The sequence below is a fragment of the Corythoichthys intestinalis genome, chromosome 7 (assembly GCF_030265065.1).
Source record: "Corythoichthys intestinalis isolate RoL2023-P3 chromosome 7, ASM3026506v1, whole genome shotgun sequence".
Lineage (NCBI taxonomy): Eukaryota > Metazoa > Chordata > Actinopteri > Syngnathiformes > Syngnathidae > Corythoichthys > Corythoichthys intestinalis.
The window spans coordinates 59365174-59645175 of NC_080401.1; the positions used below are offsets into that span (position 1 = coordinate 59365174).

Sequence of the window (280002 nt, forward strand, 5' to 3'; positions counted from 1 at the left end):
TGGCCTTAGGGTGGACAGCCATGTTGGTAGGGGCGACCTTCGCATCAAAGTCAATGTATTGATATTCAAATCAAGTCAACACTAGCTTATTTGACCCTGTTGTCTCCTATTGATTGCGCTAAACGTCCAATCTGTTTGAAGCGGGAGGGTTGGCAGCATTTCGCCTTTTGCGGAAAAAAAAAAGGAAATTGAAGTCATAACTAGCTTGTTTCACTTTGTGTGCTGCCATGAGCTCATTTCAATTGACGGCAGAAGCATGAAAAGACCTTCCATCGCCCCTACCAACATGGCTGCTCTGAGGCGACCTTCCCATAAAAAATATATTGACATTCAAATTAAGTTAGGGTGACCAAACGTCCTCTTTTGCCTGGACAAGTCCTACTTTCACGTAGTGTCCTCGTGGTCCGGGCGGGTTTTATAAATTCATAAAAATGTCCGGTTTTTATGATTTTTCACGGGACCAATTTATAGAGAATCCCTCCAACCGCTGGGTGGCAGCAGTTGACATGGCTCCTACGAGAATGTTGGTGGGGACGATGAAAGCCCTTTTCATGCTTCTGCCGTCAATTGAAATGAGTTCATTGCGAGTAGACGCCCAAACTGTTTGAAACGAGGGGTTGGCAGCGTTCGGTCATTTGCTGCCAACCCTCTCACTTCAAATGGATTGGACGTGTACTAGCGCCAAAATCATTTCAATTGACAGCAGGCGTATGAAAGGACCTTTCATTGACCCTACCAACATGGCCGCTCTGAGGCAACTTTCCCATCCAAGTCAATGCAAAGACACTAAAACGAAGTCTTAATTCCCTTATTTCTCAACCGAAGATTATTTTTTATCAAAGCATCCGCTATTTAGTGATGGACGGCGCTCTGCTCGCCCTACCAACATGGCCGCCTTGACGCCATTTTGTTTGGGGTGATGGAAGGCTTTAATAGTGAGTTTGTCACAAGTATTTTTTGCAAATGGCCAACACACCAAGGAAGAAAAGCGAAATGGCAAGTTTTCAAATTTGTCTTTATTTAGACCGAGTGTACCCGAACCTGACTTTTTACGCATGCCCATGCGAATGCTCATGCCCATGCCCGTGCGCATGCCCCGCATGCGACACGTCAGGCGGGAAGGGGCAAATCTGGTGGATCTCCTTCTGTTGGCTGCTAACATGGTGGTGGCAGGCGGCATCTTCCTGACTGTCGTGGAACAACACGCACGTGGGCTCAGTCTGGCCGTCGGCTAGCGGGCTGATATCCTGAGGACGACAAATATTCACAGTGAATCGCTCCAGCTGCACGTGTGCATTTTTACTGTGGACTTACTTTGGGGAGATAAAGTTCACATTCAAGATTTCCAAATTCTCCTCCGATGATGTTGTAGGTCGTCTTGCAGAAGGCGTGATGCTTGGAGGGAAAAACAGCCGTCATGTTTCGGTCAATCGGACACAAGGAAGAATACGAGCAAATAAATTAGCCGTAAAATTGTAAGGTATGTGTGTGAATATCGGCGGTTATCAAGGTAATTGAGAACAATAAACATATTCTGAAGAAAATATTTGGAAAAACAGAGGAACAAATTGAAAGAAAAAAAATCAACAGGGGGGAAAAAATACTCTGAAAATTTGAAATTAAAAAAAATATTGTTAGAAAAAAAAATAGAAAAATATTTTTATTAATTTAAATGGAAATTTGTGATGGTCAAATTACTCTGTAAAAAATATAATTATTTAAAAAACAGGAATAAATTGATAAATGTTTGAATTAATAACATTTAATTCAAATAATTTAAATGGAAAATTTTGGGGGAAATTACTTAGAAAGAGAAAAAAATAATTGAAAAAATGTATATTAAAAAACAGGAATAAAATAGAAAAATATTTTAATTAATTACATTAAATTATATTAATTTGAATGAAAATTCTGTTTTGAGACCACTCTGAAAAAATATTTTTAAAAACCCCCAATATGAACTAGAAAAAAAACATCAATTACATTAAATTAATATAAAATGAAATTCTAAAATAGAAAAAATATTTTAATTAGATTAATTTGAGTGGAAAAACTGGGTGGGGAATACTCTGGGGGAAAAAAATCATGTATTGCTTATTTAAAGCAGGAAAAAAAATATTTAAATTAATTTAAACGGAAAATTTGGGGTGGAATTACTCAGGGGAAAAAACATAATTTTTAAAAAGTAGGAAAAAAATGGATAAACATTTTTAATTTGATTTAATTAATTTAAATGGAATAAAAAAAAATAAAAAAAAAAAGCAGGAAAAAATATATATTTGAATTATATTCAATTCATTTCAAATGGAAAAATATGCCGGAAAAAAAAAAATATATAAACAAAGCAGGGAAAAAAATGAAATATATATTACATTCAATTGAATTAATTTAAATAAAAAAAAAAAAAAAAAACACTACAGGTTATTGGGACACTTGGAAAAAAATATCTGAAAATCATTGAAAAAGAATACATCAAATTGTTAGCAAAACAAACGTTTTTCAAAGTAAAGACGGTATTGACTTTTCAGTTACTTCAAAAAGAAATAGAAATAGAAAACCTAAGATATAAAATTCCCCCTCCCTAAAAACATTATTTTTCTTTTTTTACATTTTCAAATGACATTTTTTCAAATTTACATATTTATGATCAACAATTGGTTATATTTAATATCTGTTTTATTTATTAATAATGATAAAAATATTCACTATCATGAACAATTTACGTTATACTGTTATAATAACATGGTAATAAAAAAAATATGAGAAATAAAAATGCGTAAAAAAACAAAACATGCAGTCTATTCAGAATTTCTGTTTTCAACAAACATGGCAGTGAATGAGTTAACTCACAGCTCGATCGGGGCAGCGTGCCTCACAGGTCTCTAGGACGATCCTGGAATCTTTCGGACAGACCGACTCCACCAGGGCGAACTCCAGACTCATGAAGGTGCCCATGCCTGGGATGTACTGCCATCACAAATGAGCACCACAACTTGTTAACTCATCGGCTGCCAATGAGGGCGCTTAACGTCCAATCCATTTGAAGTGGGAGGGTTGACAGCAAATGAACGAAAGCTGCCAACCCTCGTGGTTGGACATCTACTAGCGATAAAGTCATTTCAACTGACGGCTGAAGCTTGAATAGGTCTATCATCGCCCCTACCAAAATGGCCGCCTTGAGACAATGTTCCCATTAAAATCAATGCATTGACGTTCAAATATAACTGGCTTATTTGACCCTGTTGGCTGCCATTGAGGGCGCTAGACGTCCAATCCGTTTGAAGTCGGAGGGTTTCCTGGACGTTCATTCGCTGCCAACCTCCCGCTTCAAATGGATTGGATGTCTACAAGTGATAAATTCAAACAAACTTAAAACAGATCGGACATCTACTAGCGATAAACTCATTTCATTTGACAGCAGAAGCATGAAAAGATCTTTCATCGCCCCCACCAACATGGCCGCTCTGAGGCAACATTCCCATTAAAGTCAATGCATTGATGTTAAAATATAACTAGCTTATTTGACCCTGTTGGCTGTCATTGAGGGCGCTAGACATCCAGTCCGTTTGAAGTGGGGAGGTTTGGCAGAACGTTCATTCCCTGCCAACCTCCTGCTTCAAATGGATTGGACATCTACTCGCGATCAACTCATTTCATTTGACAGCAGAAGCATGAAAAGAACTTTCATCGCCCCCACCAACATGGGCGCTCTGAGGCAACATTCTCATTAAATTCAATGCATTGACATTCAAATACAACTAGCTTATTTGACCTTCTTGGCTGCCAATGAGGGCGCTAGACGTCCAATCCGTTTGAAGTGGGAGGGTTGGCAGAACGTTCTTTCGCTGCCGACATCTTGCTTTAAATGGATTAGACGTCTACTAGTGATAAACTTTTAATTCACGACAGAAGCATGAAAAGACCTTTCTTCGCCCCCACCAACATGGCCACTCTGAGGCAACGTTCCCATTAAATTCAATGCATTGATTTTGAAGTGAAGTCAAAACTAGCTTATTTGACCCTGTTGGCTGCCAATGAGGGTGCTAGACGTCCAATCCATTTGAAGTGGAAGGGTTGACAGCCAAAGAATGCAGGCTGCCAACCCCCCTGGTTCAAACAGATTGGACATCGACTAGCGATAGACTCATGTCAACTTGTGGAAGAAGCATAAAAAGGCCTTTGATCACCCCCACCAACATGGCTGCGCAGAGGCAACGTTCCCATCAAAGTCAATGCACTGACGTTCAAACTACGTCACAGCTAGCTTATTGGATTGGACGTCTACTTGTGATAAACAAACTTAAAACAGATTGGATATCTACTAGGGATAAACTCCTTTCAATTGAGGACAGAAGCATGAAAAGACCTCTCATCGCCCCTACCAACATGGCCGCACTGAGGTAACGTTCCCATTTAAGTCAATGAATTGAGGTTAAAATTAAGTCACAACTAGCTTTTTTGACCGCGTTGGCTGCCATCTAGTAGCGCTAAACTCATTTCTATTGACGGCATAAGCATGAAAAGACCTTTTATTGCCCTTACCAAATGGCCTTAGGATTGGCGGCCATGTTGGTAGGGGCTGCACTCCCATTAAAAGCAATGTATCTTATTTGACTCTGTTGGCTGGCATTGACAGAGCGAGACATCCAATCCATTTGAAGTGGGAGGGTTGACAGCACAAGAACGACACTACCACCACTCCTGGTTCAAACAGATTGGACGTCTTCTCATAACTTAGTTCAATTGACACCAGAAGCATGAAAAGACCTTTTAGTGCCCCTCCAATCTTGCCCGCCCTTTAGCAACGCTCTCATTAATGCAGTGAGGTTCAAATTAGGTCACAACTCACTTTTTTGACTGCGTTGGCTGCTATCGAAGGCGCTCGATGTCCAATCCATTTGAAGTGGAAGAGTTCGCAGCCAATGAATAAAGGCTGCCAACCCTCCTGGTTCAAACAGTTTAGACATCTACTAGCGATAAACTCATTTCAACTTATAGAAGAAGCATGAAAAGGCCTTTCATCGCCCCCACCAACATGGCCGCTCTGAGGCAACGTTCCCATTAAATTCAGTGCATTGACGTTAAAATATAACTAGCTTATTTGACCCTGTTGGCTGCCAATGAGGGCGCTAGACGTCCAATCTATTAGAAGTAGGAGGGTTAACAGCAGATGAACGACGCTACCAACCTTCCTGGTTCAAACAATTTGGACGTTTACAATTACAAATAATAAACTCATTTCAATTGACGGCAGAGGCATGAAAAAACCTTTTTAGTGCCCCTACCAATATGGCCGCCCTGAGGCAACATTCCCATTGAGGTTCAAATTAGGTCACAACTACCTTTTTTGACCCATTTGGCTGCTATTTAGGGCGCTAGACGTCCAATCCATCATCGCCCCTGCCAAAATGGCTTTAGGATTGGCAGCCATGTTGGTAGGGGCAACATTCCCATTAAAGGCAATGCAGGGAAATTCAAAAGAAGTGAAAACTAGCTTATTTCACAACGTTGGAAACCATTGACACAGCTAGACGTCCAATCCATTTGAAGTGGGAGGTTTAGCAGCAAATCAGCAAATCCTGCCAATCTTCCCGCTTCAAACGGATTGGGCGTCTACTAGCCACAAACTCATTTTAATTGACGGCAGAAGCATGAAAAGACCTTCCAGTGCCCCTACCAACATGGTCGCACTGAGGCACCATTCCCATTAAAGTCAATGCATTGAGGTTTAGGTCACAACTAGCTTTTTTGACCGCGTTGGCTGCTATCTAGGGCGCAAGACGCCCAATCCGTTTGAAGAAAGAGGGTTGGCAGCGAAGGTCCTTCGCTGTCAACCCTCCCTCTTCGAACGGATTGGACGTCTACTAGCTACAAACTCATTTCTATTGACAGCATAAGCATGAAAAGACCTTTCATTGCCCCCACCAAAATGGCCTTAGGATTGGCCGCCACGTTGGTAGGGGCAACATTCCATTAAAGGCAATGCATTGACATTCAAATGAAGTCAAAACAAGCTGATTTGACCACGTTGGCTGCCATTGACGGTGATCGACGTCCAATCCATTTGAAGTGGAGGGTTGGCAACTACGTTCGTTCGCTTTCAGCCCTCCTACTTCAAATGGATTGGACGTCTCCCACTGTCAATAGCAGCGAAAGATTTCAAAAGGACTCACGTAGGACGTCAGCTGTGAAATCTCCATCAGGCGAAAGTAGTTCTGGTGGTTGTGCTGCTGGTTGTAGTTTTTGACGGCCGCCTGAACCGCCTTCACGCCCGTCTCGTCGTCCAAAGGCGACAAGCTAGGGCAGTCGGGACAAATCAGTACCATCTCAGCGTTGGTGTTCTCTGCACACAGGTACCACAAAAGTCTTTAGTGGCCGGTTAAAAAAAATCCTAAATGTCACTTTCTGTTGCTTTGGGGCAATTCCTGTTGATTTTGCATTCCCAGGTCACTTCCTGTTTATTTTGAGTCACCGGTCAATTTGGGTGTAATTCAAGGTCATTTAGGGTTGATTTTGGGTAACTTCCTGTTTATTTTGGGTCACTTCCTGTTCATTTTGAGTGACTTTCAATTTTTGGGCAACTTGAGGTCACTCCCTGTTGATCTTGCAGCATTCCCAGCTCACTCCCTGTTCATTTTTAGTCACCTGTGAATTTTGGGGCAATTTTAGGTCACTTCCTGTTTATTTTGGGCCACTTCCTGTTGTTCTGGGCTTCATTCCCAGCTCACTTCCTGTTCAGTTTTGGTCACCTGTGAATTTTGGGGCAATTTTAGGTCACTTCCTGACTATTTTAGGTCACTTCCTATTCAATCTGAGTCACTTCCTGTTTATTTGAGGCCACTTCTGTTGATTTTGGGTCACTTCCTGTTGATTTTGCATCATTCCCAGGTCACTTCCTGTTCATTTTGAGTCACCTGTGAATTTTGGGGTAATTTTAGGTCACTTCCTGTTTATTTTGGGCCACTTCCCGTTGTTTTGGGCTTCGTTCCCAGCTCACTTCCTGTTCAGTTTTTGTCACCTGTGAATTTTGGGGCAATTTTAGGTCACTTCCTGACTATTTTAGGTCACTTCCTATTCAATCTGAGTCACTTCCTTTTTATTTTAGGCCACTTCCTGTTGATTTTGGGTCACTTCCTGTTGATTTTGCATCATTCCCAGGTCACTTCCTGTTCATTTTGAGTCACCTGTGAATTTTGGGGCAATTTTAGGTCACTTCCTGTTTATTTTGGGCCACTTCCTGTTGTTTTGGGCTTCATTCCCAGCTCACTTCCTGTTCAGTTTTTGTCACCTGTGAATTTTGGGGCAATTTTAGGTCACTTCCTGACTATTTTAGGTCACTCCCTGTTCAATCTGAGTCACTTCCTGTTTATTTTAGGCCACTTCCTGTTGATTTTGGGTCACTTCCTGTTGATTTTGCATCATTCCCAGGTCACTTCCTGTTCAATTTGAGTCACCTGTGAATTTTGGGGTAATTTTAGGTCACTTCCTGTTTATTTTGGGCCACTTCCTGTTGTTTTGTACATCATTCCCAGCTCACTTCCTGTTCATTTTGTGTCACCTGTGAATTTTGGGGCAATTTTAGGTCACTTCCTGACTATTTTGGGTCACTCCCTATTCATTCTGAGTCACTTCCTGTTGATTTTGGGTCACTTCCTGTTGATTTTGCATCATTCCCAGGTCAATTTTGGGTCACTTCCTGTCCATTATGAGTCACTTGTAAATTTTGGGGCAATTTGAGGTCACTTCCTGATGATTCCCGTTCATTTTGAGTCACTTTCTATTAATTCTGGGCCACAGTCACTTTCAGTTGTTTTCAGTTGTTTTTGCATCATTCCCAGGTCACTTCCTGTTCGTTTGGAGTCACCTGTGAATTTTGGGGCAATTTTAGGTCACTTCCTGTTAATTTTGGGCTACTTCTTGTTGATTTTGTGTCACTTCCTGTTGATTTTACATCATTCCCAGGTCACTTCCTGTTCATTTTGAGTCACTTGTGAATTCTGGGGCAATTTTGAGTCACTTCCTGTTAATTTTGGGCCACTTCCTGTTGATTTTGGGTCACTTCCTATTGATTATGCATCATTTCTAGGTCACTTCCTGTTCATTTTGAGTCACCTGTAAATTTTGGAGCAATTTTACATCACTTCCTGGTGATTTTGGGTCAATTCGTGTTCATTTTGAATCATTTCTTATTAATTATTTGGCCACTTCCTGTCAATTTTGGGTCACTTCCTCTTGATTTTGAGTCACTTCCTCTTGATTTTGAATCACTTTTTGTTAATTTTGGGCCACTTCCTGTCAATTTTGGGTCACTTCCTGTTAATTTTGAGTCACTTCCTATTGATTTTGCATCATTCCTAGGTCACTTCGTGTTGATTTTAAGTCACTTGTGAATTTTGGGTCAATTTTAGGTCACTTCTTGTTAATTTTGGGTCACTTCCTGTTGATTTTGGGTTACTTCTTGTTGATTTAGCATCATTCCCCAGTCACTTCTTATTCATTTTGAGTCACCTGTGAATTTTGGGGGCAATTTTAGGTCACTTCCTGATGATTTTGGGTCAATTCCTGTTCGTTTTGAATCATTTCCTATTAATTTTTTGGCCACTTCCTGTCAATTCTGGGTCACTTCCTGTTGATTTTGAGTCACGTCCTGTTGATTTTCAATCACTTCCTGTTAATTTTGTGCCATTTCCGGTCAAGTTTGGGTCACTTCCTGTTAATTTTGAGTCACTTCCTGTGAATTTTTGGGCATTCCTGTGTCCCTTCATGTTAATTTAAATTCCTTTAAATTTTTAAGGCATTCTCAGGTCGTTTCCGATTGATTTTGGAGCACTTCCTGCTGATTTGGGGAATGTTATGGGTCACTTCCTGTTCATTTTTGGCCATTCCCATGTCACTCCCTGTTCATTTTAATTGGGGTGATTTTGGGTCACTTCCTGTTTATTTTGCAACATTCCCAGGTCAGTCCTGTTGTTTTGGCGCAATTCTAGGTCACATCCTATTGATTTTGGCTCACTTCCTGTTGATGTTGCAGCCTTCCTGGGTCCTTGTTCATTTTGGAGTAAATTAATGTTCATTTTCGAGGCATTCTTGCGTCAATTCCTGTTGATTTTTGGGGCATTCACGGGTCACTTCCCGTTGATTTTGTGGCCCGTTCTGGGCAAGTTAATGTTAGAAATTTGAAAAAAAAAATTGTGGGCATCTTTGGCAATGAATGGAGACATTGAAAATGATGAAAAGTGTCAAACGGTCCAAAAAGCGTATACCTGCTTTGGTGTCGCAATTATGACTGATAACAGTGGCCACGCCCCCTATCACGTCAACCCTGCTGTTGCAGGTGGCCAACGCGCCCTTTAAGAAAGCACACAGGTTAGCTTAGCTCATCTTAGCTTAGCTGCTAGAGTTTTGCTACTCACCCGGTCTCCTAACGACATGACTTCGCAGTCCTCGTGGGATTTGGGGTTGCTGACGTGACATTTGGTCTGCCTCAACTTCAACAGGAGATCAATCTGGCAACCGTCTGGCCCCTGAAAAAAAATTGGGGGCGATTTTCTAGTTTCAATAAAAAATAAAAAAAAGTGCTTCAAAGTACTTTTTCAGACAAAAAAAATAATCACAGAAAATAAATGTTGCATCTTAATCATTTTTTAAACTTTATTTTACATATATATTAATGGAGAGATAACAAAGGAAAACCTTGTGATTTATTAGTAATTAGTTATTATTAGTAATGCCCCAAAATCAACAGGAAGTGACCCCAAATTAACAGGAAATAACCTCGCAATGCCCTAAAATCAACAAGTCACCCAAAATCAACAGGAAGTGACGCATAAATGTCCCAAAGGCAACGGAAAGTGAGCTGGAAATGCCCCCACATCAACATAAAGTTACTCACAATCGACAGGAAGTGACCCAAATTTAACCAGAAATGATCTGGGAACACTCCAAAATCAACAAGTGACCCAAAATCAACAGAAAGTGACCCCAAATTGACAGAAAGTGACCTGAAAATGCTCCCAAATTAAAGATAAAGTGACCCAAATGAAACAGGAAGTGACCCACAATGGACAGGAAGTGACCCTGGAATGACTCAAAATAAAAAGTGACCCTGAATCTACAGGAAGTGACCCCAAATTGACAGGAATTGACCTGGAAATACTCCCAAATGAACAGAAGGTGACCCAAAATCAACAGGAAGTGACCCTAAATTGACAGGAAGTGATCTGGGAATGCCCCAAAAACAACAGGAAGTGACGTATGAATGCCCCAAAATCATCAGGAAGTCACCCGTAAATGTGCCAAAAGCAACAGAGAGTGACCCAATATCAACCGGAAGTGACCCCAAATTGACAGGAAGTGACCTGGGAATGCCTCAAAATCGACAGGAAGTGACCTATGAATACCCCAAAATCAGCACGGGACCCAAAATCAAAAGGAAGTGACCCATAAATGTCCCAAAAGCAACAGAAAGTGACCCAAAATCAACAGGAAGTGACCAGAAATTGACAGAAAGTGATGCAGGAATGCCCCGAAATCAACAAGTGACCCAAAATCAACAGGAAGTTACCCAAAATTGACAGGAAGTGACCCGTAAATGTCTCAAAAACAACAGAAAGTGGCCCAAAATCAACAGGAAGTCACCACAAATTGACAGGAAGTGACCTGGAAACGTCCCAAAATCAACAAAATGTGACCCGAAATCAACAGGAAGTGATCTGGGAATGCCCCAAAAACAACAGGAAGTGACGTATGAATGCCCCAAAATCATCAGGAAGTCACCCGTAAATGTGCCAAAAGCAACAGACAGTGACCCAATATCAACCGGAAGTGACCCCAAATTGACAGGAAGTGACCTGGGAATGCCTCAAAATCGACAGGAAGTGACCTATGAATACCCCAAAATCAGCACGGGACCCAAAATCAAAAGGAAGTGACCCATAAATGTCCCAAAAGCAACAGAAAGTGACCCAAAATCAACAGGAAGTGACCAGAAATTGACAGAAAGTGATGCAGGAATGCCCCGAAATCAACAAGTGACCCAAAATCAACAGGAAGTTACCCAAAATTGACAGGAAGTGACCCGTAAATGTCTCAAAAACAACAGAAAGTGGCCCAAAATCAACCGGAAGTCACCACAAATTGACAGGAAGTGACCTGGAAACGTCCCAAAATCAACAAAATGTGACCCGAAATCAACAGGAAGTTACCCGTAAATGTCCCAAAAGCAACAGAAAGTGACCCAAAATCAAAAGGAAGTGATCTGGGAATGCCCCAAAATCAACAAGTGACCCAAAATCAACAGGAAGTGACCCCAAGTTGACAGGAAGTCATCTAGGATTGCCTCAAAATTGACAGGAAGAGACCTATGAATGTCCTCAAATTAACAAGTGACCCCAAAAATCAACAGGAAGTGAACCCAAGTTGACAGGAAGTGATTTGGGATTCCTCCAAAATTGACAGGAAGTGACCTAACAAGTGACCCAAAAGCAACAGGAATTGACCCAAAATCAAAAGGAAGTGACATCAAAATTGACAGGATGTGAGCTGAAAATTACCCAAAATCAACAAGTAACCCAAAATCAACAGGAAGTGCCCCGTTAATGTCCTAAAAACAACAAAATGTGACCCAAAATCAAAAGAAAGTGACCCCAAATTGAGAGGAAGTGACCTGGAAACTTCCCAAAATCAACAAAATGTGACCCAAAATCAACAGGAAGTGACCCATAAATGTCCCAAAATTGACAGGAAGGGATTGGATTGGATGTCTAATTTTACAAAAGTAAAAGAAAATACGTCCTTGAAATGATTCTTTTTCGAGGGGTAAAAAAAAAAAAAATACGGCGTGCGCTAGCTAGCTAGCCAAGCTAAGCTAACCTGTTGAAAGTTGCTGGCCGGGGGTGCGTCCAGCTTGAACTTGTAGCCGTGCTTGTGATGCTCGTTGATGTGTCGCACGGCCAGGCTCGCCGCCGCCGCCCCTCCGTCGTCGTCGCAAGTTACGGCAAGGGAAGTGGCCGCCACCAGGAGAAGAGCCGTAGAGCAGCACAGCAGAGCGGTAAGCAGGTGAGTCGCCATGACGAGAGCGGGACCGGTACAAACGGAGCGGCCGCCGCCGTGCTTTTATGAACGCCGAGAGGGAGAAAACAAACACAGACTTTAACCGGGGAAAGCTCATGAGGTGAGTGGGCGGGAACTGACCGCAGATGGCGTAATATGTACACTATACCCCATTTTTTGGGAATCGATGCGAAAATCAATTCCGGCAAAAGTTCAAATCTGGACAGAGAGCGGGAAAAAGGACTGACTTTTGAACTCGAGACGTACAAATATATCGGACATCTTGCACCGTCGATGGCAATGAAAGATGAGCATTCATTGTTGTCAATGGCAGGCAATGAATCCAGTTTGCCTCATTGCTTCTTAAAATTTGAAAAGTGAAGTAGCAGCAGTTTGACAGTGAAGCCATTGAATATTGCACGTTAATATATTGCACATAAGTAAGTAGCACATGGCTACGTTCATACTACAGGTCTTAATGCACGAATCCAATTTTTTTTGTGTTTTCCCAACTCAAGTAAGGCTAGAACTTGACAGTCTGAACGTGACAAGTCGCATAGAAGTGGACCATTTCAACTCCGATCTGGGTCACTTTTGTGTGTGGTTTAAATCCGATCAGGGCCACATTTTTCCAGAACGTCGCGCGACAGGTCTCCCAAATCGGAATTCATGCAGCAATTATAAAGAGCGAGAGAGACGGCGTGCTACGGTAGCAAGCAGCTGTGCGTTAGCGCCTAGCTTGCCTTGAACACGCGATCGATCCATATAAACTTTGAATAGAAGACTAAACTGGGATTATTAATGTCTGTTATTTGTGTCCGGGTCACTTTGCTGAGCGCATCTTGGACTGCGAATTAGTGCGCATGCGTGATACTTGAACGCATAAGTGGAGTTTGCAGGGGGGGCCGAGGGGGCCAGGCCCCCCTGGTGACCGAAATGTGTCATTGGATGTAATTGACTTTCCTATATATGATTTTAAAATGAAGAGTTTTCTAGTAAAAATTGTATATAAAATTTGTAAAGCAATAAAACAAACTACAAAAATCAATGAAATGAACAAAAAAAGATACTTCTATAATCAGTCAAAGTTTGTATAAGCCATATAGACCCTACTCACCTACGTCACAAAATGACGTGTTGCTGTATCCGGCCGCCATATTGTCCGTATTTTTTAGACCTATTCTCATTGTTTTCAATTAGTCGTGCAACTTATACAGCAATTCATGGAAGCCCCGGTGTTATCTGACGCCGTAAACTCATTGGATGCGTTGCATAAAAGGCGTTATGTGGAAAAGCTTCAGTTTATCCATTCGCCAGATCCATATTTGATGCCTAAATCGATGTTTTGTCTTCGCCGTCTTTGCCTGACCCTGATATTTACAACTATCTTGTCCACACAAAATCAGCCGATTCTCACGAAAGTTTGAAAAACTTTAAGAGCTTGGAGGCTTATAAATGCTACGTTGCTGGTTGGGTGAAACACGTCCTCGTACACGAAAATTCGGCAGGAATCTTGTGCTCGGAAGGTGAGTTACGAAATTTTCAATTCAAAATCTTTTGTTCTTGCTAACATCCACTGTCAAGTCTAATGTATTTCATGTCATTTGTCAATGGAGCTAGGGCTTTTAATGTTTATATGGTTTAGCGATAGCACTCTCACTACATACATACATGTATGTTGTCGGCGATTAGCCTAGCAATGATCTTAATTGTGGTTGTCAGCCCAAAACCCTCTAAATATATATTAAATGCATCTTACCAGATATAAAATGACTACTTCATAATCTGTGGTAGTCGTTTGGAGCCCAGTTTTTTCGTCGAATTGCAGCAGTCCATCTCGCTCTCCTCTCCGGGTCTCTCGGAATACGGTAAAACTTCAAGCCTCTCCGTCTATCTTCTCTGTTTTTGCAACCGACCGCCACACACGACTTCACCATTTTGATTATTAATGTTAACGAGCAGAAAAACACGCCATAATAGACCCTATCCACGTGACGTCACAACTCCGCCCTCCTGACTGGTGCCGCCCAATTGTCCGTCAACACATCGTGTTTACCTGTTACGGCTACGTACATTCCTCCTATTTACGGCGTGTTTTTCTGCTCGTTAACATTAATAATCAAAATGGTGAAGGCGTGTGTTGCGGTCGGTTGCAATAACAGAGAACATAGACGGAGAGACTTGAAGTTCTACCGGATTCCGAGAGACCCGGAGAGGAGAGCGAGATGGGCTGCTGCAATTCGACGAGAAAACTGGGCTCCAAACGATTACCACAGATTATGTAGTAGTCATTTTATATCTGGTAAGATGCATTTAATATGTATTTAGAGGGTTTTGGGCTGAAAACCACAATTAAGATCATTGCTAGGCTAATCGCCGGCAACATACACGTATGTATGTAGTGAGAGTGCTATCGCTAAACCATATAGACCCTACCCACGTGACGTCACAACTCCGCTCTCCTGAATGGTACCGCCCACTTGTCCGTCAAAACATAGTGTTAACCTGTTACGGCTACGTACATTTCTCCTATTTACGGCGTGTTTTTCTGCTCCTTAACATTAATAATCAAAATGGTGAAGGCGTGTGTGGCTGTTGGTTGCACTAACAGAGAAGATGGAAGGAGAGACTTGAAGTTTTACCGTATTCCGAGGGATCCAAAGAGGAGAGCGAAATGGACGGCTGCAATTCGATGTGAAAACTGGGCACCAAAAAATCACCACAGACTATGTAGTAGTCATTTTATATCCGGTAAGATGCATTTAAGATATACTTAGAGGGTTTTGGGCTGACAAATAACCACAATTAAGATCATTGCTAGGCTAATCGCAGACAACATACACGTATGTATGTAGTGAGAGTGCTATCGCTAAACCATATAAACATAAAAAGCCCTAACTGCATTGACAAATGACATGAAATAAATTAGACTTGACAGTGGATGTTAGCGAGAATAAAAGATTTTGAATTGAAAATTTGGTAACTCACCTTTCCAAGCACAAGATAGATTCCTGCCGAATTTTCGTGGACGAGGACCTGTTTCACCCAACCAGCGACGAAGTATTTATAAGCCTCCAAGCTCTTAAAGTTTTTCAAACTTTCGTGAGAATAGGCTGATTTTGTGTGGACAAGATAGTTGTAAATATCAGGGTCAGGCAAAGACGTCGAAGACAGCGGGTCGAAAAACATCGATTTAGGCATCAAATATGGATCTGGCGAATGGATAAACTGAAGCTTTTCCACATAACGCCTTTTATGCAACGCATCAAGTGAGTTTACGGCATCCGAAAGCACCGGGTCTTCCATGAAATTTATAAATTGCTCGATCAATTGAGACCATTGATAATACAGACACAAAATGACGGACAAGGGGACGGAACCATACAGCGAGCACGTGATTTTGTGACGTCGGTGGGTAGGGTCTATAGCAGACATGTCCAAAGTCCGGCCCGGAGGCCAAATGCGGTCCCTGGTCAAATTTCATCTGGCCCCCAGCCTCTGTCATAAAATCAATCACGTCTGGCCCGCACACAGACTTAATAAATTGGTCAGAAGTATTGCAACCAGCATATGAAGTAGCTTACACACGAAATGCTGCTCCTCATTTGCCCACTAAAAGGCAGCAGCACTTTAACCCTTTATTGTCAAATGTATCACATTTGATACACCTAAAATTTCATTATTTTGAGACTAATTTAGAATTTTTACATTTCTTTTTGGGGAAAAAAAAACAAAAAACGATGGATGCAAGTCAACACATGCATTTGCAGGTTCTATGAGAAAAAAAACATGATTTAGCATGGGTTATAGATATTAGAATGCTTATTACTAGGGCTGTCAAACGATTAAAATTTTTAATCGAGTTAATTACAGCTTAAAAATTAATTAATCGCAATTAATTGCAATTAATCGCAATTCAAACCATCTCTAAAATATGCCATATTTTTCTGTAAATTATTGTTGGAATGGAAAGATAAGACACACGACGGATATATACATACAACATACTGTACATAAGTACTGTATTTGTTTATTGTAACAATAAATCCAAAAATGGCATTAACATTCTTTCTGTTAAAGTGATCCACGGATAGAAAGACTTGTAGTTCTTAAACGATAAATGTTATAGTTACAAGTTATAGTAATTTTATATTAAAACCCCTCTTCATGTTTTCGTTTTAATAAAATTTGTAAAATTTTCAATCAAAAGTAGAGTTAATATAATAATAAGAAGAATAAAAATAACAATAATAAAAATAGAGTGACCAAAGTTTTACGTGTATTTCGCATAGCTATTTTGATATGGAATGCCAGTTCATTTTGCATTGTTGTTTAAGAATAGGGCCTCATTACTATAGACTGAAGTGCTTTTCTTTTTGTGAAATTTTTTTTTTTTTTGGGAGATAGGAATATTATTTTTGTTGTGCTTTCACTAAACGATACTTACATTGGGGAGAGCAAGTATTTGATACACTGCCAATGGGTTTTCCCATTGGCAGTGTATCAAATACTTGTTCTCCCCACTGTATGTTGTGAAGGAGTTGCCAATAAACGGCGCGGTCCAAAGAACGCCTGTGTCCACTCGCCTTTACTGTATTAAATATATCTGTACATATCTTACCCAAAATACAACAAGAGACACATAATTGCCACTAAAAGAAAGAAAACTTACCGAAATATGTGTGGAGCACAAATAGCAATTTGCGTTGCATTGTGAATACAGCATAAACGTCTCACAACTACTAATTCTCCCACGTTTTGAAGAAATAACATGAGTATGGAACGGCGCTGCCCCCAAGCGGCCGGTGGCATTCTCTTCACTCTTAATGCCCATAAACGGCCCCATTGTATAATCTGTTTGAGGCAATATGCGAGATGGTCACTCACCCAAGCGCCAGCAGAGGGCGGCAAAACTCCATAACAACAAGTGAGCTTTTCACTGAACAGTCATTTAAATCTGTCTGAGCGGGACATCTGCGTTAATTGCGTCAAATATTTTAACGTGATTAATTTAAAAAATTAATTAACGCCCGTTAACGCGATAATTTTGACAGCCCTACTTATTACACATATTCATTTTGACTTTTTACAAATTTGAGAAAATTTAAAAATTTCAATGTTAGCCGATATTACCAAACAAGACACGCTGACATGTACGGCAAGATTACAGGGAAGATTCGCAGATTCGAACTTGAAGCTAGTTTAATATCACAGCAGCAGTATTTTGCAAGAGCCCGAGAGTCGAAAGAGAACACCACAAAGGCTAGTTGTAAGATTGTTGAAATTATTCAATTTAAAAAAATAATAAAGAAAATGTGACACACTGAATGGCTTGCTAAAATTTGCTTAAATATATTGTTCTACGTAAAGGACGTCAGCCAAGGTCGGCCCCCCACATTTTTACCGCACCAAATCTGGCCCCCTTTGCAAAAAGTTTGGACACCCCTGGTCTATAGGCTGGGCCGGCCCTGGCTTCATGCCAGAGATTCCCAACCCTAGTAAGCACGTCTGTGAATAGGCACATACGTAATATTTCACTTTACGTGACAGCCAACACACCAAGGAAGAAAAGCTTAAAGGTTTCAAATTTGTCTTTATTTAGACCTTGTATACCGGAACGCGATTTTTCACGCATGCGCATGCCCCGCATGCGACACAGCAGGCGGGAAGGGGCAAATCTGGTGGACCTCTTTCTGTTGGTTGGTCCCGTGGTGGCAGGCGGCGTCCTCCTGACTGTTGTGGAACAAAACGCACGTGGGCTCCGTCTGGCCGTCCGCTAGCGGGGTGATATCCTGAGGAGGGCAAACGTCCACCGTGAGGCGCTCTATCCACACGCGTGCGTTTTTTCTGTGGACTTACTTTGGGGAGATACAGTTCACAGTCAAGATCTCCAACTTCTCCTCCGATGATTCTGTATCTCGTCTTGCAGAAGGCGTGATGCTTGGAGGGATAAACAGTCAGACGTTAAGTTCCGGTCACGCGGAAACACGGAAAAATACGATCAAATGAATTAGTCGAAAAAAACTAAGATATTTGTGTGAAAATCAGCGGTAATCGAGGTACTTGAGAACAATAAAAATAGAAAAAAACTAAATATTCTAAAGAAGAAATACTTGGAAAAGAAGGAATAAACTGACAGAAAAAATAAAACTAAATATTCTAAAGAAGAAATACTTGGAAAAAAAGGAATAAACTGACAGAAAAAAATTACTAGATATTATTGAGGTACTTGAATTCTGGAAAAAAAAAACTGAAAAATTAAGTAAATAAACAATATTACAATGTTAAAAAAAAAAAAAAAAGAAGGAAAAAAAATAGAAAAATATTTCAATTCAGTAATTACATTTAATTAATTTAAATGGAAATTCTGGGGGGATACTGTGGATTAAAAAAAGAAGAAAAAATTAGAAAAAAAATGTCATTAGTTACGTTAAATTAAATTAATTTAAATAGAAATTCTGAGGGGCTAATCTAGAAAAAACATAAAATAAAATAGCAGTAAAAAACAGAAAAATATTTTTCTTAAATTATTATAAATTACTTTATTTTTTATTTTTTGGTGGTGGATCGGGGAATTACTCCAGAAAAAAACTAATATAATTATCCAAAAAAGCAGGACAAAATAGATAAATATTTTATTTAATTAAATTATTTTAAATGGAAATTTGGGGGGGTAATTACTCTGAAAAATAACTTTAAAAACAATGTAATAAAAAATAATGCAATAAAATATTGTTATATATATGATGTAATGCTTTTTTTTTTAAACTGTAAAAAATATTTTTTATTAATTACATTAAATTAAATTGAAATTCTGGGTGGGGAAAACTCTGGAAAAAAATTAAAAAACAATAATATAATTAAAAAAAAAAAAAAAAAAACAGGAAAAAAATTGAAAAATATTTTCATTTTTTCCATTATTTTAAACGGGAAATCTGGGGGGAATTACTTTGGGGAAAAAAATATAATTATACAAAAAAGCAGAAAAAAATAGATACAAAATGTATTTAATTAAATTATTTAAAATGGAAATTTTGGGGGGAAATTACTCTGAAAAAAACAACTAAAAAACGATGTAATTAAAAAAAGCAGGAAAAAAATAGAAACATATTTTAATTAATTACATTAAATGAAATTAAATGGAAATTAGGGGGGTTACTGTACATTGAAAAAATAATTTAAAAAAACAATATAATAAAAAAAGAAATATATACATATATATTATATAATATATATTTTTTAAAAAGCAGTCCAAGTTATTGAGACACAATTGGAAATGAAAATATTCTGGAAAACGAACATTGAAAAAGAAATAGTCGGCAAAAAAAGAAACATTTCTCAAAGTAAAGGACAGTGTTACACAGAAAACCTAAGATATCAAATTGCTCCGCCCCCCCCCCCCAAATTTTTTCGAATGGCATTTTTCAATTTACGTATTTATGATTAACAATTTGTTACATTTAGTATTTGTTTTTATTGTATGAATGATAAAAAATATTCACTAACGTAAGGAGCAATTTACATTATCAAATTAAAGAAGAAAAAAATATAATAACTAGGGCTGTCAAAATTATCGCTTTAATGGGCGGTAATTAATTTTTTTAATTAATCACGTTAAAATATTTGACGCATTTAACGCACAAGCCCCGCTCAAATAGATTAAAATGACAGCACAGTGTTATGTCCACTTGTTACTTTTTTAAAAACTTTTTTTGGTGTTTTGTCGCCCTCTACTGGCGCTTGGGTGCGACTGATTTTATGGGTTTCAGCACCATGAGCATTGTGTAATTATTGACATCAACAATCGCGAGCTACTAGTTTATTTTTTGATTGAAAATTTTATTAAAACTAAAACATTAAGATGGGTTTTAATATAACATTTCTATCACTTGCACAAACATTTATCTTTTAAGAACTACAAGTCTTTCTATCCATGGATTGCTTTAACAGAATGTTAATAATGTTAATGCCATCTAGTTGATTTATTGTTGTAATAAACAAATACAGTACTTATGTACAGTATGTTGAATGCAAAATATCTGTTTTGTGTCTTATCTTTCTATTCCAACAATAATTTACAGAAAAATATGGCATATTTTATGGATGGTTTGAATTGCGATTCATTACGATTAATTAATTTTTAAGCTGTGATTAACTCGATTAAAAATTTTAATCGTTTGACAGCCTTAATAATAACTAGGGTTGTTCCGATCATGTTTTTTTGCTCCCGATCCCGATCGTTTTAGTTTGAGTATATGCCGATCCCGATATTTCCCGATCCGATTGCTTTTTTTTTTTTTTTGCTCACGATTCCATTCCAATCATTCCCGATAATTTTTCCCGATCATATACATTTTGGCAATGTATTAAGAAAAAAACTCGGACGAATATGTACATTCAACATACAGTACATAAGTACTGTATTTGTTTATTATGACAATAAATCCTCAAGATGGCATTTACATTATTAACATTCTTTCTGTGAGAGGAATCCAGGGATAGAAAGACTTGTAATTCTTAAAGGACAAATGTGACTTTGTATATTGTGACTAAATATTGCCATCTAGTGGATTTTTATGAGCGTTCAGTAAATTATAATTCAGCCATTTAACTTTTGCCCAAATGCTGAGTGATGGGAAGTGCAACCATGACTGTGCGTAATGGTGCCAATTGATATATCTTCTCAGCGTTGGGAAATAAAATAGGGTGTTAGGAAAAAGACCAACTGCTACCTTTCTTCCCCACATTACTACCCACAATATTTCTGATCGTTGAGAGAGGGATTGTAAGGCTTTGGCCAATCAAAAAAAGGCTCAAAGGCTGCCAAAATTCTCTCTACTCATTTTACATTGCCTTTTAGTTCTATGTATACAAGGGCTGTCAAAATTATCGCGTTAACGGGCGTTAATTAATTTTTAAAAATGAATCACGATAAAATATTTGACGCAATTAACACACTCGCCCCCGCTCAGACAGATTTAAATGACCGTACAGTGAACTGCTTGTTAATTGTGTTGTATGGAGTTTTGCCGCCCTCTGCTGGCGCTTGGGTGTGACTGATTTTATAGGCTTCAGCACCCATGAGCATTGTGTAAGTAATTATTGACATCAACAATGGCGGGCTACTAGTTTATTTTTTGATTGAAAATTTTACAAATTTTATTAAAACGAAATACATTAAGAGGGGTTTTAATATAAAAAACTTGTACTAATATTTATCTTTTAAGAACTACAAGTCTTTCTATCCATGGATCGCTTTAACAGAATGTTAATAATGTTAATGCCATCTTGTTGATTTATTGTTATAATAAACAAATAGTCCTTATGTACCGTATGTTGAATGTATATATCCATCTTGTGTTTTATCTTTCCATTCCAACAATAATTTACAGAAAAATATGGCATATTTTATAGATGGTTTGAATTGCGATTAATTACGATTAATTAATTTTTAAGCTGTAATTAACTCGATTAAAAATTTTAATCGTTTGACAGCCCTAATGTATACATATTACGGTGTCATTATAGATTGAATGCGACAATGCGTGAGTGGGTAGTGCAGCGCATGCGTAAATTGTGTTAAATATTTTAATGTTATTACCGCCGTTGACGCGATAAATTTGACAGCCCCACTTTAAGCCAAAACTAAAGACTCTGGATGAGTGTAAGACATTTTGTCTGTTACGTTAAATACAATTAGAAAACAATTTAATTAAAAAAAAATATATATATATATATGTTAAAAAAGGCATGTACGATATTTTTTTGCCGATTCCGATACTTTGAAAATGACGTAATCGGACCTGATCGATCGACAATCCGATCGATCGGGACATCTCTAATAATAACATTATAATTTTTCTTTTTAAAAACTAGGGCTGTCAAAATTATCGCGTTAACGGGCGTTAATTTTTTCAATTAATCACGTTAAAATATTTGACGCAATTAACGCAGATGCCCCGCTCAGAGAGCTTTAAATGACAGTACACAGTGAAATGCTCACTTGTTGTGTTTTATGGAGTTTTGCCACCCTCTGCTGGCGCTTGGGTGCCACTGATTTTATAAGCTTCAGCACCCATGAGCATTGTGTAAGTAATTATTGACATCAACAATGGCGGGCTACTAGTTTATTTTTTGATTGAAAATTTTACAAATTTTATTAAAACAAAAACATTAAGAGGGGTTTTAATATAAAAAACTTGTACTAACATTTATCTTTTAAGAACTACAAGTCTTTCTATCCATGGATTGCTCTAACAGAATGTTAATAATGTTAATGCCATCTTGTTGATTTATTGTTATAATAAACAAATAGTCCTTATGTACTGTATTTTGAATTTATATATCCATATTGTGTCTTATCTTTCCATTCCAACAATAATTTACAGAAAAATATGGCATATTTTATAGATTTTTTGAATTGCGATTAATTGCGATTAATTACGATTAATTAATTTTTAAGCTGTAATGAACTCAATTAAAAATTTTAATCGTTTGACAGCCCTAAAAAAAACGTGAGAAATAAAATTGCTCCAAGATATATATATTCAGAATTTCTGTTTTCAACAACCATGGCGGTGAATGAGTTAACTCACAGCTCGATCGGGGCAGCGTGCTTCACAGGCTTCTTGGGCAATCCTGGAATCTTTTGGACAGACCGTCTCCACCAGGGCGAACTCTAGTCTCAAGAAGGTGCCGCCGGTCGGGCTCGGGATGTACTGTCATCACAAAGGAGCGCCACATCTTATTAACCCATCGGCTGCATTGACGGCGCTAGACGTCCAATTCATTTGAAGTGGGAGGGTTGAACGTTCGTTCATTCCCTGCCAACCTCCTGCTTCAAAACTGATTGGACCTCTACTAGCAATCAACTCATTTCAATAGCAGCAAAAGAAAGAAAAGGCCTTTCATCGCCCCTACCAACATGGCCGCACTGAGGCAACTTCCCATTAAAGTCAATGCAATGACGTTCAAATTAAAATATAACTGGCTTATTTGACCCTGTTGGCTGCCATTGAGGGAGCTAGACGTCCGTTTGAAGTGGGAGGGCTGTGAAGGAAAAGAGTCGATTTATCCTTGTTACAAGTTGTGTTATTCTTATAACGAACAGGAGATGATGACACAGAATTCGGGAATAAAAAAGAACAAATAATTTATACTTAAAGACAGACAAACAGAAAAGACAAGACATTATTGGTACCAGGAGACGAAACAAAAGTGCCCCAGCCTCCCCGTGCGTAGCCTTTTTCCCCCTTCTCGGGTAACTTACTTGGAATGTACAACCCCCCGCCCTGATCAAATTACATACACTGGTAAGAAGACAAAAGGGGCCTGTGTGAATATATAAGAAAAGTAAGTGGCATTTTTCTCGTGTGATTATTGTGAATAAATGGAAATATATTTCTACAGTTGGCAGACAGTTCATTCGCTGCCAACCCCCGCTTCAAACAGAGTGGATGTCTACTAGTGATAAACTCATTTCAATTTATGACAGAAGCATGAAAAGACCGTTCCTCACCCCCACCAACATGGCCGCCCTGAGGCAACGTTCCCATTAAAGTCAATGCATTGATGTTCATATTAAGTCAATGCTTGATTATTTGACTCCGTTACCTGCTATTGAGGGAGCTGAATGTCCAATCTGTTTGAAAATGGGGGGTTAGCAGAACGTTCCCTCGCTGCCAACCTCTCACTTGAAACAGATTGGACGTCTACTAGTCATAAACTCATTTCGATAGACGGGAAAAGCATGAAAAGGCCTTTCATCCCCCCTACCAACATGGCCGCCATGAGGTACCGTTTCTACCAAAGTCCATGCATTAATGTTAAAATATAACTAGCTTATTTCACCTTATTGGCTAGCAACTTGTTTGACCCTGTTGGCTGCCAATGTGGGTGCTAGATGTCCAATCCATTTGAAGTAGGAGGGTTGTCAACACATGAACAATGCTTCCAACCCTCCCGTTTCAAACAGATTGGACATCTACTCGTAATCAACTAATTTCAATTGATGGCAAAAGCATAAAAAGGCCTTTGATCGCCCCTACCAACATGGCTGCCCTGAGGCAACGTTCCCATTAAAGTCAATGCATTGACATTCAAATAAAAACATTACTGGTTTATTTGACCCCTGTTGGCTGCCTTTGAGGGGACTGACGTCCAACCCATTTGAAGTGGGAGGGTTGACAGCAAGTGAACGAAGGCTGCCAACCCTCCTGGTTAAAACAGATTGACCCTCTCCTGGAAATAAACTCATTGCAACTGACGGCAACAGCCTCAAAGGGCCGTTCATTGCCCCTCCTAAAATGGCTGCCATGAGGTGACGCTCCCATTAACGTCATTGCATTGAAGTTCAAATTAAGTCACAACGAGCTATTTTGACCCGGTTGGCTGCTATTGAGGGAGCTAGAAGTCCAATCCGTTTTAAGTGGGGGGGTTGGCAGCAAATGAATGAACGCTGCCAACCCTCCCGCTTCAAATGGCTTGGACGTCTACTAGTCATAAACTCATTTCAATTGACGACAAGCACGAAAAGACTTTTCATCGCCCCCACCAACATGGCCGCCCTGAGGCAACGTTCCCATTAAAGTCAATACATTGACATTCAAATAAAAACATTACTGGTTTATTTGACCCCTGTTGGCTGCCTTTGAGGGGACTAACGTCCAACCCATTTGAAGTGGGAGGGTTGACAGCAAATGAACGAAGGCTGCCAACCCTCCTGGTTAAAACAGATTGGCCCTCTCCTGGAAAGAAACTCATTGCAACTGACGGCAACAGCCTCAAAGGGCTGTTCATTGCCCCTCCCAAAATGGCTGCCATGAGGTGACGCTCCCATTAACGTCATTGCATTGAAGTTCAAATTAAGTCACAACGAGCTATTTTGACCCGGTTGGCTGCTATTGAGGGAGCTAGAAGTCCAATCCATTTGAAAAGGGAGGGTTGGCAGCAAATGAACGAACGCTGCCAACCCTCCCGCTTCAAATGGCTTGGACGTCTACTAGTGATAAACTCATTTCAATTGACGACAGAAGCACGAAAAGACTTTTCATCGCCCCTGCCAACATGGCCTTAGGATTGGCGGCCATGTTGGTAGGGGCAACACTCACAGTACAGGCAATGCATTGACATTCAAATGAAGTCAAAACAAGCTTATTTGACCACGTTGGCTGCCATTGACAGTGATCGACGTCCAGTCCATTTGAAGTGGGGGGCTGGCAATGACGTTCATTCGCTTTCAGCCCTCGCACTTCAAATGGATTGGACGTCGATCACCGTCAATGGCAGCGAAAGAGTTCTAAAGGACTCACAAAGGACTTCAGCTGTGAAATCTCCATCAGGCCAAAGTAGTGAAGATGGTTGTTCTGCTGGTTGTACTTTTTGACGGCCGCCTGAGCCGCCTTCGCGCCCGTCTCGTCATCCAAAGCCGTCAAGCCGGGGCAGTCGGGACAAGTCATTGCCATCTCGGCGTTGGTGAACTCTGTGCACAGGTACCACAAAAGCCTTTAGTGGCTGGTAAAAAAAACCAAAATCTCCTGTATGTCACTTTGTTGCTTTTGGGCAATTTTAGGTCATTTCCTGTTGATTTTGCAGCATTTCCAGGTCACTTCCTGTCAATTTGAGGTCACATCCTGTTGATTTGGGGTCACTTTTTTCCATTTGAGAGCATTAAAAGTCAATTACAAATGATTTTGGTCCTCATTATGTTGCTTTTGGGACATTTACGGGTCACTTCCTGTTGATTTTGGGACACTTGTTGATTTCGGAGCATTCCTAGGTCACTTCCTGTCAATTTTGGGCCACTTCCTATTAATTTTGAGTAACTTCCTTTCTAATTTGGGGCAATTTTAGGTCATTTCCTGTTCGTTTTTGTTCACTTCCTATTGATGTTGCAGCATTCCCAGGTCACTTCCTGTTTATTTTGAGTCACCAGGCAAATTTGGTGCAATGTAGGTCACTTCCTGTTAATATTTGTTCACTTACTATTGATGTTGTAGCATTCCCAGGTCACTTCATGATCATTTTGAGTCACCTCCTGCCAATTCTGGGACAATTTTAGGTCACTTCCTGTTAATTTTGGGCCGTTTCCTGTTGATTTTGAGTAGCTACCTTTCAAATTTGGTGCAATTTCAGGTCACTTACTGTTAGTTTTTTTGTTCACTTCCTATTGATGTTGCAGCATTCCCAGGTCACTTCCTGTTTATTTTGGGTCACTGGTCAATTTTGGTGCAATTTGAGGTCACTTCCTGTTGATTTTTGGGCCCATTCCTGTTGATTTTGGGTTACTTCTTGTTGATTTTGCATCATTGCCAGGTCACTTCCTGTTCATTTTGAGTCACCTATGTATTTTGGGGCAATTTCAGGTCACTTCCTGTTCATTTTGGGTCACTTCTTGTTGATTTTGGATCAGTTCCTGTTCATTATGAGTCACCAGTCAAATTTGGTGCAATTTGGGTCACTTCCTGTTGATTTGGGGTCACTTCCTAATCATTTTAAGTAACTTCCTTTCAAATTTGGGGCAAATTTAGGTCACTTCCTGTTGATTTGGGGTCACTTCCTGATCATTTTAAGTAACTTCATTTCAAATTTGGGGCAGTTTTAGGTCACTTCCTGATCATTTTGGGTCACTTCCTGATCATTTTAAGTAATTTCCTTTCAAATTTGGGGCAGTTTTAGGTCACTTCATGTTATTTTTTGTTCACTTCCTATTGAAGTTGCAGAATTCCCAGGTCACTCCTTGTTCATTATGAGTCACCGGTCAATTTTGGTGCAATTTAGGTCACTTCCTGTTGATTTGGGGTAACTTTCCGTCAATCTTGGGGCAATTGTAGGTAATTTCCTATTGATTTTGGGTCACTTCCTGTTCATTCCGAGTCACTTCCTGTGAATTTTGGTGAAATTTATGTCACTTTCTGTTGACTTGGGGTCACTTCCTGATCATTTTAAGTAACTTCCTTTCAAATTTGGGGCAGTTTTAGGTCACTTTCTGATAATTTTGGGTCACTTCCTGATCATTTTAATTAATTTCCTTTCAAATTTGAGGCAGTTTTAGGTCATTTCCTGTTCATTATGAGTCACCGGTCAATTTTGGTGCAATTTTGGGTCATTACCTGTTGATTTTGGGTAACTGGTCAATTTTGGTGCAATTTCAGGTCACTTCCTGTTGATTTTTGGGTTACTTCTTGTTGATTTTGCATCATTGCCAGGTCACTTCCTGTTCATTTTGGGTCACTGCTTGTTGATTTTGGATCAATTCCTCTTCATCATGAGTCACCGGTCAAATTTGGTGCAATTTAGGTCACTTCCTGATCATTTTAAGTAACTTCCTTTCAAATTTGGGGCAGTTGTAGGTCACTTCCTGGTAATTTTTGTTCACCTCCTATTGATGTTGCAGAATTATCAGGTCACTCCCTGTTCATTGTGAGTCACCGGTCAATTCTGGTGCAATTTAGGTCACTTCCTGTTGATTTTGGGTCACTTCCTGATCATTTTAAGTAACTTCCTTTCAAATTTGGGTCAATTTCAGGTCACTTCCTGTTGATTTTGGGTCACTTTCCGTCAATCTTGGCAATTTTAGGTCATTTCCTATTGATTTTGGGTCACTTCCTGTTCATTCTGAGTCACTTCCTGTCAACTTTGGGGCAATTTTAGGTAATTTCCTATTAATTTTTGGTCACTTACTGTTCATTTTGAGTACCTTCATTTCGATTTTGAGGCAATTGGAGATCACTTCCTGTTGATTTTGTAGTATTCCCAGGTCACTTCCTGTGGATTTGGGGTCACTTCCTGTTGATTTAGTGGTACTTCCTGTTCATTCAGGGGATGGCATGGGTTGCTTCCTGTTAGTTTTGGCGTATTCCCGTGTCACTTCCTGTTCATTTTGAGTCACCGGTCAATTTTGGGGCATCTTTAGGTTATTTCCTGTTAATTTGGGGGATTTTTATGGGTTACTTTCTGTTGCTTTTGAGTCATTTCCCGTAAATTTGTGGCATTTTATGGGTTTATGGTATCAGTCACGTTCTTTGTATTGATTTTGTGGCATTTCTCGGATCACTTCCTGTTGATTTTGGGGCACTGTTTTATGTAAAACTCCATCTTGTGGGTGTCATTGGAAATTCAAGGATAACTTGAAAATGTATGATGAAAAGTTGTACCTGCTTTGGTGTCGCAATTGTGCGAGACAACGTGGGCCACGCCCCCTACCACCTCAACCTTGCTGTTGCAGGTGGCCAACGCGCCCTTGGAGAAAGCGCACAGGTTAGCTTAGCTCATCGTAGCTTTGCTTAGATGCTAGAGTTTTGCTACTCACCCGGTCGGTGCGAGTCATGACTTCGCAGTCCTCGTGAGATTTGGGGTTGCTGACGTGGCATTTGGTCTGTCTCAACTTCAACAGGAGATCAAAATGGCAACGGTCTGACCCCTGAAAAAAAAAAAGATTGTTTTACTGAGAAAAAAAAGTCCTTCAAAGTACTTTCTCAGACCAGAAAATTACAGAACATAAATGTAAATATAGGGTTAGGGTTATTTATCAATGGTGAGATGACAAAGTAAGGCCTTATGATTTAGGCTTTATAATTAGTTATTAGTAATGCCCCAATATCAACAGGAAGTGACCTGTAAATATACCAAAATGAACAGGATATGACCTAAAGTTTACATAAAGTGACCTATAAATATCCCAAAATGAACAGAAAGCAAGGGGGAAATGCCCCCAATTCAACAAAAAGTGATTCGCAATCTACAGTAAATGACTCAAAAGTGACAGAAAGTGACCCCAAGTTGACAGGAAGTGATCTGGGAATGCCCAAAATTGACAGGAGGTGACATATGAATGCCCCCAAATCAACAAGTGACCCAATATCAAATGGTAGTGACCCGTAAGTTATCCCAAAAGCAACAATAAGTGACCCAAAATCAAAGGAAGTGACCCTAAATTGACAGGAAGTGACCTGGAAATTACTCCAAATCAACAAGTGACCCAAAATCAACAGGAAGTGAACCGAAAATGTCCCAAAAGCAATAGAAAGTGACCCCAAATTGACAAGAAGTGATCTGGAAATGCTGACAAGTGAATGAAAAGTAACCCAAAATTGACAGGAAGTGACCTAGGAATGCTCCGAAATCAACAAGTGTCCCAAAATCAACAGGAAGTGACCCGTAAATGTCCCAAAAGCAACATAATGAGGCCCAAAATCAATTGTAATTGACCTTTAATACTCCCAAGTGGAGAAAAAGTGACTCCAAATCAACAAGAAGTGACCCCAAATTGACAGGAAGTGACCTGTAAATGTCTGAAATGAACAGGAAATTACCTAAAGTTTACAGGAAGTGACCTATAGATATCCCAAAATTAACGGAAAACGAGGTGGAAATGCCCCCAAATAAACAAAAAGTGATTAACGATCTACAGGAAATGACCCAGAATTGACAGGACGTGACCCCAAGTTGACAGGAAGTGACATATGAATCCCCCAAATCAACAAGTGACCCAAAATCAAATGTCCCAAAAGCAACAATAAGTGACCCAAAATCAAAAGGAAGTGACCCTAAATTGACAGGAAGTTACTTGGAAATTACTCTAAATCAACAAGTGACCCAAAATCAACAGGAAGTGAACCGAAAATGTCCCAAAAGCAACAGAAAGTGACCAAAAATCAATAGAAAATGAGCCCAAATTGACAAGAAGTGACTTGGAAATGACCCCAAATTGACAGAAAGTGACCTGTAAAGGCTCCCAAATGAACAAAAAGTGAGCCAAAATCAACAGGAAGTGACCTGTAAATGTCCCAAAATGAACAGGAAATGACCCAAAATCGACAGGAAGTGACCTCAAATTGACAGGGAATGACCTGGAAATGCTCCCAAATGAAAAAAAAGTGACCCCATATCAACAGGAAGTGACGTCAAACTGACAGGAAGTGACCTAGAAATGCCCCAAAACAACAAGTGACCCAAAATAAACAGGAGGTGACCCCAAATTGACAGGAATTGACTTGGAAGTGACCCAAAATTGACAGGAAGTGACCTGGAAAGGCTCCCAAATGAACAAAAAGTGACCCAAAATCAACAGGAAGTGACCCCAAATTGACAGGAAGTGACTTGGAAAGGCGACCAAATTAACAAAAAGTGACCCAAAATCAACAGGAAGTGACCTGTAAATGTCCCCAAATGAACAGGAAATGACCCAAAATCAACAGGAAGTGACCTAAAATTGACAGGGAATGACCTGGAAATGCTACCAAATGAAAAACGTGACCCCATAAGTAACAGGAAGTGACCTGAAATTGACAGGAAGTGACCTAGAAATGCCCCAAAACAACAAGTGACCCAAAATCAACAGGAAGTAACCCATAAATGTCCCAAAATGAACAGAAATGACCCAAAATCAACAGGAAGTGACCTCAAATTGACAGGAAGTGACCTAGAAATGCCCCAAAAACAACAAGTGACCCAAAATCAACAGGAAGTGACCCCAAATTGACAGGAAGTGACTTGGAAATGACCCGAAATTGACAGGAAGTGACCTGGAAAGGCTCCCAAATTAACAAAAAGTGACCCAAAATCAACAGGAAGTGACTTGTAAATGTCCCAAAATGAACAGGAAATGACCCAAAATCAACAGGAAGTGACCTAAAATTGACAGGGAATGACCTGGAAATGCTCCCAAATGAAAAAAAGTGACCCCATATCAACAGGAAGTGACCTCAAATTGACAGGAAGTGACCTAGAAGTGCCCCAAAACAAGAAGTGACCAAAAATCAACAGGAAGTGACCCCAAATTGACAGGAAGTGACTTGGAAGTGACCCCAAATTGACAGGAAGTGACCTGTAAATGTCCCAAAATGAACAGGAAATGACCCAAAATCAACAGGAAGTGACCTGAAATTGACAGGGAATGACCTGGAAATGCTACCAAATGAAAAAAGTGACCCTATATCAACAGGAAGTGACCTGAAATTGACAGGAAGTGACCTAGAAATGCCCCAAAACAACAAGTGACCCAAAATCAACAGCAAGTAACCCATAAATGTCCCAAAATTGACAGGAAGTGATTGGATTGGACGCCTGTTATTAATTGGCTGTAATTTTGCATGGTAAAGGAAAATCCGTCCTTTAAATGATAGCATTATACAGCTTGCTAGCTAGCCAAGCTAACCTGTTGAAAGTTGCTGGCTTGGGTTTCCTCCAGCTTGAACTTGTAGCCGTGCTTGTGATGCTCGTTGATGTGTTGCACGGCCAAGATAGTCGCCGCCGCCCCTGCGTCATCGACGCATGTCACAGGGGGCGAAGTGGCCGCCACCAGGAGAGCCGTAGCGCAGCACAGCAGAGCGGCAAGCAGGTGAGTCGCCATCACGAGAGCGGGACCGGTACGAAACGGAGCGACCGGCGCCGCACTTTTATGGACGCCGACGGGGAGAAAACAAACACAGACTTTAATCGGGGGAAGGCTCACGTAGACTGTGACCGCCAATGGCGTAATTTGTAAACGATAGCCCATCTTTTGGGAATCGATGCGAAAATCAATTCCGGCAAAAGTTCAAATCTGGACTGAGAGCGGGAAAACTGACTTTTTAACTCTAGACGTACAAATGGATCGGACATCTATCGTTGTCGATTGCAAGCAATGAGTTTATTTTGCGTTCCTTTTTTTGTTTTATTTAAGGGTATTTTCACCCCACTTCCTGTTGATTTTAGGTGACTTTATCATGACTTTGAATCATTACTGGGTGACTTCTTTCCTTCCTTTTGGGTCACTTACTTGGGTTACTTCCTGTCATTTTGGGGTTACTTCCTGTTAGTTTTGAGACATTTACGGGTCACTTCCTGTGGATTTGGGTCATTTTTTTGTTTATTTTGGAGCATTTACAGGTAACTCACCGTAGCTTTTGGGTCACCTCCTGTACGTTTTTGGTCATTCCCTGTTAATTTTAGGAAATTTACGTGTCACTTCTAGTTGATTATAGGTCACTTGTTGATTTCAGGGCATTTCTAGGTCACTTCCTGTCAATTGCGGGTCACTTTATGGTACATATAGGACATTTACGGGTTACTTCCTGTTCACAAAATGGATTTTGGCATGTGGCATTTTTTGGGGGGGCATGTGGCATTTTTTTTTTTTATATGTGGCAAAATGGATTTTGGCATGTGGCTTTTTTGGTATGTGGCAAAATGGATTTTACTGTGTGGCAGTTTTTTTGCATGTGGCATTTTTTTGGCCTTTGGCACTTTTTTGATATGTGGGAAGATGGATTTTGGCATGCGGCATTTTTTTGGCACGTGGCAAAATGGATTTTGGCATGTAGCGTTTTTTGGGGGCATGTGGCATCTTTTTGGTATGTGGCAAAATGGATTTTGGCATGTAGCATTTTTGGGGGGCATGTGGCATCTTTTTGGTATGTGGCAAAATGTTTTTTCGCATGTTGCATTTTTTTGGGCACGTGGTATTTCTTTGGTATGTGGCAAAATGGATTTTGGCATGTGGCTCCCCCCCCCCACAATATTTTTATTGATTTTCAAACTAATAATTCACACCATCAAAACAATACCATAAGGAGACCACACCGAGAACACACCCTCAAGAAAAAAAAAGTGGCTTTTTTTAGTATGTAGCAAAATGGATTTTGTTATGTGGCAAAATGGATTTTGGCATGTGGCTTTTTTTTTAGTATGTAGCAATATGGATTTTGTTATGTGGCATTTCTTTTTGCACGAGGCACTGTTTTGGTGTATGGCAAAATGGATTTTGGCATGTGGCATTTTTTTGGGGGGGCATGTGGCATTTTTTGGGTATGTGGCAAAATGGATTTTGTTGTGTGGCTTTTTTTTGCATGTGACATTTTTTGGCGTTTGGCACTTTTTGGTATGTGGCGAAATTGATTTTGGCATGTGGCTTTTTTTAGTATGTAGCAAAATGGATTTTGTTATTTGGCAAAATGGATTTTGGCATGTGGCTTTTTTTAGTATGTAGCAATATGGATTTTGTTATGTGGCATTTCTTTTTGCATGTGGCACTGTTTTGGTGTATGGCAAAATGGATTTTGGCATGTGGCATTTTTTGAGGGGGCATGTGAAATTTTTTGGGTATGTGGCAAAATTGATTTTTTTGGGTGGCTTTTTTTGGCATTTGGCACTTTTTGGTATGTGGCAAAATGGATTTTGGCATATTGCATTTTTTGGGGCACGTGGCATTTTTTTGGTATGTGGCAAAATGGATTTTGGCATGTGGCTTTTTTTTAGTATGTAGCAAAATGGATTTTGTTATGTGGCATTTCTTTTTACATGTGGCACTGTTTTGGTATATGGCAAAATGGATTTTTCGCATGTGGCATTTTTTGGGGGGGCATGTGGCATTTTTTGGTATGTGGCAAAATGGATTTTGTTGTGTGGCTTTTTTTTGCATGTGGCATTTTTTGGCATTTGGCACTTTTTGGTATGTGGCAAAATGGATTTTTTTGGCATGTGGCTTTTTTGGGAATGTGGCAAAATGGATTTTGTTGTGTGGCATTTTTGGCATGTGGCATTTTTTTGTTATGAGGCAAAATGGACTTTGGCATGTGTTTTTTATTTTGGGAATGTGGCAAAATGGATTTTGGCATGTGGCATTTTTTGGGCAATCGACATTCTTTGGTATGTGGTAAAATGGATTTTGGCATTTGGCTTTTTTGGTATGTAGCAAAATGGATTTTGTTATGTGGCATTTTTTTGCTTGTGGCATTTTTTTTTTGGTATGTCGCAAATGGATTTTGGTATGTGGCATTTTTTTTTGTATATGGCATTTTTGCAGGCCTTACACATCCATGCCATTGACTGTGCTTGTCCAAATTTTCCATTCATTTTTAAATGGCAGTTTGGGCTTACTGGTGTCACTTCCTGTACATTTTGGATAATTTCCTATTGATTTTTGGGTATTTCTGGGTCACTAACTGTTCATTAGTTACTTCCTGTTGATTTCGGGTCACTTCCAGTACATTTTAGGTTATTCTGGGCAGTGGCGCCTCCAGAAATTTTTCATAGGGGTGGCCAGATGGGGCCACTTCAAATCTTGGGGTGGCCAAAACTAAAAGCCATAATTTCAGGTTTTCATTATATTGTCGCAGTAAAAAGGTCAGGGGAAAACTATCAGAAAGACTTAAGGACACAGCTACTGATATACTTTGGTGTATTGTGTAATATTTGATGTTACTAATGATTTAATGTGCATAGTCCATTACTGTCCAGTCAACATTTTGAGTTCCACAACAATTCTGTTATAATGTGTTATGTATATATTAGGCGTAAGGTGTACATTTAACTAGGGCTGTCAAATGATTAAAATTTTTAATCGAGTTAATCAAAGCTTAAAAATTAATTAATCGTAATTAATCGCGATTCAAACCATCTCTAAAATATGCCATATTTTTCTGTAAATTATTGTTGGAATGGAAAGATGAGACAAGACTGATATATACATTCAACATACTGTACTGTACAAAGTACTGTATTTCTTTATTATAACAATAAATCCACAAGATGGCATTAACTTTATTAACATTCTTTCTGTGAAAGGGATCCACGGATAGAAAGACTTGTAATTCTTAAAGGATAAATGTGAGTTTGTATATTGTGACTAAATATTGCCAACTAGTGTATTTGTTGAGCTTTCAGTAAATGATACTGTAGCGACTTAACTGTTCTACCCAAATGCATTATGGGAAGTGGTGCAACCATGACTGTGTGTGGTGGCTGCAAATGCTATATCTTCTCTGCGTTGGGTACACTACAGGGTGTTAAGAAAAAGATCAACTCCTGTTATTCTTCCCCACGTCGCTTCCCACAATATTCATGGTTGCTGTGGGAAAGATGACAGAAGCTTTTGCCAATTAAAAGCATGGCCCCAATGAATGCTTGTATCTACTCCACTCTGCCTCTTATCTCTGTATATAAGTAAAACGGCGCCATTATAGGCTGTTTGCGGCAATGCGTGAATGAGTCGTACAGCAAATGCGTTAATTGCGATGAATATTTTCACGTGATTAATTTTAAAAAATTAATTATCACCCGTTAACGTGATAAATTTGACAGCCCTACATTTAACAAAACAAAATAAATGCATTCATTTGGGATGAAATGCATAACTGCTACAATAATCTAACGATATACTGGCAAGCGGGGTGGCCAGTGGGGTAGCCAACCAATTTATAGGGGTGAATCAGAATCAGTGGCGCCACCCCCTGGTGGCGCCACTGATTCTGGGGTCACTTCCCCTTCCTATTTATCCCTATTAATTTTTGGGGGAAATTCCTAGTAAGTTTTTGGTAAAAAAATAAAAAATAAACACCACCAGATTTTTGCAGGTTCAAGTTGAAAATCAATAGGAGCTTTTTGAAAATTTGAACTTTGGAAATGAATGGGACTTTTTTTTTGTCCCAATCTATTAAAACGTATCATTTCGGTGTATCGGTACATCATTTCACTATAAAGGGTTATTCTGAAACAAATGTATTCCATTGCCATATCTGAGTGATTTTTGTTGTGGCATTTTTCCAGACAAGCTGGACTTTTGTATTTGGCAACAGGTTGACAAACAGGAGGCTCGCGGCCAAAAAGTCAAAGTCAAACATCGACAAAACACACTGACTGCACTTTGGTGCTCAACAAGAAAGTCAAACAGATGAGAAATCTCTCATTGTTTCAAGGATAAAACATGTGAAAACATGTGTTAAAAAAATGTGTTACTTTGACTCAAGTGATGTTTTATGTGTAAATCTGACATTATAAAAACAGTTTAATTACATAAATCTATGCTTAGATTAATCGCAAGTAATTAAATTGGACATCTATCACCGTCAATGGCAGCCAATGAGTTCATTTATTTTCTAGTATGATTTATTGTGTTGTTTTCACTCAAGTAAAACATTTATATGTGTAAATCTGACGTTATAAAAACAGTTTCATCGCTATAATCTATACAAATAGATTAATCGCAATTGATTAAATTGAACGTCTATCGCCGTCAGTGGCAGCCAATGACTTCATTTATTTTGCTAGTATAATTTCTTGTTGTTTTGACTCAAGTAAATCCGTCACCTCTTAAAATCTGACGTTATAAAAAAAGCTTAATTGCATTAATCAATGGATTAATCGTAATTAAATATATTGGACGTCAATCCATGTCATCGGCAGCAGCCCATGAGTTCCATTTTCTAAATACGATTTCTTTGTGTCTATTTGACTCAAGAAAATCTGTAACAGGTATAAATCTGACATGATAAGACTTTAATTGCATTAATCTATGGATAGATTAATCGCAATTCATTAAATTGGACGACTATCCCCGTCATTGGCAGTCAGACAGTTTTTTTGCTCATTTTTTTTTTAATGTGGGTTTGACTCAAGTCAAGCCAAGACTAAAATCTGACATTATGAAAACAGTTTAATCGCATTAATCTGTGAATAGATTAATCGCAAGTAATTAAATTGGACGTTTATTGCCGTCAATGGCAGCCAATGACCTCTTTTTTTTTTTGCTAGTATAATTTCTTGCTGTTGCTTTGACTCAAGTAAATCTGTTACATATTTAAATCTGACGTTATAAAAACAGTTACATCGCATTAATCTATGCATAGATTAATCGCAATTCATTAAATTGGACGACTATCCCAGTCAATGGCAGCACACGACTTCATGTTTTGTTAGCATAATCTTTGTGTTGATTCGATTTAAGGAAATCTATAACAGGTTTAGATCTGGCGTTATTAAAACTGCTTAATTGCATTAATCTATGTATATTTAATCGTAATTCATAAAATTGGACGTCTATCGCCGTCAGTGGCAGCCAATGGCTTCATGTTTTGTTTAGATAATTGCTTTGTGTTGTTTTTTTGACTCAAGTAAATCAGTGACTTGTTTGAATCTGACCTTTAAAAAAGTTTACTTGTGCTAATCAATGTATAGATTAATCGCAATTAAATTGGATGATCATGTTTTTGTTTGGCAGCAACTAATGAATTTTTTAGTCTAATTTTTTTGTGTTGGTTTGACGCAAGTTACATGATTATGTTTGACATTATTTAAACAGTTTAATCGCAGTAATATCTGAATAGATTAATCGCAATTGTATAAATTGGACGTCTATCGCCGTCAATGGCAGCCAATGATTTCATGTTTTGTACACATGATTTGTTGTTTGTGTGTTGTTTTGACCCGAGTAAATCGGTTACATGTTTGAATCTGACCTTATAAAAACAGTTTAATCGCATTAATCTATGTCTAGATTAATTAAATATTATAAATAATTATCATAAATAATTAAATTGGACATCTATACTCGTCAATGGCAACAAATGAGTTCAGTTTTTTTTTTGTCCGATTTTTTTGTGTTGGTTTGACTCAAGTTACATGTTTATGTTTGATGTTACAAAAATAGTTTAATCGTGTTAATCAATGAATAGTTTAATTGCAATTTATTAAATTGGATGTCTATCGGCGTCAATGGCAGCCAATTACTTCATTAAAAAAAAAAAAAAAGTATGTATATAATTTCTTTGTGTTGGTTTATTATATTCAAGTAAATCTGTTACATGTTGAAATCGGACGTTATAGATATGGATAGATTAATCGCATAATTAAATTGGTCGTCTATCGCCGTCAATGGCAGCAGCCCATTACTTCAATATTTGTTTTAGTCCGATATCTTTGAATTGGTTTGACTCTAGTAAATCTGTTACATGTTCATAGCTGACATTGTTAATACAGTTCAATCGCTTAGATTAATCGCAATTAATTAAACTGGATGTCTATCACCGTCAGTGGCAGGAGCCCATGAGTTCAATTTTTTTTGGTGCGATTTCTTTGTGTTGGTTTGTCTCAAGTAAGTCTGTCACATGTTAAAATATGGTGATACATAAATAGTTTAATTGCATAGATTAATTGCAATTAAATTGAATTGGACGTCTATTGCCGTCAATGGCAGCAGTCCGTGGGTTAATTTTTTTTAGTCCAATTTCTTTGAGTTGGTTTGACTTTGAGAGTTTAATTATTAATCCATCAATAGCTTAATCGCAATTATTTAAATTGGACGTCTATCGCCGTCAATGGCAGCCAATGACTTCATGTTCTGTTAATAATATGTATATAATGTCTTTGTGTTGGTTTGACTCAAGTAAATCTGTTACATGTTTAAACATAACCTTATAATAACAGTTTAATCGCATTAATCTATGTATAGAACAATTGCAAACAATGAAGTTAGACGTCTATCCTCGTCAATGACAACAAATGAGTTCAGGTTTGTTTGTCCGATTTCTTGTGTTGGTTTGACTCAAGTTACATGTTTATGTTTGATGTTATAAAAATAGTTTGATCGTGTTAATCTATGAATAGATTAATTGCAACAACAAAAAAAAAGTACAGTATATATTAGGGCTGTCAAACGATTAAAATTTTTAATCGAGTTAATTACAGCTTAAAAATTAATTAATCGTAATTAATCGCAATTAATCGCAATTCAAACCATCTATAAAATATGCCATATTTTTCTGTAAATTATTGTTGGAATGGAAAGATAAGACAAGATGGATATATACATTCAACATACGGTACATAAGGACTGTATTTGTTTATTATAACAATAAATCAACAAGATGGCATTAACATTATTAACATTCTGTTAAAGTGATCCATGGATAAAATGTTATATTAAAACGCCTCTTAATGTTTTCGTTTGAATAAAATTTGTAAAATTTTCAATCAAAAAATAAACTAGTAGCCCTATTCTGTCCTCAATGTGTGTGAGTACACAAATTGACAGATAGCGAACATAAGTTCCAAAAAGAAATCAGACGGTGTGGCAAAGTTGCATGGGCTTTACTGAAGTTATCTCTTTTTGACAGGAGCACGTTTCTTGTATTTTTGTAAAACTGAAAATAACAGAGCAATGTGTCAATAACTTGCATAAATCACAAAATAACATAAAATGTACACACACGTGTCCATTTGAGCAGTAGCACTAGCCAATTAGCTCACAAGCATCTAACAATGTAACTGCATTTCACCATATATGTAAACAAATTCAAATACACATCATCAATAACTATCTAATGCTCATGAATATAAACAAAGGAGGAATATAACTCACAAGCGATGCATGTATTAGACACAAACAGTGTGATGGGGCTATGAGAACTGCCACTGAATACTGGATGCGGACGTTAGCTGGTCTGAATAGCACTGTCTATTAGTGTGAGTTCACGTCGACATATAATTACGTCAGAAAAGCGCGCCGAAACCCAAATAATCAGCTGCACTGAATCGCCAGCAGAGGGCGACATTACGCCACATAACATATGCAAGTCACACCCAAGCGCCAGCAGAGGGCGGAAAAACTCCATAAAACACAATTAACAGTTGGCCCTTCACTGTACTGACATTTAAATCTGTCTGAGCGGGCATAGTGCGTTAATTGCGTCAAATATTTTAACGGGATTAATTAAAAAAATTAATTAACGCCCGTTAACGCGATAATTTTGACAGCCCTAGTATATATATATATACAGTATATATAATTTCTTTGTGTTGGTTTATTATATTCAAGTAAATCTGTTACATGTTAAAACCTGACGTTATGAAAACAGTTTAATCGTATTAATGTATGGATAGATGAATCGCAAATAATTAAATTGGACGTCTATCGCCGTCAATGGCAGCAGTCCGTGGGTTAGTTTTTTTTAGTCCTATTTCTTTGAGTTGGTTTGACTCAAGTAAGTGTCATATGTTAAAATCTGACGTTTAATAGAGTTTAATTGCATTAATCTATCAATAGCTTAATCGCAATAATTTAAACTGGACGTCTATCGCTTTCAATGGCAGCCAATTACTTCATGTTCTGTTAATAATATGTATATAATGTCTGTGTTGGTTTGACTCAAGTAAATCTGTTACATGTTTAAACCTGACCTTATAATAACAGTTTAATCGCATTAATCTATGTATAGTATAATTGCAAACAATGAAATTAGACGTCTATCCTCGTCAATGGCAACAAATGAGTTCAGGTTTGTTTGTCCGATTTCTTGTGTTGGTTTGACTCAAGTTACACATTTATGTCTGATGTTGTAAAAACAGTTGAATGGTGTTGAGCTATGAATAGATTAATCGCAATTCATTAAATTGGACGTCTATCGCTGTCAATGGCAGCCAATGACTTCATTTTTTGTTAATAATATATATATATATATATATAATTTATTTGTGTTGGTTTATACTCAATTCGGTTACATGTTAATATCTGACGTTATGAAAACAGTTTAGATAGATTAATCCTAATTATTTAAATTGGACGTCTAACGCTGTCAATGGCAGCCAAAGACTTCATGTTTTGTTAGCATAATTTCTTTGTGTTGTTTTGACTCAAGTAAATTTACTTGTTTAAATCTGACCTTATAAAAACTGTTTAATCGCATGAATCTATATATATAGATTAATCGCAGTTCATTAAATTTTAGATGAGTATCCCCGTCAATAACAGCGAATTAGTTCAATCTTTTAAATCTGATTTCTTTGTGTTGTTTTGACTCAAGTAAATCTGCCATATGTTTATAGATGACGATATAAAAATGTTTAATGTCTGGATAGATTAATCACAATTAATTAAATTGGACGTCTATACTCGTCAATGGCAACAAATGAGTTCAGTTGTTTTAGTTCGATTTCTTTCTTTTTTTCTTTTTTTTTAAACAAAATATTAGACATCAACTATAAAGTGCAATTTCTGGAGAAATTACTCTGGGTCTTTGCTGTGTGGAGATACAGATCTTAGCCCCGCCCAGGTTGGTTTGGGGACATTTCAGGGACAATATCAGGTAGCTTCCTGTTGATTTGGGGACATTTGGGAGACACATCCTGTTCATATCAGGTCATTTGGGGACATTTGGGGGGGCGTGCCCTAGTCATATCAGGTCATTTGGGGACATTTAAGGGACGTGGCCTTGTCTATCAGGTCATTTAGGGACGTTTGGGGGGCGTGTCCTGATTATATCAGGTCATTTGGGGACATTTAGGGGACGTAGCCTGGTCATATCAGGTCATTTAGGGACATTTGGGGGGGCCGTGTCCTGGTCATATCAGGTCATTTGGGGACATTTGGGGTGCTTGTCCTAGTCATATCTGGTCATTTCCTGTTGATTTGGGGACATTTGTTTTTTGCCATTGAAAATGAATGGGTAATTTGAACGTCCATGGTCGTCAATAGGCATCAACTTACAATACATTGGCATCAATATAATCGACAAACACGGTCGAAAAATTCCCTGCGTCGCGTGAAAATTCCGTTCGTTTTGATATTTGAATGGTGCCGATCGATCAAACAGTTCGGGTTGTGCGGCTGGTCAAAAAAAAAAAAAAAAAAAAAAAAAAAACCAGAATAGCACTATCTTATAATTAATGATTCTTAGCTAAAAATTAATTAATGATTCTAAGCTAAAAAAGACATTTTGAATAACAAATATAATTGCTTACCTTTGTTTTATGGCTGGGTTGAAACAAAAGCGGTTGCGCGACGTCTGTGAACGGGGGTTTCCAGGGTAAAACGGACAAATCAAAAATAGTTCGGGGGCTTAATGCGCCATGAATCTGCTTTAGCATATTGACATATTGTTCTATCAAACACAACAGTTCTATTGGCTTAAAATACAGTTTCTTTTAAAGAGGAGTGCTAGAGCAGTAACTGCTTTTTCAGTCAAGTACAATGCTACTATGTTAGCCAATGAGGTTAGCGGCCGCCTGGCTTCAAAGGAGCTTTTCTGGCAAAAATTCTTGTGAATAAATGCTTAAATCCCTAAATTCTTCATATATATGGACGTAAAACAGTCCCGATTCTTGGTTAAACGTAAACTATGACTCATAGTCTATGAGGCTAGTCAATTACGAAAATGAGCCGCCTCCATGTTTAAACAAAGAAGAAAATTCCGGCGAGTAAATGCTTCAATCACGGATGCGTGGTACAAAAACATCATATTTACCTTGAATCCTCGAACAAATCTCTCCTGTTTGTATGCGGTACAGCTTTTGTAATTTTTCAACCTAAATCCGGCATTGGATCCCTTCATGTGTTGACTAACTGCGAACGACTGCGAATAACTGAAGCGGATTGTGATTGTGGCCCCTTACTTGAAGGCGTGGCGCAGTGAAGGTCGATAGATTGGTATAGATTAATTGCAAATAATTAAATTGGACGTCTATCGCTGTCAATGGCAGCAGCCCATTAGTTCAAATTTTTTTTCGTCTGGTATCTTCGTAATGGTTTGACTCTCGTAAATCTATTAGATGTTTATAGCTGACGTTGTAAAAACAGTTTAATCACATCAATCTATGGATAGATTAATCACAATAATTAAATTGGACGTCTATCGCCGTCAAAGGCACTCCATGTTTTGCTAGCATAATTTTTTTGTGTTGTATTGACACAAGTAAATCTTTTCCAAGATTATATCTGACCTTATTAAAACAGTTTAATTACATTAATCTATTTATACGTAGATTACTTGCAAATAATTAAATTGGACATCTATCCTCGTCAATGGCAACAAATGAGTTATGTTGTTTTTCGTCCAATTTCTTCGTGTTGGTTTGACTCAAGTAAATCTATTTATATCATTAACTTTATTCATCTACGAATGGCATTGAACAGAAAATGTGCGTTTCTTTAAGAAACGCATGTTGGAGCTAATTGAAAAAAGACAGCAGCTGCGTGCTAGCTGTCAAGCCACGCCCACCGCTAATTGATTCGCAGGTGCGCCGCCTTTTGTGATTGGGTTAGGGTTCACCGCTCACCTGCTTAAAAAGCGCGCTCTCGTTCGTATCACTACTGACTGACTTTCGCTAGTGGCAGTTCTACTCACTTCAGCATGGCGGTTGGCTTATTTGCGGTTCTGTTTTGTTTTGTGGCGGCGGCCATTTCGGCGACGCACGAGACGTCCGCCTGCAGCAGGAGAGACTCTGTGGCAGCGGCGAGATTCGCCGTCCACGTCATCAACGCTCAACGACTGCACGGATTCAAGTTCAAGCTGGTGGAGCTTGTGAGCAGCAAATATCAGAAGGTAACCTTTGCTGCCATGCTGCCCTATTCAGATAGTTTGGACGACTAGTGCAGTCAATGGCAGCCAATGAGTACTAAAATATTACGATTTACAATTGGTTTAAGATGGTTGTTAATTTTGAATGTCGATGCATTGATTTTAATGGGAATGTTGACCCTACCAATATGGCTGCCAGCCTGAAGCCATCTCACTTGGGGGCAATGAAAAGGCTCTTCATGCTTCTGTAATGAGTTGATCACTAGAAGACATCCAATCCATTCGACGTGGGAGGGTTGAAATTAAAAATTAAGTGATTAAATTTGCTGCCAGACATCCCATTACAAATGGATTGGATGTCTTGTTCTGTCACCGGCAGCCAATGGGATGAAGTAAGCCAATTATGACTTGATGGCGCCCAGGCTGTGGAACCAATTACCACTTACTATTAGACAGGCCCCCTCACTTACGGATTTTAAATCACGTCTTAAAACATTTTATTTTTCGTCAGCTTTTAATGTGCAATGACAGTTTATGACCTCGTCTTTTATTTATTTTATTTTATGTGTTTGTTTTATCTTTCAAAGTTGACTTATTTTGCTGTGTTTTGCTATGTAAAGCACTTTGGTCTCCTTGGCGGATTTTTAAATGTGCTATACAAATAAAGTTGATTTGATTGATTGATTGTATAGACATTCAATGCATTGACTTAAATGGGATTGTCGCCCCTACCAACATGGCTGCCTAAGCAGAGGCCATTTTGGTATAGGGGGTGATGAAAAGTGTGTTCGTGCTTCTGCTGTTAAAAATGAGTCATCGCTAGTAACCGTCCAATCAGTTTGAAGCGGGAGGGTTGGCAGCGACTCAATGACTATTAATTTACTGTCAACCCTCCCACTTCAACCCTCCCACTTCTAACGACTTGGATGGTTATTAGCAATAACTCATTACAGAAGTATGAACTTTTCATTGCCAGCTAGCAAAATGGCTTCAGGCTTTCAGCCATCTTGGTAGGGGCACCATTCCCACTAAATAAATGCATTGACGTTCAAATTCGGAACCATTTTAATCCCATTAAGATTATTTTAGTACGCTTTTACTCATTGTTGGTTTACTAGCTGCCAACCGTCCCACTTCAAACGGATTGGACGTCTACCTCAATGGCAGCCGACGGGATAATATACAAGCTAGTTATGATTGACTTCAATGGGGACGTTGTCTCTCTGCGGCCATGTTGGTGAGGGCAAAAAAAGGCATTTTTATGCTGCTGCTGTGAATTAAAATGTGTTTACCACTAGTAAATGTCCAATCTGTTTGAAGCAGGAGGGTTGACAGTGGATGAACCTCCCGCTTCAAATGGATTGGACGTTAATGGCAGGCAATTGGGTCAAAGCTAGTTATGACTACATTTTGATGTCGATGCCCTAATTTTAATGGGAATGTTGCCTCCACCAACATGGCCGCCCTGGGGCCATTTTGTTGGGGGCAAAAGTCTTTTCAAGTCTTCTACAAAAGGATTGGACGCCTAGCTGTCAATGGCAGCCAACTGGGTGAAGTAAACTAAATATGACTTGTATAGAAATTCGATTGACTTTGATGGGAATGTTGCCCCTACCAACATGGCCGCCTAACTCGAGGCCATTTTGGTAGGAGCGATAAAAGGTCTCTTCATGCCTCTGCTGTTTAAAAATGAGTTATCGCTAGATGTCCAATTAGTTTGAAGCTAGAGGGTTGGCAGCGAATGATTGGTTTACTCGCTGCCAACCCTGCCACTTCTACCTCTGTCAATAGCAGCCAACATGGTAAAATAAGCTAGTTATGACTGACTTTGAATGTCAATACATTGACTTTAAGGGGGATGTTTCCTCGGTGCGGCCATGTTGGTAAGGGCATGAAAAGACCTTTTATTGCCTTCTGCTGTGTAATGAGTTCATCACTATGTCCAATCCGTTTGAAGCAGGGTGGTTTGCAGCGGGTAAAAAGTTAAATCGTTTCACAGATTGGACGTTAATGGCAGCCAATCAGGTCAAAGCTAGTTATGACTACATTTTAATGTTGATGCCCTGACTTCAATGGGAACGTTGCCCCTATCAACATGGCTGCCCTTGGGCCATGTTGGTAGGGGCAAAGGGCTTGCAGCCCTCCCACTAAAATGGATTAGACGCCGAGATCTGTCAACAGCAGCCAATGGGATGAAGTAAGCTAATTATGACTTGTATAGAAATTCAATACATTGACTTTAATAGGAATGTCGCCCCTACCAACATGGCCGCCTAACCAGAGGCCATTTTCGTATCGGGGGCGATGAAAGGTGTTTTCATGCTTCTACAGTGTTTAAAAATGAGTTATCGCTAGTAGCAGTCCAATCAGTTTGAAGCGGGAGGGTTGGCAGCGAATCAATGACTATTTGCTGTCAACCCTCCCACTTCAAATGGCTTGGACATCTACTACCAATACTCATTACAGAAGTATGAAGAGAACTTTCATTGCCACCTAGCAAAATGGCTTCAGGCTGGCAGCCATGTTGGTAGGGGCAACATTCCCACTAAAATTAATTGACATTCAAATTAACTCGGAACCATTAAGAGTATATTAGTATGCTACTCATTGTTGGTTTACTTGATGCCAGCCGTCCCTTTTCAAACTGATTGGACGTCTACCTCTGTCAATGGCTGCCAATGTGGTAAAATAAGCTAGTTAAGAATGACTTTGACTGTCAATACATTGACTTCAATGGGGACGTTGCCTTGGTCCGGCCATGTTGGTAAGGGCAATAAAAGGTATTTTCATGCTGCTGCTGTGAATTAAAATGAGTTTACCACTAGTAGACGTCCAATCAATTTGAAGCAGGAGGGTTGGCAGCGAATGAACCTCCTGCTTCAAATGGATTGGATGTTAATGGCAGTCAATCGGGTCAAAGAAGCTAGTTATGACTTTCAATGTTGGTACATGGCCTTTAATAGGAACATTGACCATACCAACATGGCTGCACGGAGGCCATTTTGCCAGTGGCAAAGTAAGGTCTTTTAATGCATTTTGCCATCAATTGAAATGGGTTTCACTTGTTAACCAATTTCAAGTGGATTCCCCCCCCCCCAACTGTTTACATATTAAAACCTTGACTGTTTTACTCACAAAGTGGGCGTGTCTTGTTTTGCGGTTGTGTACAGGACCTGTGGGGAGTTTGCTACATTGCGTTGAAGGTGAAGCTGTTGCAGACCAAATGTCACTTCACCAACCCCAAATCTCACGAACGATGCGACCTCTTCAGACCCGATGAAAGGGTAAATATTTCTTGTCCTTTTTATAAAAAAAAAAGTGACCAATAACACCAACTTAAGTCCCTTTTTTTTTTTTTTTTTTTTCTTTGGCGCTTTTTGTTGGGTCTGGGGTCGCTTCCTGTTTTTGGTGTTTCTGGGTTACTTTCTGCTGGGTTTGGCAACTTGTTGGGGTTTTGAGTCGCGTCCTGTGGGGTTTTGGAACAATTCCTTTTTGGGCATTTCTCGGTTGGTTTTTGGTCAATTCATGGTCACTTTCTGTTGGTTTTGGGTGGCTTTGTTGGGGGTTTTGGGTCATTGTTGGGTTTGGCACTTCGTTGGGGGTTTTGGGGCATTTAGGTCGCTTCCTGATGGGTTTTGGGTCGCTTCCTGTTTTTGACATTTCTGGGTTGCTCTCTGTTGGGTTTGTAAACTTGTTGGACTTTTGGGTCGCGTCCTGTGGGGTTTTGGATCAAATTTGGGTTGCTTTCTGTTGGGTTTGGCAACTTGTTGGGGTTTTGGGTTGCTTCCTTTTGGGGTTTTGATCAGTTTGTTTTTTGGCATTTTTGTTTTGGGTCAATTCTAGGCCACTTTCTGTTGGTTTTGGTTGCTTCCGGTTGGGGTTTTGGGTCGCTTTGTTTTTGGCACTTGAGTGGCATCGTTGTGATTCTGGGTTGATTTATTGGGAGTTTTGGGTCACTTCCTGTTTTTTGGCACTGTTGGGGGTTTTGGGTCAATTCTGTCACTTTGTTGGGGGTTTTGGTATTCATGCTTCACTTTCTGCAATGCAACAATTTCACACCCATAGAATGCGTAAATATTCCTTTTTGTCCTTTTGACTTTCCCCACAAAAAATGAGTTTCTAAGGGTTTTTTGTTTCCAGGGTGCGGCGGCCACATGCGACGTCAAGCTTTACGTCATGGGGCGTGTGGGCACAGTCACCCGATACAACTGCGTGACCAAACCAGGTTTTTTTTCTCATCTCCCATTGAGTTGTATAAGATGGCAGTTCTTTTATGAATCTCCAAATGATGGTTGCCCCCACCAACATGGCCACAAAGCCTTAGGCCATATTGGTAGGGGCAATGAAAGCTTTTCGTGCTTCTGCCATCAGTTTATCGCTATATTCCCTCTTAGAGCCCTCCAACAAAGTGTTGGCTCAGATTTGCCCCGGCTGCCCCACCCTGTCGCCTCTGGATGACCCGACGGCCTTGAAGGCGGCACGGGAAGCGACGCTCCGCTTCAATCGGGATGGCAAGCGTCGCAATTACTTTGCCCTGATGGAAGTGGCTCAAGTCCTGACTGGGGTGAGTGCAGTAGGAGAGTAATAAAAGGTGGAAATTGGCTTTTTTTTGTTAAGGCTTTTCAACTCTTCTTTCAGTACATCGTTCACACGGGCACGATCACCTGGCTCCAATTGGTTCTGGTGGAGACGATGTGCCTCAGAGAGGACGGCCTCAGAAACCGCAACGTCAACTGTGCGCCTCGATGCCCGGACAAAGCGGTCGGTTGAGCCTTTGTGCCGAACGATGTTCATTGAGCATTTAGACATTTTATATATATTTTTTTCAGTCAAGAAAGCTAGTCTAGTTTTAGAAATATCCTTATAATTCAGAATGTTCAAGCCTTATTTTGAGTAATATTAAATGTTCTTAATTTGTGAATGTACCCCCCCCGGTATGTTTAATTTTCCTGTCATTTTTAAAATATTCAGATATCCTGATAACTCGGATTGCTGTTATTTTGACAAATTTGTTTGTCATTTTCCCTTTTTGGACTGCACAATTTTCAGGTTTCCAAATTTTTGCATTTTTGAGTCATTTTTTAAAATCTATACGGAGGCCCTAAGGCGACATGGAAGGAAAAATGACGTAAAAATAAAAGTGCTCCGAAAGACTTTTTTTTTTTTTTTTTTTTTTTTTTTTTTTTTTTTGGTCAAAGTAAAAAAAAATATTTTAAACGTGCATTGTGCCGCTCAATTTCCAGGTAAACGATGGCAAAAATGGAGTGTTCATTCGTGGGGCAGGGTAATTTAGTTTTACTTTGAAATGGGCCTAAAATATGATGACTTAAGACAAATTCTTGATATTGAGCACATATCCACATGAGGGATCCGTTGACCATGAGAACCGTTCCAAGGCTTCATCCATCCGTCCTTCGACTTCCAAAACTCGCTCACCACAATTTTCTTCCAGGATTTTTTTTAATGCTTCGATTTTGAGAATTTTTTTGTTTGACATTTTTTATTTTGCTTAAACCCATTTTTTATTTTTATTTTTTTTTGCTTCGACCGATTTTGTGCCGATGTTTAAAAAAAAAAAAAAAAAGCTTCGATGTGGAAAAATTGTTGCGTCGACCTATTTACTTTTGCACCATTTTTTAAATTTTTTTTGGCGTCAATGTAAAAAATTGCCTTGATAAAAAAAATTTTGCTTCGACTCTTTATATTGTGTCGATGTGGCAATTTTGCTTCCGACCATTTTTTTGCTTCGATGTTTAAAAAAAAAAATTGCCTGTGTCAAAATTTTGCTTCACCCGATTTACTTCACCATTTTTTAAAAATTTTGCGTCAATGTAAAAAATTGCCTTGATGTGTCAAAATTTTGCTTTGGCCTATTTACTTTTTGGTTTGACGTAAAATAAAAATTACCTCAACTTTTTTTTTTTTTTTTTTTTTTTTCCCCCCCTCTTTGCTGACACACAAATCTTGTACTTTTTAGGGCAGGGTTCACTAAATCCGGACCTCTGAGCCACTTTTCCTGTAGTGTTTTCCATGTTTCCCTCCAACACACCTGAATCAAAATAATAAGGATCATTATCAGGCTTCTGGAGAGGTTCCTGATGACTTAATCATTTGCTTCAAGTGTGTTGAGTGAGAGACGTGGAAAAGTGGCAGAGGTCCGGATTTAGTGAACCCTGCTTTAGGGGGATGTTTTTTGCCATGTAAACCTTGGAGGCTCCGTAATCTGAATTATTTTTTTTTTTTTTTTTTTTTTTGTGTATGTGTGCGCACATTTTCTACAAAGTAAATGTTTTCATTTTATAACTGTTGTAGACACTCGTACATATGCATGAGGGCAAAAATCTAACATTGTTAGAATCTTATTTTTGGATGCTTTTTTTTTTTTTCTTCAAGACTTACTACTACTGCCTCACAGACTATGACGAGGTCAAAGAAGTACTGGGAGACCTGGATTGTGACAGCTATTCAAAAGTAAGTACACAAGATGATAAGCATTCCTTTTCTAAAAAATTTAATATAATTTCCCTGGTTGTTCCACTCAGAATCCCAGGCCCACGGCACCGGACGCTTGGGAGCCCACTTGCCAACTCTTCAACCAAAGCCCGAAAGCTTCCGCTTGCAAGGCGCAACTGAACGACCCCAACCCAGACAAGTCTGTCCACCACATTTGTCCCTTCCCACTTAAGTGATCATTAAAAGAGGGCAAAAAAAGTTGAGTTTCTTGGTTTATTATTTAAGTGTTACTGATGTCCGATATAGACCCCACTCAGTCACACAATGACGTGTGGCTCTATTGTGCCGCCATATTGTCAGTCATTGTGTGTCCGTATCCTCAATGATCTCAATTTATTGTGCAATTCATGGAATCCCCGATTCTTTCAGACGCTGTAAACTCATTGGATGTGTTGCATAAAAGGCGTTATGTGGAAAAGCTTTGGTCCATCCATATTTGATGCCTAAATCTACAGTATATATATATTTTTTGACCCGCTGTCTTCGCCCTCTCTGCCTGACATCTGCTACCCTGATATCTACAACGATCTTGTCCACAGAAACTCGGCCTATTCTCACAAAATTTTGAAACTTTAAGAGCAGCACTCAAAGCAACATTACCCCGTGTGACCCTTCTAATTTTCTAAAATGGCGACAATCAATAAATGTTGACTGCGATGGCCGACACTTCAAGGATAGGTGGCTATTGGAGTATTTAATAAAATACGCAACAACTGTCTGCCTCATTTGCAATGAGTCTGTTTTCAAAGAGTTCGATGTGACGTGATATTACCAAACAGGACACGCGGACATGTACGACATTACAGGGAAGATACGCAGCGAGAAATGAAAGCAACTTGAAGCTAGTTTAATTTCACAGCAGCTGTATTTCACAAGAGCCCGAGTGTCGAAAGAGAGCGCCACAGTGTTGAAATTATGAATTAAAAATAACAAAGCAAATGTGACACACAGAAGGGCTTGGTAAAATTTGTTTAAATATATTCTACGTAAATCTGCCAAGGTGGCCCCCCACATTTTTACACAAAATCTGGTCCACTTTGCAAAAAGTTTGGACACCCCTGTTTAACTGATGATCCGTAGACAAGGCCAGCTTCTTTCAGTTGTTACCAGCTAAATATTCAAAAAACATTGAATTTGAAACTATGTTGTCAGCGATTAGCCTCGCAATGATCTACATTGTGGTTGTCAGCCCAAAACCCTCTAAATATAAAATGTATCTTACCAGATATAAAATGACTACTACATAATCTGTGGTGATCGTTTGGTGCCCAGTTTTCTCGTCGAATTAGAGCAGTCCATCTTGCTCTCCTCTCCGGGTCTCTCAGAATACGGTAGAACTTCAAGTCTCTCCGTCTATCTTTGTTACTGCAACCAGCCGCCACACACGCCTTCACGATTTTGATTATTGATGTTAACGAGCAGAAAAACACGCCATATTAGGAATTTACGTTGCGGTAATGCGTAAACACGAGCTGACGGACAATATGGCGCGGAGGTGGTGGTGACGTCATGTGAGTGGGGTCTATAAGCTTCGGCTTCTCCCGTCTGCCCTTTTCGTCTGCCAAAAGTTCATCTCAATACTTTGTTATGTACCCTTTGTTGGCAATAACGGAGGCCAAACGTTTTCTGTAATACCCCTTTCCCACTGGCCAAAAAACCCGTGTCAACCTACTAACAATCGGCTTTTGGTGGCAGTGGGAAAGGTGCAGCGACCCGCCTCGACCCGTGACAATCAACCCGGCAAGCGACCCGCGTTAAAACTAGAGATGTCCCGATCCGATATTTGGATCGGCTCGGATGCCGATATGGGCAAAAAAAAAAACTGATCGGTATCGGATCGGCCGACACGGAAAAATTCAGATCCAGACCTCCGATCCAGTTTTTTTTTTTTTTGAAAATCCGGTCCGGGTTTTCCAGCGCACCGATATACATAATCCATTCCAGTTTTTGCTTCGGTTTCCCTAAAATCCGGTCTGCATTTTACGGCACACCTTCAACGCACTACATTATCGTCTCCCAATTTACCGAGAGACTATCTGTAAAAATGTCAGCTGTGTGGGATCATTTCACCTTAAAGGACAACAAAGACGAAGAGGCAGAGTGCAACATATGCCACAATAAAGTCAAGTGTGGTGGTAAAGCTGTAAGAGGTTTTAATACAACCAACCTAATCAAGCATTTAGCGACATACACATGCATTGAAAACTAGGTGCGTTAGTAAACAGCCGCCATCTTAAAGCAGGAGACTTTCCTTGTAGGCTGTTGTAGTGAACCTTCCAAGCGAACCTAATTAACTTTTTATCTAAAATACTCCTAAATCGGCAAAATCTTGACTTGAATCGGTCTTCAAAACAGTTTCAAAACTTTCACATGTCAATAGTAGACAGAAGGGAAATTATGGAATAACGGGAGCAATTTTAACAACTTTAACAGTTGATTCGCAAAATTCAATGAATTGAATGTAGTTCAAAGCTGCTGATACAGAATGGGAACGAGTATTTTATTGACTGTTTTAAAATGTTAACTTGATACTGAAATAGTCGTTTATTTAAACCTGAGAGGCTTTTTATACAATTTTTGTAACTAATGCACGAAACATTAAAAGCATCTAATAGCTTGGGGGGTTTGTGGGATTTTCCACTGACAGTTTACAATATTATTTGCACGTTTTACTGACTGACTATGCCATTTCTGTTTGTCATTTATAATGTTTTGTGTTTGTCACTGAACAAACAGGTCAGTTTCTTGTTACCAATCATTGTGTGTTATTCAAACTCACCTAATTCAGCTGGCTAGTTGTTATCAAGAGTACTAAAACCCTTTTCAACATGAGTCTGACAACTAAGTAAGGAGGCTAAATAACTTTTAACTTTAATACATGCTCAGATAGGCCGGTATCGGCCAGTATCGGTATCGGATCGGAAGGGCAAAAAAATATCGGATCGGAAGTGCTAAAACCTGGGTCGGGACATCCTGCGTTAAAACAACCTCGGCTCTGATCGTCATGCAGTGTGAAAGCAAAACCCCGGGTCACCAGTCAACGCCCTAATCTACGTGGTGACGTAGGCTCTTACGTGATGCGTCATAACAACATGCCAGTCGCCTCCCATTTAACACGCCACTCAACCGTAGTTACGTCGATGCTAACAACAAAGCTAGTAGAAGAAGAAAAAGTAGAGCTGAGACGAATACCCGAGCAACTCGAGTTTAAAAACTGATCCAAGTAATTTTATTCACCTCGAGGAATCGTTTAATTTTGCCAGCTCTAAGCATCCCGTTTTGCCCGGACTACTTTTAATGCGGGACAACACGCTGACGTCACATGCGTAGAGAAAGAAGCAATTAAAAAAAAAAAAAAAAAAAAAAAGACTTCCCGCAGCCGACAGCCGCTACAAACTACGCCGACATTGCTAAAAATTACGCCCGCATGATGCTAGTAGCAGGTAGTGACCGATGCGTCTCATAGATATCGCATGCATTTAGGACTAGATGTGGAATGACAGACTCGGCCGCGTCTGGGCAGCGTTAGTGAACAGCCGCCATCTTTAAGCAGTAGACTTCTCATCGCTAATAAATATAACGTTACTGTCACATGCTCGCGTAACGTTAGCCCTTTGGAGGGCTAGGTTTCTATTGATTATGACCACTGTCGATGCGTGGCTAACGTGTCTTAAATACAGGCTTTATTTAATCTGTAAAAACACAGTGCTGTAGAGTGATGAGGGCGTAAAATTAAAACATAATAAAGCTAACTGTCAGTTCTAGCTCAGTAGTCATTGCTGAATAAATGTGCTCCAATGCAGCAGGTATCATACATTTATTTTGAACAGTGCAAAAACTCAAAATCCTACCAGTACTTACAGTTTAGACTAATTTCAAACTTAACTTAAAAATTGCTTGACACTAATGGAAACTAAATTGAAACACTGATACACTGCCAATGGGAAAACCCATTGTTTTTTATATATATATATATATGAAAGTATTTTCATTTGACTTCAACCAGGAGTGACACAAGAGCCAATAAAAAGTTGTTTAATGTCTTACCGCTTGTGTTGCCTCATGATTCACGAAAAATATGCTTTGCTTTAGAATTGTAACGCATCCCAGGCTTTAATGCATCGCGATGCATTGCCGAATCGAACCGAATCGAATCGTGACCCTCTGAATCGAATCGAATCTTGGCCCTACGAATCGTAATCGAATCGAATCGTGAGGGCAGTGCCGATGCACATCTCAAAGTTTTATGTCCATATCTATGAAGAATTCGGGGATTTAAGCATTTATTTTCAAGAATTTTCAACAGAAAAGCTCTGTTTACGTCAGCCTCATTCACTAACAGAGTAGCACTGTATGGAGGTAGATTTGTCTTTATTATTCAATCCAAAAAAAGTTGCATCAATCAAATAAAAAGTTGCTTCAATCAAAATATATATTTTCAATCGAAGAAAACGTCACTTCAATCAAAAAAAAAAGTGTTTGAATGCAAAAATAAATTTCAAACTCAAAAAAATATATTTGAAAACTATTTTTCTTTGATCGATTTTTTTTTTTTTTTTTTTTGCTTTAAGTCAAGTTCTTTTTGATTGAAACACCATTTTTGATTGAAGTCATGTAATTTTGCGTTTGGACCACATTTTGGCTAGGACATTTGTGTTATTATTATTTTTTGTTATTATTATTATTGTGTATTATTCAATCAAAAAATAAGTTGCTTCAAACAAACAAACAAAAAATTTTCAAAAGAAAAATCACTTCAATCAAAAATGTAAAAAAATTCAATCGTACAAAAAAGGTTTGAATGTGAAAAAATATTTGACACTCAGAAATTCGCATTTGAACACTTTATTTTTCATTCAAACTGTTTTCTTGGATTGAAGCAATCCTTTTTGTGTTTGAGCCATAATAGGGGTAGGACATTTGTGTCTAAATCATTCAATCGCAATAAAAGTTGCTTTAATCAAAAAACTATTTTTAATCAAAGAAAAAAATAATTTTTTAAATTTTTGATTGAATTGATTTTTCTTTTGAAAAAAAATTTTTTTTTGTGCGTGTGAAGCAACTTATTTTTTGATTGCATAATAAAGACACAAATGTCCTAGCCAAAATGTGGTCCAAACGCAAAATGACATGACTTCAATCAAAAATGGTGTTTCAATCAAAAAAAAAAACTTGACTTTAATCAAAAAAAAAAAAAAAAATTAAATCAAAGAAAAATAGTTTTCAAATATATTTTTTTGAGTTTCAAATTTATTTTTGCATTCAAACACATTTTTTTTGGATTGAAGTGATGTTTTCTTCGATTGAAAATATATATTTTGATTGAAGCAACTTTTTATTTGATTGAAGCAACTTTTTTTTTTGATTGAATAATAAAGACACAAATCTACCTCCATACACTGTACTTCAACAGATTTAATTGCAATTAATTGGACGTCCATCTTTGTCTTTGGCAGCAGCTAATGAATTTTTTAGTCTCATTTCTTTATGTTGGTTTGACGCAAGTTACATGTTTACGTTTGGCATTATATAAACAGTTTAATCACCGTACTCTATGGCTAGATTAATCGCAATTATTTAAATTGGACGTCTAGCGCCGTCAATGGCAGCCAATGACTATGTTTTATTAGCATAATTTCTTCGCTTTGTTTTGACTCAAGTATATCTGTTTTAGGGCTGTCAAAATTATCGCGTTAACGGGCGTTAATTAATTTTTAAAATTAATCACGTTAAAATATTTGACGCAATTAACGCACTTGCCCAGCTCAGACATATTTAAATGACAGTAGAGTGAAAGGCCCACTTGTTAATTGTGTTTTGCGGAGTTTTGCTGCCCTCTGCTGGCGTTTGCTTGGGTGCGACTGATTTTATGGGTTTAAGCACCATGAGCATTGTGTAATTATTGACATCAACAATGGCGGGCTACTAGTTTATTTTTTGATTGAAAATTTTACAAATTTTATTAAAACGAAAACATTAAGAGGGGTTTTAATATAAAATTTATAGAACTTGTACTAACATTTTTCTTTTGAGAACTACAAGTCTTTCTATCCATGGATCGCTTTAACAGAATGTTAATAATGTTAATGCCATCTTGAGGATTTATTGTTATAATAAACAAATACAGTCCTTATGTACCTTATGTTGAATATATATATCCATCTTGTGTCTTATCTTTCCATTCCAACAATAATTTACAGACAAATATGGCATATTATATAGATGGTTTGAATTGCGATTATTCATTCATTCATTTTCCATGCCGCTTATTCCTCACGAGGGTCGCGGATGAATTGCGATTAATTACCATTAATTAATTTTTAAGCTGTAATTAACTTGATTAAAATTTTTAATCGTTTGACAGCCCTAATCTGTTTATATCTCTAATTGTATTAATCTATCAATAGTATTGAATTGAGATTAGCCACAGAAAATGCATGTTGGAGCTAATTGAAAAAAGACAGCAGCTGCGTGCTAACTGTCAAGCCACGCCCACATCTAATTAACTCGCAGGTGCTCCGCCTTTTGTGATTGGGTTAGGGTTCACCGCTCCCCTGCTTAAAAAGTGCACTTTCGTTCGTATCACTATTGGCTGACTCTCACTAGTGGCAGTTCTACTCACTTCAGCATGGCGGTTTGCTTATTTGCGGTTCTCTTGTGTTTTGCGGCAGCGTCCGTGTCGGCCTCGCCTGCGATGTCCGCCTGCAACAGGAGAGACTCTGTGGCAGCGGCGAGATTTGCCGTCCACGTCATCAACGACCAAAGACTGCACGGATTTAAGTTCATGCTGGTGGAGATTATGAACAGCAAATATCAAAAGGTAAGCTTTGCTGCTATGCCGCCCTCTTCAAATAGTTTGGACGGCTAGTGCAGTCAAATGGCGTACTAAAAATAATCGTAAGAATGGTTTTAAGATGGCTCTGAATGAATTTTGAATGTTCATGCATTGATTTAAAGGGAATGTTTACCCTACCAACATGGCTGCCAGCCTGAAGCCATTTTGCTAGAGGGCAATGAAGTGTCCCTTCATACTTCTGCAATCTAGTTTATCGCTAGATGTCCAATCCATTTGAAGTGGGGGGGATTGACGGCTAATTAGGTCATTTGATTTGCCTCCCATTACAAATGGATTGGACGCCTACCTCTGTCAATGGTGGCCAATAGGATGAAATGAGCTGCTATGATAGGAATGTCGCCCCTCCCAACATGGCTGCCTAACAGTCCATTTTGGTGGGGGCGAAGGTCTTTCCAGGCTTCTGCTGTTTAAGAGATCTCTCTATGCCCAATCTGTTTGAAGCAAGAGGGTTGGCAGCGAATGTTTTACTCCCTGGCAGCCGTGCCGCCTCAAAGGGATTGGACGTCTACCTCTGTCAATGGTAGCCAACGGGGTAAAATAAACTAGTTGTGACTGATTTTGATTGTCAATACATTGACTTTAATGGGGACGTTCCCTCGGTGCGGCCATGTTGGTAAGGGCATAAAAAGACTTTTTATTGCCTTCAGCTGTGTAATAAGTTCATCACTAAAAGTCCAATCCGTTTGAAGCAGGAGGGTTAGCAGCGAGTAAAAATGTTCAATTGCTTCAAACAGATTGGAGGTTAATGGCAGCCAATCAGGTAAAAGAAGCTAGTTATGACTACATTTTAATGTCAATGCCCTGACTTCAATGGGAATGTTGACCCTACCAACATGGCTGCCCTGGGGTCTTGTTGGTAGGGGCAAAGGACTTGCAACCCTCCCACTAAAATGGATTGGACGCCTAGCTCTGTCAATGGCAGCCAACCGGATGAAATAAGCCAATTATGAATTGTATAGAAATTCAATGCATTGACTTTGATGGGAATGTCGCCCCTACCAACATGGCCACCTAACCACCCTATTTTGGTAGGGTCTTTTCATGCTTCTGCTCTGAATTGTTAGATGTCCAATCTCTTTGAAGCAGGAGGGTTGGCAGTGAATGAACGTTTCACTCCAAGCCAGCCCACCTGCTTAAACAGATTGGACATTAATGGCAGCCAATCAAATCAAAGCTAGTTATGACTAAATTTTAATGTTGATGATTTTTATAGGAATGTTGCCCCGACCAACATGGCTGCCCTGGGGCCATTTTGGTAAGGGCTTTTAAAGTCATTGATGTGCTGCCAACCCTCCCACTACAAATGGATTGGACGCCTAGCTCTGTCAATGGCAGCCAACAGGGTGAAATAAGCTAATTATGACACTTTGAATGTCAATACATTGATTTCAATGGGGACGTTGCCTCGGTGCGGCCATGTTGGTAAGGGGCAATAAAAGGTCTTTTGATGCTTCCGCTGTGTATTAAAAGTTCATCACAAATGTCCAATCAGTTTGAAGCAGGAGGGATGGCAGCCCCCCACTTCAAATAGATTGGACGTTAATGGTAGCCAATCAGGTCAAACCTAGTTATGACTACATTTTAATGTTGATGCACTGACTTAAATGGGGATGTTGCCGCTATCAACATGGCTGCCCTGGGGTCATTTTGGCAGGGGCAAAGAAAGGGCTTTTCAAATTTGATTTGCTGTCAGCCCTCCCACTAAAATGGATTGGACGCCTCGCTCTGTCAACGGCAGCCAACGAGGTGTAATAAGCTACTTTGATGGGAATGTTGCCTCGGGTTAGGCGGCCATTTTGGTAGGGTCTTTTCATGCTTCTGTGAATTAAAAGGGGGTTAATCACCTAGATGTCTAATCTGTTTGAAGCAGGAGGGTTGGCAGTGAATGAACGTTCGTTTACTCGCTGTCAGCCCTCACGCTTCAAAAGGATTGGACGTTAATGGCAGCCAAGCCGTTCAAAGAAGCTAGTTATGACCATTTTAATGTTGATGCACTGACTTTAATGGGAATGTTGACCCTACCAACATGGCTGCACGGAGGCCTTTTTGCTAGGGGCAAAGTAAGCTCTTTTCATGCATTTTGCCATCAATTGAAATGGGTTTCACTTGTTACCAGCCAGTCCACTTGGAGTGGATCCTTTTTTAAACTGTTCACACATTTAACCCTTGACTGTTTCACTCAAAACGTAGGCGTGTCTTGTTCTGCGGTTGTGTACAGGATGTGTGGGGAGTTTGCCACATTGCGTTGAAGGTGAAGCTGTTGCAGACCAAATGTCACTTCACCTACCCCAAATCTCACGAGCAATGCGACCTCTTCAGACCCGATGAAGGGGTAAATACTGTGCTTAATAAAAAAAGTTGGGGTTATAGGGACACTTGATGGTCATTTTGGGTTTTTTTTGTTGGGCGAGGTGATTCTCGGGTCACTTTCAGCAATGCAAACTCTTCAGACCAATGAAGTAAATATTTCTTTCAACAATAAAAATTGATTTTTGGGTCACTTTCTGGTCATTTTGTGACGATTGTAGGTTGGGTTTTGAGTCACTTTTTTTGTAGGGTTTTGGGACAATTTTAAGTCACTTTCCGTTTGGTTTTGAGTGTCTTCCTTTTGGGCTTTTGGATCGCTGTTGGGTATTGGGCCAATTCTGGGTCTTCCGTTTTTGGCACTTTTGAGTGATTTAACAAAAAAAAAATTTTTGTTGCTTTGTTGGGTTTGGGGCTTTGGTCGCGTCATGTTTTGGATCAATTCTGGGTCGCGTCCTGTTTTGGGGCTTTAAGGTCGCGTCCTGTTGGGTTTTGGATCGATTCTGGGTCACTACTTTTTGGGGTTTTGGATCAATTCGTTTTTTTTTTTTTTTCCCGGCACTTCTGCGTTTGCTTTCTGTTGGGGTTTGGGTCCATTCTAGGCTGCTTCCTGTTGGGGCTTGGGGTCGATTCTGGGTCCCTTTGGGGGTTTTGGCACTTTTGAATCTTTGTTCTGATTCTGGGTCACTTTCTATTGGGGGTATTGGTTCTGATTCTGGGTCTTTGTTTTTGGCACTTTTGAGTGACTTTTTTTTGGGGGGGTTGCTTTGTTGGGTTTGGGGCTTTGGTCGCGTCATGTTGTTTTGGATCAATTCTGGGTCTCGTCCTGTTGGGGTTTTGGGGCTTTTAGGTCGTGTCCTGTTGGGGTTCAATTCTTGGTCACTACTTTTTGGGGTTTTGGATCAATTCGTTTTTTTTTTTTTCCCCGGCACTTCTGCATTTGCTTTCTGTTGGGGTTTGGGTCCGTCCATTCTAGGCTGCTTCCTGTTGGGGTTTTGGGTCCATTCTGGGTCACTTTGGGGGTTTTGACACTTTTGAACCACTTTGTTCCGGTTCACTTTCTATTGGGGGTATTGGGTCAATTCTGGGTCTGTTTTTGGCACTTTTGAGTGACCTTTTTTTTTTTTTTTTTCTTGGTTGCTTTCTGTTGGGTTTGGGGCTTTGGTCGCGTCATGTTGTTTTGGATCAATTCTGGGTCGCATCCTGTTGGGGTTTTGGGGCTTTTAGGTCACGTCCTGTTGGGGTTTGGATCAATTCTGGGTCACTACTTTTTGGGGTTTTGGATCAATTAGTTTTTTTTGTTTTGTTTTTTTCGGCACTTCTGCGTTTGGACCCAAAACCCCAACAGAAAGCATTCTAGGCCGCTTCCTGTTGGGCTTTTGGGTCCATTCTGGGTCACTTTGGGGGTTTTGGCACTTTTTTGAATCATTGTTCTGATTCTGGGTCACTGTCTGTTTTGGTATTCTTGCTTCACTTCCTGTAATGCAACAACTTCATGCCCATAGAAGCAGTAAATATTCCTGTTGTCCTTTTGACCCCCCCCCCCCCCCCCCCCATGAGTTGCCAAGGTTTTTCTTTGTTTCCAGGGCACGGCGGCCATTTGCGACATCAAGCTTTCACTCATCAGGGGTGTGTCCACAGTCAACCGATACAACTGCATCACCAGACCAGGTTTATTCCTCATGTCCCAATGAGTTGTACAAGATGGCAGTTTTTTAATGAATCTCCAAATGATGGTCGCTCCTACCAACATGGCCATGTTGGTAGGAGCGACAAAAGCTTTTCGTGCTTTTGCCATCAGTTTCACTATATTCCCCGCTTAGAGCCCAGCAAGGAAGTGTTGGCTCAGATTTGCCCCTCCTGCCACATCATGCATTCTCTGGACGACCCGACTGCCTTGAAGGCGGCACAGGAAGCGACGCTCCGCTTCAATCGGGATGGCAATCGTCGCAATTACTTTGCCCTGATGGAAGTGGCTAAAGTAGAGATTGGGGTGAGTGCAGTAGGAGAGTAATAAAAGATGAAAATTGGCTTTTTTTTTTTTTTTTTTTTTTTTTTTTGTAAAAAGGCTTTTCTGCTCTTTCAGTACATCTTTCACACGGGCAAAATCACCTTGCTCCAATTGGTCCTGGTGGAGACTGTGTGCCTCAGAGAGGACGGCATCAGCAACCGCTACGTCAACTGTGCGCCTCGATGCCCGGACAAAGCGGTCGGTTGAGTCTTTCATGCCGATGGATGTTCATTGAGCATTGAGATGGTTTTTTTTTTTTCCCCCCGACTTTTTTCAGTCTAGAATCGATCACCCTCCCTATGCTGTCCTCATGCCGAAGCGTGTACTTTTTCCCAAGCTAGACAGCTAGTGAAAATCTTTTTTTTTTTTTTTTTTTCATCAGATTAATTAATAGAATGACCTCAAACCATTGCCCTCTTTAGACCGTCATACAAGTACACAACATAGCATTAGCATCTACGTTAGCTTAGCACGCTAGTTCACTAAACGTAAACAAAGTGACTGTTACAAAAATATAACATTATATACATTGTTTTCTACACCCGTACTAACGGACAAATCTTGTCCAAAGATCAATTGAGCACAACGTTACGACTAGGCTTGCCACCCGTCCCTTGAAATACGGAATCGTTCCGTAATTGGGAATTAAAAGTTGTGTTCCCTATTGAACCAATACGGAAAGCAGTTTATTCCGTATTTCACAACTGTCCCATGGGGTGGCTCTGGTGGCGGGCGGCGGTGCCCCCAACCCATTGCACGTCGGACACAAACACACACCTGCGTTCACGAGCAGGGCCGGCGCTAGCTATTTTGGTGCCCTAGGCATAAATGCTTTGTGGTGCCACCCCCCCAACGATAGAAATGAACAATATCTGAACATTTGTCAGTATTTTGTTTTACGAAATAACTTGGTTGTCAACTGTAATATTTCAAACATTCACAAATGTTTCACAAACTGTCAAACCAAACAAAAACAAAATGAAACAAAAATAGATAAATAATAATTTGTCTTTATAAAAAAAAAAACTACCAATGGCACCAAATACTCAAATAAATAAAACTAAATAATTTAAAATAAAAAAAAATAAATTCCACAACTGTTTACAAATAAACATCTGTATATGAACATAAATAATTAACTTTAAATACAAACATTAAAGTGCAAGAATCAGTTGTTAGTGGCCCTACAGAGGCACACGTCTGCATTTCCGCGCTGCAAAATCAGCTATCAGGTCATCATGAGTTTCTGTGCAATTTCCCCATATCAAGAATACACTTCTGCCAAATTTGCGACTGAAGCATAATGGAGCAAACAACTAGGGAATTGGGGGGGCACCAAAGGTAGACTGACGAGGGCTCAGATTTGTGTGTGTGCGTGTGTGTGTGTGTGTGTGTGTGTGAATAATGAGCCCATGTTACTTATATTTGTATTACTTGCATTTATCAGGCTTTACAAATTTTTATTTTAAATACTATATATTGTTATTACAATTACCAATTTTTTTTTTTTTTTTTTTTTTTTTGTGTGCCCTATGTGCATTGTGTGTTATGCGTATGCGGAGCGCCGTGTCTGCTCACGAGTGACCACTGAGCCAACAATAATGAACAAAAAGGGCAGGAGATATTAAAGACGGCAAGATAGTTATCTGCCTGACAGCTGCTGTCTGCCCTGCACTCCACTTCCGGGTTCGTTGCAGAGTTACCTCGCTAGCTCTGCTCAGTGCACCGCCCTGTGTGTTTTCACTGGCGCCACCCCTATAAATATGTTGGCCACCCCGCTTGCCAGTATATCGTTAGATTGTTGTAGCATCAGCTATGCATTTCTTCCCAAATGAACGCATTTGTTTTGTTAAATATAGGGCTGTCAAATTTATCACATTAATGGGCGGTAATTAAAAAAAAAAAAAAAAATTCTAATGCCCACCCCTAGTATGTTTCATTTTTTTCCCCCCTGAATGTTTTAACATAATTTAATAAATGGATAGTTTCATTTTAATGCCCCCCCCCCCAAACGCTGTACAAAGTATGTTTCCATTTATAATTGACTCGTACACGTGCAGGAAAGCAAAAAAAAATCTTATATTGTTAGAATCATTTTTTTGATGCATCTTCTTTGTTTTCAAGACTTACTACAATTGCTACACCGACTATGACAAGTTCAAAGTACTGGGAGACATCGATTGTGACAGCTATTCAAAAGTAAGTACACAAGATGATAAGCATTCCTTTTTAAAAATTTGATGCAATTCCCCTGATTTGTTCCACTCAGAATCCCAAGCCCGGGCCGCCGGACGCTTGGGAGCCCACTTGTGAGCTCTTCATCCAAAGCCCGAAAGCTTCCGCTTGCAAGGCGCAACTGAACTACCCTAACCCGGACAAGTCTGTCCACCACATTTGTCCCTTCCCACTTAAGTGATCATTAAAAGAGCAAAAAAATGGAGTTTGAGTTTATTTGTCACCGACGTCCAATATATTTGAACTGGGAGGGGCGGCAGCACTCATTCAAAGTGTATCTGTACCGGTAAGACACTAAAATGACATTGGTATTGGGGTTGTACTAAGTGTAGCGTCCCGATTGGAAAGATAGTCTCTTAAACTGATGGTTTACAACCTTTATTCCGTCCTTCATGTAAACACACCGTAAGAGCTACGGTGCACACAAATAAAACACAATTAGAAATTAACAAAAACCTTTTACCTTTTAAACCTTATTTATATATTTTTCTATAACATGAAATAAACCTTTCAATTATCATTACTCACAGTACTAATGGCACTTATAGGCCCATTGTCAATGAAACATCATTATTTAGTAAGGCGTACAAAAAATGAACTGCAATACTACACTCAGACTACAGATGTTACACTTAGCGGAATATAATGAACATACTTACAAAATGAAACCCTGAATACGAACCTTGTTCCCTCACCAACCAGGCGCTAAGAACTTTTAGCAGTTTAAAACAACTGTTTTGGTTCTTATTTTTACCGTGACGGCGAAGCACGTCTATGCTTTCTCGTCAGCGCGCAGTTTTTGCCTACTTAGTCTTTTCAGCAGTTGCTACATTTTACGGCATTCTGCCTTCCTTTGCCCTTTCAAAATAAAAGCATGACATCTCAAAAACGGAAATGAATTACAAATAAGTGAAATAATGAACAAGGTCATTTACACTAAGAGATGACGTTGGTTGCCCGCTTTGTACCAAACAATTCAAAAGACATGAACATTTGTCACCTCTCCCAAGATCGGCCGTCCAATAGTTTCTCCTGTAAATTAAAATTTGATCACTAGTGACAGCCCTCCCACATAAAACGGATTGGACACATAGGACAGTCGATGGCGGCCATTGAATTTAAGGGCATTTATGAGTCTCTTGAAAATTTGTCATAATTGAGTTTCAGAGTGTGGAATTAGCTCGGAAAAAAGACGATGATAAAGGAAAGGGGGGGGGGGGGGGGGGGAGCAAATGCTTATAGATACCCATCCCCCAACAGCCCGGGACGCACAGTCAAGCATGCTTGTGTTAGTCCAGTTATTATCAGTTTTTTTTTTTTTTTAATTCTCTGTCCCTGACATTTAATCATCCTTTGCTTGCCATTTTGTTGTGAGAACAATCTGTGCGGCTGTGTGTGTGCTGTGCAGCTATGACTCACTTTGGTCCATGTAGTGTTTTATTATGGTTTGTGTAAATTTTTTTGAAGTAACTCAATGATTTTATACTCGTAAGCGCTGCATTACATGTATTCCATAGGAGAGTCACAGTGTTCGTAATCGTGAAAGATTTTAATGTCCTAGTAGTCTGATAGGAAAACAATGTTTTCTCTAAGGATGGGAATTGATAGGATTTTACGATTCAGATTCCAGTATCGATATTGCTTAACTATTCGATTCTTACCGATTTGAATTTGGGGAAAAAGAACAAACGTTTTGATTGGCATCGAGTTTGTTTCATCAGAAGTCACAACCTTACAATCTCACAAGGTCAAAAGAGGCCCAAAGCCTCAATATTAACTGTGGCAATAAGTGGCAAATGCACAAGAATGTAATATTTTACTGAAACATTTTTCTAATAGAAAAAAAAATTTGACAGCCCTAATATATTTTAACGCGTTAACGCGCGGTAATTTTTAAAATTAATCACGTTAAAATATTTGACGCAATTAACGCACATGTCCCGTTCAGAAAGTATTTTGCCTTTTTGGTAAGTTTTACAGCAAGGCTTTTTGTGCTGTCCAACAGCGAACTCTTGTGGTCGCTTTGCGACATGGTTTATTGTTTTCTTGCCAGTTCATTATGGCTGCACGACGTCTCGGGCTGATAATGTTGTGCTTATATGATCCTTGGACAAGATTTGTCCGTAAGTATGGTTGTTGTAAAGAATGTACATATTATGTTAGTAAGCGAAATGTTAATTTTTTTTGTATGAGACGCTTTTTGTTTGTTTAGTGAACCTGTATAGCGTGCTAAGCTAACGTTGTTGCTAATGCAATGCTTGTGTACTTTTATTTTGTAGTTTTACGACGGTCTAAAGAGGACAATGGTTTGAGGCCATTTTATTAATAAATCAGATGAAAAAGGAAGTGTAATTATTAAGGCGTCGTTCACTAGCTGTCTAGCTTTGGAAAAAGTAGACGCTTTGGAGTGAGGACAGCATTGACAGATTTAAATGACAGTAGAGTGAAATGCCCACTACAGTCCTTATGTACCGTATGTTGAATGTATATATCCATCTTGTGTCTTATCTTTCCATTCCAACAATTTATTTTACAGAATATATAAATAATTTACAGAAAAATATGGCAAATTTTATAGATGGTTTGAATTGCGATTAATTACTATAATAATTAATATTTAATAAATAATTATATATACTAGGGCTGTCAAACGATTAAAAATTTTAATCGAGTTAATTACAGCTTAAAAATGAATCGTAATTAATCGCAATTCAAACCATCTCTAAAATATGCCCTATTTTTCTGTAAATTATCGTTGGAATGGAAAGACACACGATGGATATATACATACAACATACTGTACATAAGTACTGTATTTGTTTATTGTAACAATAAATCCACAAATGGCATTAACATTCTTTCTGTTAGTGATCCACGGATAGAAAGACTTGCAGTTCTTAAACGATAAATGTTATAGTAATTTTATATTAAAACCCCGCTTCATGTTTTCGTTTTAATAAAATTTTCAATCAAAAGTAGAGTTAATAAGAGTAGAAATAACAATAATAAAAATAGAGTGACCAAAGTCTAAGTTGTACGTGTATTTTGCATGGCTATTTTGATATGGAATGCCAGTTCATTTTGCATTGTTAACTGTGTCAGAATAGGGCCTCATTACTATAGACTGAAGTGCTTTTTTTTTTGGTGAACATTAATTTTTCTTGGAGAGATAGGAATATTATTTTTGTTGTGCTTTCACTAAACGATACTTACTACTTACTACTTATTCGATACACTGCCAGTGGGTTTTCCCATTGGCAGTGTATCAAATACTTGTTCTCCCCACTGTATGTTTGTTGTGAAGGAGTTGCCAATAAACGGCGTGGTCCAAAGAACGCCTGTGTCCACTCGCCTTTACTGTATAACATATATCTGTACATATCTTACCCAAAATACAATAAGAGACACATAATTGCCACTAAAAGAAAACTTACCGAAATATGTGTGGAGCACAAATAGCAATTTGCATTGCATTGTGAACACAGCATAGACGTCTCACAACTACTAATTCTCCCACGTTTAGAAGAAATAACATGAGTATGGAACGGCGCTGCCCCCAAGCGGCCAGTGGCATTCTCTTCACTCTTAATGTCCATAAGTAATCTCATTGTAATCTGTTTGAGGCAATATGCAAGATGGTCATTCACCCAAGCGCCAGCAGAGGGCGGCAAAACTCCATAACAACAAGGGAGCGTTTTAATGTACTGTCATTTAATATATCTGTCTGAGCGGGACATCAGCGTTAATTGCGTCAAATAGTTTAACGTGATTAATTAAAAAAAACTAATTAACGCCTGTTAACGCGATAATTTTGACAGCCCTAATATATATATGAATCGAATATATAAGTCGTTGGTCTGCCGTTGGCAATATGTGTTAAACTTGCAGGGGTCCCCAAACTTTTTCCAGTGAGGGCCACATAACTTTTCCCTTCTCTGATGAGGGGCCGGGGTCAGTTTGTAACAGAAAAAGTGTGACGATTGCAGTAGTGCCTAAATGTAAAAAAATTATTTGTTTTTCAGAAAGTCACAATCAAATAGCCCTTTCTGGATATTTCACGGAACAGAAGTAAATAAAATAAAAATAATATAATAATAATTAATAATAATAACACTATTAATCAAATATATAATAACCAAATAACCCTCTGAGTTCTTCACAGAAAAGGCCAGAAAATAACACCATTGAGGGGAAAAAAAAAAAAAAAAATCAAATGACCAAATGTCGGGGCAGGCCAGTTTAATAAAGTGTATTATTTACCAGTACATATTGAAATGCATGCCTTTTAGTTTTTATGGTGCTTTCACGCTCAATTGGGGGCGCCCTTGCGCTTCCTCACGCGAAGAAGAACGCGCTCACGTGAAGAAGAAGCGCGCTTACACGCGAAGAAGAAATGCCGCATCCAAGCGAGTTAGTGAGAGAGGAAAGCACTGCTACGACCCTACGCTCTTTCTTAATGACATTAAGAAAGAGCGTAGCGGGCATGTTGGTATAGGCAATAAAAGGTCTTCTCTTACTTCTACTGTCAATTGAAATGACTTTAACGGTAGTAGACGTCCAATCTGTTTGAAGCGGGAGGGTTGGCAGCAAAAGAATAAATGCTGCCAACTCTCCCACCTCAAATGGATTGGACGTTTTGCGCCCTCAATAGCAGCCAATAGGGTCAAGTCAGCTAGTTATGACTTAATTTGAATGCCAATACATTGACTTTGATAGGCAGGTCGCCCCAACCAAGATGGCCGCCCACCCTAAGGCCAAGTTGGTAGGGGCGATAAAAGATCTTTTCCCGCTTCAGCCAACAATTTAAGGCAGCAAACAGCGAAATAAGCTAGTTCTGACTTAATTTGAATGTCAATACATTGACTTTGATCGGAATGTCGCCTCAAGGCGGCCATGTTGGTTGGGGCAATGAAAGGTCTTTTCCTCATGCTTCTCCCTTCAGTTGAAATGAGTTTAGCACGAGTAGACATCCAATCCGTTTGAAGCGGAAAGATGGCAGTGAATGAACATTTGTTCATTCGCTGCCAACCCTCCCACTTCAAATAGATTGGACATCTACCAACGGCAGAAAATGAGTGAATAGCCGATGTGGTGACAATGTTTAAATCTTTAAAAACTTTGTTGAAATGAGAACAGAAATGTCAATGCATTGACTTTGATGGGAAGGATGCCCCTACCAACATGGCCGCCAGCCTTTGATTTGGACGGAAACATCGCCTCACGGCGGGCATGTTGGTATAGGCAATAAAAGGTCTTCTCATACTTCTACTGTCAATTGAAATGACTTAACGGTAATAGACGTCTAATAGATGTCCAATCTGTTTGAAGCAGGAGGGTTGGCAGCATTTGTTCTTTCACTGTTACCCCCCACTTCAAATGGATTGGATGTTTAGCGCCCTCAATAGAAGCCAACAGGGTCAAATAAGCTAGTTATGACTTAATTTGGATTTTAATGTATTGACTTTGATAGGAAAGTCGCCCCTACCGACATGGTCTTATGGTGGGCGGCCATGTTGGTAGGGGCGACGAAAGGTCTTCTGACCTAACTTTTATGTCAGTACATTGATTTTGATGGGGACGTCGCCTCAAGGCGGCCATGTTGGTTGGGGCAATGAAAGGTCTTTTCTCATGCTTCTGCCATCAGTTGAAATGAGTTCAGCACGAGTAAACGTCAAATTCGTTTGAAGCGGAAAGTTAGCGGAGAATGAACATTTGTTCTTTCGCTGTCAACCCCCTCACTTCAAATAGATTGAACATCTAGCGCCGTCGATGGCAGATGAGTGAATAGCCAATGCGGTGACATTGATCAAATCTTTGAAAATTTTGTTGAAATAAGCTAGTTAGAAATGTCAATGCATTGACTTTGATGGGAAGGTTGCCCCTACTAACATGGCCACCCACCCTAAGGCCATGTTGGTAGGGGCGATGAAAGGTCTTTTCCTGCTTTTGCCGACAATTGAAATGAGTTTATGAAAGCAAACATTGAAATTAGCTAGTTCTGACTTAATTTGAATGTCAATACATTGACTTTGATAGGAATGTCGCTTCAAGGCGGCCATCTTGGTAGGGGCAATGAAAGGTCTTTTCTTATGCTTCTGCCGTCAGTTAAGACAAGTTTAGCACTGGTAGACGTCCAATTCGTTTGAAGCAGGAGGTTGGCAGCAAATGATTGTTTTGCCGTCAATTGAAATGAGGGTGGCAGCAAACGAGCCAACCCTCCCACGTCAGATGAATTGGACGTCTACCACCGTCAATGAGTTCTTTTCAGACCATTTATGGCTCACTTCCTGTTTTCTAAAAATTTATTTTACATGAATTTCAGCATTTGCTACATTTAGTCGGCAGGTGACACTGTGAGAAGAGTCAAGTGTAATAGCGCACGGTGGCGCCGTCGGTCCTTTACGCGTAGTAGCCCCAGAGGAAGACGTTGATGGCCAGCAGCAGCAAAGCGTTGGCGTTGCAAACGTTCCTCCAGAGCGGCGCCTCCCTCAGGGAGTTGAGGTTAGTGCCGACGCGGTTGACGGGAACGCCGGAGGAAGCGCCGTTCAGGCCGCACAGACGCAAAAGCGCCCGTCGCCACCAGGGGGCGGGCAAGAGCGCGGGGGGATCCGAGTCGGAGTCACGGCGCAGCGGAGCGTCCGCCCTCAGATCCACGCGTGGCAACTTGCTGTGTCGTGACCACCACGTCAATCTGTGCAACTGACACCCACACACACACACATTTTGTATTGTGGCCATCTTGGGACAGGTGACGAAAATACTCTTGACTTGCTCCATTTGATTAACAAAAAGCTTGGTTTAGAATAAACTATTATTGGCTATGATTCTGAAATAAATGAAGGGCATTAAATGAACATGTTTCAGTGCCATTGACGGTCATAGATGTCCAATCCATTTGAATTGGAGGGGCTGGCAGGTATTTCAATACATTAATAAATAGTCATTAAATGTCATTTATCAACAAGAAGTGATGCCAAAATGCAATCAAATCAACAGGAAGTGACCAAATATCAACCGGATATGACCTCAAAATTGCCCCAAATAAATAGGAAGTGACCCAATATCAACAGGAAGTGACTCCATTTTAATATGTATTTCAATTTGTATTAATCTATTTCAGTTTAATGTTTATGGCTTTTAATTTGTATTCATTGACTTCATTTTGGCACTCCTGGTTTGGATTTAGTGCTGCAACGATTAATCGATTAACTCGAGTATTCGATTAGAAAAAAATATTCGAACTAAATTTTGTTGCTTCGAGTATTCCTTTAATTGAAGTGGCATTGTAATGGTTGATTTTAAAAGTGTTTGCATTTCATTTTACTGATGAGGGTGGATACAATGCCCTCTGGTCTGCCTCTTTTCACATGGCTGAATCCAACTGCTCCCTGTTAAGACCAACATAAGCTAAGTTTTTGTTTGAGCGAATGTTTTTTGAATGCATTCTGAATTTAGTTTGTAGGTATATTTAGCCGTTTTTTGTGGGAATATGTGTCTGAACCACTTGTTAAGAGCATTGTAAAAAAAAAAAAAAAAACTTTAGCATTTTATAGCATTTAAGCTAGCAGGCTTTTTCTATCCAAGTTAGCCAAATGTTCTTTTGTTGTACACAGAATATCATTTAAAAAAAAAACAATCGAATATTTGAGGCTCAGCTCAGTTGTATTAATTTTTCATGTTCCTTATCCGATTACTAGATTATTCGAACAAACTAGCCCATCGATTAATCGACTACTAAAATATTCGATAGCTGTAGCCCTATTTGGATTGGACGTCTATCTCCGCCAATGGCGCCGAACCGTAATCGCTTGTGTGGGTTGCAGACTTACGTGCGTGGCGGGAATGGCCGGCGTGGCCAAGCTGACCGCGACGATCACTAAGCAGCTGAGCGCCATCAGGAGGATGGCGAAGTAAAGGTAGTGGACCCGAACCAAGAGCGCCGGGCGGAGGTCCGGCTCGCCGCACGCCGGGACCTCGTAGGAGAACTCCAGAATCATCCGAATCAGGCCCACCACCAGGCCCGCCATCAGGCCCCAGAATGCACCCTGAGTGTGTAAGAAAAAGGAAAAAACACCACTTAATCTCAGAAGAAGGTGAAATGAATGAAAGTGATGTAAATGGCGGCCATTTTGGGACAGGAGACTTTTTATCTGAAATATATCATTTTAAAAAAAAAAAGATGTTTGAAAAATAAGTAAAAATACAGTAGATCATATTTACTATGTATTATTATTTCATGTTTTTTTTAGAAATATTTTTATATGGCGGCCATTTTGGGACAGGAGACTTTTATCTGAAATATATCATTTAAAAAAAAAAAAGATGTTTGAAAAATAAGTAAAAATACAGTAGATCATATTTACTATGTATTATTATATCATGTTTTTTTAGAAATATTTTTGTTTTTTAAAAATTAAGAATTTTTAAGATTTTGTAATTTTTTTAAATTTTAGATTTTAAAATATTTTTTTAAATTTAATGTTTATGATTATATTAATTCTATATTATAAAAACTAATAAGTATATATTATATACAGCATTAAAATTAAATTTATTAATTTTAAGTAATTCAAATATTTAATTATTTAAGTTCCCCCTTTTTTTTAAAGTATACATTTTACAAATTATAAAACAGTTAAAAAGAGAGAATGTTCACTATTTTTCTTTTGTTCTGAATAAAATAACATATTTAAAAAATTAAAACTTTTTTTTTTTTAATCTCACTAACCCCTATATTTGTTTTTGAGTTGTCACACTCCAGCTTGAATGTTATAAGGGTTGACTGTCCCTGACCTAAGATGGCCACCAAACTAAGAACATCAGCATACGGATCCTATACAGCATTTCATTTTTACAACGTGTCAAAAATAAGGACGGCGACCCACTTGCTCGTTGGTCCGCGGCCAAAAAATGGCCAAGATGAAGACGGCGGTGACGGGCGGAGCCAGGAAGCTCACCACCGATTGGGCGTACTCAAACAGTTTGCCGCTGTTCGCCGATTGGATGATAGGAATCCACAGGATGCTGATCGCCACCAGCACCAGCACAAACACCCTATGGGGAGGCTACAATCACGGCCCGAACGGGGCGTCGACGGCGAGCGGGCTGGGACGTCACCTGCCGACGATCATGAGCTCCATCTCGGAGGCGGCGGGGCGGGCTTGGCGGTACAGGTCCAACGTGAAAATGGTGGAGCTGCTGTTGAAGATGGACGTCAGCGACGACAGCAGACTGGCGAACATCACCGCCAGCATTAACCCGCGCACGCCTGCGTTCGCAAATGCATCAAACAAGTCGTTGGTTGGGTGGGTGGAGCCATTTGTTGCCTTATTTCTGTGTGTTATTTGTATAGATATCATATACAGTATGCAATTGTAGATGTATAAAGGCTACTGTATCCTGTCGAAGTAGGTCCACCACTCGTACTGACCAACTGGCATGAGCTCCACCACCAATTTAGGGTAGGCGATGTTGGAGCAGCCCACCGGAGTTCCGCACACGCGTTGACAAACGACCGGATCCACGCAAGCCACCTCATCTACAGAAAATATACACGGTCACGACACACGTGTCCGCTTAATTGGTCGGCCGCCACGCGGCGATCGATCCCACCTGGGAAGAGCGCTCTGCTGATCATGCCCGGCATGACGATGAAAAACATGGGTAATATTTTCAGGTAACCCCCTAAGACGCTTCCTCCTTTGGCGTGACTCAGGGAACGGGCGGCCAGGGACCTCTGAACGATCACCTAAACACACAAAAACATACGTCTAAGAGTACTGTACTTTCAGAGTACCACCAACAGGGCCAATGAAATACTAGTAAATTTTGTCGGTCTATCTTTGGACCTCCATGATGATGACGATGCAATCAACGTACATGGGAGTCAATGGCATGGACTCGATGTCAAGCGACCCCTGACACGGCCCCAAATCAACAGGAAGTGACCCCAAAATTCACCCAAATCTGGAAGAGACGCTAAAGTGCCCCAAACTCAACAGGAAGTAACCCTGAGAAAAACAACAGGAAGTGACTGATATCAATAGGAAGTGATCCCAAAATCCCCCCAAATCTATAGGAAGTTACCCAATACTAACAGAAAGTGACTCCAAAATGCCCCCAACTCAAGAGGAGGTGAGCCCTAAATGCACCAAAACCAACAGGAAGTGACCCTGAAATTCCACAAATCAACAGGAAGTGACCTATAATGGACAGGAAATTACCCGGTATCAACAGGAAGCAACCCCAACATTTACCCAAATCTGTAAGTGACCCCAAAATAATCACAACTCAACAGGATGTAACCCCGAAATGATCCCAAAACCACCATAAGAAACCAGCAATCAACAAGAAGTAAGCTGATATCAGAGGCCCCAAATTCCCCCAAATTCATAGGAAGTTTCCTAATATAAACAGGAAGTGACACCAAAATGCCGCCAAATCAACAAGAATTGATCCTGAACAGGAAGTGACCCGATATCAAGAGGAAGTGAGCCCGAAATGCCCCCAAATCAACAGGAAGTGATCCAATAACAATAGGAAGTGAACCTATAATTCCCCCAAGTGAATCAAAAATTCTCCAAATCAACAGGAAGTGACCTGTAATTGACAGGAATTGACCCGATATCAACAGGAAGTGCCCTCGAAATTCCCCAGATCAACAGGAAGTGACCTGTAATTGACAGGAAGTGATCCGATATCAACACGAAGTGAACCTGAAATGCCCCAAATCAATAGGAAGTGACCTGCAACTGACAGGAAGTGACCCTATATCAACAGGAAGTGAACCCGGAATTCCTCAAATCAACAGGAAGTGACCTGTAGTTGACAGGAAGTGACCCGATATCAACAGGAAGTGCCCTCGAAATTCCCCAGATCAACAGGAAGTGACCTGTAATTGACAGGAAGTGATCCGATATCAACACGAAGTGAACCTGAAATGCCCCAAATCAATAGGAAGTGACCTGCAACTGACAGGAAGTGACCCTATATCAACAGGAAGTGAACCCGGAATTCCTCAAATCAACAGGAAGTGACCTGTAGTTGACAGGAAGTGACCCGATATCAACAGGAAGTGCCCTCGAAATCCCCCTGATTAACAGGAAGTGACCTGTAATTGACAGGAAGTGACCCAATATTAACAGGAAGTGAACCCGAAATTCCCCAAATCAACAGGAAGTGACCCGATACCAACAGGAAGTGACATCAACATTCCCCAAATTAACAGGAAGTGACCTGTAATTGACAGGAAGTGAACCGATATCAACAGGAAGTGAACCCAAAGTTCCTCAGATCAACAGGAAGTGACCCGATACCAACAGGAAGTGACATCAAAATTCCCCAAATTAACAGGAAGTGACCTGTAATTGACAGGAAGTGACCCGATATCAACAGGAAGTGCCCTCGAAATTCCCCAGATTAACAGGAAGTGACCTGTATTTGACAGGAAGTGACCCAATATCAACAGGAAGTGAACCCGAAATTCCCCAAATCAACAGGAAGTGACGTGCAATTGACAGGAAGTGACCCGATACCAACAGGAAGTGACCCCGAAATGCTCCCAAACATAAATTTAGCCCTTCACTTGCCACTAGAAGGAGCTCACGTACCACACTTTAAGAATCAATGCTCTATACTACTTAATTCACAGCACTTCCTTAGACTAAAAAAGACTGGTTTAGCATAGCTTAGCATTGCTAATGGTACCTGGTCAGTACACCAGACCCAGGTGGCGATGACGGTCAGTCCGAAGATGAGTCCCGGCCAGGGCAAGTCCGACGACACGGGGTCTCGAAACATGTGGAAGGCGTCGTGTCGGGGCAGGTGACAGGTGCTGTTGGGCACGGTCGCGGCGGGAACGGATGCCGCGTAAGCCTCCGTCAGACCCTCGTACCAGCCCACTCGGGAGAACGCTGCCCAACCCGCTTCACGTCAACTTTCCGTTTGCGCGCATCTCGACTTGTGAGTGCGTGTCGTACCGATGAACATGAGCGTGAAGGCTCCTCCCACCATGACGACGGTCTGGAAGGCGTCCGTGTAGATGACAGCCGATAAACCTCCTGCGCGCAGTTTGGCGTTGACTTATTATCATTAGCGTGGATGGTGATAGACGAATTTTTGTGGGGCTTTTTTGGGGATATTTTATTTTTTACATTAAATAATATCAATTCCATAAAGATTTGCAATTATATATATTTTTTTAACATTAATTTGATTTTCAATTTATTGGCTGCCATTGACTAGAAAGGTTGTTTAAAAAAAAAAAAAAAAAAAAAAAAAAAAAAAAAAATATATATATATATATATATATATATATATTTTTTTTTTAATTATTATTTAAAATTCTATAATTATTATCATTATCCTTATTATTTATCATACATTTTTTTGTGTGAAATGAATTTTAATTTTAAATCATTGGTTGCCATTGACAGCGATAGGTGTCCAATCTATTTTGACAAGGAGGGTTTTTTTGTATGTTTTTTAAACGTTTTTATACAAGAAATATTTTTTAAAAAATAAGTAATTATCATCATACTCTTTATTATTTATTGTAAATTTTTTTGGGTGAAATTAATTTCATTTTTAAGTCATTGGTTGTCGTTGACAGCGATAGATGTCCAATCTATTTGGACAAGGAGTTTTTTTTTTTTTTAAATGTATTTTTTAAAGGTTTTTTTGGATTGATAAATTATTTTTTTAAAAAAATGTAATAATCATCATAATCTTTATTATTTTTTGTAATTTTCTTTGGGTGAAATGAATTTTATTTTTATATTATTGGTTGTCATTGACAGCGATAAGAGGTCCAACCTATTTGGACAAGGAGTTTTTTGTTTTTTTTTAAATGTATTTTTAAAAGTTTTTTTTGGATTAATAAATTATTTTTTAAAAATATGTAATCATCATCATAATCTTTATTATTTATTGTAAAAATTTTGGGTGAAATGAATTTTATTTTTAAATTATTGGTTGCCACTGACAGCGATAGATGTCCAATCTATTTTGACAAAGAGGGTTTTTTAAAATGTATTTTTATATTGATTTTTGGATGAATACATATCTTTAAAAAATATGTAATCATCATCATCATAATCTTTATTATTTATTGTAAATTTTTTTGGGTGAAATGAATTGTATTTTTAAATTATTGGTTGCCACTTACAGCGATAGATGTCCAATCTATTTTGACAAGGAGGGTGTTTTTTGGTCTGTTTTTTAAAGGTTTTTTTATATTAATAAATATTTTCTTTTAAAAAATATGTAATCATCATCATAATCGTCTTTATTATTTTTTGTAAATTATTTTGGGTGAAATGAATTTTATTTTGAAATTATTGGTTGCCATTGACAGGGATAGATGTCCAATCTATTTTGACAAGGAGGTTTTTTTTTTTTGGTATGTTTTTAAAAGTTTTTTATATTAAGAAATATTAAAAAGAATATTTAATTGTCATCATAATCTTTATTATTTTTTGTAAATTTTTTGGGGTGAAATGAATTTTATTTTTAAATTATTGGTTGCCACTGACAGCGATAGATGTCCAATCTATTTCGACAAGGTTTTTTTGTATGTTTTTTTAAAGTTTTTTTTGTATTAAGAAATATTTTTTAAAGATATGTAATTATCATCATAAGCTTTATTATTTTTTGTAATTTTTTTGGGGGTGAAAGGAATTTTATTTTCGAATTATTGGTTGCCATTGACAGCGATGGATGTCCAATCTATTTTGAAAAGGAGGTCTTTTTTGTATGTTTTTGGAAAGTTTTTTGGGATTAAGAAGTATTTTAAAAAATGTGTAATCATCACCCTTATCTTTATTACTTATTGTAAAATTTTTGGGGTGAAATGAATTTTTTGTATGGTTTATTTAATTTTGTCATCTTAAGAAATATTTTTTAAAATTTTGTAACTATGATCATTATTTTTATTATTTATCATCAAATTTTTGGGGTGAAATGAAATTTATTCCATTGACAGCAATATATGTCCAATCTATTTTGACTTTGAATTTATTTTTTGTATGTTTTATTTAGATATTTTCATATGAAGAAATATTTTTTAAAATTCTATATTTATTATCATTATTCTTATACATTGTCATAACATTTTTGGGGTGAAATGAATTTTATTTTAGTTCATTGGTTGCCAGTGACTGCAATATCTGTCAAATCTATTCGGCTTCAAAATTATTTTTTGTATGTTTTATTTAGTTTTTTCATCTTAAGAAATATTTTTTAAAATTTTGTAACTATAATCATTATTTTTATTATTTATCATCAAATTTTTTGGGTGAAATGAAATTTATTCTTAGTTCTTCGGTTGCCATTGACAGCAATTATGTCCAATCTATTTTGACTTTGAATTTATTTTTTGCATGTTTTATTTAGATATTTTTATATGAAGAAATATTTTTTAAAATTCTATAATTATCATCATTATTCTTATACATTATCATAAAATTTTTAGGGTGAAATGAATTTTGTTTTTAGTTCATTGGTTGCCAGTGACTGCAATATGTGTCCAATCTATTTGGCTTCAAAATTATTTTTTGTATGTTTTATTTAGTTTTTTCATCTTAAGAAATATTTTTTAAAATTTTGTAACTATAATCATTATTTTTATTATTTATCATCAAATTTTTTGGGTGAAATGAAATTTATTCTTAGTTCTTCGGTTGCCATTGACAGCAATTATGTCCAATCTATTTTGACTTTGAATTTATTTTTTGCATGTTTTATTTAGATATTTTTATATGAAGAAATATTTTTTAAAATTCTATAATTATCATCATTATTCTTATACATTATCATAAAATTTTTAGGGTGAAATGAATTTTGTTTTTAGTTCATTGGTTGCCAGTGACTGCAATATGTGTCCAATCTATTTGGCTTCAAAATTATTTTTTGTATGTTTTATTTAGTTTTTTCATCTTAAGAAATATTTTTTTTAAATTTTGTAACTATAATCATTATTTTTATTATTTATCATCAAATTTTTTGGGTGAAATGAAATTTATTCTTAGTTCTTCGGTTGCCATTGACAGCAATTATGTCCAATCTATTTTGACTTTGAATTTATTTTTTGCATGTTTTATTTAGATATTTTTATATGAAGAAATATTTTTTTAAATTCTATAATTATCATCATTATTCTTATACATTATCATAAAATTTTTAGGGTGAAATGAATTTTGTTTTTAGTTCATTGGTTGCCAGTGACTGCAATATGTGTCCAATCTATTTGGCTTCAAAATTATTTTTTGTATGTTTTATTTAGTTTTTTCATCTTAAGAAATATTTTTTTTAAATTTTGTAACTATAATCATTATTTTTATTATTTATCATCAAATTTTTTGGGTGAAATGAAATTTATTCTTAGTTCATCGGTTGCCATTGACAGCAATATATGCCCAATCTATTTTGACTTTGAATTTATTTTTTTGGATGTTTTATTTAGATATTTTCATATGAAGAAATATTTTTAAAAATTGTATAATTATCATTATTATTCTTATACATTATCATGATTTTTTTGGGGTGAAATGAATTTTATCTTTAGGTCATAGGTTGCCTTTGACAGCAATATCTGTCCAATCTATTTTGACTGAGGTTTTTTTGTGTGTTTAATTTTTTTCATTTTAAGAAATATATATATATTTTTTAAATTCAATTATCATTATTGTTTTTATTAATTATTATAAAATTCTTTGGGTGAAATGAATATTATTTGATATGTACTTCATTGGTTGCCATTGACAGCGATAGATGTCCAATGTAGTTTTTTTTCTTATATTAAGAAATATTTTTTAATATTATGTAAATATTATTGTTCCCCTTAAGATTTATCGTAAAATTTTCTGCGTACCCGCCACGGTGTACACGCACGTGACCAGCAGAAGAGCCGCAATGGAGGCGTAGAGATTCCATCCGAATGAAACTTTGATGAATAAAGCTCCGGAGAAAAGATCTGTCTGCGACACACATAATACGGGCCGTCCGTATTTATTATAAATTTCACGTATTGATTTCAATTTGACGTGAAATGAAATAGTACCGAAAGTTTGGTGAAGATGTAGAGGACGAGAGAGAGGACGGACATGTACATCTGGATGCGACGTCCGCCGAAGCGCTTGGCCAGGTACTCGGGCATTGTCACCACTCCGGCGGCAACGTACACCGGTACGAAGATCCAACCCAGCGCCACTAGCACCCACGCCGCCTAGCACACGTGATGTGACGGAGCCAGAATCGAAGGGAATTATTATCTTTTCTCCTCACATTTAACTCGAAGCCGCCCACGGCGATGCCGCCCGCCGCTCCGGTTCCCGCCAAGCCGATGAACGCGCCGCTTCCGATGTTGCTGGACATCAGAGACGCACCGATCTGGAGAGCCGAATGTCCACAAGTGAGGGGAGATGTTCATGTAAGAACTATAAGTAGATTGGTCATGCTTGATCTTCTCATGTGTAGGTAACTTTCTATTGATTTGGCGGCCTTCCCAGGTCACTTCCTGTTGTTTTGAGGGCATTCCCAAGTCACTTCCTGTTGGTTTTAGGTCACTTCCTGTTGATTTGGGGTAAGTTCCTGTTAATTAAAGGGCATTCCCGGTTCGCTTCCTGTTGATTTTAGGTCGCTTCCTATTGATTGTTGATTTGGGGGCCTTCCCAGGTCACTTCCTGTTGATTTCGGGTCACTTCCTGTTGTTTTTGGGGCATTCCCAGGTGACTTCCTGTTGATTTAAGGTCACTTCCTGTGGATTTGGGGGCCTTCCCAGGTCACTTCCTGTTGTTTTGAGGGAATTCCACGTCACTTCCTGTTGAGTTTGGGTCACTTCCTGTTGTTTGGGGTCAGTTCCTGTTGATTTGGGGGCCTTCCTAGGTCACTTCCCGTTAATTTTGGGTCACTTCCTGTTGTTTGGGGGCATTCCCGGGTCACGTCCTGTTGTTTTTGGGGCATTCCCGAGTCACTTCCCGTTGATTTGGGGTCACCTCCTGTTGATTTTGGGGCCTTCCCAGGTTGCATCCTGTTGATTTTGGGTCACTTCCTGTTGTTTTGAAGGCATCCCTGGGTCTATTCCTATTGATTTGAGGTAAGTTCCTTTTGCTTAGGGGTAGTCCCGGGTCACTTCCTGTTGATTGGGGGGCCTTCCCAGGTGACTTCCTGTTGATTTTGGGTGACTTCCTGTTGTTTAAGGGGCATTCCCAGGTGACTTCCTGTTGATTTGAGGGCATTCCAAGTAACGTCTGTTGAGTTTGGGTCACTTCCTATTGTTTAGGGCCATTACTGGGTCACTTCCTGTTGATTTGGGGTCAGTTCCTGTTGACATGGCGGCCTTTAAAAGATCACTTCCTATTGTTCTTGGGTCACTTTCTGTTGTTTGGGGATATTCCCTGGTCACTTCCTGTTGATTTGGGGTCAGTACCTGTTGATTTGGGGGCCTTCCTAGGTCACTTCCTGTTAATTTTGGGTCACTTTCTGTTGATTTTAGGTCACGTCCTGTGAATTTGGGGGCCTTCCCAGCTCACTTCCTGTTGTTTTGAGGGCATTCCAGGTCACTTCCTGTTGAGTTTGGGTCACTTCCTATTGTTTGGGGGGCCTTCCCAGGTGACTTCCTGTTGATTTTATGTCACTTCCTGTGGATTTGCGGGGCTTCCCAGGTCACTTCCTGTTGTTTTGAGGGCATTCCAGGTAACTTCTGTTGAGTTTGGGTCACTTCCTGTTGTTTAGGGGCATTACCGGGTCACTTCCTGTTGATTTGGGGTCAGTTCCTGTTGATATGGGGGCCTTTAAAAGATCACTTCCTATTGTTCTTAGGTCACTTTCTGTTGTTTGGGGATATTCCCTGGTCACTTCCTGTTGATTTTGGGTCAGTACCTGTTGATTTGGGGGCCTTCCTAGGTCACTTCCTGTTAATTTTGGGTCACTTCCTGTTGATTTTAGGTCACTTCCTGTGAATTTGGGGGCCTTCCCAGGTCACTTCCTGTTGTTTTGAGGGCATTCCAGGTCACTTCCTGTTGAGTTTGGGTCACTTCCTGTTGTTTGGGGGGCATTACCGGGTCAGTTCCTGTTGATTTGGGGCCTTTAAAAGGTCACTTCCTATTGTTTTTGGGTCACTTTCTGATGTTTGGGGGTATTCCCAGGCCACTTCCTGTTGATTTTGTGTCACTTCCTGTTGTTTTTTGGGGCATTCCCAGGTGATTTCCTCTTGATCATATGTCACTTCCTGTGGATTTGTGGGCCTTCCCAGGTCACTTCCTGTTGTTTGGGGGCATTCCCAGGTCACTTCCTGTTGTTTTGAGGGCATTCCAGGTCACTTCCTGTTGAGTTTGGGTCACTTCCTGTTGTTTGGGGGCATTACCGGGTCACTTCCTGTTGATTTGGGGTCAGTTCCTGTTGATATGGGGGCCTTTAAAAGATCACTTCCTATTGTTCTTGGGTCACTTTCTGTTGTTTGGGGATATTCCCTGGTCACTTCCTGTTGATTTTGGGTCAGTACCTGTTGATTTGGGGGCCTTCCTAGGTCACTTCCTGTTAATTTTGGGTCACTTCCTGTTGATTTTAGGTCACTTCCTGTGAATTTGGGGGCCTTCCCAGGTCACTTCCTGTTGTTTTGAGGGCATTCCAGGTCACTTCCTGTTGAGTTTGGGTCACTTCCTGTTGTTTGGGGGGCATTACCGGGTCAGTTCCTGTTGATTTGGGGCCTTTAAAAGGTCACTTCCTATTGTTTTTGGGTCACTTTCTGATGTTTGGGGGTATTCCCAGGCCACTTCCTGTTGATTTTGTGTCACTTCCTGTTGTTTTTTGGGGCATTCCCAGGTGATTTCCTGTTGATCATATGTCACTTCCTGTGGATTTGTGGGCCTTCCCAGGTCACTTCCTGTTGTTTGGGGGCATTCCCAGGTCACTTCCTGTTGTTTTGAGGGCATTCCAGGTCACTTCCTGTTGAGTTTGGGTCACTTCCTGTTGTTTGGGGGCATTACCGGGTCAGTTCCTGTTGATTTGGGGTCAGTTCCTGTTGATTTGGGGGCCTTTAAAAGGTCACTTCCTATTGTTTTTGGGTCACTTTCTGATGTTTGGTGATATTCCCAGGCCACTTCCTGTTGATTTTGTGTCACTTCCTGTTGTTTTTTGGGGCATTCCCAGGTGATTTCCTGTTGATCATATGTCACTTCCTGTGGATTTGTGGGCCTTCCCAGGTCACTTCCTGTTGTTTGGGGGCATTCCTGGGTCACTTTTTGTTGATTTGGGGGCCTTTAAAAGGTCACTTCCTATTGTTTTTGGATCACTTCCTGATGTTTAGGGATATTCCCAGCCCACTTTTCACCATTCACAGGTGACTTCCTGTTGATTTTAGGTCACTTCCTGCAGATTTGGGGGCCTTCCCAGGTCACTTCCTGTTGTTTGGGGGCATTCCCGGGTCACTTCCTGTTGATTTGGGGTCAGTTCCTGTTGTTTGGGGGCATTCCTGGGTCACTTCCTGTTGAATTGAGGGCCTTCCCAAGTCACTTCCTGCTGATTTGGGGTGCCTTTGCAGGCCAATTCATGTTGTCTTGGGGGCATTCCCGGGTCACTTCCTATTGATTTTGGGTCATTTCCAGGTCCCTATCTGTTGATTTTTTTGGGGCATTTCCAGGTCACTTGGTATTGATTTTGGGGGCTTCCCAGGTCACTTCATGTTGATTTTAGGTCACTTCCTGTTGAGTTGGGGTCACTTCCTGTTGCTCTGCGGGCATACCCGAGTCACTTCCTGTTGATTTGGGGACCTTCCCAAGTCACTTGCTGTTGATTTGGGGTCAGTTCCTGTTGATTTGAGGGCCTTCCCAGGTCACTTCATGCTGATTTGGGGTGCCTTCCTAGGCCAATTCTTGTTGTTTTGGGGGCATTCACGGGCTACTTCCTATTGATTTGGGGTCACTTCCTATAGTTTTGGGGGCATTCCCGGGTCACTTCCCATTGACTTGTCAGTTTCTGTTGATTTGACGGCATTCCCGGGACACTTCCTGGTGATTTGGGGTCAGTTCCTGGTCATATGGGGGCATTCCCAGGTCACTTCCTATTGATTTTGGGTCACTTCCTGTTTATTTTGGGGCCTTTCCAGGTCACTTCTTGTGGATTTTGAGTCACTTCGAGTTGATTTCGGGGGCCGTTCCGGGGCACTTCCTTCCTGTTCATTCCCGGGTCACTTCCAGTTTATTTTGGGGCCTGCCAGATGACTTCCTGTTCATTTTGGGCAACTTCCTGTATATTTAAGGGCATTTTGTTTTCGAGAAAGTGACTCAGTCAGCTGCATTGAAAGATCGACCCGGTACTCACAGGCCACCATGATACGGATCGTCCGGCAAGGAAGTACCCGCCCACCGTGTTGCTGTTGGACTTGACGGACGCCTAAAGACAAGACGGACATCCGTCCACCAGTGGCAGTAATAAGGTGAGTGATCACTGCGTGTTTTTGCGCGAACCCACCCAGATGCCGACAACCATGACCAGTAGGAGGTAGAGCGCCACCACCACGATGTCGGCCGTCTCCATGGCGACCGGGCTGAGAGGCGGAGCTTCCGTGGTGGTGCCTGTTTGGATGCTGTCTGAAAACAGTCAAGACATCAAAACTTTTTCACAGGAAGTGAACCGATATCAACAGGAAGTGACCCAAAAATGCCCCTATACCAACAGGAAGTGACCTCAAAAAACATCCTGTTCATTTGGGGGTCACTTGCTATTGCTGTTCAGTCACTTCCTGTAAAATTTTAAACCTTTTTTGGTCACTTCCTGTTGATGTAAGGTGGTTTTGGGTAACTTTCTATTGATTTTTGGTCACTTCCTGTTGATTTTGGGACTTTCCCAGGTCACTTCCTGTTGACTTTAGGTCACTTCTTGTTTTGAGGGCATTTCCAGGCCACTTCCTGTTGATTTGGAGTAAGTTCCTGATGATTAGGGGTATTCCCAGGTTACTTTCCGTTGATTTTTGGTCACTTCCTGTTGATTTTGTGACCTTCCCGGGTCACTTCCTATTGATTTTAGGCCATTCCGGGTAACTTCCTGTTGCTTTGGGACTTTCCCAGGTCACTTCCTTATGATTTTAGGCCACTTGCTGTTGATTTTGGGGCCTTCCCAGGTCACTTCCTGTTGTTTTGAGGGCATTCCCAGGTCACTTTCTGTTGATTTCCAGACACTTCTTGTATATTTTAGGCCATTTTGGGTCACTTCCTGTTTACATAAGGCAGTTTGGCGTAAGTTTGTTTATTTTTGGTCACTTCCTGTACCTTTCGGGTAATTTCCTGGTCATTTTTGGACATGTTCATTTATGGGTTACGTCTAGTTGTTTTCTTGGGAATTCCAAAGGGAACTTCCTGTTGATTTGAGGTCACTTCCTGCTGATTTTGTGGCCTTCCCAGGTCATTTCCTTTTGATTTTAGGTCACGTCTTGTTGATTTGAGGGCCTTCCCGAGTCACTTTCTGTTGGTTTTATGCCATTGAAGGGTCACTTCCTGTTGATTTTGGGTCACTTTCTGTTGTTTTTGGGCCTTTCCAGGTCAGTTCCTGGTGATTTGGGGTAAGTTCCTGTTGATTAGGGAGCATTCCCGGGTCATTTCCGTTTTAGGTCACTTCCTATTGTTTCGGGGCATTCCCAGGTCACTTCCTATTTATTTTAGGCCATTCCGGGTAACATCCTGTTGCTTTGGGACTTTCCCAGGTCACTTCCTTATGATTTTAGGCCACTTCCTGTTGATTTTGGGGCCTTCCCAGGTCACTTCCTGTTGTTTTGAGGGCATTCCCAGGTCACTTCCTGTTGATTTCCAGACACCTCTTGTGTATTTTAGGCCATTTTGGGTCACTTCCTGTTTACATAAAGCAGTTTGGCGTAAGTTTATTTTTGGTTACTTCCTGTACATTTCGGGTTATTTCCTTGTCATTTTTGGACATGTTCATTTATGGGTTACGTCTAGTTGTTTTCTTGGGAATTCTCAAGGGAACTTCCTGGTGATTTTAGGTCACGTCTTGTTGATTTGGGGGGCCTTCCCGTGTCACTTTCTGTTGGTTTTAGGCCATTGAAGGGTCACTTCCTTTTGATTTTGGGGCTTTCCCAGGTCACCTCCTGTTGATTTGAGGTCACTTGCTGTTGATTTGGGGGCCTTCCCAGGTCATTTCCTGTTGATTTGGGGTAAGTTCCTGTTGATTAGGGAGCATTCCCGGGTCACTTCCTGTTGACTTTAGGTCACTTCCTGTTGTTTCGGGGCATTCCCTGATCACTTCCTATTGATTTTAGGCCATTCTGGGTCACTTCCTGTTGTTTTGGGATTTCCCCAGAGAACTTCCTGTTGATTTGAGGTCACTTCCTGTTGATTTTGTGGCCTTCCCAGGTCACTTTCTGATGATTTTAGGTCACCTTCTGTTGATTTTAGGGCCTTCCCAGGTCACTTCCTGTTGTTTTGAGGGCATTCCCAGCTCACTTCCAGTTGATTTTCAGTCACTTCCTATATATTTAAGGCCATTTTGAGTCACTTCCTGTTGATATAAGGCAGTTATGGGGTAACTTTGCTTATTTTTGTTCACTTTCTGATGTTTTTGGGGCATTTCCAGGTTACTTCCTGTACACTTCGGCTAATTTCCTGGTCATTTTTGGACATGTTCATTTCTGGGTTACGTCCAGTTGTTTTTTTGGAAATTCCCAAGGGAACTTCCTGTTGATTTGGGCTAAGTTCGTGTTGATTAAGGAGCATTCCCAGGTCTTTTCCTGTTGATTTTAGGTCACTTGCTGTTGATTTTAGGTCACTTCCTGTTGTTTTGGGGCATTTCCGTGTCACTTCCTACTGATTTTAGCCCATTCTGGGTCATTTCCTGTTGATTTTGGGTCATTCCCAGGTTACTTCCTGTACCTTTTGGGTAATTTCCTGATCATTTTTGGACAAGTACATTAATGGGTTACGTCCAGTTGTTTTTTTTTTGTTTTTTTTTTTGTGGGGGGGCGGGGGGGTTCCAAAGGGAACTTCCTATTCATTTTGGGTCACTTCCTGAACATTGTGTCATTTTGGGTCACTTCCTTTTCGTATAAGGCCATTTTGGTTAGCTTTCTGTCGGTTTTTGGTCATTTCATTTATGGCAAGGCAAGGCAAATTTATTTGTGTATTTGTAATTCAACACAAGCAATTCAAAGTGCTTTTACAACACATGAAGATCCACAGAGATAAAATGATTCATAAAAATTACATGAAATCAAAAAGAACAATAAAACCAAAAACAATTGAAAAAGGAAATACAATTTAAATTAAAAAAAAAATTGAAATCAAGATATAATTTTTAAAAATGTAAAAGGAAATAACTGACATTTGAAATATATTGACAGTTATGAATATGATGTGGTAAACAATAGCATTCTATATATATATTGTTATACAAACCAGCTGAAAGCTGATGAACTGTACTTGTACAAATGAATGCAACTGCAAAAAGCTTCCAGGTCGTTTCACAACATTTTTGACACATTTTCTGGCAACCAAGTGACAGGTGTATTAGTCGGAATGACACCTATAACTGCTTTGCCCGTTCCTACTTGAAAAATATATTTTAATGGAATGTGGGAGGAGCCATACATGAAAGAAAACAAAACAAAACTAGACCTTGACAGCAAGGACGATGATTGCCAATCCCTATCTTTCATTATCTTCAAAATTTGCAAGTACTTTATCAGTATTTGGACTTGATAAAAAGGTTATAAAGTCACAAACGACACTCATCACAGCTTCATTGTGGTGTCAAAATGGCGGCCCAGGGCCAGATTAGAGCCGCCGAGTCATTTTGCACAGCTTGCTAAAGTCAATCACGTGAATCCACCTCGTGTCTGTCGCTAAAATTAACTTGTGAAATTTTCGTAGTGCAGAAATCAGGAAATATTTGTTGTTTTTAGCAAAAAATTCTGAAAAAATATATACATTTTTAAAAAATAGTAAAATAATTTATATTATTATCATTTAAAAAAAAAAGGGAATTACTGTTTAATCATTGTTCATTTATTAATTGACAAAATATAGAGAAACAAAATAATATAAAAAACGGTGACAATGCAAAAAATATATTTAACAAAAGAATGTTTACTGTATTTTTTTTTTTATTTTTCACACACAAAAAAAATAGGAGGGTTTGCATGTCTACTAGTAATAAACTAATTTTAGTTGAGTGCAAAAGCATGAAAGAACCTTCATCGCCCCTACCAACATGGCCACCCTAAGGCAACGTTCCCATTAAAGTCAATGCATCGACATTCAAAATAAGTCATAACTAGCTTAACTGTCACCATTGATGAAGCTAGACGTCCACGTTTGGATGTTTACACGCGATAAACTCATAGTAGAAGCGAGAAAAGACCTTTTATTGCCCTTACTAAAATGGCCTGAGGGCGGCCATGTTTGTAGGGGCAATGTTCCCATCAAAGTCAATAATAAAGTTAACCCAACTGATGACGCTACACGTCCAGTTTATTAGAAATGGGAGGGCTGGCATTCATTACTAGTAATAAACTCATGTCTAAAGCAAGAAGTCACCGTTTACGGTCTCTACCCAAATGGCCTCGGGGCGGCCATGTTGGTCGGGGCGACATTCCCATAAAAGTCAATGAAGTGACAATAAAATCTTAACATATTGTTCAATTCATTGCAAAAGTATGAAAAGTCTTTCATTGCCCCAACCAAAAATGGCCTAAGGGCAGCCATGTTGGTAGGGGCGACATTCCCATTAAAGTCAATGCATGGCAATCCATTAACATTTCAAAATTAGTCACAATTAGATTATATGACCCCGTTGGCTTCCATTGACAGCGATTTAAAGTGGGAGGGTTGGCAGTGAATAAACGAACATTCATTCGCTGCCAGCATCCCCACTTCAAATGGGTTGGACGTTTACTTGTAATAAACTCATGTCAGAAGAAAGAAAAGGCAGTTTATGGTCCCTACACAAATGGACTCGGGACGGCCATTTTGGTAGAGGCTACGTTCCCATCAAAGTCAATGCAGTGTAAATAAAATCAAGTCATAACTAGCTTATTTGACATTATTGGCTGCCATAAATGTCCAATTAATTTGAAGTGGGAGGTCTGGCAGTGAATGATTTGCTGCCACCCTCCCACTTCAAATGGAATGGAAGTCTACTAATGATAAACTCGTGTCAGAAGAAAGAAAAGACAGTTTTGGTCCCTACACAAATGGCTTCGGGGCGGCCATGTTGGTAGTGTCGACGTTCCCATCAAAATCAATGCATTAACATTAGAATTTTGTAATAACTTTATTATTTGACCCTATTGATCGCTATTGGCGGCCATAGATGTCCAATCTAAAATGGCCTGAGGGCGGCCATGTTGGTAGGGGCAACGTTCCCATCAAAGAGCATTGACATTAAAATGAAGTCAGAACTAGCTTATTTTACCTAATTGATGATGCTAGACGTCCAATTTATTTGAAGTGGGAGGAATGGCAGTAAATGATTTGCTGCCACCCTCCCACTTCAAATGGATTGGACCTCTACTAGTTATAAACTCATGTCAGAAATAAGAAAAGTCCCAACTCAAATGGCCTCGGGGCGGCTTTCCCCATCAAAGTCAATGCAGTGACATTCAAATCAAGTCATAACTAGCTTATTTGACCCTTTTGGAGATCAGAGATGTCCAATTGAATTGAGGTGAGAGCGTTGGCAGTCAATGATTTGCTGCCACCCTCCCACATCAAATGGATTGGACGTCTACGAGTGATGAACTCATTTCACAAGAAAGAAAAGACAGTTTATGGTCCATACCCAAATGGCTTCAGGGTGGCCATGTTGGTAGGGGCGATGTTCAATTCAATTAAATTCCATTATTGTCATTGCAAGCCGAGCAAACAACAAAATAGGAAAGCTACTCTGTGGTACCATAAAACACCTACAAGACATAGGACCGTAAAATAACACACAACTTAAACATACTACTAAACTAGACAATAAGTAAATCATTGTGCAAAAGTCGCTACAAAGCAGCAACGTGAAACAATTAGTGCAGTCCAGTGTTGCGAACCCTTCCCATCAAAATCAATGCATTAACATTAGAATTTTGTAATAACTAGCTTATTTGATCTTACTGACTGCTATTGGCGGCTATAGATGTCCAATCTAAAATGGCCTGAGGGCGACCATGTTTGTAGGAGCTACATTCCCATCAAGGAGCACTGACATTATAATCAAGTAAGAACTAGCTTATTTTACCCAATTGATGACACTAGACGTCCAATTTATTTGAAGTGGGAGGGCTGACAGTAAATGATTTGCTGCCACCCTCCCATATTAAATGGATTGGAAATCTACTCGTGATAAACTTATGTCACATGAAAGAAAAAACAGTTTATGGTACCAACCCAAATGGCTTCGGGGCAGCCATGTTGGTAGGGGCGACATTCCCATCAAATCAATGCATTGACCTTAAAATTTTATCATAACTAGCTTATTTGACACCGTTGGCTGCCATCGGTGTCCAATCTATTTGAAGTGGGAGGGTTGGCCGCAAATGATTCACTGCCAGCCCTCCCACCTCAAATGAATTGGACGTCTACTAGTGATAAACTCATGTCAGAAGAAAAGAAAAGACAGTTTATGGTCCCAACTCAAATGCCTCAGGGCGGCCATGTTGGTAGGGGCGACGTTCCCAACAAAGTCAATGAACTGACATTCAAATTTAGTCATAACTGGCTTATTTCACCCCGGTGGTTGCCATTGACGGCGCTAGATCTGTTGGAAGTGGGAGGGTTGGCAGTGAATAAAAAAACATTCATTCGCTGCCAATATTCCCACTTCAAATGGCTTGGATGTCTACTACAAGTAGTGATAAACTCATGTCAGAAGAAAGAAAAGTCCTAATTCAAATTGCCTCGGGGCGGCCATGTTGGTAGAGGCGAAGTTCCCATCAAGTCCATGCAGTGTATGGTTATGGTGTTATACTTATATAGAGCTTTTCCACCTTTCAAGGCACTCAAATAAAATCCAGTCATAACTAGTTTGACAGTGTTGGCTGCCATTGGCGGCCATTGATGTCCAATCTATTTGAAGTGGGAGGTGCTTGCAGCAAATGATTCACTGATGTTTTGGACGTCTACAAGCGATAAACTCGTAGTACAAGCAAGAAAAGACCTTTTATTGCTCCTACTAAAATGGCCTGAGGGCGGCCATGTTTGTAGGGGCAACGTTCCCATCAAAGTCAATAATAAAGTTAACCCAATTGATGACGCTAGAAGTCCAATTTATTAAAAATGGGAGAGCTAGCAGTTGGAAAAAAAAGAAAATGCCTAAGGGTAGCCATGTTGGTAGGGGCGACCTTCCCATCAAAGTCAATGCATTGACATTTAAATTGAATCATAACTAGTTTATGTGACCCCGTTGGCTACCCTTGACGGCACTAGATGTCCAATCCATTTAAAGTGGGAGGGCTGACAGCGAATGATCAGTCGTTCCATCGCTGCCTGACCTCGTTTCAAATGGATTGGACGTCTACTAGTGATAAACTCATGTCAGAAGAAAGAAAACACAGTTTACGGTCCCAAACCAAATGGCCTCGGTGCGGCCATGTTGGTAGGGGCGACGTTCCCATCAAAATCAATGCATTCACCTTAAAATTTTATTATAACTAGCTTATTTAACACTGTTGGCTGCCATTGGTGGCCATCAATGTCCAATCAATGTGATGTGAAGTGGGAGGGTTGGCAGTGAATAAACAAACATTATTAACTGCCAGCTTCCCCACTTCAAATGGCTTGGATGTCTACTAGCGATAAACTCATTTCAGAAGAAAGAAAAGTCCCAATTCAAATTGCCTCGGGGTAGCCATGTTGGTAGGGGCGACGTTCCCACCAAAGTCAAAGTCATAACTAGCTTATTTGAGCCTACTGGCGACCAGAGATGTCCAATCGAATTGAAGTGGGAGGTCTGCCAGTGCAGTCTACTAGTGAAAACTCAATGTCAGAAGAAAAGACAGTATATGGTCCCAACCCAAATGGCCTCGGGGCAGCCATGTTGGTTGGGGCGACATTCTTCTCCAAGTCAATGCAGCGACAATAAAATCAAGTCACTCCTCGCATATTTCATCCCATTGCCTGCCATTGACGCCCAATCTGTTTGAAGTGATAAACTCAATTTGAATTCACTTCAGGACAATTGCACGCCACATGATTGGACGTCTATCGCTTTCAACGGCACTGAAAGAGTTAACAAAATCTTTTTTTTTTTTCCCCCCTCCACATGCCGGCGTGCAGACACCTGCCGCAAGAATGTTACCAGCGCTAATCGTGACACGACAAAATAGCATAATCTCCACTGACCTTCTGTGACGGCAGACATGATCCCGCGACGTTCTTCTTCTTCTCCTCCGTATCAATGACTACTTCAGAAAGAGTTTGACCGTGCCGATGATGTCATCAGCCGGTGGGCGTGGACTGCGGCTCGACTCGTTTGGCAACAAAGTTCGACAATTTTTTTCTTCTTTACAACGCAACTTTATTACTTTATGACAGACGACATTTACACAAGTTCGAACGGCGGCGGTCACAGTTCCGGAGGTCCTATCAGTCGCCATTTCTCCACTTTGGCCACTTTGCCCAAGTAGCCCAGCGCGCCCAGCGCCAGGCACGCCGACGTGCCGGTGGTGGCGCTGTGAGCTACACACAAAACACACAGGAGAAAAACACGTCACGACAGGTTCGGCCGCTGAGAAAACCGCTAACGATTCAAAATGACGATTAAAATGGTCGGCTGTCGCTGACGGCGATAGATGTCTAATCTGTGGGAAGTGGGACGGTTAGCGGATGATGAACAAACAGGTCACTTCCTGTTGATTTTAGTGCATTTTCAGGTCACATCCTATATAATTTGGGTAACTCCATGTTCATTGGGGACTTCCTCTAAAGTTTGGGTCACTTCCTGTTGATTTCGGGTCGCTTCCTGTTGATTTTAGGTCAATTCCAGCTAATTTTATAGCATTTTTAGGTCAGTTCATATAGCATTTGGGCAAGTCCATGTTCATTGATCACTTCCTGTACATTTTGAGTCACTTCCTACTCATTCTGGGTCACTTCCTGTTGATTTTGGGTCACTTCCTGTACAGTTTGGGTCACTTCCAGCTAATTTTACAGCATTTTTAGGTCACTTCCGAAAGAATTTGGACAACTTAATGTTCATTACTCACTTCCTGTTAACTCTGGGTCACTTCCTGTCAATTTTGGGCCACTTCCTGTTAATTTTATAGCATTATTAGGTTACTTCCTATAGAATTTGAGCAAATCCATGTCCGTTGGTCACTTCCTGTTGATTTTGGGTCACTTCCTGTACAGTTTGGGTCACTTCCAGCTAATTTTATAGCATTTTTAGGTCACTTCCGAAATAATTTGGACAACTTCATGTTATTACTCACTTCCTGTTAACTCTGGGTCACTTCCTGTTAATTTTATAGAATTTTCAGGTCACTTCCTACAGATTTTGAGCAAAATTATGTCCATTGGTCACTTCCTGTTGTTTTTGGGTCACTTCATGTTGATTTTGGGTCACTTCCTATACAGTTTGGGTCAATTACAGCTAATTTTATAGTATTTATAGGTCACTTCCGAAAGAATTTGGACAACTTCATGTTCATTACTCACTTCCTGTTAAATCTGGGTCACTTCCTGTTAATTTTGGGCCACTTCCTGTTAATTTTATAGCATTTTTAGGTCACTTCCGAAAGAATTTGGACAATGTCATGTTCATTACTCACTTCCTGTTAACTTTGGGTCACTTCCTGTTAGTTTTGGGCCACCTCCTGTTAATTTTATAACATTATTAGGTCACTTCCTATAGAATTTGAGCAAATCCATTTCCGTTGGTCACTTCCTGTTGATTTTGGGTCACTTCCTGTACAGTTTGGGTCACTTCCAGCTAATTTTATAGCATTTTTAGGTCACTTCCGAAATAATCTGGACAACTTCATGTTCATTACTCACTTCCTGTTAACTTTGGGTCACTTCCTGTTAATTTTGGGCCACTTCCTGTACAGTTTGGGTCACTTCCAGCTAATTTTATAGCATTTTAGTTCACTTCCGAAAAGAATTTGGACAACTTCGTGTTCATTACTAATTTCCTGTTAACTTTGGGTCACTTCCTGTTAATTTTATTGCATTTTTAGGTCACTTCCTATAAAATTAGAGCAAATTCATGTCCGTTGGTCACTTCCTGTTGATTTTGGGTCACTTCCTGTTAATTTTATAGCATTTTTAAGTCCCTTCCTATAGATTTTGAGCAAAATTATGTCCGTTGGTCACTTCCTGTTGTTTTTGGGTCACTTCATGTTGATTTTGGGTCACTTCCTATACAGTTTGGGTCACTTCCAGCTAATTTTATAGCATTTTTAGGTCACTTCCGAAAGAATTTGGACAACTTCATGTTCATTACTCACTTCCTGTTAACTTTGGGTCACTTCCTGTTAATTTTGGGCCACCTCCTGTTAATTTTATAACATTATTAGGTCACTTCCTATAGAATTTGAGCAAATCCATGTCCGTTGGTCACTTCCTGTTGATTTTGGGTCACTTCCTGTACAGTTTGGGTCACTTCCAGCTAATTTTATAGCATTTTTAGGTCACTTCCGAAATAATTTGGAAAACTTCAGGTTCATTACTAATTTCCTGTTAACTTTGGGTCACTTCCTGTTAATTTTATTGCATTTTTAGGTCACTTCCTATAAAATTAGAGCAAATTCATGTCCGTTGGTCACTTCCTGTTGATTTTGGGTCACTTCCTGTTAATTTTATAGCATTTTTAAGTCCCTTCCTATAGATTTTGAGCAAAATTATGTCCGTTGGTCACTTCCTGTTGTTTTTGGGTCACTTCATGTTGATTTTGGGTCACTTCCTATACAGTTTGGGTCACTTCCAGCTAATTTTATAGCATTTTTAGGTCACTTCCGAAATAATTTGGACAACTTCATGTTCATTACTCACTTCCTGTTAAATCTGGGTCACTTCCTGTTAATTTTGGGCCACTTCCTGTTAATTTCATAGCATTTTTAGGTCACTTCCGAAAGAATTTGGACAATGTCATGTTCATTACTCACTTCCTGTTAACTTTGGGTCACTTCCTGTTAATTTTGGGCCACCTCCTGTTAATTTTATAACATTATTAGGTCACTTCCTATAGAATTTGAGCAAATCCATTTCCGTTGGTCACTTCCTGTTGATTTTGGGTCACTTCCTGTACAGTTTGGGTCACTTCCAGCTAATTTTATAGCATTTTTAGGTCACTTCCTATAAAATTAGAGCAAATTCATGTCCGTTGGTCACTTCCTGTTTATTTTGGGTCACTTCCTGTTAATTTTATAGCATTTTTAAGTCCCTTCCTATAGAATTTGAGCAAATTCATGTCCATTGGTCACTTCCTGTTCGTTTTGGGTCACTTCCTACTGATTTTAGGGAATTTTCAAGTCACTTCCGATAAAATTTGGGCAACTTCATGTTAATTGGTCACTTCCTGTACATTTTGAGTCACTTCCTGTTAACTTTGGGTCACTTCCTGTTGATTTTGGGTAACCTGTACATTTTGGGTCACTTCCAGCTAATTTTACAGTATTTTTAGGTCACTTCCTATAGAATTTGGACAACTTCATGTTCATTGGTCACTTCCTGATCATTTTGGGTCACTTCCTGTTCATTTTGGGTCATACTGTGTTGATATCGGGTCACTTCTAGTTCATTTTAGGGCATTATCAGGTCCCTTCCTGTAGAATGTGGGCAACTTCATGTTTATTAGTCACTTTCTGTTAATTTCAGGTAACTTCATGTTACTTTTGTGTCACTTCCTGTCCATTCTGGGCCACTTCCCACAAATTTTATTTAATTTTTAGGTCACTTCCTGTAGAATTTGGGCAAATTCATATTCATTGGTCACTTTCTGTTAATTTCGGGTAACTTCCTGTACATTTTGGGTCACTTCCTGTACGTTTTGGGTCACTTCCTTTTGATTTTAGGGCATTTTGGGGACACTTCCTGAAGAATTTGGAAAACTTCATACTCATTGGTTACTTCTTGTTGATTTTGGGTCACTTCCTGCTGATTTTGGGTCACTTTCTGCTGATTTTAGGGCATTTTCAGGTCACTTCCTGTAGTATTTGGGCAAATTCATGTCCATTGGTCACTTCCGTTTCGTTTTTGGTCACTTCCTGCTGATTTTAGGAAAATTTCAGGTCACTTACGATAGAATATGGGCAACTTCATGTTCATTGGTCACTTCCTATACATTTTGAGTCACTTCCTGTTAACTTTGGGTCCCTTCCTGTTGATTTTGGGTCACTTCCAGCTAATTTTACAGTATTGTCAGGTCACTTCCTATAGCATTTGGACAACTTCATGTTCATTGGTCACTTCCTGTTCATTTTGGGTAACTTCCAGCTAATTTTATAGCATTTTCAGGTGATTTCCTAAAGAACATTAGCAACTTCATGATCATTGATCACTTCCTGTACATTTTGGGCAACGTCCTGATGATTTTGGCCCCACATTTTGGGGCGTTCCAGGATCATTTCATGCATACTTTGGATAGGTTTCTGTTAAATTCCAGGCATTTTCAGGTCACTTCCTATAGAATTTGGGTCACTTCCCGTTCATTGACCACTTCCTGTTGATTTTGGGTAACTTCATGTCTATTTTGAAGCATTTACAGGGCACTTCTGTACATTTTGGATTATTTTCTGTTGATTCATGCCATTTATGACAGAACTTTATCACAGAAATTATAATTGTTATATCGTATAACAATAGTTTAACAACTGAACTTTTTGTTCATTGGTCACTTTCTATTGGGGCATTCTGGGATCACTATCTGTTTGTTACTTTCTGTTGATTTTATTTACGTCTCCGTTTATATCATCTCATGCCGCCTATTGTTGACTTACTCTTGACGCCCATGAAGATACCGGAAGCGCAGCCGCCCACGAAGTAATTGAGCGGATCGTCCGGAACCTCTCGGGCCTGAGCGGTCAGGCACGTACCCATACCGAAGATGGCTCCCATGGCGGCTGCGGAAAGACGCCATAACCGCTCGCCGTTAGCACTGCACTAGCGTTAGGGCGGGCGAGCTAACGGCGCTAACGTACCCATGGTCACCGTGACGTTGCCGGCTCGCCGAAAAGCTTCCGCCGCCGTATCAGGCTGGAACGCTACGATGTGATAGGCCGAGCCCACCAAGCCTGAAAAGAGAAAACGCGCCACACGTCAGCGGAACGGCACAACATATTAATTTCATTTAGGACTACACAAATAAGAGAATATCTGTATATGTATACGATGAAGAATTTATAATATAAAAGAAATATATAATAGAAAAAAAAAATAATTAAAAATGACCAAAAATGAGATTTCCTTTCTTTGCATTTTGAAAATAACAAAAATGTAATAAAAAATATGATAAAAAACACCGATATAAAATGTTTAATATGTAACATAAAAACGATAATATCAATAACAGACAATAAAATAAATACATAGTTCAAAACACTCAAGATTAATTTAAAAATGACCCAAAAAAAAAAAAAAATTAATGTAGAAATTGAATGTTTCATAAAATTAAAAAAATAATAAAAATAAAAAAATAAAAATAAAAAAAGATTATTTTTTAAACTTTCTTTGCTACTTAAAATAACAAAAAAAAAACTAATTAAAAATCAAAATCAATAAAATTTATTCAAAAAATATTTGATAAATAATACATATGAAAAAATAAATTAAAAAATGACCAACATAAGAGTATATTTAATGTACACCTTAAATGTTTAATAATAATAAAATTTAATGAAAAAGAAAATATTAAAATGTTTTCTTTTTTATATCACACATAATTTTGAGGAAAAAGATGAATGAAGGAGAGTTAATTTAAAATGTAAAATAAAAATACAAAAAATGGATAAAAAAAATATATTTCCATTTTTTTTTATTTTCTTAAAATTTCCTAATGCAATTAAGAAAAAAAAAAATTCTAAAAAAAAAGATTATTTTTAAACTTTCTTTGCTATTTTAAATAACAAAAAGAATGTTTAATGAATAAAAAGTAATTATGAATAAATAAAGAATAAATCAAATTAATTTAAAAAAAATTAAGATCTATATGGCAAAATTTGAAAAAAATAACAAAGAATTACCAACATAAGAATATTTAAATTTAAATTAATACTTATATTTAAATTAAAATTTAAAAAAGGTTTTCTTTCTTTTTTTACATCACACAAAATTTTGAGGAAAAAAATGGAGATATTTAGTTCAAAATGTAAAATAAAAATATGAACAATTCATTAAAAAACAAGAATATTTCCATTTTTCTTGACTCAAAAAAAATCCATTAATTAATTTAATAAAATAAAAAGAGTATATTTTCTCTATATTCAAACTGTTTAAACATAATATTAATAAAACAATGACGAAAAAGAAAAATATTCCGTTTTTTCTTTCTTTCTTGATATTTCAAATTTAAAAATGAATTCTAAAAAAATGTAAATGAAAAAATGTCAAACAATAAATAGAGAATATTTAGGTTGGTTGACTGCTTCCCCCCCCCTATATAAAAACATTTAACAAAACAAAATACCCAAATAACGATAAAACAAGTTAAGTAGTTAATTAATTGTGGCATCCCTAGGTGACCTCGAGGGAACTTTTTTTTTTTTTTTTAAATAATCACCCTTAGTAATTATCTCTTTTGTGTTTACACAAGAAACTTCAAACTAGGAGTGAAGCCTTTGATATGATTTCCAAAGATGACAGATATTACGAACATTTTCAACGGCTAAACTTTCAATGTTTGGCTAAGACAAACCGTCACACTTGCGTCGGTTGTGAATTCATCTGATACATAACTGTTTATTTTAATCTAGAAGGCGTCAACTAAAAATACAGAAAACACATTTGCTCTACTACTCCAAATTTTGTTTCATTGTGTTTTTTGTTCCTGAAAATATTGCTAGTTTATGATTAAAAACACTTAAGATTTTGAAAAAGCATCTTCCAATAAAGTTTATTCAAAAGTTATTTTGTATTTAACCCCTTGACGCCTGAATTCACATATTAAAAAATACGCGGATATAGAAATAGTATTTTTTTAAAAATAATTGAATGGAATTCAGCTAAAAATGAGAAAATCCTGACAAAATAATTAGAAATAAATATATAAATTTTTTTAAAAATTACAATAAATTTAAAAAATATATAAGTTCTTTTATTTTTACTTTATTTTAAAATGCTTATTTTTGATTCATTTTTTTCTGGTCATTTTAAAAAATATATTTTTTTATATAATTTATTTTCCCTTTCCCCCCCCCCCCCCCAATTCAGCCCTGGATGCCTGAATTCACATGTTAAAAAATATGTGGACATAAAAATAGTAATTACAAAAAAAAAAAAAAAAAAAAAAAAAAAAAAAAAAAAACGTAATGGAATTCTGCTAAAAAGACAAAATCCTTCCAAAATTATTAGAAATAAAATATATAAATTTAAAAAACGTAAAGAAAAATGACAATAAATTAAAAAAAATCTTTTAATTTTATTTTAAAATGTTTATTTTTAATTTTTTTGTTTTGTTTTCTGTCTTATTATTTTTTTTTTAAACCATTTTTATTCATTCAATTAATTTTCCCTTTCTTTCTCCAATTCAGCCCTGGATGCCTGAATTCACATATTAAAAAATATGCAGACATAAAAATAGTATTTAAAAAAAAAAAAAAAAAAAAACTTAATGGAATTCAGCTAAAAATGAGAAAATCCTTCCAAAATAATTAGAAAAAACAAAAATTTAAATACATAAAGAAAAATTATAATACATTTAAAAAATATTTGTTATTTTAATTTTATTTCATTTTAAAATGTTTATTTTTGAAAAAAAATTCTGGTTTTCTGTCTTTAAAAAAAAAAAAAAAAAAAAACCCTCAGTCCTTAAGGCCTGAATTCACATTTTAAAAAATATGTTGCCATAAAATAGTGGTTATTCAAAAAATATATAAGTAAAAAAAAAAAAAATTGTAATTACAATGAAAAATTCAGCTAAACATGAGAAAATCCCTACAATTAGAAATATTGAAAATGCCCAGCAAAATTAAACATTTCAAATCATATTTTATAATTTATTTTAAAATTTTTGCTTTTCTATTTTTTTAAATTGTATTTTCTTTATTTATTCAGGATTTTGGCTTTTGATGTATTTTTGTCTATTATAATTTTCATGTATTTATGTTGTCTCCCAATGTTTTTTTTTTTTTTAATGTATATTTATATTTGTAATGTGTAAATGCATTAAGGGGGTTGGAATGGTTAAAAGACATTTAAAATATGATACATATTTCATCAATGGTAAAATTGAATTAAATGTTTGACCGAATTTTGTAGTTAAAAATACAAGTAGCTGTCATTTTAGCTCCATCATAAATGACAATATATTTACATTCTCCAACTACTTTTGAAAACGCACGACGACTTAAATCAAACCTCAAGCACAACCAACAATAATTATCTATTTGAATATTTTTAATAGTGACATTTTAATATAAAAATAATATAATAGTGACTCCAAAACGTTGTTCCGAATGATGTGCTAACCTTTCGGCTAACAAACTTAGCATAAGCTAATCTATTAGCGCGTAGCTTAACGCCCGCGGCTCCGCAAAACTGACTTCCCGAGCGTTACACGTCAAATGTCGACCAGGTGGAATATTTACCTAGAGTCGTGGCCAGTTTGGTGGTTATCCATGTTTTTTGCAGGCAGTCCGTGCCCTCGGGGATGTCCCAGTAGCCCATTGCTCACGCTAGCAAGGACAAACAAGCTACCTGTCGACGGAGCGGGGCTACCTCTCGCAACAGACAGCAAAGAGCTCCACGCAGAAATCTAGGCGCTAGCGCTTCCTACAGCACGGGAGATGAATTACAACCACTCATTGGTCACCCTTGTTGGCAACAGATGAACCAGATCCGCTTTAATTTTGGCATATTACAATTTAGAAAACTCAAAACTACGGGGAACAAATTAACAACTCTGCAGCTGTTCAATCGGATTTAATGTAATTTCATGAAATGACTTATTTGCTGCCATTGATGGTGATAGACGTCCAATTTGTTTGGACTGGAAGGGGCCCGAAAATCAAGAGAAATGATCCAAAATGTACAGGAAGTTACCTAGAAATGCCCCGAAATCAACAGGAAGTGAATCAAAATCAGGAATTAACCCAGAAAATGCCCTAAAATCAATAGAAAAAACATCAAAAATGTACATGAAGTTACTGCTGAATGCCCCCAAATGTACAAAAAGTGCCCCAGAAATGACCCAAAATCAACAGAGAGTGACCAATGATTATTACATTAATGACAATTATTGTTCAGTAAAGAGGAATAAAGTCAACAAATTCAAATGGCGGCCTAGGTTTTTTTTAAAGGGTTGTTTAATTTTCACATAGATAAACATAAATAAACAAGAAGCCAGAGCGTCTTATTATTTGGTCTTGCTCCAGAACTGTCTGTACTTGTCCGCCTTAAAATCGTCCTCGTAGTGGACCGCCGCCTCCTTCACAGTCTTCTTGACTTCCCGCTTTTTCTGACGACGGCGACGCTCCTCCTCCGACAAGGTGGAAGGATCCACTGGCATCTTGCAACAAAAAACAAACGCATGAACTTGTAGTTATCTGAATTTGCATTTAACAAATACAGTGGTACCTCTACATACGATCACTTCGACACACGATCTTTTCGACATCCGACGTAAAATTTGAGCCGCCATTTGTTTCTACATCCGACGAGTTGCTCGAAATACGACGACATGACAGCACTGCAAACGAACGCACGGTGGATTTTCTTGTGTGAGAAATCAACACAGTTTTCAAAAAAAGTTGATACAGTTGGAGAAACAAGGAAAAAAGTGATGCTTACCTTTGAAATGAAGATGCAAGTTATAGAAAAATATGAGCTTGGGGTGCGCGTCCCTGAACTGGCTCAACAATACAGCTCCATGGTCCTCTTCCGACCACCGTTCGCCACTATTTATAAGTTAAGGTGACAATTATTATTGTGGTAACATTGCCAAGGAAATCGCCAGCTTCGTCACGTTTTTATCATTTATTTAAGAACTTATCCAACACAAAACGCCCATTGTCTTAAGCAGTTGACCGCTCTCAAGAAAACGAAAGTATTATCTCTACCGCACCGACCTATCTCACTGAGACGTCACCTTCGCGGTGCGTTCAGGGACAGTAAAAAGTGTCCGCCATATTAGAATCCGATTCGTTACATTATTTACAGGAATAATTATTAATTATTCTTCTTATTATTATATTATTCTGAATTATTTATTTATAACTTATTTGTTTTTCTATGTTTAATTGCCATTTGTAACAGTGCCAGCAGTATTTATTAAGAATTTAGTGTATGTTTTTAGGCTTTGGAACGAATTAATGGAATTATAATGTATTCCTATGGGAAAATCCTGCTCGACATACGACCATTTCGACTTACAAACAAGGTCCTGGAACGAATTAAATTCGTATGTAGAGGTACCACTGTATACATAAAGCATTATGGGAACACACATCACTGAAAAGTGAGCGTTTCCCGCTAGTCGTCCAAATGACGGACATGAACATCTCATATAATTCAGGATTTTCCAATTTATTTGTAGTATGTTGTACAATTTTATTTCCTATAGTTTCTTTTTCTTCTTATTATTATCAATATCAACATGGACTTCTGTATTCCTTCAATGATTTTTAATGTATATTTGTTCAATTCAGGCATCAAGACCAATAAGACGGCAGTCACCATGAGCATGCGACGGGGTTCTTTGTATCGGATGTTGACGGTGGAGCCGTCAGGTCGCACCATTAAAACCGGGTACAAGCGTTCGTATTTCTGACGACTGCACCGCACTACCGACGTCCTGTTGGAGTTAAGGCGGATGGGCGCGGCTTGCGTCTGCCTCCACAAATGCCTATTAAAGAAAATAAAAAAAATAGAAAAATTTAATCACATGTAAACACTTCAAGTTAGCAAAAACTAGCAAAAATTAGCTTGACTTTGTATTCTGTTTTAGTTTTTTTTCCAATGAAGAGAAATTAACCCCCCCCCCCCCAAAAAAAAATATAAAGCGCCTTGGTAAGGTATTTTCTGATATGTAGAAAAATCACTTAAAAATAAAATAAAAATAATAGTTTATAATAAAATAAATGAAAATAATTTATTCATCACAAAAATGGGTTGTCCCTTTAAAATACATTTTTTTTGAAAATCTAAATTCTTTAAAAATAAAACGCATACACAGAAAATTATTATAAATGTATTTAATCATAAAAGGAATTAAATACTAAGAAAAATTGTCCATATCCCTCAAAATTCTTACACACAAACACATAAAAAAATACAATTCTTACAGAAAATAACCTTAAAATGAATTTAAAATTTATTTCAAATATTTTCAAAATCCTAAAAAGAAATCTTTATTAATTAGTAAATAAAAATACAAAACGAACAGAAATAAAAATAATAATAATAAATATACAACTTTAAGAAATTACCACAAAAAAAAAAAGATTAAAAAACATTTTTTTTTTTTTTGCTTAGGAATTCCCCCCCCCCCTCCCCCTAAGGACAATAATAATAATAAATAAAAATCAAAATAAATTCAACTGAGGGCACCAAACATTTCAAACCAAAACATTTTCCCTACAAATAAAACCTTTTTTTCCCTAAATTATAAAAATATGTTTTCATATTTCTGACAAATGGGTCTGCCCCATTACAATATGAAAGCAAATTAACAACCCCCGAAAATTCTTTTAAAAAATTATAAACATTGAAAATTACAAGTCTTTTCCTTGCCCAATGTATTATTTTTTCTTGTAACAAATACATTAAAAAATATTTACACATTAACGTGGAATTAAAACCAAAATACTAGCCAAAAAAGAAATAAGTGCATTTGTTATAACGCAAATGACAGCTAGGTTAGTTCATGCCATTCAATTCAATCAGTAAAGAAATGTAAAATAGTTTAAAAGCGAGTCTCGGTGGGTCACTCTCTCTTTTAATAAACTAAAGAATTAACCGTAACACCTTAAAAGTAATCTTACCAGGTCAACAAGCAACGCGTGTTGTTTATCAGCGACATGTTCGCGGCTAGCTAAGGATGTTCATGCTAACCACCGGATGTCCAGCCTCTATACCGGAAGTCGACATCTCAGTAGTCCTCCTGTAACAAGACAGCTGCGCGACAAAAGTTCCTGCCTTTTAATAAAAAAAAATTGTCATGTGACTGGCATAATTTCAAGGCACATCTACCTTGTGGTGAGTCCAAGCTCTAAAACTCGCTTAAACGCAAATTATTTACTTATTAAAGTCCAGTTTCGAGGTTTTCTTAAACGTAACCGCGTAAACGATGTTTTTCTCAGCTGGTGCGTTTAGGGAACCCAGCGGCGTCCGTTAAATAGAACGCGGCGTCATGTTGTGGACTTGTTTTCGTTTATTACATCGTTTCGCTATGAAATTAGTGTTAGCTCGCTGATATTTTGAAGACTTTTTCTCGTTTTGTTTGTCTTTTGTGCTGAAGAGATGTTGCTCCTCCGGGTGCTGCTGCTGTGGCTGCTGGCCAACATCTCAGGTGAGTTAATTTAGCTAGCAGCATTCCAGACGAGTTAAATGTACGTTTGCAATTTTTGTGAGTTATTTTGACGTTTGGTCTCCTTGACGCAGAGTCGCAGGTGTCCCTGTCTGGCCCGGAAGAGGTGACGCTCCAAGAAAAGTCAAGTGCCAATGTTGTCATCGCCTCCAGGTAAACACCTCAGCCAGAACCATGTACACATCCGAGTCCTGCTAAACTTGTTGCTCAGGGGTGTCCAAACTTTCAGCTTTGCCGTCGTTAGGCAATTATTGCTGAAAAATATGACAATATATCAATAAAATGATATGATTAAATATCTAGTCTAATCACCACAAATAGACCTGTCCCCGCAATGCATGATTTGACCAGCAGATGGCCAATGCTGAAAAATATGACAATATATCAATAAAATGATACGATTTAATGTCTAGTCTTATCGCCACAAATAGACCTGTCCTTGCAATGCATATTTTGGCCAGCAGATGGCTGCCAATTTGCGCTGATTTGCCGCATTAAAGGAATTCCATATCTTGTAGTTTTACTAGCTACTGGCTTCAAGATGTCCTTAGTTAGCCATTTGGCTCCTCCTGCTGACTATACATGAGTAATGCATGCAAGACAATTGAAAATACCAATACGTATTATGTTAACTTTTGTATTGTTAATTATATTACGCTTTATTATTAACTCATTGGCTGCAATTGACGTTATCTTATGAAGGGTGACAAGCACTCTTTTATTTTTTTATGACGGCGGCCATCTTGGGTAGCGCGACCGGCGGTTGAAATATACATCTCGAAAAGAACACGTTATTTACTCTTGCACGATGCCGATTAGGGATTTCCTGATGCTGATTTTTGACATCTGATCCGATCTTTTTCAAGATATATTTTTCCGATACCGATTTTTAGACCGATTTTTTTTTTATCAAGTCATAACTGACTTACATAAGTTAAGCGTGCGCATTATTTGTTCCCAGCGGGGCGCTAGAGCAGCCGCTGGTGATCCGCCTGAACGTCACCTACAGCTCCAAAGCCAACTTCTCGGAGATTATCATCTTGCCGGAGCAGGTGAGGCCCAAAGACGGGACTGCGAGGATCACCGGGGACGTGACGTCTGCTGTCTTTCAGTTGACGCTGCCCGCCCGGAACACTTCGCTTGCGTTCTCGGTGACTGGCCGTGGTGCCGGACAGGTGACGACATACCTGCTGAGCAATGGCACGGAAGCCGGCAGGTAAGCGGCGAAGGAGGCGGGGCCTCACAACTAATGCTTCCTGTTGATTTCTGAGTACTTTCTGTTGGTTTGGGGTTTCCAATGATTTTGGGGAATTTCTGGGTAACTTCCTGTTCATTGTTAATTTTAATTTTGATTCATTTGGGTTTTTTTACTGATGATTTTCAGGCATTGCTGGGTCACTTTCTGTTGGTTTTGGGGGCATAGACTTCATAGTGTATTGAGGGGACATGGGGCGCAGGGCCGATTCATAGGGGGCCTATCTCGATCAAAGCTGACCGAGTGGAAACACAGACAAAGAGCTTTTTCCGTTGAAAATTCTTGTGATTAATGCTTAAATCCCTGAATTCTTTATAGATATGGACGTAAAACAGTCTCAAAAACCCTGCAGTTAGCATTTATTTTACGTAACTATGGCGAAGTACAATGCTAGTCTGTTAGTAAATGTAGCTAGCGGCCGCCTTATGTAAACAGAGCTTTTTCCGTTGAAAATTCTTGTGAATAAATGCCTAAATCCATAGGCGGAGTTTGACTTTTGGGGTGGGGGGACACAACATGTTGATGACCCTGAAACGCAGTGTCAGCAATAAAATTAACTTACAAGAATATTTATAATAATAATTTGACACTGAGCGTTTTTTGTTTCCCATCATTCTTGAGGGGAATTCTAAATCAGGCTGTTCAGGCAATACTTTTCGCCAAGATCGTCATCCTTTGAATATGGTACGCCCGCCGGTGTCGTGCCAATGCAGTTACCACCGTCACAAATTGTTTCCCCTAAGCGGAGCCATATGGAGGTAGATTTGTGTCTTTATTATTCAACTAAAAAAAAAGTTGTTTAAATCAAAATATATGTTTTCAACCCCCCCCCAAAAATTGCTTCAACAAAAAAAAAAAGTGTTTGAATGTAAAAATTAATTTGAAACTCAAAAAACTAAAAAAAAAAAAATGCATGTGAAAGCGGTTTTTGGGCCACATTTTGGCTAGGACATTTTTTGTCTTTATTATTCAATCAAAAAAAAGTTTCTTCAATCACAATCAGAGGTTGCGCTAGACATTTTCGTTGTCTGTCATTTTGACTGACAGGGTCATAAAAATCCGGTCATAATCTATTTTTACCCATCACTTAAATTTTTAACATGATAATGATGACATATTCAATAGCATTTAGTTTTCATTCATTTTTAATTAGGGCCCGAGCACTAAGCGTGCGAAGGCCCTATTGTTTTGCAAAGGATTATTTTTAATTTAAAAAAAATTTTTTTTTTTTTTTTTTTTTTTTTTCAGGGCAAATGAAAACGGCCAATTTGGAGGCCTGAACATGCACGAAAAGTCACCAAAATTTGCACATACGTCCGGAAAATTGTAAATTTCGATAATTTTGCAACGTTGCAAAAAAATATAACAAAATGGCTCAGTGGCGCCCCCTTGAAATTTTAAAATTGGCCTATAACATTAGGGTTTGTCAGCGTAGAGCAATGAAATTTGGGGGGTCTATACCTTGTCTAAAACTGCTCCAAAAAAGCATTTACACCCATATTCCAAACCCAACAGGAAATCGGTTATTTTGGATCAAATATGAAATTTTTATCGATTCACAGGGTGCACATTTGAGACCTTTTCGCCGAGGGAGTTAGTTGGATCATCTTCAAAATTGGTGAGACTGTTCAGGAGACATATGAAATCTTAAGCTTTGAAAATGGTGCGTTTTCATTCACGGGTCTGACCTGGGCGTGGTGCCAAAGTCGGCCATTTTTTCGGCAAAATGACAAATTCAGTAAATGACTAATAGTTCCTTGACACAACGTTCAATCTTTTTCATATTTGGCATGTATGTGTGGTATCCCACCCTTAACACGAGTGCATTGAAATATTACCCGTTAGGTCTAGCGCCCCCTAGTGAGAACAGGAAATGCCTTTTTTTACGAGACAGGTTCCTCCTCCAAGGGAAAAAAATCTGTTGACCTCAAACCTGCATCAGGGGAGCCTTAAGACCTGTGTTCAGGTGCCTGATGAAAAATATTGAGGTTTCGTTGAGGCGGAGGGGTCCAAACAGGAAAGTGAAAATGAACGTCAACAATTTGTCACGCAAAAAACTTTGAACAGTCATAACTCGGCAGATATACAACATATCTGCGCCAAACTTCCCGTGTTTGTTGAGAGTCATACCCTGAAGGTTCTTGTAGGGGTCATTTGCATCAACTCTACAGTGCCAACTAGTGGCGACAGAAAGAAGTTTTAAAAAAGGCCTTTCCTATAGAGTCTACCCACGTACCACGTGTTCGCGTAGGGTTCCGCCCACTTGTCCGTCAAAACATAGTGTTAACCTATTACGGCTACGTACATTTCTCCTATTTACGGCGTGTTTTTCTGCTCCTTAACATTAATAATCAAAATGGTGAAGGCGTGTGTGGCTGTTGGTTGCACTAACAGAGAAGATGGAAGGAGAGACTTGAAATTTTACCGTATTCCGAGGGATCCAAATAGAAGAGCGAAATGGACGGCTGCAATTCGACTTGAAAATTGGACACCAAAAAATCACCACAGACTATGTAGTAGTCATTTTATATCCGGTAAGTTGCATTTAATATATATTTAGAGGGTTTTGGCCTGACAACCACAATTAAGATCATTGCTAGGCTAATCGCCGACAACATACGACGTAGTACGACATAGTTTCAAATTCAAGATGTTTGTGACTTCCCTATCTTCCACCATCGTTATTTTTTGAATAATATTTAGCTGGTACCAAGTAAAAGAAACTGGCCTCGTCTACGGGGCTGACAAATAACCACAATTAAGATCATTGCTAGGCTAATCGCCGACAACATACGACGTAGTACGACATAGTTTCAAATTCAAGATGTTTGTGACTTCCCTTTCTTCCACCATCGTTATTTTTTGAATAATATTTAGCTGGTACCAAGTGAGGGAAACTGGCCTCGTCTACGGGGCTGACAAATAACCACAATTAAGATCATTGCTAGGCTAATCGCCGACAACATACACGTATGTATGTAGTGCGTGCTATCGCTAAACCATATAAACATTAAAAGCCTTAACTCCATTGACAAACGACATGAAATACATTAGACTTGACAGTGGATGTTAGCAATAACAAAAGAATTCGAATTGAAAATTTCGTAACTCACCTTTCCAAGCACAAGATAGATTCCTGCCAAACGAGGACCTGTTTCACCCAACCAGCAACGAAGTATTTATAAGCGTCCAAGCTCTTGAAGTTTTTCGTGAGAATAGGCTGATTTTGTGTGGACAAGATCATTTTAAATATCAGCGTAGCAGATGTCAGGCAGACAGGGCGAAGACAGTGGGTCGAAAAACATCGATTTGGGCATCAAATATGGATCTGGCGACTGTATAGAACGAAGCTTTTCCTCATAGCACCTTTTATGCAACAGATCCAGTGAGTTTGCGGCATCAGAAAGCACCGGGTCTTCCATGAAATGCATTTTAAATTGCGCCATCAATTGAAAACAATGCAAATACAGAGTCAAAATGACGGACAAGTGGGCGGAACCCTACAGCGAACACGTGGTGCGTGGGTAGACTCTATTGGGTTTTTTCAACATAGAGCGAGGAAATTTGGGGAGTAGATACCTTATGCAAAACTGCTCCAAAAAGTCTCTTGCACCCGTATTCCAAATCCAACAGGAAATCGGGTATTTTGGATCGAATGTGAAATTTTCATGGGTTCACAGTAGGAGTTTACATTTGGAGGCTTGAATATGCACAAAAACTCGTAAAAATTTGCACATACATGCGGCTTTGGATAACGTTCGATAATCTTGCAATGTTACGAAAAAATGTAACAAAATGCCTCAGTGGCGCCCCCTTGAATTTTTCAAAAAGGCGTTTCCTATTAGGTTTTTTTAACATAGAGTGATGAAATTTGGGGAGTCGATACCTTGTGCAAAACTGCTCCAAAAAGTCTCTTGCACCCATATTCCAAATCCAACAGGAAATCGGGTATTTTGGATCGAATGTGAAATTTTTATGGATTTACAGTGTGCACATTTTACACCTTGGCACCTAGGGAATTAGTTTGATCATTCTCAAAATTGGCGAGACCGTTCATGAGGCATATGAAATCTTAAGTTATCAAAATGGTGTGTTTTCATTCACGGGCCTGACCTGGGCGGGGTGCCAAAGTCGGCCATTTTTTCGCCAAAACACCGAATTCAGAAAATGACTGATAACTCCCTCATACAACGTTCAATCTATTTTAAATCTGGCATGTGTGTGAGGTATACCAGCCTGAGCAGGACTGGATTGAAAATTTACCATTTGTGCTTGGTGCCTCCTAGTGGGAACAGGAAATGCCCTTTTTTTACGGGACACACTCCTCCTCTAAAGGGAAAAAATCAATCTACCTCAAAGCTGCATAAGGGAAGCCTTAAGACCTGTCTTCAGGTGCCTGATGAAAAATATTGAAGTTTCGTTGAAGCGGAGGGGTCCAAACAGGAAAGTGAAAATGAACGTCAACAATTTTTCTCTCCAAAAACTTTGAACAGTCATAACTCGGCAGATATACAACATATCTGCGCCAAACTTCCCGTGCTTGTTGAGAGTCATACCCTGAAGGGCCTTGTAGGGGTCATTTGCATCAACCCTACAGCGCCAACTAGTGGCAATAGAAAGTCACTCGTTTTTCCAATACATGTCCAGTTCTTTTCAGGTTGGTCATTGTAGTTTCAAGACCTATTAAAATACTTATTTACGGCCCATGTCCACATGTCTCTGTCTGTTGCCGTGACGACCCTTTATTCGCCATTTAAAGGAAATATTTTTTTTCAGAGACTCAGGCAGCTTATAGAGCCACAATATTTGGCACACTTGGTCGAATTGGCCCAGTTAGAATATTAATTTTGGTTTTGAATAAGGGCTTGGCTGCACAGCTCAGTAGTACCTCCTTTTTTGTAGTACTCTCTCCAATAGGTTTTTTTTTTTATCTGTTAGGTGTGTGAATGTAAAGAGGCGACTTTCGAGCTTGTTAGGTTCTAATGAGATGATTAGAGAGGAGGATCTGCCACCACCCTGACCTGCACACAGTCCGAGTTGCGTGACGTCCGAGTTGCGCTAGATTGCGAGGGCCCGTTCAGTCCTGCTTGCAGGCCTAGTTAATATTGTAACGCTTGCTTGGCGGCGAAAAATTAGACACGGAAGTCGTGGTATTTTTCTCCCTCTTTTTACTCTGCTTACCGCCAACAACACCAACAAAACAACAACTCCGCCCCCAAAGAAAAAGAGGCAATCACCAATGTCACACAATGATCTTAATTGTGGTTGTCAGCCCAAAATCTTCTAAATATATATTAAATGCATCTTACCAGATATAAAATGACTACTACATAGTCTGTGGTGATCGTTTGGTGCCCAGATTTCTTGTCGAATTACAGCAGTCCATCTCGCTCTCCTCTTCGGGTCTCTCAGAATACGGTAGAACTTCAAGTCTCTCTGTCTATCTTTTCTGTTACTGCAACCAACCGCCACACACGCCTTCACCATTTTGATGATTAATGTTAACGAGCAGAAAAACACGCCGTAATAGGAGGCATGTACGTAGCGGTAATGTGTAAACACGACGAGCTGACACACAATATGGCGGCTCCAGTCAGGGGGGCGGAGTTGTGACGTCATGTGATTGGGGTCTATACACAGGCGGCAATCTAGTCCACCAATTGGATGACGCGCTGGCACACCGGGTGCACCAATAAGAACCTCGCGTTGATGTGTCAATCACGGTTCCGCCGCCAGACCCCGGTGACGCTACAATATTCTGACAGAATAGCCAACGATGTCATGCATTAAGAGAGACAATAGCTAATTAATATGCCACCCTGTGGTCTGGGGTGTGAATTGCAACCTGTCAAAATGACGACCGGACTTCAGTTTTTTCCGTCACCGTTTTAAAAAACCGGTCAACGACGGAAAATATTCGGTTAACGCGACCCCTGATCACAATATATATTTTCAACCCCCCAAAAAATCGCTTCAATAAAAAAAAAAAAAAAAAAAAAAAAAAAAAAAGTGTTTGTAAAAATAAATTTGAAACTCAAAAAACAAAAAAAACTTAAAAAATGCATGCGAAAGTGGTTTTTGGGCCACATTTTGGCTAGGACATTTTTGTCTTTATTATTCAGTCAAAAATAAGTTGCTTGAAAAATATATATATTTAAAAAGAAAAATCACTTCAATTAAAAGAAAAATTTCAATCATAGAAAAAGTTTAAAATGCGAAAAAATATTTGAGATTGAAAAATTTGCATTTGAACTAGGGCTGCAACTATCGAATATTTTAGTAGTCGATTATTTGATCGACTAATTAGTTCGAATAATGGAGTCATCGGATAAGGAACATGAAAAATTAAAATACCTGAGTTGAGCCTCAAACGGTATAATTTTTTTAAAAATGGGGATCTATGTACAACAAAAGAACAATTGGCTAACTTACATAAAAAAGTCCGCTAGCTTAAATGCTATAAAATGCTAAAGTTTTTTTTTTTTTATTTTATTTTTTTTTATTTACAATTCTCTTAGCAAATGGTTCAGATACATAGTCCCACAAAAAACGGCTAAATATACCTATAAACTAAATTATGAATGCATTAAAAAACATGAGCTCAAACAAAACTTAGCTTACATTGGTCTTAACAGGGAGCAGTTGGATTCATCCATGTGAACAGAGGCAGACCAGAGGGCAGTGTATCCACTCTAATCAATCAAACTAAATGCAAACACTTTCAAAATAAACCATTACAATGCCACTTTAATTAAACGAATACTCGAAGCAACAAAATTTAATTCGAATACTTTTTTTCTAATCGAATACTCGAGTTAATCGATTAATCGTTGCAGCAGCACTAATTTGAACACTTCATTTTTCATTGAAAAAGTTTTCTTTGATTGAAGCAATCCTTTTTGTGTTTGGGCCATATTAAGGTTAGGACATTTGTGTCTCAATCAATCAATCCCTCAAAAAGTTCTTCGGTAAAAAAAAAAGAAAAAAATCATTTGAAAAAGAAAGTTGCCCTCCCCTAATATTTATTTTATTAAATGAAAATTTTGTGCAAAGCAAATGACCGTCTAAGGCAGTGGTCCCCAAACAACGGCCCGCGGGCCGGAAACAGCCCACATCCGCATTTGGTCTGGCCCCCTGAACTTTTTTTTTTTTTTTTCCTATAGTCTTATTTATTTCCTGGCTTTTTTCTGTGAAGAGCCCAGAGAGGGTTATTTGGTTATTATCTATTTGATTAATAGTGTTTTTATATTATATTATATTGTAGTATATTTCTTTTATTTACTTTTGTTCCGAGAAGAATCCAGAAAGGGTTATTTGTTTGTAGCTTTCTGAAAAACAATACATTTTTACATTTAGGCACTCCTGCAATCGTCACACTTTTTCTGTTACAAACTGACCCCGGCCCCACATCAGAGAAGGGAAAAGTTATGTGGCCCTCACAGGAAAAAGTTTGGGGACCCCTGGTCTAAGGTGCTAGTCACGTGATCTGTTCGAAAAATAATTTTGACTCATTATATGCAATAACACTTTTCGGCCACCGGGGGCGGAGGGCTGGCCCCCTCTTAAAATCCGCTTATGCTTAAATCCCTGAAAGTGCATGTGACACGAAAAAGCATGTTTATTTCATAATACACGCGGTATTTTATGCTCCTGAATGATATGGACTGTTTGGATGTGTGTGGAAGCAATCGCTATATTCATTTAGTTTTTTTAATCCCGAGCCATGAAAATGAGTGACTTCCGGCTTCGGTCTTGCATTGAGGAGGAGGGCGCTGTGTCGTGTACGGGTGAAGGCGTTCTCTTCACTAAACGGCCGTACTGTTGTGTATGAGGACTAAGGATTCAGCTGATTTTGCGGATTAATACGTTTATTTTTCGCATCACGCTAGCCAAACGGCTGCAGAAAAATCTTGCTGTATGAGGGAGAGGCGTGTGAGCCTTTTTTGAGTTTCAAAAGGTTCCCATTCACCGTGGATATTGGCCAAAACAAGCCCTACTACTGTGGGACCATTGGACTTACGAGGAAGTGAGTAAACATCTTGTTTTGTATTATGTCAAATACTAATACAGCGATTACAAAGTAAACACTACAAACTTTCTTTAAAAAAAGGACTACTTACGTTTGATCATTGGTAGGCACATAAAAAGCTCTCCTCATGCACATTAGCTGCACAATAACTGCAGCCGCCCTCCTCCGGGGAACGAACTGTAAATTGCTCTCCGCCGGGCGGTTTGCCGTTCCACGAAGACAATCGACAACCCAGTCGCCATGTCAAATAATCCGGGCTAGTTATGTGTGATTTTCTGCTTCGAAGACTTTGAAACATTCGGTTCGGGTTAGCATGTCGGCTAGCTGTCACGCCTCTTGGTTTGTTTACATTCTCCGAAGCCGGGGAAGGAAATGGTAAATGGTGTTATACTTATATAGCGCTTTTCCACCTTTCAAGGCGCTCAAAGCGCTTTACACTATATTGCCATCTACCTACTGGTGACGCAGCACCAGGAGCAATGTGGGGTTCAGTATCTTGCTCAAGGATACTTAGGCAAGTTCATCAGGGCGGAGAATTGAACCCACAACCTCTGGGTTGGGGGACAACTACTCTACCACTGAGCCACGCCAAGGGAAATGACATATGTCCGATTTAGGTGTCATAAAATATCGTTCGGGAGGTGCGACAGTAAAGGTGAAGTCGACAGTTCTGACCATTATGGAGTAATTTTGCCATGTGGTCCTGAATAAATGCATTTTTATTATTTCATATTCCATTTAGCACAAGACTGTTATTTGTCATGATAATGCCATTTGTTTAGCAATTGGGGAAAATACTTGGATAAAAAGAATATCCTGTAAAAATATTGAAGAGACAGAAACAATGACATTTTGCGGCTCTATTCGTCGCGTTTTCCTCGTTCTGAATAATTCCCCCTCAATGGGCTGAATAGTAAAACCGATGAGTCCAGTCTACCGCTGACGTCATCCACCTGTTGGGGACGCTAGAGCCCTAGAATGGTAGGCGTGGCTAACCGGCAGATTAAAAGACAAATTCCTCGTCATCTGCGCTTTGCTAAATTGTTGTATATAGTCGAATCGTCTCAAAATATGATTCTAATTCACATAATAATGCTATTTAAGACTTTTTTTTCTCCTGTCGTATGCTCTTGAATTCTTCATAGATATGGACGTTAAACAGTCGATTCTTGGTTAGAAGCAAAAAAACCCCCAAAAACGTGCAGATAGCATTTATTTAACGTAAATATTGCGAACTATCAGGCTAGTCAGTCAGGAAATTAGCGGCCGCCGTATTTAAACAAAGAGCTTTTTCCGTTGAAAATTCATGTGAATAATGTTAAAATTCCTGAATTATTTTTACATATATATAGATGTAAAACAGTCTCGATTCTTGGTTAAAAGCAAAAAAAAAAAAACCGGCAGTTAGCATTTATTTTACGTAAATATTGCGAAGTATAATGCCAATTCTGTAGCGGCTAATTTCTCCCAATGATTTTTTTCACGTTTCAAAATGCATGTATGGTACGAAAAATACAATAATGACCTTGAATCCTCGAACAAATCACTCCTGAGACAATCCTTTCTGTTTGTATGCGGTACAGCTTTCGTGCATTCATCCTAAATCCGGCGTTGAACGCTGCATGTGTTGCTGCGACCGACTGCGAATAACTGAAGCAGATTGTGGGATGCCTGGCCTCCTTCTTGAAGGCGTTGCACAGTGTCTGGCCGAATTGACCCGTCAATACAATTATGAAGTCTATGACTTGAGTCACTTTTTGAGAAAAATGGACTTTATAGAGTAGTTGTACCACGCAATACTTTTTACTTTATAGCTTTACTTGAGTAGATTTGTGAAGAAACACTCCTCTTACTCTTAGTTCGGGCTACACTAGAGTCAATACATTTTTCGTCTTAATTCAAAATAAACAGGAAATGATTCAAAATGTACAGGAGGTGTACATTTGCCCCTCACAGTCAAAATGAATTGCACATCTATGCCGTCAATGGCAGCCAATGAGTTAATGGCGGTGCTGTCTCCGGGCAGCTTGTCGTCCCGTCTTCGCTTCTTGGTGGTGCACAGCGATGCGCTGGCGGTGCTCAGCGAGATAGTGGGCTGGATCTACTTCCTGGCCTGGTCCGTGTCCTTCTACCCGCAAGTGTGGGAGAACTGGCGTCGCAAAAGGTGAGTTTTCCGACGCGCCAGCATTACGCTTTCGTCATGCTCGCTGTCAAATTTTAAGGACGCGTCGTTTCGTTCCAGCGTGGTGGGCCTCAACTTTGACTTCCTGGCACTCAACCTGACCGGTTTCTTCGCCTATAGTGTTTTCAACATCGGACTCTTTTGGGTGACTCCTATAAAGGTGAGTGGTCGGGTCGCTTCTCGCGCTTTTGACCATTGACGCGTTCGTTTCTGGCAGGAGGAGTACCTGCGGCGGCACCCCAACGGCATCAACCCCGTCAAGGCCAACGACGTCTTTTTCAGCCTGCACGCGTTCGTGCTCTGTCTGGTTTACGTCGGACAGGCCGCCGTCTACGAGGTAGGCGCTCGTTCAAGCAATGAATGGGACAGGCGATGTGAAAGGATGAGGAGAGCGAGAGAAAGACAGGCAGAAGGGAGAGAGTTTGCTGCAAAATAGCCTGCCAGAGAAGTTCACTGCTTTAAGATGGCCGCCAGTTAATAGTTCTCGATATATGTAATACCGATGTGTTCAAAATCGCAGAGGGGCGGTCAAAGAGTGTCATGGACGGCCCGCTTCTTGCTTCTGATTGGCTGGGCGTTCGCCGGCATCACCTTGTTGTTGGCCATCTTGAAAAAGCTCAGCTGGTTGGACTACCTCTACTACTTCTCCTACATCAAACTGGCCGTCACGCTGGTCAAGTACGTGCCACAGGTGAGTCTCGGCCGACTCCGGCGCCTCCACTGGCGTCCTGGTTTTGACTCATGTGGCGTGCAATTGGACGCCGTCAGGCCTACATGAACTACCGGCGCAAGAGCACGGAAGGATGGAGCATCGGAACCGTGCTGCTGGACTTCGCCGGCGGCGTGCTCAGCATCGCGCAGATGATCTTGGATTCCTACAACAACGGTAATGTACTCATTGAAAAGTCATTGGCTGTCTTTGACGGCCATTGACGTCCAATCTACTTGAAGTGGGAGGTGCGGCAGCTGCCAACCCTCCCACTCCAAGTGGATTGGACATCTACTAGTGATAAACTCATTGCAGAAGCATGAAAAGACCTTTCCTTGCCCGTAACAACATGGCCGCCTTGAGGCCATGTTGCATTGACATTCAAATGAATCGATAACTAGGTTATTTAACCCAGACTGGCTGGCATTGACAGCCATAGGTGTCCAATCCATTGGAGGTGGGAGGGTTGGCAGCGAATGATTTGCTGCAAACCCTCCCACTTCCAATGGAATGGACATCTACTGGCGGTTAACTCATTTTAATTGATGGCAGAAGCATGAAAAGACCTTTGTTTGCCCCTACCAACATGGCCGCCCAAAGATCGCATTCCCATTAAAGTCAACGCATTGATATGGCTGGACGTTTAGTCATAACTAGCTTATTTGACCCGATTGGCTGCCATAGACAACCGTATAGAAGCATGAAAAGACCTTTGATCGCCCCTACCAAAATGGACTGAAGGCAGCCATATTGGTAGGGGTGACGTTCCCATCAAACTCAGTGAATTGACATTAAAATCTTGTCATAACTAGCTGTTTCGACCCGGTTGGGGGCCATTGACGGCCACAGATGTCTAATTCATTTGTGGTGGGAGGGTTTGCTACCACTCTCCCACTTCAAACTGATTTGACATCTACTAGCGATAAGCTCATTTTAATTGATGGCAGAAGCATGAAAAGACCATTGCTTGCCCCTACCAACATGGCCGCCCAAAGGTCGCATTCCCATTAAAGTCAATGCATAGAAATGGATGGATATTTAGTCATAACTTTATATTGTTTTTCTACCAATTTTGGCAACAGAAGCATGAGAAGACCTTTCTTTGCTCCTACTCAACAGGGCTCAGAGCGGCCATGCTGGTAGGGGCAACTTTTCCATTGAAGTCAATGCATTGACGTTGAAATTAAGTCATAACTAGCTTATTTCTCAACCGATTTTGGCGCTTGAAGTATGAAAAGACCTTTCTTTGCCCCTACTAAACTGGGCTCAGGGCGGCCATGTTGGTAGGGGCAGTTTTACCATTAAAGTCAATGCATTGAAATTAAGTCATAAGTTGCTTTTTTCCATACATATTTTGGCACTAGAAGGATGAAAAGACTTTTCTTTGCCCCTACTGAACTGGACTCAGGGCAGCCATGTTGGTAGGGGCAACTTTACCATGAAGTCAATGCATTGACATTGAAATTCAGTCAAAACTAGCCAGCCTATTTATTAACCGATTTTAACGACAGAAGCATGAAAAGATCTTTCTTTGCCCCTATTAAACTGGGCTCAGGGCGGCCATGTTGGTAGGGGCAATTTGACCATTAAAGTCAATGCATTGAAATTAAGTCATAAGTTGCTTTTTTCCATACATATTTTGGCACTAGAAGGATGAAAAGAGTTTTCTTTGCCCCTACTGAACTGGACTCAGGGCAGCCATGTTGGTAGGGGCAACTTTACCATGAAGTCAATGCATTGACATTGAAATTCAGTCAAAACTAGCCAGCCTATTTATTAACCGATTTTAACGACAGAAGCATGAAAAGATCTTTCTTTGCCCCTATTAAACTGGGCTCAGGGCGGCCATGTTGGTAGGGGCAACTTTACCATGAAGTCAATGCATTGACATTGAAATTCAGTCATAACTAGCCAGCCTATTTATTAACCGATTTTAACGACAGAAGCATGAAAATATCTTTCTTTGCCCCTTTTAAACTGGGCTCAGGGCGGCCATGTTGGTAGGGGCAATTTGACCATTAAAGTCAATGCATTGAAATTGAAATTAAGTCATAAGTAGCTTATTTCCATACATATTTTGGCACTAGAAGGATGAAAAGATCTTTCTTTGCCCCTATTAAACTGGACTCAGGGTGGCCATGTTGGTAGGGGCAACTTTACCATGACGTTTATGCACTGACATTGAAATTAAGTCATAACTAGCTTATTTCTCAACCCATCTTGGCACTAGAAGCAAGAAAAGGCCTTTCTTTGCCCCTACTAAACTGGGCTCAGGGCGGCCATGTTGGTAGGAGCAATTTTACCATTAAAGTCATTGACATTGAAATTAAGTCATCACTAGCTTATTTCCATACTGATTTTGGCGCTAGAAGCATGAAAAAAACTTTTCTTTGCCCCTACTGAACCGGGCTCAGGGTGGTCATGTTGGTAGGGGCAACTTTTCCATTGAAGTCAATGCATTGACATTAAAATTAAGACATAACTAGCTTATTTCTCAACCGAGTTTAGCGCTAGAAGCATGAAAATACTTTTCTTTGCCCCTACTGAACTGGGCTCAGGCCAGCCATGTTGGTAGGGGCAACTTTACTATTAATGTCAATGGACTGACATTGAAATTAAGTCATAACTAGCCTATTTCTCGACTAATTTTGGTGGGAGACGTCAACCCTTTTCAAGTGGGAGGATCACTGCCACCCTCCAACTTTAAATGGGTTGGACGTCTACCTCGCGATAATATTGATAAAACTATCACTCCCAGTCCAAACAGATCGCCCTCAGTGTCAGGAAAATAGTTGTTTTTAATTTGGTGTTTTTTTTTTTTTCTCGCTGGCACATGCAGACGAGTGGCGGCTGATCTTCGGCGACCCCACAAAGTTCGGCTTGGGTCTCTTTTCGGTGGTCTTCGACGTGCTCTTCATCTTTCAGCATTACTGCTTGTACCGCTCACACTACCAGGAGATCAGGCAAAGCCAGTAAAGTCCCACCCCGTTGACCTTAACGACCTCTTGACCTTGTCGCACCTGAAGGCAGAAAAATGCTTGATTTTTTTCTATATCCTGTTTGATATCAATTGTAGCATAGGGCATTCTGTAAATAAGATAATAAATTAATAAAATCTGGAATGAGGATGGATATTTTTTTCTGGAATGTGAAGAGTCTTCATTATTTTAATTCAAAAATATTGCGTAGTTTTGATATGAAGCGGGAGGTCATTCGCTGTCAGTCCTCCCACTTCAAATTGATTGGACGGCAAGTGCCATCAATGACAGACAATGAGTTAACAAATTTACATAAAGCATTATAGGACTCCATAAGTACAAGTAAAAATTAGTACTGACAAAAAAAAAATACTACATACAGAAAATGTGATTGAAATATACAGCTAAAAATTAATCACATAAAAATATGTGAAATTTAAAGAAAATGTTAAAATATATTTGATGAAAAAAGATTTTATTAATAAATTCCTCTTTATATATTTAAATATACATTAAAATGTAATTACATTTAAATATATAAAGGAAATTAGTATTATGAAAAATAGAATGAAGTTTAAAAATACAACTAATTTTTTGTAACTAAAATTGAAAAGATTAAATAAAATATTCAAAAATAAGGATTTTATTCACAAATTCCACTAAAATATATATATATTCAAAAATTACTATAAATATATATTGCTGCATATGATTAAGAAATTCAAAATTTAAAATAACGTTTTTAATAATAAATAATAACAAATAAGAGATGACTAATTAGTATGTATTTTTCATGTCTCGTCACTTATATATATAAAAAAAAAGTTTTATTTTAAAATTTAAATCTTGAATTCATTTATATGTTTATATATGTATATATATTTTAATTTAGGATTTTCCACAATTTTAGTTGTACTGTATTTCTTAATGTAATTTTCTAATAGATATTTTTTATTATTTCCATGAACTTATGTATTACCCCAATACTTTCTGATGTGCAGTATATTTCTTAAATGTAAAGTCAAACATGAAGGAGTTAAAAAAACATGCATTCATCAGTTTTTTCCTTCCCAAAAAAAGGTTGTCTTTTTTGCAAACTTATCTCTTAAAACAGGGGCCCCTAAACTACGGCCCGCCTCCACATTTGGTCCGGCCCCCTGAACAATACAAGAGAGCATATTGAAAAAAAAATTTTTTCTCAATAGTGTTATTTATTTTCTGGCCTTTTTCTGTGAAGAACTCAGAGAGGGTTATTTGGTTATTATCTATTTTATTATTATAATTATTATTATATTTTATTATTTTATTATTATTATTTTATTATTATTTATTATTATTATATTTTTTATTTTTTTTCCGTGAAGAATCCAGAAAGGGTTATTTGATTGTGGCTTTCTGAAAAACAATTTTTTTTTTTACATTTAGGCACTCTTGCAATCGTCACACTTTTTCTGTTACAAACTGACCCCGGCCCCTCATCAGAGAAGGGAAAAGTTATGTGGCCCTCACAGGAAAAAGTTTGGGGACCCCTGTCTTAAAACATGAGAAATAGGAGAAAAAAACTGCCAATTAACAGCTCACCACCAATGAGTCGTCAATAACAAAAAAATACACAATGAAAATATACCACACAATAGCTGGAGTGCGTGCAGTTGCAGTTCCTGGCCGTTGGAGAGCGCTAAAGCTGCGTTTGTCCTTCTCGTCCTCCTCCGCTGTGGTGATGATGATGAAAATGAGGAGGCGGTGTTAAGCGATCTTCTTCACATTGCCGTGGACCTTCATCAAGACAAAGCCCGCTCTTTTCCGTGGATCATCATGCTTCGTCTCGTCTGCGTCATCTCAGGTCACATTTAAATTTTGTTTTGAAATAACGGTGTCAGGTGGAGGGGAAGGGTTTCATTCTTCCTCCTTAGCCTTTTGAAAATGGATTTGATGGAATTATTGGTAGGATGATTCTTCTCAAAAATAGACATTGTGAAAGAACTCATTGATGTTGATGACATTAGATGTCCAATCGAAGCAGGAGGTCTGGCAGCGAACCAAGGAACGTTCATTGGCTGCCAACCCTCCTGCTTCAAATGGATTGGACGTCTACTAGCGATAAAGTCATTTCAATTGACGGCAGAAGCACGAAAAGACCTTTCATCGCCCCCACCAACATGGCTGCCACGAGGCAACGTTCCCATTAAAGTCAATGCATTGGCATTTAAGTCACAACTAGCTTATTTGACCACATTGACGAAGTGAGACGTCCAATCCGCTCCAAGTGGGAGGGTTGACAGCAAATTAATGAACGTTCATTTAGTTCCTGTTGATTTGGGAGCGTTTCGGGGTCACTTCCTGTTGATGTTGGGTCACTTCCTGTTTATTTGGGGGCATTTTGGAGTCTGATAGTATAAGGTCATTTTAGGATTTTAAGGACACTTCCAGGTCACTTCCTGTTGATATCATGCTACTTCCTATTGTTTTGGGGGGATTTCAGGGTCACTTCCTGTTGATATCAGGTCACTTCCTGTTGATTTGGGGACATTTCAGGGTCACTTCTTGTTGATATCAGGTAACTTCCTGTTTATTTGGGGACATTTCGGGGTCACTTCCTGTTGATGTGAGGTCATTTCCTGGTTAGTTAGGGACATTTCCGGGTCACTTCTTGTTTTGGGTCAATTTCGAGGTTACTTCCTGTTGATATCAAGTCACTTCCTGTTCATTTGGGGACATTTCCGGATCAAACCCTGTTGATAACAAGTCGCTTCCTGTTGATTTGGGGGCTCTTCAGGGTCACTTCCTGTTGATAACAGGTCACTTCCTGTTTATTTAGGGCATTTCGAGGTACCTTCCTAATGATATGAGGTCACGTCCTGTATATTTGGGGACATCACTGGGTCACTTCCTGTTGATATTAGGTCACTTCCTGTTTATTTAGGGGCATTTTGGGGTAAATTCCTCATGATATGAGGTCATTTCTTGTTTATTTGGCGGACATTATCAGGTCACTTCATGTTTATATTAGGTCCCTTCCTGTTTATTTGGGGACATTTGCGGATCAGTTCCTGTTGATATCAGGTCACTTCCTGTTGATTTGGGGGCTTTTCGAGATCACTTCCTGCTGACAACAGCTCACTTCCTGTATATTTGGGGGAATTTCATGGTCACTCCTGTTGATAATAAGTCACTTCCTGTTTATTTGGAACATTTTGGGTCACTTCGTATCGATATAAGTTTACTTCCTGTCTATTTGGGGGCATTTCGAGGCCTCTTTCTAATATTTTTGGGTCATTTCCTGTTTATTTGTGGACATTACAGGGTCACATTCCATTGACATAAGGTCACTTCCTGTTCATCCGGGGGCATTTTGGGATGTTCGTAATAATTTCAGGTCACTTCCTTTTGAAATTCGCAGTCTGTGGTCACACAAACTGCTATGTTAGCACGCTGCTAGCCAAGTTGAATTGCTCCTTTTCATTTGCAGGTGCGCTAATGTCCTACGTTGGGGGTCTCCAGGTGGACGTGTCCCCCGCCCGGCCCCTCTTCAAACTGGGCCAGCTCGGGCAACTTTCTTGCTCCGTCGCCGACTGTCCCGTCACCCCGTCGGTGTCTTGGACGGCACCGGATGACCGACCGCTGCGCGGTCGCGTGCGCGCGCAGGACCGGCTGTCCCTGCTGACCTTCGACCCCGTGGAGAGGGAGCACGAAGGCCCGCTGAGGTGTCGAGTCACCTGCGGGAAGGAGAGCAAACATGCTAAAACACATGTTGGCATCTACGGTCGGTTCCGATTCGCGCGTCGTCACGGTGTCATCGGTCTTCACGCTGTGTCCTCTTTGTCCAGCCTTCCCGTTGGACCCCGTGGTCCAGGGTGGTGACCCCGTTCGCGAGAGGGAGGAGGTAACGCTCACGTGTCGGGTGGATGACGTTTACCCCACCGAGATGCTGACACTGGATTGGCTGAGAGGAGATCAGGTGCTGAGCAGCATCGCCGGAGAGGCGGGGGTCCAATCCGTCCGATTGGAGTACAGATTCGTGCCTCGCAGGGAGGATTCGGGGCAAAACCTCACCTGCAGGGCCACTCTAAACCTGCCCGACTTGGACCCCGCGGAGCGCACCCGGCAGAGCCACGCCCACATTCACGTCACGTGTAAGTGGAACTAATAACAAAAGCATGAAAAGACCTTTATGGCCCCTACCAACATGGCTGCCCATAGGAGAGAAACTCATTTCAAATGATGGTAGAAGCATGAAAAGACCTTTTTTTTTGCCCCTACCAACGTGGGCTCAGGTCGGCCATGTTGGTAGGGGCAACTTCACCAGAAATGAAGTCATACTTAGCTTATTTCTCAATCGATTTTAGCACTAGAAGCATGAAAAGACCTTGCTTTGTCCCTACTAAACTGGACCCAGGGTGGCCATGTTGGTAGGGGCAGCTTTACCATCAAAGTCAGTGCATTGACTTTCAAAATTAGGCATAACTACCTTATTAAACCCCATTGACGACAGTTGATGACAGTTGATCCTTTTGAAGTGGGAGGGCTAGCAGCGCTACCATCCTCGCACTTTGAAAATAGCCCTCCCACTTCGATCACCATCACATCTTAGTCATAATCATATTTGCCATCAACATCCTCCGAATGATTATCATCATCATCAATTGAAGTATGCATTGCATTGAATGTCGCCCCTGCCAACATGGCCGGCCGTAGGCCCAAAACTCATTTCAAATGATGGCAGAAGCATGAAAAGACCTTTTTTTGCCCCTACCAACATGGCCGCTCTTAGGCGTAGGTGATGATGATTGCAAAGATGATGATTACGAAGATGAAAATGAAAATGATGAAATGAAATGAAAATTATGATAATGAGGAAAAGGATTGCAATGAATACGGTGATGATGAAGATGACGAAAGTGATGATGATTATGATGATGAAAATGAAGATGATGTTGATGAAGAGGATTACAATGAAAATGGTGATGCTGATGATGACAGAGATGACTAAAATGATGATGATGAAGATTGTTATGATAAAAATGGGTGGTGTTGATGAATGCGATGAAAATGATGATGATGTGGATGATGATGAAGATTATGATGATGATGATAATGAAGATGATGATAATGAAGATGACTAAAATGATGAGTATAAAAATGAATTTGATGATGGAGATGACGATTGTGATGCTGATGCTGATGAAGAGGAGGACAATGAAAATGGCGATGCTAATGATGACCAAGAAGACTAAAATGATAATGATAATGATCATGAAGAAGATGATGATGATGAAAATGAAGATGATGATGATTGTGATGCTGATGATACTGATGAATAGAACTACAATGAAGATGATGCAGATGATGAGAAAGTTGATTAAAATGACGATAATGATGATGAAGATGACTAAAATTATGATAACGAGGATAAAAATGAAGATGATGATGATGGAGATGATGATTGTGACTATAATGAAGATAATGAAGATGACTAAAATGATGATATGATGAAAATGAAGATGATGAATGTAATGATGATTATGATTGTGATGATGATGCTGATGAGTAGTACAATGAAAATGGTAGTGCTGATGATGAGAAAGATAATTAAAATGATGATGAAGATCATGATAATTTAGATGATGATGATGACTAAAATGATGATGATGATAACTATGATGATGATGGTTGTGATGAAGATGATGATGAAGAGGATTATAAATTGAAATGATGATGATAATGACCAAGATGAATAAAATGATAATGATGGTGATAATGAAGATGACAAGGAAGATGATGACTATGATTATGATACTAAAATGAAGGTGATGATAATGAAGATGATTGTGATGAGAATGATGATTATGACCAAGATGACTAAAATGATGATGAAAGATAAGTTGATGATTGTGATGAGAATGATGATGAACAAGATGACTAAAATGATGATTATGATGATGAAAATGAAGATGAGATGATTGTGATGAAAATGATGATGATAAAGAGGATTACAATGAAAATGGTGTTAATGATGATGATGACAAAGATGACTTAAAAGATGACGATTATGATAATTAAAATAAAGAAGATGATAATTATGTTGAAGACAAAGATGATGACAGTGATGATGATGCACTGTAGATGATGATACAGAGTAGGATTTCAGTGAAAAAGGTGATCATGACAATGATAAAAATTAAGATGATGACGGTGACTAGTGTAATGACACTGTAAATCAGTACTTCTCAAATGGTGGGGCGCGCCCCCCCAGGGGGGCGCAGAGCGATGCCAGGGGGGGCGCGAGTGACCTCGGGGAACATGCTTTTATTTTTTTTTATTTTTTTTGCCGTACTAGAATAAAGTGTACTTGCACATCCACTCCGTGGGTGGCAGTGGCGCTCTCATTTTCAAAGTGCGTGCAGTATTTTTGAAGTAAGCAAGAGCACACGGAAGAGACTCATGCAGAGCTGGACTCACGCAGCGACCCACTGTCTTCTTCGGTTCTCACGTGTCCGGCCGAGAAGTGCCGTTTTCGGCTTGGGATCGTCACGACCACCGCCCTCACCTACGGTTCTACCTCGGCCGCCGAGAATGCGCTTTTTTCGGGCCGTTTGCCTTTGACTTTTAATATAGTGGGAAATGAGGAAAGACCACTGTTTACTGAGTCTAAAAATGATTATAGCGGAGAAGCCAAATCAGTTAAGACGCCACTTAAAGACATTCGACCTCAATCTCATTGATAAGCCGCTTGATTGTTTTTCAGCGAAAATGTGCCGAATATTGCCAATTGTCACAATCGTCCCGCTTTGTCAGTGTTATATCAGTAAACCAGTGAGCACTGTGGTGAATCAGCGAAAATAAAAACTTTCCTTCTGTCCAAAGACTTTCCCCCCCCCCTTCTATTCAGTTTTGTTTTTCGGTCAAATTTTTTGGCACGTTGTCCTGAAGAGTAAATGTTTCTAATCAATTTGAATTTGTTATTATTTACTGATTTTATTACATTTTATTTTTCAGTATCAAATGGTCAAAAATGTACCTTGAGTGTATTTTTACAGTTTGGATGTGACTTTTTTTTTTTTTTTTTTTTTTTTTAACTTCAGGCAAATTGATGCGCGTTAAGTCTTTTCTGTTACAAGCAACACAATGTTAAAAAAGTTATACTTTATTATAAGTTGATCTATGTTACTTTTTTTCTTTAATAGAAAAAAAAGGACACAATGTTAGGCTGAGGCGTACTTATAATAGTAATATAGACGAATGATACTATTTACAGTGGTGGCAGAGAGTTGGGGGGGGGCGCGAAACATTTACGTCTTCCTTGGGGGGGCGTAACAGAAAATAATTGAGAAGCACTGCTGTAAATGATGAAAAAGCGAATGATGATGATGACTATGATGACTACTATGCTGTATATGAAGCCGATGATGATGCTGATGTAGGTGTTCATGTCTCTGTCGACAGTCCCGCCGAAGATCACGTCGCTGTCGGCCCCCGAGTCGGCGATGTCTGGATCAGTTCTGGTTCTGCGGTGTTCCGCGTCCGGCGACCCGCCCCCCAACCTCACATGGACATTCCGGCCCGAATCCGGTGGACCGTCGGAAGTCAAAGGTCATGGCGAGGAGCTGTCGTTGACCGCGCGAGCGGGCGAGTACCGATGTGAGGCTCGCAACCGTCTCGGCAACCACAGCGAGGCGGCACGCATCCAAGTGAACGGTGAAAGACCCGCGCACGCCTGCCACATTGACAGGATGAGAGGTCGGCGGGGCGTGACCCGGCATTTGCTCCGCCCGCAGCCCCGCCCACCAACACGTCTTTGTTGGCGCTTCCGGGTCAGGAGGTCACGGAGGGCCAACGCGTCATCTTCACCTGCCGCTCGAAGGGAAACCCGCCCCCTAGGCTGGTGTTTAGTAGGGAAGGGGCGGAGCTTCATAGCTCAGACTCCACCCCTTCCGTGACCTACAGCCTAACGGCGCGACCTCAAGATTCCGGCCTCTACCGTTGTGACGCCACCAACGCTTTCGGGAGTCAACGCGTGGAACGATACGTCACCGTTGCGGGTATGCTAAGATGCAAGCACGCTAACATGCTAAGAAGCTAACATAGCTGATCGTTGATTGACAGTGTTTTTTCCTGGCTATTTCAAGCTCACCCTCTACACGTGGAGGCGAGTCCGCAGGTGGCGCTGGCGAGCGTGTCTTCCGAAGTTCTTCTGACCTGCACGTCTTCGGGGTGTTCCACGTTACCATCGCTCACCTGGAGCAAGACAGAACCCAAGGGCGGTGCCCTGGCGGCCGACGGTGTCCACACAGGGTCCTCAGAGTCCCGCCTCCTCCTGCGGGACTTACAGCTCCAGGACAGGGGAGGGTACGAGTGCCGGGCTACCTGCGACAACGTCACCAGGATTGGACGGGCGACCGTTCACGTCTACTGTCAGTCTTACACACAAACTATAAAAAAACTAACTGTAAAATTCTATTGATTCATTCACTGCCATTGACAGCAATGACAGCCAATGAGTTAACCTGATCTGATTATACCCGAAAATGAATAGGAAGTGACCCAAAATCAACAGGAAGTGAACCGAAATGAACAGAAAGTGACCTGGAAATGCCACTTTCTGTTGGTTTTGGGGCCTTTTTCTGTTTATTTTGGGTCACTTTCTGATCATTTTGGGGCATTCCCGGTTCACTTCGTGTTTATGTGTTATATACTATAAAGGATGTTGACTTCAGATCACTTTCTGCTGGTTTTGGGGCCTTTTCTGCTGATTTTGGATCACTTTCTGATAATTATGGGGTATTCCCGGGACACTTCTATAGATTTTCAGTCGCTTCCTATTAATTTTGGGGTTTGTGGGGTCACTCCCTGTTTATTGGTCAATTCCTATTGATATCAGATCACTTTCTCTTGATTTTGGGTCACTTTCTGATCATTTTCGGGCATTCCCGGGTCAATTCGTCTTTATTATTTCCTGTTAAGTTCAAGCTACGTCCAGGTCACTTGATGTTGACTTCAGATCACTTTCTGCTGGTTTTGGGGCCTTTTTCTGTTGAATTTGGGTCACTTTCTGATCATTTTGGGGAATTCCCGGGTCACTTCGTGTTTATTTGTTATTTCCCATAAGCTTTGGTCACTTCATTTTGACTTCAGATCACTTTCTGTTGGTTTTGGGGCCTATTCTGCTGATTATGGATCACTTTCTGATAATTTTGGGGTATTCCCGGGTCACTTCCTTTTGATTTTCAGTTGCTTCCTATTAATTTTGGGTCATGTGGGGGCATTTCTTGCGTATTACTCAGTTCCTGTTGATTTCAGATCACTTTCTCGTGATTTTGGGTCACTTTCTGATAATTTTAGGGCATTCCCGGGCCACTTCGTGTTTATTTGACATTTCCTATTAATTTTGAGCTGCAACCAGGTCACTTTATATTGACTTCAGATCAGTTTCTGCTGGTTTCGGGGCCTTCTCTGCTGATTTTTTTCTGTAATAATTTTGGGGTATTCCCAGGTCACTTCCTATAGATTTTCAGTCGCTTCCTATTAATTTTGGGGCATGTGGAATCACTCCCTGTTTATTGATCACTTCCTATAGATTTCAGATCACTTTCTCTTGATTTTGGGTCACTTTCTGGTCATTATTGGGGCATTCCTGGGCCACTTTGTGTTTGTCATTTCCTATCAATTTTAGGGAATGCCCAGGCCACTTCATGTTTACTTTAGATCACATTCTGCTCGTTTGGGGGCCTTTTTCTGCTGATTTTGGGCCAGTTTCTGATCATCTTGGGTATTCCCGGGTCACTTCTCGTTTATTTTTTATTTCCTATTAGTTTTGGTCACTTCATTTTTATTTCAGATCACTTTCTGTTGGTTGTGGGGCCTTTTCTGCTGATTTTGGATCACTTTTTAATCACTTTGGGGTATTCCCGGGTCACTTCCTCTAGATTTCTAGTTGCTTCCAATTAATTTTGGGGCATGTGGGGTCACTCCCTGTTTATTGGTCACTTCATATTGATTGCAGATCATTTTCTCTTGATTTTTGGTCACTTTCTGATCATTTTGGGGACATTCCCAGGTCACTTCTTGTTTATTTGTCAGTTCCTATCAATTTTGGGCTATGTCCAGGTCACTTCATGTGGACTTGAGATCCATTCTGCTGGTTTTGGGGCCTTTTTCTGTTGATTTTGTGTCACTTCACTTTGCGATCATTTTGTGGTATTCCCGAGTCACTTCCTATAGATTTTCAGTCACTTCCTATTAATTTTGTCGGCTTGTGGGGTCACTTTCTGATTTTTTCCTGTTGAATTCAGATCACTTTTTCTTGGTTTTGGGGCACATATGATGAAGTTTCAGTTGATTTTGGGTCACTTTCTGATCAGTTTGGGGAATGCCCGGGTCACTTCGTGTTTATTTGTCATTTTCTATTAATTTTGGGCTCCATCCACATCACTTCCTTTTGACTTTAGATAACTTTCGGCAGGTTATGGGGCACTTTCTGATGATTTTGGGGCATTCCCGGGTCACTTCCTGTAGATTTTCAGCCACTTCCTATTAATTTTGGGATGTTCCCGGGTCACTTCCTGTTTATTGGTCATGTCCTTTTGATATCAGATAACTTTCTGTTGGTTTGGGGCCTTTTCTGCTGATTTTGGATCACTTTCTGATCACTTTGGGGTATTCCCGGGTTACTTCCTCTAGATTTCTAGTTGCTTCCTATTAATTTTGGGGCATGTGGGGTCACTCCCTGTGTATTGGTCACTTCATATTGATTTCAGATCATTTTCTCTTGATTTTTGGTCACTTTCTGATCATTTTGGGGGCATTCCCGGGTCACTTCTTGTTTATTTGTTATTTCCTATCAATTTTGGGCTATGTCCAGGTCACTTCATGTGGACTTCAGATCACATTCTGCTGGTTTTGGGGCCTTTTTCTGTTGATTTTGTGTCACTTCACTTTGCGATCATTTTGTGGTATTCCCGAGTCACTTCCTATAGATTTTCAGTCACTTCCTATTAATTTTTGGGGTTTGTGGGGTCACTTTCTGTTTATTTCCTGTTGAATTCAGATCATTTTTTCTTGGTTTTGTGGCACATATGATGAAGTTTCGGTTGATTTAGGGTCACTTTATGATCATTTTGGGGAATGCCCGTGTCACTTCGTGTTTATTTGTCGTTTTCTATTAATTTTGAGCTATGTCCACATCACTTCCTTTTGACTTTAGATGACTTTCTGCAGGTTTTGGGGCACTTTCTGATGATTTTGGGGCATTCCCGGATCACTTCCTGTAGATTTTCAGCCACTTCCTGTTAATTTTGGGATGTTCCCGGGTCACTTCCCGTTTATTGGTCATGTCCTATTGATATCAGATAACTTTCTGTTGGTTTAGGGCCTTTTCCTGTTGATTTTGGGTCACTTTCAGTTCATATTGGGGCATTCCCGGTTCACTTTGTGTTTATTTGTCATTTTCTATTAATTTTGGGCTCCATCCACATCACTTCTTTTTGACTTCAAATCACTTTCAGCAGGTTTTGGGGCACTTTCTTATGATTTTTGGTCATTTCCCGGGTCACTTCCATGACTTTTTCAGTCACTTCCTATTAATTTTGGGACATTCCCAGATCACTTCCCATTTATTGGTCTCTTCCTATTGATTTCACGCCATTCGCAGGGGCACTTTTTGCTGATGTTTGATCACCTCATGTACATTTTGGGGCATTCCAAGTCACTTCCTCTTTACAGGTCACTTCCTGTTGTATTTGGGGCACTTATGGGTCATTTTCTGTTGAATTTTGTTCCCTTTCTGATGATTTTGGGATATTCCCAGATCTTTTCCTATTAATTTTTGGCTGTTTTTCCTCTAGCTCTCCCGTCTGATCCGGTCATCGCAGACAGCGGGGCTGTGACTCTTGGACAGGAGGCCCGGATCCAGTGCGACGTGCGGGACGTCTTTCCGGCCGAGCGCCTGCACCTTTCCTGGTCCTCGGGCAATGTCAGCCTGCTGGTCCAGACCTTCTCCCCATCCCTGTCCCTGCAGAACATCTCGGCCGTCTTGCGCCACCGCGCCGAGGCCGAGCAGCTCCTAGTGAGCTGCGAGGCCAGTCTCTTGACGGACGCCGGTGCCGTCTGGAGGTCCAGGAAGTCCAGTGTCCTACTCAAGGTGCACTGTGAGTGCGAAACCGCCGCTTTAAATCCTGAAAAGTAGGCCGCTTCAGTCCCGCCTACTCTGTCTTAGACCCCCCCAGGAGAACTTCTGTCGCCGTGAGTCCAGCGCGGGAAGTCATTGAGGGGCAGAGGGTCACCCTCACCTGTCACTCGGACGGAGCGCCGCCCCCCACCTTGATACTCAGGAGGGAAGGGGCGGAGCTTCGGCGCTCCGACGCCACCTTTTCGCTCTCATACAGCCTGACGGCGCAACTGCGGGACACCGCCCACTACCTGTGCAATGCCTCCAATGAGCTGGGGTCGCAGGAGGTCACAAGCCAGGTCACCGTCACAGGTTAGAGGTCGCACAGTCACGTTATGTTCGATGACTATGTCGCTGCCATTGACGGGATAATCAATATTTCTATTGTTTTAATACAAGAAATGTTCATTTAATACCAGAAATGTTCGTTTTTTGCTTTGGTTCTTTAACTGAAAATATTTTATTATTAATTAATTAATTCTTATCATTAATTAATTTTTCATTAAATTTATTGATTAAAAAAATACATATACAAAATAGAAACTTGACGATTCTGACTTTTTCAATCTTTTAAGATTTGTTTAGAGAAAAAAATATATTTTGTTAACACATTTTGTTAACGCATCAAAATATATATTATGTAAATACCAAAAATGTTCATTTTTTGCTTTGATTTTTTTTATTGCAAATATTTCATTATTATATATATATTATTACCTATTATTATTATTATTCATTGTTAATTTTCATTAATTATTTAAAAAACGTTTGAAACAGTTAAAAATGCAAAAAATAAAATGTAATTATTTATGAATACTAAATACTAAACTGAATTAAAATACAAATATTGAAATATAAACATGACCTTACTGACTCTTTAAATCATTTTTTTTTTAGAAAAGATTTTTTGGAATAAAAAAATATGGGATAGAAAAAAAAAGTCCCTTTATTAACGCATTGGATGCCATTGACAGCAATAGACGTCAAAATTCATTTGCCAATGCCAATTTTTTTTTTGCTTTGCTTCTTTTTTATTATTACTATTATTTTTATTCATGATTAATTATTCACTAAATGAATGAAAACATTTAATTTTTATTTTTTAATTTCTTTTTTCTTTTTTGCAATAACTGCATTAACCATCAAAGTGAAGTCTAACTGTAACTGTAGTCTTGAAACAAATCTGAATAAGGAAAAACAAACATTGCAAAAAAATTATGCAAACTGGCGCCATCTAGCGTCGTGAATGGGGAAAGTAGCTGAGATCTGTCATGACAGAACATCGCTTCAATAATATCTGGCGCCATCTAGCGTCGTGAATGGGTATAATGTCTAGACCGCGAATATAAGACGACCCCTTCTTTTTCAGTCTTATTTCAATTTTATTTATTTATTTTTTTATTGTTGTCATTGTTAATTTAAATAATATTATATCTAGAATAAATCTAAATCATTTTATTTAATTAGATTATGTAATTATTTTAATTATGTATTAATATTAATTAAATTATTGAAATCCCAATTTAATTTAAATCAATTTGCCATAGCTCCGCCCAGAAACACGACAGTACTGGTTCTCCCATCGTGGTTGGTGTCGGCGGGTCAGAACGTGACGGTACGGTGCCAATCCGTGGGATTTCCTCCGCCGGACGTCCACCTGACGCATCTGTCGGACGGGACGGAGCGCCTCTCCGCCGACGGGGTCTTCCGATTGGTCAACGTGACGTCCCGCGACTCCGGCCTCTACCAGGTCAACGCGAGCAACGACTTGGGATACCAGGTCCGAAAGTTCCGTCTCAGCGTGGCAGGTCCGTCTCCCGAACTCGTCCGTCTTTCCCTTCAGTGCCGGTTTGCGGAAATGTTTTTGTCTTCTAGAACCGAGCACTAAGACTCTACCCGCTCTGGCCGCCATCTTGGCGCCGGTCGCCGTCGGAGTGGTCGGATTGGCCGTCGGCGCGCTGGTCTTGGAGTACTTAAGAAGGTCCAAAAAGAAAGGATTCTACCAGCTGACACCATCGGCGCCAGCTCCTGAGCACCACGCCATGAGTGCCACCTCCACCTGATGACTCACAGGATCCAAAACTCTTGTTTTTCCGTGAAGATAAAACTGGAAGAGGACTCTGAGAGAGCGGACTTCTGCCTAAGATGTCAAATTCACAGCAATGTGAGATTTGGTAACACTAAAGTTGCAAAATTGCTGACTTTTAACAAGCCAGAGCTGTAAATATGGTGTCTCATGTAGTTACTACTTTGGCGCTTTGAGGGTTAAGTCAGGAAAATGTTGTGACCCTTGACCTCATAAACTCAAAACTTTATCACTTCTTCCACTTCATGTTAAAAACATATCATGCAAGTTTGAAAACAATTCCTGTATTTGTTCTTGATTGATCGTGAAATTCCTTTTTCTGACCTCTGTGACCTTTGACGTCATTACCTGAAATTTAATCATAATCATAATGTTCTGTTTCATGTTACAAACATCGCCTCCTATTTTGTAAATAATCCCAAGATTCATTCTTGACTTAAATTATCACAAAATCCTTTTCGGACCGCTCTGATCTTTGACCTCATAACCCCAAAATTTAATCACCTCTTCTTGTTCATGTTATGAACATTTCCTGCAAGTTTGAAAACAATTCCTCAGTTCGTTCTTGATTGATCATGAAATTCCTTTTTCTGACCTCTGTGACCTTTGACCTCATTAGCTGAAATTTAATCACCTATTCTGTTTCATGTTACAAACATCTCCTGCGAATTCGAAAGTAATCCCACAATTCATTCTAGATTTAAATGATCACAAAATCTTTTTTTGACCTCTGTGACCTTTGACCTCATGACCGCAAAAGTAAATCACCTCTTCCATTACATAATATGAAGATATCCTGCAAGTTTGATAACAATTCCTCTATTCGTTCTTGGTTTATCGTCAAATTCCTTTTTCTGACCTAGGTGACCTTTAACCTCATTACCTGAAATTTAATAAGTTATTCTGTTTCATGTTACAAACGTCCCCTGCAAATCATCCCACTATTCATTCTTGACTTCAGTTATCAAAACATCCTTTTCTGACCTCTGTGACCTTTGACCTCATTATCTGAAATTTAATCACCCATTCTGTTTCATGATACAAACATATCCGCAAGTTTGAAAACAGTCCCATGATTCATTCTTGACTTAAATTATCAAAAAATCATTTTCGGACCCCTGCGACCTTTGACCTCATGACCCTCAAAATTAATCACCTCTTCTGTTTCATATTATGAACATATCCTGCAAGTTTAAAAACAATTCCTCTATTCGTTCTTGATTTATCATCAAATTCCTTTTTCTGACCTCTGTGACCTCTGATCTCATTACCTGAAATTTAATCACCTATTCTGTTTCATGTACAAACATATCCCGCAAGTTTGAAAATAATCACCCTATTCATTCTTGATCTAAATTATCACAAAATCCTTCTCTGACCTCTGTGACCTTTGACCTCATGACCCCAAAAGTTTAATCACCTCTTCCGTTTCATATTATGAACATATTTTGCAACTGTGATAATAATCCCTTAATTTGTTCTTGAATGGCGAAATTCATTTTCCGACATCTGTCACCTTTGACCTTGTAACACCAAAAATCATATGACAAACATAGTCTGCAAATGTGAAAAAAATCTTTCTATTCATTTGTGACCTTTCCCCAAAAAATTTTGGACCTATGTGACCTTTGACCTCATGACCCTAAAATTTAATCACTTCTTCTGTTTCATATTACAAACACATCCTGTCCGTTTGAATATGTTCCCTTTATTCCTTCTTGAGTTATCTTGAACACAATCGTACAAAAACATTCCAACAGTTTGATGATAATTGTTTTTTTTAAAATAAACATTTGAAAAATGAAAAAAGAACAGAATTCCTGAACAAAATGTATATATTTCTTACCTCATAAATGTATTTTTAAAATTATTTTTAAAAACTTCTTTTTCATTTACTCTTTTTTTTTTTTGGTTTAAAATGAAAATAAACTATACATATATGTATATATGCACACACAAATATTAATAAATACTAAAAGTAATAAAATAATATTCCATTAGATGTTAACTCATTGGCTGCCATTGACAGTGATTAAGTATGAATAAACTCTCACCACGGGAACTTTCACTGTGAATTTCAATGGATTTGTCCCTAATACTAGTACAAATTTAAATGGATTTGGTATCTACTGCCGTCAATGGGTTTAAGATTGAACGTCCATCGCTGCCAATGGCAGCCAGAGTTAAGAAGCTGAAAAAATACAAAAAAAGAATGCACAAATGGACAAAAAAAAATAGGTGAATGACCTCTGTAAGAGATTCATACATGATCAAAATAGTGTTAGTTAGCCGTCCCTGCACAAAAAAAACTGGACTTCTATTGCTGTCAAAGGCAGCCGATGAGTTAAGAGGCTAAAACCCCAGGATTTGGACCAAAAAAAAGGTCAACGACCTCTCTAAACGATTCATTGATGATCAAAATACCGTAATTTTTGGACTATAAGCCGCTACTTTTGTCCTTCATTTTGAATCCTGCAGCTTATAGTCCAGTGCGGCTCATTTGTTGCTTTATTTGGGTTAATAGGTAACACTTCATTTGTCATAAGACCGTCATAAATATGACATGACACTGCCGTGGGCATTACTGAATGCTTATGTCAGTAGGTGTCATCTGGCAAATTATGTCACTAACTCCATTATTTCAGGCTTTGATCTTTAAGATCCATGCAAAAGTGAGATAATTTGCCAGATAACACTAAATGACATCTGTTATAAGCATTCATTAATGCTCATGATAGTGTTATGTCATAATTACGATTGTCTAATGATAGCCTTATGGCGCCACTGTCAAATAAAGTGTTACCAAATACCATAACTAAAAATTGATGAAACAGGCGGAACAGTAACTGAAGAAATAATTACCAGAGAACATAAATTTTAATTGTTATTTACTTCTGCAGCACTGCAATGCATGCTAGGAGGCATGTTGGACAATAACAGTGTTGACAGCAGGTGGCAGCAGAGGTTGACTGTCTCTCACAAGGGAGCAGTGATAGCCAAATGAAGCTTCTTGAAGCAATAAAGCTTTGCAGCCAATTGGTTCAAAGCTTCATGGTGGTTTATTCGGTCTTATGACAGTCATGTGATGCTGCTGTCAAATAGTATCATTCTTTCATTGTCCGAGCCGCTTATGTTACCAGTTAATATCTTTTGGTGTGAATATCCAATAATACAGTGAGGACAGCTGTGGCTTATAGTCCGGTGTGGCTTATCTATGAACAAATGCAGTTTTCGTGCCAAATTTGGTGGGTGGCGGTTTATAGTCAGGTGCGCCTTATAGTGCGAAAATTACGGTAATTGACTAATTTGATAACCGATTAGTGTCGTCGTCATAGCGCAATTGTCACCACCTCTCTTTGCCGAAAAGATTGGACATCCATTGCTGTCAATGGCAGCCAATGAGTTAAAAGGCAAAAAAAAAAAACACCAAACATAATGGACAGATAAAAGGTCAACGACCTCTCAAAGCGATTCATCAACTATCAAAATAGCTGACTAATTGATAACCGATTACAGCCGTCGTTACGGCATGATCGTTGCCGACCCTCCCTGCCCAAAAGATTGGACATCCATTGGTGTCAATGGCAGCCAATGAGTTTAAAAACTGAAAAACAACAAAAATTATGGCCAAATCGACAATAAAAGGTCAACGACCTCTGTACGCAACTCATCGATGATCAATATAGTTATCTAATTTGTTAACCGATTAGCGCTAACTTCATACCACGAATGCCACTAGCCCTCCATGCCCAAAAGATTGGACGTCCATTGCTGTCAATGGCAGCCAAAGAGTTCAGAGATTAAAAAAACAGGATTTGGACCAAAAAAAGGTCAACGACCTCTCTAAGCGATTCATTGATGATCAAAATAGTTGACTAATTTGATAACCGTTTAGCACAGACCGTCATGGCATGAGCGCCGCCGATTCTCCCCGCCCAAAATATTGGACATCTATTGCTGTCAATGGTATCCAGTGATGTAAGAAGCTGAAAAAACAGGATTTGGACAAAAAAGTTCAATGACTTCTTTATAAAAGCAATTCATTGATGATCAAAATAGTTGACTAATTTGCTTACCGATTAGCGCTGTTGTTATGGCGCGATCTCTGCCCGCCCTTCCCGCCTAAAAGATTGGACGTCTTTTGCTGTCAATGGCAGCCGATGACTTCATTGGCTGAAAAACAGGATTTGGACAATAAAAAAGGTCAGTGACCTCTCTAAATGATTAAATGACTAACAAAATGACTGACTAATTTGATTACCGAATAGTATCGTCGTCATAGCGCAATCGCCGCCATCCCTCCCTGCCCAAAAGATTGGACGTCTATCGCTGTCAATGGCAGCCAATAAGTTCAGATGCTAAAAAAAAACAGGATCTGGACAAAAAAAAGGTCAATGACCTCTCTAAATGATTAATTGACAAACAAAATGATTGACTAAATTGATTACCGAATAGTATTGTCGTTGTAGCGCGATCGCCACCAACCCTCCCTGCCCAAAAGATTGGACGTCTATCGCTGTCAATGGCAGCCAATGAGTTCAGATGCTAAAAAAACAGGATTTGGACAAAAAAAAAGGTCAATGACCTCTCTAAATGATTCAACGATGATCAAAATAGATGATCAAAACTTAAATAACCGATTAGCATTTTAGCATACTAGCTGCCAACCCTTCCCGCTCCCCAAAAATTGGACGTCTATCGCTGTCAATGGCAGCCAATGAGTTCAGATGCTAAAAAAACAGGATTTGGACAAAAAAAAGGTCAATGACCTCTCTAAACGATTTAATGATGATCAAAATAGATGATCAAAACTTAAATAACCGATTAGCATTTTAGCATACTAGCTGCCAACCCTTCCTGCTCCCCAAAAATTGGACGTCTATCGCTGTTAATGGCAGTCAATGAGTTCAGATGCTAAAAATACGGGATTAGAACGAATAAAAAAAGGTCAATGACCTCTCTAAATGATTCATTGACTAGCAAAATGATTGACTAATTTGATTACCGAATAGTATCGTCGTCATTGCGCGATTGCTGCCAACCCTCCCTGCCCAAAAGATTGGACGTCTATCGCTGTCAATGGCAGCCAATGAGTTCAGATGCTAAAAAAACAGGATTTGGACCAAAAAAAAGGTCAATGACCTCTCTAAACGATTCAACGATGATCAAAATAGATGATCAAAACTTAAATAACCGATTAGCATTTTAGCATACTAGCTGCCAACCCTTCCCGCTTCCCCAAAATTGAACGTCTATCGCTGTCAATGGCAGTCAATGAGTTCACATGCTAAAAATACAGGATTAGGACGAATAAAAAAAAGGTCAATGACCTCTCTAAATGATTCATTGACTAGCAAAATGATTGACTAATTTGATTACCGAATAGTATCGTCGTCATTGCGCGATTGCTGCCAGCCCTCCCTGCCCAAAAGATTGGACGTCTATCGCTGTCAATGGCAGCCAATGAGTTCAGATGCTAAAAAAACAGGATTTGGACAAAAAAAAAGGTCAATGACCTCTCTAAACGATTCAACGATGATCAAAATAGATGATCAAAACTTAAATAACCGATTAGCATTTTAGCATACTAGCTGACAACCCTTCCCGCTCCCCAAAAATTGGACGTCTATTGCTGTCAATGGCAGCCAATAAGTTCAGATGCTAAAAAAACAGGATTTGGACAAAAAAAAAGGTCAATGACCTCTCTAAATGATTAATTGACTAACAAAATGATTGACTAATTTGATTACCGAATAGTATCGTCGTCATAGCGCGATTGCCGCCAGCCCTCCCTGCCCAAAAGATTGGACGTCTATTGTTGTCAATGGCAGCCAATGAGCTCAGATGCTAAAAAAAACAAGATTTGGACAAAAAAAAGGTCAATGAGCTCTCTAAACGACTCAACGATGATCAAAATAGATGATGAAAACTTAAATAACAGATTAGCATTTTAGCATACTAGCTGCCAACTCTTCCCGCTCCCCAAAAATTGGACATCTATCACTGTTAATGGCAGTCAATGAGTTCAGATGCTAAAAATACAGGATTTGGACAAATAAAAACAGGTCAATGACATCTATAAGCGATTCACCCATGATCAAAACTTAAATAACAGATTCGCATCATAGCATGCTAACTGCCGACTCTTCCTGCTCCCAAAAAATTGGACGTCCGTTGCCGTCAAAAGACGCTTTGTGCTCACGTCGTTGAAATTCAGCGGCGCTCCCCTGCCGTCCCACGTTGTCGTGGCGACCGGCTGAGAAAACAAGGCCGAGAGAACACGACGGCGCTAGCCGAGCTAAGTTCTGTTTCCGTAGCAACGGCGAGCGGTTTTTTCCTCAGCGCTCTCTGCTTGTTTGTGGGAAAGTTGCAAAGAATGGCGACCTGTTTAACCCTCGTGGACATCGCAAACAATGCTTGTGCTGCGTGTCAGCGTTTTAAGATGCCTTATGGCTTCCTGAAAACGAATAGTAAAACCGAAGCTCGCCGACGTCAGCTGCGTCGGTATCCCCTGATCCTGATGGTGCTCAATGGTGTAATTAAATGCTACGGCGAGTGACTTTAAAATGAAAGCAGGGCATATTTTGCACACAAATCATCCCAAAAAGTGACAAAAAAGGCCTCAATGTGAAAATTACATCCTAATTAGGCTTCCTTTTTCAGCAGGCTTGGCCCCACACACGAAAAAAAAAACAAAAAAAAAAACAGCTAGCATGCTATCCATAGGCACGCTGCTCTCGTTGCCGTCTAGGCCCGCTGTTAAAAAAAATTAAAAAATAGTTCATATTAAAAAAAAAAACCTGCCAAAAACACAAAAAAGTTAGAAAATAAAATGACTAAATTTTTTAGTTTAAAATGGAAAAAAAAAATGACAAAAAGGGCTCAGGACCTTAAGGGTTAAATTAATTAATTAATTTATTTTAATTATTATATATTTTTAATTGAGCAGGACAGATGTTAATTGTATTAACCCTGATAATTATTGTTTTTTTATGTGCTTTATCACTCAAATATCTACCTCCCGTCGTATTTTTTTTTTTCCGGGACATTTTTTTTTTTTTTTCCTTTCGTGTTTTTTAATTTTTGTTTGCTTTGACAGAAAAAATATTTCCTGTCCCTTAAGGGGCACAAATTTTTTTTTTAATGTCAACTTTTTTTTTTTCTTCTTCCATGTCACCTTAGGGGCTCCGTATCTACCTAATTAATTCAGGTTTTGGTAAAATTATTATAATATTGTGATTATTCATTAAAAAAAGTCCCTTTTCACATACAAAAAAAAATATTAAAAGGTGACGGTTATTAGTCCGGTTGGCTCTCTGCACTATAAAAAAATAATATATATATATATATATATATTTTTTTTGTGGGTAGTAATTATGATCCATGTAAATTGAATAAATTATACTAAAAGTATTTAATTAAGCAAGTCAACTGTATTAAATTGGTTAAAATGAACTCTCTATGCCTAATTTTAATCAGTAAAAAAAGACAATTTGTTAAACCTTAAATTCAATGAGAAAATTGTCAATAAAAAACAGTTGAAAATCAAATTGTGTACATTAGGCTAAAATAAATACAATGATAATTAAGTTGATATAGTATTTATTAAAAAAAAAAAATTCAGTAAAATATACAAATACACTACAACCATAAGTAAATAATACTCAATTTTTGACGCATTTAGGTAATATTTGCTAAGTGAATTTTACTCTATCAAACTGAGTGTAAATTGTTACCTCAATTTTATTGAGTAAATTCTATAGGTTGTTTCTTTACAGTGTGGCAACCCTAAGTACATGTCTATGTTTATTTAAATACTGGTACTCCTGACATAATACGAGTAAATAAATAAATAACATATTTAATGACAAATTTATTTATTCAATTATGGATTCTTGTTTTCACACTCTTGTTGTTCATAGTTGAAAAACGAGAAACCCGAATATTCTGCTAAATATCCGAGATGCCGTTCGTAAAATCCAATACGGAGTATTGTTGCCATCTTGTGGCCAGAGGAGGTCATGAATGGTACTGCTTATTCACACCAATGGGAATCAAAATTTGCTGGAGTTTTAGATGGTATTTAGCTAATAATTGAGATGTGACACACGGCACACAACTTTTTCAGCTTGCTGCCCTCTGGAAAGAGGTACAGGAACCTCCGGAAACCCCAGAACCACAAGACTGACAAACAGCTTCATCCACCAGGCAGTCAGGATGTTGAACTTCCATCATTGACTTCCACGCATACAAACCACACAGAGCACTTTAATCTACTACAACATAAGAACTGCTTGGGCCTTGCAATACACACAATCTCTGTCACTACATCACTTTATCATTTTATTGTTAATATTATTACGATTAGTCCTTTGGTCAATTTTTAACAGTCATGTTTGTGTTCCAATGTATGTATGTCCCGTTAAATGTTAGTCCTTTGTTATGTGTCCTTCATAGGGATGGAGAGAGAAACACAATTTCATTTTTTTTTTGTACAGTTGTGTTCGAGATTTATCACTGTGCGGGTTGAATAGTGTTTTTGCAAGTTTGACATTAGACAAAGATTAGAGAGGCCTGTAATTGTCAACATGGGTAAACCTCAACCATGAGAGACAGAATGTGAAAAAACCCCAGAAAATCACATTGTTTGATTAAATTTTTTTTTCCAAATTAGAGTGGAAAATAAGTATTTGGTCACCTACAAACAAGCAAGATTTCTGGCTGTCAAAGAGGTCTAACTTCTTCTAACGAGGCTCCACTCGTTTCCTGTATTAATGGCACCTGTTTTAACTCATTATCGGTATAAAACACACCTGTCCACAACTCAATCAGTCACACTCCAAACTCCACTATGGCCAAGACCAAAGAGCTGTCGAAGGACACCAGAGACAAAATTGTAGACCTGCACCAGGCTGGGAAGATGGAATCTGCAATAGGTAAAACGCTTGGTGTTGAAGGAGAAACGATATCGTCATCGCACACACCATATAATTGTCTGCATTAGTCTAACACATATATAGTCTAACACATACAGATGGTACAGGTTGGCACCGTCTAACTGTTTGCATTACTCTAACACACGTAATATAATTAATCAGGAAATAGTATCATTTTCATATTTACGGTAGGACTAAGCTACTAATACAAAATAAATAGAACACCATAGTTTAATGAGAAGAAATAGAAGAGATACACAATGCCGTCTTATCACAAGAGTGACGCAACAACTCGGGCAATCTGCTCTCCCAGCAAACTCCAAGGACAAAGCGCTTTGTCCTAAAACAAGTACAACCAGCCCGGACAGCAAAGTTGATAGCGAGCGTCCCAATCCGCGCACGAACCTAAGCCGCCTCAAACCGGCCAACAAGGGGAAGACCAAAAAGCAACGCCCAGACCCACCTTCAGACACACCTTCGACATGACCCGCGTCAGCAAAGACTTTAAAAAGACTGGTCACTGAGATAGGACAGATTTTCTTCTGCTCGGAAACATGTAGCCTTGTTTTGGATCCAGAATTGTCCCTCCGTCGTCTGTTTTTGCCTTGTTTTTTTACCATTGTCGAAGAATAAATTGTCAACCTGTTTTCGGTGAGTGTTCTTCAAAGTTTTGAAACATGGAGTCAGTACAACCGGTTAAAAATAAGAAGAGAACGCGCGAAGTTCTGCCTTCCCGGTCTGCGCGCGCGGAGGCAGCATCAGCAGAGCGGCACTTTGTTCAGCTGTCGCTGTTTTCCGTGCGCCTTGGCCGGGGGGGTCAAATTTCAACAGTGTAAAGAAATCAACTGTGGGAGCAATTATTAGAAAATGGAAGACATACAAGACCATTGATAATCTCCCTGGATCTAGGGCTCTATGCACGATCTCACCCAGTGTCGTCAAAATGATAACAAGAACGGTGAGCAAAGATCCCAGAACCACACGTGAGGACCTAGTGAATGACCTACAGAGAGCTGGGATCACAGTAAAAAAGGCTACTATCAGTAACACAATGCGCCGCCAGGGACACAAATCTTGAATTGCCAGCCGTGTTCCTCTGCTGAAAAAAGTACACGTCCGGGCCCGTCTGCGGTTCGCTAGAGAGCATTTGGATGACCCAGAAGAGGACTGGGAGAATGTGTTATGGTCAGATGAAACCAAAATAGAACTTTTTGGTAGAAACGCAGGTTCTCGTGTTTGGAGGAGAAAGAATACTGAATTGCATCCGAAGAACACCATACCCACTGTGAAGCATGGGGGTGGAAACATAATGCTTTGGGGCTGTTTTCTGGAAAAGGACCTGGACGACTTATTTGTGTAAAGGAAAGAATGAATGGGGCCATGTATTGAGAGATTTGGAGTGAAAATCTCCTTCTGACAGCAAGGGCACTGTAGATGAGACATGGCTGGGTCTTTCAGCATGACAATGATCCTAAACACACAGCCGGGGCAACAAAGGAGTGGCTTCATAAGAAGCATTTCAATGTCCTGGAGTGGCTTAGCCAGTCTCCAGATCTCAACTAGTGTTGCACCGATACCATTTTTTGGCCCCGATACCGGTACCTGGCTGTGCAGTATCGGCCGATACCATACCGATACCACCCCGATTATATATATATATATAACCCCCCCCCCCCCCCCCCCCAAGGAGCTACATAATTGGATGTGAAATCATTGCTATCAACGCTTTGTCAGGCTGTTGCTTACCTTTGCAAAATAGGAAAAAGACTAGTACAAAGTATAATACTAGCCCAACAGTAAGAAAGTAAAAATAAGTTCATAATAATAAACTCTGAATGAACTGAGTAAACTTTTTTTTAAACCTCTCAAAGGCCAAACAGTGCAACTTTCATGAAATTATTGTCACATTCTGCTGCTGGTTAGATTGTGTTTTGTTGCTGGGCTGTTAGTGGGGGTGTTCCTGACGTCGCACCTGAATCCAATGCGGGCTCATCAACGCAGCATTTAAGCACGGGTGAGCTCAGAGAAGGCTGCCGAGATATTTGCTTCGCTGATCGCCATTTGACATCTCGCACTAAAGTCTCGCTACATTTGCTTGTTACGCCCCTGCATTGGGTTTTTTCTGTTAGTGTGCTGCACTCGTTTGTAACCTCTACCTTGTGCAGGTATGTGAGTGTTTTTATTTTGGCTTTTTGGCTCGCTGCCTATCGTCTTAGTTAATCTTTGAGTTTTTAGTATTGTGCTCCGTCGACCTGCTGTCACGGACTCCTTTTGTTATTTCTACTATCCCGCGATCGCGTGTTATTTTTTGTTTGCAATCATTAAAACCCTTGTACTTATCCCCCGCTTGTTGTCCGCTTCGAGGTCCAACCTTGTTTCCGCATTTGCGGACGCTCACAATTATAAATAATAATAATTGACCACAGCATCCCGTCTCTCTATTAGCCTCGTTTTTTCGGGAGGGGGTGTGTCCTAGGGCTGGGCGATATGGCCTTAAGTACGTATCGCGATAAATTGAGCAGATTTACCTCGATAACGATAAATGACGATAAATTCGCCCAAGCAGACTGTTATACAATTTGAAAATTTTAATCAATGCATTGAATACAAATTAACCATTTGTCGTTAAATTTATTAAACCAGCTTTCAATTTAACAATTGCACATGCAGTCTAAATATTAAGTATTAAAAAAAATCTTGTAAACAATAAGAATTCTAGTGTGAACATTTATAACAGCTTGTATGACTTGAAAAATGTACATTATTAAAATCAATATGACGACTGTGCAAACATGTCATTCTAACACAAATGACTTGCAGCTTTAACAGAACACTTCAGACAACTTATTGGTAAAGGCTGCTGTGACATAATTATTCAACACAAGTGTTTATGTCAAGGTTTCACTTTATCTATTTATTTTTTTTTCGAAACATTTTTTAATACATGCACCCCCGCACAGACACAACCAGATTAAAGATGTATTGCTCTGATGCCAATGAAACATTTAAGGTTTTATGATAGCAGAATAAAGCAAACACATACAGAAAAATAGCTGTGCCCAGTCCACTCATTAATTTCAGCAGTTTCGACAAGATTAGAGCCGCTGTCCGACTCTTTCACGTTCATTTGTAGCCGTTGTTAGCCGTTAGCGTTAGCCTGTGGCTTGGTTACCAGAAGAAAGCATCCTCTCCTGATATCGTGAGAACCAGGGAGGACAGCGGGTGAAAGAGTTTATTTTATTTCGGGTGAAAGTTTGGCGAAGCTAACTTAAGCCCGACTCCATCCCGTTTACTTGTAGCGTTAGCTGCTAGCGTTAGCCTACCGGGCTTCTGTTTGATTGGCTTCCTGAAAACCACTTGACTCCATACGTAAGCGCACTGTCTGCTTTCTTAAAGGGCAATGAACGTAGCCGAACAACACAGCGTCAAAGCGGGATAAAAAGACTATATTTACTTGTTTTATTAAATTACCGAATTTACCGACATGGTCAAATTTACGTCGGTCATCGTGAAGAATTTCGGTGACGGTAAATTTTCGGTTTACCGCCCTGCTCTAGTGTGTCCCTTATTTCTATTTCTGAAAGGTGGCAAACCTGCTTTGGAAACAGTTCCCAAATTACTGCAGCATTTCTTTCAGTAAAAGACAATAAAAGTAAAGTAGACGTAGTGAACTGACCAGAGATTGTTGCACCTGTCCAGTGCCCTTCCTCTGGATAGCAGTCCTGCTCTTGCAGGCTCAAACTCGTTGTGTTCGTTCACGTTTCGTCTTCACATGTTTTATCAGGTTCGAGGTATTCAAACTGGCCGATTTAACTCCACATCTCGAAACTTTCAGGCCGCAAATCTTGCACGCAGCCATTGATTTGAATTGACGGGATTTCTATTTTGAAATATTTCCCGACCGCCGCCATGTCGTCATGTCGGCCATGTCATTGGTCAGAAGTGGCTATTGGCCCGTTCTCATTGGTCTGGAGCAGGCCAATAGCGATAGCTGTTTGGTGTTCACGTGTCATCACACAACACAGAGACAAAGTGTAGTGAGCGCCAGGAGAAAAAAAAAAAGGCTGCGGTCAAATGTTATAATGATGGACCGGTAAATGGTATCGGCGCCGTCTTTGTTGGTACTCGCCGATACAGATACCACCATTTTGGGCCGGATCGGCGCCCCCTGCCGATACTAATATCGGTATCGGTGCATCTTTAATCTCAACCCCATAGTGGAGGGAGTCGAAAGTCAGTGTTGCCCGACGACAGCCCCAAAACATCACTGCTCTAGAGGAGATCTGCACGGAGGAATGGGCCAAAATACCAGCAACAGTGTGTGAAAAGCTTTGAAGAGTTACAGAAAATGTTTGGCCTCCATTATTGCCAACAAAGGGTACATAACAAAGTATTGAGATGAACTTTTGGTATTGAGCAAATACTTATTTTCCACCACGATTTGCAAATAAATTCTTTAAAAATCAATTTGATTTCCGTTTTTTTTCCCCCCACATTCTGTCTCTCATGGTTGAGGTTTACCCATGTTGACAATTACAGGCCTCTCTAATATTTTCAAGTGGGAGAACTTGCACTATTAGTGGTTGACTAAATACTTGCCCCACTGTATAACTGTGCCAAAAACAATTTTTGCATTTTGGTGGTTTAAAGAGTTTGTAGCGGCAAAGGGGGTGTGAGACATCAATAGAACATTTATGTGCCAAGATAACAAATATTGATAAAGTTAACAAAAAAATCAATCTCATTAATGAGCAATTATCGAAAATAGATCCAAAATGACGAACATTTCCGAAAGTGTTCCGGAAACAGCCGAATGGGGCGGAGACGTCACGACAAGTGATTGACAGTCGAGACGGAGCCAGGTGCCATTGTTTTTTAACGACGAGAGAGTAGCGTTGGGGTTTGTTTGACCAAAACATCACAAAAATGGTTCAAAACTGCTGTGCTATGTGGTGTACAAATAGTTATTTATCGGAATATAGTATCCATGAGTTCCTGAACGCGAAAAAAAAAAAGCTGGACTACACAGACAATGGGTAAAGTTCGTCCGTGCAAAGAGGGCTAATTTTCTAGACACAGCCTCCGGCACGCTTTTCTGTGGTGCGCATTTCCACCTGAAAGCTTCTCGAACTATGGACAAGAGAAATCGGGTTTTGCTAAAAGATTGCTGCTCAAAGGAGATGCAGTGCCGACCATACAGGTGCAGCCACCTACAGTGGCTTGCAAAAGTATTCGGCCCCCTTGAATCTTGCAACCTTTCGCGACATTTCAGGCTTCAAACAAAGATATGATTTTTTTTTTTTTTGTCAAGAATCAACAACAAGTGGGACACAATCGTGAAGTGGAACAACATTTATTGGATAATTTCAACTTTTTTAACAAATAAAAAACTGAAAAGTGGGGTGTGCAATATTATTCGGCCCCCTTGCGTTAATACTTTATAGCGCCACCTTTTGCTCCAATTACAGCTGCAAGTCGCTTGGGGTATGTTTCTATCAATTTTGCACATCAAGAGACTGACATTCTTGCCCATTCTTCCTTGCAAAACAGCTCGAGCTCAGTGAGGTTGGATGGAGAGTGTTTGGGAACAACAGTCGTCAGCTCTTTCCACCGATTCTCGATTGGATTCAGGTCTGGACTTTGACTTGACCATTCTAACACCTGGATACGTTTATTTTTGAACCATTCTATTGTAGATTTGGCTTTATGTTTTGGATCATTGTCCTGTTGGAAGATAAATCTCCGTCCCAGTCTCAGGTCTTGTGCAGATACCAACAGGTTTTCTTCCAGAATGTTCCTGTATTTGGCTGCATCCATCTTCCTGTCAATTTGAGCCATCTTCCCTGTCCCTGCTGAAGAAAAGCAGGCCCAAACCATGATGCTGCCACCACCATGTTTGACAGTGGGGATGGTGTGTTCAGGGTGATGAGCTGTGTTGCTTTTACGCCAAACATATCGTTTTGCATTGTGGCCAAAAAGTTCAATTTTGGTTTCATCTGACCAGAGCACCTTCTTCCACATGTTTGGTGTGTCTCCCAGGTGGCTTGTGGCAAACTTTAAATGAGACTTTTTATGGATATCTTTGAGAAATGGCTTTCTTCTTGCCACTCTTCTATAAAGGCCAGATTTGTGCAGTGTACGACTGATTGTTGTCCTAGGGACAGACTCTCCCACCTCAGCTGTAGATCTCTGCAGTTCATCCAGAGTGATCATGGGCCTCTTGGCTGCATCTCTGATCAGTTTTCTCCTTGTTTGAGAAGAACGTTTGGAAGGACGGCCGGGTCTTGGTAGATTTGCAGTGGACTGATGCTCCTTCCATTTCAATATGATGGCTTGCACAGTGCTCCTTGTGATGTTTAAAGCTTGGGAAATCTTTTTGTATCCAAATCCGGCTTTAAACTTCTCCACAACAGTATCTCGGACCTGCCTGGTGTGTTCCTTGGTTTTCATAATGCTCTCTGCACTTTAAACAAAACCCTGAGACTATCACAGAGCAGGTGCATTTATACGGAGACTTGATTACACACAAGTGGATTCTATTTATCATCATCGGTCATTTAGGACAACATTGGATCATTCAGAGATCCTCACTGAACTTCTGGAGTGAGTTTGCTGCACTGAAAGTAAAGGGGCCGAATAATATTGCACGCCCCACTTTTCAGTTTTTTATCTGTTGAAAAAGTTGAAATTATCCAATAAATGTTGTTCCACTTCACGATTGTGTCCCACTTGTTGTTGATTCTTGACAAAAAAATTAAATTTCATATCTTTATGTTTGAAGCCTGAAATGTGGCGAAAGGTTACAAGATTCAAGGGGGCCAAATACTTTTGCAAGGCACTGTAAATGTCCCGAGATATCAAGAAAGAGGACGATGACTGGTAAAGGAGGCTAAAGCTAAGCAAAGGAGGGGAGCAGCCAAGCTCGAAATGGCCAGAGTGAGTACTCTTTTATAATAAAAAAATGTCACGCATTGGATACAGGACTGGACACATGTATACATTATCGTTCGTAAAATATATAGAACAAATCCTCTGATCCCATTCATATTTGTGTCTGTTGGCAGAGCGAAAAGCTAAGATAGCTCAATAAATGATAATTATTCTATGCATTCCTTTATTTTGCAGTCACGGTGTATCAGCTTCACAAAAAATGCAAAGAAATCATTGGTGTTTCCCACACGATCTGCTGCCGATGTTTCATCAGTGTCATTGCTCCCCTCAATGACCGTTTCATGATGCTGCGTTGGCGTTCGTTTGGGCTCAAATTGGTAACCTAAAACACCGATTAAAGCTTCGTAACGCTCCTCGTCACCATTAGATGAACATTCGTTACGTCGGATTCGTCGCTGAAACTAGAACCGAAATTGTCTGCCATCATCGCTGCCATTCAGTATTAAAGCACTGAGCCTTTTTCTTGTTGAAGAAACACCCCTCACTGTCAATTCTGAATTCTCTTTTATTGACAACGAGGGGTGTTTCTTCATGAGGGAACCTGGAATATGTGCAGGACGAACACAATGCATCAGCAGAAACAGCTCAAAACACTCCTAATTCTCCCCTCACTAGAAGGAATTATATTGATGCAGACAGGCGCTGCTCCCCTAGTGGCCGGTGGCACTCTCTTCACTTGGCGTCACGTCACGCACACAATGATTCTGCCGGATCTTGGGCGCCGGTCGTTTTAGCTTGACAATGGAGCCAAATTTCTCTCATTTTCTTGTGTGTAATTCCACGAAGTGGCATGGTATGAATACAAAAGGCATGCGTTTTGAGAGACAGGAACAGGTCAGACCTGTATGGGATGATGACTTGACGAGTAATCATCATGTTTCAACATCATGTTGTGAATTCACTGAACCCTTCAGAATTAGAAAATAAAGCAATTTTTTTCAAATGCGAAACCAATCTTTCTAACCTATCAAGCTGACAATTTAGCAAATTCCCATTCAAAACTCTACTCATTTGACAGCTTATTTTATAAACAGGTCAAAATTTGAGACCACGCTACCCATTGGTCTGTTGTATTCCCTCATACCAAGTGCGAGTCAACCTTATTCCAATGAGCAAACCAGTTCTTCCTTCCATCAGATCGAGGATTAGTAGTTAAAAGAAATGGATTAAGCCTGTAAATTGGAAGCAAACCAGTCCAAAACTTGGTTTAAAAAGCTGCTTTGCCTAGATTTAATCGGCGTACGAAAATAAGGCTCTGCGTTTATTTACCTTCGCCGAACCCCAAAGACTTACTCACCGAACCCCTAGGGTTCGATCGAACCCAGGTTAAGAACCACTGCATTATACAATGACTATAGTTATAAAGGCCATTTACATTGTCTTTCCATGTATTGTATGGATAGAATTGACCCTACTATTGTTAAGTGAATTATTCTCATTATTTTAAGACTTACATTTACCCCTTTTTCTTGCTGAATGTGCCGGTCTGTGTTGCCCGACGACAGCCCCAAAACATCACTGCTCTAGAGGAGATCTGCATGGAGGAATGGGCCAAAATAGCAGCAACAGTGTGTGAAAAGCTTGTGAAGAGTTACAGAAAACGTATGGCCTCCGTTATTGCCAACAAAAGGTAAATAACAAAGTATTGAGATGAACGTTTGGTATTGACCAAATACTTATTTTCCACCATGATTTGCAGATAAATTGGTTGAGGTTTACCCATGTTGACAATTACAGGCCTCTCTAATATTTTCAAGACTTTGCCCTGCTGTTCAATGTGTGTGCCTCTCCAACCCCTCAGTAAAATGAAAGAACTGTGTAAACGTGATGCATTTAAAGTTTTCATCTGACTGTCAGGACAGACTTGATGAACTATTTAAAGTCATCAGTTGTCACTAGGCAACTGGGACTTTACCGTTTACTGTCAGTCCTTGCGGTTGAATTTTTCTTTTGGAAATACCGACAGTGCTTCCTGGTTATTAATTTTCCTATAATTGAAAGGGCGTAAAAGACAACAATATTCTGCCAGCAGTGCCACTGCCCACAGTACATTGAGACGTCAACAACAAAGGCAACCTACAAGTGGAACTAGCTTTTCAAATTTTATAAAAACGAAAACATCAAAAGGTGTTTTAATATTAAATTATTATTACTCATACTAACATTTATCTTTTAAGAACTACAAGCAGGGGTGAAAGTGGGCCAGAACACCGTTCCGGTATAACATTCGTGGCCGGAACCAGTGGCACCTACAGAAATTTTTAATAGGGGTGGCCAGATGGGGTCACTTCAAATCTTGGGGTGCCACACCAAAACTAATACCCACCATTTCATGTTTTTATTAGCATGTCTATTCATGAAACATATTAAAAATTATGACACACATTGGTAGTTTAATGGAAACACACGCACACACACACAAAAAAAAAAAATCTCCGTTTGATGTTACCATCTAGCTTAGCCATTCATTTCATTTTAAGGGCCACATAGTGTGTGTTGTTAATCTTACTTTAAAAAAGTAATTAGTTACGGTTACATATTCATCAACTGCTCAGAATGCCATTTATTGTTTACGTAATGCTTGGGTCACGCGGGCGCGCTCATCTGACCACGGGAACATGAACGTCCGCTGGCTTGTCTGTCGTCACCAATTTTTCACCTCATACTTAATTTTTCGGTGTACATGCAAAATATGTAGGGTCGCGGTTTGCGCATGTATCGTGACACCAAACCTTACTTATTTTACGACCCCATACTTATTTCCCCCAGGACCGGCCCACCTGGGAAATCCCCAGTGTCCCCGTATGCTGATTCGTCCTTGTTTTTCTTGTGGTACTGTAAATCCACACTTCTGAACAAATCCTGGACAAGGATGATATTCTTGATCATAACATTATTATCATTATTAGTAGTTTACCTCTCCGACTACTCACATATTCAAAACTATGCGTTTTTGTTGTACCAAAATTTTGAAACTTTAAAAGTCCTACATGCATACTTTAATGATCAGGGTACAGTTCTCATGTTTGTGGTACTGTTAATCCCCAGTTCTGAATAGGTTCTGGCCTAGGTTGGTGAATATTAGTACTAGTGTACCTCCTGACTAATCAGACACTCAAAGTGATGTATTTTTACTGTACCGATATTACTATATTAATAAATCTCTAATTATTGTTTTACTCATGTCAACCCCTAGCAAAAAGTACGGAATCACCAGTTTTGGACGAGCACTCACTCAGACATTATGTAGAACAAACTCAGATAAAAAGCTTGAAAAAAAAAATGAATTAGTTCAAAAGTGCAACTCTTTCGCATTCAGAAACACTTAAAAGAAATGAATAAAAAACATTGTGGTGGTCAGTAAATGTTACTTTTATAGAGCAAGTGCAGGGAAATAGATATGGAATCACTCCATTCTGAAGGAAAAAATCTGGAATCACTCCATTTTGAGTAGAAAATACAGACAATTTTCGTTCCTTAATTGGGCCCCTGCCTCAGATTAGATCTGCTTGTTAGTCAGCAGTTAAAAACAGTGAAGTTATCACACCTTGGAGGGCTGCTGGGTTTACAAGAATCATGGCTCCAACAACAGAGATGTCTCTTGAGACCAAGGAGAGGATTATCAAACTTCTTGAAGAACCTAACGCTACACGTACGGTTGCCAAAAATGTGGGCTGTTCACAGTCAGCTGTAACAAAAAATCCGGACCAAGTACAAACAGCATGGCAAGGTTGTTAAAGTTAGACATCCAAACGTCATGACAAACAACTAAAGGCCATATGTCTTGAAAACAGATGATGTACAACAAGACACATGAAGAAAAAAATGGGAGGAAGCTGGAGTCGAGGTATGTGACAGAACTGTTCAAAATCTAAAGGAAATGGGATTTTCATACAGGAAAGTTAAAAGAAACCATCATTGACACTTAATCAGAAAAGAACAAGACCGCAATGGTCTAAGGAGAGGCAATCATGGACTGTGAATGACTGGATGAAGGTTATTTTCAGTGATGAGTCAAGAAACTGCACTGGACAAGGTGATGATGCTGGAACTTTTGTTTGGTGCCGTTCCAGTGAGATTTACAAAGATGACTGCCTGAAGAAAACATCAAAATTCCCTCAGATATGGGGCTGCATGTCAGGCAAAGGCACTGGGGTTAAATCTTCAATAAATGCACAAGTTTACATTGAAATTTTAGACAGCTTTCTTATCCCTTCAATTGAAAATATGTCATTTTCCAAGATGACAATGCATCATGCCACAGAGCTAAAACTGTTAAAGCATTCCTTGGAGAAAGACTCATCCAGTCAATGTCATGGCCTGGAAATAGCCCAGATCTCAACCCTGTGGTGGAAATGGAAAAAATGGTCAACCTGCAAGGATGATCTGGCAACTGCAATCAAAGAGAGTTGGCACCAAATTGATGAAGTCACCCATCTGGTCCATGTCTCAGAGACTGCAAGCTCTCATAAAAGGCAGAGGTGGTGCAACTAAATACTAGAGATGTGTTTTGATTGTTATTTCTTTGTTTGTTTCTCATGATTCCATATATGTTTTCTCAGAATTAAGTGATTATATATTCATATACCTGCACTTGCTCTATAAAAGTAACTTTTACTGACCACCACAATGTTTTTCTTCTTCTTTCGTTCTTTATTTTCCCTTCGTGCATGACAAATCTACGGAGCCCCCCGGGTGCCAGGATAGAAAAAAATAAAAAATCATAGCTAATCTGTACCCACAGTTTACTAATCTGTGGGTACAGTTTAGTAATCTGTACCCACAGTTTACTAATCTGTACCCACAGATTACTAAACTGTACCCACAGATGAGTAAACTGTACCCACAGTTTAGCAATGACTGGGAAACAGAAGTCACCAATGTTTGGCAGGGACTCCGAGTCCAAACGTTGAGCAACCGACCGAGCAACCATCTGCACCATTTGCCCTCGGCGAACAAAGGGGTTTTAAAAGGTAACTATTGCACGTTTTCTTTGATAGGCGTCTTTCAGGTGTCATCAATCAATATGGCATGTTGTATTTGCACATTTTCTGTGCTGCTGTCGTGCCCGTGCATGCTTAATTCAAATAGTGTTCATTTGTCAGTTAGCTATTTTTAATAGCCGCAAAAGCGGCTACTAACACATTGATTGATGACACCTGAAAATGTAGACGGCTACCAAAGAAAATGTGCAATAGTTACCTTTTAAAACCCCTTTGTTAGCCGAGGGCAAAAGGTGCAGGTGCTTGCTCGGTCGGTCCCTCGGCGTTTGGAGCCAAACATTGGTGACTAGTTTCCGGGTCATTGCTAAACTGTGGGTACAGATTAGTAATCTGTGGGTACAGTTTAGTCATCTGTGTGTACAGATTAGTAAACTGTGGGTACAGTTTAGTCATCTGTGGGTACAGATTAGTAAACTGTGGGTACAGATTACTAAACTGTACCCACAGATGAGTAAACTGTGGGTACAGATTAGCTATGATTTTTTATTTTTTCTATCCTGGCACCCGGGGGGCTCCGTACAAATCCAAACAAACATACAGCATTTATATGTGTTTACAATGTATTCAACCCGCAGACGGGAGAAGCCGAAGCTTATTGAATCCCGCCCCCAGTATACCATAGGACGCAGAAAATATCGAATAACAATTTTTAACATTCAGATTGACTAGTGATTACAAGGTTTTTATTAACCATCGCCCTTGATTGTTCATTTTCCCAAGAGTCCATTGTCGATCGTGGCGATGTGCTCGTTATGTTGATTAAATCCAGTAGATTAGATCATAATTCAGAGGTTAGTTCATTCTATTGATTTGATCCAGAAGATAGGGATTCATTATTCATTTCCTTTAGTGTTTCTGAACGCTAAAGAATTGCCCTTTTGAACTAGTTCATTATTTTTTCAAGCTTTTTAATCTGAGTTTGTTCAACATAATAATGTCTGAGTGAGTGCTCGTCCGAGATAGGTGATTCCATAGTTTTTGCTAGGGGTTGTATTAGGCAAACAGCTGTTGATAGTGAAACCCAGGCGTAAAAGTGGGCCAGAACGTTCAGGAACGCAGTTCCGGTATAAGATTCAGGGCCAGAATGCTGTTCCGGTATGCAGTGCTTTGATTACGAAAAGATGACAGCAACTGTCAAAACGCATGTAAAAAAAAAAATCTAAGCTGCCACACATGCATTTCAGCTGCAAGAAGACAACAATCTACCATCAGATTTACATACACAAGCGTTAACAACAAGCATAATAAAGTGCTTGTGTTGCGAAATCCGTTTCCACCAATATTTATTATTGATTTTATTCCACGGACGGCATGGAGGTTTCCCCAGCTGCAGCAGTTTTTATCCGAGTCTGATGATGATGAGTCACGTCAATGTGCGAATGCGCGCAGCAAAGCAAAAGGCCTGGACTCATTTATCCGTTCAATAGGCTGACAAACTGACAAGTGATCAGCAGAGACGGTTAGCTCTGATCGGTTCAAATTTGCATGTTTTCTGGAACAGCGAAAAAAAAAAAAAAAAAAAAAAAGCTTGTTGAATTGATGCGACGGAAAAACGGCAATGCAACAGAAAATCTTTAAGAGCAAGGAAAGAGTTGAGGAGGCTAATTTATCATATTTGGTTTTATTTGCTCTGATGGGGAGGTTCAGAACATCTGAGCTGTCAATGTGAACTTTGGACTTTTATTTGTTCATTTATGTGAGGCTACTTATTCATTTCCTTATGATTTATGATTTTATTTTTGTGCGATCGTCAAAATATATTCCATTTCACTCTGCATAATATAAGTCATTTGCACTTATTTTTCTGAATGTATGTTACTATTGTATGTAATGTATGTAACGTATATTACAATTTTCTTTGCATAGTTTAAGAGGTTTGACCCCCCCCCCACCTCCCCTCAAGAAATGAAAGAAAAAATAAATAATTAAAACAAATTTCTGGCTCCGTGGCGACCTTCACATCGGGGAGTTCCGGCAAGAAATTCTATCCACTTTCACCCCTGTTTAAACCAGACTGACATGAGTATATAGTATACCATAATATAGTCGTGAACTGTCACACCATGCTGAGCATGACTCAATCAGATGTTTGTCTGTCTCTCCTGGAACACTACCCTGCCACATTCCAGTAAACAGTGTCACCGTACGGTGAGTGACGTGTTCTACCTGTCGTTATCATTGGTGGATCGGTTGAGCTGGCTCCACCCAAATGAGGGTTTGGGAAGAGTGCAGTGCAACCTTCCTCACAACTGTACATTCTGCCGCGCTGTTTGCATTTGTCTACGGTGAAGAGCCACGGGAGCGATTGGGAAAAGTGGCCCCTGCCAGCTGTGGATTAGTGACAGTTAAATTGACATCCTCTCCCATTTTGGAGTAAGTGTATTGGGAACTAAAATTGTGTCTTGCTAATTTTCATGTGATGTGAAGCACTTTTACCTTGTGTTAAACTGTGCTATTCAAATACATTTGCCTTGCCTAAAAGTGCCATGGTTAATGGAAAAAAATACACCATTAAATATGCAATTAGTAATTTCATAATTCTGTGGTATGCGGGACCAAAAGTGCCATGGATTTAAATGCAAACATTTGTTATTAAATGTGTCATTAATTCATTAAAATGGCAATTCCGTTCATGTCAAGAAATATTCAATTTCATTTTTTGTTTTTTAAATTATCATATATTATTTAATTCATTATTATTGGATGGTCCTGGGTAGTTGCAGTGCTTCATGAATTTATTTTACTTTTCAGCCTCGCCCGTCAAAGTTAGTGGCCCGGATCTGAACATCAGATTGAGCCAGGTTCAGAAAGCTGCTAAAAGTTAGACGTCATGCTGGTTTCACCATCAATAGCTGTTTGACTAATATAATGGAACATCCTACTGTCTTCTCTTTCTAGATGCTCATCTGAAATATTTTCCTTCCACTTCTGTACATCCCGGGACATCTTTTACAGCCACCTTATCCACATCAGCACAGAGTCCAAGCCCTCCAAGTCCACGATACCTCCCACAAACAAACTGCCAGTGGAGAAAGAACTACAGTGTGAGTTAGCCATTTACACTTGAGTCTGCTGTGATCATTTTGATATTTTTTCCAAATTATTCCCACAAAGGATTTTAAGGAATTTAATGATTAAGAATGCAATGATGTCAGCAGGTGGTGAAAAACCCTCGGACAACCGGCGAAAATGAAAGCACAGCGCAATTTGGCTCAGGCGGGCCGACGCGGAGGCCGTGGTCATTACGAGATGGACTCAAAACAGCACAAGCCGCTGAAGATAATTGCGCTGTCGGCCTTCTTGCTGGCGCAAATGGACTGCGCCGCGCCTAGTAAGTGCACTTTTCCATCTGACCATCCTCACATCGGAATACGCGCTTTGCCAGCAACAAACTGGACTCGGACCACTCGCAAATCATAAGGAAAAATTAAGCGGTTTTCCAAGTCCATTATGATCAGAGCAAATGTCGTCATCAAAATAGATAGTTTCGAAAGTTTTGCCGTCAAATCCGCGGAGGTGGCAAGAATACCCAAACTTGTACTCAAGTAAGCGTATCCGACTGCTTCCAAAGAGCATGAGTGCCCTCTAGTGGTTAAAATATTTTCTACCATGAAATGATAATGATCGCCACAGTTCACCAAATAATTTACAAAAGTAAAAGCGTTACTTCAAAACAAAGTGACTCAAGTAAAAGTCGTCATTAATTAAAAAATAAAGTATTCTGTCAAAAGAATACTCATCACTCAAGTCACGGGTAACTATTATAATGTCAATTTTAAAAATAAATGCAATGGTACTGTGATTCCTCCTTTTCGCTGTTAATGGAAACCGGCCCTTCAACACAAAGATAGAAAATCCGCGAAGTTAAGGCGGAGTTTATTTACAGTAAAAAAAAAAAGTTTTCTTTGTTTGGTGTGTTCAATGTATTCATTTAGATTTAACAGCATTGGCAAGAAATACATATAAGATGTTTTTTTCCCCCAAAGTATAACTAAGAAATAAAACAAAAACTTACATGTGTACAAATATTTTAATAATTGTTAGAGGCAGGAATTTAAGCACTACTTTTTTGGTGTGCAAAGGGTTAATGAGTGTGTGTGGTTGCTTGGTGTGGGTGTGTCACTGTCACCTAATTCATACCACCTGTGACTACCTGGGAAAGTTTGATTGAGGTAGGAAGAGAGGAGGCAGGGTGCCAATTTTCTGTTGACTGCCAGCATTTTTATCTACTAGTATTCCATCCGATCCAATTAGATTCGCTCTCGTACGCTCATATTTGATACGTTTATGTTAGTTCTACATAAGCGGATTTGAAGGGGGGGCAGCAACCCCCCTGGAGGCCGAAAAGTGTCAGTGCATGTAATTCACTTTCCTATATATCAGGGGTGGGCAAACTATTCCACAAAGGGCCGCAGTGGGTGCGGGTTTTTGTTCATACTCATCATGAGGACAACCTTTCACCAATCTGGTTTCTTACAAGTGCAATAAGTTGATTGCAGTCAGGTGCTTCTTGTTTCCACTGAAACCTCATTTGTTAAACTGTCTGTGCTGAATCAGTTGGAACAAAGACCTGGACTCACTGTGGCCCTCGAGGACCGGTTTGCCCACCCCTGCTATATATAGTGGGGAGAACAAGTATTTCAAACACTGCCAATGGGTTTTCTACGGAGCCCCCCGGGTGCCAGGATAGAAAAAATAAAAAATCATAGCTAATCTGTACCCACAGTTTACTAATCTGTACCCACAGTTTACTAAACTGGACCCACAGATTACTAAACTGTACCCACAGTTGACTAATCTGTGGGTACAGTTTAGTAACCTGTACCCACAGTTTACTAATCTGTACCCACAGTTTACTAATCTGTACCCACAGTTTACTAAACTGTACCCACAGATTACTAAACTGTACCCACAGTTTACTAATCTGTACCCATAGTTTAGCAATGACCCAAAAACAGTAGTCACCAATGTTTGGCGGGGACTCTGAGTCCAAACGCCGAGGGACCGACCGAGCAAGCATCTGCACCATTTGCCCTCGGCGAACAAAGGGGTTTTAAAAGGTTGCACGTTTTCTTTGGTAGGCGTCTTTCAGGTGTCATCAATCAATATGCCATGTTGTGTTTGCACATTTTCTGTGCTGCTGTCATGTCCGTGCGTGCTTAATTCAAGTAGTGTTCATTTGTCAGTTAGCTATTTTTAGTAGCCGCTAAAGCTACTAAAATAGCTAATAGCTACTAAAAATGCACACAACATGCCATATTGATGGATGACACCTGAAAATGTAGACGGCTACCAAATGCAATAGTTACCTTTTAAAACCCCATTGTTCGCCGAGGGCAAAAGGTACAGGTGCTTTCTCGGTTGGTCCCTCAGTTTGGAGTCCCCACCAAACATTGGTGACTACAGTTTCCGGGTCATTGCTATACTGTGGGTACAGATTAATAATCTTTGGGTACAGATTAGTAATCTGTGGGTACAGTTTAGTAAACTGTGGGTACAGTTTAGTAAACTGTGGGTACAGATTAGTAATCTGTGGGTACAGATTAGTAATCTGTGGGTACAGATTAGCTATGATTTTTTTTTTTTCCTACCCTGGCACCCGGGGGGCTGTAAAGCAATACAACTGCAACAAAAATGAATGAAATGAAAAAAAATTATAAAATGGGTCAAAATTATTTTTCCAGCACCTTGGTCATTTGCATATAATTTTCCCCCCAAAAATGTGGAAAAAAAATTTTGAAAAAAAAAAAGATTTTTTTCTTTGAAAATATTTTTTTTTGATTGAAGCAACATTTTGGGGGGATTTAATGATTTAGACAAATGTCCTAACACAAAAAGGATTGCTTCAATCAACCTTTGCTATGTTTGGAAATCATTAAATGTTGTGAATCAACTGTCAAAGTTGTTCAAATTGCTAATGTTTTTGCATTTAAGAGTATTTTAGATAAAAAGTGACTTCAATTCGCTAGGAAGGTTCGTCACAACAGGGCCTTTCTGAGAAGGCTACTGCTTCAAAATGGCGGCATTTTATTAACGCCACCGTCTGTCATTTCGCATGTAGTTCTATTAGCATGTGAAATCTTGGTGTAGATTGTAAGCTGTCGGCTACAGTCAGGAAATATTGGAACCGTCTAGTCAAATGAAGATGGTCGGGATTAGTTATGTGAGCAGACCATTTGCATTCATGGGGCAAAAATCGATTGAAAAATAATGAATTATAAACTTATGACATATAACTACTGGGTTGCCAGAAAGAAATATTCACTAAGAAAAGTAATTAAATACCAAAATCTCTGCAAAAGCCTAGCAATTTGCATTTTGGGAATGGCTTGTCCTATGATTGCCTGCCTTTCTTTGTAATGCTTTAGTCGCCGCCTAGTGGCTCTTTGGGGTAACTACTGTGACTGTTTTAAATGCGAAGGATTCCTTTTATTGAATGGTGGACATTTTGGCTCATTTCAAATGACATGACTGATATGGGACATGAATTTTCTCTAACTTCATTTGAAGTTGTTCTCTCAGATTGTTTATTTATTCGAAAAAACCTTGAAGTTACTACATTTATTTAGGGCAACTGAAGAGCTTCGGATTTCGCCCTTGAGCGTTTTACTCAGTTGAATTGTATTAAATGCATCATTCGCTGTCTCAAAAAGTCACATTAAAAAAAAAAAAAGAAAAAAAAGTGACCGCGTAGTTTTTGAGTTATGGCCATAGCAACACCATAGCAACAAGGGACGCGCCGCCCTACGCTAGCTGTGGATAGTCTTCTCTGTTGCGTCGGGGAATCTACGTCACACTTCCGGGTTTACGAAGGGACCATTAACGGAGTGCAAAAAAACGCATATTATCCTTGCAATTACGTGTTGATAATGTCATGGTTGTTTTGACGAACTCGTCCAAAGTTTATATTCGTAAAATTACACCAAAATCCGGAAAGGTCCTCAGTTGCCCTTTAAGTCTCCTTAGGTAGAGGGTTCACTTACTCATTTTCCCCCCTTCTGTCATTGTTTGCGTGCTATCCTCATTAAAATATGAAAACCTATAAATGTTTGGGTCATGTTAGTTAAAGCAGACACTGTTTTTATATCTGTGTGATTTTGACAAAGATCAGATCACATTTGATGGTGATTTTATGCAGAATTGTGAGAAATTCTAAAAGGTTCAGATATTTTTTCATATCACTGTATCATGTTAACAAAATATTAAACAAAGCTCTTGAGTGAAAGCCTCTCACTCAAATCACATTTCATTATCATTGTATTCATAGCCAGTTAGCTAAAAGATGCCAGCTAATCTGCGACTTCAGTTTGTGACCAGAGTGGTTTACCTAATACGTAAAGCAGGGGTGCCCAAGTCCGGTCCTCGAGAGCCCCTATCCAGTTTTTTTCCCATGTCTCCCTCCGTTAACACACCTGAATCAAATGATTAGCTCATCAGGAAGCTCTGCTGGAGCCTGATAACAATCCTGATTACTTGATTCAGGTGTGTTGGAGGAGGGAGACATGGAAAACAAGCTGGATAGGGGCTCTCGAGGACCGAACATGGCCCCCCCTGACGTCAGGGCCGGCCCAGGCCATTTGGTGGCTCTAAGCAAAATAATGCAAAGGGGCCCATATTTTTGGCCCACCATTTCGTCACAGTGTACTGTGAAACCCATACATGTAATCCAAGCCATACGTCCATATTTTGTGAATTAATCAGATTTTTTTTGCACTGCATACTTCAAACTTCTCACCCCAAATGATTGTCAGTACTTACAGTAGATAGCGCCAAACCTTTTTCTAAAAGAGGAAAGAAAGAAGGAAGAAATTTTATTTTTTTTAAGCTTGTAATCAAGTATCAAAACTCACAAAAGTCAAATAAAGCAAACTGTAGTAAACAAAATAGAATATAAATTAAACAATTGCCAGATCGGGGGCCCCCTAGTGGTCAGGGGCTCTAAGCAGCTGCATAGTCTGCCTATAGGCTGGGCCGGCCATGCCTATCATTTAAAATAATTTTACAAATTTTATTAAAACGAACACATTAAGAGGGGTTTTAATATCAAATTATTACAACTCATACTAACATTTATCTTTTAAGAATTGTCTTAAAAATCGAGGATCATTTGAATCTCATAATAATTGACTTTATTCTAGTCGTCTTTTCATTTTTTCCCTTTCTTTGCGTGGCACTAATAGCCCGTTTGTCCATCTGTCCGTCCGTCCCTTTCTTTCAGTGATCCACTCGCTCAAGAATATCGTGACTGCGTCGTTTCAAATTCCAAACTTCCCAGAGTATTTGAGCACGGGCTACGTTGACGGCATTCAGATTTTACAATACGACAGCAAGAGCAGGAAATTGGTAGCAAAACAGGAGTGGATGAAGAAAATCATAGCAGAGGACCCACGCTACTGGGAGAGACAGACAGAAATCAATATTGATAATCAGCAGGCCAACAACGTCAGCATTCAAATTCTTCAAGAGCGCTTCAACAAAACGGGAGGTTGGTGGCCGTTCCAGTTTGGAGCATTTCATCCAGCCAGACGTTGGCCTATCATCTGACGTGCCTTTCTCTCAGGTCTTCACATGATTCAGTGGATGTCTGGTTGCCAATGGGACGATGAGACCGACCAGGTCGATGGTTGGACTCACTACGCTTACGACGGAGAAGACTTCATATGGTTTGATTTGAAGGGAATGAGATGGATCGCCGTCCACCCGCGGGCTGTCATCACCAAAAACAAGTGGGACCGAGAAGAGGGCTATAATGAATTCTTGAAGTTTTACGCAACTGAGGACTGCCCTTCTTACTTGAAGAAGTACCTGAGCTTTGGGAGGGACGTCCTGAGGAGAACAGGTAATGTGCCTTCCCCCTACAGAAACCTGACTGTCATTGCAGCCTTTCCCCAACCTTCTGTCTAGCACTATTCGGGTTTGCCGCACGAATTTTGTTTGTTTCTTCTATCACCCATTATTTGTGAATTTCATTCTTTAGAGGAATCAACCCAAAATGATCAGGTAGTGACCCAAAAATGCATCAAAATCAACAAGAAGTGACCCGGAAATACCTCCAAATCAACAGAAAATGATCCAAAATGTACAGAAAGCGACCTGTAAATGTCCAAAAACTTACATAGTGATTAAAAAAACAACAGTAGGTAACCCAGGATTATGGGGCGCCGTTTGTAAAGCAGCACATGCTGAAAATTACGACAACATTATCTCACATTTAACGCCACACAGTGTTTAAAATGGTGTGAAATTTTTAGAGTCACTTTTGTTGTTGTTGCACATTTACAACATTATTTAGCAACTTTAACATTTATTTTTAAAATACGAAAGTGACCCAAAAATGCCTTAAAATTAACAGAAATTGACCCAAAAAACTCGGGAATGCCTCAAAGTCAACAGGAAATGATCTAAAAATGCATCAAAATCAACAGGAAGTGACCCAGAAATGCACTGAGACTATTGGAAATCGACCTGAACAGGAAGTGACCCAAAAAAGCCTCAAAATTAACATAAATTGCCCAAGAAACGGGAAGTGACCCGGGAATACCTCAAAGTCAACAGGAAATGATCCAAAACGGACAGAAAGTGACTTCAAAGTGCCCCCAATCAACAAGAGGTGACCTAAAAATGCCTCAAAATTAACAGAAATTGACCAAAAAACAGGAAGTGACCCAGGAATGCCTCAAAGTCAACACCAAATGATCAAAAATGGACAGTAAGTGACCCAGAGTGTCCCCAATCAACAGGAAGTGACCCAAAAATGCCTCAAAAGTAACAGAAATTGCCCAAGAAACGGGAAGTGACCCAGAAATGCCTCAAAGTCAACAGGAAATGATGTAAAAATGCATCAAAATCTACAAGAAGTAACCCAAAAATGCCTCAGAATTAACAGAAATTGAAGAAAAACCAGGAAGTGACCCAGGAATGCCTCAAAGTCAACAGGAAATGATCCAAAACGGACAGAAAATGACCTCAGAGTGCCCCCAATCAATAGGAGGTGTCCCAAAAATGCCTCAAAATTAACAGAAATTGACCAAAAAACAGGAAGTGACCCAGGAATGCCTCAAAGTCAACAGGAATGATCTAAAAAATGCATCAAAATCAACAAGAAGTGACCCAAAATGCACTGAGACCATTGGAAACTGAACTGAAATCTACAGAAAGTGACCCAAAAATGCCTAAAAAATAATGGAAATTGACCAAAAAACTCGGGAATGCCTCAAAGTCAACAGGAAATTATCTAAAAATGCATCAAAATCAACAAGAAGTGACCCAGAAAGGCACTGAGACCATTGGAAACTGAACTGAAATCTACAGAAAGTGACCCAAAAATGCCTCAAAATTAACAGAAATTGACCAAAAACAGGAAGTGACCCAGGAATGCCTCAAAGTCAACAGCAAATGATCTAAAAATGCATCAAAACAAACAAGAAGTGACCCAGAAATGCACTGAGACTATTGGAAATCGACCTGCACAGGAAGTGACCCAAAAATGCCTCAAAATTAACAGAAATTGAAGAAAAACCAGGAAGTGACCCAGGAATGCCTCAAAGTCAACAGGAAATGATCCAAAACGGACAAAAAATGACCTCAGAGTGCCCCCAATCAATAGGAGGGAGCAAGGAATGTCACTTCCCGTTCAGTTATACTGCGAAGTGGTCTTTGGCGATTCGTTCGGCAACGTCACTTCTCGTTCACTAAACAAGCGATTCATTTGGGCGGGAAGGGAGATGAGGGGGGGCGAACGATTCATTGAACGATTTGTTTGAACGAATCTTTTTACTGAATGAACCGGAATGGATTCGTTTACTCAAGTGAACGACAGATCCCGTCACTAGTACGGGTTATAATCGAGCGGCTGAATTCTGGACCAGTTGCAGTTTATGAGGGTCTTTTGAGGGAGTTGCAGTAACTATGCAGACTATGAACCAGGATGGCAGCAGAATGGGGGATGAGGGAGGAGCGGATGCGGTTGATGGTGCGTAGGTGGAAGTGGGCAATCCGGGTAATATTATTGATGTGTGAATGGAAAGAAAGTGTACTGTTCAGGATGACACCCAGGGTCTTGACATGGGGGGAGGGTGAAACAGTGGAATTGTCGATGGTGAGGGGATGGCTGTGGTATTTTTGCCTGGTACACCAGACTCACCTCTGTTCCAGCTTTGGAGTCTGGCGACGGTTCGGGGGATCAAATTCCTAGGGTGGAGCAAGCCACAGCAAACAGACAGTGGAGTGGACCAATTAGCAACGGGTGGATGTGCAGTTGATAAAGTGACAAAAAAACTTTAGCGCGAGGGAATAGATATACCAGGAGAGCGGAGAACGAAGAAGTTTATTCAACATGGCTAGGGTGAGACGGACTGTTGGTTTTAGCGACTTGATGCATTTTGGGTCATTTGGTGGGCGGGAGAGGGGAGGGATATTCGGAAGTGAGGTAGAGCTGGGTGTCATCGGCGTGATATTGAAAGTTGATGTTGAATTTATGGAAAATATCGCCAACGGGAAGGAGGTGGATGATGAACAGTGGGGGCCCGAGGACAGAGCTCTGAGGGACTCCGGAGGTAATGGGTGAGGGAGTGGATTTAAGGGACTTGAGTTGTATGTAATGAAAACGTCCAGAAAGGCAGGATGAGAACCAGTTCAACGGGGTGTGGGTGATGCCAATGGTGGATAAACGGTGGAGGAGGATGGCGTGACTAATGGTGTGGATAGCTAAAGATAGGTCCAAGAAGATGAGGATGGAGAGGAATCCAGAGTCAGCTGCCATGAGGACATTGTTGGTTATTAACAAGTGCTGTTTCAGTGCTGTAGACTGGACAAAAACCAGACTGGAACTGTTCATAAAGGTTATTGTGGGATAGGTAAGAATGGAGTTGAAAGGCAACAGTTCTTTCAAGGATTTTAGAGATGAAAGGTAGGTTGGATATGGGATGGAAGTTGTTGAAATTTCAGCAGTCAGCACCAGGTTTCTTGAAAATTGGAGTGATGGCAGCAGTTTTAAAAGAAGTTGGGACAATTCCAGAGGTGAGAGATGAGTGGATGATAGTGGAAATGAGTGGGACCAGGGAGGGGGAGCAGGCTTTGACCAGCTGTGAGGGTATGGGGTCCAGTTGATTTGGACTTCCGGATAAGTTCAGAGATGTCGGAGTGACAGAGGAGGTGGAAGGAGGAAAATGGGCGTGAGGGCGGGTGCTAGTCAACTAAGATGCTGGGATGAGGGGTTGATCAGAGGTCATGGTGGACGCTCTTGACTTCATCAGTGAAGAATCTCATGATGGAGTTGCAGAAGGAGGCTGTGTGCCAGTGGGAGGGGACTGGCACACAGCCAGTTGGGGTTTGGTGATAGTGTTGAGAAGACTGAAGAGAGTTTTGAGGTTACCTTGACTGGCGGTGATTAGTCTGGAGTAGTGGATGGTTTTGGTCTTGGCAATTGAATCCTTACAAGCTGCTATGTGGTTGCTGTAGATTGCATTGTGAATGGTAGGACCTGTTTTCCTGTAGAGGTGTTCCAGCTGACGACCTTAAGCTTTCATGAGACGGAGAGCAGAGTGAACCCAGGGGCGGAGATGTAGAAGGAGACGGATGGGGTTTTAAACGGGGCGATTGTATTGAGAATATTAAGAAGTCCTTTATTATAGTGTGAAGCCAGAGCATTAGGGGTGTATAGATTTTCCGGAATGTGATGAGACGTGGTTTTCTTAGGGATGGAGAGCGTGAGACTGACTGTGAATGATGAGAAGATGGTCAGTAATTGGGAGTTGATTGGCTGTGAGATCCAAGGAGGTGACACCTGAGTAGCAGATTAGATCCAGAATGTGTCCTTCTGAGTGAGTGGGGAAAATGATATATTATTGACAACCAAAACTTTCCAAACAGGAATTGAAGATTTTGGTGAGGGGCAGGTTGATGTTGTTCAAGATTATTATTGTTTGGTGAGGGAGATAATATATGGGGGAGGAAAGAAACAAAGTCATTTAAAAATTTACTGTTCTGTTTTGGAGGGCGGTAAACTGTGGCAATAATGGTGGGAATGGGACCAGAAAGCTCAGACACAGTGCACTCAAACGAGCTTGAAGTTGGCACAGCGACCGGCGAGACTTTCCAGCTCTCGCGATGAATTACCGCGAGACCCCCACCGTCAGAGCCACGAGGTTGTGAGATGTAAACATGAAATGATTCAAAATATACAGGGTGTTGAGGTAATTATCGAGGTTTGATTGATTAAATATTTCCTTGATTGATTGATTGAATATTTGCTTGTGCTCATATATACCATAACTAATACATATTGCCATATTTATCTTACTAATATAACCAGTAAATGATTATTGCTTGCTGTACCAGGTTGTAGTATAATGCTTAAGTGTTACAAAGAGTAAAAGAGGGTCGGGATGACAACTGCCTTGCTTCATGGCTGCATCATTGCGTAACTAGACCTTCCGAGACATCTTCAGCACCTGGCGTCTGGACTTTCGTCTAGACCTTCGAGGACAATTTTCCATCCGAGGACATCTTCCATGGCTGCAGCGTTGCATAACTGAAGTGTCTGGGTCATTTTGACTGTTTACATGATTGTTTACATGAGCCCTTGCTTACACACGTGTACTTACTTAGTTCCACCTACATGCACACACATATCCAATCAAAATCACATGGGTGTCTCCAGCTTGCTTACCCCCTCCCTCAGGGCGGCACCCATTTTTAGGACAAACCCCTAAATAAAATACCAAGGAGGATTTTTTTTCTTTAGATCAATTTTGGTGACTGTCACTAGTCACTCTTTTGCTCTCCTTGGCCAAGAAAACTGAGTGTATTCTCTCCTTATTTTTGGGTAATTTTACAATATCTACCTAAGGATCTATTTTTGAACTTGACACAGGGAGTGAGTTGAACCTTCATCAAATGTCTACCGCTTTCAATGGTGGGCAATGAGTTAACAAAATAAAATACATCAGAATGAACAGGAGGTGAGCTAAAATCTCAGATGAAGTGAGGTCACAATGTCATTTTCAGCACTCTTTGTCGGCAGAGCTCCCACGGGTGTCCCTGCTGCAGAAGACGGCGGGATGGCCGGTCACCTGCCACGCTACCGGTTTCTACCCAAGGGCGGCCGTCCTCTTCTGGAGGAAGGATGGCGAGCGGCTCGACGAGAACGTGGAGATGAACGAGATCCTTCCCAACCACGACGGGACCTTCCAGACCAGCGCTCGCCTCGTAACGGTGGACGAGCGCGCTCGCTACGAGTGCGTCTTCCAGCTGGACGGTGTGCCGGAGGACGTCGTCACCCCGCTGTACCTCGCCAAGGTGTTGAGCAACGAGCGCATAGAAGGTGAGATGCGTGCGCTTCCGTTGTCGTCTGACGCATATGACCTCGCGTTTGATTTTTTTTGTGAAGAGCGACAAAGGAGGAGGACGGTGGACATCACCATCCCTTTGGTCCTCCTTTTTCTTGCTGTCGCTGTCTTGGTCTTCAAGTACAAGAAGGTAAGGACTGTTTGCGCCGTCAGACAATTTGCTACCCTCTTTTCGTTGCAGCCAAATACTTTCAAGTTCATAAGTAAAAGCATTTCCTGTTCAATGGTCTTTTCCTTCAAAGTTTGTATCATTTTGCTTTGATTTTAGGGCATTTCCACGTCACTTCCTGTTAATTGGTCACTTCGGCTAGGTTCATACCGCAAGTTTTAATGCACAAATCCGATTTTTTGCGTACTAATTCGCAGTCCGAGATGTGCTGAGGAAACTTGAATGAATGAATGAATGAATAAATGCTTTATTTGGACATGAGAAAAACAAAATAAAAATAATATACAAACAAAAAAAAACGAAAAACAAAATGAATTTTTTCTTAAAAACAAAAAAAAAAATCAGACAGAACCAATGATATTCTCGAGATAACAGAAACAATAGTTAAGACAATATTAATAATGATAAAAATAAACAAGATCAGAATTTATTCATTGTGTCCAAAAAGGAGTAGGATGAAGCATTTGCTTATTAAAACCTACCCCCATTTCTATTCCTTAATTATATCTGTCCGCCCTATGTAACTAGTCCTCATATTAACAATGAAATGAACTAAATAACCATATACATAAGATGCAAGATAAACAAAAATAAACAGGATTTAGCCAATAACAGATATGTGAAAACCTCCTATAATTGAACCCCTTCCTCTTCCCTATAGACCCTACTCACCTACGTCACAAAATGGGCGTGTCGCTGTTTCCGGCCGCCATATTGTACCTATTTTTTTAGACCTATTCTCATTGTTTTTCATTGTTGCCCTCCCTGTCTGTCTCGCTCTTTGCTGACTAATTGCTGCATGAATTCCGATTTGGGAGACCTGACAGTTCAGCCCGCCGCGACATTCTGGAAAAATGTGGCCCCGATCGAATTAGAAATGGTCTACTTCTATGCGACTTGTCCCGTTCAAACTGTTAAGTTAATGAGTTGGAAAAACACGAAAAAAATCGAATTCGTGCATTAAGACCTGCAGTAAGATATGGAGGACCAGGAGTGCAAAAATTAGTTAAAAGTGGCATTAAAATGCTGCTATTTCAACATTTATTAATTTATTTCAATATTTCCAATATATATATTTATTTCAATTTTTATTTAATTAATTTATTTATTTCAACATTTATTTATTTAACTATTTATTTAATTCATTCTTACACTCTTGTTCCCCGTAAATAAAATAACATTTGAAATATATACATAAAAATGGAAATAAATAAGTATAAATTGGAATCAATAAATAATAAGTGAAAAATAGAAGTAAAAATTGAAATAAACATAAATTGAAATAAATAAATATTGAAATAAATAAATATCGAAATGAATAAATACATGTTGAAATAAATATTGAAATATATAAACATATATTAAAATAGTAGCATTTTATATCAGATCTTTAGCTGGCAAATCTTTCTTAATTAATGATTTTATCAGCAAACATAACCTTGACATGATGTTCCTAACAGAAACTTGGTTAGATCAAGATAAGAGCTCGACAGTTCTGATTGAGGCAACCCCCACAAACTTCAATTTCTTTAGTGCGCCAAGAACCCATAAGAAAGGAGGTGGGGTTGCCAGTCTGATCAGGGACAGTTTTCAATGCACGAATATTTCATGTGGTCAGTTTGATTCCTTTGAATATATTGTCATTCAGCTAAAAAGCCCTTGCAGAGCTGCCTTGGTAACAATTTACAGACCACCAAAGTATAACACAATGTTTTTTGATGAGTTTACCAAAATACTGTCTTCTGTCTGCATGGACTTTGATTGTGTTGTTTTAGTGGGTGACTTTAACATTTATGTTGATAATCCTGAAGAAGGATGTGCTAGAGCGAAGCAAAAATCAGAGCTTTTAAAGCAAGGCTTCACTGAACTGATAAACAAAGTCGGAACTTTAAATACTGAGGTATTTTTCAGTGGACCCATACCCGTGCCCAGGCTGGGGGATGAAAGTTTCAGCAGAGTGATGATGCTCAACAAATGGCTCAAAGCTACATGCGCTGGACAATCGATGTACAGTGGTACCTCTACATACGATCGCTTCGACACGCGAACTTTTCGACATCCGACGTAAAATTTGACTCGCCATTTGTTTCTACATCCGACGACATGTTCGAAATACGACGACAATGGCAGCACCGCAGACGAATGCACGGCGGATTTTCTTGTGTGACAAATCAACACTGGTTTCAGAAAAGGTTGGTACAGGTGGTGAAACAAGGAAAAAGTTGACGCTTACCTTCTAAATGAAGATGCAAATGACAGAAAAATATGAGCGTAGGGTGGGCATCCGTGAAATGGCTCAACAATACATCTCCACGGTCCTCCTCCGACCATCGTTCGCCAGTCTTTATAAGTTAAGCTGACAATTCTTATTGTGGTAACATCTCCAGAGAAATCGCCAACTTCGCCACGTTTTTATCATTTATTTCACAACTTATTCAAAACAAAAACACCTTCTGTCTGCCGCAAATGACGGTGTTCTCAAGAAAGCATTCAAAGTGAAAATGAAACGCAAGCTCACCGGTCTCTCTGGCACGTCAGCTCCGCGGTGCGTTCAGGGTCGGCAAAAAAACGTCCGCCACATTAGAACCCGATTCGTTACATTAATACAGGAATTATTATTATTATTGTTATTCCGATTTTGATTTATAATTTATTTGTTTTGCTATGTGTAATTGCCATTTGTAATAGTACCAGCAGTATTTTTTAAGGATTTAGTGAAGGTTTTTGGGCTGTGGAACAAATTAATGGAATTATAATGTATTCCTATGGGAAAATCCTGCTCGACATACGACCATTTCGACTTACAAACAAGGTCCTGGAACGGATTAACTTCGTATGTAGAGGTACCACTGTACTTCATTGACAATTTCAACATATTTTCAGGGCGCAGGCATCTCTTTAAGAATGATGGCCTTCACCTAAATAATTCAGGAGTGCGGTTACTAAGCAGCAGCATGTTTTATCTCTTGAGGCACAGACAGTCTGCTTATCTCGAGGAAAGGAGGCAAGCTGTCCCAAAACATCTGATAAACATGGAGGCTGGGATGAGTGCTGAATCAGACAGTGTGCACGGAGGATCTACATCTCCTCCAAAAATGGAGCGTACAGTCGCTGAAGGGGAAATGACTGAGCCAGCCCTGCCAGGCTGTGACCAACCCTCCTCTGCTGAGGCTCCACTGCCTCAACGGGAGGAGACCCTGGTAGCAGGTGATCGACCCCCTTCAGACGAGACCCAAGAAGCGGCTCCATCAGCTCAACAGGAGGAGAACCACCCGACTGTGCAATCCTCTGCTGACAAGGCCCCATCCAGCCCCAAATCCTCACACTCCAAGACGCCACCACGCCGCCGACTCCACGATAAGGCCCCATCCAGCCCCCAATCCTCACACTCCAAGATGCCACCACTCCGCCGACTCAGTCAGGCTAAGGCCTCATCAAGGCCTAAATCCCCACAGTCCCGGAAGCCACCCCGCCGACGACTTAGTTTGGATGGAATAAGGAGTCAACCTGATTGGGACTCCATGGATCTAGATAGCAAGGTTAACCAGTCTCTTGATGTTCTCAAGTTCATGTCTTCGCTTCCACCCCTGTACCTGTCACACCCGACAGGTGCCAGGGGAAGATGGCAACAAACCAACCAGCCTCCCCTGGAATTCTCTCGGGGCAAAGCCAAAGCACTACAACTCTGGAACTACACGGTATTATCCTTCTATGGAGGAAGCCATGTTTGTGACACTAATATGATGTGCACCGGGTCCAGGCTGTGACAACATTACAAAGACTGTTCTGTCCCAGCAAAAGCCGGGGCCTTATGGAGTACAGTATGTATGCTCAACAATCCCAGTGGTGATAAACAACAAAAAAAGGGCTAGACTGGTGAGAAATAAAAAACGTTCAATCAACTCTGCCAACCTGTTAAGCATAGTATGTCATTCCCAAAACTCACCAGTGAATCCAGTCTGGCATCTCCAATTAGCTCTGCTAAATATTAGATCTTTAGCTGGCATATCTTTCTTAATTAATGATTTTATCAGCAAACATAACCTTGACATGTTGTTCCTAACAGAAACTTGGTTAGATCAAGATAAGAGTTCGACAGTTCTGATTGAGGCAACCCCCACAAACTTCAATTTCTTTAGTGCGCCAAGAACCCATAAGAAAGGAGGTGGGGTTGCCAGTCTGATCAGGGACAGTTTTCAATGCACGAATATTTCATGTGGTCAGTTTGATTCCTTTGCGTATATTGTCATTCAGCTAAAAAGCCCTTGCAGAGCTGCCTTGGTAACAATTTACAGACCACCGAAGTATAAAACAATGTTTTTTGATGAGCTTACCAAAATACTGTCTTCCGTCTGCATGGACTTTGATTGTGTTGTTTTAGTGGGTGACTTTAACATTCATGTTGATAATCCTGAAGAAGGATGTGCTAGAGAGCTTTTAAATATTTTGGATACATTTGGTTTATCTCAGCATGACACAGTTCCAACACATAACAGAGGGCACATACTGGACTTAATAATACCCAAAGGTCTTAACATCTCTGAGGTCACAGTGAATGATGTTGCTCTGTCTGATCACTACTGCATTATGTTTAAAATGACCACCCCTGTCCATCCTCTGAAAAGGGAAACAGAGGTGATTAGGAAGCGTTACATAAGTGATAACACTTGTGCGTTATTCACACAGGCCTATGCCTCACCATTAACCCCTACAACACCTCCAGTGGAAGAACTTGTAAATAGTTTCAGTTCCAGTGTGATAACTGTAATGGACACTATTGCCCCGATTAAGACAAAAACTTTGTCAAGAAAGAAGAGTTCACCCTGGAGAAATGCATACTAGCTATAAAACAAAAGCAAGTTTGTAGACGAGCAGAACGCAGATGGCGAAAAAACAAACTCCTAGTTTTTTATGATATCTACAAAGAGAGTCTTCGCAAATACAACCAGGAACTGAAAAATGCTAGACAGTCATGTTTTTCAGAAATCATTAGTAGAAACACCAACAATACTCGCACACTATTTTTTGTTGTTGACAAACTGACAAACCCACAAGCATCAATACCTCAGGAATTGGCATCTGAGGTGTCCTGTGATAATTTTGCAGCGTTCTTTACACACAAAGTACTAAAGATTAGACAGACTGTGTGCAACTCCAGATTAACAAATGTTACACTAAATGCCTCCCAAAATGTCCCCCACGTCAAGCTTAGACAGTTTAGCCTCTTGGACTATTCCACTTTAACAGAAATTGTGTCAAAATTAAAGCCCACAACATGCTGCCTTGACATCCTTCCTTCAAACTTTTTCAAAACTGTTTTTCATTGCATAGCCCCGGACATACTTCAGATTATAAATACTTCTCTCCAAACAGGAGAGTTTCCTCAGACTTTAAAAACTGCAGTAATAAAACCTCTCCTAAAAAACCTAATCTGGATGCCTCAACCATTAGTAATTACAGGCCGATATCAAATCTGACATTCCTGGGGAAAATTATCGAAAGGGTTCTGTTTGAACAGATCCAGACTTTTATGATGCAAAACAATCTTTAACTCATTTCAGTCTGGATTTCGGCCACAACACAGCAACGAGACCGTGCTTATCAAAGTCCTAAATGATATTCGTCGGAATACCGATGCAGGCAAATCATCTGTTCTGCTACTATTGGATCTCAGCGCCGCATTTGACACGGTTGATCACAACATACTACTCAGCAGATTGGAACAGTGGGTAGGGCTTACTGACACTATTCTTCAGTGGTTCACATCCTATTTCCATGATAGGGATTTCTTTGTGTCAATTGGAAACTATCAGTCAGAACGAACCAAATTCACGTGTGGAGTCCCCAGGGTCAATTCTTGGACCACTCTTATTTAACATCTATATGCTTCCGTTAGCTCAGATAATGGAACAGTATGACATCTCCTATCACGCCTATGCAGATGACACACAACTGTACATTTCTGTGTCCCCACATGATTATAGTCCCTTAGTCTCCCTGAGTAAATGCATTCATCAAATCAATGAATGGATGTGCCAAAATTTTCTCCAGTTAAATGTGGAGAAGACAGAGGTGATCATTTTGGGGCCAAAAAAGGAAAGGTCAAAGATAAGCAGCCAACTTAGCACAATGTCACTTACAGCTACAAATCAAGTCAGAACCCTTGGCGTAATTATTGACTCCGACCTAAAATTTGATTGCCATCTAAAGTCCGTCACTATATCCGCTTTTTACCACCTAAAAAATATAACCAGAATTAAGGGGCTTCTGACTCAAGACATGGAAAAACTTATGCATGCATTCATTTTCAGCAGATTGGACTACTGCAACGGTATATTTACGGGTCTTGATAAAAAAAATCTGTCAGGAAGCTGCAGCTAGTACAGAATGCTGCAGCCAGAGTCCTCACAAATACAAGGAAGCTGGACCACATTACACCGGTTTTGAAATCGCTACACTGGCTTCCAGTGAGTCAAAGGATAGACTATAAAATACTACTGCTCGTCTACAAAACACTTAATGGCCTTGGACCAAAATACATGGTTGAATTGTTAGATTCCTATGAGACATCTAGACCCCTAAGGTCGTCTGGAACCGGTCTTCTGCATGTTCCAAGAACAAGAACCAAGCAGGGTGAGGCAGCATTTAGTTATTATGCTCCTCACCTCTGGAACAAGTTACCCGAACGTCTGAAGTACGCTCAAACTTTTAGCTCTTTTAAATCAGGGCTAAAAACGCTTTTGTTTAGCACTGCATATCCATAACTGTCTATATATTTCAATCTACTTGCTTTCTATTCCTCTTGTGCTTATCTCCATTGCTGATTTCAATTATTATTAGTAGTAGTTTTTGTTTTATTTGTATTTATTTATTTTTATTTGTTATTAAATGCGATTTTTATGTATAATATTTTATTTCCGATTTTGATTGTCTTGGTTTTTACGTTGTATTGATTTAAATGTGATTTTTATGATCTTCGTGTGATGTTAAGCACTTTGAATTGCCTTGTTTTGAATTGTGCTATATAAATAAATTTGCCTTGCCTTGCCTAATAATGTTAATGCCATCTTGTGGATTTATTGTTAGAATAAACAAATACAGTACTTATGTACAGTATGTTGAATGTATCTATCCGTCTTGTCTTATCTTTCCATTCCAACAATAATTTACAGAAAAATATGGTATATTTTAAAGATAGTCTGAATTGCGATTAATTACGATTAATTACTTGTAATTTTTAAGCTGTGATTAACTATTAAAAAATTTTAACCGTTTGACAGTCCTAGTAAATACCCAATGTTAAGATATGGATACAGTACCTGTGGCTTATATTCAGGTACGGCATACATCTCCAAAATCCGCTGAAATTTGGTCGATGCGGCTTATAATGGGGGACGGGAAACTGATAAGCATATGCTTTATCTCGTCCGCCTTTATCGTCTTTTTCGGTTCCTTCGGGCAAATCATATCACATTTTGTAATTGCAATGATTGTCAATGATACCGATGATGATGACAATAAAATTCCATAATAATAATCAGGCGGCTTTACAGTCCAGAAATCACGGTAGATACAAAATCCACCATGGTGGCCGTCACAAAACAAGTTTTTTCAAGTTGAAAATTCTTGTAAGTAAATGCATAAATCCCGGAATTTCTATAGATATGAACGTAAAACAGTCTAGAGTCTTGGTCAAAAGCAAAAAAAAAAAAAAAAAAAAAAAAAAACCCAAGCAGTTATCATTCCTTTTACGTAAATATTTCAAGCTAAAGTTATGCTAATTTTTTCCCATTCATTTCAGTTTCAACGTTTCAAAGTGCATGTATGGTGCCATTTTACATAATAATGACCTTGAATCCTCGACCAAATCACTCTCGAGACACTCCTGCCTGGTTGTATGCACTAAAAATTTCGTCCTGTTTCCGCCTAAATACGGCGTTAGAACGCAGTGTGTGTTTGAGTTTATCGCAGTAAAAGACAACGTTCTGCCTGGGTCGCCCCCCTACGGGAAGGCGTGGTGGAATGTCTGTAGGAGCGGTCTCATCCACTGATAGTGAAGTCTATGGCCAGTGATTTGAAAAAAAAAAGCGAAAAAAAGCAAGAGAGAGAGTTCACTGCTACTCTCAGGTTGGGCTGCTGAATCAATATTTCAAAGTGTTGAGAGATACTGCCTTGTGTCGTTAAACCTCCGTCAGAGGTGTGTAAATGAAGCTAATTGTATTGTTCATATTTGTTGATGAGAGAGATGTTACTACTTAGCACGGATCGCTAAACTAGTTAGCGATGACGCTAATCAGTGTCTTGGTGTCCGTTTTGTGGTTTGGAGAAGCATTATAGTACTTATTGTTCGATAGTAAAATTGTCTCATTTCTTTTTATACAGAAACCATTAACCTATTCATATAACAGTCTCCTTTCAACACAAACTCCCATTCAAACTGTATATTGTTATATAAGACGGTCTCTGAAAATGGATTTGTATTGTATTTATGAACAACTGTTTGATAAATAAAACGGATTCATGACAGTCTGCCTCCTCTTTGGTTTTGTTTAGATTTTTTTTTTTTAAATAAATGAATCATTGCACACAATTTATATCAGCGCTTTGCCCACAAGATAAAAAAAAGCACTTTTTAAAAAATTTGAATCAACAGGACTTTGTCTTAGTAGTACACAAATCAGACAATTCTTTTTATGTTTTCTCAGAACCTTTTTAAAAAAAAAAAAAATTTTTATTGAGCAATACAAAATACACAATAACGATACAAAACAATTAGTTCACACAATTTATGTACAGTAACATTTTTACCTTTCATATTAAGACAGAAAAAAAAATAATGAAAAAAAAATATATGGTGGAAAACACAGACAAGACTGAAAAAGCAGTTTCTGCTCTTGCACTCCTCTTGAAAAGAAACTGCTGTATTTTAAGCCAAAACAACTGTTGTGTTTGATAGAACAATATGTCTATATGCTGCCATAGCAGATTCATGGCGCATGAAGCCCCCGAACTATTTTTAATTTGTCCATTTTACCCTGGGAACCCACGTTTACAGACGTCGCGCAACTGCTTTTGGTTCAACCCAGCCATAAAAAGGTAAGTAATTATATTTATTATTCAAAATGTCTGTCATTTTTAGCTTAGAATGATTAATTTATGTCTAATATCTTGTTTAAAAAACGACTTTAAAAAATTATTCACTCGCATATTTTAAACTTTTAAACAAATGACGTCGCAATGAAAAAAATGGTGTCTGTAAATAAGTCACAGATATCTACCTCATATTTGTCGCTTAATTGTATTTTTTTGTTACTGTCACATTTTCCCTGATATGTTAGATGATAAATAATCCATCCAAACAAAGAAAACTTTTAAAAGAGTAAATATAAGAAAAAGAAAATCTCGACCACTCTTTGATGTCTGTGATTTCTGCATCGCGAACCTTGTTATGTGACCATGTTTCACCCATAAAATCCCCCCCAAATCCGGCCGTGGTCATTCACAGCTGGGTCTTGACATTTGGTGATACATGCTAAATGGAGTTTTTGGATCGTAAAGAGGTAAATGCACGATAATATCTAGGGATGGCAATTGATAAGATTTTTACGATTCCGATTCCATTATCGATATTGCTTAACGATTCGATTTTTTATCAATTCTAATTTGGACTAATGGACTGTATGAGGTTCTGGGTTCAATGGTAAATGGTGATGTTTTATGGTTCATTCTCCTGGGGGTGTCGGTTAGAACACAAGGAGCGGAGAGTGGAGTTGGTCTTTGGCACTTTTAATCCAATTTGGCAACAGGCACAACTATATGCAGGCAATGGCACTTGATATGACAATCACTCAATGAGCAGGTGAGAGCATGCGTGGAAAGATGTTGATATACAGTGGGGCAAATAAGTATTTAGTCAACCACTAATTGTGTAAGTTCTCCCACTTGAAAATATTACAGAGGCCTGTAATTGTCAACATGGGTAAACCTCAACCATGAGAGACAATGTGGGAAAAAAATCACATTGTTTGATTTTTAAAGAATTTATTTCTAAATTAGAGTGGAAAATAAGTATTTGGTCAATACCAAAAGTTCATTTCAATACTTTGTTATGTACCCTTTGTTGGCAATAACGGAGGCCAAACGTTTTCTGTAACTCTTCACAAGCTTTTCACACACTGTTGCTGGTATTTTGGCCCATTCCTCCACGCAGATCTTCTCTAGAGCATTGCTGTTTTGGGGCTGTTGTTGGGCAGCACAGACTTTCAACTCCCTCCGCAGATTTTCTATGGGGTTGTGACCTGGAGACTAGCCAGGCCACTCCAGGACCTTGAAATGCTTCGTATGAAGCCACCCTGGCTGTGTGTTTGGGATCATTGTCATGCTGAAAGACCCAGCCACGTCTCATCTTCAATGCCCTTGCTGATGGAAGGAGATGTTCACTCAAAACCTCTCGATATATGGCCCCATTCATTCTTTCCTTTACACAGATCAGTCGTCCTGGTCCCTTTGCAGAAAAACAGCCCCAAAGCATGATGTTTCCACCCCCATGCTTCACAGTGGGTATGGTGTTCTTCGGATGCAATTCAGTATTCTTTCTCCTCCAAACACGAGAACCTGTTTCTCTACCAAAAAGTTCTATTTTGGTTTCATCTGACCATAACACATTCTCCCAGTCCTCTTCTGGATCATTCAAATGCTCTCTAGTGAACCGCAGACAGGCCTGGACGTGTACTTTCTTCAGCAGGGGGACACGCCTGGCAGTGCAGGATTTGAGCCCCTGGCGGCGCATTGTGTTACTAATTGTAGCCTTTGTTCCTGTGGTCCCAGCTCTATGTAGGTCATTCACTAGGTCCCCCCGTGTGGTTCTGGGATTTTTGCTCACCGTTCTTGTTATCATTTTGACGCCACGGGGTGAGATCTTGCACGGAGCCCCAGATCGAGGGAGATTATCAGTGGTCTTGTATATCTTCCATTTTCTAATAATTGCTCCCACCGAGCGTTTTACCTATTGCAGATTCAGTCTTCCCAGCCTGGTGCAGGTCTACAATTTTGTCCATGGTGTCCTTCGACAGCTCTTTGGTCTTGGTCATAGTGGAGTTTGGAGTGTGACTGACTGAGGTTGTGGACAGGTGTCTTTTATACCAATAATGAGTTAAAACAGGTGCCAGTAATACAGGTAACGAGTGGAGCTTTGTTAGACCTCGTTAGAAGAAGTTAGACCTCTTTGACAGCCAGAAATTTTGCTTGTTTGAAGGTGACCAAATACTTATTTTCCACTCTAATTTGGAAATAAATTAATTAAAAATCAATGTGATTTTTAGTTTTTTTCCCTCACATTCTGTCTCTCATGGTTGAGGTTTACCCATGTTGACAATTACAGGCCTTCTAATCTTTTCAAGTAGGAGAACTTGCACAATTGGTGTTTGACTAAATACTTATTTGCCCCACTGTAACTACATTTAAGTATTTTCTTACGACAGGCTGAAAAAAAGTCTTAAATAGCATTATTATGTGAATTACAATCATATTTTGAGACGATTTGACTATATACAACAATTTGGCAAAGCACAGATGACAAGAAATTAGTGTTTTAATCCAATGTTTAGCCACGCCTACCATTATAGGTCTCCATCGTCCCCAACAGGAGGATGACGTCAGCAGGGTCATGGTTTCATTTGATTTAGAATTTAGCCCATTGAAGGGGAATGATTCAGAACAAGAAAAATGGCACGAAGAGAGCCGCAAAGTCATTGTTTCAGTCTCTCTACTCCAATATTTTTACTGGATTTTTATCGAAGTATTTTTCCCCAGTTGCTAAATAAATGGTATGGTCATGAGAAATAACAGTCTTGTGCTAAAAGGAATATGAAATAATAAAATAAAAATTCATTTATTCAGTACGACATGGCAAAATGACTCCATAATGGTCAAAACTGTCCACTTTTTGCACCTCCCAAACCATATTTTATGCCACCGTAGTTAGTTGGGCTTTTGTCAAGCCCCGGCTTCGGAGAATAAACAAACCAATAGGCATGACAGCTAGCCGACACGCTAACCTGAACCAATTGGCGTCTCAAAGTCTTATTTCCACTTTTCCACTATGTGTAACTTGTCGCCATGTTTCACACGGCGGCTGGGTTGTCGATTGTGTTCACCGATTGGCAACCTGCCCGGCGGTGCGCACGTTAAGACACGTTCCCCTGCTACGGATAGGAATGCTTGCCGGGAACGCATACAGGTCTGACCTGTTTCTTTCTCAACATTCTCGCATTCTTGGCATCGACTTCAATCTGTAAATAGTAGACACTCAAACATACAAACACCTTTCCATTTCACATTTGGTTGTCTTCATAACCAAGAGAGTTGCGACTAGGCGTGAAAATGGCTAGATTTACGGCGGGAACAGCTTGACATAAGGACAGCACGGAGCTGTTTTTTTTTTTTCCTGAGTCAAACTTCCTAAAACCACCAAAAAGCAAAAACTGCTTTTGGCACAGTTACACATAACGTCAAAGTCAGCTTTATGATCATCTTCATATGTACAGGTCATACAGTTATGTTCAAAATTATTCACCCCCCACAGTGGATAAGTGTTATTGCAAGTTTGACATTCCATTTTTAATTTTATGATCACATCAAGTAAAGCCGTGGCTAAAGGGCGGATTAAAAGACAAATTTCTCGACATCTGCGCTTTGCCAAATTGTTGTTCAAATCGTCTCAAAATATGATTCTAATTCACATAATAATGCTATTTAAGACTTTTTTTTCCCCCCAGCCTGTTGTACACACTTTAAGAAAACCCTAAGCCCCTAACCCCTAACTGGATTGTCACGACAACATACGCTGTACTTCTAACGCTTTGCAATCAACGACAGTGTAAATCTTCAAAATATGAGATGGACAGTTAAATTTAACAGACCATAATGTGATGTGACACAATATATACAAAAAATTTCCATGTATTGTCCCATGTAGGCTACATTACAATACAACTGAGAGTGTTGTGCCTGCCTGCTAAATAACAAAACAGTATAACTAAACATCCTGTGCCTGCCCCCTCCACATCCCCGGGCTTATCGAACCCTCAAACAGTGATGCGCTAGATTTTTTGACACAGGGGGTTGTAAACCCAAGATAGCTCCAGCCGCCAGACCCGAGTCTGTTCAGCCTCGCGCACCTGCTCCCCACAACGTATATCCCTGATCTCCCATCACCTTCTCTCTCCTCGGCTCAATGCAAGCAGCATGTCTTGTCATACCGCAGCTCAATAGACCCTACTCACATGACGTCACAACCACGCCTCCGCGCCATATTGTCCGTCAACTCGTCATGTTGACGCATTAGCGCTACGTAAATTCCTCCTGTTATGGCGTGTTTTTCTGCTCGTTAACATTAATAATCAAAATGGTGAAGGCGTGTGTGGCGGTTGGTTGCAATAACAGAGAAGATAGATGGAGAGACTTGAAGTTCTACCATATTCCGAGAGACCAGGAGAGGAGAGCGAGATGGACTGCTGCAATTCGACGAGAAAACTGGGCTCCAAACGATTACCACGGATTATGTAGTAGTCATTTTATATCTGGTAAGATGCATTTAATATATATTTAGAGGGTTTTAGGCTGACAACCACAATTAAGATCATTGTGAGGCTAATCGCCGACAACATACAGTTTCAAATTCAAGATGCTTATTTCTTCCACCATCATTACATTTTGAATAATATTTAGCTGGTACCAAGTGAAAGAAGCTGGCCTCGTCTACGGATCATCAGTTAAACAGGGGTGTCTAAACATTTTGCAAAGGGGGCCAGAATTGGTGTGGTAAAAATGTGGGGGGCTACCTTGGCTGATTTACATAGAACAATATATTTAAACAAATTTTAGCAAGCCCTTCTGTGTGTCACATTTGCTTAGCATTTTATACCGATAATGAGTTAAAACAGGTGCCATTAATACAGGTAAAGAGTGGAGTCTTGCTTGTATGTAGGTGACCAAATACTTAATTTTCCACTCTAATTTGGAAATAAATTCTTTAAAAATCAAACAATGTGATTTTTCCACATTCCGTCTCTCATGGTTGAGGTTTACCCATGTTGACAATTACAGGCCTCTCTAATCTTTTCAAGTAGGAGAACTTGCACGATTGGTGGTTGACTAAATACTTATTTGCCCTACTGTAAGTCACTATTTTGGGCAAAAAATGATATTGCTATTGATCCTGAAAATATAGTTGATTATCCCTGCATTTGGTGATTTTTGCACATCTGGTGTACCATTTGAGAAATTTATAGCCATTTTATAAGTTTTGTTATGTTAAAAAAAATAATTGGGATTTTATTAGGTAACGATTTAGAATTTTTTTTATGCTGCTCATGGAGACTCATATATGCCTAAGGTTGGTGCCCGTTTTGGTTTTGGGTCACTAGCGGCTTTGGTTTTGAAAATATTTGGATTTTGAAGTTTTTGAAAATAGGCCTCCTACGGAGCAGCCCCGCGAGAGTGGCACATCTTTAATCGTGTTGCAACATAATTAACGATGTACATTTTAAAAAGCAAATGAATAAATAACTCTCCTGCCTTTACATGGGAGGAACAACTTGATGAACTATTTATAGTCGTCATACGATCATGGTTGACGAAATTGACTCAAAAGATGTTACGAACGATTTTTTGTGTTCTTTTGTCATGTCTGCTGCTGTATGTCTCTGTATAATGTCTAAATAAAGCCTAACCGTTTGCAAAACCGGTTGTGACATGTTTTCACAGTTCTTCCTGGTTATTATGTTCCTAAAATTGAAAGGGCTGAAAAGACAATAATATTCTGCCAGCAGTGCCAGCCGGTAATGTCACCGCCCACAGTCCACACACACAACACACAACACACAAGACAATCAAGTGAGACGTCAACCACAAAGACAACCTCCAAGTGGAACTTACTTTACAAATTTTATAAAAACGAAAACATCAAAAGGTGTTTTAATATTAAATTACTCATACTAACATTTATCTTTTAAGAACTACAAGCAGGGGTGAAAGTGGGCCAGAACACCGTTCCGGTATAACATTCGTGGCCGGAACCAGTGGCACCTCCAGAAATTTTTAATAGGGGTAGTCAGATGGGGTCATTTCAAATCTTGGGGTGACACACCAAAACTAATACCCATCATTTCATGTTTTTATTAGCATGTCTATTCATGAAACATATTAAAAATTATGACACACATTGGTAGTTTAATGGAAACACACACACACAAAAAAAAATAAATCTCCGTTTGATGTTACCATCTAGCTTAGCCATTCATTTCATTTTAAGGGCCACATAGCGTGTGTTGTTAATCTTACTTTAAAAAAGTAATTAGTTACAGTTACATAGTCATCAACTGCTCAGAATGCCATTTATTGTTTACGTAATGCTTGGATCACGCGGGCGCGCTAATCTGACCACGGGAACACGAACGTCCGCTGGCTTGTCCGTCGTCACCAATTTTTCACCTCATATTTAATTTTTCGGTGTACGTGCAAAATATGTAAGGTCGCGGTTTGCGCATGTATCGTGACACCAAACCTTACTTATTTTACGACCCCATACTTATTTGTCCCGGGAGCGGCCCACCTGGGAAATCCCCAGTGTCCCCGTATGCCAATCAGTCCTTGTTTTTCTTGTGGTACTGTAAATCCACACTTCTGAACAAATCCTGGACAAGGATGGTATTCTTGATCATAACATTATATCATTATTAGTAGTTTACCTCTCTGACTACTCACATATTCAAAACTATGTATTTTTGTTGTATCAGTTCTCATGTTTGTAGTACTGTTAATCCCCAGTTCTGAATAAGTTCTGGCCTAGGTTTGTGAATATTAGTACTAGTGTACCTCCTGACTAATCAGAGACTCAAAGTGATGCATTTTTGCTGTACCGATATTCCTATATTAATAATATCTCTAATTATTGTTTTACTCATGTCAACCCCTAGCAAAAAGTACGGAATCACCAGTCTCGGACGAGCACTCACTCAGACATTATGTAGAACACAGATAAAAAGCTTGAAAAAATAAAGAATCAGTTCAAAAGTGCAACTCTTTTCGCATTCAGAAACACTAAAAGAAATGAATAAAAAACATTGTGGTGGTCAGTAAATGTTACTTTTATAGAGCAAGTGCAGGGAAATAGATATGGAATCACAACATTCTGAAGAAAAAAATATGGAATCACTCCATTTTAAGCAGAAAATATAATTTCCTTAATTGGGCCCCTGCCTCAGATTAGATCTACTTGTTAGTCAGCAGTTAAAAACAGTGCAGTTATCACACCTTGGAGGGCTGATGGGTTCACAAGAATCATGGCTCCAACAACAGAGATGTCTCTTGAGACCAAGGAGAGGATTATCAAACTTCTTGAAGAAGCTAACGCTGCAAGTACGGTTGCCAAAAATGCGGGCTGTTCACAGTCAGCTGTATCAAAAAATCTGGACCAAGTACAAACAGCATGGCAAGGTTGTTAAAGTTAGATATCAAAAGGTCATGACAAACAACTAAAGGCCATATGTCTTGAAAACAGATGATGTACAACAAGACACATGAAGAAAAAAATGGGAGGAAGCTGGAGTCGAGGTATGTGACAGAACTGTTCAAAATCTCCTAAAGGAAATGGGATTTTCATACAGGAAAGTTAAAAGAAACCATCATTGACACTTAAACCGAAAAGAACAAGACCGCAATGGGCTAAGGAGAGGCAATCATGGACTGTAAATGACTGGATGAAGGTTATTTTCAGTGATGAGTCAAGAATCTGCACTGGACAAGGTGATGATGCTGGAACTTTTGTTTGGTGCCGTTCCAGTGAGATTTACAAAGATGACTGCCTGAAGAAAACATCAAAATTCCCTCAGATATGGGGCTGCATGTCGGGCAAAGGCACTTGGGTTAAATCTTCAATAAATGCACAAGTTTACATTGAAATTTTAGACAGCTTTCTTATCCCTTCAATTGAAAATATGTCATTTTCAAAGATGACAATGCTTCATGCCATAGAGCTAAAACTGTTAAAGCATTCCTTGGAGAAGAACTCATCCAGTCAATGTCATGGCCTGCAAATAGCTCAGATCTCAACCCTGTGGTGGAAATAGAAAAAATGGTCAACCTGCAAGGATGATCTGGCAACAGCAATCAAAGAGAGTTGGCACCAAATTGATGAAGTCGCCCATCTAGTCCATGTCTCAGAGACAACAAGCTGTCATAAAAGGCAGAGGTTGTGCAACTAAATACTAGAGAGATATGTTTTGATTGTTATTTCTTTGTTTGTTTCTCATGATTCCATACGTTTCCTCAGAACGAAGTGATTCTATATTTATTTACCTGCACTTGCTCTATAAAACTAACATTTAGTGACCACCACAATGTTTTTCTTCTTCTTTCGTTCTTTATTTTCCCTTCGGGCATGACAAATCCAAACAAACATACAGCATTTATATGTGTTTACAATCAATTCAACCCGAAATGGGCAGATGGGACAAGCTGAAGCTTATTGAATCCCGCCCCCAGTATACCATAGGACGCAGAAAATATCGAATAACAATTTTTGACATTCAGATTGACAAGTGATTACAAGGTTTTTATTAATCATCCCCCTTGATTGTTCATTTTCCCAAGAGTCCATTGTCGATCGTGGCGATGTGCTCGTTATGTTGATTAAATCCAGTAGATTAGTTCATAATTCAGAGGTTAGTTCATTCTGTTGATTCGATCCAGAAGATAGGGTTTCGTTATTCATTTCCTTTAGTGTTTCTGAATGCTAAAGAGTTGCCCTTTTGAACTAGTTTATTATTTTTTCAGGCTTTTTATCGGAGTTTGTTCTACATAATAATGTCTGAGTGAGTGCTCGTCCGAGATAGGTAATTCCATACTTTTTGCCAGGGGTTGTATTTAGGGTTAGGGTTAGTCAATGTGCGAATGCGCGCAGCAAAGCAAAAGGCCTGGACTCATTTATCCGTTCAATAGGCTGACATACTGACAAGTGATCAGCAGAGACGGTTAGCTCTGATCGGTTCAAATTTGCATGTTTTCTGGAACAGCAAAAAAAAAAAAAAAAAAAAAAAAGCTTGTTGAATTGATGCGACGGAAAAACGGCAATGCAACAGAAAATCTTTAAGCGCAAGGAAAGAGTTGAGGAGGCTAATTTATCATATTTAGTTTTATTTGCTCTGATGGGGAGGTTCAGAACATCTGAGCTGTCAATGTGAACTTTGGACTTATATTTGTTCATTTATGTGAGGCTACTTATTCATTTCCTTATGATTTATGATTTTATTTTTGCGCGATCTTCAAAATGTATTCCATTTCACTCTGCATAATATAAGTCATTTGCACTTATTTTTCTGAATGTTTGTTACTATTGTATGTAATGTATGTTACAAATTTCTTGGCATTGTTTAAGAGGTTTGACCCCCCCCCCCCCCCCACAAGAAATGAAAGAAAAAATAAATAATTACAACAAATTTCTGCCTCTGTGGCAAACTTCACGTCGGGGAGTTCCAGCAAGAAATTCTAGCCCATTACACCGCTGGTTAAACCAGACTGACATGATTACCATAATATTGTGTCAAACGTGGACACACTTCTGAGCCTGACTTTGCTTGTGTGTAAATTTCTCCCGGAACACTACCCTGCCACATTCCAGTAACCAGTGTCATTGTACGGTGAGTGAAGTGTTCTACCTGTTGTCATCATGGTGGATCGGTTGAACTGGCTCCACCCATTGAAAGAAAAAAAATATGAGGGTTTGTTAAACTAAACAGTGCAGTGCAAAATGCCTCACAGCTGTACATTCTGCCGCGTTGTTTGCATTTGCCTACGGTGATGAGTCACGGGGGCGATTGGGAAAAGTGGCCCCTGGAAGCATCTTTTTAGCATCGCTGGCTGCGTTTGAGGTACCTTTTTATATTGTGTGTCTTGTGCCCCGGTGGCTGAGTGGTTAGCACATCTGCCTCACAGTTCTGAGATCAAGGGTTCAATCCCGGGCTTCGGCCTTCCTGTGTGGAGTTTGCATGTTCTCCCCGTGCCTGCGTGGGTTTCCTCCCACATCCCAAAAACATGCACGATAGGCTAATTGAACACTCTAAATTGTCTGTAGGTATGCGTGAATGGTTGTATTTCTCCTTGTGCCCTGTGGTTGGCTGGCAACCAATTGCAGCACCTCAGCGACGCTCGTGAGGAAAAGCAGCATGGAAATGTCTTGTGCTCGATTGTGCAACTTTGAACTGTGTGCCATCTCTTCAATTATGAAATCACAAGTTGCTGCTTTCTCATTAAGTTCCCTGCCTGGTTTTGGTAACAAAAAACGCTTTTGGTCAAGTACTGCGGTTCTCAAATTGGGTAGGTTTATAGCAACGCACGAGTGAGTCTATGTCTCTGTCTCACACAACTTAGCCACTTTGCTTAGCTTACTTCTACGGTACTTTTGAAACAGGTTTCAAATTACTGCAGCATTTCTTTCAGCAAAAGACAATAAAAGTAAAGTAGACTAACGTTACCTTTGACTTCGGGATACTCAAGTTGAGCAGCATGCACTCTGTTGCTCCTGCAATAGCTTCGCCGGTGTGTGATGCCTTTCATTCATTCGCAAGTGCTGCGCTTTCCAGCATGAATGTTTTGAACTCCACACAATGGGCTGTCAAGCTAAGCAGGGAAAGTTGGGAGACTCTCCAAGGTGCCTCTCCAGCTTTTCTAAAACATGCTTCGTTACTTTAATTTTGAGTGCAAGAATAGTCGTATCGCTAATGTATTTGCGACTTGAGACCTGATACTTAAAAAGCCGGAATCCCAGACTTTCAACGGAGGCAAGGGGCAGTTTACAAAGAACAGTCATTTCGGTGCTTTTATTTCCCGAACATCTGTCTTGCTGCTTCACTCTTCGCGTCCCACTGCTCCTTCCTACGAGGTGAACTGACCAGCGTTTGTTGCTGCGGTCCATCCCCCTTTCTCTTGCTAGCTTGCTGCTGTTGCAGCCTCAAACTCTTTGTGTTTGTTCACGTTTCATCTTCAAATGTTTTATTAGGTTCGAGGTATTGGAACTGGCCAATTTAACCCCACTTCTCGAAACTTTCGGGCGCAAATCTTGCATGCAGCCATTGTACTCGGCAGATATTTTTTTTCCTCCTTGTTTTTCCTACATTGGAAAAAGCTGTCCCGGCATCGGTTAAGAGCAGCTATTGGCCCACTCTCATTGGTCTGGAGCAAGTCAAAAGCGATAGCTGCTTGCCATTCAAGGTGCTCACGTGTGATCACACAATTGGAACTTGTAGAAACGACTCTAGACATTATGACACATGAAGGATGTTTCTTCTTACGTTTCCGGAAACCAAAAACCCGGGAGGAAAAAATGTGAAGGCCGAATCAACTTGCGCGGACTTTAACACCAGCTCGGTGAATCCATTCACATTTCATATGCAGTAAACATTATGTTGGGTTGGCATGGTCTTTCAGAGGACAAAGAGGTAAGCCATTTTTATATTTTTAACTTGTTCTTTTAGCGTAACGTTGTGCTGTACTGCTGCTGTCTGACAATGAATGACCTGAAAAGAATTACAATGGTAACTGACATCACTGTTACCGTTTCTGTTGTATGTATATAAAAAACTTTAGTAAGGGGGAAGTGTAAATAAATTATAGAATTAAGATGTGTTATCAATGAAAAAATTAAAAGTGTTCGTTGGCTGTCACTGAGTAGCATTTGCGATCGCTACACAAAGCGAACTAAATTACCCCCAAGAACGGTAAGAGAGGTAGGACAACCAGAGGATATATAAGAAAGACACGGCTGATGGTAAAGGATAGCTTGTTGAAACAGGAGAATGTCATTGTCAGTCGCGTCGATAAAAAAACTTAAGCTATGCTTAGGTCGGCTCGTTTTTTTCGTCTTTTTCAGCCTTCGACACTCAAGCCATCTCTTTAACTGAACATTTTTATGTTCTTCCACATCTTTGCCAGTGAATTTGGCACCAGGCACATCATTTTCGGAGAGAATTGTTAGGTTTAGCTCTGTAAACATCTCCTTCGTACACGATTTCCATTCATTTCCTATTAGGGACAAACGGTGGCTTGTCCTTACTTAGCAACAGTAGCTAATGTCATGAATATTAATGAGCGGAAGTGCTTGCGGTATGCCATTTGAAGTAGGCATAACAGCTGAAATGTATCCAAGGCTGATTACCTAAAACCACGCCCACACCTACCAATTAGAACCCAAAGTAGACAGTCAAACAATAAGCAAAGGAAGATAACCAGGCTCCTAAACAAAATAAATCGTTTAACATAATCAAAATCAACACTAATAGACACTATGGCTCATAAAATTCCGGCCTAATTATTGTGTTACCGAAAGTATACCAATAATTACCATTACGATCATACTCTAATTCAGGGGTGTCCAAACTTTTTGCAAAGAGGGCCAGATTTGGTGTGGTAATAATGTAGGGGGCCGACCTTGGCTCACGTCGTTTGTGTAGAATAATATATTTAAGCAAATTTTAGCAAGCCATTCTGTGTGTCACATTTGCTTTATTTATTTATTTTTTAATTATTAATTTCAACTCGAAACTAGCCTTTGTGGCAGTATTTTAGTGGAGAAATAGTAAAATTTCCACCTATCCTTGAAGCGTCGGCCGGCGCAGTCAACTTTCTTTTTTTTTTTGGTTGATTGTCGCCATTTTAGAAAATTAGAAGTCAAGGGTCACACGGGGCAATGTTGCTTAGAGTGCTGTTGCCTTTTAGTGGGTAAATGAGGAGCAGCATTTAGTGTGCAAGCTACTTCATATGCTGGTAGCAGTATTGCTGACCAATTTATTAAGTCTGTGTACGGGCCAGACGTTATTGATCTTGTGACAGAGGCTGGGGGCTGGATGAAATTTGACCAAGGGCCGCATTTGGCCCCCGGGCCGCACTTTGGACATGTCTGCTCTAATTCAATGACTACAAAAATATACAACTTCGTCAGATTCTAATTGTCATAATTACACTAGAATAATAAATGCTTCATAAAACTGCATACCCTACCAGTAGGTGAAAGAAGTTAAAGAGTGAAAGATATGTGTAAGATGAAGTTACGTGCTCATGGCCTTCAGTCAGGTGTGGAGCATTCGCGTTCTCATTGTCCATTGGCCAGTTCTTTAATAGTCTGTCCAGTGCATAAAGGGCAAGGGGCAATGTTGCAAAGAAGTGATGGGCTTCTTAAAGTTCCTCCTCTTGCAACAGGCAAACCTTGCTGATAGGTCTGTTCAAATGTCCAAACTTGGTCTTGATCCGTAGCATGCGCACGAGTCCTTTGCTGTCTGTGATGGTCTCAACGACTTTGCCGATCGGCTAGGAGTTTCGTGGAGCTGAATCATCGACGACGATCACGATGTCTCCTGAAGAGAAGTTGCATCTGGTTCAAGCCCATTTCTGCCGCTCCTGCAGTTGTGGAAGATATTCCTTAATCCATCTTTTCCAGAATACATCCGACATGTATTGTATCTGTCTCCATCTGCGACGAGCATATGTGTCGGTCTTCTCAAACACTCCTGGTGGCAGTGATTGTTTGGATTTGAGAAGCAAAAGATGGTTCAGTGGCAATGCTTCAAGGTCGCATGCTGCAGTTCCAGTCCAGTTTGAGTAATGGTTGATCAAGCAGGTCCACTTCCTCCATTAACAGAGTTGCCTTGACACTGATGCTCTTGACTTCACAGTTATTGGGCGAAATTTCTTCCAGTCCATCTGGATTCCGAGGCTATTCTTCTTGTGGCTGCTGAAGACATGAAGGTCCAGCTAGCCAGATCTTCTTCTTCAGAAACGCTTTGACTGTCAGACCTCGAGACTCCATGTCTGCTGGGTTGTTTGCAGAATTGACGCGTCTCCATTGCTGTACTTGCGACACCTTGGTAATCTCAGAAATTCTGTTCGCCACAAAGGTTCTGAATCGTGAAGTTTTGCTGTTGGTGTGTTTTAGCACGTGCTATCTGTCCAGAAAGTGGAGTCTGCCAATTCCATTTGCAGCTCCTTCCTCAACACTGTGTCCACTCTGCTCGCCATTGTTGCAGCTGTCAACTCCATGCGAGGGATTGTGGATGGCTTTAATGGAGCCACTCTCGCTTTCCCCATGACGAATACACAGTGTGCCTGGTCGTGATCGTCATGTAATAACAAGTAGCTGACAGTTCCATACCCATACTCGCATTCATCAGCAAAATGGTGTAGCTGAGCAGATTTGACTGTTCCAAAGTTGATGGGCTTGAGACATCGGTCAACTTTGAAGTCCTCCAGTTGATGAAGATTTCTCATCCAGCTCATCCTTTCTTGTATGATACTTCATAATCCCATCCAATTTTTTCTCTGCACAGATTTTGCGAGCTCTTCTTGGCTGTCATAACGAGTGGAGCCACAAATCCAAGAGGATCATAGATCGAACTGACAGTTGACAGAATTCGTCTCCTCGTGCAAAAGGTTTGTTCTTTAAGTTTATCTTGAACTGAAATGTGTCAGATTGTATGCACCATTGCACTCCCAACACCTTCTCCACAGGAAGATTGTGACGATCGATGTCCAAGTTCATCACCCGCTTGGGCCCTGTCGACTTCAGGTATGGCGGCCAACACGAACGTAAAGTTTAAGGTGTTTATTCCAACTCAAAATTCAAACAATAATTGTGGTTTCTAATCAAAAACAAAACTAAACAATAACGTGCAGCAGTGAAACAACGGTCAAGAGAAAATATGCCTTGAGCCAGCTGACCCCCTCGCTCTGTGTGTCCAACTGACTTGGCTCCTTCTGACAGCCCAATTTGAAGTAGGCATAACAGCTGAAATGTGTTAAAGGCTGATTACCTAAAACCACGCCCACACCGACCAATTAGAAACCAAAGTAGTAGTGATGGAGAAACCGAAGCTAAATCAATATCAAGCAATGTGTCGAAATGGTTCCGTGTTATGAAGCATTTGCCACGAATCAGTGTGGTGAGTCACGACACTGCTTCACCACTGCTTTCTGTACCGCTGAAGCAAATGTGTTGAAATGGTTCAGTGCTACGAGGCATTTGACACAATTCAGTGTGTTGACATCTTCTGGACAAAAATATATTGAATTTTCATACGACTAAGTGTCATCTGAGCATGAAACCAGTGGGTGGTATGGTGGTTATACACTTTGCCTGATATGCAAGCGGTAGTGGGTTTGACTCCTAGCCTGTAATTTATTCTTTATTTTTCCCCCAGATTAATTAAAAAAAAAAAAAAATAATAATAATAATGAAAACAAAACCAAAAAAAGCTGTTGTGTTACTTTTAAATGAAATACGGAAATGCTTGTGCAATAGGGAACTCTTGATGGTAGGTGTAGAGAATACTAGTGACACTGGGATGGGGATTTGGGTGTTTCACACATTTTTATTTAAAATAAAAATCATCTCAGCAGCATTTGGTTTCAGCCGGTTCCTCTTTTTGAAAATGACCTCTCCAGCTTTTGAGAATATTCTCTCACATGGCACGAACAAATACACAAACTGGCAGATAGACAAACACAAGAACTGACAGATTGACAGACACAAAAACAAACACAAAAACTGACAAACTGACAGACACAAAAACTGACTTTTGCAAGTCATACAACACTCTTTCTTTTTCAACCACTGCCACATCGTTCTTTGCTTTCACATCGACTACTTATTGTTCCTCACCACCAGGGTCATCTGTTTGAATGTTGTGCTGATTGTCTCTCAACTCCACCGATTCGGTCAGCGTAATGCCAACAACCAGGTCAAAAAACTTGATCACCTCAGTTTTATACACTATCACTCCATGCTGTCTGGCTACACTATCCCCTACCAATGCTTTGCAATCTCTAATCGCCTATTTTTGCTTGTCCCCACCCAATAGGAAGACTACCCATGAAACTCTTAAAAAGAAATGAAGCCAATTATGAACCAATTTTTCAAGAATATCCTGGTGGGGGCCTTTATAGTTGGACAAATCGACAACGCTGCGCCTGGTAAGTGCACTTCTTTTCTGACAAGTCCATTATGATCGAAGCAAATGTCATCGTCGTCAAAATAGATCTTTTCGAAGGTTTTGCCGTCAAGTCCACAGAGGTGGCTGGACTAGCCAAACTTGTACTCCAGTCAGAGTAACTTAAAAATAAAATGACTCCAGTAAAAGTAATCAATGCATCCATCCATCCATCCATCCATCCATCCATCCATCCATCCATCCATCCATCCATCCATCCATCCATCCATCCATCCATCCATCCATCCATCCATCCATCCATCCATCCATCCATCCATCCATCCATCCAATCTTCCGCTTACTGCGGGGTCGGGTCGCAGGGGCAGCAGCTTTAACAGGGAAGCCCAGACTTCCCTCTCCCCAGCCACTTCAACCAGCTCCTCCGGTGGGATCCTAAAGCGTTTCCAGGCCAGCCAAGAGACTGTCTCTCCAACGTATCCTGGGTCGTCCCCGGGGCCTCCCGCCAGTGGGACATGCCCGGAACACCTCTCCAGGGAGGCGTCCAGGAGGCACCCTAACCAGATGCCCGAGCCACCTCAGCTGGCTCCTCTCAACGTGGAGGAGTAACGGCTCGACACCAAGTCCCTCCCGAATGACCGAGCTTCTCACCCTATCTGTAAAACGCGCTGCGGAGGAAACTTGTATCCGGGATCTTGTTCTTTTGGTCACGACCCACAGCTAGTGACCATAGGCTGGTAAATCGAGAGCTTTGCCTTTCGGCTCAGCTCCTTGTTCACCACTACGGACCGGTACAGAGTCCGCATTACTTCAGTTGCTGCACCGATACGCCTGTCGATCTTCCGCTCCCTCCTACCCTCACTCGTGAACAAGACCCCAAGATACTTGAACTCCTCCACTTGGGGCAGGATCTCATCACCGACCCGGAGAGGGCACTCCACCCTTTTCCGACTAGGGAACATTGTCTTGGATTTTGGAGGTGCTGATCTTCATCCCAACCGCTTCACATCCCAACCGCTCCAGTGAGAGTTGGAGGTTGGACAGCTTGATGAAGCCAACAGCATCTGCAAAAAGCAGAGATTCAATGCTGAGGTCTCCCCCTCAATGCTTCGGCTACACCTAGAAATTCTGTCCATAAAAATTATGAACAGAATCAGTGACAAAGGGCAGCCTTGGCGGAGTCCAACCCTCACTGGGAATGAGTTCGACTTACTGCCGGCAATGCGGACCAAACTCTGACACCCGTCGTACAGGGACCGAACAGCCCATTACAAGGGGCTCGGTACCCCGTACTCTCGGAGCACCCCCCCACAGGACTCCCTGAGACACACGGTCTAACCCCATCTCCAGATCCACAAAACACATGTAGGCTGGTTGGGCGAACTCCCATGCACCCTCGAGGACCCTGCTGAGGGTGTACAGCTGGTCTATGCTGTCCTCACTCCGAAGCGTCTACTTTTTCCCGAGCTAGACAGCTAGTGAACTACGCTTTAATAATCAGACTTCTTCCTTTTTTTATCTGATTTATTAATAGAATGGCCTCAAATTATTGTCCTCTTTAGACCGTCGTAAAACTACAAAAAAAGTACACAAGCATAACATTAGCTACAACGTTAGCTTAGCACGCCAGACTAGTTCACTAAACATAAACAAAAAGTGTTCCATACAAAAAACATAACATTTCTCTTACTAACATAATATGTACATTATTTACAACATCCATACTTACGGACAAATCTTGTCCAAGGATCATGTGAGCACAACATTACAACTTAGGCTTCAGCCAGAGACGTCGTGCAGCCATATTGAATTGGCTAGAAAACAAAAACCATGTCGCGAGGCGACCACAAGAGTTCGCTGCCGGACAGCACAAAAAACCCCTCTGCAAAACTTACCAAAAGGCAGAATATGGTCCAATGTTCCAAGGCCGGGACAAAAACCACACTGCTCTGCCTGAATCCAAGATTCGACTTCCGAAGGACCCTCCAATCCAGTACCCCTGAATAGACTTTACCGGGGAGGCTGAGGAGTGTGATCCCTATATAATTGCAACACACCCTCCGGTCCCCATTTTTAAAAAGGGGGACCACCACCCCGGTCTGCCAATCCAGAGGCACTGTCCCCGATGTCCACGCGATGTTGTAGAGGCGTGTCAGCCACAACAGCCCCACAACATCCAGAGCCTTTAGGAACTCCGAGCGGATCTCATCTACCGGCCTTGCCACCGAGGAGCTCTCCAACCACCTCAGTGACTTCAATCCCAGAGATCGGCGAGCCCACCTCGGAGTCCCCAGACTCTGCTTCCTCAAAGGAAGGCATGTCAGTGGAATTAAGGAGGGCTTCGAAGTATTCTCCCCACCGACTCACGATGTCCCGAGTCAAGGTCAGCAGTACACCATCTTCACTATACACAGTGTTAATGGTGCACTGCTACCAGAATTTCCTCGAAGCCGTCCAGAAGTAGTTTTCCATGGCCTCGCCGAACTCCTCCCATGTCCGAGTTTTTGCCTCAGCTCCAATCGGCCGCCTCAACAACAGAGGTGCGGAACATGGCCCACTCGGGCTCAATGTTCCCCACCTCCCCCGGGACATGGGAGAAGTTCTGCAAGAGGTGGGTGTTGAAACTCCTTCTGACAAGTAAAAGTAAAAGTAGTCCTCCAAGAAAATCGCTCAAGTACAAGGACAGAAATGTTAGGCGAAAGTAAAACTCTAGTCATGGGTAACTGCTTAAATAATGTGGTTTTATTTGGGGGGGGGGGGGGGGGGGGGGTATGGTATCATTTTTTTCTCAGCACGACATCAGTCTAAAAGAACTGTTATCACCTATTATACAGTATTACTGAATGAGGCCAAAAATGACACCAAAATCATTAAATTCCGACTGGAAAAATGAAAGCGCCCATGAGTGCCCTCTAGCGGTTAAAACATTTTCTACCATGAAATGAAAAGGATGGCCACAAGTGGCGAGAGTCAGCAAAATTTGTACTCAAGAGTAACATAACTTCAAAATAAAATGACTCAAGTAAAAGTTGTCCTCCCAAAAAAAACACTCAAGTACAAGTAAAAGTATGGCGTGAAAAGATTACTCATTTAAAGAATAAGTGCTTATCATGTCTGATTTAAATTTTTAAACAATAAACGCTCCCCCGAAATGCCCCCAAAGCAACAGGAAGTGACCCGTTAACATTATAAGTAGGGCTGTTAAAATTATAGCGTTAACGAGCGGTAATTAATTTTTAAAATTAATCCCGTTAAAATATTTGACGCAGTTCACGCACAAATGCCCCGCTCAAAAAGAATTAAAAGGACAGCAAAGTGAAAGGTGTACTTGTTGTGTTCTTCGGAGTTTTGCCGCCCTCTGGTGGCGCTTGGGTGCGACTGATTTTATAGGCTTCAGCGCCCATGAGAATTATGTAAGTAATTATTGACATCAACAATGGCGGGCTACTAGTTTATGTTTTGATTGAAAATTTTACAAATTTTATTAAAACGAAAACATGAAGAGGGGTTTTAATATAAAATTTCTATAACTTGTACTAGTTATTATCTTTTATTTATTTTCTATAATTTTTGATAAATATTTGTTTTATTTATTTATATATTTTATCTATTTTTATTTATCTTTTAAAAACTACAAGTCTTTCTATCGATGGATCGCTTTAACAGAATGTTTATAATGGTAATGCCATCTTGTCGATTTATTGTTATAATAAAGAAATACAGTACTTATATACCGTATGTTGAATGTATATATTCATCTCGGTCTTATCTTTCCATTCCAACAATAATTTACAGAAAAATATGGCATATTTTATAGATGGTTTGAATTGCGATTAATTAATTTTTGAGCTGTAATTAACTCGATTAAAAATTTTAATCGTTTGACACCCCTAGTATAACATTTTTTTCCCCCATGTAATATTATGTAAATTTATGTTATATCATGACTTTAAAGTGACCGTGACAGCATAAAAAAATCTTACATAGCATTATTATGTGAATTAGAATCATAGTTTGAGAAGATTCCACTATATATAACAATTTGGCAAAGTACAAATGACGAGATGAGTCTTTTAATCTGCCGTTTAGCCCCACCTGTCATTATAGCGCTCTAGCGTCCGCAGCTGGAGGATGATGTTGGCAGAGTCACGAATTCATCTGATTTAGAATTCAGCCCATTAAGAAGAAAGATTCAAAATGAGGAAAATGCAACGAAGAGAGCAGCAAAATGTCATTATTTAACTCTCTCTACTCCAATATTTTTACAGGATATTCTTTTTATCGAAGTATTTTTTCCCCAATTGCTAAATAAATGGTACGGTCATGACAAATAACAGTCTTTTGCTAAATGAAATATGACATATTCAAGAATTACTGCATAATGGTCAAAACTGTCAACTTCTTGCACCTCCCCAATGGTATTTTATGCCACCGGAGTTAGTCCGGGTTTTGCCATTTCCCTGCAATGGCTTCGGAGACTGAGGAAAGAGCATAAACAAAAAATAAGGGAGAGATAAATTGGAAAACTGTCTCGATCTCTAGGGGCAGTACGACCTTCCACCGGTTAGGGGTCAAAAGGTCAAATGGTCCTACAGCTATTGAAGTTTGGTATTAATCAATAAATTAAAAAAAAATTCAATAAAAATTATGGAGGGATAAACTGGAAAACTAAGAGGTGTGCCTCGATCTCCAAGGACAGTACTAGAACCTTCCACTGGTTTGGGGTCAAATGATCTTAGACCGATTGAATTTTGAAGTTGGTCAATAAATTAAAAAAAAAAAAATCATGCAATATGGAGAACTAAATTGGAAAAGTAGGAGGTGTGCCCCGATCTCCAAGGTCAGTACTACAACCCTCCACTAGTTTGGGGTCAATAGGTCAAATGGACTTCCTGTTGAAGTTTGAAGTTAGTCAATGAATTTAACAAATAAATGTAAAATTATGGAGGAATCAATTGGAAAACTAAAAGGTTTGAACTGGTTCTGTTTTCTCATCTTGTGATTTAATGTTTACCTTCTTCTGTCTAACTGGGAAAATTATAAGAATTTGCTAGTAGAGGACTTGGCTGTTTATTGCAGCACACAAAAAAAATCGCTTCTTCTACAGAAACCCAATGCCTTTGTTTTTTTCTTTCAGTGATCCACTCGCTCAAGTTAATCCACACTGCGTCGTTTGAAATTGCAAACTTCCCAGAATACTTGAGTGTGGGTTACGTTGACGGCGTTCCCATTTCACACTACGACAGCATAAGCAGGAAATGGGTTGCCAAACAGGAGTGGATGAAGAAAATCACAGCCGAGGAGCCACGCTACTGGGAGAGACAGACACGGATCAATATTGATAATCAGCAGACCAGCAAAGATAATATTAAAACTCTTCAACAGCGCTTCAACCAAACGGGAGGTTTGTGACCGTTACCATTTGGAGCATTTCATCCGGCCAGACGTTGGCTAAGTTATCACCTGACGTGCCTTTCTCTTAGGTCTTCACATGATCCAGCACATGTCTGGCTGCCAGTGGGACAATGAGACCGACCAGGTGGATGGTTGGTTTCACATGAGTTACAACGGTGAAGACTTCATATGGTTTGATTGGAAGGGACTGAGATGGATCGCCTTCCAGTCGCAAGCTATTATCACCAAAAACAAGTGGGACCGAGAAGAGGGCTATAATGAATTCTTGAAGTTCTACATGACTGAGGAATGTCCTTCTTACCTGAAGAAGTTCGTGAGCTATGGGAGGGACGTCCTGATGAGAACAGGTAACGTGTCTGCCTCCTACAGCCATCTTTGATCCTGTCTCTCACACATTGTCCATGAAATGTTCCCTCCATCTTTCTTTTTCTTTCAATCAGTACTTTCTTTCCCCTCATTCATTCTCCATTTGTAGCTGAACATCTCTTCTTCAACGTTCCTTCCCTAATTTGTCCTCTGACACCTTCTGTCTTACACTTTCCGTATTTGACATACACATTTTTTTTTTTACTGTTTCTTCTCACCTATGATTTGAGAATTTCAATCTTCCAAGAAAACAAAATGAAAATCAACAGGAAGTAAACTGGAAATGTCTCAAAATCAACAAGAAGCCACCAATAAACAGGAAGTGACCTTGGACACTCCACAGACGTTTTTGGCAAAATATTTTGATGACGTATGTTATGAACTTGATGCAGAAGTAAAATCTGCTTACCTATTTTATATGTGGCCACAAGTCTGTGAAGGAGATCGTCAGTTCGTCCTGGACCTCCAGAGCATCACGTCGGGGTCACCATTTGTTGGCGTTGGATCTCGACCTTGTACTTAAAACGCTGCGCATTCGTTTTCTGTTCTGGAGGCTTTACTACAAACGGAGTCGACACAAAAAGGCTGAGAGTCTCAGGGTGCAGTCAAACAACAAACACAAGTTTTAATGAATGAAGCACACACATTACAGCATCTGACTCCAATATATACCTCACATTTTACAATCTAGTGGGCGTTCACTTTACTCATTCAAACCATTGGTCAACATGGAACAGTTCTGGGGGTTGTCTTGTGGCTTCCCCTGATTGGATGAACAAAGACTTGAGTAGACTAAGAGGGGTTCATGTTACACCTTTATGGTCTTCAAAGGACTAAGATAACTGAGCTTACTCTTATAACACCAAATGCTATATGTTAAAACTAACCAGAATGTGAATGCATGATTACTTTGACTAATAATAAAAGACTACATAATGCATACAAGTAAACATATAAATGTAAGTACATAACACGTATGAAACCAAACTTGGATTGTTTGAGACTAACACACAACAAAATGTATTGAGGAAAAATGAAGCAGCTCACCAACATCAACACCTCATCCCCACCGTGAAGCATGCTGAAGGGACCATCATGATTTGGGGCTGTTATGCTGCCTCAAGGCTTGGACAACTTCATCATTAATGGAAGAATGAATTCGAAAGTTGATCAGGATGTTTTGCAGGACATTCTGAGGCCGTCTGTTTGTCAGACAGTTTAAGCTAAAAAGAGGATGGATGCTGCAACAAGACAATGATCCAAAACACAGAATACAGAGATGCCCCAAAATCAACAGGAAGATGCTTGTGATCTGGAAATGCCACAAAATCAATAGAAAATCACCAATGAACAGGAAGTGACCCTAAATATCCTACAATCTACAGGAAGTGACCCTGCTATGCCCCAAAACCAACAAGACGACACCCAGCCACGCCTTCGGTCCGGCCCACTCCACTGCAGCTTTCAAAAGGACTGGACACTTAGATGACAAACTGACGCTTCTCGGGAACATTTCTATGTAGCCGTTGTTTTGCCGACCCTGGATCCAGAATTGTCCCTCCGTCATCTGTTTTGCCTTGGCTTTTGACTACTGTCAACGAATAAATTCAACCTGTTTTCGGTGAGCCTTCATCAAACTTTTGGAACATGGAGTAAGTACAAAAGGTTAACACGGGAGCGAACGCGCGGAATTTTGGCTCCTCCCGGTTGACTTGCGGGAGCGGTCTCAGCGGAGCACCGTTTCCGTTTGGCTGTCGCTGTTTCCGCGGCTTGGCCGGGAGGCCTAATTTCTTCAACACCGATGGCTGACTGATAGGCAAACTTAAGGGGGTCCTGAGCAGTGTTGGGAATAACGCCGTTATAAATAACGCCGTTATTTTTTCAGTAACGGGGTAATCTAATTACTTTTTCCGCCATTACAACGCCGTTACCATTACCGACGGTCAAAAGCGGTGCGTTACTTACTCCGAATAAATTGAAGAAACTACCAGCCGTGTCGAGTCGACTCTCTGCTCTGTTGATTTGTCATCCAAGACTTGGGGTGCGTTCAGGTTCGAGAATAGCGCACGTACTTCTGACTCCAAGCTGTTTGTCCCTGCTCATTCAATTAGACAATGCTTCCCAAAGTTTGGTAACGTTTCTGTGTTTGCTACACCTGATGCTAGCCTCGTTCCCATCTCACACTGTCAGCTAGCAATAATTCTGCTTCCATCTTGAGGACGGCAGACGCTTTGAAGGTGACGTGAATTGTCGGGAAACTAGCCTACCTGAATGCAGCCCCTCGAGAGATGCGATGGCAGAGCAGTCAGAAGAAAAATTGTCCTTTAAGAGGTGGAGATATAGACACTATTTCAAGTTCGTCGAAATGGCGTACCGCACTCAGGCTATTTCTAGACCGTGACGTCGCGTCGTAAAGCGGAAGTAAAGCCAAATTGGGACATTATAGAACCGCCCTCGCATAGACCCAACGTAATTAGTGCTACTTTTCTCCGGTAATCCTTCAAAAACGAACATGCCAATCATGCATTGCTTTTTTGAAACTTGTAGAAACGACTCTAGATATTACGACACAGGAGGATTTTTTTCTTCATATGTTTCCGGAAACCAAAAACTCGGGAGGAAAAAATGTGTAGACCGAATCAACTTGCGTGGACTTTAACACCAGCTCGGCGAATCCATTCACGTTTCATATGCAGTAAACATTATGTTGGCTTGGCATGGTCTTTCAGAGGACAAAGAGGTAAGCCATTTTTATATTTTTAACTTATTTTTTTAGCGTAACGTTGTGCCGTACTGCTTCTGTCTGACAATGAATGACCTGAAAAGAATTACAATGGTATCTGACTGCCACTGTTACCGCTATAAAACAACTTTAGTAAGGGGAAAGTGTAAATAAATTATAGAATTAAGATTTGTTATCAATGAAAAAATTAAGTGTTCGTTGGCTGTCACTGAGTAGCATTTGCGATCGCTACACAAAGCTAACTAAATTACCCCCAAGAACGGTAAGAGAGGTACGACAATCAGAGGATATATAAGAAAGACACGGCTGATGGTAAAGGATAGCTTGTTGAAACAGGAGAACGTCATTGTCAGTCGTGTCGATAAAAAAGCTAAAGCTATGCTTAGGTCGGCTCGTTTTTTTTGTCTTTTTCAGCCTTCGACACTCAAGCCATCTCTTTAACTGAACATTTTTATGTTCTTCCACATCTTTGCCAGTGAATTTGGCACCAGGCACATCATTTTCGGAGAGAATTGTTAGGTTTAGCTCTGTAAACATCTCCTTCGTACACGATTTCCATTCATTTCCTATTAGGGACTAACGGTGGCTTGTCCCTACTTAGCAATAGTAGCTAATGTCATGAATATTAATGAGCGGAAGTGACGTGTTGCTTGCGGTACGCCATTAAAGGAAAGAACCTGCTTGAAATGTGTAATTTATGTCCCGGGGCAAAGCTTTTGTCGACATCTGTGGTAAGCAATTCAAATCTGCTGAAGCACCTAACAAGTTAACTACCTGTCTGTTCTTCTCTATTCCACTGACTCGAATACTGCTCAGAAAATTTCAAATACTTTGACATACAACAAGTTGTTTTTAAAGTAACGGAAATAGTTACTTCCCCTGGTAACTAGTTACTTTTACTATAGAGTAATTCAGTTACTACCTCAGTTACTTTTTGGAAGAAGTAGTGAGTAATGTAACTACGGTAATTATTTTTTAAAAGTAACGTGCCCAACACTGGTCCTGAGCGTGCGCCACTTGTGGCCTGTGGAGGTTGAGAAGGAGCCACTCCAGAGTCTTCAACAGCTGTGATGTGAGAGCCACTGGTCTGTAGTCGTTCAGCTCACTGGGCCGATTTTTTTTCGGGACTTGAACGATGCAGGAAGTTTTCCACAAGGCGGGCACCTTCCCTAGCCGTTGGCTAAGGTTGAAGACATGCTGGAGTGGTATACCCAGTTCAGCAGCACAGACCTTGAGCAGTTGAATTCACTTCAACTGGGAGGAAGTGCTAAACTAGAAAGCTCCTCTTAGAGTTGAAACGTCACATCAAGGCAGGAAGTGACCCAGAAATGTCCTTTTCAGAGCTTCCGCGCGTCTCCCTGCTGCAGAAGACTGTGGGGTCACCAATCACATGCCACGCCACAGGTTTTTACCCGAAGACGGCCGTCCTCTTCTGGAGGAAGGATGGCGAGCATCTGGAAGAGAATGTGGAGAGTCACGACATGTTACCCAACCACGACGGGACCTTCCAGACTAGCACTCAGCTTCTCGCGCAAGATGAGGGCGCTCGCTACGAGTGCGTCTTCCAGCTGGACGGCGTCCCGGAGGACATCGTCACCCCGCTGGACTTCGCCAAGGTGTTGAGCAACGAGCGCATAGAAGGTAAGACGCGCGCTTCTGTCCTCGTCTGACAACTACATCCTCACATTTAATTTTTTTTGTCAAGCGCGAGAAAGGAGGAAGACAGAGGTGGCCATCGCCGTCCCCTTGGTCCTCCTCTCTCTTGCTGCCGCTGTCGCACTCTTTGCCGTCAAGCGCAAACGAGGTAAAGGACGTCTGCTCCGTCGGCCATTTTCACATTGTCCATCACTGAGACTTTGATTCTCTCTTTTCATTGCAGCCAAATACGTTCTAGCTCGTGAGCAAAAGCATTCCCAGGTCACTTCTTGTACATTTTGAGTCCTTTCCTCTTGCTTTTAAGGCATTTCCGAGTCACTTCCTGTTCACTGTTGATTTTGGTGCTTTTTTAGGTCACTTCCTGTTGATTTTGGTGTGAATGGCAGTAGGCCTTCATCTTCCGCTTGCTCTGGGGTCGGGTCACGGGGGCAGCACTTCAAGCAGGGAAGCCCAGTCTTTCCTCTCGTCAGCTACCTCAACCAGCTCCTCCGGCGGGATCCCAAGGCGTTCCCAGGCCAGCCAAGAGACATGGTCTCTCCAATGTGTCCTGGGTCGTCCCCGGGGCCTCCCGCCGGTGGGATGTGCCCGGAACACCTCTCCGGGGAGGCGTCCAGGAGGCATATGCCGTGCCACCCCAGCTGACTCCTGTCGACGCCGAGTCCCTCCCGGATGACCGAGCTTCTCACCCTATCTCTAAGGAAGAGCCTGGACACTCTACAGAGGAAACTCGTTTCGACCGCTCTTGTCCTTTCGGTCAAAACCCACAACACGTGACCATAAGTGTCAGGGAAACGCGGGCAGGCAGGTTGTGTGGACCCAAATGCAGGGAATCAATAATGCAAGGCAGGTAGGTGGCAGAGAACTCAAAAAGTTTTTAATTATAACGAACAAAAAGCGCAAAGTACAACCAAAAGGACTGGGGATCAAAAAGGCAAGGTTCAAACAAAAAGCACAAAGTACAAAACAAAGGCTGTGGTGATCCAAAAACCGTTAACAAACAAAAGTCAGGCTAACTAATAAACTGACTTTCCATGCAAGACGAGGAACATGAGGAACTGGGGGAAAAATGTTGACTTGAACGTGGCGATTGACCTTGACATAGACGCTGACATCGACAATGACGCAACCAGGAGTGACAAGAAACTGGGTGCTTACATACACACACGCAGACAAGGGGTAACGAGACAACGAGGAATAGCTGGGTAACACAGTAGGATGCAGATTGCAGGTTACACTAGGAGAAGGCACAACAGGTGAAATCAATGGGCAATCACAGAGACAAGTCACACTAGGAGAAAACCAACACGAAACCTAACAATAAGTGAGGGTAGGAATGTAGATCGACTTTTGGCTCAGCTCCTTCTTCACCACGACGGACCGGTGCAGGGTCCGCATTACTGCAGACTAGAGCTGTCCCGACTAGTCGACATTGTCGACGTCATCGATGACGTAAATCCGTCGACGAGCACAACATCCCGTCGACGGTTAATAAAGGGTTAAAAAAAATATATGCGTGGAAAGTTCAGAATGTCGGACGCGCTCTGTATGCAAGCGGGGAAAGCAGCACAAGGCCAAAAAAAGCGCACCAGAGTGTCCAAAACATTGACTTATTTCAAAGAAACAAAGGAAGGTACACTCTTTCTGTCCTGTCTCTTCATGCACGTCGGCCGTGAATAAACACCTCAAGCGCCGTCGCCCAGTTTGTAAGTCCATCTAACTAACTAACGACATGTTTTATTGAAGTTGCTAAGCCTGTCGCGATATGCAATGAGTCCATTTATCACACGGCAAATAAAAATGAGGGCGGCAATTTTCACGGCTGCCTTTTATTGCTGCGCACGTGAGTGCGTGCATACATTGATGCGTGCGTGCTGATGGCATGTGAGACTCCTTTCTCTTATCAATACGCTGTAGAATTAAAGTTCAGACATATAAAATAAGAAAACACATCTATATTAAACACTGTAACGTTAGCATTGCTACACTGAGGTGAATGGGGGGGAAAAAAGGCAACCTACCGGCCTGCTATGAAACATTGGCAGTCGTCTCGTGAAAGCAAACTTGCGGTTAAAAGGTGACACTTCAAACATGAAAAATCGCTGGTTAACACCATTTGCAAACGAAAAAAATGACCAAAAAAATCTATTATTGACACATGCAATGACAAAAAGTGCTTTTTTTGCGGAGTGTAAAGCTGAAGTTAGCGGTTTAGCGAACGTACTTCCGGTTAGCGGTTTAGCGAACGTACTTCCGGTGAACATTTCAAAATAAAAACATGTCATGTTCGTCATATAAATAACGATTTCAGGAGTTAATCCCGCATACTTCAGAATTTAGATTCTAAACTAATAATACCTTTAAAATGACACCCTTTATGAAAAATCTGATTGGCAATGAATAATTATTATAATTATTATAAAACTATTATGTATAGTACTATACTATAATATTAAGGCTAGGTGTTTTTTCAAGAATTGTTTTGAATCATGTTGGAAAGGCGAAGTCAGTGTTCTGAATCTGTTTACATTCCATTGTTTTGCACTAGTTAATTATACCAGCATTTGAACTCATTGTTTATTTGTGATTTATTATTGTTATTTACATGTTTATTTTTACTTTAATAAATAATTTGTGTTCCAATATGTTTTTGTGAATTGATAAGCGTCATCAAAAATTTGATTGCTAAATTAGTAAAAAAAAAAAAAAAAAAATTTTTTTTTTTTTTAAATTATTAGATTAGTCGACTAATCGTGAAAATAGTCGGCTGACTAATCGAGACAAAATTAGTCGTTTGGGACAGCCCTACTGCAGACGCTGCACCGATCCGCTTGTCGATCTTCCGCCTGTAATGATGACACTTTTTATTTATTTCATGGTTGCACTCTTGTTCCCCTTATGACAGATAAATACTTTTATCTGTCAATGGCTCATCAAACTCGATGGGCGGGCGGGGTTTTGAGTTGATCGAGTAAAGCTATCGCTCCTTCTTTCGCAACGTGGCAACGATTGCTGAGGCTCTGCTTGAGCTCCCACGGACTTTAACTCATTCACTCCCAGCCATTTTCACTGGTGCAACCCCCTTCACTCCCTACTGCATTTTGACTGATTTTGCAAGGCCCACAGAAAATTATTGTTCTATTGCTATATAAACATGGAACCCACCAAGACAAAAGATTAGACTCTCTTCTTTCAGCAGGAAAAAAACAGTTATATATATATTAGGGCTGTCAAACGATTACATTTTTTAATCGAGTTAATCACAGCTTAAAAATGAATTAATCATAATTAATCGCAGTACAAACCATCTATAAAATATGCCATATTTTTCTGTAAATTAATGTTGGAATGGAAAGACACAAGACGGATATATACATTCAACATACTGTACATAAGTACTGTATTTCTTTATTATAACAATAAATCAACAAGATGGCATTAATATTAACATTATTTTAAAGCGGTCCATGGATAGAAAGACTTGTAGTTCTTAAAAGAAAAGTTATAGAAATTTTATATCAAAACCCCTCTTAATGTTTTTGTTTTAATAAAATTTGTAAAATTTTCAATCAAAAGATAAACTAGTAGCCCGCCATTGTTGATGTCAATAATTACTTACACCATGCTCATGGATGCTGAAGCCTATAAAATCAGTCGCACCCAAGCGCCAGCAGAGGGCGGCAAAACTCCGAAAAACACAACAAGTACACCTTTCACTGTGCTCTCATTTTAATCTGAGTGGGGCATTTGTGCGTTAATTGCGTCAAATATTTTAACGGGATTAGTTAAAAAAATTAATTACCGCTCGTTAACGCGATAATTTTGACAGCCCTAATGTATATTTTTCCATTCTTTAGAAATCAGCATTAGAAAATAACTTAGTTTGAGCAATTTTCCAATCCTGATGAAAAAACAGAAATTGAGCTTTTTGTAAAAGCATACATTTCAAACATAACTTTGACTTTAACACAGCTATTTTTTGCTTATGTGACATCCCAAACATCTGAATAATGTTTTCCTTTTACAAAATAACATAAACAACAAGACAAATAGAGCTTTTGACGGCAAAGTAACAATTTATTTACACATAACTAAACTATTGAACTGAGAGATGACGCTGTTGTGGCCGCGACAGACGGGGTAAACTTTTCCCTCATCGCTGCCTGTCTCATCAAGATGGATTTTTTTTTTTAGTCTTTCTTTTGTGGTGACCACTGCCTTGTGGCGGAGTTCACCTGGGGAACTTGTGTGGGGAATGTTGTGTTCCTGGGGGGGGAAACTGGTTTGGCTGTGCGCGTTTCCGGCTGAGTAGCGGGGGATGCGAGCGGCCGAGCACGGCGGCGCGGGCTCTGCTCGGTGAGCAGCACTGACTCAACGGCATCGTCCGCCGCACTGGTGGTCCCGGTCGTTCTGCTCGGTCGTCCAGCGCCTGGCGTCCCGGGCGTCCTCGCGGTTGTTCTGCTCGGTCGTCCGCCGCCTGTCATCCTGGTCGTCCTCCCGGTCGTCCTGCTCGGACTTCCCGAACCTGGATCCTGGACGTCCATTCGGTCATCTTCCGCCGGCGCCCCGGCCGTGCGGCCTGGCCGTTCGTTCCGTTGAATCGGGTTGCGGGTCTTACCAAATTCGCTGCTACCCTCCAGTGGCCAGTTTTATTTCGTTAAAATGGATTTTCAGCATTGTGCTTTGGAGCTAAGTTGCATCAGAACCTAGAGATGTCTCTTGTGAAAAAAAAAAATGTAAAAGACGTATAAATACGTCTTTGGGACACTGAAACAATTAAAATATAACATATTTATACGTTTTTGAGAGAAAATGAGTTAATAACAGACATGTTAGACTTAGTATAACACGCTGACGCTGAAATATTGGAACATTTGGATCATTTCCTATTGATTATAGAGCATTTCTCTGTCACTTCCTGTACATTTTGGACAATTTCCTGTTGATAAAGGGTCACTTTTGGTCAATTTTGCACTTCTTGTTCATTTCTAAATTACTTCCTGTAAAGTTTGGATCATTTCCTGTTGGTTATAGGGCATTTCCTCGTCATTTCCTGTTGTTTTTAGGTCGCTACCTTTCATTCTTTCATACCTTTCCATTCTTTCATCTTCTATATTTTCAATTCTTTGCCCGCTAATTCCATTTTTTTGTGTCCCCTTCTTCCCGCAGGTGCCAGATGTCAAGCCTGAGTTTTCTCGCCACATTTGCGTTGGAACACAGGGATAGATTATATGATTTTTTTTTGGTGCCTCGAAGATGTTTTGGTAGCTTTGGGAGAATTTGTAGCTAGTCAATGTTTCGATTTGTTTTACAATACCTGGTGCACTTCAGTGACTGTTCCTGTTACATTCCATGTATCAATCTGGGGGGGAAATCCAATCGGTTCATGGGAGGGACTTCAAAAAGATCTCTTCTCCTCATGAGTCCTCAACCACATTCTCTCTCAAAAACATGTAGATAGTAAGTAGTTTCTTCTTCCTGCCTTATATAGAACAGATGGCTTTATATTGATGCTTCGTCGTAGCTCCCAGCTAAGGTACATGTGCGTAAAGCGCTTAGCGGTTTACCCTTATGTAATAATACTTTTTTTTTCCCTCGTAGTACCAGTATGACTTCAATCTCGTCGTCCTTTTTTTTCCCTTCTCCTTTATTTGGCCCGAATCCGCCGTCATACAAAATGACAAACTACATAACAACAACAACAAAAAAAAAACAATTAAAAAAGACGACAAAAAAAATAAAAAAATTAAAAAAGTAGGTACCAGTAAAAAAAAAAAATTGGTTGGACGAATCCACCGGAAAGGAAAGGTGCTGATGAACTAGGAAGTTACACTGCTTCTGGCGTGGAATTTCAAAATGAGCGTTACCAAAGACACGAATGTGGCTGCCGCAGTAAAAGAATATTTTTATTTAGTTGGACGTCGTGGTTTGTATGGAGCATTTCCAATATGACTTCATGGATATGTGTCGGGGGAAAAAAAAAGTTCTTTTATAGCGGCAGCCACGTTCATATCTTCGGTAATGCTCATTTTGAAATTCCACGCCAGAAGTGGAGTAACTTCCTAGTTCATCAGTACCTACCCATTCCGGTGGATTTGTCCAGTCAGCAATGAGTTTATTTATTTATTTATTTATTTTTACATTTACCTCCCTCTTCCTTAATGTAAATTCATTTTTCGATTTGTCATCGTGTTTGGCACTTCAGGGCCACCGTACTTTCCCTCTCCCCGAAACCCTCCTCCCTTCTCCTGGGACAGCCTCACAGCTGACCTTATTTGTTACCCTTGACCTCACACACCTCTCCCTCCAATCCGCTTCCGTCGCCTTCATCTATCAATGCGCCCCCCTACCCCTGTCCGGCCATACATGACCGGGCAGCCTCCTTACTGTCATAACAAAAAATTCCTGCACGTTACCTGTGCGTCGTGTCATATCCCTGCTATGTTTTATGTTGTATGTTGTAGGGCTGCAGCTATTGATTTTTTTTTAACCGATTAATCTATCAATCAGTTCAAATACTCGTGTCATTGTATTCTGAACATTTCATCCATTGCAGAATAAATTTCAAGGTATGTAAATAAAACAAGTGTTTATGATTGCAATAACATTTATTGTGACACTTTCAAAAGAGCATTAAATGCGAATACAAAATAACTCCCGAGTGTTTCTTCACAAGTGCAATAAATTCAAGAATTAAAGTGCGTATGACCAGAGGCGTCACGTCCCATTAGACAAACCAGGCAATTGCGTAGGGCCCACAGCCAGCAGGGGCCCCCGGATGCCAACAGGTTTTGCACACGCATCTTTACTGCACTGTCGCAGCGACAAGTGTAGGGAGTGTCTCAATACCATGGAATCATTTGGCAGATTATTGATTCTGTCATCAATTCCAATCAGCACTAACCATGTCACGTAGATTATACATGTTTAACCCTTTAACACCGAACGTGTCGGCAGCGACGCTTTTAAGCATATCGTCTTTGAAGCTTCGTCACGCTGTAATTACATCACCCACGTGCTGCTGGTTGGTCTCGTTTGAAAGTGCGGAAGTTGATGTCCACACCAGTTTTTATTTGAAGTCAATCGGCCAAGAAAAACGGGAGATAATGTCATTTGAATTTTATAGTTTTATTGCACTCATAAATATACATTACAATATACAAACGCTGCATGGACCATGTATCCATCTCCATATTGTCATCATTTCTTGTCCTTTTTCAAAAGCGAAAGCTGCACAAAATACTAATCCCAAGAGTCGTTGTGATGTCAGGAAGGACGAACCGAATGTGATCCTTTTTAATAAATTTCCGAGCGAGGCGCCAACTATTGAAAGGGAGGCATGCGAAGCAAGCAGCGGCCGGTGTCGTGCCGAAAAAATGCTCAACACCGGTTGGTTTGAGCGAGCGACTTTGAAACGTGCAGAATGAATCTAAAACTACATTTAGCACAAGCTAATGCATTATTTCATTAACTCAAGGAAGAAGATGAGTCGTATTTGTTGTTGTTTTCCTCTGATGAATCGGTGTCTTGGCGACAGTGACAGTAGAGCGCAAACGGCGAAAGAGTAGGCTGTGTGACGTTGTGTGTGACGCAGCTCCGTGACCTGTTCAAGAAGAAGCTTTATTGAGTGCGCAAAAAAAAAAAAAACTTTATTGGGTTGCATGCCTGAAAAATCCAAGAAATTGAACTACTTGTCAAATATTTTTTAAAATACTTTTTTTCAATGTTATATTTTTTTCTTCACTATAATCTTTTCAATTTTTATGTAGATGTGTGTGCGAGAAGCTTGATTGCATGTACATATATACTTTTGATAAGGTGATGGGTACAACACCTAACTTCACAAAGAGATATCTTCCAAACCCTTTTTGTGTTAGATGATATATACACATTTTTTTCCTCACTATTTTGCACACTGTATAGCCTGTTTTGACCATAGTATGTGTAAAGGCCAAAAACGCCTATGACCATACCTGCTGTTTGAGTTGAATTGTCAAACATAAAACTATTCAATCTTATTTTTTTCTATTGAATGTTTATCCTAACAAGTTGAATAAATATTATCAAGCTTCAAAACGGTTGGTCGAGCATGTTTGGTTGTCAATGGGACGTCAACTTTACAAATTTTGAAAAAAGATTTTGGGATTTTTTTGTCTTTTTGGGTCCAAAATGTGGATTATAATTGGTCAGTGAAGAAAACAACAGTTTAGACATGAAGTTCAAGATGTCCCGAAAAAAGGGACCCAATTTGGCCATTGTAAACAATTTTTTCTTTGAAATATAAAGGCAACATCAAATGCATGCAAATTCGGCCAAAATAGGCTTAGGTGTTAAAGGGTTAAGCAAGTCCGATCAGCTATTAATACCACATGATTGTTTAAAGAGTGACTCACCAAGTACTCTCTGGAAAGTCCCCGCTGAGTTGGTTTAAGCTGATTTTCACAGGCGACGTCATTATTCATGTGACTACTTAAAGAAATGGTGATTTTTCCCAAAAAGTCTATTAATGGGTCTATCGTATTACTCGTCGAATACTCTATAAGAAAAATATAACATATATGCATATAAAATAATCCTAAACGATTTTATTAGCAATTTTAATACTCTTTTTAACAAGGTTCCTTGGGTATGTGTACAGTCCCATAGCAACCAGTCCTGTTATTGTCCTACATCACAACTGTAGTGTCCTACTTTTATAGCCAAGATGAGCGCACGTGTACGCAGCGCGCACTCGCACCCCCCCCCCCACCCCACCTTTGTGTTCATTATACTGCGCGAGTATGTATGTATGTGTGTCACATGACTCAAAAGGGCCCCATGTTGCTTGTTGCCTGGGGCCCCCGGGGACCCTTGATACGCCTCTGCGTATGACACCAAAAAGCATGTTTATTTCATATTTCATGCAGTGTTTTATGCTCCTAATTGAAATGGACCGCTTGGATGTGTGTGGGAGCGATCGTTTTATATCTTCAATTTTTGAAACCCGCACCATGAAAATGAGTGACTTCTTGGATTTACGAAGAATGCGAATGTGGCGTCAGCCGGATAAACATCTTCAGTAATCAGCCAAATCTGCAGTATGCAGTACGATTCAGCTGATTTTGCGGATTATTTCATTTATTCTTCGCAACACGCCAGCCCGGTGTGCTGCAGGCTTTTGTTGCTGCACCAGGGAGAGGCGTGTGAGCCTTTTTGACTTTCAAAAAGTTCCCTTCACCACGGATAATGGCCAAAACAAGTCCGACAACTGTGGGACCATTGTGAGGTTCGTAAGCTACGTGTTTTATATTGTGACAGCACACGAGGTAGGCCTAGCCAGGAAGGAGGTCGGGACGCAAAGGTTTCCAACCAAACAGATTCTTTATTCAGAAAAAAACAGCGCCCCCCCTCCCCCCCAAAAAGGCCGAAACGCAGCTTAAAAAGTAAGAAAGCAAACAATTGGACAAAGGAACCAGTTGCATATCGCAGACACAGGATTTTATTGATGTTGACAGCATAAGCGGATTTTACGGGGGGGCCAGACGGTAGGGACATAACACAACCAACTTTTCAGGATGCTTAACACTAGAAAACCTGGCAGAGGCCGAATCAGCCTTTCCCCAAGACAAATACTCCTAATATTCCCAAGCAATGGCCGATTTGGCCTGTCCTCCGGAAAAACCCAGATCTGGCCAAAATGACCCAAGTGCTTTTGAATTACCCGTAAATTCCGGGCTATAAGCCGCTACTTTTTTCCCTCCCTCAGTATCCTCCGGCTTATAGTGCAGCGCGGCTTATTTGTTGATTTATTTCGGTTAATAGGTAACACTTTATTTGAGAGCGGCGTCATAAGACTGTCATAATTATAACGCTATCAAGGGCATTAATGAATGCTTATGACAGATGTCACTGTCATCCGGAAAACTATGTCACTAACTCCATTTATGTCCAGCTCGGATCTTTTAAATCAATTCAAAAGTGAGATAATTTGCCGATGATACAAAATGACATCTGTCATAAGAATTCTTAATGCTCATGGCAGTGTCATGTCATAATTATGATAGTCTTATGGCACGACTGTCAAACAAAATGTTACCAAATACCATAAGTAGCAATTAATGAAACAACTGGAACAGCAACTGAAGAAATAATTGGCACATAACATAAATTTTGATTGTTATTTACATCTGTAGCACTGCAATGCATGCTAGGAGGCATGTTGGACAACAACATGTCTCTCCAAGGGAGCAGTGTGTCCAAATGAAGCTCCTTGAAGCAATGGTGGTTCATTTGGTCTTATGACCATCATAATTATGACATGACACTATCATGAGCATTACTGAATGCTTATGACAGATGTCATTAAGTGTCATCCGGCAAACTATGTCACTATCTCCATTTATGTTCAGCTCGGATCTTTTACATTCATTCAAGAGTGAGATAATTTGCCGGATAACACTAAATGCCATTTGGTATAAGCATTCATTAATTGTCATAACAGTGTCATGTCATAATTATGATTGTCTAATGACAGTTTTATGGGGCCACTTTCAAATAAAGAGTTACCAAATACCATCTCTAGCAATAAATGAAACTGAAACAGTAAATGAAGAAATAATTTGCAGAGAACATGAATTTTGATTGTTATTTACATCTGTAGTGCTGCAATGCATGCTAAGAGGCATGTTGAACGACAACAGTGTTGACAGCAGGTGGAGCAGTGATGGGCAATTGAATCTTCTCGAAGCAATGAAGCTTTTCAGCCCATTGGTTCAAAGATCATGGTGGTTCATTTGGTCTTATGACAGTCTTACGGTGCCGCTGTCAAATAACATGTTACCGGTTACTATCTTTTGGTGTAAATATTCTATAATACAGTGAGGGGTGCTGCGGCTTATAGTCCAGTGCGGCTTATCTGTGAACAAATGCTGTTTTTGTGTCAAATTTGGTGGGTGCGGCTTATAGTCAGGTGCGCCTTATAGTCCCAAAATTATGGTAGCAAGTCGCTGTCTGACACACAGCTACCATTCATATTTAAATTAGGGCTGTCAAACGATTAAAATTTTTAATCGAGTTAATTACAGCTTAAAAATTAATTAATCGTAATTAATCGCAATTAATCGCAATTCAAACCATCTATAAAATATTCCATATTTTTCAGTAAATTATTGTTGGAATGGAAAGATAAGACAAGATGGATATATACTGTACATTCAACATACGGTACATAAGGACTGTATTTGTTTATTATAACAATAAATCAACAAGATTGCATTAACATTATTAACATTCTGTTAAAGTGATCCATGGATAGAAAGACTTGTAGTTCTTCAAAGATGAATATTAGTACAAGTTATAGAAATGTTATATTAAAACGCCTCTTAATGTTTTCGTTTTGATAACATTTGTAAAATTTTCAATCAAAAAATAAACTAGTAGCCCTATTCTGTCCTCAATGTGTGTGAGTACACAAATTGACTGATAGCGAACATAAGTTCCAAAAAGAAATCAGACAGTGTGGCAAAGTTGCATGGGCTTTACTGAAGTCATCTCTTTTTGACAGGAGCACGTTTCTTGTATTTTTGTAAACCTGAAAATAACAAGGCAATTTGTCAATAACTTGCATAAATCACAAAATAACATAAAATGTACACACACGTGTCCATTTGAGCAGTAGCACTAGCCAATTAGCTCACAAGCATCTAACAATGTAACTGCATTTCACCATATATGTGAACAAATTCAAATACACATCATCAATAACTATCTAATGCTCATGAATATAAACAAAGGAGGAATATAACTCACAAGCGATGCATGTATTAGACACAAACAGTGTGATGGGGCTATGAGAACTGCCACTGAATACTGGATGCGGACGTTAGCTGGTCTGAATAGCACTGTCTATTAGTGTGAGTTCGCGTCGACATATAATCACGTCAGAAAAGCGCGCCGAAACCCAAATAATCAGCTGCACTGAATCGCCAGCAGAGGGCCACATTACACCACATAACATATGCAAGTCACACCCAAGTGCCAGCAGAGGGCGGAAAAACTCCATAAAACACAATTAACAAGTTGGCCTTTCACTGTTCTGACATTTAAATCTGTCTGAGCGGGCCTAGTGCGTTAATTGCGTCAAATATTTTAACGTGATTAAGTAAAAAAATTAATTAACGCCCGTTGACGCGATAATTTTGACAGCCCTAATTTAAATACAAACACTAGACATACATTGTGTTGGTATGCAGCCCAAACGGACGGGAACACACCACGGTTGAACAATTCATGTGATAGTTTGTGTCAGTTCAAGTAAAGCTACATTTATTTATTTACATTTATTTATGGAGTTTACACTTTTTACATTTTTTAACCCACATCTCCTATACTCCACACACAACAACAGAAAAAAATGGCCCGAATGTGTACATTGTTCTGAAAAAAAAAAGTGTTTTAGTACTGCAATTTAAGTGTAACAGAAGGAATTTGGTTCACGAGAAGGGGGAAGGGACCTGTTTGGTGTCCTGAGGAGGGAGAAGGGACCTGTCGTGGAGCTTAGCAATTTGGTGTCATAGTACCTTCAACTACATTTTAGAAATAGAAAGAAATTTTGAAAAAAAAATGCAAGTTAGTCCAGAAAATGTGTGAAAACTTTTGAGAAAAACAGTAACAGACTGAATTTATGAGGTGAGAAAGGGGAAGGGACCGGCCCCGAAAAGTTGCTTTGAACGCACTCAAACAATAGCTGAATGTCCTAATTATTATGAAGGTTTTATGTACTGTACAGTGTTGTTAATCTTACTCCAAAAAGTAGTTCGGTCCCTTCCCCCTCCTCAGGACGCCGAGCAGTTAGTTCCCTTCCCACTCCTCAGGACACAAATTTGGTCTTTTACCATTTTTCTCAAAAGTTTGCACACATTTTCTGGTAGTTCAGACAAAATGGCCACAATTCATGCTCCATGCCTCTTATTCAGTACGTCTAAATTACAGACACATTTCCTGCCCTACACTCAAATTGCAGTTCTAAAGCAATTTTTTCTTTCAAAACAATGGACAAATTTGAGCCATTTTTCCCAGTGGTTGTTTGAATAATAAGAGAAATTTGAACAAATGAGCTAGGCACATTATAGCCAGCCATAGTGAGCTAATCCCTCAGGTCGACTGTTTATTCAACAAAGGAGGCTAATTCCCATCAGTCATCATCTTGGAATGTGATCGCAAAAAGGCTCTGGTCAATCATTCATTTGTATATCAAATCGTCCCAGGAAAACAAAACAAAAAAAAGACTTGATATCCTTTCAACGAGTGCAGTATAGACCCTACCCACCGACGTCACAAAATCACGTGCTCGCTGTATGGTTCCGCCCACTTGTCTGTCATTTTGTGTCTGTGTTATCAATGGTCTCAATTGATCGAGCAATTTATAATGCATTTCATGGAAGACCCGGTGCTTTCGGATGCCGTAAACTCACTTGATGCGTTGCATAAAAGGCGTTATGTGGAAAAGCTTCAGTTTATCCATTCGCCAGATCCATATTTGATGCCTAAATCGATGTTTTTCGACCCGCTGTCTCCGCCGTATTTGCCTGACATCTGCTAGCTACCCTGATATGTACAACTATCTTGTCCACACAAAAGCAGCCTATTCTCACGAAAGTTTGAAAAACTTTAAGAGCTTGGAGGCTTATAAATACTTCGTTGCTGGTTGGGTGAAACGTCCACGAAAATTCGGCAGGAATCTATCTTGTGCTTGGAAAGGTGAGTTACCAAATTTTCAATTCAAAATCTTTTGTTATTGCTAACATCCACTGTCAAGTCTAATGTATTTCATGTCGTTTGTCAGTGGAGTTAGGGCTTTTAATGTTTATATGGTTTAGCGATAGCATTCTCACTACATACATACGTGTATGTTGTCGGCGATTAGCCTAGCAATGATCTTAATTGTGGTTGTCAGCCCCAAACCCTCTAAATATATATTAAATGCATCTTACCAGATATAAAATGACTACTACATAATCTGTGGTAATCGTTTGGAGCCCCGTTTTCTCGTCGAATTGCAGCAGCCCATCTCGCTCTCTTCTCTCCGGGTCTCTCGGAATCCGGTAGAACTTCAAGTCTCTCCGTCTTCTCCGTCTATCTTCTCTGTTATTGCAACCGACCGCCACACACGCCTTCACCATTTTGATTATTAATGTTAACGAGCAGAAAAACACGTCGTAAATAGGAGGAATGTACGTAGCCGTAACAGGTAAACATGATGTGTTGACGGACAATTGGGCGGCACCAGTCAGGAGGAAGGAGTTGTGACGTCACGTGGGTAGGGTCTATAGAGCAGGGGTCCCCATCTGCCGGGCCGCGGACCGGTACCGGTCCGTGGCGCATTTGCTACCGGGCCGCACAGAAATAATAATTTAATAACGACCGCATTCTGGCCGAATTAACCCTGTGCCCCTGCTTAACACACCAATATCTCTGTCTACTCTAGATATAATACTACGGGATCGATTACAAGGATGTCATAGAAGTCCATTGATTGGACTGCTAGCAGTACATCTTGTTTGTGTATATAATATATCTATGTGCACTTGTCCTCGATAATAACGTACTATTAGGCCGCGGGCGCAGCACATTTGTTCCCAGAAATAATTAGCCCCCACACGAGCAAAGATAACTGGAAAACAGACGTCTTTGGGGATATTTTTACGGCGAAAGGGGCACCTGAGGAGCCTACAACCTCGAAAACCCACGAACTGCGAAGGAGTGGATTCGTGACCCGTTTGTGAATAAACAGAGAGATCGCAAATGACGGCGACCTTATAAAACGTACATTTGAGACAACAACTCTACCGAGGTTCTGGATTAAAGTCATTCTGGAATATCCTGACATCGCTACAATGCTACAATTTCCAACATCGTATCTTTGTGAAGCGGGCTTCTTAATTAATGTTTAACGACAAGGCGAAGTCGTTAATGGTGAGCGCGGTGTGCAGCTGTTGTGTGCAGCTTACATGGCAGGATGAATCTGAGCAGAACTTTTCTAAAAGTCCTTCCATGATCAAACGTAAGTTAATATTCCTTTCTTTCAAGAAAGTTTGTAGTGTTTACTTTGGAATCGCTGCATTTGCGCATTTTGCGGCTATGTTTAACGTTACGCGCATGCGCAGACCCGCATCGTTGCAATTTTTGATGGGTTTCAAAATTTGTCAGAACACCGGCTTGTGAAAAAAAAGACCCAAATAACACCGGTCCCTGGTGCAAAAAAGGTTGGGGACCCCTGGTATAGAGGACAGCAGGTGTATTAGAGGTACATTTGTGTGGTACATTTTTGTGTATTTTGTATAGCATTCATAGCTTTGACTTGATAGTTTTAATTTGCTGTGATAACTCTTGTTTGAATCCTGTGCATCAATAAATACCAGGAAGAAAAGACAAACATAAACTGTGTCAGACTCTGACTTCAGTTTTACATTTGATACTGATTCAGTATTCTGCAAGGATCACAAACATGGTGTTATAACAAATATGCTAGCATGTACACGCCCCAAAGACACACTGTTATGCCCCTTTCCCACTGAAACTAGTGGGTCAACGCGCGTTTTTCCAAGCTGATGCAACCCACTAGCAATTGGCATTTGGCACCTTTCCCATTGACAAAAAAAAAGCCGTGTCTTTTTTTTCTTCTTCACCCGTCTAACCCCCCCACCCCTCCTCAGCCGTGCGTAAGGTTCGTGACGTCACCACGCTAAAATGCGCTTCGACAAGTGCGACCGAATTCATTCAGTTCAAGGAAGTAAACAATGCAAAGCAACATAGAAGCCTTCTTTCCGTTTGTGTTCTCTGTTTTAATGCTTTTTACTGCCCTCAAAATGGTCGAAATGCAGCAAAGGATCAACACTCTGCTTGTGCTGAGGCAACGTAGGCAACGTGAATTTTGGCTTGAAATTGAAAGGAGTCGTGTACGTCACAGAAGGAGGAGGAGAAGAGCCTTTGTTTCATCTGCTATGGCTATTGCTAACGCTGCTACACCGACTGTTCGCCGCATGTGATTCTGGGCTAGAGCACATGGTTTTTGTTTTTTGTTATGACGCATCACGTACTAGCCTACGTCACCACGTAGATTAGCGTGTTGACTGTTGACCCGGGGTTTTGCTTTCACACTGCAGAGCGATCAGAGCCATTTTAACGCGGGTCGCTTGGCAGGTCGATCGACACGGGTCGAAGCGGGTCGCTGCCGATTGTTAGCGGGTTGACACGGGTTTTTTGGCCAGTTGGGAAGGGGTATTATACTATTTTGTTTCCGAAGCTTTTGTGGTGGCGAATAAGCACTCTTTTACATTCAGTTGGACCCTCAAAGTTATCCAAAGGTGGTAAATAAACAAGAGATTATTAGACCGATTATTTTTTGCCAGCGATGCGAGTAGCTGGAACAGCTGTAGTCGTAGCAAATAGCTCTACCGATTTCACCAATGAGATTTCGCAAAAATAATCACATGACTCCATGATACCAATCAGACGCAACTCTCAACATTACTGGAAAGTGCGACTTTCAACCTCTATGCCAGTTTTTATGTGGCAGTGATCGACCAAGGAAAACCGGAAATACCGTATGCTCCTTTTGATTTCTAAATAGTACAGTGATCCCTCGTTTTTCGCGATTAATGGGGACCAGAACCCGCCGCGATAAGTGAAAAACCGTGAAGTAGCGCCCCCCCCAAAACATTTTTGTGTGTGTGTGTGTGTGTACAATGTATTCAGATTTAGCATTGGAAAGAGATATGTATAAGACATGTTTTCTCACTTTTTCAAAAGTAGTATTTTAAAAGTATATGGCGGAAAACACAGACAAGACTGAAAAAGCAGTTTCTGTTCTTGCACTCGTCTTTAAAAGAAACTGCTGTATTTTAAGCCAAAACAACTGTTGTATTTGATAGAACAAAATGTTTATATGCTGCCTTAGCAGATTCATGGCGCATGAAGCCCCCGAACTATTTTTAATTAGTCCGTTTTACCCTGAAAACCCCCGTTTACAGACATCGCGCAACCGCTTTTGTTTCAACCTAGCCATAAAAAGAAGGTAAGTAACTATATTTATTATTCAAAATGTCTGTCATTTTTAGCTTAGAATCATTAATTGATGTCTATTATATAGTTTAAAAAGAAGAAAACAACTTTAAAAAAATATTCACTCGAATATTTTAAACTTTTAAACAAATGACGTCACAATGAAAAATTTGGCGTCTGTAAAAAAGTCACGGATATCTGCCTCATAACTATCACTTAATTGTATTTTTTTTGTTACTGTCGCATTTTCCCCGACATGTAAGATGGTAAATAATCGATCCAAAACAAAGGAAAATTGAACCATAATGTTTAAAAGGGTAACTACATGAAAAAGAAAATCTCAACCACTCCTTGTAGTCTGCGATTTCTGCATCGCCTTCCTTGTTATATCACCATGTTTCACCCATTAAATCCCCCCAAAATCTGGCTGTGGCCATTCACAGCTGTGTCTTGACACTCGGTGATGCATGCTACATGGAGTTTTTGGATCGAAACAAGGTAGGTACGCGATAATATCTCATTAAAATCGTGGCGTCTTTAATTCTGCTCTTGCGGGCTCTCGCCTCCAGTTAGGGTTTTGCTGTTTAATTTTTTTACTTTTTTTAAATGCCCACCTGTTCAAATTGTTTTCTTCCCCCAGAAAATTGAGATTTTAAGCTTTTCAATGATGTATCACACATGCATATCGGACAATTTTGAAATTTGGCCAAATTGGCGGTCTCAGTGCGGAACTTCGAGTCACCTGAGTGTTTTCCGCCATATATATTTATATACGTATTTTGTCTTGTAATAAACGTTTTTTCTGTATAGACCCTACCCACGTGACGTCACAACTCCGCTCTCCTGACTGGTGCCGCCCACTTGTCCGGCAACACATCGTGTTGACCTGTTACGGCTACGTACATTCCTCCTATTTACGACGTGTTTTTCTGCTCGTTAACATTAATAATCAAAATGGTGAAGGCGTGTGTGGCGGTCGGTTGCAATAACAGAGAAGACAGACGGAGAGACTTGAAGTTCTACCGGATTCCGAGAGACACGGAGAGGAGAGAGCGAGATGGGCTGCTGCAATTCGACGAGAAAACTGGGCTCCAAACGATTACCACAGATTATTGAGTAGTCATTTTATATCTGGTAAGATGCATTTAATATATATTTAGAGGGTTTTGGGCTGACAACCACAATTAAGATCATTGCTAGGCTAATCGCCGACAACCTACACGTATGTAGGTAGTGAGTGCTATCCCTAAACCATATAAACATTAAAAGCCCTAGCTCCATTGACAAATGACATGAAATGCATTAGACTTGACAGTGGATGTTAGCAAGAACAAAAGATTTTGAATTGAAAATTTCGTAACTCACCTTCCGAGCACAAGATTCCTGCCGAATTTTCGTGTACGAGGACCTGTTTCACCCAACCAGCAACGTAGCATTTATAAGCCTCCAAGCTCTTAAAGTTTTTCAAACTTTCGTGAGAATAGGCTGATTTTGTGTGGACAAGATAGTTGTAAATATCAGGGTCAGGCAGAGACGGTGAAGGCAGCCGGTCAAAAATCATCGATTTAGGCATCAAATATGGATCTGGCGACTGTATAGAACGAAGCTTTTCCACATAACGCCTTTTATGCAACACATCCAGTGAGTTCACGGCATCAGAAAGCACCGGGTCTTCCATGAAATGCATTTTAAATTCCTCGATCAATTGAAACCAATGCTAATACAGAGACAAAATGACGGACAAGTGGGCGGAACCATACAGCGAGCACGTGGTTTTATGACGTCGGTGGGTAGGCTCTATACACATGCACATTCATTCCAGCCCCCCCAAACTTGTTAACATTTATTGGCAGTTAAACGATGATTGACATGTACGGCGCAATCATCATTAACTTCAATAAGCAACTCCAAAGCACGCAGTGCTTGCCTGGGGAATCAGAGTGCAAAGAGAGAGGGAGGGAGCGACAGTGACACCGATCCGCGATAGACTTAGGGCGTGAAGTTTGAAGCGCGAAGTAGCGAGGGATAACTATAATAATGAAGGTCTTTCTTCACTATTAAAACTAAGAACTGTTTTCTCCACCAGAGGGCACTCTTGCTCTTTTTTTTATAAATTTTTTAACCTGTCCTGTTCCGCTTAGAATGGAAGTCTAAGTGCCCAGGTTGTCTGAACAGTTTTAATGTTTCACATTGAGAATCTGATATACTCCCATTGTGATAATTCAAAATACCTTTTTATTATGACAAAGCAGCGAACAGGAAGGGATTATGGGGGGACAGAAGAAAAGCAACACAAGAGAAGAAAGAAAAACACATACACAAACAACAACAAGAAATACATAGAACATCTAGACTAATTATTAATATGCTGGTGCCATCGTCAGCGAGATGTACAGTGCCTTGCAAAAGTATTCGCTCCCCTTGAATCTCGCAACCTTTCGCCACATTTCAGGCTTCAAACATAAAGATATGAAATTTAATTTTTTTTGTCAAGAATCAACAACAGGTGGGACACAATCGTGAAGTGGAACAACATTTATTGGATAATTTCAACTTTTTTAACAAATAAAAAACTGAAAAGTGGGGCGTGCAATATTATTCGGCCCCTTTACTTTCAGTGCAGCGAACTCACTCCAGAAGTTCAGTGAGGATCTCTGAATGATCCAATGTTGTCCTAAATGACCGATGATGATAAATAGAATCCACCTGTGCGTAATCAAGTCTCCGTATAAATGCACCTGCTCTGTGATAGTCTCAAGGTTCTGTTTAAAGTGCAGAGAGCATTATGAAAACCAAGGAACACACCAGGCAGCTCCGAGATACTGTTGTGGAGACGTTTAAAGCCAGATTTGGATACAAAAAGATTTCCCAAGCATTAAACATCTCAAGGAGCACTGTGCAAGCCATCATATGAAACGGAAGGAGCATCAGATCACTGCAAATCTACCAAGACCCGGCCGTCCTTCCAAACTTTCTTCTCAAACAAGGAAAAAACTGATCAGAGATGCAGCCAAGAGGCCCATGATCACTCTGGATGAACTGCAGAGATCGACAGCTGAGGTGGGAGAGTCTGTCCATAGGACAACAATCAGTCTTACACTGCACAAATCTGGCCTTTATGGATGAGTGGCAAGAAGAAAACCATTTCTCAAAGATATCCATAAAAAGTCTCGCTTAAAGTTTGCCACAAGCCACCTGGGAGACACACCAAACATGTGGAAGAAGGTGCTTTGGTCAGATGAGACCAAAATGGAACTTTTTGGCCACAATGCAAAACAACATGTTTGGCGTAAAAGCAACACAGCTCATCACCCTGAACACACCATCCCCACTGTCAAACATGGTGGTGGCAGCGTCATGGTTTGGGCCTGCTTTTCTTCAGCAGGAACAGGGAAGATGGTTAAAATTGACGGGAAGATGGATGCAGCCAAATACAGGAACATTCTGGAAGAAAACCTGTTGGTATCTGCACAAGACCTGAGACTGGGACGGAGATTTATCTTCCAACAGGACAATGATCCAAAACATAATGCCAAATCTACAATGGAATGGTTGAAAAATAAACGTATCCAGGTGTTAGAATGGCCAAGTCAAAGTCCAGACCTGAATCCAATCGAGAATCTGTGGAAAGAGCTGAAGACTGCTGTTCACAAACACTCTCCATCCAACCTCACTGAGCTCCAGCTGTTTTGCAAGGAAGAATGGGCAAGAATGTCAGTCTCTCGATGTGCAAAACTGATAGAAACATACCCCAAGCGAATTGCAGCTGTAATTGGAGCAAAAGGTGGCGCTACAAAGTATTAACGCAAGGGGGCCGAATAATATTGCACGCCCCACTTTTCAGTTTTTTATTTGTTAAAAAAGTTTCAATTATCCAATAGATTTTGTTCCAATTCACGATTGTGTCCCACTTGTTGTTGATTCTTGACAAAAAATTAAAATTTTATATCTTTATGTTTGAAGCCTGACATGTGGCGAAAGGTTGCAAGATTCAAGGGGGCCGAATACTTTTGCAAGGCACTGTATTTCCAGTTTACACCTTGTGGGGGCCTATTGGCCAGTGAAAGAGGGGGACGGAGGTGGGGGTGTCTATAGACCCTACTCACGTGACGTCACAGCCACGCCCCCGTGCCATGTTGTCCGCATACTAGTCATGTTAATGCATTAGCGCTTCGTAAATTCCTCCTATTATGGCGTGTTTTTCTGCTCGTTAACATTAAACAATCAAAATGGTGAAGTCGTGTGTGGCGGTCGGTTGCAAAAACAGAGAAGATAGACGGAGAGACTTGAATTTTTACCGTATTCCGAGAGACCCGAAGAGGAGGCCGCGATTGACTGCTGCAATTCGACGAGAAAACTGGGCTCCAAACGACTACCACAGATTATGTAGTAGTCATTTTATATCTGGTAAGATGCATTTAATATATATTTAGAGGGTTTTGGGCTGACAACCACAATTAAGATCATTGCTAGGCTAATCGCCGACAACATACACGTATGTATGTAGTTAGAGTGCTATCGCTAAACCATATAAACATTAAAAGCCCTAGCTCCATTGACAAATGACATGAAATACATTAGACTAGACAGTGGATGTTAGCAAGAACAAAAGATTTTGAATTGAAAATTTCGTAACTCACCTTCCGAGCACAAGATTCCTGCCGAATTTTCGTGTACGAGGACCTGTTTCACCCAACCAGCAACGTAGCATTTATAAGCCTCCATTTCTTAAAGTTTTTCAAACTTTCGTGAGAATAGGCTGATTTTGTGTGGACAAGATAGATGTCAGGCGAAGCCAGCGGGTCGAAAAACATCGATTTAGGCATCAAATACGGATCTGGCGAATGGATAAACTTAAGCTTTTCCACGTAACGCCTTTTATGCAACGGGTCCAATGAGTTTACAGCGTCAGATAACACCGGGGCTTCCATGAATTGCTCTATAACTTGCTCGACTAATTGAAAACAATGAGAAAGAGGTACAGTATGGCGGCCGGAAACAGCGACACGCCCATTTTGTGACGTAGGTGAGTAGGGTCTATAAGCTAAGTGATTGAAAGAGGTAGAGTGTACACAAATCAGTTATGTGATCTTGAACCCAGTAATCATGTGAATCTCTTATGAACTCTTATGAGCACTCATGCTCTTTGGACGAATAATGCCTCATTTATGTTTTTTTTTCTCTGATTGAAATTCAATGATTTTTTTTTTTGGTGTGTATTTCTTTGGCTTAATGTGGTTATGTAATGTGTTATTGTCCAGTATCATTATAACAACGCTTCATACCATTGTTTAAAAAAAAAAAAAAAAAAAAAATCAAACAAAAATAAGCAGTTGCTCAAAATGTTACTTTTACCTGAGTATTCTTGTCACTGCATACTTTTTTTTTACTTGTACTTGAGTACATTTTTTGGATGACTACTTTTACTGTTACTTGAGTAATATTATTTTGAAGTAACGCTACTCTTACTTGAGTAAAGGTTTTGGCTACTCTAACCACCTCTGCGTTTAAATATTGCAATTTAAATTTGCTTATAAAATCCAGACACTTATTCTGGAAGTTCAGTCAAAATGTTTCTAAAGTAGTTTTAAAAAAATAAAGGTTTAACCAAACGGTGTACCACCGAAACCAATACATATGCACTGCAAAACCCAAACCAAGAAAAAAAAACAACCTTCCCTTGTTTTCAGTGTAAATCTACTAGAAATAAGTGAAATTATCTGATAGTACTTCAAGTAAATTTTACTCAGATTTCTTGAAATAGGAAAAATATCTCGCTGAAGATAAGCTTTGATAACTTGTCAGAAATGTTCTTAATTCAAGAATACTGTTCAAAACCATTTTGAAAGCATTTTTTTCTTGATTCAGGTGAAAAATGACCAACTTTTCAATAAGATTAGTTGTATGGCCATAATAAGAACAAATACTGTAGTAATAGAGATATTTAGAATCTGATGCATTAATCTGTTAACCAGCTTTTAACTCTCAGAACAAGATGGAGAAAATTATTCGACTAGATTTAAAAAAAATGATCAGATTAAGACGTTATAAATTTGCAGTGTGGAAGTTAAAATATATTTGTATTGATTTATTTTGCACCTATAATTTGGCCTATCAATTCATTTGGTTCACATTGGTGAGAAGTGTAGCCCTGACCGCCATTCACCCAATCTGCTCGGTCTTATTAATGTCCCGTCTCAAGCAAAAAGTGTACATGGAGGTTATGCTGTGTTATATCGTCCCTACCAATATTGAGACGAAATTTACACCAAATACAGTCAGTCACAGTAGTTACCCCAAAGTGCCACTAGGCGGCGACCAAAGCATTACAAATAAAGGCAAGCAATCCTAAAACAAGCCATTCCCAAAAATGCAATTTGCTGGGCTTTTGCGGAGATTTTTGTATTTTATCACTTTTCCTAGTGAATATGTCTTTCTGCTTACCCAGTAGTTATATGTCATGAGTTTATAATTCATCATTTTTCAATTAATTTTTGCACCATGAATGCAAATGGTCTGCTCACATAACTAATCCCAAGCATCTTCAGCGGAATACAATGGAATAGGTATACCCAGTCAAACAAGTTTAGTGGCAAGTTTAATGATAGCGTGGATCCCGTAATTGCTCAAACCTTGACTTTAACAGGTGAGTCACTGAAGTAAACATCACTGAGTAAGAATAGAGTTAGTGGCCACGAATACAGAGACTTCAAAGTATACACTACAATCTTTCTTTAAGTAAAGGATTATTTACTTATTTTTGATGATGGACTGATATGAAGAGAAGTTCTCCTCAGATATATCCTGCCATGTTAGCTGCAAAACAACTGCAAGCTGCTCTCTGTTTATGTCTTTGCCGTGTCGTAAAGCATTATTTTACGCCATATTCGTGTTGACCATGTGGCAGCTACGCGCTCCTCCGACATCGGTACTCTCCAGCTGCTTTCCTGGTGAGCTCTCCTGTCCGTAGCGGGGCAACGAGCTGTAACTTGCTCGCCGCCGGGCGGTTTTCCGATCGGCCATGCCAATTGACAACCCCGCCGGCATGTGACATGACCAAAGCTAGCTTTGTGTGATTTTTCGCTTCAGAAAGCGAAAATAAGACTTTGAGACGTCACTCGGTTCCGGTTAGCATGTCGGTTAGCTGTCACGCTTCTTGGTTTGTTTACATTTTCCGAAGCCGGGAAATGACAAAAGCCGTACTAACTACAGTGGCATAAAATATCATTCGGGAGGTGCGACAGTAAAGGTGGACAGTTTTGACCATTAGGGAGTCAATTTGCCATGTCGTACTGAATAAATGCATTTTTATTATTTCATATTCCATTTAGCACAAGACTGTTATTTGTCATGACCATGCCATTTATTTAGCAACTGGGGAAAAATACTTGGATAAAAAGAATATCCTGTAAAAATATTGGAGTCGAGAGACCGAAACAATAACATATTGCGGCTTTCTTCGTCGCATTTTCCACGTTCAATGGGCTGCATACTAAATCAGATGAAATCGTGACTCCGCCGACGTCATTGGGGACGCTAGAACCCGATAACTGGTAGGCGTGGCTAAACGGCGGATTAAAAGACTAATTTCTCGTCAGCTTTGCCAAATTATTGTATATTGTCAAATCGTCTCAAAATATGATTCTAATCCACATAATAATGCTATTTAAGACTTTTTTTTTTTTTATCCTGTCGTACGCACTTTAATGTTTGATTGACATGCACTAAAAATGCACTTTGATGCTGTTTAATGAGCCAAAACGGATTTTGGGGGGGGGGGGGGGGGGGGGGAATAGTGGCATAAGTTAGAATAATATAATTTTCTGTGTTATGAAAATACTGGTTGAATTCAGAAGATTTGTATTGAGAACAAAAGACTGTTGAAATTGACAATAGCAATACCCTAACCCTTAATAATGCAAATAGGACAAATCAGACATCATTTGATGAATTAGGCTCGAGCGTATGACGTGGCACTCGCGAGGTTTCCGCCGCTATCGCCATTGTGGAAGATAAACTGAGGCATTTCAACACAGGTCGCTCTTTAAAAATGGTTGGAAATTATTGTGCGGTAAAGATTTGCAACAACCGATCGAATAGAAAAAGGAGAATGTACAGCTCGACGGAACACCATTGAGTTTCTTCCGGATCCCTACATGGAGAAAAGGCGAGGGAAAGCTCATATCTGAACTTACCAAACGTCGAAGAATGGCATGGGTGGCCTCGATCAGAAGGAAGGGCATAACGTTTGATTCTCCATTTACACACTGAGTTTGCTCTATGCACTTCCACTCCGGTAAGTTAATTTCGTTTGTTTACGCAAATTTCAGTAACTTTACGCCCTAAGTCGGCCTGTTGTTAGCTATTGCTACAGCTAAACAACTAGCATGCATACATGTGCATTGTCTTCATAAGACATAATCCATGTCGTTGCTAAATGAAAAAGCTGTAATATTTTGATGTGAGAGAGTGGCAAAGAATTTGTACACAGGCTACATTTTATGCAGCAAAAGTTTTGTACATCCGTGGTCACAGACTAATGTAAACACACATTGCCTACCTTTGCTAGAAAGATGGTGTTGCCGTTTGCTATGGTCATAAAGTGAAGATCCTGCACCCATCCGCAGCAAAACTGTTCGTAGCTTTGTAGCGATTTGTAGTTTCGGAATTGCTGATGAGTGTAGTAACATATACCAAACACTAAATACAGCATGATGTCCATTTAGAGTAGTGGTGGAAGCTTGTCGACATCTTTATTCCATTTATGTTCGGCTTGCTCGTGAGGGTCAACATTGTTCACATCCTTAAAATTGCTCACATATCTGTCCTTCGCCGTGGTAACAACTTTGTCTCTGTATCGAACTGGCAAGTATTCCTTACTTTTTTCCATCTTTGGTTGCCGCTAAGTTTAAATGTCCCGTGAAGCTTCCGCAATGGTTGCGTTGTCGCAAATCTCGCATGATCCCGTGCTGCTGTGACGTAAACGCTCGAGCCTAATTGTTAAAATATGTGAATAGATTCCTGCCGAACGTCTGGCGAACTGGCATGATCGTGTTAGCCTTTAACTCACATAACCTGTTTTTTCACAGGACTCATTCAATTTTGAATTGCCAATTGTTGTGCCTGCAACACAAGCGGGGGCGGATTGGTAAGCTGTAGCTTTTGGAGGAACCCAGAACGCCCGGTGCTCTGGACGGCCGGCGGCCGCTATACATACATCACTATTTTTATCCCCCATATGCGCTATGATTATCTACAGTTCGCATCCAATCCGACAGGTGGCAGCAATGCGGCTGGCTTTTAACCACCAATCTGATAGGAGGAAAACGCAGAAGTGGGCCATTGCCGCAAGGCGCTGTAACTCTGAAAGACTTGTTGTGGCCCACGGAGGGGCAGGATAGAGCGATAAGAGCTTTGGCGGACTTTCTAGTTGAATGAATGAATGAAATATATTTATTGTCATCATCATCGGTATCAATGACAGTTACAAAAATGTGGGATAGTTTGGCCAAAGAAAGAGAATCATTGACAGTCACAAAATATGGAATAATTTGCCCGAAAAGAACGATGACAGACAAAGGAAGACGGGAAAAAGCATATGCTTATTAATACCCGTCCCCCTACAGCCCGGGACACACAGTCTAGCATGGTAGAGTTGCATAGTCACATTACATGAGCTTTTATTTTCCGTTTTTGTGTTTTTTTTTTTTTTTTGCTTTTGTCCGTTTTTTTTTCACTTCCAGTGCCTTGCAAAAGTATTCGGCCCCCTTGAACCTTGCAACCTTTCGCCACATTTCAGGTTTCAAACATAAAGATATAAAATTTTGGGGTCTTGGTAGATTTGCAGTGGTCTTATGCTCCTTCCATTTCAATATGATGGCTTGCACAGTGCTCCTTGAGATGTTTAAAGCTCGGGAAATCTTTTTGTATCCAAATCCGGCTTTAAACTTCTCCACAACAGTATCTCGGACCTGCCTGGTGTGTTCCTTGGTTTTCATAATGCTCTCTGCACTTTAAACAGAACCCTGAGACTATCACAGAGCAGGTGCATTTATACGGAGATTTGATTACACACAGGTGGATTCTATTTATCATCATTGGTCATTTAGGACAACATTGGATCATTCAGGGATCCTCACTGAACTTCTGGAGTGAGTTTGCGGCACTGAAAGTAAAGGGGCCGAATAATATTGCACTCCCCACTTTTCAGTTTCTTATTTGTTAAAAAAGTCTAAATTACCCAATAAATGTTGTTCCACTTCACGATTGTGTCCCACTTGTTGTTGATTCTTGACAAAAAAATTAAATTTCATATCTTTATGTTTGAAGCCTGAAATGTGGCGAAAGGTTGCAAGATTCAAGGGGGCCGAATACTTTTGATAGGCACTGTATATGTCTTCCCAAGCCGTTGGTTTGGTTTAGGTCGCATTGTAGAGAAGATTCTGTCCAGTGAGCTTAGCGACCAGTCAAGCAGCTCCATTTCAGAGATGTTAAAAGCACACAGCGCACATGTTGCACTTGCAGATCAGTGATCTAAGTTTGCTGCGGGGCATATCTTCAGGGCGTGGAATGGTATGTCTTTGTCTCTGTCCCTGACATTTAATCATTCCGTTATGAATGTGTGTGTGCAGAGGAGTTATGTGTCATTTTGTTTTGAGTAGCGATTTACAATTGTTTCCTTGTACATCTTTTTGAAGTAACTAAATGATTCTATACTCGTAAGCGCTGCATCACATGTATTCCATAGGCGAGCCCCAATGTTCGGAATCCAGAAAGATTTTAAGGTTGTCCTAATTGTCCGATAGGAAAATAATCTGATTCGTCATAGGTCGTAATTTGATCCCCTCAGCTGGAATCGTGCTTGTAGGTTAGGCAAGAGAAACTTTGAGTGGGCCTTGTACATCATTTGAACAGCTTTGAAGTTAATCAAGTCGTAAAATTTTAATAGCTTGGATTTGATGTAGAGCTCATTTGTGTGTGCTCTGAACGGCGCGTTGTGAATGATCCGAATTGCCTTTTTTTGAAGAATAAAAAGTGGGTAAAGGTGAATTTTTTTGTGTGTGTCCCCAAATTTCCGAACAGAAACTGAGGTGCGGCAAGACAAGTGCGCTGTAAAGAGTTTGGAGAGCCCTCTCAGCTAGCGTATTTTGTGCTCTAAAGAGAATGGAGATGCTCCTAGCAAGCTTATTGCGCAGCGGCTCCACATGGGCCTTCCATGTTAGTAGGTCATCTAAAACTACACTTAAAGACTTTATACAGCCGAACTCTTTGTATCCTAACATTGTTTAGTTGTATGTTTAAGTGCACGTTGAGGCCTTTCCTGCCAAATAGCATGTATTTAGTTTTTTCGAGATTCAGCGAGATTAGCTTCCTAATGTTTGTTGTGGCTGTGTTGGTGCCTCGTGAGAGGGGCGAAGGAAAAGCATGCTGATCGATACACAGAATAGGGACGTAAATGGGGGCGGGAGCAGATGCCGGTGCACAGATTATGTGCGTGCACTGCTTACGTGAGTGTAGAACGCGAAAGGGAAAAGTAGTACAAAAAGTGTGCACAAAAATATAGCCCAAAAAAATAGACAAAGAAAATATAACGCTGGATATTAATTCCAAATATCATACTTTTGCTCGGGGATCGATACCTAAAACTCAACACGCTGGATCGAAATATCGATATTTTGGTATCGATCTTCCCATCATTACCCAGCACACACCCAGCGATACGCCGTGTAACGTTTCCAGGTGAAAGAACAATAGACCCCAATCACCAACATCACACAATGAAGTGTCGCTGTATTGTGCCGCCATATTGTCCGTCATTGTGTGTCCATATTCTCAATGGTCTCAATTTATCGTGCAATTTTTAGTGCAATTCATAGAAGCCCCGGTGCCTTCAGATGCTGTAAACTCATTGGATGTGTTGCATAAAAGGCGTTATGTGGAAAAGCTTCGGTCGATCTATTCTCCAGATCCATATTTGATGCCTAAATCGATATTTTTCGACACGCTGTCTTCGCCGTCTCTGCCTGACATCTGCTACCCTGATATATACAACTATCTTGTCCACAGAAACTCAGCCTATTCTCACGAAAGTTTGAAAAACTTTAAAAGCAGCACTCTAAGCAACATTACCCCGTGTGACCCTTTACTTCCAATTTTCTAAAATGGCAACAATCAAAAAAAAAAAAAAAAGTTGACTGCGATGGCTGACGCTTCAAGGATAGGTGGATATTGGACAATTTCTTCAATAAAATACGCAACAACTGTGTCTGCCTCATTTGCAAAGAGACAGTCGCTGTTTTCAAAGAGTTTGATGTGACGCGATGATATTTCCGAGCAAGACACGCTGACATGTAAGACAAGATTACATGGCAGCGAGAAATTAAATCATCTTGAAGCTGGTGTGCTGTCCTCACAACACGTCACCTGTGTTGGTATACAGCCAGCGAACAAAAAAAAAATGAAACTCTCCAGAGACAAGGCATACTTTTCTTGTGTAATGTGTGGTAAGAAGACAAAGGCCATCCAAGGCTTAGCCGGCAGAGCAAGTTTGTGATGCTTTGTGCCTCACAGAAGCTGAGAAACGCATACCTGTTAAGTTGGACGAAATGCAAATAGGGCTGTTTGCCAACCCCGATGACGCGCGCGCGACAATCGCTAAGACAAAATGCAACCATTTTTTTTCAAATTCATTTTGGTCACAACACTTGTGTAAAAATTAACTACACTGTCAAAGAACCTCTTTTTGGTGGCATCAGAGATAGTCTTCAACTTGCTCCATGTATTGTCTGGCATCATGTGATACTGCTATGTTGCCTGTGTCATGCCAGTTCTCCTTGTTCCTGTAATCAACATCTAGGATATCCTCAGCTTTCCTGATCACATCCATTTGCACAAATTTGGACATCAGCTTCCTCAGCAGCCTCTTCATCTCATCAACCATCACTCCAATTAGGGTTTTGTCAGACTAAATCAGCAACATTAATTACATCATTAAGAAAATTAATCATATTTGTTTTTAAAAGTATCTTTGTCATGGCAGTTTTTTAATTTAATTGTAACTTTATATTTTTTGTTTCAGCACAGTAATAATGATATAATGTAATAAAGTGTATAGTATACACTTTAGCTTTAGCATAATAGCGAATCTAAATGATTAAACTTCAAGTAAGTAACGATACGCTTTCTCACTTAAATTCATATATTGTGGGGGTAGGACCGCAGTGGTTTAATATTCCATGATGTTTGATCCACGAAAACACAGAGTAAAGCAGCGACTTCTTCCTCGTCATCGTTCTCCCATCATTAGCTCTAATGCTATTAGCATTAGGCTAGTTAGCTATCGCTGGCAGGTAAGACTTACGGCAATTACGTTGACGAACGTCCTTTTTCCCGAATACTGGAGGCCGACCAGGGTCAGCTCCATCTCTTCCTTCCAAAATAAAGACTTGAACCAGTCTAAAAGCCGGTTTATTAGTGCCAGCATCTTGGGAAGTCGGTGGTGCTTCGCCTCTTCCCTCCCTGTCAGATGTTTGGTTGGGCTTTTCCTGCTCTGAAGGGGAGGGAGGGCAGGGAAGTCGGAGACGGCCAGGCTATTCGTTGTTGGTCACTTTCCGAATCGGGCCGAATGGTATCGTTACAAAACGGTGACAAACAAAAACGTAAAAAAAAAAAAAAAAAAAAAAATGGACATTTTGGGAAAATCGGGAGATTTGGCTTTCTAATCGTGAGGTGTGAGCATTGGGGTCAAAATCGGGAGTCTCCCGACCAAATCGTGAAACTTAACAGGTCTGGAAACGTGCTTGAAAGGACGAAAAAAGGCTGGCGACAAGGACTGCTAATTGCGACAGGTGCTCTTGCGCTCAACATAAATGCACATTTGCTGGAAAAGGCGAGGTCTCACCCGCTATCATTTTTAGATGAACTCTTCGGACGACAATATTTACATTTTAACTAACTTTTAGAATTTTAACTAACTTATTAATTTATGAATTATGTAAGTCTTTTTAACAAAAAGGCATGACAGCTAGTTTAACTTCACAGCAGCAGTATTTCGCATGAGCCCGAGGGTCGAAAGAGAACGCCACAAAGGCGAGATTGTTGAAATTATGAATAGAAAAAAAAAATAAAGCAAATGTAACACACAGAAGGGCTTGCTAAAATTTGTTTAAATATATTGTTCTACGTAAATTAGCCAGGGTAGCCCCACACATTTTTACCACACCAAATCTGGCCCCCTTTGCAAAAAGTTTGGACACCCCTGTTTAACTGATGATCCGTAGACGAGGCCAGCTTCTTTCAATTGGTACCAGCTAAATATTATTCAAAAAATAATGATGGTGGAAGAAATAAACATCCTGAATTTGAAACTGTATGTTGTCGGCGATTAGGCTCTGTTGTAGAGAACCTTCCTAGCAAACCTAAGTAACTTTTTATGTAAAATGCTCCTAAATCGGCAAAACTTCTATCTTTAAATGATGAAACAAATTCAAAAGTAAGTGTGGTCTGAGCACTAACTGGCTGACCCCCCACTTCTTCAATCTCTGCAGCAATGCTGACAGCACTCCTGTAACGAGTCACATGACATTTTGGAGGGCAAATGACAAGCAATTTGGACATTTAGGGGTGTAAATATTTTCTATGGGTTGTACTCACTTTTGTTGCCAGGGTTTTAGATATTAATGGCTATATTTTGAGGTGAAAATAAATGAACTCTATTATATAAGCTGCACACAGACTACTTTCCATCGTGTCAAAGTGTCATTTTGTCAGTGTTGTCCCAGATATACCTAAATATCTTCAGAAATGCGAGGGGTGTACTCACTTTTTATGATACACTGTACACTTTTGAAGTGTTCCAGAAACCTTTCCTTGGGCTGGATAGTACAAAGCTCTGCCCAAAAGTCAACAGCCTGAGGAATAAACGACTGGCTTAACAAAAGTGACCCTTGCAAATGAAAAGGGAATTGTTAATAATTGCCAATTGTTAAAAGAGTGTGTAAGTTTGTTGAATTTTCCTTCATTGTTAAACTTCAGTGTTGTTCAATGCTTCATTGTTAATTGTTAAAAGTGTATGTTAATATGTTGAATTTTCCTTCGTTGTTACACTTCAATGTTGTTTATTGCTTCCTTATTAATTGATTAAAGTGACGTGTTATTATATTGAATTTTCAGCATTGTTAGACTTCAATGTTGTGAAATGCTCCCATGACATTATTGTCATATGTGGCAATTATGCCCTGTTATTTGGCTTGAAACATGCACAAATAAATGTTTACTGCTGTTTTACGCATTGAAATCTGTTGATGTTTTTACTTAATTTTGGTCAGGTTATTGGGTGAATAAGACCCATAAAAATGATGGCAACAAAGTGACACTCAATATTATTGAGTAGATTAATATGATAATATGAGTTGATACAACTTATTTTATTTACTTAATCCAAATCATTTTTATGCATATATTTAGCAAATGTGAATCAATTTCACCCATGTCATTAACAACGACAACTCAATTTCTACTTGATTATCAATAAATATGAATCAGTTCCCCCAGATATTGAGTAAATGTCAATTATTTTATTGTTTTTAATCATCTGATTCTTAGTTAACACAAATCAGCTTTCCTTGTGAAATTGAGTAAGATTTACTCTATTTTTTGGTGATATAACTCATCATGTGTTGTCTATTACTACATCGAACTCATTTCAGCTATTGCTTTTATCAACATGTACTTAATTTTTTGGCTTTAAATTAAGTTCATGTATTCAATACTTTTTAATCAAAATTGTAACACTTAAAATCTATTCAATTATATTGGGTGTCACTTTGTTGCCAAAATTATTTGGAGTAACATCGGTCAAATTTTGTAGAGTGCACTCACCTGGAATCAAGCTGGAACGAGAAACTATTCTTCACATTGTTGACATAGCAGTGGTTGCTCAGTTGTGACGAACCAGTTTGTTCTTTTTGAACGAATTGTTTGGAAGAACAAGACCGAACTAATCACTTCACCTTCTGCACTGATTCTTTCTTAGGGAAGTTGGGTATGTTGTCCCGGGCCTCAGGAGCATAGGGGCCTCTGAATGACCCGTAATTTATTTTACTTTACATTCACATAGTTCTTTTTCATTTAAATCAGTGTCTGATTAAATATTATGTTCTACTTGATCTACAGTGGGACAAATAAGTATTTAGTCAACCACTAATTGTGCAAGTTCTCCCTCTTGAAAATATTAGAAAGGCCTGTAATTGTCAACATGGGTAAACCTCAACCATGAGAGACAGAATGTGCAAAACAAAAAAAAAAACAAAAAAACAGAAAATCCCATTGTTTGATTTTTAAAGAATTTCTTTGCAAATCATGGTGGAAAATAAGTATTTGGTCACGACCAAAACTTCATCTCAATACTTTGTTATGTACCCTTTGTTGGCAATAAGGGACGCCTAACGTTTTCTGTAACTCTTCACAAGCTTTTCACACACTGTTGCTGGTATTTTGGCCCATTCCTCCATGCAGATCTCCTCCTGAGCAGTGATGTTTTGGGGCTGTCGTTGGGCAACACGGACTTTCAACTCCCTCCACAGATTTTCTATGGGGTTGAGATCTGAAGACTGGCTAGGCCACTCCAGGACCTTGAAATACTTCTTATGAAGCCACCCTGGCTGTGTGTTTGGGATCATTGTCATGCTGAAAGACCCAGCCACGTCTCATCTTCAATGCCCTCGATGATGAAAGGAGATTTTTACTCAAAATCTCTCGATACATGGCCCCATTCATTCTTTCCTTTACACAGATCAGTCTTCCTGGTCCCTTTGCAGAAAAACAGCCCCAAAGCATGATGTTTCCACCCCCATGCTTCACAGTGGGTATGGTGTTCTTCGGATGCAATTCAGTATTCTTTTTCCTCCAAACACGAGAACCTGTGTTTCTACCAAAAAGTTTTATTTTGGTTTCATCTGACCATAACACATTCTCCTAGTCCTCCTCTGGATCATCCAAATGCTCTCTAGCGAACCGCAGACGGGCTTGGACGTGTACTTTCTTCACCAGGAGAACACGTCTGGCAGTGCAGGATTGGAGTCCCTGGCGGCGCATCGTGTTACTGATAGTAGCCTTTGTCACTGTGGTCCCAGCTCTCTTTAGGTCATTCGCTAGGTCCCCCTGTGTGGTTCTGGGATTTTTGCTCAGCGTTCTTGTTATCATTTTGACGCCATGGGGTGAGATCTTGCACGGAGCCCCAGATCGAGGGAGATTATCAGTGGTCTTGTATGTCTTCCATTTTCTAATAATTGCTCCCACAGTTGATTTCTTTACACCAAATGTTATACCAATTGCAGATTCAGTCTTCCCAGCCTGGTGCAGGTCTACAATTTTGTCTCTGGTGTCTTTCTATTCTTTGGTCTTGGCCATAGTGGAATTTGGAGTGTGACTGACTGAAGTCCTGGACAGGTGTCTTTTATACCGATAATGAGTTAAAACAGGTGGCATTAATACAGGTAAAGAGTGGAGTCTTGCTTGTATGTCGGTGACCAAATACTTAATTTTACACTGTAATTTGGAAAGAAATTCTTTAAAAATCAAACAATGTGATTTTTGCACATTCTGTCTCTCATGGTTGAGGTTTACCCATGTTGACAATTACAGGGCTCTCTAATCTTTTCAAGTAGGAGAACTTGCATGATTGGTGGTTGACTAAATACTTATTTGCCCCACTGTAAGTCACTATTTTGGGCATAAAATTATATTGCTATTGATCCTGAAAATATAGGTGATTGCATATGGTGATTTTTGCACATCTGGTGTAACATTTGAGAAATTTATAGCCATTTTATAAGTTATGTTAAAAAAATAATTGGGATTTTATTAGGGAACGACTTTGAATTTTTTGATGCTGCTCATGGAGACTCATATATGCCTAAGGTAGGTGCCCGTTTTGGTTTTAGGTCGCTAGCAGCTTTGGTTTTGAAAATATTTGGATTTTGAAGTTTTTGAAAATAGGCCTTTTGCGGAGCAGCCCCGCGAGAGTGAAGTCTATGGCACATCTTTAATCGTGTTGCAGCATAATTAACGATGTACATTTTAAAAAGCAAATGAATAAATAACTCTCCTGCCTTTACATGGGAAGAACAACTTGATGAACTATTTATAGTCGTCATACGATCATTCATTGAATTCAAGCAGGCACGGAGAGAACATGCAAACTCCACACAGGAAGGCAGAAGCCAATGTCTAAATGAAGCCTAACCGTTTACAAAACCGGTTGTGACTTGTTTTGACAGTTCTTCCTGGTTATTAATGATCCTAAAATTGAAAGGGCTGAAAAGACAACAATATTCTGCTAGCAGTGTCACCCGGTAATGTCACCGCCCACAGTCTACACACACAACACACAAGACAGTCAAGTGAGACGTCAACAACAAAGGCAACCTACAAGTGGAACTTACAAGTGCCTTGCAAAAGTATTCGGCCCCCTTGAACCTTGCAACCTTTCGCCACATTTCAGGCTTCAAACATGAAGATATAAAATTTAAATTTTTTGTCAAGAATCAACAACAAGTGGGACACAATTGTGAAGTGGAACAACATTTATTTGATAATTTAAACTTTTTTAACAAATAAAAAACTGAAAAGTGGGGCGTGCAATATTATTCGGCCCCCTTGCGTTAATACTTTGTAGCGCCACCTTTTGCTCCAATTACAGCTGCAAGTCGCTTGGGGTATGTTTCTATCAGTTTTGCACATCGAGAGACTGACATTCTTGCCCATTCTTCCTGCAAAACAGCTCAAGCTCAGTGAGGTTGGATGGAGAGTGTTTGTGAACAGCAGTCTTCAGCTCTTTCCACAGATTCTCCATTGGATTCAGGTCTGGACTTTGACTTGGCCATTCTAACACCTGGGTACGTTTATTTTTGAACCATTCCATTGTAGATTTGGCTTTATGTTTTGGATCATTGTCCCGTTGGAAGATAAATCTCTGTCCCAGTCTCAGGTCTTGTGCAGATACCAACAGGTTTTCTTCCAGAATGTTCCTTGTACTGTATCCATCTTCCCGTCAATTTTAACCGTCTTCCCTGTCCCTGCTGAAGAAAAGCAGGCCCAAACCATGATGCTGCCACCACCATGTTTGACAGTGGGGATGGTGTGTTCAGGGTGATGAGCTGTGTTGCTTTTATGCCAAACATATCGTTTTGCATTGTGGCCAAAAAGTTCAATTTTGGTTTCATCTGACCAGAGCACCTTCTTCCACATGTTTGGTGTGTCTCCCAGGTGGCTTGTGGCAAACTTTAAGCGAGACTTTTTATGGATATCTTTGAGAAATGGCTTTCTTCTTGCCACTCTTCCATAAAGGCCAGATTTGTGCAGTGTACGACTGATTGTTGTCCTATGGACAGACTCTCCCGCCTCAGCTGTAGATCTCTGCAGTTCATCCAGAGTGATCATGGGCCTCTTAGCTGCATCTCTGATCAGTTTTCTCCTTGTTTGAGAAGAAAGTTTTGAAGGACGGCCGGGTCTTGGTAGATTTGCAGTGGTCTGATGCTCCTTCCATTTCAATATGATGGCTTGCACAGTGCTCCTTGAGATGTTTAAAGCTTGGGAAATCTTTTTGTATCCAAATCCGGCTTTAAACTTCTCCACAACAGTATCTCGGACCTGCCTGGTGTGTTCCTTGGTTTTCATAATGCTCTCAGCACTTTAAACAGAACCCTGAGACTATCACAGAGCAGGTGCATTTATACGGAGACTTAATTACACACAGGTGGATTCTATTTATCATCATCGGTCATTTAGGACAACATTGGATCATTCAGAGATCCTCACTGAACTTCTGGAGTGAGTTTGCTGCACTGAAAGTAAAGGGGCCGAATAATATTGCACGCCCCACTTTTCAGTTTTTTATTTGTTAAAAAAGTTTAAATTATCCAATAAATGTTGTTCCACTTCATGATTGTGTCCCACTTGTTGTTGATTCTTGACAAAAAAATTACATTTCATATCTTTATGTTTGAAGCCTGAAATGTGGCAAAAGGTTGCAAGATTCAAGGGGGCCGAATACTTTTGCAAGGCACTGTACTTTACAAATTTTATAAAAACGAAAACATCAAAAGGTGTTTTAATATTAAATTATTATTACTCATACTAACATTTATCTTTTAAGAACTACAAGCAGGGGTGAAAGTGGGCCAGAACACCTTTCCGGTATAACATTCGTGGCCTGGAACCAGTGGCACCTCCAGATATTTTTAATAGGGATGGCCAGATGGGGTCACTTCAAATCTTGGGGTGCCACACCAAAACTAATACCCATCATTTCATGTTTTTATTAGCATGTCTATTCATGAAACATATTAAAAATTATGACACACATTGGTAGTTTAGTGGAAACACACACACACAAAAAAAAAAATCTCTGTTTGATGTTACCATCTCGCTTAGCCATTCATTTCATTTTAAGGGCCACATAGTGTGTGTTGTTAATCTTACTTTAAAAAAGTAATTAGTTACGGTTACATATTCATCAACTGGTCAGAATGCCATTTATTGTTTCCGTAATGCTTGGATCACGTGGGCGCGCTCATCTGACCACGGATGGCTTGTCCGTCGTCACCAATTTTTCACCTCATATTTAATTTTTCGGTGTACGTGCAAAATATGTAGGGTCGCGGTTTGCGCATGTATCGTGACACCAAATCTTACTTATTTTACGACCCCATACTTATTTCTCCCGGGACCGGCCCACCTGGGAAAACCCCAGTGTCCCCGTATGCCAGTCTGTCCTTGTTTTTCTTGTGGTACTGTAAATCCACACTTCTGAACAAATCCTGGACAAGGATGGTATTCTTGATCATAACATTATTATCATTGTTAGTAGTTTACCTCTCCGACTACTCACATACTCAAAACTATGCATTTTTGTTGTACCAAAATTTTGAAAATTTAAAAGTCCTACATGCATACTTTAATGATCTGGGTACAGTTCTCCTGTTTGTGGTACTGTTAATCCCCAGTTCTGAATAAGTTCTGGCCTAGGTTGGTGAATATTAGTACTAGTGTACCATCTGACTAATCAGACACTCAAAGTGATGCATTTTTACAGTACCGATATTACTATATTAATATAGCTCTAATTATTGTTTTACTCATGTCAACCTCTAGCAAAAAGTACGGAATCACCAGTTTCGGACAAGCGCTCACTCAGACATTATGTAGAACAAACTCAGATAAAAAGCTTGAAAAAAACAATGAATTAGTTCAAAAGTGCAACTCTTTCGCATTCAGAAACACTAAAAGAAAGGAATAAAAAACATTGTGGTTCTCAGTAAATGTTACTTTTATAGAGCAAGTGCAGGGAAATAGATATGGAATCACTCCATTTTGAGTAGAAAATACAGACAATTTTCGTTCCTTAATTGGGCCCCTGCCTCAGATTAGATCTGCTTGTTAGTCAGCAGTTAAAAACAGTGGTTATCACACCTTGGAGGGCTGCTGGGTTCACAAGAATCATGGCTCCAACAACAGAGATGTCTCTTGAGACCAAGGAGAGGATTATCAAACCTCTTGAAGAAGCTAATGCTACACGTACGGTAGCCAAAAATGTGGGCTGTTCACAGTCAGCTGTATCAAAAAATCTGGACCAAGTACAAACAGCATGGCAAGGTTGTTAAAGTTAGACATCCAAACGTCATGACAAACAACTAAACGCCATATGTCTTGAAAACTGTTGAGGTAATTATCGAGGGTTGATTGATTAAATATGTGCTTGATTGATTGAATATTTTCTTGTGCTCATATATACCATAAATAATACATATTGCCATATTTTTCTCTTATTGATATAACCAGTAAATGATTATTGCTTGCTATACTAGGTTGTAGTATAATGTTTAAGTGTTACAAGGAGTAAAGAGGGTCGGGATGACAACTGCCTTGCTTCATGGCCGCATCATTGCGTAACTAGACCTTCCGAGACATCTTCAGCACCTGGCGTCTGGACTTTCGTCTAGACCTTTGAGGACAATTTTCCATTCGAGGACATCTTCCATGGCCGCAGCGTTGCATAACTGAAGTGTCTGGGTCATTTTGACCGTTTTTTTACATGTACCTTTGCTTACACACTTGTACTTAGTTAGTTCCACCTACATGCTCACACATAGCCAACCAAAATCACATGGGTGTCTCCAGCTTGCTCCCCCCCTCCCTCAGGGCGGCACCCTTCTGTGTTAGGACAAACCCCTAAATAAAAATAGCAAGGAGGGGTTTTCTTGAGATCAATTTTGGTGACTATACAGCGTAATCTAGCATTCCTCTGTCTAGTCACTATTTTGATCTCCTTGGCCAAGAAAACTGAGTGTCTTCTCTCCTTATTTTTGGGTAATTTTACAAATGTCTACCTCAGGGTCTATTTTTGAACTTGACATTTAATTGGTCCTTCAAGCTGGATTGCGACATACCTGGTGTTTCCTGGAGCGGAGGGGATCTCCATTCAAAGCGTGCACGTCCCTCGGTTTTCGAGGGGACTGGCCTCACCTACGCTTCTGGAGGCGAAGGGTTGAAGCAAAACCAAAAGGACTGAAGACACCTTAAGGTAAGATCACCCAAATTGTATGAGTGAAACAATTTGTGCGGGTGATTAATTTTTAAGGGCGACGGTGTCCTGTACGTACTTAAACTCCGTAATAAAAATAGACGCACCTAGAAAGGGAGCGATACGATATTTCGCGTCTTTTCTGGGTGCACGTTCCGTGTCTATTTTGATAGACGCACCTGTAACATGGGTTAAGATTCCCTATTTTTATCCAATACTTGTTTTTCCCACACTCCCTGAATGCACCACAGCACATGACAAGTCACATTACACCAATTATCCAATCACCTGTCACCTAGGCGCTATATAGGCTTCCTTGACTCCTCTCCCCTCAGTCGTGTGGGAGAGAAGCCAAGGAGCAACAGCTGCAGGTCAGTCTCAAATGCTTTTTGATGCGTCCAACAGATTGTACTTTTCAAACTTGTTTAAAGGCTGTTTTATAACTTGTAGAACCAGGCCTTTTTATTTTTGTTGGCGACCTGTTAGTGTGAGTGCTCCACTACATCCAAGTGAACTGGTGAGTCTGAACCTTTTCTATCTGTTGTTAGCGGATTAGCCACCATGCTAACTTTGGCTAATTTATGTGTTTATGAGATTTTCTGTGCCCGTTGGTGCTCTATTTTTGTATTTCTGTAGGCTAGCATGCTAATGCTAACATTGTATTGGATTTTTTTTAGTTTTTTCAATTGTTTCATTGGGTTGGTTGGTCCATACAGGCCAGGTGGTCCTGCCTGCCTTGGGACCACTCCAACAAACGGATGGCGAGCTAGAACTTGAGCCAGGAGCCTGATGGTCCTCTTTTTTTCTTGTCTTCAACACAAGTCAGGGTCTGGTAGGAGGCTCTGCAGTCTGTTTTTCCTCTCCCCACTACTCGGGTCAAGCATTTCCAATACCCATTCAACCTGTGACTAATCAGGCACCGCTAATGGACACTCGCCTTGTATCGCCATAAATTGAAGCCATTCATTTGTACACTTGACTGTTTTGTAACTTACAAACATTGGGGTGGGGAAAGTGAACTGGATTTTTGTCTTCCTGTTGATCAACTGTAAATTGTGTACACACTGGTATTTTGTAAATATTTCTTTATTTTTTTGTCACTTTTTGTAAAATACATATTTCACTCAAACCAACTGTCTGTCTTTATTCATTGCCGCTGCCCTCTAGTAGCCGAACTAGATCTTCCTGATTTGCCCGCTATTTTGTCACTTCAGTGGTGCTCTTAACACGGCTCATACTTGTTACACACCTAGGAAGGAAGTAATTAGATTGAGAATTTAAACTTTGGAGCTAAATATAGTACTTGAGGCTCTTATCTTGAGGTCGTGATATACTGCGAACGCAGAGTACTATAGTTTGAAGATTAAATGTTTTTTCGTTCCTCAATTGGGCCCCTGCATCAGATTAGATCTGCTTGTCAGTCAGCAGTTAAAAACAGTGCAGTTATCACACCTTGGATGGCTGCTGGATTCACAAGAATCATGGCTCCAACAACAGAGATGTCTCTTGAGACCAAGTAGAGGATTATCAAACCTCTTGAAGAAGCTAATGCTACACGTACGGTTGCCAAAAATGTGGGCTGTTCAGTCAGCTGTATCAAAAAATCTGGACCAAGTACAAACAGCATGGCAAGGTTGTTAAAGTTAGACATCCAAACGTCATGACAAACAACTAAAGGCCATATGTCTTGAAAACAGATGTACAAGACAAATGAAGAAAAATGGGAGGAAGCTGGAGTCGAGGTATGTGACAGAACTGTTCAAAATCTAAAGGAAATGGGATTTTCATACAGGAAAGTTAAAAGAAAACATCATTGACAATTAAACAAAAGAACAAGACCGCAATGGGCTAAGAGGCAATCATGGACTGTGAATGACTGGATGAAGGTTATTTTCAGTGATGAGTCAAGAATCTGCACTGGACAAGGTGATGATGATGATGATGATGGAACTTTTGTTTGGTGCCGTTCCAGTGAGATTTACAAAGATGACTGCCTGAGGAAAACATTTAGACAGCTTTCTTATCCCTTCAATTGAAAATATGTCATTTTCCAAGATGACAATGCATCATGCTACAGAGCTAAAACTGTTAAAGCATTCCTTGGAGAAAGACTCATCCAGTCAATGTCATGGCCTGCAAATAGCCCAGATCTCAAGCCTATTGAAAACCTGTGGTAGAAATTGAAAAAATGGTCAACCTGCAAGGATCTGGCAACTGCAATCAAAGAGAGTTGGCACCAAATTGAGGAAGTCACCCATCTAGTCCATGTCTCAAAGACTGCAAGCTGTCATAAAAGGCAGAGGTGGTGCAACTAAATACTAGAGATGTGTTTTGTTATTTCTTTGTTTCTAATGATTCCATATGTTTCCTAAGAATGAAGTGATTCAGTATTTATTTACCTGCACTTGCTCTATAAAAGTAACATTTACTGACCACCACAATGTTTTTCTTCTTTTGTTCTTTATTTTCCCTTCGGGCATGACAAATCCAAACAAACATACAGCATTTATATGTGTTTACAATGAATTCAACCCGAAAAGAAAAGGGCTGGAGGGAGAAGCCGACGCTTATTGAATCCCACCCCAGCAGGGGCGGACTGGGACTAAAAAGCAGCCCTGGACTTTGACTCAGCCCAGCCCACAAGAATCGCTTTACGAAGGGAAACAGACTCACTAGGGGTGTCCGGGAGCATACCGCCCAACCCCCCAACCCCGGGGAGAATTTTTTTTTTTTTTTAACATTTGATTGTAAAATGCATCAATTTCTTGCACTTTAAGAGAAAATGAAGAAAATATGTCTAGACTGTCACTGTCTGACTTGGGGCGCTCAAAGTACTGCAAGGCTGAACTGGAGTTGGGTTCATTTTCTGTACTAGCTCTATGATAGACCTGAATAAACAAATGAAAGAATGTATTTTTCAAAGCAAGTTTTAAGTATTCGGGCAAATTCCACATTCTGAAACGGTCAATGATTATGATGATGATGACAATGACAATGATTTTAATTCATTCATGTATCAGATTGATTATAATATATCTCTATATATCTCTGTCTATAAAACGATTTCATTGTTTATGCCATAATTCAGTGGTCTCCAAACTATTCCACATAGGGCCGCAGCGGGCACAGGATTTCATTCCAACAAAACAAGACAACACCTATGCACCAATCTGGTGTCTTACAAGTGTAATCAGTTGATTGCAGTCAGGTGCTGCTTGTTTTAGCAGAAACTTCATTGGTTAAACTGTCGGTACTCGATCGGTTGAAAGAAAAACCAGGCCCCACAGTGGCCCTTGAGGACCGGTTTGGAGACCCCTGCCATAATTAATCTTGCCATACAAATAATAAATTTCAATGAAAATACAATAAACATTTCAAGACAAATCCTGTATACATAACCTTCATTGGAAAGTATTAACCAGAAAACAAAATGATATATAAATGATTAAAAATATATATCAATTTAACTACCTAAACTATAAAGTAAAACCATTCATTTTATTAATATTTTGTTATATTTCTTCTGAATTAATATTGCTGCTGCGTGTGCATACGTTGTTTTACAGCTAAAATATTTTTTCTTAGGAGAGTGATAGTAGGACTAGCATATTGTAACTTGACACGATTGCCAACGGGTACATCGACTAGCTGGCACTAACCCTTTAATTGTCATTTATTTCATTTAAAATGTACCTAACTGGTGGATAACAATTGCCAGTATACCGAGCAAGTGACCCTCTTCATCCATTTTTACTTGCTCTGCGCTTGTCTGGGGAACTTCCCTCTCGAACTTCCACCAGCTTATCAATACCCCCTCCCTCTTTTTCTCTCTCTCCCTGTACCGGCTGCACGTCAGAGCGGCTGCCGCTCCCCTCTCACGCCGGGGCTGGGCTGCTGTTACCCGACGTGGCCGTTGCAGCCAGACTGCTGCTTGCGAAAATATTTGTCAACTTATGACATTTTGATGCTTCGCTCTACAGTTTCTTTATTTTTTTTCTTCCTAACCTTCTCCGCGCCACCCTTCTCTTTTCTTTTTTTGCCACCACCATCCATATTGTGTATTAACGCTCGTCGCCATTTTGCTTCCACAAGGAACCAATGAAGGCAACTTTGTGCTTCTTTCGTTCTTCTATCAGACTGGCGATGAACAGCCAGGCGCATTGCTGCCACCTGTTGGATTGGATGCGAACTGTAGATAATCAGAGGCTAGGGGGGACAAAAACAGTGATGTATAATGAATGGCGGCCGCCGGCCGTCCAGGGCACCGGCCGTTCTGTGATCCTCCAGAACCCACAGATTACCAGTCCGCCCCTGCACCCCAGTATACCATAGGACGCAGAAAATATCGAATAACAATTTTTGACATTCAGATTGACTAGTGATTACAAGGTTTTTATTAACCATCCGCCTTGATTGTTCATTTTCCCTAGAGTCCATTGTCGATCGTGGAGATGTGCTCGTTATGTTGATTAAATCCAGTAGGTTAGTTCATAATTCAGAGGTTAGTTCATTCTGTTGATTTGATCCAGAAGATAGGGATTCGTTATTCATTTCCTTTAGTGTTTCTGAATGCTAAAGAGTTGCCCTTTTGAACTAGTTTATTATTTTTTCAGGCTTTTTATCGGAGTTTGTTCTACATAATAATGTCTGAGTGAGTGCTCGCCCGAGATAGGTAATTCCATACTTTTTGCTAGGGGTTGTATAAGTCAAACAGCTGTTGATAGTGAAACCCAGGGGTGAAAGTGGGCCAGAACGGTCAGGAACGCAGTTCCGGTATAAGATTCAGGGCCGGAATGCTGTTTCGGTACGTGGTGCTTTGATTCCGAAAAGATGACAGCAACTGTCAAAACGCTATGTAAAAAAAATAAATAAATCTAAGCTGCCACACATGCATTTCAGCTGCAAGAAGAAAAAAAAATTCATAAAATCTTTTTATCCGAGTTTGTTTTACATAATAATGTCGGAGTGAGTGTTCGTCCGAGATAGGTGATTCCATACTTTTTGCTAGGGGTTGTATTAGTCAAAGAGCTGTTGATAGTGAAACCCAGGGGTGAAAGTGGGCCAGAACAGGCTGACATACTAACAAGTGATCAGCAGAGACGGTTAGCTCTGATCGGTTCAAATTTGCATGTTTTCTGGAACAGCAAAAAAAAAAAAACTTTGCTGAATTGATGTGACACAAAAACGGCAATGCAACAGAAAATCTTTAAGAGCAAGGAAAGAGTTGCGGAGGCTTATTTATCATATTTAGTTTTATTTGCTCTGATGGGGAGGTTCAGAGCATCTGAGCTGTCAATGTGAACTTTTCATTTATGTGAGGCTACTTATTCATTTCCTTATGATTTTTGCGCGATCGTCGAAATATATTCCATTTCACTCTGCATAATATAAGTCGTTTGCACTTATTTTTCTGAATGTATGTTACTATTGTATGTAATGTATTTTACAATTTTCTTTGCATAGTTTAAGAGGTTTGACCCCCTTCCCCCAAGAAATGAAAGAAAAAATGAATAATTTAAACAAATTTCTGCCTCCGTGGCGACCTTCACGTCAGGGAGTTCCAGCAAGAAATTCTAGCCCATTAAACCAGACTGACTTGAGAACCTAACTTTCACACCCCTTCTGAGCCTGGCTCAATCAGATGTTTGTGTGTTGTGTTTCTCCCGGGAGACTACCCTGCCACATTCCAGTAAACAGTGTCACCGTACTGTGAGTGACGTGTTCTACCTGTCGTTATCATTGGTGGATCGGTTGAGCTGGCTCCCACCCATTGAAAGAGTATCTATATATAAGGGTTTGGCTGTGAAGAGACACGGGAGCGATTGGGAAAAGCGGCCCCTGGAAGCATCTTTTTAGCATCGCTGGCTGCGTTTGAGGTACCTTTTTATATTGTATGTCTTGTGCTCGATTGGTCAACTTTGAACTTTGTGCCATTTCTCCAATTATGAAATCACAAGTTGCTCAGGTTTGCTGCTTTCTCATTAAGTTCCCTGCCTGGTTTTGGTAACAAAAACACTTTTGGTCGAGTGCTGCGGTTCTCAAATGGAGTAGGTTTATAGCAACACACGAGTGAGTCTATCTCTTGTATTGGGAACTAAAATTGTGTCTTGCTAATTTTCATGTGATGTGAAGCACTTTTACCTTGTGTGAAACTGTGCTATTCAAATAAATTTGCCTTGCCTAAAAGTGCCATGGTTAATGGAAAAAAATACTCCATTAAATATGCAATTAGTAATTTCATAATTCTGTGGTATGTGGGACTAAAAGTGCCATGGATTTAATGCAAACATTTGGTATTAAATGTGTCATAAATTCATTAAAACGGCAATTCTGTTCATGTCAAAAAAATATTCAATTTCGTTTTTTTATTATCATATATTATTTAATTCATTATTATTGGACAATCCTGTGTAGTTGCAGTGCTTCGTGAATTTATTTTACTTTTGAACCTCGCCCGTCAAAGTTAGTGGCCCGGATCCGAACATCAGATTGAGCCAGGTTTAGAAAGCTGCTAAAGTCTGGTTATGTCATGCTGGTTTCACCATCAACAGCTGTTTGACTAATATAATGGAACTAGGCATGTGCCGGAATAGGATTTTGACGGTATGATAACCTTAAGCAAAAATACCGCGGTTTCACAGTAAGGCAAGACAAGGCAAATTTATTTCTATATTGCAATTATAGCTCTAAAATGTGCTATTTTGAGATGTACAGGTTTAAAAAAAAAAAAAAAAAAAATTCCATTGAACAGGATTTTTTAATTTTTCACAACACATTTGCAAATTGACACATCGACATGAATACAATGTTTAAATAAATAAAAAAATGAATAACTGAAATATTTCAAATAAAACTGAAATAAACAGAACTTATAGACTAAACCCAAAGCCACAGCTCCAGTTGCTAAACAATAGAACAAAAATAATTATTTTCCATAAAAAAGTAAAAACGCTTCTAAATAAAATATATGTATATCAGGCGCTTCACTGACTTTAAAGCTCCATCTCAACATTTTTAGAGACTTGCACATCGTTAACATTTTTATGTACAAGTTATGATGCAGCAATGCGAGTATGTTTACCTTTTCTCGGTTAACATACCACTACTACAATCCATATAAATTAGTTTAATATTAATGGAGAGCGAGTGTGTCGCCAGAGAGGAAAAAAAAAACTGCAGGCTGTATTATGAAAGTGTTAGTTTGAACAGTTGTTAACAATGGCGAAAGAATTAAGGTTGCCAACAGTCCCGGATTGTGCAGGACAACTCAAAATATAGGAATTTCCGATTCAGTTCCGTCGGCGTTCAAATCGGAACTTCCTGTGTTCCGGGTTGCCTTGTACAATCCGGTACTATTGGCAAGTACCCAAGCGCTGAAGACTTTAGAAAAGTTGGCCAATAGAAGAGAGAAACCCCGTTAGCCGTCTTGGCATGCTAAGTAATAATAGTAATAATAACTAGAAACTGCAATTTCGGGAGAAATTACACCTTGGTCTTTCCTCTGTGGAGATACAAATCTTAGCCCCACTCAGGTCTATCAATAGAATGGACCATAATGCCAGTCAATGGCACTAAACAAAGTAAAAGCCATTAGAAAAGATTGGGAGAATTGGACGTCCATGGCCGTCAATGGCATCACCCTCCATAAGCGGCAATCCAATCAGGGACATTTGGGGGACACGTCCTAATGATATCTAGTCATTTTCTGTTGATTTGGGGAAAAAAAAAAATTCCCATTGAAAATGAATGGGAAAAATTTTGGACGTCCATGGACGTCAATGGTATCAATTTACATAAGCGTCAATGGAATCCAAGTACATTGGCATCAATAGAATGAACAAACATGAAGAAATGCCATTGGAAATGAATGGGAAGTTTGGACGTCCGTGGCCGTCAATGGCATCACCCTCCATAAGAGGCAATGCAATCGGGGACATTTGGGGGACACGTCCTATTGATATCTAGTCATTTTCTGTTGATTTGGGGAAAAAAAAAAAATTCCCATTGAAAATGAATGGGAAAAATTTTGGACGTCCATGGACGTCAATGGTATCAACCTAGATAAGCGTCAATGGAATCCAAGTACATTGGCATCAATAGAATGAACAAACATGAAGAAATGCCATTGGGATTTAATGGGAAGTTTGGACGTCCATGAACGTCAATGGCATCACCCTCCACAAGCGGCAATGCAATCGGGGACATTTGGGGGACACGTCCTAATGATATCTAGTCATTTTCTGTTGATTTGGGGAAAAAAAAAAAATTCCCATTGAAAATGAATGGGAAAAATTTTGGACGTCTATGGACGTCAATGGTATCAACTTACATAAGCGTCAATGGAATCTAAGTACATTGGCATCAATAGAATGAACAAACATGAAGAAATGCCATTGGAATAAATGGGAAGTTTGGACGTCCCTGGACGTCAATGGCATCACCCTCCATAAGCAGCAATGCAATTGGGGACATTTGGGGGACACGTCCTATTGATATCTAGTCATTTTCTGTTGATTTGGGGAAAAAAAAAAATTTCCCATTGAAAATGAATGGGTAAAATTTTGGACGTCCATGGACGTCAATGGCAGCACCCCCCATAAGCGTCAATGGAGTTGGGGACGTTTGGGGTATACGTCCTATTGATATCTGGTCATTTTCTGTTGATTTAGAAAATGTAGTTTTTTCCCCATTGAAAATGAATGGGAAAAATTTTGGACGTCCATGTAAGTCAATGGCGGCACCCTTCATAAGCGTCAATGGAATTGGGGAAGTTTGGGGGACACGTCCTATTGATATCTGGTCATTTTCTGTTGATTTGGGGTAATTTTGTTTTTTCCCCATTGAAAATGAATGGGAAAAATTTTGGACGTCCATGGCCGTCAATGGCATCGACATCCATACAGTCAATTGAATCCAAGTACATTGGCATCAGTAGATTCGACATGCATGGCCGTCAATGGCATCAATGCAATGTAAATTCCATTGGAAATCCCATTGGAAGTGAATGGGACTTTTCCCATTTGAAATGAATGGGATAGTTTTTGGCAAATTTCCAAGGAAGCGTAATTTTTTTCCAAATTCTGTATACAACTTTTATGCCCCTCACCGTCCCGGAATTTTTGATGCCCAAATTATGTGATTTGGTCAAAAATTGTAGGACTAGATACATTTTGAAACTTTTTTTTTTTTCACGGAAAATTGCCGTTTACGGACGAACGGAAAAATTTTCGGGGCCATTTGTAAAGTTTCCTGTGTCACGCGAAAATTCCGGTCGTGCCGATACTTGAACGGTGCCGATCGGTCTAACGGTTCGGGCTGTGAAGCGCGCGTTTTTTTTCCATTCAAAATGAATAGGAAAGTTTTTGGCAAATTTCCGGGGAACCGTAAATTTTTGCCAAATTCTGTATACAACTTTTATGCCCCTCACCGTCCCGGAATTTTTGATGCCCAAATTATGTGATTTGGTCAAAAATTGTAGGACTAGATACATTTTTAAACTTTTTTTATTTTTCGGAAAATTGCCGTTTACGGGCGAACGGAAAATTTTTCGTGGCGGTTTGAAAAATTCCCATCGTCACGCGAGAATTCCGGTCGTGCCGATACTTCAACGGTGCCGATCGGTGCTACGGTTTGGGCTGTGCGTTGGCTCAAAAAAACGCGGAGAATAAGATGAATAACTAGAAACTGCAATTTCGGGAGAAATTACACACCTTGGTCTTTCCTCTGTGGAGATACAGATCTTAGCCCCACTCAGGTCTATCAATAGAATGGATCATAATGCCAGTCATTGGCAAAAAACAAAGTAAAAGCCGTTAGAAATGAATGGGAGAATTGGACGTCCATGGACGTCAATGGCGGCACCTTTCATAATTGTTAATGGAATCGGGGAAGTTTGGGGGACACGTCCTAATGATATCTAGTCATTTTCTGTTGATTTGGGAAAAAAAAAAATTCCCATTGAAAATGAATGGGAAAAATTTTGGACGTCCATGGACGTCAATGGTATCAACTTACATAAGCGTCAATGGAATCCAAGTACATTGGCATCAATAAAATGAACAAACATGAAGAAATGCCATTGGAAATGAATGGGAAGTTTGGACGTCCATGAACGTCAATGGCATCACCCTCCATAAGCGGCAATGCAATCGGGGACATTTGGGGGACACGTCCTAATGATATCTAGTCATTTTCTGTTGATTTGGGAAAAAAAAAAAATTCCCATTGAAAATGAATGGGAAAAATTTTGGACGTCCATGGACGTCAATGGTATCAACTTACATAAGCGTCAATGGAATCCAAGTACATTGGCATCAATAGAATGAACAAACATGAAGAAATGCCTTTGGAAATGAATGGGAAGTTTGGACGTCCATGGACGTCAATGGCATCACCCCCCATAAGCGGCAATGCAATCGGGGACATTTGGGGGACACGTCCTAATGATATCTAGTCATTTTCTGTTGATTTGGGGAAAAAAAAAAAATTCCCATTGAAAATGAATGGGAAAAATTTTGGACGTCCATGGACGTCAATGGTATCAACTTACATAACCGTCAATGGAATCCAAGTACATTGGCATCAAAAGAATGAACAAACATGAAGAAATGCCATTGGAAATGAATGGGAAGTTTGGACGTCCCTGGACGTCAATGGCATCACCCTCCATAAGCAGCAATGCAATCGGGGACATTTGGGGGACAGGTCCTATTGATATCTAGTCATTTTCTGTTGATTTGGGGAAAAAAAAAAATTTCCCATTGAAAATGAATGGGTAAAATTTTGGACGTCCATGGACGTCAATGGCAGCACCCCCCATAAGCGTCAATGGAATTGGGGACGTTTGGGATATACATCCTATTGATATCTGGTCATTTTTTTCTGTTGATTTGGAGAAATTTAGTTTTTTCCCCATTGAAAATGAATGGGAAAAATTTTGGACGTCCATGTAAGTCAATGGCGGCACCCTTCATAAGCGTCAATGGAATTGGGGAAGTTTGGGGGACACGTCCTATTGATATCTGGTCATTTTCTGTTGATTTGGGGTAATTTTGTTTTTTCCCCATTGAAAATGAATGGGAAAAATTTTGGACGTCCATGGCAGTCAATGGCATCGACATCTATATAGTCAGTTGAATCCAAGTACATTGGCATCAGTAGATTCGACATGCATGGCCGTCAATGGCATCAATGCAATGTAAATTCCATTGGAAATCCCATTGGAAGTGAATGGGACTTTTCCCATTCGAAATGAATGGGATAGTTTTTGGCAAATTTCCGAGGAAGCGTAATTTTTTTCCAAATTCTGTATACAACTTTTATGCCCCTCACCGTCCCGGAATTTTTGATGCCCAAATTATGTGATTTGGTCAAAAATTGTAGGACTAGATACATTTTGAAACTTTTTTTTTTTTCACGGAAAATTGCCGTTTACGGACGAACGGAAAAATTTTCGGGGCCATTTGTAAAGTTTCCTGTGTCACGCGAAAATTCCGGTCGTGCCGATACTTGAACGGTGCCGATCGGTCTAACGGTTCGGGCTGTGAAGCGCGCGTTTTTTTTCCATTCAAAATGAATAGGAAAGTTTTTGGCAAATTTCCGGGGAACCGTAAATTTTTGCCAAATTCTGTATACAACTTTTATGCCCCTCACCGTCCCGGAATTTTTGATGCCCAAATTATGTGATTTGGTCAAAAATTGTAGGACTAGATACATTTTGAAACTTTTTTTATTTTTCGGAAAATTGCCGTTTACGGGCGAACGGAAAATTTTTCGTGGCGGTTTGAAAAATTCCCATCGTCACGCGAAAATTCCGGTCGTGCCGATACTTGAACTGTGCCGATCGGTGCTACGGTTTGGGCTGTGCGTTGGCTCAAAAAAACGCGGAGAATAAGATGAATAAATAATAAGTACAATAAAGTTGCACAATAACAATACCTTGTTCTTTCTTTCAGAAAGACCAAGGTAATAACTAGAAACTGCAATTTCGGGAGAAATTACACCTTGGTCTTTCCTCTGTGGAGATACAAATCTTAGCCCCACTCAGGTCTATCAATAGAATGGACCATAATGCCAGTCAATGGCACTAAACAAAGTAAAAGCTATTAGAAAAGATTGGGAGAGTTGGACGTCCATGGCCGTCAATGGCAGCACCCTCCATAAGCATCATTGTAATTGGGGACATTTGGGGTACACGTCCTATTGATATCTGGTCATTTTTTGTTGATTTGGGCAAAAAAAAAAAATTCCCATTGAAAATGAATGGGAAAAATTTTGGACGTCCATGGACGTCAATGGTATCAACTTACATAAGCGTCAATGGATACCAAGTACATTGGCATCAATAGAATGAACAAACATGAAGAAATGCCATTAGAAATTAATGGGAAGTTTGGACGTCCATGGACGTCAATGGCATCACCCTCCATAAGCAGCAATACAATCGGGGACATTTGGGGGACACGTCCTATTGATATCTGGTCATTTTTTGTTGATTTGGGGAAAAAAAAAAAATTCCCATTGAAAATGAATGGGAAAAATTTTGGACGTCCATGGACGTCAATTGTATCAACTTACATAATTTCAATGGATACCAAGTACATTGGCATCAATAGAATGAACAAACATGAAGAAATGCCATTAGAAATTAATGGGAAGTTTGGACGTCCATAGACGTCAATGGCATCACCCTCCATAAGCAGCAATACAATCGGGGACATTTGGGGTACACGTCCTATTGATATATGGTCATTTTTTGTTGATTTGGGCAAAAAAAAAAAAATCCCATTGAAAATGAATGGGAAAAATTTTGGACGTCCATGGACATCAATGGTATCAACTTACATAAGCGTCAATGGATACCAAGTACATTGGCATCAATAGAATGAACAAACATGAAGAAATGCCATTAGAAAAGATTGGGAGAGTTGGACGTCCATGGCCGTCAATGGCAGCACCCTCCATAAGCATCATTGTAATTGGGGACATTTGGGGTACACGTCCTATTGATATCTGGTCATTTTTTGTTGATTTGGGCAAAAAAAAAAAATTCCTATTGAAAATGAATGGGAAAAATTTTGGACGTCCATGGACGTCAATGGTATCAACTTACATAAGCGTCAATGGATACCAAGTACATTGGCATCAATAGAATGAACAAACATGAAGAAATGCCATTAGAAATTAATGGGAAGTTTGGACGTCCATGGACGTCAATGGCATCACCCTCCATAAGCAGCAATACAATCGGGGACATTTGGGGGACACGTCCGATTGATATCTGGTCATTTTTTGTTGATTTGGGGAAAAAAAAAAAATTCCCATTGAAAATGAATGGGAAAAATTTTGGACGTCCATGGACGTCAATTGTATCGACTTACATAAGCGTCAATGGATACCAAGTACATTGGCATCAATAGAATGAACAAACATGAAGAAATGCCATTAGAAATTAATGGGAAGTTTGGACGTCCATAGACGTCAATGGCATCACCCTCAATAAGCAGCAATACAATCGGGGACATTTGGGGTACACGTCCTATTGATATATGGTCATTTTTTGTTGATTTGGGCAAAAAAAAAAAAATTCCCATTGAAAATGAATGGGAAAAATTTTGGACGTCCATGGACGTCAATGGTATCAACTTACATAAGCGTCAATAGATACCAAGTACATTGGCATCAATAGAATGAACAAACATGAAGAAATGCCATTAGAAATTAATGGGAAGTTTGGACGTCCATGGACGTCAATGGCATCACCCTCCATAAGCAGCAATACAATCGGGGACATTTGGGGTACACGTCCTATTGATATCTGGTCATTTTTTGTTGATTTGGGGAAAAAAAAAAAAATTCCCATTGAAAATGAATGGGAAAAATTTTGGACGTCCATGGACGTCAATGGTATCAACTTACATAAGCGTCAATGGATACCAAGTACATTGGCATCAATAGAATGAACAAACATGAAGAAATGCCATTAGAAATTAATGGGAAGTTTGGACGTCCATGGACGTCAATGGCATCACCCTCCATAAGCAGCAATACAATCGGGGACATTTGGGGGACACGTCCTATTGATATCTGGTCATTTTTTGTTGATTTGGGGAAAAAAAAAAATTCCCATTGAAAATGAATGGGAAAAATTTTGGACGTCCATGGACGTCAATTGTATCAACTTACATAAGCGTCAATGGATACCAAGTACATTGGCATCAATAGAATGAACAAACATGAAGAAATGCCATTAGAAATTAATGGGAAGTTTGGACGTCCATAGACGTCAATGGCATCACCCTCCATAAGCAGCAATACAATCGGGGACATTTGGGGTACACGTCCTATTGATATATGGTCATTTTTTGTTGATTTGGGCAAAAAAAAAAAAATTCCCATTGAAAATGAATGGGAAAAATTTTGGACGTCCATGGACGTCAATGGTATCAACTTACATAAGCGTCAATGGATACCAAGTACATTGGCATCAATAGAATGAACAAACATGAAGAAATGCCATTAGAAATTAATGGGAAGTTTGGACGTCCATGGACGTCAATGGCATCACCCTCCATAAGCAGCAATACAATCGGGGACATTTGGGGTACACGTCCTATTGATATCTGGTCATTTTTTGTTGATTTGGGGAAAAAAAAAAAATTCCCATTGAAAATGAATGGGAAAAATTTTGGACGTCCATGGACGTCAATGGTATCAACTTACATAAGCGTCAATGGATACCAAGTACATTGGCATCAATAGAATGAACAAACATGAAGAAATGCCATTAGAAATTAATGGGAAGTTTGGACGTCCATGGACGTCAATGGCATCACCCTCCATAAGCAGCAATACAATCGGGGACATTTGGGGGACACGTCCTATTGATATTTAGTCATTTTCTTTTGATTTGGGAGAAGAAAAAAAATTTCCCATTGAAAATGAATGGGAAAAATTTTGGACGTCCATGGACGTCAATGGTGTCAACTTACATAAGCGTCAATGGAATCCAAGTACATTGGCATCAATAGAATGAACAAACATGAAGAAATGCCATTGGAAATGAATGGGAAGTTTGGACGTCCATGAACGTCAATGGCATCACCCTCCATTAGCGGCAATGCAATTGGGGACATTTGGGGGACACGTCCTATTGATATCTAGTCATTTTCTGTTGATTTGGGGGAAAAAAAAAAATTTCCCATTGAAAATGAATGGGAAAATTTTTGGACGTCCATGGATGTCAATGGCAGCACCCCCTATAAGCGTCAATGGAGTTGGGGACGTTTGGGGTATACGTCCTATTGATATCTGGTCATTTTCTGTCGATTTGGAGAAATTTAGTTTTTTCCCCATTGAAAATGAATGGGGAAAATTTTGGACGTCCATGGAAGTCAATGGCAGCACCCCCCATAAGCGTAAATGGAATTGGGGAAGTTTGGGGGACACGTCCTATTGATATCTGGCCATTTTCTGTTTATTTGGGGAAATTTTGTTTTTTCCCCATTGAAAATGAATGGGAAAAATTTTGGACGTCCGTGGCAGTCAATGGCATCGACATCCATATAGTCAATTGAATCCAAGTACATTGGCATCAGTAGATTCGACATGCATGGCCGTCAATGGCATCAATGCAATGTAAATTCCATTGGAAATCCCATTGGAAGTGAATGGGATTTTTCCCATTCGAAATGAATGGGATAGTTTTTGGCAAATTTCCGAGGAAGCGTAATTTTTTTCCAAATTCTGTATACAACTTTTATGCCCCTCACCGTCCCGGAATTTTTGATGCCCAAATTATGTGATTTGGTCAAAAATTGTAGGACTAGATACATTTTGAAACTTTTTTTTTTTTCATGGAAAATTGCTGTTTACGGACGAACGGAAAAATTTTCGGGGCCATTTGTAAAGTTTCCCTTGTCACGCGAAAATTCCGGTCGTGCCGATACTTGAACGGTGCCGATCGGTCTAACGGTTCGGGCTGTGAAGCGCGCGTTTTTTTTCCATTCAAAATGAATAGGAAAGTTTTTGGCAAATTTCCGGGGAACCGTAAATTTTTGCCAAATTCTGTATACAACTTTTATGCCCCTCAACGTCCCGGAATTTTTGATGCCCAAATTATGTGATTTGGTCAAAAATTGTAGGACTAGATACATTTTTAAACTTTTTTTATTTTTCGGAAAATTGCCGTTTACGGGCGAACGGAAAATTTTTCGGGGCCGTTTGAAAAATTCCCATCGTCGCGCGAAAATTCCGGTCGTGCCGATACTTGAACGGTACCGAAAGGAGGTACGGTTCGGGCTGCGCGGCGCGCCGAAAAAAACGTCAACAATTATTGAATAATAATAATAAAAAACTAGAAACTGCAATTTCGGGAGAAATTACACACCTTGGTCTTTCCTCTGTGGAGATACAGATCTTAGCCCCACTCAGGTCTATCAATAGAATGGATCATAATGCCAGTCATTGGCAAAAAACAAAGTAAAAGCCGTTAGAAATGAATGGGAGAATTGGACGTACATGGACGTCAATGGCGGCACCTTTCATAATTGTTAATGGAATCGGGGAAGTTTGGGGGACACGTCCTAATGATATGTAGTCATTTTCTGTTGATTTGGGGAAAAAAAAAAAATTTCCCATTGAAAATGAATGGGAAAAATTTTGGACGTCCATGGACGTCAATGGTATCAACTTACATAAGCGTCAATGGAATCCAAGTACATTGGCATCAATAAAATGAACAAACATGAAGAAATGCCATTGGAAATGAATGGGAAGTTTGGACGTCCATGAACGTCAATGGCATCACCCTCCATAAGCGGCAATGCAATCGGGGACATTTGGGGGACACGTCCTAATGATATCTAGTCATTTTCTGTTGATTTGGGGAAAAAAAAAAAATGCCATTGAAAATGAATGGGAAAAATTTTGGACGTCCATGGACGTCAATGGTATCAACTTACATAAGCGTCAATGGAATCCAAGTACATTGGCATCAATAGAATGAACAAACATGAAGAAATGCCTTTGGAAATGATTGGGAAGTTTGGACGTCCATGGACGTCAATGGCATCACCCCCCATAAGCGGCAATGCAATCGGGGACATTTGGGGGACATGTCCTAATGATATCTAGTCATTTTCTGTTGATTTGGGGAAAAAAAAAAAATTCCCATTGAAAATGAATGGGAAAAATTTTGGACGTCCATGGACGTCAATGGTATCAACTTACATAAGTGTCAATGTAATCCAAGTACATTGGCATCAATAGAATGAACAAACATGAAGAAATGCCATTGGAAATGAATGGGAAGTTTGGACGTCCATGGACGTCAATGGCATCACCCTCCATAAGAGGCAATGCAATCGGGGACATTTGGGCGACACGTCCTATTGATATCTAGTCATTTTCTGTTGATTTGGGGAAAAAAAAAAATTTCCCATTGAAAATGAATGGGAAAAATTTTGGACGTCCATGGACGCCAATGGTATCAACTTACATAAGCGTCAATGGAATCCAAGTACATTGGCATCAATAGAATGAAAAAACATGAAGAAATGCCATTGGAAATGAATGGGAAGTTTGGACGTCCATGGACGTCAATGGCATCACCCTCCATAAGCGGCAATGCAATCGGGGACATTTGGGGGACACGTCCTAATGATATCTAGTCATTTTCTGTTGATTTGGGGAAAAAAAAAAAAATCCCATTGAAAATGAATGGGAAAAATTTTGGACGTCCATGGACGTCAATGGCAGCACCCTCCATAAGCGTCAATGGATTTGGGGACGTTTGGGGTATACGTCCTATTAATATCTGGTCATTTTCTGTTGATTTGGGGAAATTTAGTTTTTTCCCCCATTGAAAATGAATGGGAAAAATTTTGGACGTCCAAGGACGTCAATGGCAGCACCCCCTATAAGCGTCAATGGAGTTGGGGACATTTGGGGGACACATCCTATTGATATCTGGTCATTTTCTGTTGATTTGGGGAAGTGTAGTTTTTTCCCCATTGAAAATGAATGGGAAAAATTTTGGACGTCCATGGCCGTCAATGGCATCGACATTCATATAGTCAATTGAATCCAAGTACATTGGCATCAATAGATTCGACATGCATGGCCGTCAATGGCATCAATGATGTAAATTCCATTGGAAATCCCATTGAAATGAATGGGAAATTCTCCCATTAGAAATGAATGGGAGAGTTTTTGGCAAATTACCGGGGAACCGTAAATTTTTGCCAAATTCTGTATACAACTTTTATGCCCCTCACCGTCCCGGAATTTTTGATACCCAAATTATGTGATTTGGTCAAAAATTGTAGGACTAGATACATTTTTAAACTTTTTTTTTTTTCCGGAAAATTGCCGTTTACGGGCGAACGGAAAATTTTTCGGGGGATTTTGAAAAAGTCCCTGCGTTGCGCGAAAAATCCGGTCGTGTCAATACTTGAATGGTGCCGATCGGTGGTACGGTTCGGGCTGCGCGGCGCGCCGAAAAAACGCGGAGAATAATTTGATGATATAATAATAATAATAATAAGGCGAATAAAGTTGCAGAATAACAATACCTTGTTCTTTCCATAGGAAAGACCAAGGTAATAAGTACAATAAAGTTGTAGAATATCATTACCTTGTTCTTTCCTTTGGAAAGACCAAGGTAATAATACATTTTATTTATAAATCACTTTGCATTTGAAAAACAACTCTCAAAGTGCACATTGCCAGAAAATAAATAAATAAAAAGACTAAGAATAAAAGAGTAAAAGCAAAACAGACAGAAGCACAGATAAAAACAGATACCAATCAGATAAAGATAAGATAGTCAAATAAAATTGGCTAGAATAAGCTTTTTTAAAAAGGTGCGTTTTTAGTCCTTTTTTAAATGCATCCACCGTCTGCGGGGCTCTGAGGTGGTCTGGGAGGGCGTTCCACAGACGGGGAGCAGCAGCTGCAAAGGCCCTGTCGCCCATAGTCTTGAGCCAAGTCCTGGGCGGGTGTAGACGGTGCTGTTGGCCTGACCGGGTTCTGGTTAAAGTATGTGATGTGAGGAGTTCGGTGAGGTAGGTGGGGGCTACACCGTGTAGACAGTGATGGGTGTGAAGGAGGATTTTGAATTCAACACGGAGGTGAAAAGGGAGCCAGTGTAGGGTGTGAAGGATGGGGGTGGTGTGCTCGTGTTTACGCACCCTCATCAGGACCCTGGCAGCGCTGTTTTGGACATACTGAAGCCTTTGTAGGCTCTTGCCAGGGAACCCGATGAGGAGTGCGTTACAATAGTCCAACCTGGAGTAGATAAAGGCATGGACGAGTCTCTCTGCAGCAGGATAGGAGAGAGATGGCCAGAGTTTGGCAATATTGCGGAGGTGAAAGCAGGAGGTTTTGCAAATATAAATGATGTGATTGTTAAAGCTAAGATGGGGGTCAAACCTGACTCCCAAATTAGTCACAGAAGGGGAGAGGGAAAATTTGTGGCCGAAAAAGGAGACTGAGGAAATGGGGGCGGAACGGAGCTGGTGAATAGTACCTATGTGAATAGCTTCTGTTTTGGAGCTGTTCAGCTGCAGGAGGTTTTCACTCATCCAGGCCTTTATCTCCTCCAGGCAGGAGTCAAAGTGAGAAACAGAGGAGGAGAGGATGGAGGACGAAGTGACCTTGAAATATAGTTGTGTGTCGTCAGCATAACAATGGAATTGTATTCCATGCCTGCTGACGACACGACCGAGGGGTAGCATGTAAATGGTGAAGAGGGTTGGACCGAGCACAGAGCCCTGGGGGACTCCGCAGATGACAGTGTTAGGGCGGGATTTAGCATCCCCCAGGGCTACAATCTCGGTTGTTCCCGATAGATATGAGTTAAACCACTGAAGGGCAGTGCCAGAGATTCCTATATAGTGTCGGAGGCGGTGAAGGAGGATGTGATGATCAACAGTATCAAATGCAGCAGAGAGGTCAAGAAGGATAAAGAGGGAAGTAGAACCGGAGTCAGAGGTCATCAGAAGGTCAGTGGTGACTCTGATGAGCGCTGTCTCGGTGCTGTGGGATGGACGAAAACAAGATTGGAATTTTTCATATAAACTAAAGTAGCACATTATCTGCATCGTTAACAAGCTAGTTACGTGACGTCGTAGTATATTTTTTACTATCGCTTGACACACAAACCACGCTGGAGAGAACTCTCATAGTTGGTGGGAAACGTAAATGACCATAAATTTTGTATCAGCCAGTGTGTCAGCTTTAGTCTAGAGCACAGAGTAACGTCATTGACAGACATAGCATCAACCAGGGTGGAGGAGTGAGCGCCAGGGGTGAAAGTGGCTAGAATTTCTTGCCGGAACTTCCCGACGTGAAGGTCGACACGGAGCCAGAATTTTTATTTATTTATTTATTTTTATTTCTTTTTTATTTGGTGGGGGCGGGGGTCAAACTTGTTAAACTACTGAAATGTAAAGAAAACTGTTAAGCACTGTTATTTCTGTTACACATACAAAAACTGATTTTCATTCAAAATTGTATTTTTTTCCAATGATTTGCAAAATAAAAGTTAACAAAAACAGCAATAACCACAAGCTCCATCTCCTAATTTTTATTTCCCCTCATTTCCTCACATACTAAATGCCAAATCTCAATGTTAACTACTTAAGAAAATAGCTTCAATTTTTTAATATATATCCTAATGTAAACATTTACTTTTTAAAAAAAATAAAGATATAAGTAGCATACGTTCAGAAAAATAAGTACAAATGACTTTTATTATGCAGAAAGAAATTTAATATATTTTGAAAATTGCGCAAACATGGACTTTTTTTAAATCATAAGGAAATGAATAAGTAGCCTAACATAAATGAACAGATATAAGTCCAAAGTGCACTTTGACAGCCATGATGTACTGAACCTCCCCATCAGAGCAAATAAAACTAAATATGATAAATAGCCTCATCAACTCTTTCGTTGCTCTTAAAGATTTGATCCATTTTTTTGTTGCATAGCCCTTTTTTTGTCGCATCAATTCAACACTTTTTTTTTTTTTTGCTGTTCCAGAAAACATGCGGATTTGAACCAATCAGAGCTAACCATCTCTGCTAATCACATGTCAGTATGTCAGCCAATTGAACGGATAAATGAGTGCATTCGCACATTGATTTGACTAATCATCGTCAAACTCAGGTAACTGCAGCAGCTGGGGAAACCTCTGTTTTGAAACACTTTTGAGACACTGCTTATATCCAAATGCAGTATTTCAATGTATGAGAAAGCAAGTCTGATATTCAATTAACCTGCTCAAATATAAAGATGGGCAATTTATACTCAATATTGCACGTAATTAGGGAAATCACAACTTATATTCAATCATTGTGACATAGTTGAATTAATACTGCTGATAGTCAATTACAGTATCTCCAAATTGTTGAGCCTATCACAGTTAATAATCAATTACTGTAATAATATGGCCTATATAGGATCGTGGAGAATCGGCAACACACACACAAGACACTAACACTTCTCTGCGTTAAACAAGCGGCACATTTTATTTAACCCACAGAATAGAAGTATATCAAACAACAATACAATGTATAATCGCTGTAAGCCAAAACCAAAGCTTAATTACCGTGTGCTGGAAGGACGGAGAGCCGGGGCGTCCTCGGTAAAAGTAGCGAAGATACCAAACCAAGACTGGGCGTCGTCGCGAAGACCCGCAGCTGACTCTGACTCTACCTGCCTCCGTCGCTTCTTTATAACAAGTACCGCGCCTCGTAACTTCCCCTCCCGTTCGAGTTTCACACGGCGAGAATAATTGGATCTCCCTTAGATGTTTCGCACGGCCTTCAGCCTTCGAGAATCCTTACTCCCTTTTTAGTATGAGCCACCTGGATGTGGTGACCTTACTCCCTTCTTTTGATTTAGTGGTCAGGCTGTACCTTGCAGCTTGATAAGGTTGAGAATAACACATTCCTTTTGCATGGACGAGAAACATGTTATATTCACTATTTTGCGAAGTCAGCTTGATAGGTTGAAAACAACACATTCCAATATTCCCCTTCAACCTCCATGCCATCCGTGGAATAAAATCAATAATAAATATCAGTGGAAACGGATTATGCTGCACAAGCACTTTATTATGCTTGTTGTCTGATGTTGGTAGATTGTTTTCTTCTTGGAGCTGAAATGCATGTGTGGCAGCTTAGCATTTATTATTATTTTTTATTTTTTTACATAGTGTTTTGACGGTTGCTGTCATATTTTCAGAATCAAAGCACCGTGTACCGGAACTTCATTCCGGCCCTGAATCTTATACCGGAACTGCGTTCCTGACCGTTCTGGCCCACTTTCACCCCTGGTGAGGGCTCCCGCTCCATTTCTCGCTGCATTTTTGAGACATAGAAAATAGCTAATACAGTACAACGGTATGACGGAAAATTTGAGTGGTTTTGAAACGTCAACGTTTTAATACCACAGTAAACCTTGATACCGGTAACCGGCACATGTCTAAATGGAACATCCCACTATGTTCTCTTTATAGGTGCTCTTCTGAAATATATTAATTCCACCTCTGTACATCTTTTACAGCCACCTTTTCCATCAAGTCCAAGCCCGCCAAGTCCACTACCTTCCCACAAACAAACTGCAAGTGGAGAAAGAACTACCGTGTGAGTTAACTATACTTGAGTCTGAGTTTGCCTGATCATTTTGATGTTTTTTCCACAAAGGAGATTAAGGAATTTAATGAATAAGAATGCAATGATGTCAGCAGGTGGTGAAAAACCCTCGGACAGAACGCCACAACCGGCGAAAATGAAAGCAGAGCGCAATGTGGCTCGACGCGGAGGCCGTGGTCATTACGAAATGGACTCAAAACGGCACAAGCTGCCGAAGATAATTGCGCTGTCGGCCTTTTTGCTAGCGCAAATGGGCGGCGCCGCGCCTAGTAAGTGCACTTTTTCTTCTGACCATCCTCACATCGGAACACGCTTTGCCAGCAACAAACTGGTCTTGGACCACTCGCAGATCATAAGGAAAAATTAAGCGGTTTTGCAAGTCCATGATGATCGGAGCAAATGTCGTCTTCAAAATATTTTTGAAAGTTTTGCAGTCAAATCGGCGGAGGTGGCAAGAATAGCCAAACTTGTACTCAAGGAAGAGTCGTTTGGGAAAAAAAAAAAAAAAAAAAAAACGACTCAAAAAGACATCGTCAGAAAAAAAATCACTCAAGCAAAATGGTGTCTTTTTTTCTCAGCACAACATCCATCTAAAAGAACTGTTATTTATACAACCCTAACCATTACTGATTCTGAATAAGGCTAAAAATGACACCCAAAAAATTATTGAAATCCGACTGTTTCCAAAGAGCATGAGGGCCCTCCAGTGGTTAAAATATTTTCTACCATGAAAGGATAATGATCGCCACAGTTCACCAAATAATTTACACACGTGAAAGAAGCGTTACTTTAAAGCAAAGTGACTCGAGTAAAAGTCGTCATCACAACAACAACAACAACAAAAATTAAAGTATTCCATCAAAAGAATACTCATTACTCAAGTCATGCGTAACTGCTTATAATGTCAATTTTAAAAATAAAAGCAATGGTACAGTGATTCCTCCTTTTTCGCTTCAACACAAAAAATAGAAAATGCGCGAAGTAGAGGTGGAGTCTATTTACATTAAAAAAAAAATATATATATATATATGTATTTTTTGGGGTGTGTTCAATGTATTAATTTAGATTTAATAGCATTGGCAAGAAATACATATAAGACATGTTTTTTTCCCCAAAGTATAATTAAAAAACAAAACAAAAATAAAAAACCTTTTATGTATATGAATATTTTAATAAATGTTTTTTAAGCAATGCAAATCTAATAATTATGATATAGATATATACCGTATTGGCCCGAATATAAGACTGTATTTTACATTGAAATGAGTGAAAAAGTGGGGGTCGTCTTATATTCGCGGTCTAGACGTTATACTCATTCACGACGCTAGAAGGCGCCAGATATCACTGTAGCGATGTTCTGTCATGACAGATGTCAGCTACTAAGCTAACTTTAACCAGTTTGCATTATTTTATCGCAATGTCTTTCCTTATTCAGATTTTTTTCAAAACTACAGTTACAGTTAGACTTCACTTTAATGCAGTTATTGCAATTTTGTTGTTTTATCACAATAGATTGGTTTATTTACATTTCAAAAACCAGAAGCCATTCATTTACCAATGTGATTGCACTTTAGTTTACATATTTAAATGTTCAGATATTAAGATTTAAATGAGACAAAATAATATGCTTTTTCTCTCAAATAAACTGTTATAATCATTTGTTTCAGATGTACTGTAATTATTTTCTGTATAAAAATTAATTTGGTGTTCAAAAAATCTTTTTTCAAAATTGAGTCTTAAAAAGAGGGGGGCGTCTTATAATCAGGGCCGTCTTATATTCGGGCCAACACGGAATATAAAAGAAAACAATGATTTGTACATGTATACATACATATATTGTAACATTTTTGAATAAAAGTTTTTTTGTTAGTTTAATTGAAAAAAAACTGTGATGGACTGAGAGCTCGAAGTTTGATGCGCGAAGTAGCGAGGGATAACCGTATATCTATATTAATATTATGACTTTAGTTTGAAAAATTGACAAGATGGCAAATTTCTCAAAAGGTGTTGTCATTTAAATAACGTAAAAAAACAACTGTTTTTCTTGTAATATGAAATAATTACGTTGTATCGTGACTTTAAACCAGGGGTGGAAGTGGGCGGGAACGGTCAGGAACGCAGTTCCGGTATAAGATTCAGAGCCGGAACGCTGTTCCCGTATAAGGTGCTATGATTCCGAAAATATGACGGCAACTGTCAAAACGCTATGTAAAGGGAAAAAAAAATAAAATAAAAAGCTGCCACACATGCATTTCATCTCCAGGAAGAAAACAATCTACCAACATCAGATTTACATACACAAGTGTTAACAACAAGCATAATAAAGTGCTTTTGTAGCGTAATCCGTTTCCACCGATATTTATTGATTTTATTCCACGGACGGCATGGAAGTTTACCCAGCTGCTGCAGTTATCCGAGTCTGACAATGACGAGTCACGTCAATGTGCAAATGCACGCAGCAAGCAAAACGCCTGGGCTCATTTATCCGTTCAATTGGCTGACATATTGACATGTGATCACCGGAGATAGTTAGCTCTGATTGGTTCAAAGGTGCATCTTTTCTGAAACAGCAAAAACAAAAAAAAACAAACAAAAAAAAAAGGGGCAATGCAACAGAAAGTGGATCAAATCTTTAAGAGCAAGAAAGAGTTAAAGTGGCTTATTTATCATATTTATTTATTTATTTATTGCTCTGATGGGGATGTTCAGAACATCTTAGCTGTCAATGTGCACTTTGGAATTATATTTGTTCATTTATGTTAGGCTACTTATTCATTTCCTTCTGATTTAAAAAAGTAATGTTTGCGCGATCTTCAAAATATATTCAATTTCACTCTGCAAAATATGTCATTTGTAGTTATTTTTCTGAATGTATGTTACTTATATCTTTATTATTAAAAAACAACAAAAAATGTTTACATTACCTTCAATTTTAATATACATCCTATGTCCTTAAGTAGTTAAAATTGAGATTTGGCGTTCAGTATGTGAGAAAAGGAGGGAAAATAAAAATTAGGAGATGGAGGTTGGGGTTATAGCTTTTATTTTGCAAATCGTTGAAAAAAAAAAATACAATTTTGAATGAAAATCAGTTTTTGTATGTGTTATAGAAATAACTGACCAAAAACAGTTTTTTTTGCATTTCAGTAGTTTTGACCCCCCCCCTCCAAAAAAAAAAAAAAAAAAAAATTCTGGCTCCGTGGCGACCCTCACGCCAGGGAGTTCCGGCAAGCCACTTTCACCCCTGCTTTAAACTCCTATTACGACTTTTCTTGTAATGTTACATTGTATTGCAACACTGATGACATTACATCATGGCTTATTTCTTGTATTATTGCAATGTTTTTTCTGATAATTTCACAACTTGAGTTGTTCAATATTCAACACAGTAGTTATACTAATTGACCATTAGATGTCTTCTAATGAAGATGTTTGGGATTAGTTATGTGAACAGACCTTTTGCATTCATATTGCAAAGATAAATAATGAATTATAAACTCATGACATATAACTATTGGGTTGCCAGAAAGAAATATTCACCAAGAAAAGTAATTAAATACCAAAATCTCTGCAAAAGCCCAGCAAATTGCATTTTGGGAATGGCTTGTCCTATGATTGCCTGCCTTTATTTGTAATGCTTTGGTCGCCGCCTAGTGGCTCTTTGGGGTAACTACTGTGACGGTGTTTTCAATGTGAATGATTCCTTTTGATAAATGACGGACATTTTGGCTCATTTCAATTGGTTACTGATATGGGACATTTATTTTCTCTTACTTCAGTTGAAGTTGTTCTCTCAGAATGTTTATTTTATTAGGAAAACCTTGAAGTTGCTACATTTATCATTTATTAAAGCGTCCAGTGGTGCATCACAATACAATTAGCAAGAACGTGTTAATTGCAGGAACGCATATATCGGATTTTTGGAGGTGGATAATATCAGGTTATCGGTTAAAAAGTCATTATCGGACAACTGTTTGTGTGTCACTAATAGTTCGTCCGTCTAACGTGTTTTCTCTTTCAGTGATCCACTCGCTCAAGTACATCAAGACTAGGTCGTTTGGAATTCCAAACTTTCCAGAGTATTTGAGTACGGGCTACGTTGACGGCGTTCAGATTTCACACTACGACAGCGAGAGCAGGAAATGTGTAGCCAAACAGGAGTGGATGAAGAACATCACAGCCAAAGAGCCACGCTACTGGGAGAGGCAGACACGTATCAATATTGATAATCAGGCGAGAGACGAAGTCAGCATTCTTAATCTTCAAGAGCGCTTCAACCAAACGGGAGGTTGGTGGCCGTTACAATTTGGAGCATTTCATCCCCTCCGAGGTGTTGGCTTATTGACTCTGTGCCTTACTTTCAGGTCTTAACATGATCCAGCGTATGGTTGGCTGCCAATGGGACAATGAGACCGACCAGGTCGATGGTTGGTATCACATCAGTTACAACGGGGAAGACTTTCTGTCATTTGATTTGAACGGATCGAGATGGAACGCCATCCAATCGCAAGCTATTATCACCAAAAACAAGTGGGACGAAGTGGAAGGCTATAATGAAGACTTAAAGTATTACATGACTGAGCATTGTCCTTCATACTTGAAGAAATACGTGAGCTTTGGGAGTGACGTCCTGATGAGAACAGGTAACGTACAGCCTGTCTCTCACACATTGTCCATGAAATGGTCCCTCCATCTTTTTTTTTTCCCCCTCATGATTACTTTTTCCTCTCTTTTCATTCTCCATTTTCCCCCTAAACAGCTCCTCTTCAATGTCCTCCCTAATTTCTTCTCACACCTTCTGTCTTGCACATTTCATATTTGACATACATATATTTTTTTTTCTGTTTCTTCTTGCCCCCCATGTTAGTGATTTTTTTCTTTCATGAAAACAACCCAAAATGAACAGGAAGTGTCTCAAAATACACTGGAAGAGACCCAAAATTGATGGTGACCAATGAGCAGGAAGTAACCGCACAGCATTAACACCAGGAAAGCTCCCGGACCAGATGGCATGCCGGGCCGGGTGCTCAAAGAGTGTGCTGCAGAGCTCACTGACGTCTTCACCTCCATCGACAACACCTCGCTGTCCACCTCCTGGGTCCCAGCCCGCTTCAAAGCTGCCACAAATGTCCCGCTCCCCAAACAGTCCAAGGTCACAGGCTTGAACGACGACAGGCCCGCAGCTCTCACCCCCATCCCTGCCAAATGCATGGAAAGACTGGTCATCAGCTACATCAAGGCTGCTAAACCAACATCACTTGATCCATACCAGTTTGCTTGAAGGGAAAATCGCTCAACAGAGGACGCCATCCCTACAGTGCTCCACGCACTCCTGTAGCATCTGGATCTTAAAAATACCTACGCACGCCTCCTGTTTGTGGACTACAGTTTGGCCTGTAAACTACTGCTGTTGTTGTGGGGTCATGGGGATGATTATCATTTTTAATTTTGCATTTCCCACTGTGGGGGTTAGGGGTGGCATGAATGGATATGTAAATTTATTATTTATATATTTATTTACGGTGGGGACTGGGGGACACTTTACCTTTATCTTGCTCCAATCTGAATTTGTTGTTATCCTGACAATGACAAATAAACTCTGAATCTGAATCCAAGACCAACAAACATTGACCTGAATTCAACAGGAAATGACGTGGAAATTGTCAGGGACGCGGGCAGGCAGACAGGTTGTGTGGACCCAATTGCAGGGAAACAAAAAGCGACAAGGCAGTTGGCGGTGAACTCAAAAAACTTTTTAATGATATCTAACAAAAACACAAAGTACAACCAAAAGCACTGGGGATCAAAAGGGCATGATTCAAACAAAACTTACTTAAATCGGAGGGACTGATACACGAGGGCTTGGACAGGGCTTGACTCAGACATTGACGAGCATATGGGCATTGACAATGATGCAACAAGGAATGAAAAGAAACTGGGAGCTTATATACACACACGCAGACAAAGGGTAATGAGACAACGAGGAACAGGTGAGCACAGGAGGATGCAAGTTCAGAGATGAACTAGGACAAGGTGAAAGGTGAAGGTGAAATTAATAAGCAATCACGGGGACACACTAGAAGGAAACCAAAACAAAACCTAACAGAAATGCAGTAAAACCTACAGAAATTGACCTGAAATCAACAGGATTTAGGATTTGACTTGAAAATGCTTCAAATTCAACAAGATGCGACCAATGAACTGCAAGTGACCTGGAAATGCCTCAAAACCAACAGAAAGTGACCCAGAAATGTACAGAAATCAGCCTGAAACTCAACAGAAAGTGACCTGGAAATGCCTCAAAATTAACAGGAAGAGAGCCGGAATGCACAAAGACAAAACAGAAATTGACCTGAAATCAACCGGAGATGATGCCCAAGATATGCCCCAATGTCTACATTGCATTACCAATGAACAGAAAGTGACCCGGAAATGTACTAAGACCAACAGGAAATGACTATAAAGGAAGTGAGTTGAACCTTCATCAACTGTCTAGCGCTGTCAAAGGCGGCTGATGAGTTTATAAAATGCATCAATAAAAATCCCCCAGAATGAACAGGAAATCAGCAAAAATGTCATTGTCCTGTCTCCCGGCAGAGCTGCCGCGGGTGTCCCTGCTGCAGAAGACGGCGGGGTCGCCGGTGACCTGCCACGCCACCGGTTTCTACCCCAGGGCGGCCGTCCTCTTCTGGAAGAAGGACGGCGAGCGGCTCTACGAGGACGCGGCGATGGACGAGACCCTCCCCAACCACGACGGGACCTTCCAGACCAGCGCTCGCCTCCTCACGCCGGACGAGCGCGCTCGCTACGAGTGCGTCTTCCATTTGGACGGCGTCCGGGAGGACGTCATCACCCCGCTGGACTTTACCAAGGTGCTGAGCAACGAGCGCATAGAAGGTGAGACCCTCACTTCAGTCCTCATCCTATGCGTACGTCCTCACGTTTGATTTTGTTGTCAAGAGCGAGAAAGGAGGAACACGGCGATGGCCATCGCCATCCCCTCGGTCCTCATCGCTCTGGCCGCCGCTGTCGCTATCGCCGTTGCCATCTTTTTCGTCAAGCGCAAACGAGGTAAAGGACCTCTGCTCAGCGATTTTCACGTCAACCGTCACTGAGACTACCCTCTTTTCGTTACAGCCAAATACGGTCCAGTTCGTAAGTAAAATTTTCCAATTCACTTCCTGTTCATTGGTCTTTTTGGGCCACTTCCTATGCATTCTGGGGTAGCTTGACAGACAGAGACACAGAAAGAGCTTTAATAGTCACTGACACACAGACATGACAACGAAATTACGTTCAATGAGTGAGCATCGGGCCGCTGCAGATGAACCGCGCCGGCAGCTATCTCTTCTTCGGAAATGATAGAGCAGTTGCAGGCAGGCAAGTTACAGTGAACACACATATATCATACAACATAGCAGGGATATGACACACGCACAGGTCACGAGCAGGAATTTTTTTATACGACGATAAGGAACTTCCCAGTCGTGGCTGGTAGGATGGGCAGTGATTCTTTGAAAAGACGAGAGCGGATTGGAGGGTGGTTGGAATGTGTTTGTATATGAGTATTTGTGTTAGCTTTGAAAGAATTCACCCCCCCGGCCAAGCCGCCGGAACAGCGACAGCTGAACCAAATGGCGTTCCGCTGGCGCAGCCCCAGCAACTCGACCGGGAGGGGCCAGTCCCGCGCAGTCACTCCCGTGCTAACCTTTTGTACCGACTCCATTCTGAACGGTTTAAAGAAAGCACACCGAAATCAGGTTGACAATTTATTGGTCGACAGTGGTCAAAAACAAGGCAAAAACAGATGACGGAGAGGCAATGTTAGATCCAAGGTTCGCATAACAGCGGATACATTGGAATGTCCCCGAGAAGCGACAGTTGTTACCTAAATGTTCAGTCTTTTGAAAGCTCTCGCAGAGCGGGCCGTGGGCAGGAAGAAGGGTGTGTGTGGTATTATTGTCTTTTGTGGATTGGACAGGAGGATTTGGGAGTTACTGTTGTCTGGGCAACGAGGATGTGGATTCTGCCACTTCAGGATATCGGGCGTTCTCCGATGATACTTGTTTGAGGACAGAACGCCCTGCTCTTTGTCCTGGAGTGCCCGGGAGAACTGATTGCGAGGGTTGGTGCGTCAATCTTGCTCGTGACGCATGCGCTGGGCTTCTGTGATAAGATGGCGTTGTGTATCTATTGTGCTTCTTTTCATTAAACTATTGTATAAGTGCTATTTACTTTATATAAGGTGTGTTCGAGTAATACAAACAGTCCTACAATAAATATGTGAAACCATACTATTCCCTGATTGATTATATTAAGTGTTAGAGTAATGCAAACAGTTATATGGTGTGTGCGAGAAAGTTAGCTATTCCCTTCAGCAGGCAGACAAGAGTCACAGGACCCTGCGACCATCCTTGGGAGGAGAGATCAAGGGCGTCAGATAAGGACCATCTGCGTGGCTCTCCCAGGAGGAGGAAAAGGGGGGCACAGGGGAGTCAGATAGGGAGATATTAAGCCCAATCGGAACTTAGAATGTCCCAAAAAAGTGCAGTTGTCCTCAGTCAGTTGCGCGCATCAAATCAAAGGGCAGATCTCAGTTCCAGCAAACAGTCGCAGTTTGTCTTGACCATTTCGCCAGTTGGAATGCGATGTTCTCCATACATCTCCATCCCTCCCCGGACTGAGCCGTGCAAGCGCGGACTAATGTTCCAATGTTCCTGTCCTCATCAAGGCGTAGTCCGGATTGCAGGTCTCCCAAGTCCCTACCAACATTAGCAGTCCGACGAGACAGCTCTGTCAGCTGGTTCCCGATTAAATCCTCCTCCATCCTACCATCCCTGAGCTGGACCGTGACCGTGAATAAGGTCCCAATCCGGGCCTCCAAACGGGCCTCCAACGTCCTCTCCTCCGGGCAGGACGGCTCTTTTGGAGCGCCGTGGAGGTTGAAAAAAATCTTGTCCATAGTGCTGAAGGACCACCTAATCAAATCCATGTTTCAAGTTGAGAGTCAGCAGCAGCTGGCCCACAGAGGAATAATACAAAAAAAGATGACAAAGTAGACTGACAAAGATAGCACAGTACAGGAGAAGAGGTGAAACACGTCCGCCCCCGTCGAAAGCAGGACATTGCACAATTGACATTGACAATGTACATTTTAGACCATTTCCTGTTGATTTTAGGGCATTTTCTCGTTGCTTCCTGTTCATTGGTCACTTCTTATTCATCTCTAGAGGACTTCCTGTTTCCAGATCACTACCTTTAATTTTGGCTCCCTTCTGGGTCACTTCCTGTCCATTTTGGAGCAATTCTGGGTCACTTCACATACTTTTCTGGTCATTTTTATCTTTTTATCTGGGTCCTTGAAAAAGACCCAGATAAAAGGATTTTCAAAATCTAATCCTATAATCAAAATGTATGTAGTCCTACAATTTTTGACCAAATCACATAATTTGGACATCAAAAATTCCAGAAGGGCGAGGGGCATAAAAGTTGAGTACAGAATTTGGAAAAAATGTACGGAAATTTGCCGAAAACATTCCCATCCATTTTTAATGGGATGCAACGTTATTTCAAATTTCCCATTCACTTCCAATGGAACTCGAAACTGCAATTTCTGGAGAAATTACTCTGGGTCTTTCCTGTGTGGAGATACAGATCTTAGCCCCGCCCAAGTTGGTTTGGGGACATTTCAGGGACCAATAGAATCGACAAACATGATCGTCAATGGCATTAAACAAGGTAAATGCCAATGAAAATGAATAGGAAATTTATATTGATATCTGGTCATTTCCTATTGATTTGGGGACATTGTTTTTAGCCCATCGAAAATGAATAGAAAAAATTTTGGACCTCCATGGCCATCAATGGCATCCACTTACATAGGCGTCAATGGAATCCGAGTATATCGGCATCAATAGAATGGACAAGGGTGCCCGTCAATGGCATTAAACAAAGTAAATGCCATTAGAAATGAATGGGAAAATTGTACGTCCATGGCCGTCAATGGCAGCACCCTTCATAAGCGTCTATGGAATCAGGGAAGTTTGGGGGACACGTCCTACTGATATCAGGTCATTTCCTGTTGATTTGGGAACATTGTTTTTTCCCATTGAAAATAAGTGGGAACAATTTTGGACGTCCATGGCCGTCAATGGCATCGAATTACAGTGTGTTGATGCCATCGACGGCCATGTATGTCGTATCTATTGATACTAATGTACTTGGATTCCAGCGACACATATGTAAGTCGATGCCATTGACGGCAATGGACGTCCACATTTCCAATTCATTTTCAATGGCATTAACATTGCATTAAGGCCAATTTAGACGTATGCCAATGACGGCCATGTATGTCAATTCTATTGATGCCAATGTACTTGGATTCCATTGACGCATATGGATGTCAATGCCATTGACGGCCACGGACGTCCAAATTTCCTATTCATTTTCATTGACATTTACCTTGTTTAATGCCATTGACAATCATGTTTGTCAATTCTATTGGTCCTCGAAATGTCCCCAAACCAACTTGGGCGGGGCTTAGATCTGTATCTCCACACAGCAAAGACTCAGAGTCATTTCTCCAGAAATTGCAGTTTCTAGTATTTATTTACAATTCACGGCAGTAGCATTTAAAAAAAAATTTTTTTTAAACAAATCGGGGGTGGGCGTTGTCAGTTTTGTATTTTTGGATCTGTCTGCCTGTTTGATACCTCTGAGGTAAAGACTCTTTTCTTCTCCATTGCCCTTCCACAGCTATCTACGCCTGCTTTAAGGCTGCTTCCTCCAGGACTTCTCCGAAGACCGACACCTCTGAAGCCACTTCCTCTGAGATAGCTTTTGCCCAAGCCATTTCTGCTGAGACTGACGCTCCCGGGGTGGCATCGCCTGAGACCGACGCCCCCTAACATTTCATTTTGTATAAATGTGAAATCATTGGCAGCCACCCTCCGCAAACTTGTTTTACATATCATTTTGCCCTCCTCCTCTACCCATCGTGTAGCACAGCTGACTCACTGAAACCGGTGGGGGAGGATTGAGCGTTACAGCTGCAAGTGAGGGATTTCTCCATGCATTTTTGAGACATAAAAAAATGGCTACCGTAATTTTAGGACTATAAACCACTACTTTTTTCCTTCATTTTGAATCCTGCAGCTTATAGTCCAGTGTGGCTTATTTGTTGATTTATTTGGGTTAATGGCCAACACATGGCTCCAAGCATGCATTGCAGCGCTACAGATGTAAATAACAATCAAAATTCATGTTCTGTGCTATTTATTTCTTCAGTTACTGTACCAGCTGTTTCATTAATTGCTTGTCATGGTATTTAGTAACACTTTATTTGACAGTGGCGTCATAAGACTGTCATAAGACGGTCATATTTATGACATGACACTACCATGGGCATTACTGAATGCTTATGACAGATGTCTTTAAGTACCATCCGGTAAATTGTTACTAATGCCATTTATGTCCAGTTTAGATCTTTTACATCCATTCAAAGATAATTTGCCGGATAACACTAAATGACATCTGTTATGAGCATTCTTTCTTGTTCATGACAGTGTCATGTCAAAGTTATGATTGTCTAATGACAGTCTTATGGTGCCACTGTCACATAAAGTGTTACCAAATACTATAACTAGCAATTAATGAAACAACTGGAACAGTAACTGAAGAATTAGCACAGAACATGAATTTCGATTGTTATTTACATCTGTTGCGTTGTATGCATGCTAGGAGGCAAGTTGGACGACAACAGTGTTTACTAGAGGTGGGAATCTTTGGGCACCTAACGATTCGATTACGATTACGATTCAGATGGTCCGATTCGATTCTAAAACGAGTATTGATGCACCCCTCCTTTTTTTTTTTTTTTTCTTTTTTTTTTTTTTTAATGTTTTGTACATTAGTTCCAAAATTGTTCAAAAATACTCTCAGGCTAAACCAAACTACTATTTCAGTATCAAGTTAACATATAGCAGTAAACAAATATACAAAAATAACAGTAAATAAAAAACTCCAGTCCCCATTCTGTATCAGCAGCTTTAAACTACATTCAATTAATTTAATGTTGTGAATCAACCGTTAAAGTTGTTAAAATTGCTCCCGTTAATCCATAATTTCCCTTTTGTCAACTTTCGACATGTGAAAGTTTTAAAACTATTTTAAAGATAGATTCAAGTCAATATTTTACCGATTTAGGAGTATTTTAGATAAAAAGTTAATTAGGTTTGCTTGGAAGGTTCGCTACAACAGCCTTGCAGAGAAGTGTACTGCTTTAAGATGGCGGCCGTTTACTATGTCTGCATCTAGCTTTTTGTAGATGTGCTGCAAACGCTACCGCTACCGTAGTGCATCTAGTCTTACACTCTAAAAAATGATTCATGAGGCTAGTTGGTATGACTTGAAAACATGAGCTTTTTCAACATAAAAATGACTTTTTTTACTATTCATTGTTTTATTAAGTTGGTAACTTCTTTTATGGAGTTAATCTAAATTAAATATTAAGAAAGATGTATTAACTTAAAAGTATATTGTTTTGGAATAAGCTTTTCTGCTTTCACGTAACAAAGGGAAAGATTAAGTGAGTGAAATTTAATTTCTATTCCATTATTAAGTTGGTGCAACTTCCTAAATTCCCATCACATGTGCATATTACCACGGGAAAAGAATTGGCCATTTTCTGCCTTACAATATTTGCAGTCAGAAAGAAAATTTAAACAGATTTCATTACCATACATCAAGCAGCATACTAAAAAAATTACAAAAATGTTTACAACATTTAAATAAATTATCTTAAAACAGGAGTTACTTTTCAATCACCCTATATTGTTTGTACATTTGCAAACATTTTGTTGTACACTTGTTTTGCACTGTGTGTTGTTGTGCCAAATCTGTGTATCAAAGTACTGGAAGTACACTTTTCGTTTATACCTGCACCTGAAGTGAGCTGTTGACAATGTGTAGGATGTTTATATTGGTTTTGCTCTGCACTTTCATTTTGTCCATTCTTTTGATTTTGAAATATATATATTTTTCCAAATAAAACTGGAGTTGCCATGTCCAATTTATTTTAGAAAAACAAGTTACTCTTAGGCGGCACGGTGGCTGAGTGGTTAGCACGTCCGCCTCACAGTTCTGAGATCAAGGGTTCATTCCCAGGCTTCGGCCTTCCTGTGTGGAGTTTGCATGTTCTCCCCGTGCCTGTGTCGGTTTCCAAAAACATGCATGGTAGGCTGATTGAGCACTCTAAATTGTCCGTAGGTGTGAGTGGGCCTGAATGGTTGTATGTCTCCTTGTGCCCTGTGATTGGCTGGCAACCAGTTCAGGGTGTCCCCTGCCTACTGCCCATAGTTAGCTGAGATAGTCTCCAGCACCTCCGTGACCCTCGTGAGGAAAAAGCAGCATGGAAAATGAATGAGTTGCTCTTACTCAATAAATTTAAGTACCATTTTGCATCAACTTTTGAGTTGAGAAATTAAAATGAAGGAGTTATAGCAACCTAAATGAAGTAGTTTTATTTCTTATTAATGCTATAAAAATTGAGTTGGTTCTACACAATAAAGCTTGTGGAGGACAATAAATAATGATGGTTCAACTATACTAATTGAGTTAGTCCAGTTAGAAAATTTATAAGGGAAGTACTTAATCATTGCTTAGTTGAATTTACTTAAAAAATTAAATGCAAATTGTTACAACAATTTTTTTAAGTAGAGCCAGTGGATTTTTTTTTAGAGTGTATATAAATGATATCTACCGTAACATTATGTGGATGACGTACTTTTGTAGCAGCTTCAGGTATGTTGTTGTGTTTTTTTTATCTCGTGGCATGAGTTGAGCTAGAGCCGTGAGTTGAGCATTGGCATTACCCGAGGGGCCGGGTAATGAGAAGCATGATGTTTAGTTACTCTCGCTCCGTTGCTCATTGACCGCGCGGCGCGCTGAGTGTGTTGTACTTCCGCTTTACTTGGCATATTTCAATAATCGGAAATTGGATGTTTGTGAATCGTTCTCGAATCTTCCACGGCCGAATCGCGAATAATCTAAGAATCGGAAAT

General features: G+C 40.0%; 12 protein-coding genes across 23 annotated transcripts; 7 read left to right on the forward strand and 5 right to left on the reverse strand.

The window, feature by feature from the left end:
- Nucleotides 1-996: 996 nt before the first annotated feature.
- Nucleotides 997-16792, reverse strand: LOC130918536 (alpha-2-HS-glycoprotein-like). Its single transcript, XM_057840304.1, has 8 exons — nucleotides 16724-16792; nucleotides 11872-12111; nucleotides 9414-9524; nucleotides 9264-9348; nucleotides 6174-6343; nucleotides 2851-2967; nucleotides 1315-1395; nucleotides 997-1247 (listed from the first exon to the last, which is right to left on the reverse strand). Exons 1-8 carry the CDS (start codon nucleotides 16775-16777, stop codon nucleotides 1050-1052), a joined length of 1056 nt encoding a protein of 351 aa, XP_057696287.1. The 5' UTR covers nucleotides 16778-16792; the 3' UTR covers nucleotides 997-1049.
- Nucleotides 16793-17624: 832 nt separating this feature from the next.
- Nucleotides 17625-66509, reverse strand: LOC130919474 (alpha-2-HS-glycoprotein-like). 2 transcript variants are annotated; one of them, XM_057842228.1, is made up of 8 exons: nucleotides 66454-66509; nucleotides 31208-31445; nucleotides 28361-28471; nucleotides 28206-28290; nucleotides 25362-25531; nucleotides 22647-22769; nucleotides 17911-17991; nucleotides 17625-17843 (listed from the first exon to the last, which is right to left on the reverse strand). In XM_057842228.1, the coding sequence occupies exons 1-8, from the start codon at nucleotides 66486-66488 to the stop codon at nucleotides 17679-17681; spliced, it is 1008 nt and encodes a 335-aa protein (XP_057698211.1). In that variant the 5' UTR covers nucleotides 66489-66509; the 3' UTR covers nucleotides 17625-17678. The 2 variants fall into 2 exon arrangements, with proteins under 2 accessions (XP_057698211.1, XP_057698212.1); XM_057842229.1 differs by lacking the exon at nucleotides 66454-66509 and adding an exon at nucleotides 39167-39192.
- On the forward strand, nucleotides 42876-49807 carry LOC130919475 (antihemorrhagic factor cHLP-B-like). The gene is made up of 7 exons (XM_057842230.1): nucleotides 42876-43124; nucleotides 46271-46384; nucleotides 47241-47325; nucleotides 47495-47664; nucleotides 47739-47861; nucleotides 49494-49571; nucleotides 49643-49807. The coding sequence occupies exons 1-7, from the start codon at nucleotides 42933-42935 to the stop codon at nucleotides 49787-49789; spliced, it is 909 nt and encodes a 302-aa protein (XP_057698213.1). The 5' UTR covers nucleotides 42876-42932; the 3' UTR covers nucleotides 49790-49807.
- Nucleotides 56184-63220, forward strand: LOC130919476 (antihemorrhagic factor cHLP-B-like). The gene is made up of 7 exons (XM_057842231.1): nucleotides 56184-56433; nucleotides 58688-58801; nucleotides 60360-60444; nucleotides 60597-60766; nucleotides 60860-60982; nucleotides 62909-62983; nucleotides 63054-63220. The coding sequence occupies exons 1-7, from the start codon at nucleotides 56242-56244 to the stop codon at nucleotides 63198-63200; spliced, it is 906 nt and encodes a 301-aa protein (XP_057698214.1). The 5' UTR covers nucleotides 56184-56241; the 3' UTR covers nucleotides 63201-63220.
- A 2699-nt stretch (nucleotides 66510-69208) lies between the features above and the next one.
- On the reverse strand, nucleotides 69209-91493 carry slc5a9 (solute carrier family 5 member 9). Its single transcript, XM_057841660.1, has 14 exons — nucleotides 91348-91493; nucleotides 83486-83604; nucleotides 83336-83407; nucleotides 79301-79405; nucleotides 79077-79241; nucleotides 78888-78993; nucleotides 74998-75078; nucleotides 74726-74931; nucleotides 72632-72767; nucleotides 72450-72557; nucleotides 72137-72287; nucleotides 71905-72073; nucleotides 70849-71064; nucleotides 69209-69718 (listed from the first exon to the last, which is right to left on the reverse strand). The coding sequence occupies exons 1-14, from the start codon at nucleotides 91364-91366 to the stop codon at nucleotides 69419-69421; spliced, it is 1953 nt and encodes a 650-aa protein (XP_057697643.1). The 5' UTR covers nucleotides 91367-91493; the 3' UTR covers nucleotides 69209-69418.
- Nucleotides 91474-99911, reverse strand: ndufa11 (NADH:ubiquinone oxidoreductase subunit A11). Its single transcript, XM_057841663.1, has 4 exons — nucleotides 99747-99911; nucleotides 96144-96236; nucleotides 95943-96065; nucleotides 91474-91683 (listed from the first exon to the last, which is right to left on the reverse strand). Exons 1-4 carry the CDS (start codon nucleotides 99823-99825, stop codon nucleotides 91571-91573), a joined length of 408 nt encoding a protein of 135 aa, XP_057697646.1. The 5' UTR covers nucleotides 99826-99911; the 3' UTR covers nucleotides 91474-91570.
- A 163-nt stretch (nucleotides 99912-100074) lies between these two features.
- On the reverse strand, nucleotides 100075-103269 carry mrpl55 (mitochondrial ribosomal protein L55). The gene is made up of 3 exons (XM_057841664.1): nucleotides 103140-103269; nucleotides 101833-102001; nucleotides 100075-100666 (listed from the first exon to the last, which is right to left on the reverse strand). The coding sequence occupies exons 1-3, from the start codon at nucleotides 103175-103177 to the stop codon at nucleotides 100514-100516; spliced, it is 360 nt and encodes a 119-aa protein (XP_057697647.1). The 5' UTR covers nucleotides 103178-103269; the 3' UTR covers nucleotides 100075-100513.
- On the forward strand, nucleotides 103244-118984 carry ctns (cystinosin, lysosomal cystine transporter). Of its 2 annotated transcripts, XM_057841661.1 has the most exons (11): nucleotides 103244-103353; nucleotides 103616-103666; nucleotides 103759-103837; nucleotides 104646-104736; nucleotides 104797-104900; nucleotides 114995-115132; nucleotides 115211-115310; nucleotides 115368-115487; nucleotides 115671-115841; nucleotides 115919-116036; nucleotides 118699-118984. In XM_057841661.1, exons 2-11 carry the CDS (start codon nucleotides 103618-103620, stop codon nucleotides 118833-118835), a joined length of 1107 nt encoding a protein of 368 aa, XP_057697644.1. In that variant the 5' UTR covers nucleotides 103244-103353; nucleotides 103616-103617; the 3' UTR covers nucleotides 118836-118984. The 2 variants fall into 2 exon arrangements, with proteins under 2 accessions (XP_057697644.1, XP_057697645.1); XM_057841662.1 differs by lacking the exon at nucleotides 103244-103353 and having other exon boundaries at nucleotides 103380-103666.
- Nucleotides 118985-120601: 1617 nt separating this feature from the next.
- On the forward strand, nucleotides 120602-134870 carry vcam1b (vascular cell adhesion molecule 1b). The gene is made up of 10 exons (XM_057842309.1): nucleotides 120602-120680; nucleotides 122307-122600; nucleotides 122665-122970; nucleotides 126281-126532; nucleotides 126613-126876; nucleotides 126964-127248; nucleotides 130678-130980; nucleotides 131049-131312; nucleotides 132548-132808; nucleotides 132876-134870. Exons 1-10 carry the CDS (start codon nucleotides 120653-120655, stop codon nucleotides 133061-133063), a joined length of 2445 nt encoding a protein of 814 aa, XP_057698292.1. The 5' UTR covers nucleotides 120602-120652; the 3' UTR covers nucleotides 133064-134870.
- A 21331-nt stretch (nucleotides 134871-156201) lies between these two features.
- Nucleotides 156202-175548, forward strand: LOC130918962 (class I histocompatibility antigen, F10 alpha chain-like). Of its 8 annotated transcripts, XM_057841276.1 has the most exons (9): nucleotides 156203-156349; nucleotides 156728-156777; nucleotides 156875-157020; nucleotides 157135-157307; nucleotides 162195-162461; nucleotides 162537-162815; nucleotides 167984-168299; nucleotides 168366-168454; nucleotides 171377-175548. In XM_057841276.1, the coding sequence occupies exons 4-9, from the start codon at nucleotides 157166-157168 to the stop codon at nucleotides 172258-172260; spliced, it is 1977 nt and encodes a 658-aa protein (XP_057697259.1). In that variant the 5' UTR covers nucleotides 156203-156349; nucleotides 156728-156777; nucleotides 156875-157020; nucleotides 157135-157165; the 3' UTR covers nucleotides 172261-175548. The 8 variants fall into 8 exon arrangements, with proteins under 8 accessions (XP_057697260.1, XP_057697258.1, XP_057697263.1 ...); XM_057841277.1 differs by lacking the exon at nucleotides 156728-156777 and having other exon boundaries at nucleotides 156202-156349; nucleotides 157132-157307; XM_057841275.1 differs by lacking the exon at nucleotides 156728-156777 and having other exon boundaries at nucleotides 156202-156349.
- A 16436-nt stretch (nucleotides 175549-191984) lies between these two features.
- Nucleotides 191985-209473, forward strand: LOC130919138 (class I histocompatibility antigen, F10 alpha chain-like). 3 transcript variants are annotated; one of them, XR_009063893.1, is made up of 10 exons: nucleotides 191985-192313; nucleotides 193206-193278; nucleotides 193399-193510; nucleotides 198623-198889; nucleotides 198969-199247; nucleotides 203351-203650; nucleotides 203715-203813; nucleotides 203889-203926; nucleotides 204019-204512; nucleotides 208832-209473. XR_009063893.1 is itself a non-coding variant. In XM_057841595.1 (9 exons), the coding sequence occupies exons 3-9, from the start codon at nucleotides 193429-193431 to the stop codon at nucleotides 208886-208888; spliced, it is 1122 nt and encodes a 373-aa protein (XP_057697578.1). In that variant the 5' UTR covers nucleotides 191985-192313; nucleotides 193206-193278; nucleotides 193399-193428; the 3' UTR covers nucleotides 208889-209473. The 3 variants fall into 3 exon arrangements, 1 of the variants encoding a protein (XP_057697578.1); XR_009063891.1 differs by having other exon boundaries at nucleotides 203889-204512; XM_057841595.1 differs by lacking the exon at nucleotides 204019-204512.
- Nucleotides 209474-266027: 56554 nt separating this feature from the next.
- Nucleotides 266028-272926, forward strand: LOC130918406 (class I histocompatibility antigen, F10 alpha chain-like). Its single transcript, XM_057840087.1, has 5 exons — nucleotides 266028-266211; nucleotides 269802-269882; nucleotides 269964-270230; nucleotides 270307-270585; nucleotides 272540-272926. Exons 1-5 carry the CDS (start codon nucleotides 266028-266030, stop codon nucleotides 272887-272889), a joined length of 1161 nt encoding a protein of 386 aa, XP_057696070.1. The 3' UTR covers nucleotides 272890-272926.
- Nucleotides 272927-280002: the final 7076 nt, after the last annotated feature.

What these genes read in the sequence shown, in the direction of transcription:
- LOC130918536 (XM_057840304.1), bottom strand. Translation starts at nt 16,777, where the DNA reads ATGCTGTATTCACAATGCAACGCAAATTGCTATTTGTGCTCCACACAT. An exon ending in TCATGTCGTTAGGAGACCGG is followed by an intron (nt 9,349 to 9,413) that starts GTGAGTAGCAAA and finishes GCTTTCTTAAAG; the next exon opens with GGCGCGTTGGCCACCTGCAA. An exon ending in TAATTGCGACACCAAAGCAG is followed by an intron (nt 6,344 to 9,263) that starts GTATACGCTTTT and finishes ACCTGTGTGCAG; the next exon opens with AGAACACCAACGCTGAGATG.
- LOC130919475 (XM_057842230.1), top strand. Translation starts at nt 42,933, where the DNA reads ATGGCGGTTGGCTTATTTGCGGTTCTGTTTTGTTTTGTGGCGGCGGCC. An exon ending in TGAGCAGCAAATATCAGAAG is followed by an intron (nt 43,125 to 46,270) that starts GTAACCTTTGCT and finishes GGTTGTGTACAG; the next exon opens with GACCTGTGGGGAGTTTGCTA. An exon ending in CTCGATGCCCGGACAAAGCG is followed by an intron (nt 47,862 to 49,493) that starts GTCGGTTGAGCC and finishes TTTTTCTTCAAG; the next exon opens with ACTTACTACTACTGCCTCAC.
- LOC130919476 (XM_057842231.1), top strand. Translation starts at nt 56,242, where the DNA reads ATGGCGGTTTGCTTATTTGCGGTTCTCTTGTGTTTTGCGGCAGCGTCC. An exon ending in TGAACAGCAAATATCAAAAG is followed by an intron (nt 56,434 to 58,687) that starts GTAAGCTTTGCT and finishes GGTTGTGTACAG; the next exon opens with GATGTGTGGGGAGTTTGCCA. An exon ending in ATTGTGACAGCTATTCAAAA is followed by an intron (nt 62,984 to 63,053) that starts GTAAGTACACAA and finishes TGTTCCACTCAG; the next exon opens with AATCCCAAGCCCGGGCCGCC.
- LOC130919474 (XM_057842228.1), bottom strand. Translation starts at nt 66,488, where the DNA reads ATGCAAATTGCTATTTGTGCTCCACACATATTTCG. An exon ending in TGTGCTCCACACATATTTCG is followed by an intron (nt 31,446 to 66,453) that starts GTAAGTTTTCTT and finishes CGTCCATAAAAG; the next exon opens with TGCGGCGCCGGTCGCTCCGT. An exon ending in AAGCCAGCAACTTTCAACAG is followed by an intron (nt 28,472 to 31,207) that starts GTTAGCTTGGCT and finishes TTTTTTTTTCAG; the next exon opens with GGGTCAGACCGTTGCCATTT.
- slc5a9 (XM_057841660.1), bottom strand. An exon ending in CTTCACGCTCATGTTCATCG is followed by an intron (nt 74,932 to 74,997) that starts GTACGACACGCA and finishes CGGGTTGGGCAG; the next exon opens with CGTTCTCCCGAGTGGGCTGG. An exon ending in GGCCGCGGACCAACGAGCAA is followed by an intron (nt 71,065 to 71,904) that starts GTGGGTCGCCGT and finishes TTACACACTCAG; the next exon opens with GGTGCATTCTGGGGCCTGAT.
- ndufa11 (XM_057841663.1), bottom strand. Translation starts at nt 99,825, where the DNA reads ATGGGCTACTGGGACATCCCCGAGGGCACGGACTGCCTGCAAAAAACA. An exon ending in CAAACTGGCCACGACTCTAG is followed by an intron (nt 96,237 to 99,746) that starts GTAAATATTCCA and finishes TTCTCTTTTCAG; the next exon opens with GCTTGGTGGGCTCGGCCTAT. An exon ending in TATCTTCATGGGCGTCAAGA is followed by an intron (nt 91,684 to 95,942) that starts GTAAGTCAACAA and finishes TTTTGTGTGTAG; the next exon opens with CTCACAGCGCCACCACCGGC.
- mrpl55 (XM_057841664.1), bottom strand. Translation starts at nt 103,177, where the DNA reads ATGTCGCTGATAAACAACACGCGTTGCTTGTTGACCTG. An exon ending in ACGCGTTGCTTGTTGACCTG is followed by an intron (nt 102,002 to 103,139) that starts GTAAGATTACTT and finishes TTTCTTTAATAG; the next exon opens with GCATTTGTGGAGGCAGACGC. An exon ending in AACCCCGTCGCATGCTCATG is followed by an intron (nt 100,667 to 101,832) that starts GTGACTGCCGTC and finishes TTTTGTTGCAAG; the next exon opens with ATGCCAGTGGATCCTTCCAC.
- ctns (XM_057841661.1), top strand. Translation starts at nt 103,618, where the DNA reads ATGTTGCTCCTCCGGGTGCTGCTGCTGTGGCTGCTGGCCAACATCTCA. An exon ending in GAGAACTGGCGTCGCAAAAG is followed by an intron (nt 115,133 to 115,210) that starts GTGAGTTTTCCG and finishes GTTTCGTTCCAG; the next exon opens with CGTGGTGGGCCTCAACTTTG. An exon ending in TGGTCAAGTACGTGCCACAG is followed by an intron (nt 115,842 to 115,918) that starts GTGAGTCTCGGC and finishes GGACGCCGTCAG; the next exon opens with GCCTACATGAACTACCGGCG.
- vcam1b (XM_057842309.1), top strand. Translation starts at nt 120,653, where the DNA reads ATGCTTCGTCTCGTCTGCGTCATCTCAG. An exon ending in CGCCCACATTCACGTCACGT is followed by an intron (nt 122,971 to 126,280) that starts GTAAGTGGAACT and finishes CTCTGTCGACAG; the next exon opens with TCCCGCCGAAGATCACGTCG. An exon ending in GTTCCGTCTCAGCGTGGCAG is followed by an intron (nt 132,809 to 132,875) that starts GTCCGTCTCCCG and finishes TTTGTCTTCTAG; the next exon opens with AACCGAGCACTAAGACTCTA.
- LOC130918962 (XM_057841277.1), top strand. Translation starts at nt 157,166, where the DNA reads ATGAAAGCACAGCGCAATTTGGCTCAGGCGGGCCGACGCGGAGGCCGT. An exon ending in AATGGACTGCGCCGCGCCTA is followed by an intron (nt 157,308 to 162,194) that starts GTAAGTGCACTT and finishes CCTTTCTTTCAG; the next exon opens with TGATCCACTCGCTCAAGAAT. An exon ending in GGACGTCCTGAGGAGAACAG is followed by an intron (nt 162,816 to 167,983) that starts GTAATGTGCCTT and finishes TGTCATTTTCAG; the next exon opens with CACTCTTTGTCGGCAGAGCT.
- LOC130919138 (XM_057841595.1), top strand. Translation starts at nt 193,429, where the DNA reads ATGAAGCCAATTATGAACCAATTTTTCAAGAATATCCTGGTGGGGGCC. An exon ending in AATCGACAACGCTGCGCCTG is followed by an intron (nt 193,511 to 198,622) that starts GTAAGTGCACTT and finishes TTTTTCTTTCAG; the next exon opens with TGATCCACTCGCTCAAGTTA. An exon ending in GGACGTCCTGATGAGAACAG is followed by an intron (nt 199,248 to 203,350) that starts GTAACGTGTCTG and finishes TGTCCTTTTCAG; the next exon opens with AGCTTCCGCGCGTCTCCCTG.
- LOC130918406 (XM_057840087.1), top strand. Translation starts at nt 266,028, where the DNA reads ATGTCAGCAGGTGGTGAAAAACCCTCGGACAGAACGCCACAACCGGCG. An exon ending in AATGGGCGGCGCCGCGCCTA is followed by an intron (nt 266,212 to 269,801) that starts GTAAGTGCACTT and finishes TAAAGCGTCCAG; the next exon opens with TGGTGCATCACAATACAATT. An exon ending in TGACGTCCTGATGAGAACAG is followed by an intron (nt 270,586 to 272,539) that starts GTAACGTACAGC and finishes GTCTCCCGGCAG; the next exon opens with AGCTGCCGCGGGTGTCCCTG.